Here is a 288,358-nt window from a genome sequence, read left to right on the forward strand (position 1 = left end):
TGACTTAAGGGGAGGGAGTTAATACAAGGATTTGTCTGGTTTTGGTCTAGACCTTCTAAATTGGCTGTACGTGACAGAAAATGGCTTAGATAAGAAAGACAGTTATTTGTCTTTTGTCTAAACATCATCTTCAGGTCAGCAGCCTAGGGCTGATGTGGCAGCCTTGCTCCAGATACACACAGGGTTCTTGAGTTTCTTTCAGTCACATTGTGACGCTATCCCTAAGCATTAACCCTTTTCCTTGTCATCCAAGATGGCCAGGTGTGCATTCTAGAGAGCAGAATGAAGGAAGGAACATAGAAGAGGAGGCAAATCACACCTAAAAGTTTGTTTAGAAGGATTCTAAAAGCTGCTAGGTGGTGCTTATGCTTGTATTCCACTGGCCAAAATGTAGTCTTATAACAAAAAGTTTGCTGTATGTAAGAATGGGAGAACAGATCATGAGGGACCACTAGCAAAACAAAACAAAAAACACTAGTTTCTCTTGGCTCTGGAATAGTTAAGCATACACTTAGGTTTTGTTTTTGTTTGAGATTTGGAAAGATAATCTGAGAAAATGCCAATGGCTCAGTTTCTGTTCTATAGAAGGCAGGACTAAAAGAGTCCATTATACCAGAAGGGGCTAGACTGACCAGGAGCAGGTGAAGTGTGGGTATGAGAAAAGTGGTTGTGGAAGAGGAGCCTTCCAGGGGAAGGACCTTTACATATATCCTCTCATTTAATCCTTGCAACAAATCTTTCTGTGAATAATAGTATTCTGGCTTTATAGAAGAAGGTACTTGCCCAAGGGCACTCAGATAATTTATTGGAGGGCTATACATTTTTTTGAAGAGTTAACAGACTCTGACAAAACATGCCATCCCTCTAAGGGTCTTCAATGGGAACCTTAGTCTTTTTATTCATCAGTCATGCAAGCTCTCGACTATTTTAAGGTTGCAGGAAATGAGATAGGGAGGAAACAGGAGGGATTTATGGAAAGTCCACCATGTTCAGGCTAGGTCCTATAGACAGTCTGAGTGGTGGTCAGGATGTGACTTGATGAAAGTCTCTTGTGTACCTTCCTTTTCTTCCATTGTCCACTTCTACATTAGGAGATTCCCAATGATCACTAACCGGATTGATTCCTATTAGGGATTTTGTGCCCATGGGCTTCTGCCTGTTGGTAACAAACCGTGACAACAGCTCTGACCAACCTTTCCAGAAATAGGCCTGCTCAGAATGGGCAAGCATGTTTTAAACTCTACCACTCTGGTTCTTTTTTGAGAACAATCAAGCCCCTTCTCAGGGGTTTCTCTATGAGATTTAAGTCACAAGGTCATCAATGATGGACCTTCTCCTGTCGTCCTTTATCTCTTCTCTCCCTCCCATCAAGTACTTCTGAGTGTTTTGTTTATTGAATTACTGATCACTTGGAAGTTTTCTCTCCCAGCCTTTCTTCTGCTGGTAATAGTAGTCTATTACTGAAAGAGGAGAATCCAAAAGGGTAGGGAAAGGCAATAATTGAAAGATGGCAGAGATAGCAACCCTGTCCCCCACTGATGACAGTCACGCTTTGCAGCCAGTGCTGCGTGGGTAGAAGACCGGTGGGGGAGTCTCAGGGCTTTTTCAGGATGTTGGCTGCATCCCATTATCTCAGAATCTGTGTGAAGTGTTTAATGAACGACACTGAGTAAAAAGCTGTCATGTGGCTGTGGAACAGAAGGATTTCCTTGTATTGGACAATCCATAATCCCTTTGTTTCAGGGAAATCTCTAAGATTGACTTCCCAGTCTGCTTCCCAGCCCCCACTGCATTTCATTTGCGTGCACAACCTTGAGGTTTAAAGCTAATTTATTTCTCTCTCATTTTCTTTCAGCTTTTATACTGCATTTAATCAGTTGCTTTGGTCCCACTGCCACTTTAGCCTGGCTTGCTGGGAAAGGATTATAGCTGGGCCCTCATGCCCCAGCCTCATCCGGAGCATCTGGCCAATAGGCCAGAACACAGAATGTCTCAGAGGCTTCCTGCTCTCTTTAAGTGGCAAGCACAGGGTAGTTTAGGCTGTTTGGGAGCCTTCCATTTGTAGAGCACCCACAAAATGGGAAGGAGAAAAAGGACTGAAGGGTCTTTTTTAAAAGCAAGCTAGAAAAATGTGTGAAAAATAAAATGTAAGCCACCTCACCTCTTCCCAAGAGCTTTCCCCAATTTACTTTTTGCAGTTAGGTCATTTAGATTCTCATGGTGTGTAGATGATGGTAAAGGCTGTCCCAGTAGGTTTTCTGTTTGCATTAGACTGGGAGTTCTGGGAGCATCCTGAGGGACTTTGCTCATAGCCATTGCTCTGGTACCTTCACCCTGAGCAAGTGTCTTTTCACAGTCCTCATGGTCTTAGTGCAATTCTTTTTGGGTAAAGTTGATGCTAAGATTCAAAAAGAAGCAAAGGCTGATCAGAAAGTGGGCCCAGGAGTAAACCTGCTGGACACTACTCAGCTAGGAAAAGAGAACAGGAATAAGCAATCCCTGATGCATACCTGTGGCATTTAACATGAAATCCCTGATGCACCGATGCTCTTGCCAAAGAGCTGTGGATGTTGATCAGTGGCTGAATGGAGGACCCTCAGAACCGCCTCAGTACCTCTGTTGAAATGATTTGTGCAAGACCATGGGGCTATGTGGCAGCCAGAATGAGAAGATGAGTCAGAAGCTCTGAGTTTCCAGGCTCAGATAAGACCTTCAGGTGGCATTTCCTGCCCAGTCAGAGAACTCCTGGGATCTGGGACAATGTGTTCCTGCAAGATTCAGATAATGTTCCCACTCTCTCTAGCCCTGTAACTCAGAGAAAACTTAGCCTTGAACAAGCTGCGGTTTCCCCTTTTGCAAAGGTGAAAAATAGTTGGGGGATTCTCAAGCTGGATTGTGCATCCTGGGCAGTTGTTCAGCCTGCCTGCCCTCCCTCCTTTATTGCTACAGCCTATCTTCAGATATTCATAGTGACCACTTGGGTCTCCACATATGTCTGGCTGTGCTGCTGATCTTGGGCCCTGTGTTCTGGAGGTCTATACCTGAAGGTTCACTGACACTGCATGGCTGACAGATATGTAAGACTTGTTTTCTGCAAGGAATGTAATCAGATGTCTCTGTAGTGTTTTGGTAAATGTCCAGATGAGTGTCTTTGAGGTATCTTACTTAAATTTAAATTTTATGTCCTCAATTCTGATTTAGTAACACATTCATATGGTTCAAAAGTCAAAGGGTACAAAAGGGCATGGTGAAAATGCTTTGTTCTATCCTGTCTTTGCCATCCAGCTTCCTTTCCTTAAGGTACCCAGTGTTGCCAGTTTCTTCCAGAGTTATTTATGCATTTTCAAGCAGATAGACCTATATAGTGTTTCTTTCCCTCTGTTTTGATATTAAAGGTAGATTGCTGTATATACATCATTTTACATTTTGCTTTTTCCATATAACAGTATATCTTGGACATGATTCTTTATCCATACATAAAATCCTTCTTAGGAGGTGGGATTTGTTTTTAATAAATGGAGAATGACTCAGGTGGAAGCTTTTGGGGAAATGTGTGCATTGACCCATGCTTGAAAATGACAGTACTCCAATTAACTAGACTTACTACTCTGCAAAATTCATTGTTTAAACAAAGGATGTATTTGATTGTTATGTCTAAGAACTGATTACTGATGACTTTTTAGAGTAGTATGAGTCAGAAAGCATTTTTGATGATAAGTTTGGAATGACTGTGTCATTAGTTCTGATTGAGAGTTTGTGCAATTCAAAATTTTAGTTTTAAACCTGTTAAGGAAATAAAGCAGCCACATGCTGGATCTCCTTTGCTACATTGAGGATTTCCTCCACTGTGTTGGGACTGTTTTGTAATAGTTAGGTGTAGGGGGCTGTGCTAGGTATACCATGACCACTAGACACTTGGGACTCTGGAGATACTCTGATGCTTTATCTTAGCAATTATGAAAAATAAAAATAAAAATCTTCGCTATGTGCATTTTCCTCCACTGAAACCTGCTGACAAATTGGGCATGGTTCCAAACCCATGTGGCGGACTGGTTGGGCTGTGGCCCTTTCATGATCATGTGCTTGATAAAGAGCCTATTCCCAGCGGGATTGGTGTGGGAGGGGGATGAGTTGGGGGGTGGGTAGAAGGTCTCCATCTTGAGTATTTGCCAGGGAAGCCACTTGCATGCTTCCAGGAGAGCCAGGCTATTTACAGAAAACAAAAGCTATAGTTCTTGCCCTTTAGAAGCCCTCTAAGGGCTTAGAATTCTCATAGCTAGCTTAAGATATCAAGAGCTCCTGGGGCGCCTGGGTGGTTCAGTCAGTTAAACATCAGACTTCAGCTCAGGTCATCATCTCACGGTTCATGAGTTTGAGCCCCATATCGGGCTCTGTGCTGACACCTCAGCCTAGAGCTTGCTTCGGATTCTGTGTCTCCCCCTCTCTCTGCCCTTCCCCTGCTCACGCTGTCTCTCTCTCTTTCTCTCAAAAATAAATAAAACATTAAAAACAAATTTTTTTTAAGATATCAAGAGCTCCTAAACATTGAAAAGAACATAGTGCCTATCCTGCTCATGGCCTCTCCTCTTCTCCCTGTGACTAGGAAATTCAAAATAAAAATAATTCCAAATTTTAAATTAGACCCACTACCCCAGGATGGATGACCAGTTAGATTTTTAAAAATAATGTGTTAAATATCAAATTGATTACGTTTTCCCCTCACTGTTTTGGGTACTCATGCTTTGTAGATACCCAAGGACAAATTGAGTGTCTCTGTTGTATGATCCAACATTGAAAGTTTCTAGTTCTCCCAAGGAGCTGCCCTTTTCTGGGAGTTGGGTGGCAGGAATTATTTTACAATATTAAGAATTTTGAGGTTAAAAAAAATGTTCTTTTGTTTATTTAATAATACCTTTACCCAAACCGAACATTGAAATAGCTCTGAAATTTTTCTCCAAGAAATGCATTTTCTTCTTGAGTGCTTCATGATGAAATCAGTCTTAATTTCAGTTCAACTAGTGTGTAAAAACACACAGTGAGTGATTATTAGTCCCCAAAGGAGGCAAGACAGATGGAGCCCAGAATGGAATTGGCTTTATGATTAATTGAATCCTTGAAGAGTTGAATAGAGTTAGAGCTGATTCGGCCCAATCAGTGCCTTGAGACGGCTGGTGTTGTCCTGAGCCTGAGAGAGGAAAGGGTCACAATAACCCAGATTTATCCTCTATTAAAATGGATTGGATGTATGCACCAGACGGTTCCCATTTTTAAACCATTGATGCAGGATAATTGGAATGGAAACAAACAAGATTAGAACTAGATTACAGGTATTTGTGCAAGTTGCCTCCTAAATCAATCAGAGTCCCTGATTTATTCTGAGGGTGCGTTATCATTAGAGTGAATCATTGAAACTCTGAGACACATCTGGAGCTGTCCAGTCAGAAGGGGAAGAGGGAGGAGGGGGCCGCAGAGAGCTGCTTGGGGTTGGGAACTAGGCACAACTGTCCAGTGTTTTTCTGGCTTTTGGGGTAGACATCTTCCAGAGAGGATTTTAATTTAATTTTGCTTTTTCTTTCAGGCAGGGATGTGTAATGTATAGGTTGAAATGACTGCCTCTCCTCCACAGTGAATAGAAAGATGTGTTCTTTTGTAATGTCTGGATCAAATAGTCAACCAGGGAAGCTGCTGGCTGTGGGGACCCTGCAATTCAGGGAGCAGGAAGGGAGAAGGCCTGGTGCTGTGGGGGGACTGCAGCCACATTAACCACCACGTCCCTTAGAATAATGGTGCACTGGTGCCTTGCCAGGGGGCCTGTTAGTGTAAGACATCATCTGTGGAGCTAGAAAGCTTGGGTTTGCTCTCATGGACAGGCTATACTTCCTGGACCAGGAGCTGAGGGAACAAGCCCAAGTTCCCTCCCAGTCCTCTACTACCACTAAGGCTGACTGTGCGCAGAGAGCCGTGTGTGGCTTCATGATCCCGAGGGTGACCCTGTTCTAGTCCTGAACTCAGGAGTCTGGACACAGGCATCACACTCTCAGGTCTACAGCCAGCTTACTGACATTTAAGGACTCATTTTACTTAGATAATTAAGAGGACTAGATATCTGAGGTTCCTTTTGTCTGGGGAAGTGTACCACTGTCTCTTTTTTCCTGGGTTGTCTTTCAGGCGCTGGTGCCCATATCAAGTCCCTGGCAGCATGCTGGGTTAGCCCCCTAGAAGCTTCATCTGATAGGCAAGCCTCACCCTTACCTTCAAACTGTGCCTTTTTTTTTTTTTTTTTTCTTTGCATTTTTCCATTTTGAGCTCTTATGAGTCAGGCTGCAGGCAGCTCATTTACATGGGAGTCAGCCAGAAGGAAAGTGGCTTGAAGTCTACTTTCATTTTGCTGTGGGAGGTGTTTTCCTGTTGAATTGCTAACCAGGCAGGTCAGGGGGGAATCATAAGGGATCTCACTCATCCCTAGATGGAAACAAGTACAGCAAAATACCTCAGAAGGGGGTGAAAAAAAATCTTCCTTGATGGCATTTCTCAAGCCTGGCATTCTCCAAATTGAACATACCTAAAAGGCACTATCCCCAAGGGCAGGAGGGGTTGTTTCTTGGTCCCACATCAGGGAAGGTAAAAACCAAGGCCCATGCCACACCCTGAGGCCCCCGAAGAGCTAAGAACTGAGCCCTGCTTCTCTTCTCCTTGTTTTCCCACTGCCATGTCCTGCTGTTACCTTGGTCCTGCTAGCTGGTCTGGCTGTAGCTTCCACTGCTGCCATTGTGTTAGGCACAAAGGACTTTAATTTGCCTATTTTGTTGGAGTCCCCTTTGTGTGGAATCGCGCCTGAAAAGTATCTAATCTGCTTGTGTCCGTTACAGCCTTTGTTCTTGTCAGAGGCATCTCATCTCTTTCCAGCTCAGCCTCAGCTGGACATTTCGCCCCACCTTACCCTAGACCCTAGAGCAAGCACTGCTCAGCAGATTCTCCTTCCTCACTTTGGTGTGGCAATGGGGTGGGGAGTGGCAGTCCTACTTAGAGGCCATGCCTGATGGCCTGGGCCTGAAAGGCCCCAAGCATGTATGAGAAAGGGGGGTGGATGATACAGTGTTAGTCTTGCTGGGATTGCTTGTCTTGCCTGTAATCCTTGGTATCTGTGGTCTGAGGAGTGTGTTCTTCTTTTTGTGATTGACTCTGGATTTTACCTCCCATTTGCCTAGAGTGATACTTGTCCTGGAGTCTTGGAAATGCAGTTGCTGTATTCAGTGACAAGAGGACAGGCTAGACGCTTAACCCTGCTGGTTATATAAGGTAGAAGAAGAACTTACCAGTGTCTTTCTTAGCCTTTGTTTCTCTAGACTTTGGTTGGAACCTGTCCTCTGGGGCAGGGGAATATTTTAGCCACCTTTACTGATTCCCCAGTGAAACCCAATGTGACACGAAGCTCATTTTAGCCTAAAGGATGACACATAGTACTTGTGCCTATCTTGTCCCATCTATCTGTCAAATGCCCAGCGCTATGGGTGGGGTACGTACATATCAGAGAGATGGCTGAGTGAGCGGCTCACAGCAGAGGAAGCTCTTGTCTGGGAGTGGTTAGGATCAACTTCCGGGGGGAGGGATGCCAACTAGGCCTGTGTCTCACAGAGGCTGTCTTTTTCTTTATGGACATCAGTGTAGTTTACATTTGCAGTTTCTGCTGTGCCTCCCTTGTCTTAGGGCCTTCATTCTCTGTTATGACTAGGTGGAGGGAAAAGCCCTAATGGGAAAAGCTGGAACATGGGAGAGCCATTCAGGTAGAATGGGTGGTGGTAGGGCAGATGTGCTCGGACACATACCTCCTGTATGTCTCATGCAGTGTGAAGGGGCCTGTCCTCATCCTGTCCCCCTCTCTGTATAGCACCCCAGCCTGTGGACTGCTAGGCAAATGTGATTCTTGATGACAAGCTGGAAGGGGAGGACTAAGCGAGGTAGCAGTCATGGCTAAGGTCTTCCCACCAAGAGGAATGCTTTTTGGAGTAGTGTGCCCAATGCCATTTCCCCCCATTAGTGTGCTGTTTTTGTTTGTTTTTTTTTTAAGAATGTTAATGTTTATTTATTTTTGAGAGGGAGAGAGAGTGCAGTGCGAACAGGAGAGAGGCTGAGAGGGAGGGAGACACAGAATCCAAAGCAGACTCCAAGCTCTGAGTGGTCAGCCCAGAGCCTGACACAGGGCTCCAATTCACAAATGATGAGATCATGACCTGAGCCAAAGTCGGATGCTCAATTTACAGAGCCACCCAGGCACCTCCCTCATTAGTGTGTTCTTAAAAGGTCATTTTGTTAGACATCCCCAAAGAACCATGCTGGGGAAACATTACAGGAAGTAGAGATGCCATCTAGGGGTGCAGAGGGACCCAAAGGCCAGGAGCACCAGGGTCCCACTGATTGGCACAATGACTTTGACCAAAGCCCTTGGCCTCTTTGTGCTCTTACCTAGAAGTAGGCACTGTTCTCCTGTACCTCCTGGGGCCATGGAGAGAGATGAGATTATCCCTATAAAGTGCTCTGATTGTCTTGGAAGAAAGATGCTATGTCTCTGCCAGTTGTTGTTGTTATAAATAGTGACACTTGAAAATCGATAGGGCATCACTCTGAGGAGCTGTAAATACTGCCCACACCTGTTTGTTTTCCATTTTAATTTCACCTTTTCCTAATGAAGGGAGGGGCGATACTGTCTGCTTTGCACACCTCACTGATGGTTGTGAGGATTCACCTCAAGATAATGAGCACAGCCAGAACTGTGAGCTGGGCAAAGGCATTTGGCTGCCATGCTTGTTGATTATGGCAGACAGGCTCAGGGTCCAGCTCATTTGACAAATGTTTACTCAATTTCAACTCCCTTACATTCTAAGAGGGTGGAAAGATGCATCTGGCATATTTACTGCCTCAAAATATTTAGAGTCTAGACTAAGGCATGAAGAATGTTTAGAAATAACCAGGGTAGCTACAATATTTCCAGACCCTGAGCTAAGCTGTTTATATACATTTTCACATTGAATCTAAGTAAGGACTGTTATGAATAAGTACAATTACTTCCATTTTACTCATGAAGACACTATGGCCTAGAGAAGTCACATACTTCCTGAGGGTAACATAGCTGGACTGTATTAGAGCAAAGACATGAACCGAGTGACACAAAACCCAAGCTCTTAACCAGTGTTTCATGCACATGATAGTAGATGCTGAGTAAGAGACTGAGAGAAACAGAGAGAAGGAGAGGGGGAGAGTGGAGAGAGAGAGCTAGGGTAGGAGGGAAAGAGGAAGGAGGGAAGTACAGAGATAGAGTTTGAAGGGGGTTGGAGAGAGAGGGAATGAGAGAGGGAGAGATAGCTAGATATCTGGGTCCCTATTATTTTCTCTGCCTGTACTTTTATTTCTGACTTTTCTGAACTCTGCTTTTATTTCTATGGTATATCATAGGTCAGATCCAACCCCAGGAGCAAAATCAGGGTCTGTATGAGGTATGGCCGTAGACAAGAAACTTGATTTTGATGGCTCACCATTCCCATAAAATGCCCTTCATCAAACACTCGCATCATGAGGTAGACTCTGATTGTTCCCAGGGGAAGGTTTTGGTGTTTCTTTCTTACTTTTTTGATAAATTGGATTCTGATGCCTCTGTAGTTGAATGGTACTTGCCCATTCACTTGCCCCCTCTTCACCAAGGGCTCCTTCTGGAATCATTGAGAGCATGAGTGCCAATCTCAGCTTGTGGTCCTGGGCCCACAATGCTTCTCAGAAGAAATCATCTCCTTTTTACTAGAGATGGGCCCCTTGGGTGAACTTCTGATACAAACGTGAGGCTGCCATGGCAGCATTGAATCCACCACACTGGGAGGAGAGTTTGCCTGTTGTCACCAAGCACTGGAGAGGGACCCTGCCATTGGGGAGAGGGTCAAGCACAGTATTTTTAGCAGGCAATCCTTGATCATTTATTCAGCCACTTTAAAAATAGGTACCACTCTTTCTTTCTAATTGGTACTATTTGTCATCCTCTGTCCTTGCTTTTCGCACACTGAATTGTTCATGAATATTTATTTACCCTCCCAGAGGCAACTCCATATATGTGTGTGTGTGTACATGTGCATGTGTCTCTCAAAACTCATTCTGCCCTTCTGTCTTTTCTTATTGTAAAAGGTGACATAGTGCAAGGCAGGGAATGGAAAGCTGGGCCTTTGTCTTGAACCCCTTTCTTTGATGGTGCAACTGTTGAGTCCCCACACCTCCACTTCACATTCCTGCTTGTGTGTGAAGTTACCTCTCCTTCTGCCCTGGCTTCTCAGACTGTAACCTTTTTTTAAAGAACTAAGACACCCCTTCAGCTCGCCTACCACACCTCCACCCTTTTAGGTTGGCTGGTGAAATGCCTCCCCTTGGCAGTCAAGTCTAGGATCCCTGAGGTGCTTTGACTAGGTACCTGGCTTAGATATTCAGCAATGCCATTTGGTGTTGTTGGCAAAAACTATGTGAGAGGGGAAGGGAGCCAGCTTTCACCTCTTGTTTTCCCAGTTAAACCTCTGTTTGTCAGCCACACTGATAACCAAGCCATAGCAGTTCTGAACCCCAGAAGATCCTGGCTCCTACCTCAGGGATGTTGTGCTGACTTGAGGATTCTGGAGAGAGCTTCCCCCTGTGGCTGGGCCTCTCCACCTGGTATATTCCCATTCCTGAGCCAGTGTTCAGTCTTTTGGCTGTCCAGAATGGCTGAAAAGACAGGGTGACTGCCTGAGCATTTAAATGAGGGGGTTTATTGTTGATAATGTACATTTCTCAGGTGTGTTCCATTTAGCACCCCTAGATGCTCTTTCCCCATGCGCCTATAGAAGACTACATTCTCTCCTTCTTAATATCTTCTCTACACCAGAAATGATTCCAGATGTCATATCTTCACAGTTTGTGAAATCGAGCCCTACATCGGGCTCTGCACTGACAACTTGGGACGCTCTCTCTCCATGTCTCTCTGCCCCTCACCTGCTTGTGTGTTCTGACTTTCTCTCTCTCAAAGTAAATAAATAAACATTTAAAAGTCACTTAAGGGGCACCTGAGTGGCTCAGTCAGTTAAGCATCCAATTTCAGCTCAGGTCATGATCTTACAGTCGATGGATTCAAGCTCCACATCAGGCTCTGAGCTGTCAGTACAGAGCCTGCTTTGGACTCTGTGTCTTTGTCTCTCCCCCCCCCCCCCCCCCGCCCCACTCTCTATCTCTCTCTTTTTCAAAAATAAACATTTAAAAAATTTAAAAAAAAATAAAAGTCTGTTAATACATCATCAAAATTAAAAACTTCTCTGCGTGAAAGGATACCATCACAAAAGTGGAAAAACAAACCAGAGAATTAGAGAAAATTTTACAGATCATATGTGTGACAAGGGACTTGAATCTAGAATATGTGAGAACTCTTAAAATTCAGTAATAAAGACAAATAATTCAAGTAAAAAATAGGCAGAGGATCTGCATAGACAGCTGTCCATAGAAGATACACAATGGCCAATAAGCACATAAAAAGATATCCAACATCATTAGCCACCAGGAGAATGCAAATCAAAACTACAGTGAGATAAAAACTTTCTACTCAGTAGAGTGGCTATTAGCAAAAAGACAGATAATAACAAGTGTTGACAAGAATGGCTAAATTGGAACCCTCATACATTACTAGTGGGAATGTGAAATGATCCAACTGTTTTGGAAAAGAGTCTCCAGTCCTCAAATAGTTAAACATGGAGTTACCATATGACCCAGCAGTTCCATCCTAGGTATATACCCAAGACAAATGAAAGCATATTTCCATATAAACACTTAGGCATGTGTGGGCATAGAAGCATTATTCATAATAGCCAATAAATGGAAACCCAAATGCCCATCAACTTATAAATTGCTAAATACAATGTGGTTTATCTGTACAATGGAATATTAATTCAACAAAGTGAAATGAAGTCCTAATACATGTTACACATGGATGGAACTTTTTTGTTTTTGTTTTTTTAATTTACATCCAACTTAGTTAGCATATAGTGCAACAATGATTTCAGGAGTAGATTCCTTAATGCCCCTTACCCATTTAGTCCATCCCCCATCCCACAACCCCTCCAGTAACCCTCTGTTTGTTCTCCATATTTAAGAGTCTCTTATGTTTTTGTCTCCCTCCCTGTTTTTATATTATTTTTGCTTCCCTTCCCTTATGTTCACCTGTTTTGTATCTTAAAGTCCTCATATGAGTGAAGTCATATGATATTTGTCTTTCTCTGACTAATTTCGCTTAGCATAATACCCTCTAGTTCCATCCATATAGTTGCAAATGGCAAGATGTCATTATTTTTGATTGCTGAGTAATACTCCATTGTATATATATACCACATCTTCTTTATCCATTCATCCATCAATGGACATTTGGGCTCTTTCCATATTTTGGCTGTTGTTGATAGTGCTGCTATAAACATTGGGGTGCATGTGCCCCTTCGAAACAGCATTCCTGCATCCCTTGGATAATTACCCTAGTAGTGCAATTGCTGGGCTGTAAGGTAGTTCTTTTTTTAATTTTTTGAGGAACCTCCATACTGTTTTCCAGAGTGACTGTGCCAGTTTGCATTCCCACCAGCAGTGCAAAAGACATCCTCTTTCTCCGCATCCTTGCCAGCATCCATTGTTACCTGAGTTTTTATTTTTATTTTTTATTTTTTTTTATTTTTATTTTTTAAATTTTTTTAACATTTATTTATTTTTGAGATAGAGAGAGACAGAGCATGAACGGGGGAGGGTCAGAGAGAGAGGGAGACACAGAATCTGAAACGGGCTCCAGGCTCTGAGCAGTCAGCACAGAGCCCGATGCGGGGCTCGAACTCACATACCGCGAGATCGTGACCTGAGCCGAAGTCGGACGCTTAACCGACTGAGCCACCCAGGCGCCCCAACCTGAGTTTTTAATGTTAGCCATTCTGACAGGTGTGAGGTGCTATCTCATTGTGGTTTTGATCTGTATTTCCATGATGATGAGTGATGTTGAGCATTTTTTCATGTGTTGGTTGGCCGTCTGGATGTCTTCTTTGGAGAAGTGTCTATTCATGTCTTTTGCCCATTTCTTCACTGGATTATTTGTTTTTTGGGTGTTGAGTTTGAGAAGTTCTTTATAGATTTTGGATACTAACCCTTTATCTGATATGTCGTTTGCAAATATCTTCTTCCATTCTGTCAGTTGCCTTTTAGTTTTGGTGATTGTTTCCTTTGCTGTGCAGAAGCTTTTTATTTTGATGAGGTCCCTATAGTTCATCGGTACTTTTGTTTCCCTTGCCTCCAGAGACGTGTGGAATAAGAACTTGCTGCGGGCAAGGTCACAGAGGTTTTTGCCTGCTTTCTCCTTGAGGATTTTGATCGCTTTCTGTCTTATATTTAGGTCTTTCATCCATTTTGAGTTTATTTTTGTGTATGGTGTAAGAAAGTGGTCCAGGTTCATTCTTTTGCATGTTGCTGTCCAGTTTTCCCAGCACCACTTGCTGAAGAGACTGTCTTTATTCCATTGGATATTCTTTCCTGCTTTGTCAAAGATTAGTTGGCCATACATTCGTGGGTCCATGGAACTTTTTTTTTTTTAAGTTTTTATTTATTTATTTTGAGAGAGAGACAGAGAAAGCCAGCGAGGGGGTGGGGGGCAGAGATAGAAGAACAGAGAGAATCCCAAGCAGGCTCCATACTGTCAGCATGAAGCCTGATGGGGCCTTGAACCCATGAACTGTGAGATCATGACCTGAGCCAATACCGAGTCAGAGGCTTAACTGACTGAGCCACCCAGGAGCCCTACATGGATGGAACTTTAAAACATGCTAAGTGAGAGAAGCCAGTCACAAAGAAGCACATATTTTGTGATTCCATTTATATGAAATGTCCAGATTAGGTAAATTTAAAAAGCCAGAAAGGGGGCACCTGGGTGGCTTGGTCGGTTAAGCGTCCAACTTCGGCTCAGGTCATGATCTCATGGTCCATGAGTTCAAGCCCCGCGTTGGGCTCTGTGCTGACAGCTCAGAGCCTGGAGCCTGTTTCAGATTCTGTGTCTCCCTCTCTCTCTCTGCTCCTCCCCTGTTCATGTTCTGTCTCTCTCTGTCTCAAAAATAAATAAACATTAAAAAAAAATTTTATAAAAATAAAAATAAATAAATAAATAAATAAATAGCCAGAAAGTAGATTAGTGGTTGCCTAATCCTAGGAGGGAGGGGGTTAGACTACTAATAGGTATGGGTTTGGTCGGGGGAGGGTAGGTAATGATCACTGCACAACTTTGAAATACTAAAAGTTACTGGATTGTATGCTGTAAGTGGGTGAATTGTATGGTATACGAATTATATCTTGGATCATGGATTATGTTGGGATTTTTTTACATGGGTTAGCTAGGGAGGGCTTTTGTAATATACTTCATTCTGACCTCAACTCAGATGTTAAGATGAAGTCAGCCATGCACACATTAAGCTAAGTTTTTCTAGGTAGGGGGAATAGCCAGTGCAGGGGCCCTGAGGCAGGGACAAGCTTGGCGAGTCAGTGAAGCAGCCAGAAAAGGCCAGTGTTGCTAGACAGGAATGAACCAGAGAGAGACTAAGAAGAAGTAAGATTCAGGAATTTCACAGTATACCTCGGGACCAAGGTAAGATATATTTGGATTTTTTTCCAAGGCTAATAGAAAGCCACTGGTGACTTTTAATGAAGGGAATAACAAGATCGGATTTACATTTTTTTAAACGATCCCTCTGGTTGCCTGGTGGGAAGAAACTCTCCATATTTTCATAATGTAGAGCCTCCTGTCTTGTCTCCTACCTCTCATGGTAGGAAGTTCTTCTTGGTGTTCCCTTCAAATCATCCTTTCTTGTCAGGATTCTGGAAAGTAAATCTCATGGCCATAATAGCCCTTTCTACTTGGGAAGATTGTTGCTCTCCAGATTAGAAAATGGAGTCAGAAAGCTTCCACATTTCTCCGTGGTTGTGGCTACTTTCATCGTAAGGTTTTTACTTTCTTTGCTCAGGACCATGGGGTCTGCTTGGTTTTCCTGTGCTGGGGTTGGCTCTGGCCCTCCTATCTTGGGCCCAAGTTGAGTAGGGCAGTCCTTGTGCCTCCACTAGCTACCAGCATATCCACTTCCTTCCCCTGAGTTTAAGGGCAGTCTGGAGGTTAGCAGTGTAGGGTGATGTGTTGAAGTTCCACAAATCAGTGCCGGGGTTGGAATGAACGTTTTTTGGCTCTAGATAGCTCTTGAGAGGCTGGCAATATGACGCATTAGAACATAAGACAGGAGTTATGTGGTCAGGATTTGAATGTAGACTCTGCTGTGCATTAGCTATTTAAACTTGGACGAATTATTTAATCTCTTCAGTTTCTTCACCTGTAAATTGGGGATAATGATTACACCTACCTCATGTTGGTTATTTTGGAGGATTAAATGTGTTCATACATGGGAAACATTAAGAAGAATGCCTAGCAAGTGCTCAGTGTGTTAACTGCTTTCATTATCTTCTCTTTGTTCCCCCAAACGTTATCTCATAGATAATGAGATGATGGTAATGTCTGCTCAAGACAGAGGTGCACTTCTCTGGGGAAGGTGGTGGATGGCACAAAGTCATTAGAGCTTTGTTTACTCTACAAATACAGTGTTTTAATTTTATATATATTATTTCTTCTGACTCTAAAAGTAATACATGCTCAGTGTAAGCTTTCCAAACACTAAAGTAGTAATATGTAATGTAGAAAGTTGAAATTCTTTCAAAAGGATGTAGATCAGTTACAGAGAAAAACTGTCTCATAGTAGTTTATTCAGTCGTGCAACACATATTTCTCGAGTGCCTATTATGTGCATCCTCTGAGAGTTATTGTGAAGAGTAAGGGTGATGAGGTAAGAAGAACACATGCCAGGCACCCAGTAAGCGCTCGTTAATGGTAGCTTTATTCCTGTTGTTACTGTTATCTTGATTAGAAGCAGAGGCATGGGCATGCATTTTCTGTAAGCTTTTTTCTTGATTGGAGAGCTGGGGTGTCTGGGCCATGAAGGTCTTTGTTCTCTCTTGTATAGTGTTCTGGACCTTAAGGGCTTAATCAGAGCTTTTGGTGGTCTGTGGCCCTCGCACCCCACCTGTTTCTTGCCCTATAACATCATTTGCAGGAAATAAAACACTGTGAAATGTCTCTCTCCTTTCCTTCTTATCATTTATTAGCTTTTTAGTGCTCCATAACAAATTACTTCCAAACCTAGTGGCTTAAAACAACAGTAATCATTTATTATTTCTCACAGTTTCTGTGAGTCAGAAATTTGGAAGTACAGACAAGATGTTGGCTGGGAATGGGGTTGTGGGATCTCCTTCCAACTCACGTGCCTGACAAGTTGATGCTGGCTGTTGGTGAGAGCCCTCAGTTCCTATGTGAGCCTCTCCACTAGGCTGTTCAGCTATCCCCATGGCTCCCTTCAGAGCGAGCAATGTAAGAGAGCAAGGCAGAAAGGTCAGTGCCTTTTATGACCTAGCCTCAGAAGTCAACACCATCATCTCCTCTGTATTCTTCTGGTCACACAGATCAGCTGTGATTCACTGTGGGAGGGAACTATATAAAGGCATAATACCAGAAGGCAAGGCATTGGTGGCCATTTTGGAGACCAGCTACCACACCTTGTAGACAATGTGGGAGGGAACCTCAGGCATCCAGGGGCTGGCCCAGTCACTTTGTAGCCTGGTCTTGTGAGATGGACAGTGCTCATTGTGATTTGCAGAGCCCATATCCCTCTCCCATGCTCTGGCCTCCTAATTCTGAACTGCCTCTTGGCTGAAGTGGTGGTATGTCAGAAGGAGGACAATGGTTTCTTTTTTCACTCTTTGACCACTATGATAGATGGAGTGATAGAAGACTGTTTTCTTTTGTAAGTCTGCCAGTGGCTTGGGCATCCCTTGAAGTGGACTGACAAGATGACCAGTCTCTTCTTGTCGGCTTCTTGCTTTAAGATGAGGGGGGCAATTTTGCTACCTTGAAATCGAGTCATTTCAAGATGAGGGTGAATGGTATTATACTAAAAATGAGCAATTTTCATTCCCTATAGTTTGATGTGTTCTGTAAGGAAGAATCTCCCTTACAAGGTGGCAGAGGTAAGGGTTAGTTGGCAAAAGAGCTTCTTGGGTAAGAGGCTCAACTCTAGATAGACAGCTTGACAGACTGTATCCTTAGCAAGTTACTTAACCTATCTAAGCCTCAGTTTCCTCAACTGGGAAATGGAGAAGACAGTGCTTCACAGACTCATTGTGAGGATTAAGTGAGATAATGTATGTATAGTGTAAATAAACTCCTAGCAGAGAACACAGCACAGGGTAAAGAAATAGAATGAGCTGTGAATAAAAATATTATTAATCTTCAATTTCATCATCATCATCATCATCGTCATCATCATCTTCATCACTATACCCACTGACCCTAAGTGGGGTGGAGAGAGGGGCTGTGACTTACCAAGCAACACAAAGGGAATCTGGGCCCGAGAACAAGGTCTCCTTCCTTCTTGCATTCATACTTTCCATCTTGAATGTTCTTCCATGTGATGCCCGAACCACAAATAGAAGTTTGGGCAACTCCCAATTATCCCTACTGTGAATAATTCACTCTGAGATAATCTGTGTGCCTGGCTAACTTCCCAAATCAGCTGAGTGGATTATTCTCCTCTTTCAATTATTCAACAGTACAAGTAATTGGGAGCTGGCATTAGCATATGGAGGCTGTGAGGTCATCTCCTGTTGTTCTCAGTTGCTTAGCCCTGCCAGTGGTGATGTTTCAGAAGAGCATGGAAACTGTAGAGGAGAGCCCAATGGGTAAGGACAGAGGTGGTGACAAGCATGAGGGTGAAAGACAACAGCCCTAGAATGACATGGTAGGGTAGGCAAGGCTGCCAACTTCAGGGCAGGAGGGCCAGAGAGGAACGGTTTACAAAGGCTGCCTTCTTTCTCTCCTGGGCCACAGGGAGGGGCCCTGTTGGAGGCAGGGTTGTGCTTCCCTAAGGAACTTTTGGATTTAAAGTTGACTCTGAAATGTTAGATCTTCCTAGAATCTTCTAAAAGATGATTGGCCACCCTTCTCCCTCCTTTTTGCTGCTCTCTTTGGCTTCAGAGTACTGTACAAGGAGACTCAAGAAACCTCTCCTTTCTGTGAAGCAGAGTCTCTAGGTTGAAAATAACATGCATAGTAATGATCTGTTCATATAAAGAGTAAGTGAGTGAAGATTTATGTAGAAATTTGTAGTACATATGTATTTTTTTTTTATAAATTTTTTTTTTTAATGTTTATTTTTGAGACAGAGAGAGACAGAGCATGAACGGGGGAGGGGCAGAGAGAGAGGGAGACACAGAATTGGAAGCAGGCTCCAGGCTCTGAGCCATCAGCCCAGAGCCCAACGCGGGGCTCGAACTCGCGGACTGCGAGATCGTGACCTGAGCTGAAGTCGGACGCTTAACCGGCTGAGTCACCCAGGCGCCCCCATATGTATTTTTAAATAGACAGAAATCAGCTTTTACCTCTGAGGGTATGAGATCACAAGAATGAGGTTATGAGAAAGAGGCACTTTTCCTTTGTATCTTGCATCTTCTATACCATGTGGATTTTTTTTAACATGAGTTTATATTATTTTCTAATTAAATGCTGCAATAAAAGTAAGATATAGAAGAGAAGATACTGTTGGGTTTTGTGGCATTAGCCCTTTGTAACCTCATGTCATATAACCTTTAATTGGCTTGAGTTTTGGGGTGGACCCAGCAGTTTCTACAGGTCTCTTGAACCAGGTAGCCATTGAGGCATTATTCATGAATATTCATGGCCCAGGCTCTCTTAGGGTCTTGTTCTCCTTGTGGGAGTAAACAAGCACTTGTTTACCCCTAGTCAGTGATGCCCCAAGGTGGTCATTTTCCCTCCTGGTTTTATTATCCCTTTCTCTTCTCCTTCCCTGAGGACCCAGGAACCATTTGCCCTGGATCTCCTGGACTCAGGGTTACCCTGAAGTTATCACCATAGTCTTCCTCTTTGCCTCTGGGGAGAATTAAACTCTTGATTCACACAATATTTTGATGTTTGTGATTTGTCCAGGCTCAAAAGTTTTGAACGGGGGAAAAAGGTTAGTTGTCTTTTGAACTGTTTCTCTGGGTTTAAAAAAATACTTTGATTTAGTTTGTGGCTTAAGAAAAGTTGTTTGAGCTCAGTTTGGGGTTTATAGTTACTGAGGTTAACTCTGGGTTTTGGCTGATGTTTGGTTCCGGTGTGTGCTCAGGAAGGGCAGAGGCAAAGTGAGAGGTGGGAACTTTCTTGTCCCTAGGGCTCTCAACAGCAGCAATAAATTGTGATGTGTGTCAAGCAGGAACAGAGCCAACTCAAAGAGCTCTGGGCCAGAGGACCCATCCATGGGCAAGCTGCTTTTCAGCCTGCCTGGAGGTTCTTACATCTGGGCCCAGCATGGCTGCACTGAACCAGACCTTCAAAAGTAGCTCTGGAGTACCAGGCATAGCTAGAGCATTTAGCTACTCCACATGGGAGCTGAGCTTCATTTCCCTCCATTCCTAGACAAGGCCTCAGTGGCAGAAAGAACTTGGTAGCCACATGTTGACCAGCATCAATGATAAGAGCAGGCCCCAGGTCAATAGTGAAGGTGGCAGATTCATAAGAATGTACAGAACTTGAAGATGGAAGCCTAGAAATGCCTCTCCTGGGTCTGGCTCCTGAGGGTTCCCCATGGTCTTGGAACAAAGAGACCTCCTGAACGTGTTTCGGCTCTGTGTGGCGTGACGGAGGTCTGAGTTCCCAATGTCCTTGAGAAGGAAAGCTGCTTTAATAAGTAGCCAGAGAGACAGCTGAGGGTGTTGTCTGCAGCCTAAGGAGGGAGTGAGGGGAATGTGGAGGAGTGAGCCCTGCAGATGAGGAAAGCCAGATTAGAGGGAGAGCCCCACAATAAACCCTTTGTGTTAAGGGCTGAGCAAGTAAGTGGTGGCTTTGGAGGCAGTAGGGATGTGGTAGGTTTTCTATTTTTAAATAGAAACCTAAAACACCTGCTTTCCCTCTGTAGGAGGTAGGGGGAATCTTAGAACAGAGAGCCACCCGGTGGAACCATTGTTGTAAATGGAAGTAGCTCTTGGCTGAGCTTCACCCCCATCCTTGTGTCCTTAACATATTGCTGAGCTGAGATTTCTAGGTTGGGGAGAGTTTGTTTTCCATAGTTGATGCCATGGGAAGGAGATTCAAGTTAGTGGGTGCAAACAACTTCCAAGGAGTTGGCTACCTGGGCTTTATGCTTTAGTACCTTGTGGGTTTCCTAAATATGGGCCTGTTTCGTGTCCACATACATGGCTCTGTACTTGGTTAGGCCTTGAAGACAGTGTCAAAGGATGCATTGCTATTAAGGGACAAGCAGCAGGGCCTTTAGAGCCTTCAAATTTTGTAGGGTCAGACTGGTTCTCTGCAAGCAGAGCCCTGGTCTGACTGTTACATACCTGGCCTGACCCTTAGTCTAGCCCTATACAACTCATTATTACCGAGTGTCATGGCTTGAGGTGAAATAAAACACTGTGGTGAGCTGTGAAGGCTCTTGCTTCATGCTGTTTTTGGTTTCTCAACACATTGTTCTATCATCCATCATTTGGAAAATACTTCCTTTCTTTTGGGAATCTCTTCAGCAGAACCATGTGGTCAAGTAAGGGTGTTCGTCTTTCTTTGCCACCTCTTGCATTCCTGGTTATGGCTATATGACATAGACCAACTAGCCACTTGTAGTGAGTCTTCCATGTGTACAGTGATTGGTCCAGGGGTGGGCATGTGACACAAGCAGACCCAATAGAAGTCCTGCTGTGAAATTCTGAACCTTTTGAGGGAAGAACTCTTTTTTTTTTTTTTTTTTAATGTTTATGTATTTATTCTGTGAGAGAGAGAGAAAAAAGGAGAGAGATTGAGAATGAATCCCAAGCAGATTTCATGCTGTTAGCACAGAGCCTGACTCAGGGCTTGATCTTGGGAACCATGAGACCATGATCTGAGCCAAAATCAAGAGTCAGATGCCTAACCAACTGAGCCACCCAGGCACCCCAAGGAGGAGAACTGTTAATGCTGGGATTGATGTGTTTAGGGGCTGTCAATGGCCATGAGTCTATTGGTGCCTGGGAAAGCAGTCTCTTCTAGAGAGGGAAGCAAAGCCTAATAAATGCAGCCTGAGAGAGGACCCTTGCACATTACTTGAGCCTCTGCTCCCAGTTTGGCTTTTACTTTTGTCATCCTTCTTCATGGTGTAACCCAGCAAACTATGTTTTTCTCTTAAATAAGTCTGAATTCCATTTTAGTTCCTTAAAAACGGAATCTTATCTAATACAAAACAGCTTCCAGCTGATCAGACTATTTGCTTCCAGACAGCTAATGTCATGGCTAGGGAAGCTGCTTCCTTGGTGGAACCCTGTGCCCAACACTGTGCTTCACACATACTGGGTGCTCACTTACCATTTCTTATGTGGGTAAGTGTACCCTCATCCTCTGCCACCGTCTCCTCAACCTTTGGGAAAAGAGTGGAGTCCTGAGCCTGGATTTCCCGGTTTGCCTCTTTGGTGTCTGTAAATCTTGTCATTGATGCATGCATTTTTCATTTCCTTCCTGTGCTTCTGCAGAGATAAATACAATCTGTCAGTCTTGCTTTGCAGGGGCCTTGCCAAACATGCCAATGGTGGGGAGTTTATCAGTATACCTCAGGTGGCCATCTTCTAGATGTAGACAGGGGATCACACTCACAGGGCACAACACTGTTCACAGCCTCGGGTCTGATGATGTTCCTCCAAAGTCAGCTGTTCCCTTGTGCCCAGCTTGAGTTGGTGCTGAATTTATTGTGCCTGCAACATCAGGGCAGTGCTAGAGGTTCCTTGCCCACTGCTTCTTTCCCAGGCTGCTTGTGCCAGCTGTGGGGCCCTTGTGAGGCTGTTAGGTGTCTCTCTGTGGCAGATTCATTGTTCCATATTTTTATTTAATTACTTACTTTTACAGCTCTTAGAATAAATCTAATTATCCATCTGTTATGCTACATTATGCCACTGCATTTCATGCAATTCTTTCTCATTGTATGATATTTGTCAACTTGACCTTGCCCTCTTCCACTGTTTGTGCTCTTCTATGTGGCTCTGTGCCACCTCATCAGTGGATTCCCAGCATATCAATCTATCAGAGCCCCCAGGGCAGAGCTGACTGCAAGTGGCTTTTAGATGGAGCAAAGGTTGGTGTTGCCTGGAGCACTGCAGAGGAGGAGGAGAGTAGCCAAGGAGCCATCTTTGCTACCATGCTGACCTGACATAGGTCTGGAAAGTTGGGTTGATATTAAAGGTCCAGAAAAGAAAATGGAAATTCTAGCCTAGGGTTTTTGGTCTTTAGCCAGAGGGCTGTTGTTAAGGGGAACAGCCAGGAGAGGTCAGGCTGAAAAGAGATGACAGTGGCCACCTGTGGATATGTCTCTTACCATCCCACCATGGCTGTCAAGGAGTGCCTAACATTAGGATTGAGTTAGGACTGATCTTAAACATAGCAGAGGTGGGCGTTACGTATGGCAGGTTGATTTCAAGAAGCGTGTAGAGGATCCTGGCTCCCAAATCTTTTTTTTTTTTTTTTCTTTTTTCCTCCTCCTCCTGCTGCCTAAAATTGTATTAATGCCATTGGGAATTACTTTCTAGTTTTTTCAATACATCTCTTTGTGGGCAAATGCAGATACTCCTGGGAGAGGTACCACAGGGGTCATGGAACACTTCTGCTGTATTCTTTTTCTCAAGCAGGTGGGGGATGTGTGACAGTGGAGTTGTATGAGGAAGTTGTTGAGGGAATCATACTAGAGGGGGTGGGAAAGAGAAGGCAAATTTAGAATTTCGTTGGAATGTGCCCTATTTGAGCCCTTGGAGTAGGTAAGATGCTCAGAAAGGGAGGGAAATCATATGCACTACCCATCCACACACCCAGGTACAGGACGGGGCAGTCCAAACAGGGCAGCAGCACTGAGCAAGCCTTGTCCTGTCAGGCAGTTCCTGCTTAGCTAAGTATGGTCTTAGGGCTAGACCATGGAAAATGAGGTCACTGGTGAACAGATATCAAGGCACAGTCTGTGTCCTTGAGAGAGTTGACAGTTGAGCAAGGGAAACAGACTGACCAAATGTGTTGAGTGTGATGAAGGAGAAACAGGGCCTCTGGAATGCATAGGAGAGACCTGATGCAGGTCAGGTGGTTTCTCAGAGGAAATGTTTGGAGTGAGACTTGGAGACATAGGAACTAGCCTGACAAAGATGGGAACAGAAATGAAAAGGGCGCTCCAGGCAGAAGCTGTAGAGAGCACAAGCACATTTAAGTAGAGGAATTTATATGGGAAGGGGAGGCCCACTTTTGGTCCTGTCATAGGGTTGTTTCCAACAGATTCTTGAATGGAAGCCCTGAGGCTTCTACTGTTGCTCTTTCCAAAGCATGTACCCCTGGGGATCAGGAGGGGAGGACCCATAGGCTTTCTTGAGTGAAGGCATTTGGTCAGAGGCTCCGTATTCTACATTCTCATCTACCTGGGGCAGGGTCTGCTATGCTGGGTTTGAGGACCCCTCTTCCCTCCCACCACCTCCACTTCAACCCTGCTTCTGGCTCAAGCCCACATTAAAGGCCTTCCAGCCTGGATGTGGGCCCATGTTGGAGCTCATTACAGCCCTGTGGCCAGGCCCTCCATTTTCCCTTCCAGGTTAAGACTTGGCAGGCATCAAAGACTGCCAGGAACACCCCACAGGCCTTCTCCCTTAATGATCTCGCTTCTGCCCTTGGTCTGCATGGCCTCCCTAGCCAAGCTTTGCTCGCCAGAGCCTCTGGTGACTTTTTGCAAGCGTTTCTTCATTCCAACAAACAGAATTCAGTGACTAATTGCTGGTATATATTTTTTTTCCCTCAAGACTCTATTTATATAGGCTGTCATGTTGGGGGTGGGGAAGAGCAGTCTTTAGTCTTGGGAGGACTGCTGTTTCCTGCTACTGCCATCATTAGACAGAGGCCCGTGTGGCATTGATGTCCACACTTTGTCTTTATTCTTGTATTTTTTTGTCGTTTCGACATTTGGTTCTTTGAACATCTAACATCCCTTTTATGCTTCTCATCTCCCACAGAAGATTGTTGTATTTTGACCCCCACCGAAGCTGCGTTTTCCTTTTGTCAGATTTCTCACTTTCTTCTTTATTGTATTTTGATCACTGTGGCCATGTAGGTCTGGGTTTTACTGGGAGCTTTTCATCTTGGCAGTGGCCCTCAGGGCTTGGGTCTTCTTGTAAAAGCCATGCTCTGCCTCAGACCCCTGAAGCAGACCTTTCCTGGCCCAGGCTACAGAGAGCCCAGCCCTGTCATCTGTCCAGAGACTAGCCTGGCAGTTCTCAAACTTAAGCATGCATGAGAAGCAACAGGATTTAACCAAGATCTGTTAAAATAGAGATTGCCAGGCCCCTCCCCTAAAGCTTCTGATCCGGTAAGTCTGCTTGGGGCCTGAGAATTTTTATTGCATGTTAGTTCCCAGCTGATGCTGGTACTGCTGGTCCAGACACCACAGTTTGAAAACCACTGTTTTGGTGTAATTCCTCCTTTACCTTGAGCCATAGTGTCAGAGGCCCTAGAGAGGGGAGAATATCCGGAGACCAAGTTCCCTTTTCTCCATACTGGGCCCAGCTCTCCAAAATTAGATGATGACAGCTGTTGGCAGTGGCATCATGATATTTAAACACTTTTGCAGTGATTTCACTGCCCTAAGTCATTTGATACAGCAGATTCTTTGGTTAAGTAGCAGAGCTTCTTAATTTAAGCTCAGATGAGTGAAGACCTCCTTCTTGACTAGTAGTTTGTGTTGTTTCCTCAGTTGAATCCAGGTCTCTTAGGTCCTGTTTTTGAGCTTTCAGGATGCTGCCACTTACTACATCACTATGTGACCTTGGGAAAAAGTACTTAACTTTCTGTGACTTAGTTTATTGATCAGTAAAATGGGGGTAAAAATGTTATCTGCCTCCTAGAGTTGTCATGAGGATTATGTGACTCAACATTTGCAAAATACTGGAGGACTATTAAATGATGGCTCTCTAGAATCCATTCTCCTTTGGACTGTGAGGGGCTGCCCTTAGTTGTGCATTTGTTACCACAGGAGGCTGAGGAGAATGTCCCACCACACACCAGACAGACTATCCCTGGCCATTAGGACAGGGTTCCATCACTTTCGAAAAGCACTTATCTCTGTTGTCTGCCCTGGTGGAACTGGTGCGTTGCAAGCCACTGGATGGAATTTGCCTCCAGGAATGGAAGATGAGGCTGTAGCTGATGGGCTGGGTCAGTGTGAGAAGCTGAAGACCAGGAGAGCAGCCCACATCACCTCAGGTCCCCCTTGGGAGCTGATGGAGTGGAGGCCCCACAGCGTCAGCCCTGCCATGGCCATTCCCGGCTTAGTTTGGCGGAAGAAGAAGCTAAATCTGCCTTAGGAGTGTTTTCCTCTCTTCCTGCCTCTCCTCCACCGTCTGATTGGGGCACTGATAGAAGTAGTGGAGGTTTTAAGTAGAAGGCTGGTCCTAATAATGTTAATGTTATTGAACCTATTGAACGTAATGGGCCAGGAACTGTTCCATTTTATATTTCATTTAATCCTCCCAACAATCTTATGAAATAATCCTCACTTTACAGATGTCGAGGCTTGGGCAAAGACAGGTTAATTAGGTCTGTTGGTCTCCAGTACCCATGGTTTTTACCACTGTGTCTCCTTGGATCCTATCCTGATGTTTCCCTCTGGGGTGCCATTGTCCCCCTCCCATGGGTGCCTAGCCTTGACCCGTTCCCAGGATCCTTGGCCCCTCAGCTCAGTATCCAGAGTCCAGGCCTGTGCACGTTCTTTATGTACCTCTGTGTCTTCCATAGAACTTAACACAAAGCCTTAGACAGAGGGTAGCCATATGTTGCATTCATGCCTCTTGTTCCATTGCAGTAATTAATAGTGCCTCCTTTCACTCCAGAAAGTGTCCTAGTTTGCACAGTAAATTATGTGGTCACTCTGCTTACACATGACTGGTTCTCCCAACCCAGGGGCAGTAGCATTTTAATAGAGGACCCTGAAAGACATCTTTAAGACTCAAAGAAATAAATCCCATGTAGTAAAATTTGAAGCCCTTTATAAAATTTATAGCCCAGAGAGCAAGAGGATTTAGACAGAGGTTCTGCACAGCACCCCACACTTACCACAAAGAACTCTAAGACCAGACTTGAGGCCTGTGAAGGTCACCAGGTTGGTCGCAGATTTAGCAGAGTGGAATTCCTACTGTGGCTTCATGGAAGTGTCTGAGAAGGAAGGCCAGCAAAAGGGAAGGAGTGCCAAAAAGCTTTTGCTTTTCTACCTGTCGTAGGCAGAAGCCAGCCCTTGTCTAGAATTTAACTACCCTCAGCACCTTAGGCTTCCTGCAGGAAAGAGCCAGCTGGGGCTGGCCCTTTCCACCATGCTGAATTCAAGCCTGGTGGGAGCCTGTGGCTCCGCACCTGGTCCCAGTGCTGGGGGTTCTCACCTCAGGCTCTACCCCAGCAAACCACCCCCCCCACTACTTTAGATATGGGACCACACCCACCCTCAGCCTTAGTGTGTGCCAGTCACATTCCAGCCTGTGTCCTTGCCCCGTTTGCAGGCAGCTGAAAACTGCTGTGCATATGTCGGTTCACACTTGAACTGGTTTAATGTTTTTTCTTTTAAGCTGCAATCTAAAATTCAGCCAGACAGGCTTTAACGAGCACTAAATCGTCAAGCCTTTTGTTTCCCTTGCTATTCAAGCCATGGAGATTGTGTATTTGATTCAGCAACAATTGCTGTATCTTAAACAAACCATTTACGTTTTGACATTAACTATTTTATGACTGTAACTTTTTGTTGGCATTAGAATGGTTCCAGCAGAAGGCCTTTTAACGATTTATTAGAAGAACAGTTTAAAGGGTCTGTGGAAGGTGATTCTTAACATTTTCTTTGAGGGAGAGTAAAGACTTTTACCTGAATGCATTTGGGTAATACATACAGACTTTTAGCCTTTTTTCTCCTGTCTTAATGACTTTTGATCTTACTAATTTCATTCTTCCAGGGCACCTTCCTGGTCAAACCCTCCATTTTTCACATTACACCTGGTATTGGCCTCTTTTGCGCAGTGACTTGTCTAATAAAGTGCCTCTCTGCATGTCTCTGTTAGCTGTTAATTTTGTTTAATAGGGGCAAGAACTATTTTCATTCTTTGCTCTGCCCCCAAGATGCATAGCTGAGGACCTGTGCACTCTGGGCCCAATCAGGATTTGTCGACCAGCTGTTGACAAGAGCCTCACTCAGACAAATAGCATGCTCACAAAGGAAACCATCCATCATTCTGTCTGCAGAAGCTGAGAGTAACTGGAGTATTTCTCCAGTTCTTAAATTTCTTCACAAAGTGGGAAATGTTTGCTTTCCTTTTAGACCCCCATTCCAGTGCCTGGTGACTCAGGACTAAAGGCCTCTAGCAAGGTCAGGCCTCCCAGTTTTGTTCCTACATCAGGGGAAGCTCTATGCCATCCTTTTTCTGTTTGTTCTTTTTTGAAAAAAGAGAGCACAAGAAGTGAGTGGGGCAGAGAGAGAGAGAAACCTGAGCAGGCTTCACACTGCCAGCTCAGAACCTCAGGTAGGGCTCAAAACCACGAACTGTGAAATCATGACCTGAGCTGAAATCAAGAGTTGGACACTTAACCAACTGAGCCACCCAGGTGCCCCTGCTCTGTGTCCTTCTTGACCTGAAGTCCTGAGCCTGACGCCCGTGGGAGTCAGCAGACCCACCCACTCCACCCAGTTTTCTCTTCTGTGACATTGTGACAGAAGTGGCTAGGGGCAGGAAACCCATGCTCGCCGGAGCCTGGGAATGAGCCACAGGAAACGGATCTGGTCCAAGAAGCCCTCTTGATCCACCCCCATGGAAAACTTGCCTCTCAGAACTATAATTAATTGTCCATAAAAATCTTTCAAAATACCAATGATGCAAAATATTCGAATGGTTTACCATATTGTTCACCATATTTAAACTGTCAGAAACCTTAAATATCTGAGCAGAACCTCAGCAAACAAAGGATATTTTGGGGACTTGTTATGTATGTTGCACAGTAGAGAGATTTGTAGTATATATGACTTCCAAATCCTGTAAACGAAGCATTTCAGTGTTGTCATTTTCAGCTATAGACCATCCCACGATTGTTGCCTTTTCTTTTGCTATTATGAGATGGCTCTGTATGTCAATTATTCCTCAATAAAACTGCAAAAAAAAAAAAAAAAAAAAGAATGGCTCATTCACAAACATTTTTGCAGTTTGTGGCAAAAGCAAAATAGGCCCCGCTTGATTCCATTGGCTCTGATTAAGGAGAGGAGGAGGTTGGAGGGAAAGGTGAGTGATTACCCAGCACGTACCCCTGAGCCCTGGAGAGCAAGACCTGAGTAAGGAAGTTCCTTCCTGAGCCTCAGAGGGCCTATTGAGAAGGTGTATTGCCTGCACGAGGATTGGCTAGGCAATTTCCCTGTAGCTCTCTTACCCTGTGGATCTTGCTTGCTCTGGTCCCCCCAGCACCTCGGGGAATAGAGATAGTTATACCACCAGCTGGTATAGATGACCTCAAGTGACATACTCTCTGTGTTCTCTAATAAACTTGATAAATCTCAGTGAGTAAAAAAATCTCCCATATGCTTTAGCCTAAATTTTCTTCGCTTAACCTTGTTACTCCTACCTTGCCTCCCTCAGACTGCCTAGACAATTACTGGGAGGCATTTGTTGAATAATTATAGGCCACAGATAATTTCTCTTTAGCTCTCTCTCTTGCATGTTCCCCACCCTGTGGCCTCCCTTTAGCCAGCTCTAATTAGCTTCTTTGATCCTTCCTCCCAATCTCTTCCTCTAGCTTGTTAATTACCTTTCTCCCCCATGAATTCTTTCTGCTCTGGCTTTGTCCCTCTAGCCAGAGAAGCTGAGAATGACAGTCTGGGGCCACTCAGTGGGAGGTGGTGGGACTTTGTTTCCAACCACAGGTAATCCTCCTACTTTTGACAAGCGTGAAAACCCAGGCACTCCTTCTTAGCAGAAAAGTACAAATAGTAATTTTCATTCAAGAGTATAACACATTATTAAAAAACAACTATTAATTGAATGCTTGGTATTTGCCAGGAATTGTGCTCATTTCCTTATATATTACCATATTTCATCTCCACAGCAATCCCCAAGGGATAAATAATACTAATCCCTATTTACAGATACAGAAACTAAAGTCTGAAGAGGTTTTAAGTAATGTGTTCAAGTCACACAACTTGAAAACACTGGAAGTGGGGCGCCTGGGTGGCGCATTCGGTTGAGCGTCCGACTTCAGCCAGGTCACGATCTCGCGGTCTGTGAGTTCGAGCCCCGCGTCAGGCTCTGGGCTGATGGCTCGGAGCCTGGAGCCTGTTTCCGATTCTGTGTCTCCCTCTCTCTCTGCCCCTCCCCCGTTCATGCTCAGTCTCTCTCTGTCCCAAAAATAAATAAAAAACGTTGAAAAAAAAATTAAAAAAAAAAAAAAAAAAAAAAAAGAAAACACTGGAAGTAGTACTTGAACCAGTTCTCTCTGATGCCAAAGCTGCTTTTATTCAGTAGTTGGCTCACTGAGTTTGGGCTTTTGGTGAAATGAAAGTATATCATTGGCCCTTAGCTAACCAAAGAACATGCACACTAATCATGGGATAAGATATCAGCTATTACCCTCAGTGTACAAGAGGCTTTCTGAATTGAGATTATAAAACTGGTGCTGAAGCAAGCTGATGTGACACTATGGATCTTCATGCATCTGAGTAGCTGGAAATCTCCTTGAGTGGAAACCAAGATTCTGATAAGTACTTGATGTGCTTTAATTCTTAACTCCCTTTTCTGACCATCTCATCTCTCAGAAGATAAAGGGAACCATAAGGAAAAGGACCTCACTGAAATTATAAATATATATATATATTTTAATTTATTTATTTTGAGAGAGTGTCAGTGGGAAAGGGGAAGAGAGAGAAGGAGGGAGAGAGAATCCCAAGCATGGAGCTATCAGCATGAAGCCTGACACGGGGCTCGATGTCACAAATTGTGAGATGATAATCTGAGCCAAGATCAAGAGTCAGACGCTTAACCTACTGAGTGCCTCTCACTGAAATTCTGAGCAACAAAAAGGATATGTCCAGTGAAGTGAAAGTGTTGGAGTCCTTAGCAGAAAGTGACCATGTTTGGAGAAGCCTAGGGAAATGCACAACTCTCTGGGTTTGGAGGAAAGCAGTTTGTAGAAGGCCCAGGGAAAAGTAGTTAGGATGTTAAGGCACGAGTTTCGAAAGGGAGGATGAGTCAGTCTGAGAAATGAAATGTGCTCAATATAGTCCCAGGTGATTATTGCAGGGAACAACAGAGAAGCCGCCAACATGGTACACGAAGGAGCAGTTAGAGTAGAGCTTTTGTATAAGGGATGAAAAAGTGTGAACAAACAGTGAAGGGTGTAAAGCTCTGACCACACTGTCAGGAATACCAGGGGGGTGAGACCTGGGATGCCAAGAACAGAGGGACCTGCCCAAGCCATTAGTGTTCACAGTGAGAGTGATGGTGTCAGCCCCCTGCTTCGGCAGATAACTCAATGCAGCAGATGACATACAGGGCATTCCCAGCCTCCCTTGTAGTTCTGTTCCACCTCTGACTTCTCTTTTAAGGAGAATGGTCTTCCTGCCAGAAAGAGTCAAAAGTGGTTAAGAGGAACTTGAGCCCAAGAGTGTGAAGAAGGAGGGAAAGAGTTGCTGGCTTCTCTAAATGAGTTAGGGTCTGAAAAATCAAATGAAAACTTAGGGAGATCATTATGAGACCTGTGTGTGTGTGTATGAATCTCTGTGGCATTGTAGGGTTTGAGAGAGGGACAGAGACAGGATGGGTGACTGTTTGGGCTTTCAAGATAACAGCAAGTTTTTGAGATGGGATTTATGGGCATTTCTAAAGAGAAGAGGTGATCTCTTGGAGCAAGAGTGGGTTCTGTAAAAACAGACTAGTTGAATGCTTCATCCCCACTGCCACCTGCACCTTGCTCCTTCTTTGCCTCTCTCCCTTCTTTCCTTCTGCACAAAAGCATGTGAGCCTTATGTAAACCACTTGGTGACCTATTAAGAGTGAACACACACATGTTACCACCACCAGGTAAAGCAACAGAACTTTACCAGCACTTTGCCAGCACCCAGAAGAGTCTGTCATGCTCCCTCCCAGTTCAAACTTTCTTTTTCAGAAAGATTTGCTATCCTGGGAGTTTAGACCATTGCTGTAGACACAGGGACTCTGCATTTCAGGAAAGCATTTAGCAGAATCTCATGATAATCTAATAGGTAGAGAAATGATGATAAAGACATGTGGATTTGAAGCTACTTGAACAATCACGCCTAATAAGATGTTTGCTTACAAATGGTTCTTTGTCAGCAACAGAGTCTTCATTGTATTGATGTGCCAAAGATCTCTTGTCAAATTCTGTCCTATCCAACCTGCATTGAGATTCTTATATGAGGACAGTGGGGGCAGATGACACAGATTAGGAAGGGCTAACGAACACAGGGCTAATGACAGAATGAGGATCCCAAAGTATAGTGACATGCTAGGATGAACGGCTTGGGCAGCAAAGAGACATTTTAAATCTTGTTATTGAATTTTTAGTTTTATAAAAACCCGTATTTGTTTTTTAAAAAAATCCTACCACCCAGAGACAAATATATGATGTAACTTGCTTTTTGCCTTCTCTACTAAGGTTTAGGGCCATGTTGGGGAACCCTCGGCTCCTCATGTGGACATCAGGGACTGGATCAAAGCAGGCTCACTGTGAGTCAGGTCTGTGACACTACTGCCAAAAAATTACATGTGGCCTGAGGCATTAGTTGCAGAATGATCCTGGGGCAGAGGCGGCTGAGCCCCCTGGACTCTGGAGGGGGTGGCCACGTGGGAGCCCTGTAGTGGGTTTGCCAGGTTGTGAGGGGAGCTTTCTCTGGGAAGTTGGCTGTTCTGAAGCTTCAGAAGGGGTGACCTTTCAGGACAGAGTCAGGTGACCCTCTTTATGTTGAGAGGGCAGACTTGGGACCAGACTTGCCTTGTTTGATGGGGACCCTCCCACTGCTTGTAGTCTTCAAATACCAGGCAGCCACTTACAACAGGTGCTACACCAGGTAAAAGCTTGGTGATTGGGTCTAGTTATCCCAAATGCTGGTCCTCACCTCAATGCCAGACTTACTGGTAAGGATCGGGTGGAACATTTGTGAAAAATTAGGTTTTTGAGCCCTATTTTCTGAAGTTGTGATTCAGTATGTGTAGTGTAAGGGTTAGAATCTGTTAGAAATTTTCACAAAGTGCCCCAGTGCTCCTTGGTGAAGTGGCACATTCCACAGTTGGTAGAGCAAAAGTAAAATATCTTGGGCAAGAACATCTTGGGCCAGAAAGTAAGGAAGTGCTTAGAGAATGATGGAAATAAGTCAAAAAGACACAGAACCCAGTATGAAAAGGCTCTGGTGATTAAATCACAGGTAATTTGAATATGGTTTCACTCTTATGTGGATCCTGAGAAACTTAACAGAAACCCATGGGGGAGGGGAAGAAAAAAAAAAAAGAGGTTAGAGTGGGAGAGAACCAAAGCATAAGAGACTGTTAAAAACTGAGAACAAATTGAGGGTTGATGGGGGGTGGGAGGGAGGGGAGGGTGGGGGATGGGTATTGAGGAGGGCACCTTTTGGGATGAGCACTGGGTGTTGTATGGAAACCAATTTGACAATAAATTTCATATATTAAAAAAAAATCACAGGTAATTTGAGCATCTAAATAAATAATTATAGAAATGGATTATAACCCATAGATGAATTACGAATTCATGAAGCCATACTGAGAGAAATGAATGAATAAGTGAGAAAGTAGGAAAGCCTCTTCTTTCACATAGGATGACAACACATATGGGTAGAAGGAGTGATAGAGTTTGAATATCATCATTTGAGAAACATCATAGTAATAATAATTTTAAGGAAGGATTATCAATGAATGCCAGAACTAGTGGGTGAAAGTTTGATGAGGAACAGGTTATCTTTATGTCTCAAAATGTGTCTCCCCACAGAATATTTATTAATTTCAAAGAGACAAATAGCATCTTTATAATGGAGAAATCTGGCAGACACCACCGTGATCAGTAATCAGTGTGAACACTGCCCATCATGTCGGCCTGCCTGATATCACACACCCCTGATAAGATGCACTGAGAAAGACATAACATTGCTTTTATGCATAAACTCAGTCTTTTTTTTAAATAAATTAATCACACTTAAGGTTTTTTTTATTTTTTATTTTTCTTTTTTCTAAATTTTCTTTATTTTTTTAAATTTACATCCAAATTGGGGCACCTGGGTGGCTCAGTCGGTTGAGCATCCGACTTCAGCTCAGGTTGTGATCTCACTGTTTGTGAGTTCGAGCCCCGCATCGGGCTCTGTGCTGACAGCTCGGAGCCTGGAGCCTGCTTTAGATTCTGTGTCTTCCTCTCTCTGCTCCTCCCCTGCTTGTACTCTGTCTCTGTCTCTCTCAAAAATGAATAAATGTTAAAAAAAAAAAATTAAAAAAAATTTACATCCAAATTAGTTAGCATATAGTGCAACAGTGATTTCAGGAGTAGATTCCTTAGTGCCCCTTGCCCATTTAGCCCATCTCCCCTCCCACAACCCCTCCTGTAACCCTCAGTTTGTTCTCCATATTTAAGAGTCTCTTATGTTTTTGTCCCCCTCTTTGTTTTTATATTATTTTTGCTTCCCTTTCCTTATGTTCATCTGTTTTGTCTCTTAAAGTCCTCATATGAGTGAAGTCATATGATTGTTGTCTTTCTCTAATTTCACTTAGCATAATACCCTTCAGCTCCATCCACGTAGTTGCAAATGGCAAGATTTCATTCCTTTTGATGGCCAAGTAATACTCCATTGTGTGTGTGTGTGTGTGTGTGTGTGTGTGTGTGTGTGTGTGTGTGTATATGACATCTTCTTTATCCATTCATCCATCAATGGACATTTGTGGGTTCTTTCCATACTTTGGCTATTGTGGATAGTGCTGCTATAAACATGGGGGTGCATGTGTCCCTTCAAAACGGCACACCTGTATCCCGTGGATAAATGCCTAGTAGTGCAATTGCTGGGTCGTATGGTAGTTCTACTTTTAGTTTTTTGAGGAACTTCTGTACTTTGCCAGAGTGGCTGCACCAGCTTGCATTCCCTTTTTTTTTAAAGTTTTTTTTTTTTTTTTGAGAGAACATTTGCATACCCACAGACAGGGGAGAGGCGGAGAGAGAGAATCCTAAGCAGGTTCTGCACCATCAGCACTGAGTCCAAATGTGGGGCTCAATCTCATGAACTGTGAGATAATGATCTGAGCCAAAACCAAGAGTTGGACACCTGACCGACAGAGCCACCCAGGTGCCCCACATAACCTCAGTCTAACCATGGGAAAACATCAGATACATTCTGACTAAGGAATAGTCTACACACCAACCTGTGCTGTTCAAAACTATTAGTATCATGAAAGACAAAGACATGCTAAGGAGAGCATGTCAAGAGTAGAGGAGACTTAAGACATGCTGCTAAAACTCATCATGCCAAGTCGTCAATTGGACCCTGAACCAAAGTTACTCTTCTAATCAGGATATTCTGGGGACAGTGGGTAAAATCTGAGTATCTATAGATCATATATTGACAATAATTTCCTGATTTTGATAATTGTACTATGGTTCTTAGGTGCACTTGATATATTTAGGGGTAAAGAGTCATCATATTTGCAGCTGACTCTCAAATGTTTCAGAAGGGAAAGTAATATGTATAAATACATAAAGAAAGAAAATTAAAAAGCGGATGTGATAAAATGTTAACCACTGGTGAATCTCACTGGGAGTTCTTTTGCTATTTTGCAACTTTCCTGTAGGTTAGTTTTCTCTGTAATTTTTAAAGGCCCAGTCTGAAATGATTGAAGAGTTAAAAAAAAAATAAATAAATAAAATAACAAGCCACCAAAACAGTGTTTCTGGTGATTGTGATGCAGAGTTATGTATGAGAGCTAGCAGATGTCTGTTAAAATTCTTTGGGTCTACTCTCTCAGACCCTGTTTCTCTTTCCAGAGGTGGGCAGTTGATCACTGTGTGTGTGTGTGTGTGTGTGTGTGTGTGTGTGTGCATGTACATGCAAAAAGGGCCTCTTAGAGATACTCTTGTGAGCACCATCATTGTGGTGAATTGTGTGTGTCCTTCATTTGCTTACATGACTCCCTTCTGGTTGTTGACTGTTTATGAATATGTCCAGTGATAATCCTACCTTTCCCCAGGGTCCAGGGGCCCAGGGTAGTTTCCATCATCCCCATTGTGGTATTAATCTCATGTTACTGGCTGGATGTTTTGATTCTCTTGAGGGCTTCACTCTCATGTGGCATTTATTTTTTTGGTGAACCTATTCTATTTTTATTCAAGTTGGTAATTGTCCATATCTTGATTGACTAATTGTTTAACTCCATTGATCCCTAGATGGCAGGCTAGTATAGATCCCTAGTGAACTGCCTATTTCAAGATTATACATCCTGCAAATCCTTGTGTTTCACAGATGATCAAGGCCTCACGTTAGGGCACAGACAAGGTGAGGCCAGCAGAGAAGAAATCTTTCTCTCTGGGCAAGAAGGTGAGCATGTATACCACTTCATCAGGCAGGATCACAAATGATTAAGCCTGACCACATACTCCCCTGAGATCTGCTTCCTTTCCACACTGCATAGGATCTTCTCAGGGAGTATTTCAGAACAATGGTATTTTTTTATTCTGTTATTAAGAGAATGAAAAGGGGGCACCTGGGTGGCTCAGTCGGTTGGGCGACTGACTTCGGCTCAGGTCATGATCTCCCAGTTCATGGGTTTGAGCCCCACTTCGGGCTCTGTGCTGACAGCTCAGAGCCTGGAGTCTCCTTCCAGATTCTGGGTCTCTTCTCTCTCTGCCCCTCCCTGACTGGCATTCTGCCCCTCTCTCTCTCAAAAATAAATAAACAAAAAGAAGAGAGAGAATGAAAAAAAAAATTTACCCTGCTTAGAAATTCATGAGGACTCATGAGAGAGCACATAGCCCAGTGTGTCCTGAGTGACCGGTGGTCACTGGCACTGTAGAAGACATAGCTCTGCTTTGGGGATTTCACCTTAGTGTTTACTCAGCCCCATCTAACCTGTCAACCTAACCCTCATTTCCCTTTCCAGAACTCTGCCTTTTCCAGTTTTTCTCCTTTTCCAATGATCCAGGCTCCCTTTTCAGCCCTTGTTTTTTCACTTCACCCCAAGCAGGATCTCTATGTATTTTCTGTTTCAGCGCACACACCCCTGATGTCAGCAGCACTTGCTTCATGGCTGTGTGATCCGTATCGCTGCATAGGACCCTGCAGTGAAAAGGGCCTGTGCTTGGTTTAATGTTCTGTCCTTGCCATCTTCAGTTTGCAATAATTAAAAAAAAAATTTTTAATGTTTGTTTATTTTTGAGAGAGAGCAAGTAAGCATGTGGGGGAGGGGCAGAGAGAGAGAATGAATCCCAACCCGGTGCCACACTGTCAGTGCAGAGTACGATGTGGGTCTCGAACTCATGCTTGAGCTCATGAACTGTGAGATCATGACCTGAGCCGAAATCAAGAGTCAGACGCTTAACCAACTAAGCCACCCAGGCACCCCAAGTTTCTAATAAGTTTTAAACAAGGGCCTCACATTTCCATTCTGTACCAGCCCTGAAAATTATGTAGCGAGTCCTGAGTGCCAAAGAGGGAGAAGGGCAACTCCTGGACCTGAGTTGCGCAGGACTCTCCTGGGCCCTGTGGCCGGGCTTGGTGATACACTCTGAGATCAGCTCTACCACCTTCCCCCTGACTGCTCCCACCCCCAACACTTGCTCACCTTTAGTTAACTAAAATATGATCTCTGACCCTTGGCAGATTGCCTGTATCAGTCACCTGAACCAAACTGCTTGGTTTCTGCAAAGGCAATCATTTCCATTTCTGTGATCTCCCCCCAGCCCTACCCAAGATTTACAAAGTAGCAGCTGCTGCCATCCCTCTACACACAGACAGCTGACTTGCCTGCTGATTGTGAACATCCCAGTAATCCGAGTGCTAATGGTATTTATTCAGTCCAGCCAGCTTAGCCCTGAACAAGGTTTAGTCTCATTTATCTCATCAGAGACGAGCTACGTCCTTAATATCCTTCTGTTGACTTTGAGCACACCAGCGTCACTGATGTCGCTGAGAGGCATGCCAGGCCCCTGCCCTTTTAATTCACTCAAATCTCCAACTGTCAGGACACCCACCTTCCAGCCAGCAAGAACCACCTTGTCCCCACCCCCTGCATGAGCCACAGCTCTAGTCCTGAGTCTATATGCTAGGAAGGAGATGAGGCCAGCATATGTGTGCCTCGGGCATCTGTGTTCTTGAGGATATGGTCTTGGCTCTTTGTAGCAAACCCACTGTAATTTACTCTTACAGTCATTCTGCATTGGCTAGCATCTTGGCTTTCATTAGCATACCTTTAACACAGGTGGTTTTAGCTCTGCCTCATAGGTGAGGAAACTGAAATGAAAGGACTTGCCCAAGGTCATGAGCCATTGTGCACAGGATTCCCGCCAAGGGCTCTCCAGGCCAGCCCTTGCACATCCCCTAACCTCACCCAGCTATTTTGGGGGAAACTTCATGCCCCAAAACACACAACAATGAACATTTAGAGCCCAAGGCTGAGCCACCAGGGAGAGAGAGGTTCTGAGAGCATGCTGGTCTCTGCTCTTCCAGAGTGGATTGCTCAAGAAATGCCCAGCTCTCCTGTCCCTGCCTGGATGGACTGAGTGTCTTTAGAAACACAAACTTTAGGGGCGCCTGGGTGGCTCAGTCAGTTAAGCATCCGACTTCGGCTCAGGTCATGATTTCGCGGTCCATGAGTTCGAGCCCCGCGTCGGGCTCTGTGCCAACAGCTCAGAGCCTGGAGCCTGTTTCAGATTCTGTGTCTCCCTCTCTCTCTGATCCTCCCCCGTTCATGCTCTGTCTCTCTCTGTCTCAAAAATAAATAAAATAAACGTTAAAAAAAAAAAAAAGAAAAGAAACACAAACTTTATATTCTCCACCTCTCTCTTCTGTGTTCCTTAGCCCCTCTACTGGGCATTACTAAAAAGCTGTTATCTGAGGGTATTATATGGACCCCCTGAAGTGTCTACAGCACCACTGAAGTTTGGGGGAGGGCCCAGAGTTAATGTGAGCTCCTTCATTTAAGTTCGTCAGGAGAAAAGGCACAGCCCTTTGGAGGCCATTATTAGCCCATGGTCCTGCTCTACTCACCCAGGTTCTTCAGGATTCTGCTGTAGGTGAAAACATAGGTTTATTGCCTTATGAGAATGATTTCAGCAAGTGACAAAGCAAAGAGACATCAGTCTCTTTTTCCTTTTGGTTTAGTTCTGTGTGAGCTCTATTCTCTACTCCCCTAATGGGCTTCTCTCCATGGGGATAGGGTGGGACCCGGCTGCTATCGGCATAACCATACATGCTCCTGGTTTATAGCAACCTATCTTATGGAGAAGGAAACTTCTTTTTGTCCTGACTCTAGCGTAGACTGAGTGCTCTGGTTATCCAGTCCTGGGTGGCCCACAGAAGCCATGGTGATGGCAGGCTGTGATGGACCATGGACCTGTACTCGATCCTCAAGCCTTTCTGTGGGTTCTAGGGGGTTGAGACCTGCCCCATCGGGACCATAAGGAGTGAGAGAGGCACTCTGAGGAGTGTCTCAGAGGAAGGGAGAGCGAAGAGTGACTGTACTGAGGGGTGGGAAAGAAGGGATGCTGGTCACTTTAGAGGTACACACTACATACCCAGAGCCAACCTGACCTGGGAGTGGTAAACTGCGTGGCTCAGAGTGTTCTCCCATCTGATCTCTTGTCCCCAGGGCCACTGTCCTGAGGCAGACACTGCTCTTGGGCCCTTTCTGGTGTCTGTGTGCCTTGAAGGAGCTTGTTATAACTCTTACTTTGGGTGCGGCATTTCCCGAGGAAGAAGCAGGAGTGGGCTCTGCTTTATGGACAGGTTCTGGGTCCTGCATCGCCCCTCCTCAGTCCCAGCCAGCAGGCCTCCTTGTCACTACAAGCATCGTGGCCTCCTGACCTGCACTGGTGCTGCTTGTCAGCTGCACCTCTCAGCCCCATTTTCCATGACTTTCCAGGGAAGCTTTGTACTGAATGGTGTCACCTCTCCACACACACCCCTGCTGTTCCCTGAGCACCTGCCCTTCCTCCTGTCCATAGCTATGCTTCACCTGAACTTCAGCTTCCTGCAATGCCTCTTCTCCAGTGCAGCCCTCCTGGCTCTCCCAGCCCAGACCTTCCTGTTCTTTTTCTGATCCCCCAGAGCTTTTTGGTCATTCATTCACTCTGAAACTTGTAAATAAGGTCTGGTGGTGTGGTCTCTCTCCTATGTGAATCCTGGCTTGTTTGGTGGCCGATATCAGGCTGAGCTTCCCCCCCAAATCTGCCCTGCATGTGGGGCTTCTCTGTGCAGCCACCTAGCAGTGGCTGGCCTCTGCATCTTTCCTGTGACAGAGTGTGGTCTGGCCCTCTGCATCTTATATCAGGGCTCCTGTGGATATGGAGTACCAGGGAAGCCCTATCTCTTAATGGCTTTTGGCATCTTTTCTTTACTCCTAGTCAGCTCATGTTCTATTTGGAGGATCCCAGGGATCTGCCTACATGGTTTGAGCCCTCTGCTTTTTGCCCTGGTACTTCTCTCCCCTTCTAACCATTCAGACCTGGGTGAGCACAGTTCCCCTCTCCCCCAGTACCGCCTCATGTTCGTGACAGGACTATTACTCTGGCTGGTGCCCAGGTAGGTCCCTGTACTTAGCATGCTCAAGTGGGTCTCCTAAGATCCCCCACCCTTGTCTTCTGGAGTTGGCCGGGAAATTATCTCATCCCTGGGTCTTGTTCTCAGCAGATCTGTAAACCACGACCAAGCCCTATATGCTTTCTTTGGAGGGCCTTGTCCCTGCTGCTCTGTATGCTCTCTCTGATGCATCCTCTGAGGCTGATGTGATGCTGGGTCTCACAGCCCCCCTTTCTTAGGAAGCAGTATTTGGTGTTTGTGTGAATTTCTCAGCAGGGTCATCTTTTCCTAGAAAAGACCCTGCCTGTTGCGGGTGAGTGTTCCTCAGGCACATGATGGCAAAGACAGTCCTAATTAGCTCACACTTTGATGAAGCAGCTGCTTTTCTCAAGTTGGGGGAGCAGAGGGCAGGGGAAAGACTCAGCTCCCAGGCTCCCTGTGCACTGGTGCCCACCTGCCTGTCTGGAGAGGAGCTGTCAGCTTCCTTTCCCCAGAGACCCCGACCCATCTCCAGGCTGCTTCTCAAACCCACCAGTGGAGTTGCAGTGGGACAGGGTAGCACCCACTCTGCACGCCCTTTCTAGATGAGAGGATGCAGAAGCACTCAGGCACCTCCCATTTACAGCAGGAAAAATGGCTCAGCTTGCTAAGTCCTCTTTGAAACTTGAAGCTAGTGCCTGGTAGGAATGGAGGGTGGTCCATTGAGGCCTCACTTGGGCCCCATCACCATGCCATTGGGCCATCTTTGAGAGAGCACCTGCTGTGTGGCAGGCCCTCTCCTGCAAGCAGCAGTGTGAACCCTCTTGTTAGGTGCCTCCCATTTCCACCTGGGTTTCAGACCCTGCCTTACTCTGCAAGATGCCATGAAGGCCCCTTGCCGAGGTTGGGGGTTAGGAGGAGCAGATGCTTTTGGGGTCTCCAGGGAGCTGGTGGTCATGCTAAGGTGAAGGAGCCAGAGCCAAGAAAAGACTCGGTGCCCTTTGTGGGCTGTCTGGGTGAGCGCGAGAGCCAGTCTGTGACCTCTGGCCTGGCCCCTCCCCCTCCTCCTGGTTTTGGGCTTTTTGGGAGCCTGCCACCACCTTTCTTCTCTGAGGCCTCCTAAGTGGTTGATGAGGGAGCCTTGACTACACAGGTCCCTGTGCTTGGCACTTATTCCCTAATTGATCACTAATTTGATCGTAGAAAGCAAGAGGTTCCCAGACATATCCCCTGCCTGGCACCCTGCCCTATGGAGGTCTCAACAGCCAGGCTCCTATCCTTTCATCTAGGAGAGTTGTGCCTGAATGTTTGAACCTATCTATCACTCTTTCTCTAGCCCAGAACAGGGAGAGGATCTCCAGAGGCAGCTCTAGGTTTTGAGTGTTTTAGTGTTGCTGTGTGTTGGTTGATAATAGTTCTGGTTGTGCACATGTGTCATTCTTGCCCTGTTTTCCTGGGTCCCATGACATAGGCTCTGTGCTGAGTGCTGAGAGTACAGGGACAATCACAGTAGCTACTCTCACAGTGGGGAAGCATCTGGGTGGGCCCTGTTTTAGGATCTACTTAGGGTTAGAGTCTCCTTGGATCTCATTCATTCTCCCTGTTTTCTTCCCACAAGCGTTGACTACATGTGGTCTGTGTGTTCCATCCAGGACAGGAAAGAGGAATGGGCTCCAGCCCCGGGACCGGAGGGGCTCATGCTCAGAGGAGGACAGAGTTTTTAATAATTGCTCCCCAGTGTATGTTTGCCTGGGATCATGGAAGGAAGAAGAACCTATGCAGGCTTGGGGAGTGTGGGAGAAGGCTTTCCTTGCGAGGGACACTGAGAAGCACCTTTAGCATCAGGAGATCCTAAAATGGTAGAAGTGATTTCTCTTCCCAGGTCATCCCAGCCCGTTGGCTGCTAGATGGTAGGGCAATGGCATGGAAGCCGTTGGCCCTATCATTTTGGTCATAGGCCTTCATACCCGGGTGGATGTTTAGCAATTGGCCTGTTCCCTCAGCTAAGTTCTAGCTTGTCCCAAGTGGGAACACTCCCTTGTGCACCTTTTTTTCCCTAGGGTATGGCTCTTATGTTAGCATCTCCTTAACCACCCAGATCCCTGGGGAGTACAATGGCATTCCCCCAAGTTGGTGAGTAGGTACAATGTCATGCTGTCCTGTGCTTTCCCCCCAGCAACCCAAAGGTCCAAATAGAGGCCATTGAAGGGGGAGCCCTCCAGAAGCTGCTGGTCATCCTGGCTACGGAGCAGCCTCTCACTGCAAAGAAGAAGGTGTGTTTCTGCTCCATTCCTCCTGCCCAGCCCCTAGCACACCTGTGGAGCCTGAAAGGCATGGGTCCCTTTTCAGACTTTACATTACCCTTGGGATCTGAGTGGTCATCCATGGGGTGGCATAAGGGAAGGGGTCCCCCTCACCCAAAGCAGCATGGCAGCCTGCTGAGCCATCTGGAGGCCTAGGTTCAGCTCCCATGATTAGTTTCGGGTGCCACCTTCTGGCTCCCTGTCCTCGGCCTTTGCCCACTGGGTGATGTTAAGGGCTTCCTGTCCTGGCCTCTCTTCTGGCTCTCACAGACCTGTTCTAGAGTGTAGCTAGAACCACCCACAGGGGTGGGTGGTGGGTGGGCCAAGGGTGGGGTAGTGGGTGCACCTCTGGCTGCCTCCGCTGAGCCTTGAGGCAGGGCCAGCTCCACATTGCTCCTCACCCTCTGCAGGTCCTGTTTGCGCTGTGCTCCCTCCTACGACACTTCCCCTATGCCCAGCAGCAGTTCCTGAAACTGGGGGGGCTGCAGGTCCTGAGGAGCCTAGTGCAGGCGAAGGGCACAGAGGTGCTGGCTGTGCGTGTGGTCACCCTGCTTTATGACCTGGTCACTGAAAAGGTGAGTGCCTGGATATGTTGTGCCTCCCCCTCACTTTACTTTGCTTCTGGCCATTTGACCCCCACCCCCTCCCACATCTTTTCTATCTAGCCTTCCATCCTCATGACAATGATCCTGAGAAAATGTGCCAGACTTTGCTGGGCAGATGGGGATGCTGTGAGGGCCCTGCACCCAGAATTTCTGAGACCTCCGGGAGGGTATCCTGTGGGAAGTGACTGTTAAACTGAAAGCTGAGGGCTGGTGAGGAGGAGCAGGGGCGGGGGCACTGACAGTGGCCAGGCTAGAGTATGCAGGCGGCAGGCTCAGCATGATGGAAGGCCAGAAATGGCCAGGTCAGCCCTTCATGGAATGAAAGGTCATTCATTTGGCTAAAGCCTAGGGTGGGAGTGATGAGGAGCAGGTGGGCTGGAGCAGCTGTGTCTGGGAGCCCTTGCAGCAGCCGGAACACTAATTAGCCAGAGGCTGGAATGATGCTGAATCTTGATTTTAGAAACCTGGAGGTGGCTCCTCTGGGAGCTTTGGCTTTGGGCGAGGGCTCAGAATGGCTGCCCTCGAGGGGCCCAGGGACCCCTGTTGTTGCCACCTGGGAGGATACTTGGTGTCCAACCCACTTTGGTGTTTGTGAGCCTGAAAAGTATCTTAATTAAAGCTGCATAAAACCAGCCAGGTCTGTATTCTTAATTCAGCGGCTACAGGGAGCATTAGCCGGGCTTTCTCAGCTGACTCTCTCGGACCACACTCTCCCTAGAACAGCCGACTGCGGATTTGGGAAGCAGGGCTGGGCAGCCACTGGAACCAGTGCTGAGTGTTGGAGACTGAGAGGCCCAGCCTGCCTCCCTGCCCCTGCCTCAGACTGAGGGTCAGAGTTGTGTGTCGCTGCTTCTCGGTCAGTTAGTTGCAGTTGGTGTGCTCACTCTCTGGTGCTGTTTCTCTTGGCCTACCTTGTCTCTCATTCTTTTTGCCTGCCCCACCCGCTATCTCTCTCTCCCTCTTCAAGCTGCAGAAACCCATAACAGCAGGCAGTCATGTGGTGCTCACATCCAATTAATAAGGCCCGGGCACAGTTGACTTCTTGGGAAGGGGCAAGCAAGCCTGGAGAAAGACCTGCATGTTGGCTTGGCCTTTCCCAGGAGAAACTCACCTCTTTGCTCTGGTGTACTGGGTATCTCTTTGCTGTCCCAGTCCTGGGTGGTGACTCCTGTGACATTGGTGTATCCCCAGAGAGCTGCCTGAGTCAGCTGGCCCCCGGAGCTTGCCTTGAGGCTTTGGGGTGCTGTGAATGCTGGGGAGGGACTGGTGTCTCTGCAGACAGTACAGAGACACCTTCTATGGGGTGGGATGAGGAGGGTGGTGGAGGAGTCGCAGTCAGCCAGAGACCTTAAGGCACACGTCAGCCACACTATGCTTGAGGTAATTCTTGTGGTTCTTTGGAAAGAATGGAGAACTAATCAGACTGGGACTTGATCGGAGCTGCCTGAGATGGAGGCATGTCAGGTTGCTATTTGAGGTGCCCCACACCTTGAGGGTGGTGTTGTGGCAAAGTAGCAGCTGAAATGCAGATTTCCCCTGGAGAGTGGACCACCTCTCAGATTGCTGCTTGTGCAGAGTGAGATGCTGGCCAGTGGTCGTGAATCCACATCCATTCCATGCCTCCATGGAGCTGAGGGGATACAGGGATGACCCACTCACCAGTTCTTTCCACCACAGGTGGTGACTGGTTGTCTGCCCTGCCCAGTGCTCTCCCAGGTCCCTGGTCCCTTCTCTCTTGGTGCTTTTGGGCAGGCTTTTATCCGAGTATTACCTGGAGCATGTGGTCTGCAGAGGCTTACAAGTCAGGGGCTCTGACCTCTTCTGGGGAGTCAGGGGAGGCACTGAGATCTGAGGAATGAGTTATTATGGAGTTGGGGTTGGGTAGGAATGCACCTCCAAGCTGTACCTTAAAGGCTCTGGAGGACATTTTGTGTGACAGGTGCATGAGTGAGGGTGGATATGGGGATGAGGCCAAGTGCAGGTCAGGGTGGACCCTGCAGGGCCTTGAAGTCCTTGGGAAGGGGTTTAGTCTTTATCATCAGAAGTGCCCAGTGGTGGAGGGTTTGGGGCTGGGCAGCAGTCTGCCATCAGAGGGCTGGGGGAGGCAGGTTGGGAGTGGGAGGCACTGGACTGACAAAATGCAGTGAGGGGCAGGGCACAGGGGCAGAGACAAAGGGCTGGAAGGACTGCGATGTTCTAGAGGCGGAGCTGTGGCACTTGAAGGTGGGTTAAGAAAGGACTACCAGGTTCCTCTCATCCTTTTCTGTTACAAGATGATGATCCCTGCCCCTGCCTGCTTCCCTCCACCAGACCCCATGGACCCCAAGGCCTTTAGGTGGTGCACCGTGGCCCCTGGTCTCTCCTGGGCTTTCCTCTTGCCTTCCCTGTCCTCTGTATGCCTCATTCTCACCTGGAGTTAGGGCCGACATTTCTTCTTTCTTCTTGCAGGGACACTTAGTACAGCCAGGAAAGGACATCTCCCCACTGTGCACCCTCTGCCTCTGCATAGCCTTCCCCTGACATTTGAAATAAGCTGGAAACTCAGCTGTTTCAGGTGTTTCCTGCCTCTGGCAGCCTGGCAGGGTTGGCTTCCACCACTTCCTGCTAGTGGGGATGGGTTTCTGTACTTTACAGCCATTGGCCAAGCATGTGACTTTCTGCCCAAATTTATCTCAACTCCCCAGACCCTTGGCATAAAGGCCATGTTCCTTGGAGGGACAGCCAGGGTTCTGTGTGTTCTGGGCTTCAGCCTGACCCTCATGCCCCATGGACAAGAACAACCTGCCCTTCTTCAGATAGGAGGTGGGCCCAGTCCTGTTGTTGCGACCCTCCTGTATGTGGACCCTTCATCTTACCCACTTGGAGAGCTCCTCCTTGGCCTCCCACCTCAGGGAAATGCCATCTTCTCTGCCCTGTGTCCTGACTCCTCTGAGGGAGTGGATCTAGTGGTGGTGAGGACGGTGCTGTACACACCACTTTACAGCTAATGCTGCTTCAGGTGTAGATGATGTGATTCTACTTGATAGCAAAGGTCATGTTTTGGGTGTGCTGTGTGCCGGATGCTGGCTGCGTGTGTGTTCACTACCCCAGTGAGTCCCCCCAACAGTCCTGAGGGGGGTCATGTCATCGCCACGTAAGAGATGATGTGGTGGCAGCCTAAGGCCGTTTGGCTGTCTGTATTGGAGCAGGAATTTGAACCTAGCCTATCTGCCTCCACACTACACTGCTGAACTAAATTCATGTTGCTATTTAGGAAATTTTTACTCTCCTGCTAGACACTGAGCTCCTTGAGGGCTAGGATGTTGTCTCAGTCTTGGTTTCTCTGGCACATTGCCCAGCTGTTTTTGATGAATGCATGGATGGATACAGACAGGTGGACGTAGGGATAAATGGGCGGGGGAGCTTGTGTGAAGTCATGAGTCCAGCCGACCTTCTCCCATGTTGGACTTTGGAGGCACAAAAGGATGGAGGCAGAGGGGTGGACTCATATGGTCAGCCACATGCCTTCCTGTCTGAAGGGCAGAGCTGACTGATGTTTTTGTGTTCTCTCCCCAACCCCATCCCTGGTGTGTGGCCACACGGATGGCAGATGTTTGCAGAGGAGGAAGCCGAGCTGACCCAGGAGACGTCCCCAGAGAAGCTGCAGCAGTATCGCCAGGTGCACCTCCTACCAGGCCTGCGGGAGCAGGGCTGGTGTGAGATCACTGCTCACCTCCTGGCCCTCCCTGAGCATGATGCCCGCGAAAAGGTGCTGCAGACCCTGGGAGCCCTCCTGGCCACTTGCCGGGACCGCTACCATCAGGACCCCCAGCTCAGCAGGACACTGGTCAGCCTTCAGGCTGAGTACCAGGCTCTGGCCACCCTGGAGCTCCAAGATGGAGAGGATGAGGGATACTTTCGGGAACTGCTGGGATCTATCAACAGCTTGCTGAAGGAGCTGAGATGAGATTGCCCCTAACACCAGGACTGGACCGGGGCACTGGTGAGACTGTTGGGTACCAGCTTGGGTGGGCTCTTCAGGGGATACCAGGCAGAAGGGAGGACTTCCTTACTGGGGCCTGGGTATCATCTGGGCAGTGCTGACTTGGCCATTAAATGGAGGCATGAGAGCCATTGTCTTGTTTTGTGTCTCTGTAGGTGGGGCATAGTCCTGTGGTTGGGGGGCTGTGTCTGGGAGCCCCCTAGGGCAGTTAGGCAGGTTGTTGGGTGACAGGCCACTGAGGGGCCCCTGATGACATGCCGGATGGTAAGCCCACAGCATCTAGTAATAGGCCCCATAGGAACGGTCCGGGCTCAGGAGTTGGAAAACCCTGGCTGGCACCAGCTCTTTAACAACCAGTAGCTCTGCGACCTTGGGAAGTCATTTACCTTCCCCTGACCCTGTTTTCTCAACTGTCATAGGGGAGTGCCATTAAGTGAGAGAAAACATGCATAAAGCACTGCATCAGGATCTGGCATCCAAGCTTGTTCTTTCCCCCACCTGGCTCTGAGGGAAGGTCTGGGGGATCATCTCACGGACCCTGTACTATATTCTCAAGTATTAACCTTGAGGCCACTGGCAGTGGTGGAAGCCTGAGTGCTGTGTCAGCCCAGGCAGCTTGTGGGCTAGGGTGGAGCAATTGGTGCTGGGCCTGGGTGGTGGAAGGATTGGGGGTGGCTTGTGGCTCTCAGGAAGCCCTTGGGTGTGTAGGCCTTACTCTTGGAGAGGAGTGATCTCGCTAAAGCTAGAACTGTGGCTCACCTGACAGGGCAGAGGTGTGGCTCTGTGCCCCAGCCCCTCCCCTGTGTCAGCCGAGGTACTCTGTGGAGGAGGCCTCGAAGGCGGGGGCAGCCGAGCCTGGCAAGTCCCGGCCCCCACCCCACAGAGGCTGAGTGCCAGGCTGGGAGCCTGCTGCAGGTTGCCACGGCAACCCCGGCCCTGGGCTTTCCTGATTTGGATTCTGGTGCTTTTGTTTTTCAGCCTTTCCCAATGCATCACAGGCTCTCTCCTGCTGCTCAGGCAGCCCCTCCTGGCCTCCATGTAGAAATCTCCCCATCCTGGCCTTGCATATAGAAATCACAGCTTCACTGAGCTGAGGGGAAACTGAGGTCCTAAGAAACATGGGGTAGTGGGCAGTTTCCTTCCCTGTGGTCCCTTTGCTCAGCCTTACACCCTCTCCTGCCCACCTCATACTACAACACACAGGAAGCTTGGGAGAGAGCTCTTGCCTGCAAACAACCCTCCCAGGGGGGCAGGAGGGAAGGAGGAGCCTGTTGTGCCAGGGTAGGAAGCCTCAGGGCTTGGGCACAGTGGGGATCAGACACAAAGTCTATCATGTGTTGGGTGCTTTCTGCCTCACTGCCATTAAAACCTCTAAATCACCTTCAAAATACATTTTACAGATGAGATCATGGCTCAGAGAGGCTAAATGGTCTGCCTGAGGTCACACAGCTTGTGGCAGAAATAGAATTTGGTTTCACCGTGAAAGGCTTGATTATGTGGCTCAGAAGGTGACAGTGTTGAATTTGACCGGCAGTCGTGGGAGGGAGGACCAGGCTGGATGGCAGAGCAGCTATTCTGTGATGGAGCAGGGCAGGGTTCAGAAAGGAGGTGCTGGGCCTGGCTAAGACCAAGGTCAAGGATCCCTTTAAAGATAGTATCAGCAGACTTTGTGGGTGGATTTGAGACAGGGAGTAGGGAGGATGGGGATGCCCCAGCCTATGCTGCGAATGAGGAGGACTCAGTGTTGGGGAAAAGTCTGGTATGGGTCTCATCCTGGCAGAGGTGAGCACTGAGGTTGTGGGAGCAGGTACACCTTTGAGCAAAGGCTGGCAAGAGCATGCTAGCTGTGGAGGGAGCCCTTGGGCTGACCTGGGCTAGTAGCATCTGGGGCTGGGGGTCCCCAGAGCCCTTGAGTCCTTTGTAACTTCCAGAGTCTGATCTGGGATATGGGAAGGGGTCCCCATGGGAGGAATAACAATAGTAGGAGCTTAATTGAGGACCCCAGTATCTCTTCATCCTCATGTATGCCACACAAAATGACGTAACTATAAAGCTGAAAGGAGACTTTGCGCCGTGAGCTCTTTGGCATTGCGAGAGTCACTGGGACTGAAGAAAGAGCGTCTGGGGGCTCTGGTGAGGGCAGCCATACCAGAGCCACATTGCTGAGCCCACAGGCCGGGTGAGTGGATTGCTACAACTCTGTTCTCCACTCCACATACGCACAGACTAGACCTTGGGAGGGTGAAGTTTGGTCTGCACTGTTCTCTTACTGGTCTCTGATGTCCTGGGTCCTGAAGCAGACCCTCTGGGACAGAGGCAGCACTGTGACCCAGGACTTGGGCCCTGGCTGCTTGGCTGTGGGTTCTGGTTACAGCACCCAGCTTGTCATTGACTATTGTCTACAGGCCCAGAAGGAGCCTTTCTCTGCCCTCCCTTTGGGTGCCATCCTGGGAACTGTGGCAAACCAGTATGACCTGGGCTGAGTTAGGAAGTGGTAATGGGACTGTAGCCACCAGAATTCGAGGTGATGTGACCTCTTCCTGCCAGGGCCTGGAGGCTACTCTCCTCTTCTCCTGCTCCTGTCATGCACTAGGGCCTTATGGCAAGGACAGGATGGAGAGCTCTGACTGGCTGACACCCCATAGGCCCTGGGTTATTATTGCTTACCTGCTCCTCGACGTGGCTGAATCAGTGCATCTATGTTGGAGGATGACAGGGATGGGGAGTGGAGTGCTGGTCCTTGGCCCCCCCTTCCCCTTTCCTTCAGCAAAACTTGGTTTTTATTAATTCAGTTGTTCGTTAATTCTTTCATTCACACTGTGTTAGTTAAGCCCTTAGCCCTTGTTAGGCCCCAGGGTTCTGAGGTTGGTAAGCCATAAGCCCTGCTGTCAAGGAGCTCACATTCTGGTGAGGGAGGCAGTCGCAGTGTGACATGTACTCTGACAGGGAAGGCCTGGGTCATTTCGAGCTGAGGGGGCCCCTGACTGTAGTTCAGTGGGTCAGGAGAGGCCCCCCAGAGCCAGTGATAGCCAAGCTGAGACTTGAAGGACACTTGGAGAACAAGCCAGCTGAGGTAGGGAAAGGTTTCAGGCCCAAGGAGCTAGAGGAAGATTTATGGTGAGAGAGAGAGAGATCTCCATTTGAGGAACCCACATGTTCAGTAGAGCTGGAAGAAATGATGGTGGGGAGGGGCCAAGTAGAGCCACATACACATCTTGTCCAGTGCCTCATCAGTCTTAAGATCGAGGGGGAAGCAAGGAGTGGGTTGTAGGCATTCTCCTAGCTGCTGCAGCCTCATTTGTTTGCTCTTTCATTCTGACTTAGTACTACTCCATCTATAGGACAGGGTGCGAGGTGGCCAGCGGAACAGTGCGGGGAGGGGCAGACCATGACAAGTGTATAATATGATGCCGGGCAGTGAGTGCTAAGAAAAATAAAGTACAAGGGGATAGAGTATCAGGGTCTGTCAGGGAAGGCCTCTCTGAGGACATGCAGCGTGAACAGAAGGAAGCAAAGCAGTGAGCCATGGGGCATCCAGGGCAGTGCTTTGCAGATGGGAGACATAGTAGAAGCAGGAATACGGCAGGGTGTTAGAGGGAGAGCCAGAGTCAGTGTGGTGAGAAGAGTCAACTCGGGAGGGCAGATACTACTAGCTGTGGCCAGGACTTGAGGTTTTTCTTCGCGATGGGGCCACTAGAAAGCTGTGGGCCCAGGAGGGACCTGACGGCACCGACACTTTAATCGGATCCCTCTTGTTGCGTGTGAGAATAGACAGCACGTGGCCCAGTGTGGGTCTGGTGCAGAGCCACGTGGGAGTCGATGTGGTATCATCCGGGGTAATGAGAGAGAAGGCGGTGCCAAGCGCTCAGACCTAGATGTGTTTTAAAGATACAGCTTACAGGACATGCAGCCTGCCTGCCTGTGGCTGAGAGGAAAGAGGTCAGGGGTGAAGCCTCACTCAGGGGGTGCGGGGGGGCGCTGTCTGTGGGAGCCACCGGGACCTGATGGTGGATGTTGTTTGGGCTGGTCCATGCTGAGCAGTCGGCTGGACATGCAAGCCAGGGATGCTGACCTGCATGCAGTCTGCAGCCTGGGCGAGAGCTGGCCCAAGAGGACAGAGCCAACAGCAGTGCATGCCGTGTGGGCGTCAGAAACGTTGAGAGCTGCTTGTTCAACACATCCACTGTCAGAAATCAAGTTATATAAACAAAATTAAATGACATATTAAAAAAAAAAGCAAAGGTAGTTTTTGAAAACCAGCGAAAGAAGAGCAGAAGAGCTACATTTAAACCCAAAGAAAGCAGAAGAAAAGGCAGTAATATAGATAAGGGCAGAAACCAGTAAAAATGAAGATAGAAAGCTAGAGAAAATCAAGGAAATGAAAGGCAGTTCTTTGAAAAAAGAAGACACAAATTATCCATCTCAGCAATTAAAGAGAGGATATCACTATAGACCCTACAAGTATTAAAAGGATAATGAGTGAACACTATAGTCAACACTAGGTCCATAAATTTGACAACTTCAAAGAAATGGTGGACTAGTTCCTTGAAAATACTATCTTTCATTGCATTACTTTTCTTGTGCTTCTCTAACAGATTACCATGAACTTCATACCCAAAAACAACCCAAATTTGCTCTACCATCGTTCTGTAGGTCAGAAATCAGACCCTGTTCTTGCAGGGCAAAACCCAAAGTCATCAGCAGGCCTGCATTCCTTCCAGTAGGCACTGAGTAGGATCCATTTCCTTGCCTTTTCCAGCTACTGGAGGCTACCTTCATCCTTGGCTTGTGGCCCCGTCCTCCAGCTTCAAAACTAGCAATGCCAGTCAGCCTCTCCTGTGACACACACAATCTCCTGCCTTCCTTTTGTACTTTAAGGCCTGTGTGATTATACTGGGCCCACGTGGATAATGCAGGATCATCTCCCTGTTTAAAATCAGTTGATTAGCAACCCTAATTCCCTTTTGCCATGTAATATATTTATAGATTACAAGGAGTAGGGTGAGAAGATCTTTGGGGAGCCATTATTCTTTCTCCCACAAACACAAATTACCAAAACTCAATCAAGAAAAAACAGATAATCATTTAGTCTTATATCTATTAAATTGAATTCGTGGTTTAAAACCTTCCCACAAAGAAATCTCCAGACTCAGATAGTTTCATCTACAAATTCTATCAAATAATAACAATTCTACAGTCTGTTCCTGAATATAGGAGAATCCACTCCCAAACTCATTTCACGAGGCCAGCATCACTCTGATTCCAACACTGGACAAGGATAGGATAAGAAACACCTCAGGAGACCAGTTTTCTTTGTAAGTAATGAGGTCAAGGGGCATTGGAGAGGGGAGATCTTGGAGGCAGCATTAAGGACTTGAGATTTTCCTAAGGTGCCTACCAAAATCCTCAGTGCAGAACTCCTCAACAGGATATTAACAAGTCGAACATATTGCAGGGGTTTATCTTGGGAATACAAGGCTAGTTCAACACAACCCCCCATGTTAACAGACTAAAGAAGAAAAAGCCTCACATTCATCTCAGTAGATGCAGATAAAACATTGGACAAAATTAAATATCTATTCATAATAAAAACTCTCAGCAAATTAGGGATGGAAGGAGAACTTTGTTAACCTGATGAAGGGAAGCCACATAAAAACCTATCACAAATAGCAGACATCATGGTCAAAGACTGATTTGTTTCTCCCTCACGTTACAAATAAGGCAAGAATGCCAGTGCCCTCTGCTCTCTTTTTCTCTCCTTTTTAATATTGTACCAGAAGTCCTGGGCACTGTATTAAGGCAAGAAAATGAAAAGACATACAGAATGAAAAAGAAGAAATAAAACTGTCTCTATTTACGAAGACACGTGATGTAGAAAATCCCATGCGATGTACAAAAATCTCATAGAACTGACGGAGTTTAGCAAGAATACAAGATATAAGGTAATGTACAAAAATCAATTATATTTCTGTATACTAGCAAGGAACAATTGAGAACAAGATTTAAAATTTTTTTTTAATGTTTGTATTTATTTTTGAGACAGAGCGAGACAGAGCATTGAGCAGGGGAGGGGAAGAGAGAGAGGGAGACACAGAATCCGAAGCAGACACAGCTCGAAACAGAATCCGAGCTGTCAGCACAGAGCCCGACATGAGGCTTGAACTCTAAACCACAAGATCATGACCTGAGCCGAAGTCAGATGCTCATCTGACTGAACCACCACCCAGGCACCCCTGAAAGCAAGATTTTAAAAACAGTACCATTTACAGTAGCACCAAGGGGCGCCTGGGTTACTCAGTTGGTTGAGCATCTGACTCTTGATTTTGGTTCATGCCGTGATCCTTGGGTTGTGGGATTGAGCCTTGCGTATAGCCCTGTGCTGAGTGTGGAGCCTGCTTAAGATTCTCTCTCTCCCTCTGCCCTCTTCCCTGCTTGTGCTCTAAAAAAAAAATTAAGAAAAAAATGTGTCTCCCACTCACATGCATTCACTCCCTCTCTCTCAAAAATTTTTTAAAAAATACAGTAGCACCGAAACAAATAGGCATAAATCTGGCAATGTATGTGCAGGATTTTTATGCTGAAAACTAAAACACTAATGAAAGAAATAAGATCTAAATACAGTTGACCCTTGAACAGTGTGGAGGTTGGTGTTCTGACCCCCGGTGCAATTGAAAATCTGTGTATAAAGTTTGACTTCTCATAAACTTAACTACTAACAGCCTACTATTGACCAGAAGCCTTACCAGTAGTAACTTAGCCAATTTACACATATTTTGTATGTTATCTGTATTATATATTACAATAAACTAGAGAAAAGAAAATGTTATTAAGGAAAAACCTAAGGAAAATGCATTTACAGTGCTCTTCATATTTATTGAAAAAAATCCACCTATAAGTGGATGTGTGCGGTTCAAACCTGTGTTGTTCAAGCCCCAACTATAAATGGATTCATGGGTTGGAAGACTTTCCTCCACCCCCCGAATTAATCTATAGATTCAATTCAATCCCAGCAGGAATTTTTTAGATCTCGAGAGTAGGATTTGAACATTTACATGGAAATGCAAAAGAATGGGAATAGCTAACAGTTTTGAAAACGAGGAAAATGTTGGAGGACTCACACCGGCTGGTGTTAAGTCTGACCACAAAGATGGGGTAATCAAGAACAGACCCGTGAATCACAGTAAATAGAAATACACCCACACCAATATAGTTACTGGATTTTTGACAAAGGTACAAAGACATTTCAGTGGAGAAACGTTTGTCTTTTTGATAAACAGTGCTGAGACAACTGGACAGTCATGTCTTTTACAATGAACCTTGACCTCTACCTGTCTTCTTATTTCACTCAAAAGTTAGTTCCAATCATAGACCCAAATGGAAAATTACAGAACTTTTAGAAGAAAACAGGAAAGAAGTCTTTGTGACCTTGATTGAGGCTAAGATTTCTTAAATACAACCCCAAATGTACAATTCAGAAAGTGAAAAATGAAAACATGAGATTACATCAAAGTTAAAAGCTTCTTCTGTGAAGGAAATGAAGAAAATAAAAAGATAAGCCATAAACAGGGGGAAAATTAGTGCAAATCACATACCTGAAAAGGCCTCATATCCATAATTTATAATCCTCAAAACTCATCAATAAAAAAAGTCAACCCAATTAAAAAAAAAAAAAAGGCAAGAGATTTGAAGACATTTCTCCAAAGAAGATACACAAGTGACAGACAAGCATGTCAAGAGGCACTCACCATCATTAGTTGTTAGGGAAATGCAAATTAAAGCCACAAGATACTATGACATATCTATGAAAATGGCTTAAAATGAAAATTAAAAACCTAAATAAAAAACTTGACACCACCACATTCTGGTGAGGATGCAGCATGATTGGAATAAACACATTCCCCTCGGGAATGCAAAATGATGTAGAGAATATGGAAAATAGTCTGGTAGTTTCTTTTCTTTCTTTTTTTTTTTTTTTTAATGTTTATTTTTTGAGAGAGAGAGAGAGAGAGAGAGAGACAGATCATGAATGGGGGCACGGGAGGGGGGCAGAGAGGGAGACAGAATCCAAAGCAGGCTCCAGGCTCTGAGCCTCAGCACAGAGCCTGACGTAGTCTCACAAACGGTGAGATCATGACCTGAGCTGAAGTTAGATGCTTAACCAACTGAGCCATCCAGGTGCCCCTGATTTGGTAGTTTCTTATAAAGTTGTGTACTTTACCGTATAAGATACCAGTCTCACTCCTAGGTATTTACCCAAAATAAACATCTAGGTTCATACAAAAGCTTTACGCAAATGTTTATATCACCTTTATTTGTTAAACAAACGGACAAACCTACAAACAATTCAAATGTCCCTCATCTGGTAACTGGATAGACAAACTGGGCCATGCAGGCAGTGCTCTGCAGCAGGAAGCAGTGAGCTGGTGATTGACGTACATTGGAAACACATGATGCTGAGTGAAAGAAGCCAGACTCAAAAGGCTACATGCCACACAATTCCATTAATATGACATTCGAGAAAAGATAAAACTCCAAGGAAATGGTTTGGCTAGGACTTACGGGGCGTTTCTACTACATTGGGCTAGCTCAGGGAATCTGCAGGGGGATGGAACTCTTTTGTACCTTGACTGTGGTGGTTATGCAACTCTGTGCATTTGTCCAAATCCGTACAGTTGTACACCAGAAGTGAGTTTTACTGTATGTAAAATTAAAACTTTAAGCAATAAACATTCAAAACTCATCCTTTACTAATTATCATCTATACTCTTAAGATTACAGCTGACCCTTGAACAACATGGGTTTGAACTGAGCGGGTCTGTTTATGTGCTGATTTTTTCTTTACAAATACAGTACGGTACTTTACATGTATTTTCTCTTAAGCTTTGCTTACTAACATTTTCTGTAGTTGATTGTAACATATGTGTTTGTCAACTGTTTAAGGTATGGGTAAGGCTTCCCAGTAGGCTATTAATAGTTAAGTTTTGGGGGAATCAAGGGTTACAGGGGGATATTTGATACACGGGGTGGGGGCATTCAGGAGTCAGCTGTACTCACATCTGTCTGTCCTATCCGGGTGGTAGAAATACTACATAACGGTGCCCTCCAGTGCTTACCTTCCCAACTCCACCTTCAGGACATCATGCTGGTGGCTGAAAATCTCATGTGGGTGTGTTTACACCGTGGAATGTAGGAAATACTACAAATCCAGACTTGATTTATTGTTGTGTTGATTATCTAGACTTAAAGTGATCAAGAAAATGTTCATACTGCCTATTAAACCTAAAAGTAGGGCATCTATAGATAGCACAAAAAATTGATGTTGTCTTACAGTATTTGACAGCTATTATCTGATTGAGCAGAGAAGTCATTCATGAACAAGTGTGATTCCATCATATGTTATTGTTGCTTCGCCTTCTTCTTGCTCCTTAAGGAAAACAGAATAGCAACCAACTTTCATGGCAGAACTAGAATCATTTGTCTGTGGCAACCATAGGTTGGGTATGGATGCAATTTCAGCACAAGTCACTGAAAGCCTTTCATGAGAATGAAGTTGCCCATATGAATTTATAGTAAAGAGTATTGCATATGTGGTTAGTTGTGAATTGGGTACTACAATCCCTTTGTAGGAGTAAAACGTATAATAAACAAATGTGTGTATGCAGCCCCTTCCCTCCCCGTCCTGGAAAGCTGGTGGTTAAGCATTTCCCAGCAGCCCATGACATAGGAACCATCACACAAGGAGGTCAAGAGGACCAAGGTTTGAGGCCTGGTCACCTCAACATTAGAGGTCAAGAGGAGAAGGAGCCGGGAGACAAGATCAGGGCCAGGGATGGGGGATGGGTGTGGGACACACAGGGACTGAGCGTCCCCCAGCATCACATGCTACTAAAGAGGCGGCTGGCCAGGATGGTGTGCACTGGGGAGAAGGGCGAGAAGTGGACCTGAAGTGTGCATGGGGCAGGAAACGGGACTCAAAGGAAGCTCTTTGTATTGTCCTTGCCTTTTTTTTTTTTTTAATTTTATATTTGAGAGAGAGACAGAATGCAAGCAGGGGAGGGGCAGAGAGACAGACAACCTGAAGCAGGCTCCAGGCTTCAAGCTGTCAGCACAGAGCCCGACATGCGGCTCAAACTCAAGAGCCATGAGATCATAAGTATCTAACTGAAGTTAGATACTTAACCAAACTGAGCCACCCAGGCACCCCTGTCCTTGTATTAATAACTGTGGGGTCTATCAGATTTTGTCTGCTGATGAGAAAGATGGAGGAGGAAGGAAATCCTGGGAGGCAGGAACTGGAAGGGAGAGTTGGACACAACCCTTGAGTCGGCCAGGGGCCCTAAGAGCCCCAAGGACCGGGTGCAGGGATGTGGGGGCTTGAGGCAGCCTCCTAGGAGAAAAGCTGGGGGGGGGGGGGTGCATCATGCCCCTGCCCTATCTTGTGTGTGGCCCAGAAGGGATGGTCGTCTGAGGCTTTAGGATAGATCTTGAAGCTCAGAGGCAGACTTTTGTGGATTCGGGGGACGGGCTTCACAACTCTGTGACCCAGTCCCCTCAGCTGTAAAGTCAGAGGGTTGGTAACAGCACCAACCCTTACAGGTTGTTAGGATGAGGCGGGTTGGGGTGGGGGTACTCAGCACGTGGCAGCTTCTATCTTCCCTCAGCGGGGTTGAGTGATCCTTCAGTGGTAAGAATTAGGTGAGACCTTTGAAGTGCCTGTCGGGGCCATGAGGGGCACCGCAGGGCGATCACCAGGCTCTGCGGCCCTATGTGCAGGCAGTGGCCAGGCTGGTGAGGTGCCGTCAGGAAGGGAGCTGGTCAGGCCTTACCTGAGGGAGGTAACCCAGGGTTATGTCTGCCCTGACTGAGAAGCAAGCCTCAGGATGGTGAGGGGAAACAGTTTTTGTGGCAAAGGTGGAGTGAATACCCCCAAAGAGGCGGTGGGGCAAGTCTCCCTCTGCCTCAGCCTGGGCCATGCAGCTTTAGATCGTGGCCTGTGAGGATTTCCTGGCAGGAAATTTCCTGTGAGGATTTCTGCTGTCTCCTCACTTGCCTGTTTTGTGCCTTCCATTTATCTTCTGCTAGAAGGTTTAAATCAGAGAATGGGTCAGCAGCTCTTTCTCAAGCACGTGCCAGGTGTTTTGCTGGACAGTAGGCTGAACAAGACTGACACTGTGTTCTCCAGCGGAATGCAGGGTGGTCCCATGAGCGCCTGTACCGATGTAACAAGGGCTGTGGTGGAGAGGGCCGGGTCAGGGCCTGGGGGAGCGGGGAAAGCTGTGGGCCGGTGTTCACCACTGCGGTACAAGAAGTTTTTAGGTGATACACGAACATTTATTAAAATGTTATCTGAATGTATGCTAGAAAAAAAAAAATAGCACATCAACATGATTCCAGATACTGCTTATGAGGAGGAGAAGTAAGTTCATCTTTTAAAGTAAGTAATGGTATTAAGCCTGGGATGACCATATGGCAAAGGTGATGACCAGGACATGCTTGTGACAGGGGAGCACAGAGGTGTCCCAGGAACCGTCTCCAGGAGGCAGTTTGGGTACTTAGGGCAGGGTCACAGTGCCACAGTCTGCCAGGTTCTGCAGAGACATCTGCTTGTTGACTCTTGAGATATTTCCAGAAGATTCCTTTGCTATTAGGTGAGAATGGATAATGGATGTTGGAGGCTGAGGTAGGCTGATTTAAGAAGCTTTGCAGCAGCTCAGATGATGAGTGGGGAGTTGGACTCTGCTGGAGAGCAGTGGATGGGTTGAGGGGGAAGCTGGGATGGGAAGGGGGTGAGGCTGTAGGGCAGCCAGCAGGTCGGGTGATGAAATAACAGGGGACAGACTTAGATCAGAGCTCAGGGTGGAAGAGTTGTGGACTGAAACCAAATGATGGCAACAAAAGCTTTGGGAACGGCCCAAGTGTGGGTCCCGACTCAGCTCAGGGAGGGACTGAGCAAAAGGAGGCCAGTGCCTTGTGGGCTTAGCCCTGCTGGACGTCCCAGGGCAGCTGCTCACTCTGTGACTAGGGCCTTGGAAAGTCAGTGAGGAACAAAATGGATTCCCACCCAAACAGATACACAAACTGTGAAGAGAGGACAGGGTATGGCATTATCAGAGGAGGTGTTGCAGGTCAGAGAACTTTCAACAAGATGCCTGAAAGAGGCCCTAAGGAAGCACAGGGAAATCTCTGGGGGAAGTGCCCTTCAGGCGGCTGGAGCACAAGTGCAAAGCGTGAATGCCAAGAGTTAAAGGCCAGACAGGCAAGAGACCATGCCCATCATTTAGGACTTCAGCTTTTACTGGAAATGAAACCTGTGGAACGTTTGAGCTAAGAGAATGACACTATGGGACCCATTTATAGGGGTTACTGTGCACTCCCATGGGGAGTGCAGTGAGGAAACAGCATGATAAGGAAAGCTTGGGGGTGGGGGAAGGGTACTGCAGTGGTCCTGGTACAGAGGACTGTGGGAGCCCAGCTCCTGGCATTTGCCCCGGCGTGCTGTCCCCTGTCACAGTGCATCTGGGTGGGGGGCGGTCTGTGTGACCAACAAAATACAGTGGAAGTGATGATTTATCACTTTTTTTGAGATCAAGTTTAAGGAAAAAAAACACTGCAGCTTCCATCTGGTTGCCATTATCTTTTCTGGCTGCCAATTTCTCTGGATCATTCCCTCTGGGGGAAGCCAGCTACCATGTTGTGAGCTGTTGTATGGGAAGGCCCACGTGGCATGGGGTGAGTGAGGCCTTTTGCCAACTGCTACGTGAAGGAGCCCAGAAGCAGAGCCCCCAGTCTGTCAAGCCCTCAGACATTGCAGCTTCATGAGACCCCAAGTCAGACCCTCCCACTAAGCTACTCCTGGATTCTTGACAGAAACTGAAATGAGTGTTGCTTTAGCTACTAAGTTTTGGTGAAATTTTTACACAATTCACACAGTGATGACAGCTTAGACCAGGTGATAGTAACAGAAGCAGTATCCGTTGGACCCACCTACATTTTAAAGAATTCGGACAGCTCAAGTTTCAGATACTGATGAAGACATCCAAGTGGAGAGTTCAAGAATCAAGTTCTGAGAGAAGTTAGCATTTGGTATTTAAAGCCAGGAGCGTGGTTAAGATCAGAAAAAGCAGAGCCAGAGAGAGAAGCAGCCCAGCTCCTGAGCCCTGGGACTGCACAACTTTGAACAACGAGGAGGAGGAGGAGCCGGTAAGGAGGACAAGACCAAAGTCAGGTGTTCTAGAAGTCAAGTGAGGGGCGGGTGGGCGGAAGTGTCCACCTGGCCCACTTATATGGTGACATTGATGAGACAAAGAGCCACTGCATCTGGTGGTGGAACAGACGGTACCAGAGTGGTGGGGACATAGCTGACTGGAATGGAAGTGAGGAAGAGGAGTCGGGGACTGTGTGCTGGGAAGGGACAGGGCAGCTGTTACCACAGTTATAAGCTGGTAGGACATTTCAGAACAGACATGGATGGCTCCAAGGTTTTGACCTGCACCTGAAGCTTGAACAAGGGAGTTCCCAAGGAGGGTGAGTCCTTTCCTAGTGGGCTGGCACAGAAACTACAAGGCCACGCCCCTCACAGCCCGGAGCCACAGGTATTTCCCGTATTGGGTAACACTCTGCCCTGAGCACAGGGATACCAGGAGGGCTGGGAGCACCACAGATACTGTGGGCAAATCCAAGAGATGTTTAATGTAAAACCCAACTCCTCTGGAAGGCAAAGAAAACAACTTTGGCCTCTCAGACTTGGTTTCATAGTGGACTTTATTGGGAAAAGTTAGTGTAAAAAACATTCAGATTAATAAAATTTAAATAAGACAGTAAAATTATACCTTGTAGCTATAGTAATTGCTGTAGTAATCACAAATAAGGTAAAGTCTAAATTATTGCCTAAGGAAACACAGTATTTTCTCAGGCTTCTGTTGCAAAGCCCAAGGCAGGAAACACTGCAATTACTAGAAGTGAGCCCAATGATGAATTTGCATTTGAAGCTGAGGAAAGGGAAAAAAAAAAAAAGCATGTTCTGATTAGGGCATCACAACATTCTAGTCCGAAAAAAAGCAACTTTATTAATGTCCTGCAGCAGAGTACATTAGTAATTGTAACCAGGCATTAAAATTCTCATTTCATGTCATAAAGAGAGTAATCAGTTTTCTTCATGATACATTACGTTTTACTGAGCTTCATGTGGCTTGTCCCTCCAAGACCTTCCTGGGAACGTTCCTTCTCCTGGCACACCTTCCTAAGATGCCCAGGTAGTTTACACTGGAACATGTCTGGTCATGTGCTACCAGCCAACCCCGTTCCCTGCGCCCCCCCGGAACCCAGGACTTGGTGGAGGCCCCCTCACTGAACCCAGGTTGACTCCAATACGGCATCTCAAACCCCGATGCCACACTGAGAACTCAGTCAAGAGTATCACTAACAAGTTAATGTGAGTTTCTCTTTGGTTATGGAATTTTTATTTTTATTTAACCTTATAAAAATATAGCTAGAAATAAGCTCCTGAATTCCAAAAGTATTTTTAACCAATTTAAACACAAGTATGTCCTTGCCAAAAATTCACCACCTGGCCAGGTTTAAAATCTGCCTATTTCTCTGTGGAATCTAACATCAGTGTTCTATTTAGCAAATACATTTGAGTGAAGAGCCGTGACTGATCTTTAGAAGCCCCAAAGAGTGGGGGCAGCTGGGCAGGGTGGCCCTAGATGCTGTCCATGGCTTTGAACTCGCTGAGGGCCTGCACAGGGTTCACATGCTTCTTCTGAGATGCCCGTTTAATCTTGGTTTGTGTCTCATCCTGTTTCTCTCTCTTCACCAAGGGCTTTTTCTCAGGTGCCTTCATCTTCCACGAAACAGCTGGAAGGTTGAGGGAAGCCATACCCTGAGACTTCTGGTATTTGGTGGAGGCCACATAGGATGCCTTCACAGTCTGCACTACCGCGTTCATCAAGTTCTTGGCAGCCTGGATCAGGGACATGGCGCTGTCCACCTAAGAGGCACAGACGGGGCGGTGAGGAACACAAGTGTGACCTTCAGCCCCGTGTGCACCAGGGGCCTAGGCAACAGCCGTGTTCCTGATTAGCTCTCCCAGTGGCTACTGACCTTACCCAAAAAACCTGAAAATACATAGGTTTCAGCCATTTAGAAGTAAAGGGAGTAGAATCAAAAAACATAAGGCGCCATCCTCCCCTTTCAACAAATCTTTATTCACTCTAGGAAGCTGGAGGAAGATGGTCTCTTTCTAAATGACTGCAGAGCTGTAACCACCAGCACTGACGAGGATGCTTTTTCAGTCATGATCCGGGGCATTTCCTCTCTCAATATGGATATAAGCTCCCCACACGCGGGGGCACCAATATGCCCCACATACAAAGTAGTTCTTTGAAAATGAAATCCCAGCAGATTAGCAGAAGCTACAGGGAATCTATGGAGCCCAGCATGTCAAGCAAGACATCCTCTTTGCCCTGCCCAATGTGACAAGGGGTCCAGAACTGTGGCACGGGGAACAGACAAGGGGAAGAGATAATACTCAAGTGAGAAGGGTGGAGGAAGTCTAAGAAAGCATATCTATATAATCTTGGCATTTTTGAACAGGTTCAATTCCTCTCTGGGGGAAGAACAGCAAGGAAGGTAAAAATACTTTATCCCAGCAAGAGGCCAGCCCTGTAATGGCTCCCAGCCGTCACCAACTGCGCCATGCCTAACAGCACTGCAGTTCAGCAGGGCACTGCCACCATGGGCTCCACCACAACACACTTTCCCAGTTGCTGGGCAGCAAAGGAGTGTGTGTGGACAGGAGGCTACTTTCATTTTGGAAAAAGGCCAGCATATTACCAACAATCACTTCGTTCCATGGATAAAACTTACCCCAGAGACAACGAGCTCCCCACCGAGATTCTGCACCTCAGCCTTGACTTTGCTGCAGATGTTGAGCTGGTGGCAGTAGAGGGCGATACGCTGCAGGTAGGCCAGCAAGTCCTGCTTGCAGGCTGAGTCAGGGCACTGAAGGAAGAGTAGCAGGTTCAGCCCTGAGAGTTCTAGGCCCTAACACATCCCACCCCCAGGTGCCACCGACATGACGCCTCTCTCCTTGCTGGAGTAAAGGGCAAGAGACATGAGTTATCCAGCCCTAAACTGCTCTCTGCAGGGTCCATGCCCCTCAAGGTGAGAAAAAAACCTCAGCAAGCAAAAGCCTGGTTCTGGAGACAAGAGTGCTTGGAGCTACATCATAACCATCTGAATAGCTCTTCTGCTTAGGGGCACTTTATGTGGTCAAAACTGTGATGAAAACTATAAACATCTGATAAAAGGAAATGTTCACTTGAGGCAAAGATGGAGGATGAGTAAACCAAAGTGAGAAAAAGAATACCTGGGGATGGTGAGGTCTTGACCAGTCACAGAGAAACTCAAGGGCAGCCCAATTCCTGTCTTGCTGCCTAAGCTCAGGGTGACTTTAGGAGGTTTCATCCCAACATTGAAATAGAGCACCTCTCTCAAGTGTTTACGGCAAATGCTTCCCTCCTGTGAGGCTGGAGTGCAGAGTCAGCAGGTGGTATAAAATAGGCCTACGGACCATGCTTGAGCTTCTGCATTTTCTTCTAAGAAGCTACTGAGGAAGCACAGAGCCATATCTGAGCTGCACGTTAAGATGATGCTACAAAAAGATGGTGTTGGTGGCTGTGTGCAGAAGGGAGTGGATGGCAGCATCGGTGGGGACAGGCCACAGCATCCAGATATAGGCCGTGGAGGTTTGGGCTGAACTGGTGGTTGCAGAAAGGAAAACACTGGATGTTGTCACAATTAAGTGTGGCCAGGAGAAGCACCAGGGCTTAGTCCTGGATTTCATGAAAGAGGTGAGTCAAAAATGGCTTCTAAATCTTTGGCTTGGATGGTGAGGAACCACTACCATTCATCCTATAGCCTAGATGCTTCAAGGAAAGTGGCTGATGAGGGGTGGGGAGGCGGATCTGGATCTGTGGAGAAAAACTATAATGTGCAAACACGGTCCCCAATGGTAAATCTTAGAGCATCCAGGGAAATGTGCTGTAAATGAGGAAATAGGAACCACATTTTCTGACAAAGGAAAAGAGACGAAGGCTCAGTGGTTAAGAACAAGCAGTGCACCCAATGTTTACAGCAGCATTTTCAACAACAGCCAAAGTTTGGAAAGAGCCTAAATGTCCATCAATGGGTGAATGGATAAAGAAGATGTGGTATATATATACAATGGAGTATGACTCGGCAATCAAAAAGAAAGAAATCTTACCATTTGCAACTACGTGGATAGAACTGGAGGGTATTATTATGCTAAGTGAAATTAGAGAAAGACAAAATTCCTATAACTTCACTCAAATGAGAACTTTAAGAGACAAAACATGAACATAAGGGAAAGGAAACAAAAATAATATACAAATAGGGAGGGGAACAAAACAGAGGAGACTCATAAATATGGAGAGCAAACTGGGGGTTACTAGAGGAGTTGTGGGAGGGGGCATGGGCTAAATGGGTAAGGGGCATTAAGGAATCTACTCCTGAAATCACTGTTGCACTATATGCTAATTTGGATGTAAATTTAAATAAATAAATAAATAAATAAATAAGAACAAGCAGTGCAGAAGTCTATCTAGGCTCATTCAGTGTGTGAGGATCCACAGAAGCAGCTCTTGCCCCGGGCTGAAGGTCTGCAGGAAAAGAGAGAAGCAATAGCATTGCACAGTAATGACTGGCAGGACACACACATCTGCTCCAAAGAGGTGCTCTAATGCAAGTTGGTCCTGCCTGCCTGCTAAGACATAGCAAAGAAAAAAGAGGAATTTAGATATCCTTAAAAATCTATGTTGGTATTAACCAAGCAGGTTGACGAGTTAAGAACAGTTTTAGAGAGGAGCAGAGTGCTGTGTTCCAAGAAAAATCTTGTCACCACCACCTTGGGATGGACCTGGCTGGGCTCCCTCAGTCCCGTGATGAATTCAGGAACCCAAGAAGCAAGCCTGTCACTCACGTGGTCTGCAATGGTTCTGCCGAGCTTATCCATCCTGGATCCCGCCTCAGCAATTTTCTTGGCGGCACTGATCACATCTGATGTATTTTTGAGCGGTCCTTTACCTCTGACAAAAAAGCATAAGGATCATTGTATGTAGCTGAAGATGAACAGAAAAGTTAAGATTTTCTGCAAGTAGCCTAGTGCTCCCCTCCGTGCAATTGGTGGGGGGCGGGCACGGCTCACCGGGTGAAGTCCGTCATCTCCATCATGATCATGCACATCTGCTTGGCCAGCACGATGATGTCATTACCACTGTCGTCCCATTTGGACACTTCAGCATCCAGCTTGCTCTTTTCTTCCTGGAAGCTGGCCACCTGTTCTGCAATCTTTGCTTTTTGCTCCTGGGGAAGCTGAGCCATGATCGCCTGAAATCAGAAGCACAGAAAGCTCTTACATAAAGAGAATATGAAGTTCTCACAGTGCATTAGCCACAAATATTTCTACCAAGCAATCTATGACACAGGTAGGATAATACTTTAATAGGTTTCATTTTGCCTAAAGGTCCATTTCTTCTTATTTTGAGAAGTTTACAGCAGCCTGAATTTCCGACCCACTTTTAAGTTTTTGTGTGGAGGAAAACACAGTGTGAGGGATTAGAAGGCTAATAGGGAAGGTTGAAGATCACACCTGTATAGGAACAGAACCTGCTTAACTTAATTCTTTAGAATTTTATCCTCTGCCTGCTGCCATGGGGAGAGGACTTAAGAGAAGGGGCTGATGCATGGAGCCCTTTGCCTTGTGGGTCCTGACTGGGCATTTCCGGTGCTGCTACTTTTAGTTACTTGACATGGCATTTAAACTTTATCAAAGCAGCACCTGGAGGCCTGGTGCCCACCTCAAGGTCCACAGACTCCTAAGCCTTGGGCTTCTCCCCACTCAGCTTCCCCAAGTGCTCATGATGGAGTGGGGCCCAAAGCAAGGATGCATTCGCTGTTCAAAATAATTTCTAAGGAGGGGAAAAAGACTCCATAGAAATATTTCTTGGCATCCTCCCAAAAACATAAATGCTATTGATTGAAGATTTAATGACTCAAATGAATGCAATGGCTCTGAATGATTTTCTTGAATGTACCACTGGTTGTTTTTTTTAACCCATGAATAATTAAATCGTTTATACCCATGGTAGCATTGATATGGGCAAAGACAGCAACCTTTTTCGAATTACACAATCCTTTTTAACAAACATTACACTGACTGGATCTAGGGCTTTCCTGATGCAGGGCTCTGTCATAAACCAAAGCCCCAGGGCACAGCTGAGGCACAGTGCCATGTTCCTCTCTGCTCCCAGCTGAGAAGACATTCTGGAGGAACCTATATCTGACTAGCATGTGCCACAACTTAGGTTAACTTGAGTCCTGCTGCCAGAGAAAGAGTGGGAAAATGGTGTTCTCAAAATCGAGTGTTTTCCCGGAAGAGAAAAAGCCGAGTTCCCAGAGGGACAGGGAAAGCAAGTCAAACTTGTCCCTTACCCTGGCACTCTGGCCAGCAATCAGTTGATCATCTTCTGTCTGGACACTTGTCCTACTTCTGACATCAAAGTCTTCTGTCTCGAAGTCAGAGTCATCCAGTTCCTCAGGGGTCTACCATCAACACAGAAAGTACAAGTCAGACACAACCCTGGGCCTTTGGCCTTCAGCTATTCCAAGCCTCTGGGCCCAATGTATGAACACCCAGAATTCTGGATTTTCATGTGCCATGTTCCAGCGATGTAGTTAAAATCATTCTTTGTCCAAGACCCTGGCCTCACTAATGCACATGTGGGGTGTCTGGTCCAACAATCATCAGGTGAAGGTACCACATCCACAATTCCCAAAGAGTCTAGGGCTTTCTTTATGGGAGGTTAGGGCTTCAACTTTCACCAGAGTCAGGACTCTCTTTGACATAATGTACTCCTCTAACACTTGTATCCTAACACAAAGGTGAGAATTATCTTGGGTAGAAAAGGTACTGTAGTGAAAAGAGAAATACCAAACATTAGCAGATTCTTCTAACCTCATTTTATGACAAAAAGAAAATTAATGAATTAACTCATGCTAGGCTTTCTCTTAGGATACTGCTTTGAGGAGTACAAATAGGCAATGTATTTTTATGGTTTTTTTGTGTGACTTTGATCAAAGCAAAAAGAATATGGCAGGTGAGGTCTGAGTATATACCAAAGGTCCTGAATACCAGTCCCAGCTCTTTGCTTTAATTATGGAATAAAATTCTTATTTTGCACAACCTCCAGCCTCTGATGATTAGCTGACTTGAAACATAATGTTGTCTTCTGGAAGTTATCAGTAACAGGGCAGCAGGCATAACAGCTGGGGTTGGCTCTTGGCCCAGCTGGCCGGCCTGTGACAGGAGGGCACTGAGGGGAGTCCCTCATCTGCACCAGGACCTAATCCAAGCCCAGCCCAAGAGCTCGCTGTGAGGCTTAAAAGAGAGGATGGGTGAGGAAGCATCTGGCCCGGCCAAAACTATCTTGGGTTTGTACACATGCAGAGGCTGAGCCTTTCCCTCAATGGGATGAGGTAAGGACAGCGGCGGTCACCCCAGGCACCAGCAAGCTGGAAGGAACACATGAATGCAAGATCCTAGAGTTTCTCTGACTTGGCAGTGTGAAACAGTACACCACCCTGGGCCATTTAGAATGGCCTGTGAAGGAGCGTTCTCCAAGGAAGGCCTCCTGATAAGATCTCTGCTTCTGTTCCACCCTGGCTAGTCCATCACAGACCAAAGAACTATTCTTGCCAAGAAAACCAAATACATTCTATTCTTTCACTCTGAGTATGTGTGTGCCAAGTACTGTTCTGGGCCTTGGAGGTACAAAATGACTAACACAAAGATCCCTGCTCTTGCATATATTCTAAGGGGAGAAATGACAATAAACAAAATGAGAAGGTGAATTTTATGAGACATCAGAAAGTGATCAGTGATACAAATCAATAAAGCAGTGAGGATTGTATTTTCATATGGGTGGTCAGGAAAGGTTTCCTAAGAAGGTGACATGTGAACAGGGAGCATGGGAGGTACCTGGGGGAGGAGTGTCCTGGCAGGAGGGAGTCACCACAACCAAGGCCCAGAGGCAGGAGCTCACCTGGGGAATCAGATGAGCAAGGAGGTCATGGCAGAAGGACTGGGCTCACTGCCCTCAGGTTATAGGATCAATTACAGCCCCAGAAGAACAGCAGCAGATGAAATTCTAGAAGGCCTTGTGGGCTAGTGTAAGGGCTGATGCCAGCCACAGCCAGCCTGTGCAGGGTGCTGAGCAGTGGATAACATGACCTAACTGAAACTTGAAAGGATCACTTCGGCTGCTCTGTGGAGAGTGAAACTAGGCTTCAAGGGATGAGAATAGGGAGGCAGGTACATGAATCCAGGTAAGAGATCCTAGTGGCCAGGACCAGAGTGGGAGCAGTGCTCAGATGCTCTATTTATTGTGAAGGTAGATGAGATGTGGGAATTGAAACAAAAAGAGGAATCAAGGGCAAATCCGAGGTTTGGGCCTCAGCAAGTGGAAGGTAGGTTGCCATCTACTAACCCATGAAGACTGGGTGGAGGAGGGTCGGGGTAAAAGATTAGCAGATGCCTGTTAGGTAATCAAGTGGCCAGAGAGAGCAGGCAAAGTGGAAGGTTGTGTGTGGAGCTCAGGACAGTCACCCTGGATGTTTTTCCCAAGGGAATGAGGACTGTGTGAGAAGAGAAGAAGCCGACAGCTTTGCTACCAGACATGCCACTGGTAAGGAGCTGAAGAGACGAGGACAAAGCAGACTAAGGAGGAGGAGGACGGATGGGAGAAATGCCAGTGTGCTGTATGCTGTACATGGGCAGAGACTTGGCAGGGGGCAGGCGGGACGTCCAGACCACCTCCACACCCTAAAGAAACAGCCCCAGGCCCCATGGGAGGGGGGGAGGCGAGCAGGAAGGTCTGAAACATTCTCAGATGCTAGGGTTGTGGGGCAATGCTGCCTGGTTCTGGGACCACAGTAGGGGCAGCTGCCCTATTCTACAACCAGGCTTAGCAGATGGCGGATTTCAAGAGAATAGGATTGTGCAAAGCCATATAAGGAAGTGAATGGGGCAAAAGAGAGTCTACTAACTAACCAGAGATGCAAAAAGCTAGAAAAGGAACAAAACAAAGACAGGCGTGGTTGGGTAAGGGTGACAGGTGAGGAAGACTCAGAGGACTGTCACATTCTGGACAGTGGGGGCTGCAGAGAAGGACACTGGACGCTGGAAATGACAAAGACCAGGTGTGACTATGGAAGGCAAGCTGAGGTAGGAGGAGGACAAGACACAAGACTGAGAGGCTTGGGGGATGGAAGGATGATTCTTGAATTCAAATAGGAATGGAGTCCAAGTGCACAGCAGTAAACCAGGGCCTGCAGTGTAGCTGCCTCGCAGGCCTCAGTTGTGCCCTGGCTCTAGCACACGTGGCTGTGTACGCCTCTGCCAGGGCTGTGGCCATCCTGGTGCCCAGCACAGCTACCCCACTGCCAGGCCCTGTGCTGGGCACACTATCTACATTATAGCTAATTAAAACCATCAACCACTAGCACCTCTGTTTTAAGAGAAGATAAGAGAGGAGGCACCTGTTCACAGACACAGCTCTAGAAGAGGAGTCTTAGGAGGCCTGCCTGCTCTAAGGACCTGCTCTCCCACAACAGGACTCTAGGATCTGCATGCATTTCCTGGCATGTACGCAGTTTTTGTCACACTTTAAGCCCCAAAAGCATTAACCTCAGACACCCAATGACTCCTTTTTATCATTAATGTTCTTTTTATTTCTAGCTGTCTGTCAGTGTGGAAAAGAGCTCTGGAATAATAGGGCTGTGTTCATTACTAGTGGTTTATGTGACCTGGGATCCCTTCACAGCACTGAGACAGAGCTGCTGGGTTTAACCTGTTATTCAACGAGGCCAGGATTCTTCTTGAGCACAGGAATGAAGGGATGGAGAAAGCAAGAAGAACCAATTCCCTGCCCCCAACCTCCAACACATCCAGGGGACCTGGGACCTGTAGGAACAGCCAGCAGCCAACCAGGAAATCCAAGAACATTTATCTTTCCTCCTTACCCAGAGGTACAGTCTTGCCCAAGTATTTCTACACTGCATACGAACTGGGTCCAGCCTGATGCAACTGCCTTAGAAATGGCCTCTGTTTCCAGCTGACCGTCTGACTAGGTTCTACAGGATGCCAAACTGAGAGGATAAAAAAAAAAATGGGACAGAATCCCTGCCTAGCTTGAAGGGCTGGACGAGCAAACCATGTAAATGACACTCCCCTGACCCCACTACACTGACAACACGGCACAATAGCCATGTATGCAGCAGGCAGGCTGGGCAGCTAGAGGAGGGCCCGGCCCAGGCCTGGGGGACCCCCAGGTGGCCTGGTGAGAATTATCCCTGCTCTCAGCTTCCAGAGCAATATGTTCATACTCCTAACAGCATGTGAGGGATCAATCACTAGGGAAATGGCGAGGGAAAGATAGCTGTGAGACCTGGCACCAGCCCCTGGGCTGTATTGCAGAGGGGTTAGTAGTTTCTCAAGGGGCTGCCATAGGCACTCCTCCTTGGCCTCAACACACTGGGGCCCCAGGAGCCTCCTGCCTCCCTGCCACCCCTTCGAGGAGAGAGAACGTATTCTATGTGAACAGTAACTTCAACTTGCATTAAAGAAATACTCCGTTCTCTGCAAATAACCGAAAAGCCTTTATTCTGTGTAGTACCCCTCTAACTTACCAGAAGCCTCCTATGTGTGGTAGCTGTTTGCCTGAAACTAAATCATCAAAGCCAGTTCACACTAGCTCCCCTTCTTGGCCCAAGTTTGGGCTCTAACTTGCGAGTAAAAGTCATTTTAGACAACATAATTAAATATATCTCATTCTAACAGCTTTTAGATTCATGGTTTTAATATACTGCCACCGCATCTGCTGAGTTCCAGAATGATGCATTGCTCAAGTTTAGCAAATGATAAGAAAGAAGCTGTTAAAATGTCTGAAATGCACTTACTCACCCTTATCATCAACACCGCTTTCCTGATGTCCCGGATGCCATCATACACTAGGCGGGAGGCATCAATAAACTCATTCTCATCCATGGGCTGGGCAGGGTCCGAGCTGAGGGCTTCCACAGCTGCCTCTACTTGCTCAGTAAAACGTGGCATGACTGTGGAGAAAGAGGCAGGGCAGATCCTGCTAGGCCAGCAGACATGATCATTCTACCAGCCCTCCCTCAATCCCTCAGTCAGACAGGAGGAGATGAGGTATATGATGAAGAGCATCTGCCTCTACCTATGTGAGGAGTATTTACAGTTGAAATAAATTAAATGCTATATTTTACCAAGACTCAAATCATCTTTGTCTCTAACCAGATTTTGCAATACAGGATTTGGATGGGTGAGCAACTGAAGTGAGATAAACAGGAGGCCTCGCTTAAAACTAAGACTCTCCTTAATTTGGTATTTATCCACTAACAAGAGACTTTACTCAAAAATTCACCTTAAATAGTGTGTTCAGAATTATTCCCATCATTAGCTGTGGGACACATGAAGGAAAGGGGTTTTCAAGGCCTTAATTTGGTTGATCAACTTCTCAAGGTCTGATGTCCAACCCAGACATGTTGTGTGAAGACCTGATCTACACCCTGATCTCATCCTTCCTAACCACAGGGCCTGAACTCCCAGGATGGCCCGGCCCACCCATCTGTGTGTGGGGAGCACTGGAAGGGAGGAAGTCCCCGAACCTGTGTTGGAGAGCAGCTTGGTGGCTTCCAGGACTTTCTCTGTGTAGACCCCTGGCTCATAGTTGTCCATCTCTGAGGTGACTACATGGATGACCCTAGCAGCCCGGCCTCGAATCGCACCAGCTGTGCGGTCCAGCCCATCCACATCTTTCTCTTGGAGAGCAATGACACATTTGTTCACATCTTCCAAAATGTGATTTTCTGAAGAACAAACAAAAGGCTGAATGAGGGAGAAGGCATTCCACTAAAAGGGGAAAATTTTAAGTTGGCACCTATCGTTCACTGAGTGCTCATTTTGTGCCAGCTGCAATGCCAAAGCGTTTCATGTATCATTTCACTGAACAGACCAGACTAACCACTGGATTAACTGTCCCACAGAAACTCAAACTGTAATCACCTCCAAGAATAACAATCTGCATTCCAGGTTTATAGAAAGAGGGAGAGACAGAGGTCAAATGAGATTTTTAAGGCACAGGTGTTTTGCAAACCAGGCAGAAAATTCAGATTATAGAAATCTACTAACTTCTCTTTAAATAATTTCACTGACCTAATGTCCAAAACAAAGTCTAAAACAGAGGGAGGGGTTCACGATAAGTCTCATTCCTTCCATTCTCTTGCCCCTCCCTCAGTAGATGCCAATGTATTCAGACCATCTCCCAAGAAGCCAGGACAGCCCTGGGATAGAAGGCGCTGGAAAGGAGACTGAAGCCTCCTCTGGAGGGCATAGAGGAAGCCCATCTAAAGCAAAACATTTAGTAACCCTCTCATGGGTGCAGGGGGTACCTTGCTGTGGTATTTACAAAAACCCTTGAATCCTGTTAAGCTGACATTTTGAGGACCCACCAAACCTATTTTTCCTCAAAGCAAAATGCTTGACACTGGATACTGGGAACCTCTGAGTTAGCTTTAGCTTCATCTTTAATAAAAGCAAAGTGGAAGCAACCAAAATGTCTAAGGACAGTTGGTAATATATTATGGGTACTATACAGCCATTAAAATGGATGAGGTCAATGTGTAAGGGCTAACCCAGAATGGTAAAAGGGGATGTTCTCACCCAGAACTGAAGGGACCACGAGGATATGGCCCAAATGACAGGGCTCCTCAGACTCCGTGAAGTTGGTTGGAGAGTGACATAAAGGAAAGCCACCACGTCATCATCTAGCCATTGCCTCCCAGCTCAGAAAGGAGCTTTCTTCAAGACATGCAAGAACTCATAGAGGATATGCTCACTTAATTAAGCCAAGAGAGTACCAGGTACAATAGGTGAAAGACTAATGGCCCTAGTTCTTCTGGCAGAGCTAGAACAATTAGGGCAAAAGTAATCTAAGAAACATATCTGGTCATTTCTTTGCCAGTCCTGGCCACCTTATGCATCGACATGTCATTATTCTTGACTGCTTCCTGATTTAATCCACTTCCAAAAGCCATTACCCTTCCCTCACAGCCTCTGCTAACATACTCAGTCAAATTATATATGACAATGTCTGGAAGGGAGGGAACAATAAGCTTGACCTCTTAAGATACTCAAAACTAAGATAGTGGTCATGGTGCTATTTCCTCTCATGTCAAATGGAGGCAGAGGCAAGTGGTACTTAGTAGATCTATCAAAGAACAGTATACCACAATGCACTGCCTTTGTAATTCCCAAGAGACCAGAGACAGGAACTCTGTAAGGGTCTCTGTTCCGAGACTAAAGGTACAGTGGCATAAAATGAAAACAATCACAATGCGAAAGAAATAACCATGTGAAAGAATTAAAAAAAGAGAGTTGGTGAAAACATGTTTCCTATAAAACTAAATGCACCCTTACCATATGATCCAGCAATCACACTCCTTGGTATTTATCCAAAGGAGTTGAAAACCTAAGTCCACATAAAAACATGCACACAGATGTTTACAACAGCTTTGTTCATAACAGCCAAAACTTGGAAACCACCAAGGTGTCCTTCAGTAGGTGAATGGATAAAATGAGGTAAATCCAGACCATGGAATTTTATTCAGCACTAAAAAGCAATGAGCTATCAAACCATGAAAAGACATGGTATACATATTACTAAATGAAAGAAGACAATCTGAAAAGGCTACATACTGTATTATTCCAACTATAGGACATTCTGGAAAAGGCAAAACTATGGAGGTAGTAAAAATATCAGGAGTCAGACGGGGTAGGAAGAACAGACAGAACATAGAGGATTTTTAGAGCAGTGAATAGTTTACATGACACTATTATGATGGATACATCATTAGTTGTAACAAATGTGCCACTATGATGGGACATGCTGATGAGGCTGTGCACATGTGGGTTTACAGACTGATGGAAAATCTCTGTACGCTTCTCTTAAATTATGCTGTGAACTTAAAATTGCTCTAAAAGTTTTTCTTTCTTTTCTTTAAATAAATTATTTTCAGTGAAAGCCAGAATACAGTGTGAATTCCTATTACAGAAAAGAAAAATGAATTACCACGGTAAAGCAAAGAAAACCCTAATTTTGTGTCTACTAATTCAAAAAGAAGTGGGGACCTGTAGGGTTTCTATCATTGTACTATCAACAGAGAAAACCTATTAAACTTTTTACATAAACAAATTTTAGGAAGGGTATTTATTTGAACCATTCATAAGAATGAATGGATGGGGAGCCCATTGGAAGCATCTTTTATATACAAACTTTCTATATAATTAAACTAAACACAGTGGTACTGGGCCTGCACACCATACCAACCTGTGGGTTACGAACTGCTGCTTTTAGGGGTGCCTGGGTGGCTTAGTCGGTTGAGTGTCCGACTTTGGCCCAGGTCATGATCTCACAGTCCGTGAGTTCGAGCCCCACGTCAGGCTCTGTGCTGACAGCTCAGAGCCTGGACCTGCTTCGGATTCTGTGTCTCCCTCTCTCTCTGCCCCTCCCCAACTCATGCTCTGTCTCTCTCTCTGTGTCAAATATAAATAAACATTAAAAAAAAAAAAAAAAAAGAACTGCTGCTTTTGCTGAACCTAAAACATTTTACACTGTATTTTGTTTAAGGAAAGGAAAGCAGCAGGAAGGGAAAGAAAAAGTATCACTAACTAAACTATGAACCAATGTTTTCTTGTATCATTGATTTTAAAACTCATCCTTGTTTCAGGATTGTTAGTATGGGGGAGGAAGCCCATCTTAGAATCAATGAAGCATGACGTTCTTTTCTGTTCATTAAGCAAAATAGCCCAAACTTTCACCAGTGATTTGTTAACCTTCATCTAGACACCTATGTTTTTAAAAATCAATTTAGACTTTCTTGAATTCACACTGGCTTTCTTCCAGTGAACCTAAACCAGGGAAGGGCTTGCTATTCTTTAGCAACAAAGGAAGCCTTCTATTTCAGGAAGCTGACTAAAGTAATAGTGTCTACCGTCACTGAACAGCTGTCTTTAGGAAAGTCCCATCCAGCTGAGGCTACCACATACCCAGGACACAACATCAATCCTGTTCTCTGCACTTGAGCCTTAAGGGAGAAGCGAGGTTCCAGTGAACGTGCACAAACACGAGAGGGTTGGAGGTACCCAGGCTAACTAAAATCTTAAGTTACTTCAGCTTTAATTGAATTTCCAAGGAACCTCAGCATGGGTCCCTTATGGGTAGACACACCAATCTATACCCCGTTAAAGACTCTCAATTGTTAAACAGTCATCACTGGGAGGTGCCTCTAACAGGAAAAAAACTCACATATACAACAGTCTATCTAACAAGGGACCATATTATGGACACTATTATGTTTTTCATTTGAAAACCTTTCTAGGCCTGCATCCACCCATTTGCCTCATTCATGTTAATGGCTGCAAAGTACCTTACTGAATAGATGGAGGGGCCATAATTTACTTATCCAGTCTTCTCTTCAACATTTTGGTTGACATGAACAACTTTGTACAGGTATTTTGGCAAACATTTGTGTACATATCCCTGAAAAAAATTTCTAGCAATAGGATTACTAACTCAAAAGGCATATATATGTTTAAAGTAGATACGTAGTGCCTAATTGGCCTCCAGGAACCAAGCCAACTGGAATTCTCCAGAATGCTGCATCAACTCATACTTCAATTCATGATATGTAACAGGGCCCATTCTGTGTACCCTTTGTTCTGGATATCTTTATTGGTATTAACCTTATGCACACATATGAAATGATAATATTTTAATACTTTATATAGAGGACTTAATCTATAACAGGAAATACTGAGGGCTTGACATTTAACTCTTTACATAGTAGCCATTAAAAAAAAAAAAATCACCATTAAATAATGAGCAAGCCAGGGCAGGGACTTCTCCAAGGTCACACAGCTAGTGGGCAGGGGAGTCAGAAATCAAACCTATCTTCACTACCTTATCTTCAAAGTTTTTTTGCTCTTCAACACAAAAACAAAAAATTAGGTATTGTAATCCTTTTATTTAATGGCCTTCCAATAAGACCAAATTGGGCACGGTGACCCTTAACGAAGAAGAAAAAGTACAAATTACCACTCTTACGTGTTGCCCTAATGTATCTAATGCAATATACTATTTGTTTCCAAGAGCACGTGGTAAAAAATGTAATAAACCCAATTGGAACCACTCTAACCAAACACTTGAATTAAAAGAAAAAAAAGAAGACACTAAAGCTTCCACATGTAAGCAGAATAAATGCACAAGAAAGTAAATTGCACTTCCATGGAAAACGTTTATCAAATACAATTCAAATGAAATTCAAACAGTCTTTATCACTTTGATAAATTTCAAACTCCTGTCCTTAAGGGATCAGTCAATATAAATATACTTGTGGTCTGCTGAATGCGCTCTAGCATCTTAACATCTCCAATATTTACAAGGCACATTGTGAAAAAAGCTTGGTGAAAAGGAGCTCCACTCCCTCTTCCCTGGGATGGCAGGCATGTCCCCCTACTTTCAAATGCCATTGTCTCCGATTTGATTGTAACACAGAGTTTTGTCAAGTTTCCCTTGCCCTGCAGCCTCATGAAATGTTTGGGGGCTTCACCAAATTATACACAAAGTTACCATTAGTTTTTGAGTCACAAATTTAGACAGGACTTGTGGCAGGTATGAGGGAACTTCTGGAACCAACAGGACAGAATATCCAGCAACAATAGAGATAAAGCAACAAAAAGTCCTCTCAGTCCTATTCCCTAAATAACTTTCCCTTAGAGGGGGTTCTTGGCTAGTGGGCAGGCTTCAGCAAATTTCTAGGCCCCATGAGTTCCAAGAAGGATTTCATGGTAGAAAATCCTTATTGGAAATATTCCTTAAAAACTATCACACTGCCAGAGGTATCAGAATACAGTAGAAAACAACCACTCCAAGGAGTCAAGCACAATCCTTACTTTGCATTTAGTATAGATTTATGAAACCCACCACCCAAAGCTAGACTCTGTGCTGGGCACTTGCCTGGCAGCTCGTCTACTCAAAGCCATGCCTACATCACAGACAGGACTACTGAAGCACCGGCATGCCAGAGGGCAAGGAGAAACCCGCAGAGGGGGAAGATCAGGATGAGGACAAGACACGACTTACTGTCTAAAGACTATCCATGAATGCTGCAGACTGACACCTCCTCTCCAATCCACGGTGCACAGAGATGCTGTGAACTGTACAAGGGCTAAGGACTGGAGACCAGTAGGGGCCTGCCTAGTTCAAAGTGGCGTTCCTTGGGGCGCCTGGGTGGCGCAGTCGGTTAAGCGTCCGACTTCAGCCAGGTCACGATCTCGCGGTCCGTGAGTTCGAGCCCCGCGTCAGGCTCTGGGCTGATGGCTCGGAGCCTGGAGCCTGTTTCCGATTCTGTGTCTCCCTCTCTCTCTGCCCCTCCCCCGTTCATGCTCTGTCTCTCTCTGTCCCAAAAATAAATAAAAAACGTTGGGGAAAAAAAAAAAGTGTTATCAAAGTGGCGTTCCTTGTGATGACAGCCAGTCACTTCCCTAGCAAGACTGTGTCAGGTGAGATGGTTAGACATCTCTAGTTCCCCATCCTACCATGAAAAGATGCTCAAATTTCCATGGGTGAGGTGGGTGTGTGAAGGTATAAAAGAGTGTGAATGCCAACAACTAACTAGTCAGTTGAGGAGAACTCTGCACAGAAATCTGCTTGTATCCTCCCCTTCATCCCATGCCCCTATAAAGCACAGAAGAATTATGAATATTAATTATTTGATACTAAGCAAACCTGTGACAAAACCTGTAGACCTCTGAATTCACATACTCTGAAAACACCAACACTTCCTGACTCAGAGAACTGTTCTGTATTTTTATTTCCTAAATAGCAACGGTCTAGACTCCTTTCCATCAAGTCAGCCCTTATACTTTCCCACATTTGCATAAAAATTGAACATGCTCACCAGATAAGAGTGTATCTGTTAAAGAATTTAATTTCTCTTTACCATTCTTCTGTTTTATGTCATATACCCTAAAGATACTGCCTGGATGCCACTAAATGCTACTGCAGAAGCCTCTTTGTTCTCCAATTTGAAGAATGTTGCATGAGGGACATTTGATTCTATTACATTTTATTTTGCTGTAAGAAGGACTGAAAATCCCTTGAGACCAAGCGTGAGATATATACCCAACCTCATCACAAGAAGTAAGTTTAGGAATGTAGTATCTATCTCCGGAGGGGGGCTTTACATTTAGGTTTCAGAATTTGTTTGCTTAAAAGTGTGCTGTGAAGGTGGAATGTTTTTCTCTAAACCTATGAAAAAGAATAACTCAGTACTTCATTGGGAAAAACAACAGAAGGCCAAGATTTCCCAAAAAAGCCATTGCTGCATTTTTGGCACCAGCAAAGATGTGCTTGCAAATGGGGTTTTCATTTTAAAGTACCGGCACCTGCAATTTGGCAGTCCTGAAGCAGCATGGTTTATCCCCTCTTTTTGCAGTTTATGGATTGCCTGTTCCCCACTCTCTCAAGTACATCCAAAGCTACCAACCCCAAGGAGAACAGGCAGAGACAGGAGGACATTGGTATGCAGAACACACTGTAACCTTATATATAGGTCATTGCTGGAGGACTGCGCTGTGCATGTACTTAAGCCCCACTTCTCTTTCAAGCTCCATTGACAGACACATCTCCCACATTCCAGCCTGTGGTTCCCTAGGGTGACAGGTAGTTTTAGCCCTACAAGTACCCAGCCGCTGAGTCTGCCCACAGCCACTGGCCTCAGGAGGCCTGGCACCTCCAGAGAGCAAGCATGTAGCTAAGGGCAGCAGAGGCCCTGTTAAATGAAGAATGCATTTATACTTGCTCAATGTGAAGGAGATGGATTGAAATTTATCTGTGTGATAAACAGTGAATTGCAGTTGACAGACATTTTCTATATGAATGCAATTTACTATGTCATTACCAGTTTATGTTTATATAATGAAATCAACTGTTTTTGTGAGGTGAATTACCCAGATTTACTTTTTGCAAGTTCATAATTAAATGGCACTTAAATATTTCCTCTCTGTTTTCTATCCGTGCACCATGCAGACAGAGTCCTTTAAAAAGTAGGCAGTTAAACTATGATCATTTCTGAGGGAGAGAGGAAGAAGCTTTCCAGGAAGGGGGAAAATTTATTTTAAAAAATGAACTAAAGATGATGGTGCTGGAAACCTCTCCTCTAAAGTTTCACAGGCTTACAATAAATAACCACAGCCTCTCACAGGACACAGGTCAATGTTTTTTCTAAATACAATAGCTTCAAGAGAGGTGGATGGTCACGGTGCTGTACAGGTCAACAGATGCAAAATATTACTCTATACAAATGGGAGAAAACTGCCAGCCAGATTTCAAATTCATGCTTCTAAGATCTAGACCAGCCCCACCACAAGGGAAACAACTCCAACCCACCTCCCACTGTTTAGGAGCCAGTGGTAGTTTGTTGTTGTTTTTTTTAATTAAAATCAAAACCAGCACAATATTATTGCTAGAATAATTTACTTGCCCAGACTTGGGGGTGTTTTGATTGTCCATTACTGTGACTTAGAAGTTATTATGCACATTCTCACAGGCTTCTCTGGGGAACCAGCTCATTACCTGAGACAGCCAAGAAGTCATCAATGGAAGTAATGTCATCGACAGCATCTGTGAGAACACGGACTTGTTTTTCCCACTGTTCTTTAAAAAGATCCATGTTCTCTTGGGCCAGTTTACTCTGTGGTTTTGCTGCTAAAGCCAATGCAGCATTGATAACCTGCAAAGATACTGAAGTTCATTTTTTACTCTTCCAGAGGCATGAAAAGAAGATAGGTGGGACACTCTGGTCAATACACTGGTGATGGCTTTGTCTCATAGACATTTCACAAGGATCCATGATACCACGTGTTCCACCACAACACTTACGAAGATGAAGAAGTGTTAAACAATAAGTAGCAGATGTGAGGGTAAAAGAAAATACATTGGAAATGCAGATACACAGTAAGACAAACAAATGAAAATATCTCCAACCTCTCCACTCTGTGACAGCAACTTTTGAAAATTTTTGACATTATATTCCAGCCTTTATGCTATACACAATACCCATACACAAGTACATCCCATGACAAAAATATAAAATTCCATGCTACATAAGACTATCTTGTTTCTTCTTCAACATTAACTGTTTCTTATCCCATCTTCTGGATTTACACTGTTATTTTCCTATTATACGATTTCTAGGTTTCATAGTTACCCACTATTCTTAATAATTTGATGACGAATGTTTGCTATTTCAGGTTCTGAAGTTTAAAAAGTAATCTGTACAAAAAGCACCTGGCTTGAGATATACTTCACATACCAAAAAATTCACCAATTTAAACCTTACAATTCAGTAATTTTTAGTATATTCACAGTTGTGCAACCATTACCACAAGACCACTTTCATCACTCCAAAACAAACCCTATATACATCAGCAGCCATTCCCCATTTTGCTCATTCCTTAAAACTACCTACTGGCAACCACTAACTTTACTTTCTTTTTCTGTAGATTTGTCTATCCTGGGTAATTCATATAAATGGAATCATATTAATATGTGGGTTTTGTAACTAGCTTCTTTCACTTGATGTTTTGGAGGTTCTTCCACGCTGGAAAATATGTCAGTCAGCATTTCATTCCTTTCTACTGATAAATAATATGCCATTATACAGATACACAAGATTTTATTTATCCATACATCAGGTGATCAGTTTATTTATCCATACATCAATGAACCATTTACACTTGTTTGACCATTATGAAAAAAGCTGTTATGAATATTCACATACATGTTGCTGTGTTTTCATTATTTTTGGGTCCATCAGCAGGAGTGGAATAGCTGGGTCGTATGTTTAACTTTAGACAAACTGCCAGACTTGTTTTCCAAAGCAGTTGCACAATTTTACATTTTCACCAGAATGTATGAAGGTTCCAATCTTCACTAACACTTGTTCTTTTCTTTTTTTTTTTCTCTCTTTTCTTTTTAATGATAGCCATCCTAGTGGGTGCGAAGTGCTATCTCATTGTGGTTTAATTTGCTTTTCTCTGATGGTGCATGATATTACACATCTTTTCCTATGCTTATTGACCATTAGCACAGATTCTTTGGAGAAATACCTACTCAATCCTTTGCTGTTTTCACTCAATGAGTAAATAATGAAATCGAACTGAGAGGATAATTACTAACATTTCTAGGTCCACCATCCTTATGGGTTATCAAAAATAAATATACTTATGATAATGCAACTTGGAAGGGAAGCAACGACAAGAGAAAACTGGTGGTGATGGAATCGAGGTCTGGATGAAGCAGAAAAATACTTACCACAGAAGCATTTGGCATGCAAAGCTGAAGACAGGATTTGGGACACATTTTTTTTTTTTTTAGGTGACACAGGGACCACATGCCTATAGGTCTTAATTCCCAATATACTGCAGCAGTATTCAAGAATTTTATTCAACGCAGTCAACAAAGACTTGTAAACAAACTGAAGAATCACACCTACTAGACTGACGCAGCTGTTCCTCTTCCCTCCTAAACAACTCGAACTGACAGACCAACAAGATTATAACTACAGACTCATAGGCATAAGGGACTGGGCCAGCTACTTATTATTAACAGCCCGTTTATAAAAGCATATGGGTTTGGACAATCAATTATTGTAAGAAGAGCTACCCCACCATCTTTCCATGTGTTATACTGTGGTCTTCCATATTTTCATCATTTCAAGACTTGTTCTTTGCCTCTCTTCCTTCTTGCCATTCACTTCCCACCAGGTGATTCACCACTGTGGACTACTCTCTTCACTACTTAACTCACTGATTCACCAATGCACCAATGAATCAGAGCAGAGCTAGACTGTACAAGAATACTTGGCTGAAAAAAATGTTTCCTAAGATAGCCAAGTAAACACGGGCAGGGAATTAATTATATGTTTTAAATATGAAGATAATTCCTCTATTACAAAAAGAAAATTGCTCTCTTTGTTCTATAATATATCTTATACAGTGTAATGGAGAAAAAGCACCTTATCTAAGGTTAACTTTCTCATTTTCATTACAAACTATTTACAAAGGACACTTGATAAATTAAATACTCATTTCTGATGACTCTGACTCTGAGTAAATTAGAAAGATTCTGAACATACTACTTTAAATAATCATCAAACATTATACTTTGTGGTGAAAACTAGAATCATTTACCTTAAAAAATAGATGTTATTAATGTTATACTTACTGTTACCATTAGTTAAACAATAATATAATGATCTTTCTAGCCAATGAAATCAAATGGGAAATAGAAATAAAAGAAAAAGCTGTTAGAAAGGAGACCACCAAATGACTTTTCAATACAGATGATCTGTTTATCTAGGAAACTGAAGAGAGTCACCCCCCAAAAATTTAGTATTATAAAGAGTTCATTAAGGAAGCTACAGACAATATAAATATATATTAAAAAATCAATTTTTTATATACTAGAAAAACGAAAGTAAAATGAAAGGAATGTCAAATCTTTATGAAAGCAATTAACAGCAAATAAAGGGGACTAGATCTCTGAAGAAACCCACAGTATTAAAGTAACAGTAAGTGATTTAACTTTTCTGAGGAATATTACAAAAACTTAAATAAACAAACATATTCCATGTTTAGGCATAGGAAGACTGACCTACTTACTCACAAATTAATCTGGAACAATAAACAGCTAGGAATAGCCAAAAAACCTTGGAGAAAGAGAGCAAGAGTAATGGAAGAGAGGTAATTAAAATGTAATACAAAGCTAAAGTAATTATCATCTAAAAATAGACGCTGTCATAGTGAATGAAAAAAGTTAACGTCACATACAAGGAGGGATTAACAGTACATTGGTTTTGTATTTGATGGTCTATCTGGAGAAAAATAAAGTTAAACCCTCACTTCATGCTTATATTTAAAAGCTAACAAAGCTAAAGAATCTATTTATGGGGGCACCTGGGTGGCTCAGTCAGTTAAGCCTCTGACTTCGGCTGAGGTCATGATCTCATGGTTTGTGAGTTCAAGCCCCACACCGGGCTCTGTGCTGACAGCTCAGAGCCTGGAGCCTGCTTGGATTCTGTGTCTCCCTTTCTCTCTGCCCCGCCCCTGCTCACACTCTCTTTCTCTCAAAAATGAATAAACATCTAAAACATTTAAAAAAAAAAAGGCATCTATTTATGTTTTGACTGAATTCTTCAAGAGAAGTATCTCTCATTTCTTAGAAAACTCTGCCCTATTTCCAAATAACAATGGGAGAAGTCAATTCATAAATCTGACTATATTACTTCTGTATTTAAGTATATGTAACTGATGAAGTATGTTAGGTAAATCTGTAAGGAGAACACCAAAATACTAGTAGAAAAATGGGGGAAAGACATGGACAGCCTACCTAAGATGAACATAAATGACTAGTAAACAACTAGGGGAAAAAATTTACTCTCACAAATCAAAAGAAATAAAAATTAATGGGAGTTAATATTTTTTCTCATTAAATTAGCAAAAAGCCCCACATGAGGCACTACCACCATGTTGAAAACCTCTAGAACAACGTTGAATAGGACATCCTTGTCTTGTTTTTGATTGTCTGGTGAAAGGACTCAGCCTGTTCCCGTTAATATTATGTTTCACCTGGTATGATGTTACCAGGCTGAGCAAATTCTCTTATGTTCCTGGTTTACAAAGTGTTTTTTGTCAGGCCTAGAGGTTAGATTTTCTCGAAGACTTTTTGTTTAATTTCTACTGCTCTGGCTATTTCTTCTCTGTCTTCTTTGCTGCCTTGTCTTCTTCGACATCAAAGAATTTCAGAGTTCCTCAAGGTTTATTTCTATGCTGCCCTTTCTCCTTTCTACACTCCTCTCCTCACAGTGAGCAATTTCATCTAGTTTCATGATTTTACATACCACTTAGGTGCCAACTACTCCCACATCTCCTATCCAGACCATTTATTCTAGCTCCCAACTCATATCACTTGCTCTATACCAAACAGCTCCACTCAGATGTCTCACAATTTCCTGTCCCAAGAATGCGGAGTGGTCTTGCTTTAAAATTCTTGATCACTCAAGACACATAATGTTGGAGACAGCAAGGGAACTATACTTCCTTAGTCTAGTAAATCTCCTCCTCTCAAGCCTGGACTCTAAATGAGTATAATGAGTATTTGTTTCACACCTTCTTTTCTCACCTACCTCAGCCAGCATCCTCAGTCTCAGCTTCAAAGCCTGCTGCTTCCTACTTGAGTGAGATGAATGCGATCAAAAGACAATGTCCATAGTTCCTATCACCATATCTACCCACTTACCTGCATCTGTACCAGGTACTGTCTTACCTTTTTAAAAATATAGGTGTTCAATCTATGTTCCCATCTCAGACCAACCTTTCTACCTGTCCACTGCATCTTATTTCCTCTCCCCTACTCCAGGACATTGCTCTAGCAATTCTTCATCCATTCTATAGTATCTATATCGATATTGTCTATTATAAATTCTATTGGTTATATAGATTATCTATTCTGTATTATCAATATTTATACTGATATTATTCTATATTATCAATATTTCCCCTTTACTGGACTATTTCCTAATTATGTATTATCGATATTTCCCCTCTTTCTATACTGTAAATATTTCTCATCTATTGGATTATTTTCAACAGGTAAACATAAAAAACATGCTAGTATGGGTCCCAACTAAAAATAAAAAACAAGTAACAGTCTCAATCCCGTATCTAGCTCATGCTACCACCCCATGTCTCTATAAACCTTACATAAAATCTGAAAGAGCTGCCAACTTGTTATACCCAATCCCTCTCTCCTCTCTTGAACCCATTCTAGTCAAGCTTATGTCTCCTAAACTCTACCTAAACTCCTTTGTCCAAGGTCATTTGTCATCTCTACATATTGTTGAATCCAAGGACTAATTCTCAGTTCACGTTCAACAACCATTTGACAGGAATAAACATCATTCCTAGAAACACTCTTTTCCACTTGGTTTCCAAGGTAGAGCCAGCTTCTGGTGTTCTTCTGGTCTTACTAACCCTTCCTCAGTCTTCTTTGCTCATCTCCCCAAACTTTAAATGTTAGAGAACCCCAGTTTTAGTACCTAGACTTTTTTACTCTAGGTATACTTATTCTATTGGTGAGCACATCCAGGCTCATGGTATCCTATGTGTGCTGATGAGTCTCACATTTATACAACCTGTCTAGATCTGTTCCTTGAATTTCACTTAGCATCTTGCATATCTAATTACCGTGTCTAAAACAGAGCTCCTTAGCTGTTCCCCCAAACCACGCTTCCCTATCAAAATAAATGACACCTCCATCCTTCCAGCTACTTATATTCAAAACCCTGGAATTCTCCTTCACTCCTCTCTTTCCCCTCCACTTCATATTTAATCCTTCAGTAAATTCTATCATCATATATCCAGAGTCTAATCAGTGCTTACCACATCCACTGTACTCTTTCCTGGTTTAGTACCAAAGCCTCTGTTTTGGTTTCCTAATGCTGCTGTAACATATTATTACTGAAGTAATTTTACTTAAAACAACACAAATGTATTATCTTATAGTTCTGGACATCAGAAGTCAAAGTGTCAGCAGACCTATTCATTCTAGAGGCTCTAGAGGAGAATCCAGTCTGACTCCTAGAGGCTGCCCACATTCCTCGGCTTGTGGCCATATGGCTCCAATGCCTGCTTCTGCGATCACAGTGTCTTCTCAGACTCTGACACCTATGTCTCCCTGTTACGATACTTTGATTATACTGGGGTCCCTACCTGATAATCTAACTACCCTTAGTTCTCTCTCTCTCTCTCTCTTTTTTTTAACCTTTACAAAGCCCTTTTGCTACTTAAAGTAATGCATTTATAGGTTTCGGAATTAGGAAATGAACATCTTTGTGGGGGGTGAGGGGTGTTTTCCTGCTTATTAGCACAGCCTCCTAAGAGATATCTCTGCTTCCATCCCTCCTGACAGAAGTCAGGGAGGCCTTGTTCAAACCTAAATTAAATCATGTCAATCCTCTATTCAAAATCCTTCATTGGCTTCCCATGTCACTCAGAGTAAAAAGCCAAAGGCCTTACCATGGCCCTAAAAAGCCCCAAACCACCCAAACATCTGTTAGAAATTTGACCCTCTTTTTGAAAGCCTCTGCATTTGTTGTCTCTCTGCCTGGAGTGCCATACCTCCATGGCTTGTTCTATCATCTCCTCTGGGTCTTTGCTTCTAAATCATTTTCCCAATGGCATCTTTGCTGACATTCCCATACTATTTAACACACACATTACAATTTGTAGGATGTAGCTAAAGCAGTGCTTTAAGAGAAATTTATACCATTAAATGTTTAACTGTGACATCAGAAAAGAAAGTCTCAAATCAATGATCTAAAAACTTCTAACTTTAGAACTAGAAAAAGGACAAATTAAACCCCAAATCTGGCAGAAGGAATAAAGTAACATAGTAGTAACTGATGAAATATAAATTACCAAAGACACTCAAGAATAAACAGCTAATGTGAATATCCTTTTATCGATTAAAGAAACTGAATTGTTAAAAACCTTCCCACAAAGGAAACTCCAGGCCAAATGTCTTCAGTAGTAAATTATCCCAAACATTTAAAGGACTAATATCAATTATACAGATTTTTCAAGAAAACAGAAGAGAAGTAAACACTTTCCAACTGTTAGGCTATGGAAATCAGACTGTACCAGAAAAGAAAACAACTGACCAGTATCAATATGCAAGCCTTACAGGGAGACTGCAATGTCTCTGGCAGCATGTTACCAGCAGATCTCTGTCAGAAGGAGTGGAAGGGGCAGGGGGCAAGGTACTGAAACCTTTAGTCAGAAGCATCTCCTTCGAGCTCTTCTGTTAAGCTGCTTTGAAATAAAAGAATAGAGAATATCCGAAGTGGAAAAGTGAGGTGGTTCAAAGTTAGATGGTCCTATGATTGTGAAATAATAGATGCGTGAGAGCTGAGGTCACAGGGTACCCTGGCCTGTATGCCTTAGATGCTCCAATAAGAACTACATATTTTCTCACCACCTATAGGCCAGGCCTGTCTGGGTTTGTGTTTATTTGATGCTTGTTAAGCCTGTCAGCCACAAAAATGATCAGTGTTCCCAAAAGCACAAAGGGAAAAGAAGCAATATGGAAGATAAATCTAAGGAGGCACAAGAAGAATGGGCAATTTCGTAAGTTGTTTCTCTAGTTAGTGAGAAGGACAAAAAAAAAAAAAAAAAAAAAAAAGAGAGAGAAAGAAATGCAGATAAGCTGTGGCTTCAAATACTTAATTCACCTTTGTGTAGATTTCCAAGAAAGGCCATGCATTAAACCAGGCTATATGAATTATTAAAGTGCCAGATCTGTATTAACCTAAATGTACAATGCTCATTCTCACAAATGAACTAAGAAAAATAAAATATTAAGTGAGATCATCTCCAAAATGCCCTCCCACAATTTTAAAGATTCAATTGTCAGAAACCTTCTTTTTCCTTTTTGTCGCTGCCCAGCACCAAATGAACTAAAAAAGTGAAATATTTTAAGCAGCTACCACAGACTAAGACTTGGGCACATCTACAAACAAGGCATGTCAGGGATATGTGGGGTACAGATTCATATTTATCCCCATAACAGTTGGGTTTTTCCCTTATAAAGGCATGTGAGACTAGGGCTCTCTGCTCAAATGGAAGCAGGTCCCCCTCCAGATGAACAGAGACAGTGCAGCCACAGAATAGCAGGCAATGCAGGCAGAGACAGCTGACCTACTTCCTTTCTTGCAACAGCAAATCACAAAAAAATGTGGGTGCTTTTGTTCCCCCAAGCAACAAAACAAAGCCACTTTCAGGTTACTTCCTCCTCAACTTTAATTAATCTCAAATATTTGAAGTTAAAGTCACTTAACTGCTACAAAGTTAGTACTTCACAACAGTTCTCATTTCCAAAGTTAATTTGTTACTGAGTGAACTGACAAAATGGGGGAAAAGCTCCTCTGGAGGTTCCATCTGTCATCTCTCCCCTTCAACAATAAGGTCTAGGAGCCAACTCCAAAATGTAGGTGGGGCCACAGAAGAGTTACATAAGGAGAACATCTCCAACACAGGGGCCCGGGCTTCCTACATGCAAGAGTGTGGGTGTGAGGCACAAAAACCAGCATGGAAAAATCGAACATGTACTTCATCCTGTGGTCAGATATTGCCAGCAGCCTCACAATAAAGATGCACTCTAATAACTGTCTGTAGGCTACAGCATTTTTGTTAATTAATAAATTAATTTTTATATTTTTAAATTTACATCCAAATTAGTTAGCATATAGTGCAACAATGATTTCAGGAGTAGGTTCCTTAGTGCCCCTTACCCTTTAGCCCATCCCCCATCCCACAACCCCTCCAGTAACCCTCTGTTCTCTGTTTTTAAGTCTCTTACGTTTTGTCCTCCTTCCTGTTTTTTTTTTTTTTTTTTTTTTTTTTAAATTTTTTTTTTTATTTTTGGGACAGAGAGAGGCAGAGCATGAACGGGAGAGGGGCAGAGAGAGAGGGAGACACAGAATCGGAAACAGGCTCCAGGCTCCGAGCCATCAGCCCAGAGCCTGACGCGGGGCTCGAACTCACGGACCGCGAGATCATGACCTGGCTGAAGTCGGACGCTTAACCGACTGCACCACCCAGGCGCCCCTCCTTCCTGTTTTTATATTATTTTTGCTTCCCTTCCTTTTGTTCATCTGTTCGTGTCTTAAAGTCTTCATAAGTGAGTCATATGATATCTTTCTCTAATTTTGCTTAGCATAATACCCTCTAGTTCCATCCACATACTTGCAAATGGCAAGATTTCATTCTTTTTGATTGCCAAGTAATACTCCATTGTGTGTGTGTGTGTGTGTGTGTGTGTGTGTGTGTGTGTGTACACATGCCACATCTTCCTTCTCCACTGATGGACATTTGAGCTCTTTCCATACTTTGGCTGTTGTTGATAGTGCTACTATAAACTTGGGGTGCATGTGGCCCTTCAAAACAGCATCCCTGTATCCCCTGGATAAATACCCTAGTAGTGCAATTGCTGGGTTGCACAGTAGTTCTATTTTTAATTTTTTGAGGAACCTCCGTACTATTTTCCAGAGGCTGTGCCAGTTTGCTTTCCCACCAGCAGTGCAAAAGAGATCCTCTTTCTCCGCATCCTCTCCAACATCCATTGTTACCTGAGTTGTTAATGTTAGCCATTCTGACAGGTGCTATCCCATTGTGGTTTTGATCTGTATTTCCCTGATGAGTGAGGTTGAGCATTTTTTCATGTGTCAGTTGGCCATCTGGATGTCTTCTTTGGAGAAGTGTCTATTCGTGTCTTCTGCCCATTTCTTCACTGGATTATTTGTTTTTTGGGTGTTGAGTTTGAGAAGTTCTTTATAGATTTTGGATACTAACCCTTTATCTGATATGTCATTTGCAAATCTCTTCTTCCATTCTGTTGGTTGCCTTTTAGTTTTGGTGATTGTTTCCTTCGCTGTGCAGAAGCTTTTCATTTTGATGAGGTCCCTATAGTTCATTGGTACTTTTGTTTCCCTTGCCTCCAGAGACGTGTTGAGTAAGAAGTTGCTGTGGCCAAGGTCAAAGAGGTTTTTGCCTGCTTTCTCCCTGAGAATTTTGATGTCTTACATCATTACAAATGTCTTACATTTAGGTCTTTCATCCATTTTGAGTTTATTTTTGTGTATGGTGTAAGAAAGTAGTCCAGGTTCATTTTTCTGCATGTCACTGTCCAGTTTTCCCAGCACCACTTGCTGAAGAGACAGTCTTTATTCCATTGGATATTCTTTCCTGCTTTGTCGAAGTTTAGTTGGCCATACATTTGTGGATCCATTTCTGGGTTCTCTATTCTATTCCATGGATCTGAGTGTCTGTTTTTGTGCCATATAGGCTACAGCATATTAAACCCCTTCCTAAACTCCTGGGGAACTAACCAGCCTAGTCTGTTTATCACACAAGCCAGTGTCTGTGGAAGGGAACACCTCTAGTTCAGGGCCCTGATGGTAGAGGTCACTGCCCACATCAGAATGAAGAGTAAGGAGAGAGAGAGCTCCAGGGAAACCCCTCTTCCTCACAGGGATGGCCACCAGCCAGTTTGAAGAAGAAGCCCTTTGAGAATGCAATGCACGGGCCAGGGTAAGCCAGATGCAGTCTCAGAGGAGTTTGGTTTACCCTCTTCAAAGACTTTCTAAACTTTTGATTAGTTACCTATCGTTTAAAATTGAGACTTGACAGAAAAACCTGAATTGCTGACTTCTCTTTAAAAATAATGAAAGGACCTGGCAATACTGGCCTGGAGTGGAATCGCAGCTTCCTCATGTAGAAACGGCACATACTACTCAAGTTTGTCACTATCATGGCTGCAAATGTCTGCTGTATTTGCCATCACTGAGTCTGCCCAGCCCCGCTTTGAGCAGGGGCAAAAATGAACCTAGGCAAGAGTCTGGAAGACAAGAAGCACACTTGGGAAAACACCTTTTTATCCAGGACACACACCTAATACTAAGGGTGGTCTGGGCACGGTCTAAATCCACTCCTCCTGAAGGTCTGTTCTACTAGAAGAAATCAAATACCCAAGAGAGAAACAATGCTGAGGGCAAACTCAAACCGGCACAACATGGCCCAGCCACACATGATTTGTGCACACCACCATTTCATTAGGATCTACTAGACTCTCCATGTGATTTTTTCTCCTAGGCTTAAGATCATTTATATAAATACTCTTGGTAGGTGTGATCAGCGTATGTTACCATCTGTTTCAGCTGATATGTGAAAGCATTGTGGCTTTTCAAGCATTTCAAAATCAAACGGAGAACCAAAGACATTAAAAACAAAGTGCTGATAGGGTAAAATGATAAACTTGGGGAAAGAATGCCCCATCTTTAGAAATTTACTCTGAATTTACTTCTTACAACTTAGTCATCCATGTACTTATTATCTTTACCGCTACTAATTTCTACTGGATTTCATGACTGTATGAAAGCTGAAAAGATGTTCAACATATAATGTGGATTCACAATGGCCTATCATAGTAGTGTTTACACAAACCAACTCTCACTGGTAAGCGAGATACACATGAATGACGATTAGAACAAATGCCTTAACTAACCTGTGCACCAGTTAAGATCCCAGATTAATAATCAGACTTTACTTCTTTTGGTTGCCTATCTTGAGGGTCAGGAATTATTTATATGAAAGGGCCAAAGTATTGGTCTCAATATATTTTAAAGCTGGTTGCACACACAACATAGAAATTTAATTCCTATGACCTCTCTTCTGTTACTCCCGTTCCTCTGCTTTATTTCCCTTTATCTGTGGCCACTGCCATCTGACAGGACATTTAGAGAAAGTAAATGTAAATCCTCAGAGTAGGCCCAGTCTCTGCTTGGGAAATCAGAAGGGCAGCCTCTTCCACTGAAAACAGCACTTATACCGCTTAAAAACACCTGTGACTGTCAAGGAGCAGGGGACCCCACAGACAGGGTCAGTTCCCCTCATAGGAGGCAGGCCAACACGTTGGTCATTTAACAAAGCAACTGTTCTTCTATGTACTTCAGAGTCTTTCGAGAGTCCCAGACTGCCATAATCGCTAGTCTTCCAATATGCCATCATAAATGGAGAAAAGTTCTCAAGCTTTTAATTCAGTAGCTAGCTGGATTACGTTGCTAACATATGTACCAAAATGCTACTTCAGGACATCTTACAGAGTAATGGTTCTAGCTCTTGGATCTTGTTCCCTCCATCACAAAGATCCAAATCCCAGGCATTAAGGAGCATAGGTGGGTAACTGTTACTCCTTCAGGTTTGTCAGATAACTACCCTAAATCCAGGACTGTCAAATGTTGCAGATGGCCCTCTCTCAAGGAGGTTACAGACTGAGTAGTGAGGTCACTACACACCCTCCACTTGCCAGCAATGAAAGACACTATCCATTTTTAATGAAAGGCAAAGGATAGTAATATGTGATGCCCCAAGGAAATGTCACTTGAAGCTGAACATAAATTTCTACAAGCTTTGTGAACTCTGGATCAGTGTTTTGTCCTCAAGACTTCTATGTAAAATTCTAAAAACAAAATTAAAAAAATAAACCTGATCTCCAATGTAACCAAACTCCAATTCAGTGGTACCATAAACATTTTTGGTCATACCTTACCTGAGGACAGAGAGCTTCTAGCTGACTTGCTGACATTCGAACAAGCTTTACACCTTCTTCATTGTTTGAGATGGAACAGGCCAAGTTGGCAACCTAGAAGAAGGAACACCATAAAAAGTTCTTAGAAGATTTTTCTTTTGATCCCTAAGGAAAACAAATGTATACCCACTCCCACCTCTGATCTTTTATAGAACACATGCCAAGAGCACAAATGGTATTTTATTTCTCAAATTAATTACCTACCTAGGAGGACAATTTTTTTTTTTTTTTTTTTTAATCTCTGTGCTAAGGAAACTATGTCGACTTGTAACACAGGTCACACTGTTGGCAGAATGAGATTCCAGGGCATGTAACTCATAGGCTTTACCATGCTCTCTTACCTGCCTGAACAGTAGAAAGGCAGTTCTCATGGTGTGGACAACAACATGAGAAAAGCTAAGGAATCAAGGGCATTCAGAAAGAAAAGCTGGTATCCTCAATTACAAATATACCATGTAGCTGGTTCTTGAAGAAAAGAAATAGAAATTCTAAGATGCTATTCTCATTTTACAGGTGAATGGCTGCTTACTAAGCCAAGAGGTTTATTTAAACACAAAGATATTTTTCAAATTAAAAAAAAATAGTATTAAGATAACATCAACATATACCCAAGGCCATCTTCATCAGAAATGGAAAAATAAACAGGGATGATGTCCCACAGTTAGAAGAAAACTATCCTTCAACTAGGTTCTCAAAAGCACTGAAAGCTGAACTCCTTTCTGAATGGTACTGCTTTATTTGAACTGAACTCTTGACCTTTCTGTCCAAAGTCTCTTAACGACACTGCTCCAGTAGCCAGAAACAATCTTTCCAAGTTGTGTCAGACTTCCTCAGCTGAAGCCCTGGCCGTGGTGAGAACCTTGCTCTGTAGCAACTGTGAGCACTGTGATCACTTACCCATGTTTCTACATAAACAGGCTTGCCAACCCCAATGGTAATACCAAGGACCAAATGAATACATTGTGCTAAGACACATCTTCCCCCGCCCCCCCGGTTGCAAATTGAGTTATGAATGACAGATGCGTAGGCAGTTTAATATCAAAGGCACTTTCCGGGGAATTTAAATGCCAGAGTAAACAAGGGCAATGGTGATAACCTTTGATTTTCACTCCTCCACCCAACTTAAGCACATACAGGCAAAAGAAAAATTACGTACTATTATGGCTGTTGTTTGCAGTATTATGGTTAGGGATTATCAGCTTTCTGGAAGACTGCTAACTATCAGAATCCTGCAATGCCTAATCATAAGGAGAAACAACAGAACTAACATGCAATTTAAATATAAAATGTAAAGAAATAAAAAATTAAGTCAGATCTTTAATGTTTAGGGGTCTTCAAAATCATATACAGAAGTAACATATTTCCCCTAAAGATTACAATTCCACTTTCTAGTATCAACTGGACCTGAGCAAACAGGCACTAGTCTTCATGATAATACAGTTGATTATGCAGATTTTTTTTGTTTAAAAATTACTGCAAAACATAACCAAAACTCTATTTTGTAAAATATAAAATGTTTAAAAAACATTATCCCTCAATGATGCTACAGTGCAGGAGAAAGCTTAACTTAGATATGTTCATGAATCTGCAACTCCCACTGTTTCAATTCCTTAAGAAGGCATTTTGAAAAACAAATATAAAATTTGGGGCTCATCACTACATTAGTAATTTGAGACTAACAAAGATTCCTGGTGAGGTGAGCATACTAATACCCAGCACTCCCGCCCCACTCCCACTATTTGGGAGGCCAGCCAAGTGTAAAATTCAGGAAGGTCTGTCACTCTGTTTCTATCCTTACTCTCTAGTCACTACTAGCATCATTTTATTTCAATTTACACTCACCCAATTTTATGAATCTGTAAGATCCAGAAAAGTAAGAAGCAAAGATTATGTAAACTATTATATATTACAGATCAGATACATGAGAGTGTGGTGGCTAAGGCTGAAATGGCTGACCTCTGTAAACCATCTTTCCTGTTTCCTGATACAATTCCTAACAAAATAAAGGCTATGCAAGACTTGTTCTTTATTTTAAAACGTTACTTAAATGGTTTCTGATGTATTGCTGAAGCAGTAATGTTCCACAAGAGTACACTGCCTGTTTCAGGAGGCCGCCCTGCCTGGCCTGGGAGGAGGGAGAGAGCGCCTGTCACTGACAGTCTTCTTCAGATGAATGAGCTTCTATTCACCCTCCAGGGACAGGGCTACTCACTTCCAACAATGACAAATGTGCAAATGCAACATCTCAACCGTAGCTCTCTGAGATGCTAACCTCATATACTAGTGCCACGCTTCACAACAGTGAAAGGGGAGGCTGAGAGGAGGGGTTTCCTAAATGTCTCCTTCTGGGGCTCTAGAAATTTGGGAGAGCAGTTCATACTGAGACTGAAGAAGAGACTCAAGTTTAAATTAAAAATACATAGACCAAACTTCCAGAGAACCTGGCAGAACATTGTGCAGTTACCTCTAGATTTTCTCTGGGAATAAATAATTGTATCTCTGCTATCATGGTAACTTGTGTATTAACAGTTTAAATGTCTTTGATTCTTGCTAATTCAAGAGGTGGCCTAAGACTGACACTATGACCTATGAAATCATAAGCTTTGAAATCATTAAGGCCTCTTGCACTATCTATGCCTACACTGTGGAAGTTTGGACCTTAGAGAAGAGCAGAACATTTCAGAAAACCAGCAACTCCCTGATTTAAAAAAAAAAAAAAAAAAAAAAAGCCCTGGATTTTTGCTGGTTTTAGGAGTAGCACAGTAACAATTTATGCTGTGGAGGAAAAAAGAAATGTCACAGCCAGGCTGTGTCATATCAACAAATATGACATCTGCACACTACAAAAAAGACAACTTTTCAGACATTTAGGAAAACTCTACCTTTATACTAGATTTTCTCTTCTTAAATAAAATTTATGAAGTTCTATAGTGGGGAAAAAAACCCCATTATGACAATTTCTCCTCTATTATACATGTGTTGATGACTTAAATGAAGGTTAAATTTGTGTAAGGTCAGCACAAGTTTCTTCCCACGGCCCTCAGTAACTGCTTCTCCTTCATATTTGGCTGAGGGGCTCCACTGCCCCTTACTCTGGAACCTCTGCAGGAAGTGAGATTTCTTTTTGTTCTTGGTGGTAAATTAATAACCTAACAGCCTATGCCCATTGTGGGGAGTAAAACAAGTGAAAAGAACTTTGGAAAAGGGAGCTCAAGTCCACAACCATAACCATAAAGCTCAAGAGGTTGAAGCTCAAAACCTGCATTACTTGCCATTGTGGCTCTAGGTCATGCTACCACTTAAGTTTTCCTCTTTAAAATGGTTGAGTCTGAGCTCTCAACAAGTCCAAAATTACAATAACTCAACTTTGTAAACTTGACATGCATCAAGTGAGAAGTCCCAACTACACATCATATAAATTTCACAACCACTCAAGAAACTTCTACCAGTTATTCCCAAATCCACAAGAGAAATGATGATGGAACAGAGGATAAGCCTCCAACTTTCCAATTTGAGGAAAGGGTGTTGGCTACCTTATTAGGAGTAACAAAATATCTTACCAAAAAATGAAATGTGGTAATGGATGCATACTTCTACAAATTTAGTAAAAATCAGAGTTGTATACTTAAAAGGGGTAGATGTGAATTTTATACTCTGCAATTTATACCTTCCAACTCTTTTTTGTTTCTTGATGCAGGGCTAACCAGGTAATTGAGGGAAATTATCAGAGGCTAGACATAAGAAAGCAAAAATTCAAAGAGTTTTATAAAAGAAACCACTGAAAACAGTGCTTGCACAGGGGTGGGAATAGAGAAATGGGTATGTTCCATTCTGTGATTAGAATCTGGGTTTTTAATGGACCAATACACCTTGGCCCTCACAAGGTGAGGTGTCCCTAAGCAACTGGCAGAAGCAAATTTAAATGGAAATTTTCTCTGATAGAAGGTCATCCAAACCCAGGCCTCAAAGAATTCTCATATACAAAATTCCAGGAAGGTAAATTTACAATAAAAAATGCAGGAAGTACACAAGGAAATAAGCTATCTTGGGCAGAAGTAAGCAAAACAATTGTGTAATCAGATTCATAATGACTACAGATACTCAAATGATCAAAACTAGAGTATTAAAAAATATATTATGTTAACAGAAATGAAAGAAAAGCAAGCATACAAAGTTAAAATACAGTAAAAAATGACTAGCCATATTTAAGAAGGATCAAAGTAGAACTTCCAGAGAAAATCTGTAACTTCTATACCTCCTAGAAATTTAGTATATATCATGTACTGTTAAAAAGAGACGTACTAACCTGTAAAATCAAACTTAAGAACTTATTCAGGAAAACTAAGAAATTTTCACAATATGGAGACAATGCACAAAATTAAGAGACATGCAATTACACTGAAAGTATCTATTATTCAACCATGAGGGATTCAGAAGCAAAGACAGAGAAAGAGGGAGTGGCAATAGTGAAAGAGAGAATGACTGAAAAATTTTCAGAGTGGATGAAATATAAATTTCATATTTGGGAACACAAAGTCTAAATAGGGAAATAAAAAGAAATCCATAACCAGACATACTGCAGTGAATCTTTACAACAACAAATACTCTAGTTTAAAATTTTTTTTTTCAACGTTTTTTATTTATTTTTGGGACAGAGAGAGACAGAGCATGAACGGGGGAGGGGCAGAGAGAGAGGGAGACACAGAATCGGAAACAGGCTCAAGGCTCTGAGCCATCAGCCCAGAGCCTGACGCGGGGCTCGAACTCACGGACCGCGAGATCGTGACCTGGCTGAAGTCGGACGCTTAACCGACTGCGCCACCCAGGCGCCCCTAAATACTCTAGTTTTAAAACAAGGTCTTAAAAACAGAAAGTAAATACAAATTATCCACAAAGTAAGCTCAGTAAGACTGACTGATGACTTAACAGCAATGACGGATGCCAGAGATAGGGAAATAGTATCTTCAAATCACTGGAATTGGGGACCTGGCAGGGGGATAATCGTAGGACTATATATTCAACAAAACTGTTTCTCTAAGATTTGGGGCACAATAAAGACTAAAAAACAACCCAAGATCATTTACTCCAGACAGATCTTCCCTCCCCCTACTAAGTTTGAAACAAAGATGCTTTAGGAAGAAGAGATAATTCCAGACAGAAGGCTTAACAACATGAAAGAAGAAATGAGAAGCAGTGAAAATAATGTATCAAGTACAATTTAAGCAAAATTGAAAAAATGAATTCAGTAATACCAATAGTACCTAACTCATGGGACTAAAACTTATAAGAACCAAAGTACTGGACAACAGTAACATTTAAGTTGGAGAATGACTGAAGTCAAAGCATTTTAAGATTCTGACATAGTTTCAGAAGGAGGAAAAGATACTGATTAACCCTCAACCACTCAGTTAAACATGCATGCTAAAATATCCAGAACCACTACTAATAAAACAGAGTTTACCACTTCCAAAAAGGGGGGTGGAGGGAGAGGTGGGGGGGAATGGGGGGTGGAGAAGAGGAGGCGAGAGGACTCAATCCCATGCAAAGGCATCAAGACAGTTAAAAACAGAGGAGGGATGGAAGCAGAGGGTTAAGGAGAAAGAGAACAAAATGCAGCAGTTAAAATGAATCCACATGTCACAACCATAATGAATGTATATGAACAAAATTCTCTAACAGGAAAAAAAACTTTACTAAAGTGAGTAAAAATAAGTAAACATTACTCTTTATAAAATACATTTAAAACATAAACAAAAGTTGTACAGTGTCTTTAAAAAGAAAGGATAAAGCTATACTGGATGATCGGAAGGAAGCACTTGACTCACAGCCCTCTGTCCTCCCCAATTATGTCACTGGGAGGCTGAAGGCCACATGCCAGGTAGGCTCCTCACCAGATCACAGCTGTTCGCACCTGAAGAATGATATGACCTTGTCTTTTAAGAGACAAACCACAAAAATTAAAAACAAATTTTTTAAAAGGAAAATAATGTGGTATCTGTCAGTATACTGTATTAAAATGTTGAGCAACCCTATATATTTAATCATTCACTGACCCTTAAGTATAAATACATAAAAACCCCATGTAAGGATTCTTTTCACATCTTTAGCATAGGCTTATTTCCCATGAAAGAAAAGGGGGGGGGAGCATTCTCCCTCCATTCTAAGGACAAGAACTACACAACTGTGTTTCATCCTTTCCTTCTTGCTACCAGGAAGTTCAGTGCCAAATCCAAACTCAGGCATGGCAATTATAGTTCAAGATTGTCTATTATTCTTTTCCTAGTTCCTGATTTTCTACATCTACCTTATGTTATCACGTCTCTCTTTATTTGAAATAAACTATATCAAATCTAATTTTAGGAAGAGGTGGGATACAAATATAAGCATCTCTAGTAACAGATTTGGAAACTGTGACTTTATTAAAACATCATAAATTATTTTAAATGGCTTTGATATTTGGTATTTTTTTAAAGGCTTTTTAAAAGGCTTTCATTGTAAATCATCACCCAAGGAATCATTTCTATTTACTTGGTATCGCATAGACCATTTCAAAAGTTCTCTATTTCTATCTAACTGCCTGAATAATGTCAGTACACCTAGAAAGTGTGCCTATCTAAACATCAGTTCATCAGCTCTACTGATGAGGTAACAGGAGGGCTCTTCTGGAGCAGGGTAAAGACTGGGCAGGGTTTCTCTGATTACTCCTACCAATGCTCCAAGAGAAAAGAATCTTGATGTTCCCTGAGAACAAGGTTCATCTACTGCCTTCACTAGACCATCCCAAAATCTGAGTAGGTAGTTAAGTTCGACCAAAAACACTTGTTTGGGTATGAGATGTTAAAATAGTACACACAAGACACTTTTGTTTGGCAGAGACTCAAGCATGTGAACTTACAGACCTTTAAAAATGTGGAAAGACCAAGCTCAATAGGTTTAATAAATTCTTTTGGAATCCAAGGTCAGCATCCCCCCCAATGATACTGACTGCTTTAAACATACTACAGTCATAGAAAATGGAAGGTTCATTTAATTTGCTATTTGCAGGAATTTTAGCCTATAGTATTATACAGAGGCACTGAGAAAAATCCTGAAGCTGTCACAGGTGGATCACATAAGGTCAGTGTTCAATTCAAATGCTCCTTACAGAGCCTTCTTCAAGGCCACTTTCCTGTACATTATGGGCAAACCACAGAATATAAGTTATAATGCAGATCGTTCAATTTGCAGTAAAAATACACACTTTAAGCCAATAATGTCATACCGTATGAAGTCCTGGATAATGGGAAATACTTTGGAGTGAGGGGTGGGCATGTGGCAACTCAACAATGATAATCCAACTCCAAAGCATACTAGTTAGGGGTACCTGGGTGGCTCGGGTGTCGAGCATCCAATGTTTGGTTTCCGCTCAGGTCATGATCTCATGGTTTGTGAGTTGGAACCCCGCATCAGCTGGGAGCCTGCTCGGGATATTCTCTCTATCTCTCTGCCCCTACCCCGCTTGCGTTCTCTCTCAAAATAAATAAATAAAAACTTTAAAAAATAAAGGCATACCAGTTACATTTACCTTCTGATTCTTAATACACAAAGCAATGAATGAGATACTATCTTATTGTAGCAAGTTCATAATGATAAAAGGCCTATTTTTTTTTTTCAACGTTTTTTATTTATTTTTGGGACAGAGAGAGACAGAGCATGAACGGGGGAGGGGCAGAGAGAGAGGGAGACACAGAATCGGAAACAGGCTCCAGGCTCCGAGCCATCAGCCCAGAGCCTGACGCGGGGCTCGAACTCACGGACCGCGAGATCGTGACCTGGCTGAAGTCGGACGCTTAACCGACTGCGCCACCCAGGCGCCCCTAAAAGGCCTATTTTAATGCAATGTCTGGGTCTGAGAGGAAAGGAATACTAAATGATATATGTTTTTAGAGGCAAGATTTCATGAATGGCATTTTTCCTATTTCACTCTCAATTCGTGAAAAAGGACTCAGAAGAAAGCAAAATTAAAAGGAAAAACTGACTGCTCTTTAGCTATTAAGCTGCTCACAGCCAAAGGACGTAGGCTAAGAATGAAGCAATTAAAAAGGACACATGGGTATTGCTTCTTTCTGACAAAATAAATATTTTACCTCAATATGCTTAAAAATGAAGAGCAACATAAAGAAATCATTAACTTGATATGGGAGAAAGAGTCAAGTCTTTTAAAAGGTATTACAGTTACCCTGAAGCACAGCCATGATCTTTCATAAAAAGATGAAAGAAAAGCCCTCAGTGCTATACTCCAGAACAAAAGAAAATGGTGAAAAGAAGCGTCATGCTGCTCACCAGTAATGACCCTCAGCTCTTGCTCCCTTACTCACGGGCCTTGGGGACACACAACCTATATGCACCCTTCACACAAGAATATGGGCTTCAGGGGCGCCTGGGTGGCGCAGTCGGTTAAGCGTCCGACTTCAGCCAGGTCACGATCTCGCGGTCCGTGAGTTCGAGCCCCGCGTCAGGCTCTGGGCTGATGGCTCGGAGCCTGGAGCCTGTTTCTGATTCTGTGTCTCCCTCTCTCTCTGCCCCTCCCCCGTTCATGCTCTGTCTCTCTCTGTCCCAAAAATAAATAAAAAACGTTGAAAAAAAAATTTAAAAAAAAAAAAAAAAAAGAATATGGGCTTCAGTATGATGTGGGAATGGATTCCACTGACAAATGTGGTATGAGACACGCAGAGGTCCCAGCCAGAACCCAAGAAAATAAGAACAACTTCATGGCAAATACTGTTATTTGCCTTTTCAAATAAAATCACAAAAGTCATTTACTAAGGATTGAATCGGCAGCCAGCCTCACACAGCCTTCCTGACACTAACTGTGCACACAGAGGGACTGGAGGAATTTGCTTCTGTTCTAAAAACTTAAGAGTCAGTATGTGGTTTTTAGTCTTGAAATTCATCTTGTATTTTCATCATGTGATATACAAGGAAGGTACCATAAAAGGTTTCCATTTCTAAGTGGGTGTTATTCCCTAATACCACTCAGAAACTATGAATATATTTGAAGCAACTTTACATGACACCCCAAATTAAAACATAACCCTTTTATACTATTTTACTTGGTCTGGGAAGAAAGTATTTCTATTAACGCAATAAATAAGACTTCCAAAAACCAAGTTAGCAAGTGCCAACACATCTGCTCCAATTTTATTTTGGTCATGTATTAAAATGCTACTTAAATAACAGTTTTAGCTCTGCTTCCATTTAAAACACTGATAAAACGGTTAACTTTTTTCACATATCATCTCAGCACCATTTATACCACACTGTACAAAATACACATACTATATAAATGTATTTTAATTGCTTCCCTCTCTCTAGTAGAACATAACCTTCATGGGGGTAGAGATTTTTGTTTCATTCGCTACCATCTCCCTAGTGCCTAGAACAGTGACTGGGACATATCAGGAACACTGTAAATATTTGTTGTGAGACTCCATCATAATTTTTTTTCTCCCACAACTCTAGAAAATCTGCTATTGGTTGTTGAAAGCTTGGTGCTAGCAAATGAAAATACTGCTCAAATCAACGTCACCTAATTTCCAAATTTCCCCATTCATCTTCACATCCCAAAAGATTGTACATTTCATTCCCTCATATACCCATGATACAGAATGAGAAGAATATCAAGTTTAATAACAATGGTGTTCAGTCATAACACAGAATTCTGAATTTCTCAAAGTGTGGTTCTGAGACCAGTAAGTGTGAATCCTCAGGGATGGTAGTCCAGGGATCTGAAGGTTGAGCACCTCAGTGACTTAAATGTTTATTACCTGAGAACTAGTACACTCACTCATCTGGTAGTTACTGAGCACATACTTGTTCCAGGCACTGTTCTAGGCCCATGTTCCCAAAGAATTTACATTCTGTTAGAGTATGGGGTGGGAAACAGAAAACATAAGAAAACAAAACAATCCCAGTAATTTTACATAGTGAAAAATGTTATGGTGGATATAAAACAGATGACAGGGTTAAAAAAAATGGTAGAAGGTGGAATGGAGGGGATGAGGGATCCAGGAGAGCCTCTCTGCAGGGGTAACATCTGAGCAAAAGCCTGTGGGATGAGGGGTGAGAAGTGGACAGAACATTCCAGGCAGAGGGCCCAAGCAGTGCAGAGGACATAAGGTGGTGACATGTTTGGCTTCACTTCAATGCTAAAGAACACATTTTCTAACACGCAATAAATCAGACTACCCACTTGAGGGATCAGACATGAGAGGAGTGCATCTAACCCCACAGAGCAGCTATCTGATACATGGGACCACTCAAATACTCATGGGAAAACTGGGGCGAAAAAAGAAAAAGAAAAAAAGAAATCTGTGGGAAGGTGAAAGGCAGCTGGAATCCACAAAGAACCTGCTAGAATATAAACTATGCTTCCTACGGTTATCCAGATATTAATAGAGTAATGATGGAAGTTACCAAAAGGGATATTGGAAATAATATAGATATGTTTCACCTAGGTAATTTAGAGTAAGATAAAAATAAAGGGATTCTAAATGGGCTAAACGGCCAACTATATACTAAGAAATGTTCAGTCGAGAATGATTTCTAGTGGCAGGCTGAAAGGTTCTAGGTATTTAAAATTTTTTCAGTAGCCACATTAAAAAGGGTGAAATTAGCAAAAATAATTTGGTGTTTCTAATCCCAAGATTATTACATATCAACATGTAATCAATATAAAAAGTTAATGAGTTTTGTACATTCTTTTTTTATCCATACCGTATCTTCGAAATCAGGTGTGTATTTACACTTATGGTTCCTCTCAATTCACTGTGTACACCAGTAAAAAGATGGACAGAAGTAGCTGCAGAGAAGGAGAGTGGGGCTCCCTGTTGCTAACAACCAGAGAACCCACCAGTGCAATGTGAGGCCTGGGAGTTTCCCCCTACAGAAGCAGTCCAAGAAAAGAGAAGTAACGATTCATGGATGTTACACAGAAGCGGTTTTACGTACCAGAATGAGAATCTATGATTCTATGAGGAAAAAACACTCACTGGGGTGTGAAGAGATGGACCCAATTTCCTGAGAGAGAGCAGAAAACCTAGCTCCCAAGGGGGAGAACCTCCAAGGAAAAGAACAATGGAAGAAGAACCAGGTAAGAGAAATGGTAAGTCACCGGGTAAATGGCCAAACATAAAGCTACAGGAAACAAATACCAGCATGGTCTTACCTCTTCCATGTAGCTTTATGACTGTATAGCAATTGACCTAAAAACCAGGCATTTCACATTCCTTCAAGATGGGGAGGTGTCCTATAATAAATAATGTCTGGTTTTTGTCCTGGTTTCCTGGGAGGAAACTTCTTCCATATCCATGAGATTTCAATCATGATAGGAGTGTCTCTGTTATTCATCATTGGCCCTGATGGTTTATGTTAATGAAGTAACTCCGGGTGGGCCCCTAGATAAGTAACGCTAAGCATTCTATTGAGTTCTAGGAGTTGTTCTAGCACATTATCACACCTGAAGTGGGCCATGGGAAGCCCCATATTTGTAGCCAGTGGGTCAGAGTATGGGTAGCCTGGGGACCCTCCAAACTTGTGGCCAGCATTTGAAGTGAGGGCAGTCTTGTAGGGGGATCATGGAAACTCCCGAATTTATAGCGTTTTGAGTCATTAGTACAGGAGGCAGCTGACATCTACAGTGAGGGCAATCTTGTTGGGGATCATGCCCTTTTGCTGTGGGGCCTGTGCTAACTGCAGATGGTTAGCACAGAATTTTAATGCAGTATTTTAGAAAGACAAACATACCAGGCAGAACTCTTAATGGCTGCAGAATCAGAGCCCCCTCCTTTTCTGCTAGTGGCCTAACACCACTAGCTCTACTCAACTTTCCCACAAACTCTTCTCCTAAGCCCCAGGAAAAACTATAAATGACCACAAAAATCAACGTCAGCTGACATTTATTCCAATTTAAGAGGGAACAGGAATGAAGAGAAAGGAAGAAACAAAACAATCACAATGAAGCGCCTCACTTTTGTTCAAAAAAAGTCCCTCACTTTTTCAGTGTTCATAGTAATACTTAAATCACAAAAGTCATGCGGGGAAGAGAAGCCGTGTCACTGAAGAATAAAGTTCTGCCATGAGTCAAGTATTGGAGCCTTCTACGACACTTTAAAAACTCATTTCCTTTTCAAGCACATATGCAATTATATATCCTAGTATCTCTATTACCATAAATGTAATTTAACTGTTTGGAAAGTGGTACTACAAAGCCTTTACTTGTGCCTCAAGCAATAAAAAGGCTGTGTCATTTAATACATATATAATAAGTATGGAGGGTGATGTGGGGGGGGAGGGCACAGAGAGGAAAGAGGTGAGAAAGTGGTCAGAACTGAGTCGTGATAGGGAACACCAAACTCTAAACTCTAAGGGGCCCTTGGTTAGAGATGTTTGGAATTAAATAAAAAGTAGAAGCATGGACAAAGCTCCTGAAGCAAGGTCTCCAGGGCCATCAGGTCCACCAAATGCTTCTCAGTGTTCACTAAATCAGCAAGTTCAAAAGGCACAGTCCTCACTGCTGGAGGACCTAAAGCAAGTTACTTAACCTCTCTAAGCCTCAATTTCCTTACCTGAGAAAGGTATTATGGAAAATACATTGTATTTGCATATACCTGGTGCACAGTAGGTGCTCAACAAGCATCAGTTGTGTTGGATGAGGATGATAATGCAGGCCCAAATAAAGAGTCCTCCAGCTGCAGTACTGACAAAGGCTGCCCTCTGAGGTTCGGGACCACACTGAGCCCTTTCCCATTCCAGTACTGGTACTTGTTACCCCATGCCTTGGGCTGGCAGTGTCCCTGCATTTGCTCTTGCAGGCACATTTTCTAACATGTAGGCTACTTATAGGAGGTTGTCTTCCTAAAGACAATCTTTGTGTATTTGGAGGTACACCCCATGCTATCATGTGACTCTTGTGAAAAAGATAATGCTTAATGGAGACACAAAATGATATTCTTCTGCTCTTAACTCCAAATGAGAGAATCATTAACTTGAATAGAAGACTGACCTATGTGTTCTGTACATAATTAATTCAGGTCAAAATAACATTTAATAGCCAAAGAAAACTAGATGTAAAATTCGTAATGCATTTAATGATATTACTGATGTTTTCCTTGGAACGTTTTTACGGTATTAACCTGGCCTAATGTCACTATAAATCCAAATGCACAAGAAACACATTTTACATAAAAGGCCCATTTTCTGTTCTTACGTAGTAACCAAATTACCAAATGGTCTACGGAATATCTTTTCCAAATATTAGCTATTTTACGTTAAGGTTACAAAATCAAATAACTTCGGTATGTGTTTACTATATATGTCAATTTTTAAAGATAAAGTAATAATGAATAAGTTGAACAATAATATAATTTCACTTATTAAAAGGCAGGAACAAGTCTAACTTACCTGGAAATTAAATAGCAATTCACCTCTCTTTTTTCTTGTCACCTTACAAAACAAGCACTTATATGAAGATTTTTACTGTTCAACCATATCTAATTAACAGCATGTTTCTTCAATTTTAAAATAAGATGAATGGACTGAGTCCATGTCTCAGGCAAAAAATTAAGCACTTGACATACATCATCTCTATTAGATTTAGACCTCAAAATAATCCCAAGAGAGTTATCAATAGTAACCTCATCTTACAGAAAAGAAATGGGAACTGAAAAAGGTTAGGTAATTTGCCAGGATGCAGCCTAGGATGTAAGCCATGAAATTTCTCCAACTTCTAGACACGACGTCCTTCTTATAGGGTCTTTTGAGTTCAGGTAGGTAATTATCTTTATTTGCATTAACATTAAGTGGAGATGTTAAGTTTCTAGGATAGGGACTATCTATATTTAACAATGTACAGAATTAATGTAAACTGACCAAAATGGTAGTTTGGGATGGATGTTAAGTAGTAATAAAAGACTCTCATTTTATACAGATTGTATATTACATGAGCTTCCTAAAATTTTTAGCTGAGTGATTAAAAATCACTACACTTCACCAAGTTACACAGTTAATGAAACTGATAATACACTTACCTCAATCAATTTGTTGGCATGTTCACGGAAAACTTGAGCATATTCCTTAACTTCTTTCTCATTTCCATTCTTTGCAGCTTCAATCAATACTAAAAGTGGAACGTTGGTTTCCAGGAATGAATCTGAAACATGGTCCATGACGGCTTTGCGTAGCTAATAATTAAATTGTAAAAATTTGATTTTATTTCTACTAAGAAACTAGACTGCTTTTTTCTCTGGTACTTTTAAATCTTAGTGGAAGCTCATGATAGCCTGGCTGCACTTATATGAGGATCCCTCATGTAAGCCATGAAGTTATATAATATGGGACAGAGGAAACATGATCCTAAAGATAATGCTTATACTATAGTTATAGCATTTTAACAACAAAATCTTAAGTTTCAAGATAATATCCCCCTTTTGGGGAGAATTACAAAACTAAAACTTTTTTCTTAAAGGAATAGTAAAAAGCTGAACAGAAAACAGCTCTGGATTGAATTGATACATATAGCCTTGGAACATATGCAATTATATTCCTAACTAAAAGTGAAAAGAGAGGATTAAGTACTTTCTGGCTTATCTGAACAGGGTTAGCACACTATGAACCTTAAACCTATTAACGGTTTTCTTTATAACCGTTTAAGATATGACTTCACTAGAAGAAAAACAAATAAAGACACATTCCATCTTTGCTTTTTATCAGACATGAACAATAAAATGTCTATTAAGTCTGGAAACTATTATTACTACAAATTTTTTTTCTTTTTTTTTTTTTAAAGTAGGCTTCATGCCCAGCGTGGATCCCAATGAGGGAGCTAAATTCATGACCCTGAGATCAAGACCTGAGATGAGATCAAGAGTCGAGCACTTAACCGACTAAGCCACCTAGGCACCCCATTGCAACTTCTTTTTAAGTCTTAATACTAATTTGATCACATTAGTAATAAAATTACTAATTTTATCACACTACATTATGCATACAAATAATACATTTATCACATACATAATACATTTGATTTAACAAACGAAGAGATTCTTTCCTCTGTATTTACTAACTTGGAAAATTGAGCAACCCAAACATCTTTATCACCACCTATTTATACTGGAAGCACATCTTCACCAAGGATCTAAGGGAACTTCAAGTGTGTAATCAGAGTGGGGCAAGTCAAATAACAGCAATTTCTGTCTCTCCTGTATGTAATCTAGTACCACAAGATCCTTCAGGGTATTTTCACAGGTCCCCAAGTCGTTTGAAATTCATTTTCTTACCTGTACATCCTTTTCACACGAAAGCTAATTGACTCAGTCCATCCCAGTGGGACTCCATTATTCCAGGTCCCCAAGAGATTTTATTAGCTAGTTAGAACCTTATTAGCTACCAAATAGAGATAGGCAGTTTCCTGTGACAAACCATCCTTTTACCCCAGTAAAATATATGGGCCAAATACTTCCTAGAATTTTAACCAAAACTACAAAACTGAGAACTTAGGAAAGCAATTGACACATTTTTTCCCAGCTTACCTGTCTACGCAAGTCTCTAGTCTTCTTGGTCATTTTATCTATGGCAGAATTGAGTGCATCACTTCTTTCTTTACGTCCAGCCTGCAAAGTGAGAAAATTACAGCTGATAGCTATTCTTGCTCAAATCAACATTTTTTTGTTTAACATTTATTTATTTTTGAGAGACAGAGAGCGCGAGCAGGGGAGGGGCAGAGAGAGAGGGAGACACAGAATCCTAAGCAGGCTCCAGGCTCTGAGCTGTCAGCACAGAGCCCGACGCGGGGCTCAAACCCACAAACCATGAGATCACGACCTGACCCGAAGTCAGACGCTCAACCGACTGAGGCACCCAGGTGCCCCAAACCAACTTTTTTTTTTAAAGGCAATTTCTTGGGGCGCCTGGGTGGTTCTTCGGTTGAGCATCTGACTTCAGCTGGGGTCATGATCTCGTGGTCCATGAGTTCAAGCCCCACGTCGGGCTCTGTGCTGATAGCTCGGAGCCTGGAGCCTGCTTCAGATTCTGTGTCTCCCTCTCTCTCTGCTCCTCTCCCACTCATGCTCTCTCTCTCTCTCAAAAATAAACACTAAAAAAATTTTTTTTAGAAATACAATAAAAAGTAAATAAAAAGGCAATTTCTTTTAGCCCAAAGTTGGGAAATAAACGCGGGCAGGGCAGGGGAGAACCATGTGACTTTGTTCATAAAAACCTAACCTTACAATTCTTAGGCTCCACATTATCTGATGGTGAGAATTGATGGAGTTTTAACCAAAATAAAATAATCCAGGAGATATGACTTTCACTTAAATGCTTCTGCTTGAAAAATTAAACTTAATATTTTAATTCAAGGTTCAGCATACATCAATTTCATTAAAGAACTAGCTCTCCTTGAACTGCAAGCAAGAAGAGATTACACCTGATTTTGATGAACTCTGAGATTTGAACAATGTTAAAATGTGAAAAATGGCACCTGGGACCAAAACAATGTGAAACAATGAATTTTAAAGTTAAGATGTACATAATGTATATTATGTAGCTCGAACAAGAATGCTTTGTAAGATTTCTTCAGCCATGTATTTTTAAGTTCTAGGCTAAGCTTAATCCAATTGTATTGCACAGAAAGAATGTATTAGTCACTCTGAGACAGTTATGTAAATGGGCATTGCTCCAGGGTTCAGGAGGTTGAGATTTGCATCCGGGAACATTTTAAGCAGTACCAAAATAGATAGTAGCTGGAAGAAAAGGAAATAAAGTTACGTTACCCCAGGGAGGACTAGCCACGTGCTTGGAAATATCTTGGTAAGACATCAGGTGAGTCAGACTATAAAGTATATTAAAAGTTTTTCCTTACTAAATACCCAGCCAACAAATGTGAAATAAAACATGTAGTAATCACAAGAAATGGACAAAGGAATCTAACCCAGTGTTCTACTTTTGGGTGTCCTCAAGGCATTCTGGTATAGATATGCCATCAGTACACAAGCCAGCATAGCAGGTGAATAGTTGGGATGGAGAGATGTGGTTTCATATTTTCTCAGTGCCTTTTATGTACATTTCTAACTCATTTTCTCTATTATCCCACATCTATTAAATGGGGACAATGACACTTGTCCCTCTGCCCCTATCTCCATTGGTTTTAAGAAGAGAAAACAGAAGAAATGTTAAGAAATATAGGCTATTTAGCAGAGGACAAAAAGATGACAAGACGGGATTTTAGGAATACAGAGAGTTGAAATACAAGTGCTAAATTAGTACGTTCACTATCAAATCTGGTTAGGGTCATATCCATTATCTTTTCCCCCAATAGTTCTGTATTGCCAATAAAGTTAAGTAGTTCAGTAATATTAATAAGTAAAAAAAAGGGGGGGGGGAATCTCAACAAAACTGATTGAAGTATGAGAATTTCTACCTGCAGGAATAAACTGTGATTTACTCATAGCCTTCAGTCAGAAAATAACTTGACAAATATAATTAGTTACAATCTCAAAGATCAAAAGAGCAGGATCTAAGGCAAAGGTGACCAAAACTGAATTTTTTAAAAATCAAATTGACCTCATAACTAATGCCTTAATGAGGAAAGTCTCAGTACATTCCTTAGACACACAAGTGCACACTTCAAGAAAACTTCTCCCATTCATGTTTGTCGTTTTTCCTAGCCACATTTTAGGATGTTTCTAGTAGATCATTTATTCCAGAAAACATTGGCTATCTAAAACCCAAAGGATGGGCTAAATGATCTCATGAAAACTCCAACCCCTTGTAACCTCGAATCCCCAGAAATGTCCTCAATTTGTGCAGAAGGATTTTCTCTGCAAGTTACATAAAGCAAATCCTCAAACTTGATTTGAGGGGAATTACAGCCAACAGCAAAATTTACTTTAAGATGCAAACCAGACTATGAATCTGCTAAATCTGTACTTGTCAAACTACCTTAAAAATCAATTTGTCTTTCTTGTTACTGTAGGAAATAAAAGTTTATGCCTCATTGATCAGGAAGGGACAGTTCAGAAGCAGTTATTTACTGAAGCTTTTAGCTTATACTAGACAGACCACCTTTTAAATCAAAACCCCTCTAACACACACACTTGCACGCGCGCGCAACTTTAGAATTCCAATCATTTAAAATAGGGGTAAGTACACATGCATCTACACACTTACAACCTTAAAAATGAGCTTGATGAAATTGGAAACGTTGCTTATTTGTAAAACAAGATTTTACTTCTCTTTGAAATTAAAAGTCTTAGGATCTTTTAATTCTAGTTTTAGCTATGTCAAAGTAAAGGTGCTCATTTAACCTTTAAAGTAAATGATTCTCAACTCCTACCTAATTGAGAGACTCTATTCCATCTAAGCAGAGAGGCTACCTAGGTTCATTCATATTTGACATATTTGTCCTGCTAACCAGTGACAAAAGGGCTTTCTGAAAAAAATATTAGGCATATTTGGGGTTTCAACATATAGGTTCTCCTCAGCAAGTTAATAGCAGCTGAAATGAGGAGGGAAACTTCTTAGCTAGATGGCTTCTAGCAACATAGTTCTAGCTGGGACAGCAAAAGGGCTTTCAAAATCCATCTTCAACAGAAGCATAAAGAAGCCACTCCACCTGCCTTCTGCGTGGCCAAATAATAAATTCTATTTATTTAGACACACTTTTTACAGAGCACCTACTTTGCATCCACTGGAGTAGGCAGGACTAGCCACAATCCTTCTTTCAGAGAGTTTACAATCTGAACTAAAATAATTCAGAACAACATATAATTCAGCAATACTCTGTATTGTGCTGGGCCTGATAGGACTTCTAAATGAATTAACAGTGGGTCAGAGTAATAAGGGGAAGTTATGCACAAGATTACATTTGAGTCAGGCACTGAATTTTTTTTTTTTAATTATTAATAACTGAACTTTTCAGGAGGATTTTACCCCATTTTTGGTGGTAACCTGTGAAAAAACAAGCATTTTTTTTTCTTCCAAAGACCAGACCCTTGCTTCACAAAGAGTAATCTTTTCTCCTATAACAAATTTACAACTCCCCCCAAACCACTCCTACCTTTGCCAAAGATGACACTGTCGCACTGTTGTGACTGGTGCATATGTCGACAATTATTCACCCATACCCTACAACCTCTCAACTCTAGTTCTAGTTGGGCTCTAGCCCAACTCTTTCCATTCGGGAAGGCATGAAATGTGTCCCTGGCACAGCTGGCGGCATCTCAAGGTACATTTTAATCCCTAGAAATAATGTGACAAATGTTCCCAGGTGAGCCTACAAAAGCCTACTCAACCTAAAAAGTAACAGTACAAAATAAACAGCACTTCCAGGGAAAAACAGAGTGAAAACTTTTACAGTGCTTCCAGTGAATGAATCTATGGCACCATTCCACCAAATCCTGGGAGATCAGAACCAAATGTGAACTATTCCTTTATCTTTCTGGAAAAAAATATGACAAAATCCAGGATGGGGAAAAGTTAGAGAGCCAATACGAAAACAGTCCCGGCACAAACTGATGCATGTAGCTGAGATATTCTAATCTTTTTCTTAAAACAGATGCTAATACTTACACATTAAATAGCTGCTGTAAGTTAGAAAGTTAACAGAAGTACAAACAAGTATTTAAAGTAAACAGATACAAAAAGTAAGTATATGAAAGTCGTAAAATAAGGCCTTAATTTTGAAACTATTAATAACCCAGAAAAAAGAATAAGATGACCCAACTGTGTGGATATTTCAGAAGGATTTTAAAATGCTCATTATCTGGGAATATCAGGCTAAGAACTGTTGATAAATCATGGAACTCTTCTGATTTCTATGTTGATTAACAACAATTAAAAAACTTTCTAAAGGGCTCTGATCTTCTTTGCTCTACTTAATTAAGATAATGTGTTAACAGGGAATCTTTGTTTACTGACAATTTTACAACATCTCATGCTCATCCAACAGGTACTGGATCTTGAACATAATATGTCAAGGGTATGTTTGCTTTATTTAATATAAGGAAGATTCTCATCAGTTTTGCCATTCATTAAAATTACCTATAGGGGCGCCTGGGTGGCTCAGTCGGTTAAGCGTCCGACTTGGGCTCAGGTCATGATCTCACAGTCCGTGAGTTCGATCCCCGCATCGGGCTCTGTGCTGACAGCTCAGAGCTTGGAGCCTGCTTCAGATTCTGTGTTTCCCTCTCTCTCTGATCCTCCCCCGTTCATGCTCTGTCTCTCTCTGTCTCAAAAATAAATAAAACATACATACATACATACATACATACATACATACATAAAAATAAAATTACCTATATAAAGCAAAGACCTTTAAAAGGCAATAAGTGGAAGAAATACTTATAAAATATCTGGGAAAAAAATAATTTCTTTAATAAAAGAACAGTTTACAAATCTTTAAGAAAATGACCAATTTCAAGTGGGAATGAGCAAATGAAATACACAGTCCACATGAAGGAACAAAATGACAATACACCTATATACAACATGGTACTCAATGTTACTCATAAGAGAAACAAAGAAAAGAAAGCTTTTTTTACCTATTAGATTCACAGGTATTTTACAATATGTTGTGGGGGTGGGGAAGGAGTTGGTGGGGTGGTTACTGAACACTTACAGACTTCTGGGGGAAGTATGAAATGGTTTAAAACTTTTCGGAAGGCAATGTGGTAATGTCTATCAAATTAAAAACAATTTTTTTAATGTTTATTTATTTAAAAAAATTTTTTTAATGTTTATTTATTTTTGACAGAGAGAGAGACAGAGCATGAGCAGGGACGGGCACGGAGAGAGGGAGACACAGAATCTGAAGCAGGCTCCAGGCTCTGAGCTGTCAGCACAGAGCCTGATGCGGGGCACGAACCCACGAACTGTGAGATCATGACCTGAGCCGAAGTCAGACGCTCAACCAACTGAGCCACCCAGGCACTACTATCAATTTTAAATAGACACACTCTATAACCTAGTGATTTTTTGGTTCAGAATTTATATAAAATCTTGCCTAAGGATGCAAAGATATTAAAAGGGTATTCATTTTACACTGTCTGCAAAAGCCAAAAGGCTCAAAACAAACTACATGTCCATATATTATAGAAGAGCCATACAAGGGGAAACTATGAAGCCATTAGACACCCCATATCTCACACTCTCCCTCTCTGTCTCTCTGCCTCTGTCTCTCTCTCTCTCACACACACATACAAAGAAGCAGCAGTAGAGAATCAACTCCCACAGGATGTCAAGCCTTAGCAGAACCATTTCAGTAATGTGGGTTAATCTCAACCGCAGCTATAATGTTGCCATACTGTAAGACTTTCAGAATAAGAAATGATCTTGTTCTCTTTGGACCAAATTTTTGTTACTGATTTTCTTTGCATTGATGACATCATATGTTCAATTTTTTTATTTTTTTTATTTTTATTTTTTGCTGGTCTCAGCACATGTCGCTGTCCTTCTACTCCAGACTTCTAAAGGGAATGACATTTCCCAGGTTCAGCAATGAAGACTGCCAACATCTAGTCAATATACATGCAAATTCACCCTTTTAAATTTACCCAATGGGGTCAAAAAGCCTCTAAAATTGGAAGGGATTCTTCAAGAAAATATGAATGGATATCTTAACTCTTAATTCTACTCTATGCAAATGGCTTTTTGTATACCTGTGGGCCACCTATGTGGGTAGGATGAGAAACATATCTAAACAGAAAACTACTTGTAAATGCAGAGGGAGAAGCAGGAAGAACAAATCCAAACTTAGCCATATTTCAGAATTTAAAAATGAAGCCTGCCACGTACAGAGGGAGGGGGAAACATGAACACGAGGTAGCCACTGGCAGAACAAGAATAAGAAAAGGGTTTGGCAATACAAATTTCAATCAGTCTGTGCATTAACCAAGACTTTAAGGGGCACGTGGGTGGCTCAGTTGGTTAAGCATCCAACTCTTGATTTTGGTCATGATCTCATGGTTTTGTGAGTTCTAGGCCCGCATGGACTCTGTGCAAACAGCACAGAGCCTGACTAAGATTCTCCCTCTTTTTCTGCCCCTTCCTCCCTCTCCCTCCCTCTCTCCCTCTCTCTCTCTCTCTCTCTCTCTCTCTCTCTCTCTCACACACACACACACACACACACACACACACACACACACACACACACAAAATGAATAAGTAAACTTTAGGAAAAAAGATTTTAAGATCAGCTCTATTTGGTCTGAGGTCTATGGTAGAGAAAATAAAAGATCTTCATGGCTGAAATGTACCTGTGCCCAAACTTCTATGGAAGATTTTCCCTCACCTAACGTCCAACATAGGTGTATCACCCAAAGATCTATAGCTGAATTACCTAGCCCTGGGCACAGAACATAACTCTAGCACAACAAAATTAGGCTGTCACATGATCCTAGCCCTGCCACCCCCAACAGCAACAACTACCAAAAAGTACATGCCTCCAAAGCTAGAAGAAATCCTGAACTTTTTAAGTTACAGCATCAAAAGGAACACAGTTCACCATCCCTAGCAAAGCCACCACTACTTCTTACTACTTTCTCAATCATGTTTACTAAGAGAACAAAAGGACTTTTAAAAATCAAAATCAATGGAGGGCAGGGATAGGGACAAAGATCTAGTAAAAAAAAAAAAGGGGGGGGGATTCTGGAGGCCTTATGTGGACAACTTATTTTTAAAAATGCCTTTTTTTTTTTTTAAAGGAAGATGCCCAACCACCCACATGTTTATTTACATGCAACAGTGGTCTAGTGAGCGCCAACAATGTAGGAGCCTAGTGTTCTGAATGCTCTCAGATCCCCTGGCTCCACCTGTGACTATCAACTACTCTTTAGACAATATCCAATACAACAGATTGGTAAAGCCATCAATTCTTACATTACAAACTCTATCTGCCTCTGTCAGGTATGCTTTGTTTCTTGGGAAGATAACAAGCTAATGTTCAGCATCAACCTCAATGATTTTTCTTTTTCTTTTCTTTTCTTTTTTAAACAGCGAATCAACAGTCACATATTTGCCTTCAAATATACATGGTTTGAAAGCAGTGAAAAACTCTAGGATTTACCATAGTCTTCTCTCATCTTCCTTCCTCCCTCCCTCCAAAAGAAGGCTAGTAAAACCCACTTACTCTAAGGTAGGCCCAAATATGAGGCAGCCAAATAAGAACCCTGAAAGGTTCTTACAAGGGGACATACTGAGACCCACAAAATCCAGGACCTCCACCCTAAAAATGACTATTACTTTTCGATAAACATGAAGAGTTTCTCCAAGTTATCAATCAAGACTGGTAGCAAGAAGATTTATTTTAACATTACTTCTCCAGGGCACCTTTTGTGCAACACCACGTGTGCTAGAGTTATTACAATTTTTGGATTTGGGCATGATTTAAAAAACATTTCACTTTTTAGCATAATGCAAAATTAAGCTTCCACTCTCCTACAAAAGAACAGAAAACTCCATGTATATATCTGTACATCTGCCTCTCCAAGCTGAGAAATAATTCTATCTAATCAGTAATTCATATTAAAAACAAACTTTAATGTAGAGTAGCTTTCATGCATGTAACTACAGCACCTAAGCCCTACCACTTGACTCACTCAATTTGCTTAAACCCATTCACAAAGAGAAGAGACAAGTTAGATTTTACTTTTCCTTTGCCTTGTCATGAACAATAACTAAAGCAGTGAAAATTTAAAGAGCTATGGTTAGTACTTTGCAGAGGTTGTATTGCCACTTTAATTAAGTCAAAGGGATATGTGTAGAGAGTAAAACTGTTCTAAAATGAAACCAAAAACAAACAAACAACGTTTAATTCAGAAAGAACATGGGTCTCTGTTTAGTCCTTTCAGCTAAAGAAAGATAAAGATTTTAAAAAATGATACAAAATTCCACCAATGGGAACTATGTACTCCACCAACTTTTAAGACAAACACACTATCTTCTTTGGTTCCAAAGACTGAACCTTCCAAAGAGAAGGCAAGTGAGCAAGATGACCTGTAACCCAGAACAAATTCTCTGGGTCTGTGATACTGTATTACTGCTTACTTCTGCGGTGCAATACTGCGCACTTCTCCAGATGCATCAAAAAATAATTACTCTTGATTGCACAGGTCCTTCTCTGAGCAATTTTCCTTGCCCACAAATCTGGTATAATAGTGCTGGGATAATGTAATTTAAGCATTTTCCATTTGTTAATATATAAGAGGTAGGCAAGCAGACTAGAGAGGAGAAAGGAACCAAGAGTCTAAGGGGAAGGAGATGCTTTTCCTTCTAAATTATCATATGCAACTCAATCCCAATTGTGGTTGCTCCACGGAAGAATTTAATCCAGTTCCTCCGGCCTGGCAAAGGTTTTTGTTTTTGTTTTCCATCAGAGAGTAGCTGACTTCAGTAAGGCATTTATAATATCCAAGGGCTTGTTTTCCTTTAAAAAGAAATTAAGAGACTACTCTTATCAGACTCCCCTCCTTAGGTGTTTTGGAACAAAGTTCCTATGGAACAGAAATTCTGTAACCTAAGATCACAGACCCTTTAAGAGTCTGGTTAAATCTTATTCACAGAAAAATGCACAAGCAACAGAATTCTGCAAATCAGTCTACAGAACAAGGTAAAGAATTAGTAGCCTATAGACAGACAAGACTATGGAAAAGATGGTCAATGTGGCAAGTGGCATCCTTGAGGACCTCTCCCTCCCTTCATTCCTTAACCAGCATGTAGGAAAAAGGTGCGAGTACTAGTGCAGGCCTGTTCCAAGGAATGTGGGGTTCCATTCATGGGCAACTTTGGCTTGGAAGCTTCTCTCTGGCCTAGGGATGCACTGCAGTCTAAGACTATCTGTCAAATCTTTCCTTCCTCTCTCCTTTCAGAGGTGTCAGACTTGCCCTGTGGTCTGAAGACGCCACTGGCCTTCAGAGTATTCATATGGTCTTCTCTTTCCTTTTGTACTTCCCAGGAACTTTACAAATTTAAAAAAAAAAAAAAAGGAGATGGAGATGGAGAAATATTAAGGTTTTAAGAGTTTTTTTGTTTTTGAGAGAGACAGCGTGGGGGGTAGAAAGAGAATCCTAAACAGACTCCACAATGTCAGTGCAAAGCCCAACACAAAACTTGAACCCATGAACCATGAAATCATGACCTGAGCTGAAACCAAGAGTTGGAGGCTCAACCAACTGAGCCACCCAGGCATCCCAAAACTCTAATAATTCTAATCCTTCTTGGGGTCTGCTTCTAGGAGAATTCAGACTATCCACCAGCATGTGCTGCTGTTTTCACAGCACCTTTACACAGCGCTCAGAATAAAGGACCTTGGATTCTTCCAATCCTCACTCCAGTAGCACCCTTCTACATAGAAACTATGCCTCTTAAGACAATGACTTCTTGCCCAATGGGATGAAGCCCCTGGAAGCCCACAGGTCAGTGATGTTCTGGTTTCACAGACACCAAGGGTAGTTTTGAGATTTTTGCCTCCAGTTCTAAGACAAGACCCACGGAGGTTAAGCACCAATGGTTATGACAGAAATTGCCATGGAAGGCCAAATTAATAAGGTCCGATGTGTAAAAGGCATTACGTTTGTTAGGCCTGAATATAGGACTCTCACTAATGCTAGAAAAATCCTTCACATTTATACTAATCATGGTTCTTTAATTTTCAAAACCAAGTTCTGAAAAGTGATGACACTATTCAACGGGGAGAAGACACCATCAGGTCAAGTAGTAACAGCCAAAGCAAAAATCCTAGTCCAAAGTATGAGTGACCTTCTGTATTCACCAGAGATTCCAACAGTTAGTGTGCAACTCAAAGTCAGTTCTTAGGTGTGCCAGCAGAAGCTCTTAAGTATGCAAATGCTCTGTTATCTGGGTGCCACAATGCCCCAATCATGCTCAGCATTAGCTGAGGCTTTCAGGTGAAGGAGTAGGTGAGATTCTGAGATTGGATTGTACCAGAATCCAACCAGGCTCTATCACTTGTCCTAAATCACTTCTGTTCCATTGTTAATGTTTAGGGCACACAGTATTAAATGACAGTATCACCCTAACCTTTTCTCCTAGTAAGACATGTAAGGATCAAATCAGCATTATTTTTCAATCAGCACTGTGATTAAAACGTTGTAACACGAGACAGAGAAGGACCATCTTTTTAATTCAAGTTCCCCTTAAATTCTCAACCAGCAAACTAACCAAATACTTAGTTTTATAAGCTTTTTCTCTTCCCTTCCCCCTTTATTCTTAGTTTATGATGTTAAGCTCTTAATGACAAAGAAGCCAAGCCCACCTGGGTAGTTTTCCAACACACGTAAAGCCAATCACAGTCATACTTCCATTTTAACCAAGCATGACAACAAGGTGACTGAGTAGCTTTCCAAACTACCAGAGCAGCAGGCACTACCTTGCATAGGCTGGCGTTAAATCTGCACTTCATAAATCGTGCAGGCTCCTGCCCATTTAGATGATCTCTTCTCTGCAGAATCGGCAGTCTAACACTGGTTCTTCCAAGCATTAAAAATCATCACTCTGCTATCCCAACTCACTGTTCAGATGGGTCTTCCTGAATGCAGCCTTTATTACAACCTCACTGCTGCTTCATACACTGCAGGAATACCATGTTTTTAAGTCAGGAGCTCTCTTTCTCGCTTTATTATAATCAAGGGGTCTTACAACGACCCCAATACTGTTAAAAAGCACAGTGCTTTATAACAGTAAAGCTTCTGGAAAACCCAAACAAAAGACACGTCACCCGGTGACGTCAGCCTATATACAGTTCTGTGTGGTCGCAGCACATAAGCAATTCCATTCTTGTGCCGTTTCTCGGAAAAGCTTTTCAGTAAATGCACTCATGCTGCTCCAGGAGCTCTTCTCTGCAACAAGCCGCCCATCTGCCATCAACAAGTTAAGACCGAGAGAACTAACGGCTGCGGAAAGGAGAGACTGAAGCTTTGATTAACCAGCTGAGCAGTTAAAGGAGGACGAAATTTAATAACTTACATTCAAAACTGATTGAGGAATCAGAGAAGACAGAGAAAATGAAACCAATGCTTTCGAGAGGAATATCCTAAGGAAAAAATAACTCACCCTGCTGGATGATTTTACTCAGAAAGCCTGGGACACAGAAAACAGGAAACTGGTCAAAGGCTCCTGCATGTTAGAGCCTTTTACAGACTCACTGCGTTGAGTCTAACAACCGCGACTGAATGCAGCCTCCAATGTGCTCAGAAGAATGGGTAAGTCCATGCATTTATGTGTCTTATACAGTCAGCAAGGTATCATGCTTTTTAAAATAAGCCACCAAATTCACATTTTATGAGGGAGATCACTGTCAAATTTCTGGGTTTTGAGGTTTAGGTAAAAGCCTATACTGCTAATGACAGAATATTCTTTATCTTTTTTCTTAATGGTTTAAGTTGTGTTCTAGTCATACTAACAAGGTTTTTCTGCAGCAAATGAAAAATAAGTTATATGCAGTGAAATCTTTCGCCATAATGTTATGTTGTTTTTTTTAAGAGCTCATACATTCTGCTGAAAAATATCCTATCTTCTTGTTTTCCTTAAATTATATTCTGCAGGCTTACATTTCAAGTGGCCATTAGGGGCCCCTATGCTGGCAGCAATATATGCAATGAGTATGGTTTTAAAAATGCTGCCTGCCCTGGGTATGGCGTGTCCACCCAAATGCCGCTGCGAGAAGCTGCTCTTCTACTGCGACTCTCAGGGCTTCCGCTCAGTGCCAAACGCCACAGACAAGGGCTCTCTGGGCCTGTCCCTGAGGCACAATCACATCACAGAGCTCGAAAGGGATCAATTTGCCAGCTTCAGTCAACTTACCTGGCTCCACTTAGACCACAATCAAATTTCAACAGTAAAAGAAGATGCTTTTCAAGGACTATATAAACTTAAGGAATTAATCTTAAGTTCCAACAAAATATTTTATTTACCAAACACAACTTTTACTCAACTGATTAACCTGCAAAATTTGGACCTGTCTTTTAATCAGCTGTCATCTCTGCACCCAGAGCTCTTCTATGGCCTTCGGAAACTGCAGACCTTGCATTTACGGTCCAACTCCCTGCGGACTATCCCAGTACGCCTATTCTGGGACTGTCGTAGTCTGGAGTTTCTGGATTTGAGCACAAACCGTTTGCGAAGTTTGGCTCGCAATGGATTTGCAGGATTAATCAAACTGAGAGAGCTTCACCTAGAGCACAACCAGCTGACGAAGATTAATTTTGCTCATTTCCTACGGCTAAGCAGTCTGCACACACTCTTCTTACAATGGAACAAAATTAGCAACTTGACATGTGGGATGGAGTGGACCTGGGGCACTTTAGAAAAGCTAGACCTGACTGGAAATGAAATCAAAGCCATCGACCTGACAGTGTTTGACACGATGCCTAATCTTAAAATTCTCCTCATGGATAACAACAAGTTAAATAGCCTTGATTCCAAGATCTTAAACTCCCTGAGATCCCTCACAACTGTTGGCCTCTCTGGCAATCTGTGGGAATGCAGCCCTCGAATATGTGCTTTGGCCTCCTGGCTGGGCAGTTTCCAAGGTCGGTGGGAACATTCCATCCTATGTCACAGTCCTGACCACACCCAAGGAGAGGATATACTAGATGCAGTCCATGGATTTCAGCTCTGCTGGAATTTATCAACCACTGTCACTGCCATGGCTACAACTTATAGGGATCCAACCACTGAATATACAAAAAGAATAAGCTCATCAAGTTACCATGTGGGAGACAAAGAAATCCCAACTACTGCAGGCATAGCAGTTACTACTGAGGAACACTTTCCCGAACCAGACAATGCCATCTTCACTCAGCGGGTAATTACAGGAACAATGGCTTTATTGTTTTCTTTCTTTTTTATTATTTTTATAGTGTTCATCTCCAGGAAGTGCTGCCCTCCCACTTTAAGAAGAATTAGGCAGTGCTCAATGATTCAGAACCACAGGCAGCTCCGATCCCAAACACGACTCCATATGTCAAACATGTCAGACCAAGGACCGTATAATGAATATGAACCCACCCATGAAGGACCCTTCATCATCATTAATGGTTATGGACAGTGCAAGTGTCAGCAGCTGCCATACAAAGAATGTGAAGTATAATATCTACCCGTCATCAAAAATTACATCAGATAAGTAACCTATTTTACATAGTAGGGGATAAATACATACCTAATTTTTACCAATGGTGACATTAAGCCTAATTTTCCAAACCAAGTGGAGACTTAAGTTTTTGAAGTGTTGAAGTATTTTTAATTTTTTTTAATGAACCCATATTTTAAGTGTTATATGAAGCAAAGCTCATATTAATTTGCACTCTTGTTGCAAAGTCTAAAAATGCTTATTTCAAAATAAGACATTTCATGTATGTAATTATTATATACTATCATGTGTAAACATTTACACTAAGGTCTCCATATGCTATTTTTTTCTACTGAAAACAGTTTGGAAAGAAGCTACTGAGCAGAAAAAGATATGGATCAATACTTGTTAGATCACTGCTCTCCATCCCAAGAACCACAACTGGCTTGCTGCTTAAAAGGAGGCTTAGCAAAGTTTTCATCTATGACAATTTGGTATTTACTCAAATCTACAATTTATTGCCAGTGTGGGAAGTAGAATTTCATGTATGCTGAAGACTGGTAAATATTAAACACTCTTCTTCCAGAGTTTTTGCCTGGGTTAGTAGATACTATCAAAGTCCACATTATGAAATCAGAACCCTTTATGTAATTCTAATAAGCTGAGTGACTCTCTTTAATATATTTAAACAATGAATCCAAGTGATTGTGAAAAGGTCTCATTACAATGAAATCAATAGTAAATAATCACACTGACTTCACATTATACAACTCTAATTTGACTTATAATGGAAATGTTGATTTTTGTGGCACTTAGACAATTTTTAAACTAATCTAAAAATCATCATTTTACTAATTAGTTTACTAAATCCTATATTTACATTTATATGTGAAAAAAGATTTAGAAATTATTTCGGAGAGAAAAGAGATAAACTGAGTCCATTTAACAATCCTGTGACCTGTTCCCTGTAGTATGAAAGCACACACACCAATTCTCTCCCTCCCTCTACGATCAAAGATGCCTTGACAAAGGGGTTTAAACCTCTTTCTTCTGCCTTTTCCTAATCTTCAAACCTCAAAAAGCCAAATTAAAAATAATCGGCTAGCAACAGAATATACTAGAATACAGTATAATGGAACCAAGAAAAAAATCACTTTCTAAATATGATATGCTAAAATTTGACTGTTTAATAAAGATACATATCCATACTGTAAGAGGAGTTCCTTCTAAGTGAAGGGAATAACATTACTGAGGCAAGCTTTCTCATGGGAGAATACCCTACATGCCTGTGCAGCCACACAGTGGTAACCTGAAGGTGGCAAGGATGTGAAGGGATGAAACAGAAAGGCAGCATTTTGAAATGTGACCCACAGAAACAGTTTAGCTTAAGTTAAAAAGGCAACCAAGAGAGAGGCAAAGGTTAACTACACAATCTGCATCAAACAGGGCAAGGCCCTGGGTCCTGCAGCTGAAAAAGAAAGTGTTAATAGATACATTCCATAATTAACAAATGATAACGATGCCACACTTTTCATGCAGAAAACTGCCGTAAGTATTTTGTTTCTTTGATTATGATTTCTACAAAGAAACTATGACATATTTGGGATTTAGATGAAAGTCACCAATCCATACATAATTTTTCCATAAACGAGGCTCCATGTATGCAGCAGCTAAACCCATTAAATTAGACCACTGACTTAATTTTGAAAAAATGAGCATTTCTACAACTGACATTTAATGTATGTGAAAAAAGGCATGTATCCTTAGAGAAAACCACAACCATTAAAAAAAAACAACAGGTTATCTTTTCCTTAAGATGACCATTAACATGATATCCATCATTCAGAGCATATTTTCCTCTCAGGATTGAAATGAAAACATGCTAAGACTACAGTTTAACCCTCAAGATTTAATTATAATTTTTTTCTTCTTTAATACTAAGAGAAAGGGGTCTTCTTTAATACATTTCAAAGAAAACATGTCTTGTAAAAAAGCAGATGAGATCACAAATTATTAAGGTAAAAATGTGCTCTATTTTTTAAGGTGGATAGATTAGTTTGGCAAAGTCTCAGCCCAGCTGTGTTCAGCTGATCTTGAGCGGTGAGCATTTCATTTCTTGTTAAACCAGCCTGGGCCTGCCTGGGCAGAGACAGAAGCTGATTTCACAACATAGAGCACAACTCACTACTTCCCCATGGAGGGGCTGGATCAGAAGCCCCATTACAAATGAGAGCTCCACGAGCTAAAATTTACCAACCCATTTATCAGGGTAACCATGGCCATTTGTCTCGGCACAGCTTTGTCACAATACAACTGGGCCCGGAACACAGACTCTACCAGCCCTGAAGGATAGCAATGGAGTATTTTCCATCACTGCATCCACAACCAATATTAATTGAAATTATGAAGAATGAGAAATACTGGCTGAGAATTCCCACAGTAATCTTAAAGATTATACTTAGTAAAATGGACCACCAATTGACAAAATCCTTAATGTATATAGAAAAGTAAATTGGAAAAGCAAGCCATTCATTAATTCTGGCGAACAGCATAGCAAAGCCACAAAGGAATATTTTCCAGTTGAAAACTGTAAAATTTTTTGCCCTCCATTTTTTTGGTAATGCTCTCAGAGAAAAGTAACGGTGCCAGATAGCATTTTCCTTTTTCCATTTAAAGTGCAAACTTCCCTTTTCAATTGCCTGTAGAAGGCAGGATTCCATTTAATTTTGGCCTATTTGTGTTTCAGTATCAGCACAGGTTTGAAGATGAGACTGTTAGTCATCTGTGCTCTCTTTACCAACTGGCTAGGGCAGAAGAGCATCACAGCTACACTGCAGATCCTGGTAATACAATGTTAGGGCTTTTGTTTTTCAGTGTAGTCTTATCTTCTTCAGCACCTCCTCCTCCCCCACCAACCCCGGCCTTTTTTCACTTTCAAGGTTAGAGGAAAATGATCATTTAATCGAGAACCAGAAAAATAATTAAATCTCTCTGGACAAAGAAAAGCTAAGAAGGCTATGATACTGTACCCACCTAGTAACCCAGAGCTTGTTTGGAATCGTTTATATTCATTTCTGTAACTTGCCAGCGATTTCAATCACTCTTCTGAAATGAGAGTGGGCCGATAAATTTGCAAATCCACACACAACTCAGAGAATACCCACTGCCAACATCAAATAGCAAAGATACTAATTTTTTAAGCCAAAAATCTGCACTAACACATGTAATTTCTTAATGTGCCTAAGTTAATTTCTATACCGATTCAATGAATGGAATTGATTGAACTTTCCAACTCCACTAATTATTAAAATCCATCTGCTTATTCTAATGCTAGTCACCAAGAGCTAGACTCCATCTTTCCAATAAAAATGAGCCCTCTGTATCGCTAGGTCCAAAACCTAAAATTCAAAACAGGCATATCATTTTCTTAATGCATACTTCCTACACAGGTTATCAGGGAATAAAAGGCTGTATAATGCCCCATTCTCTCCCTAAAATGTGGATATCTATATGAAATTTTAAAAGAATATTTTTAGAAGCTTAGCTCCTAACAGAGATATACAGTGACAGACCTGTCTCAAAAGTCTGTTTTAGGCCATGATTTTCCGATCTTATTGGCTAAAGAGCTTCAACTAGAAAAAAACTAAGGATGATAAAGTCATTCATAGATAATTAAATATTTCTGTTCTTAACCTAGGGCAAACTCATAGTGCTTGAATATGGCCAAAAACAAATAGAAAATGGCTGTTAAGCTTTCATCCAGCTATTACAAACATTTAGAAACATCTGCTACTCCTTCAACTAACCTATTCTTCTTCCTTGATAAACTAAAAACAAGTCTGATATATGGAATGTTTGATGAACCTTCTTATCAACACTGAGACTGGACACTAAAAGTCCAAACACATTGTGTTCAATTACCTTAAGAGCCTTTTTTGGGTTTTTTTTTTTGTTTTGTTTTGTTTTTTTGGCTGGGAGGTGGGCAACTGGGTTGGGAAGAAAATACTTATTATATTGGGGGCTGGGGTGGGGGTGGTAACAAAGTGCAGTGTACAGGAAAGTTTTGTTATTAAAATTGTATATACTGTACAAAGTGAATGTCTTTTTTTTAAGCTTTCCCTTGGTAGGCAAGTAATTTTGACACGTGAAACTTGAAAAAGCCATTTGTGACAGACACAGAAACCTTAAATGAACATCTGTTTTGTACCATGTTCTCTACAATGCCAAATGTGCCAGTTGAGTAAAGGGCAGCTAATTGACTGTCTTCGTTAAGAGACAGGTTAAACTAAGCTAAGAAGAAAGTAATGGGTGTGGGGTGTGGGCAGGTGGGGAATTGTCGGGGGGGTGGAGAGTGGGAGGCCTAGTTAAAAAGCTACCGTGACAATACCTAACAGTTACACATTAACAAGGTACTCTTAGCAAGCCTTAGCAAATAGACAAACAGCTATCCTTGAGAATCACAGGGCCTAAGGTTGGCTGCCATCTCCCATTCTCCCCAAAAGTAGACTGCTACCACACCACAGCCTGGGCAGCTTCAAAAAGGTTGCCTCTACCCAGCAAATGGCAACTTGGCCTTTACCTTGGGGGTCCACTGGTGGGAGACAGATCCCAGCAGCACCTTGCACACCACTCCTGGGAGGGATGTCCACAGGAGTTGACCATGCTGGGATCTCTAGGATCCCTACATGACCCATTCTATCCCAGACACCAGCTCAGTAAATATGGATATGGAAAAGGAAGGCAAGATTTTCAACTAGTGTCCCTTGCTTGGCATAAATACCCCCCAGAACAGGACGCTATGCCTGGGCAGCACTGGGGGCAGAAAGGGCCCTGGTCTCAAGGAACTGACTGCCAGGAGCTGCCATACTTGTCAGGATACACTTATTACTTCTCCAGGTCCAGAGCAGTGCAGTAGGATCAGACAGGCAAGAAGAAATAAGGCCACCCCTTTCATCCAGAGATGAGGGGATCAGAGAATCAGAGAAGCTAGGACAGTGATCACACCAGGAATCTCAGCAGCAACGAGGGCAGAGGCAGGAAGGAACCACAGCACAAAATTTTATTGTCAAACTCATCCACTATGCACTAGAGGGCACAGGTGATAGTGGTTTCAAACTGCACAAAGGACTGAATTCCTATACTTTATGGAGTTAAAAAAGCTTATTAACCTAATTGTCATACATTTAAATCTTGAAAATCCCTTGTAAAGCTACATCTCATTTCTTTATCAGTTATTTTAATTAGTTTTGCCTGTATGCCACAGCATTCTCAGGTTCCCACTCAAATTTATAATAGATTTCTTCAAGGTCTGTTTCAAGTGATTTTTTTCCTTTCTTTAAATATATCTAACCAGCTGGGTACTCAAATCTCCCTTAGACAGAATGTACTACAAATTGTCTTTCACAAAGAGCCAAGGGAAAGAGAGGTGAAAAATCACAGCTATTCCTAACATTTCTCCTCCTTAGCATGAGTTCCTCCACACTAGCCAAAGTTTTGGAAACACTCTTTAGAGACAGATGTTGAGCCTCCTTTCCTCTATCCAAAGAGGACACACTAAAGAGGAAGAAATTTCCAAAGGAAAGTACCATGAGGCATCCTATCATGCAAACTTTGGAAACTTAACATACACCATCCCTTTATACATGGAGGCCTAAGAGTAAAGCCTAGCACATGGCCTCCAACTCAGGACCTCCCACTAGAAACCCAACATAAAGGAGCATCTGCGAACAATCACCCTGAAGGCAGGGCCAATGACTCTACCACCACCCTAAGAGAGAAGACTCTCCTCTCACCTGAGAACTAGATTTTAAAACTGTAGTCTCAGAGACAATACCCAAAGTCTTTTTACAACTTTCATCAAGCCCCTTTACCAAGAACCATGGTAAAAAGATGTAAACATGTCATAACTTCACTGAATATCCTTTCAAAATTGTGTCCAGAGAACAAGAACTCCATCGTTAGGCTCCATATTTGTATTAAAAAAAAAATACACACACACGCACGCACATATATATACATATACGTGCACACATATATACATATGTGTATAACTTAAATACATAGTATTATATATACATATATTTAAATAACCTCTAGGTTACTTCTTTGAAAAATCAGACAAAAACTCTACAGCCATTTATATTAGCCTACATGTTCATCATCATGAGAAGCAAAAAGCTCCTCTTGAGATAGACTAAAACATTTCCCATAGCCTAGCTGCCAAACACATAGAGGCAAACTGCTCAGCACTTTAAACCTTTGACAACTATTTATTTATCACTTACATATAACTTAATTCTATGAAGTCAAGGAAACTTAGGAAAATACACTCCTATGTACAAAATGGTTGAAATAAGGATGCGAAAACATCAGAAGCAGGGATTCTTAATTCTAAGGGCCCAGGATATGTTTCACGGAATGCAAGAACCTCTTGTAATTATAATGTAATTATAATATATTATATATATAATTATATATATATAATATATTATATAATGTAATTATAATGCAAATATTGTATGTATGTCTAAATATCTCCCCAGATTCTAAAGGGTGTTGGTAACTTACAAAAAAGCCCTAGTAGAGCAATGAAATAGTTCTTTTGAGTTACACTACTTTGTTGTTTTTTTATATATAATTTTGTTTTAATCTTTATTTAGTTTTGAGAGAGAGACAGAGTGCAAGGTGGGGAGGAACAGAAAGAGAGGGAAACACAGAATCCGAAGCAGGCTCCAGGCTGTCAGCACAGAGCCTGATGTGGGGCTAGAACTCACAAACAGTGAGATCATGACCTGAGCCAAAGTCAGACACTCAACCGACTGAGCCACCCAGGCGACCCTGAGTTACACTACTTTGGCCTTGATCCTCCTGGTGGCTAAGGCAAAGAGCAAAACCAAAAGCTTTCATCTGATAAAAGGAGCACACTACTTTATTTGAGGGGAGAGACACTTACATGCAAAACCCTGTTAATTACTTATAAAACAGAACCAGCTGTAGTATCAATAAGGAAAAATGTCAGACAGTATCTCCAAAGAGGTTCTGAAGAACAGGCAAGCTTGTCAACCCTTGAAAAAGCTAAGGGTAAGGAAGTCTACATAAGCATGGTGCCTATAAAGTCAGCAAGATCGAACATGCACCTACTTGGGAGAATAGTTCACGTTTCCTCCTTATCAAATCCCTAGGATCCAAACTACAGTGTTCCATCACCTAAGGGACACCCAGTAAGTATATGCTCCATTATAAGACTTATAGATGAGGAGTACAATGTAAAATTTAAAATTCTTCTACCACATCATGAAAGAAATACATTTCATGCATCATCTCTAGTTGTGCCAACAATAATCATAAATGTTCTACTTGGATAAGATGTCTCTAAGATGTTAACTAAAATTTTCTAAGAAAGAACAGATTTAAAAAGATAAACCATTCACTGGTCTGATAGCTGTCAGAAAATTAACTGTCCCTTTAAAATTTAACTCAGTCTGCACATTATTAGAACAACTACCTAGATTTCAACAGGAGTAAAGAGCACAGTGATTAAGAGCCTCCACACTTGGGCCTGTGACCCTGGACAAGTCCTTTAACCTCACTATGCCTTAGGCCTCTCATCCCTACCATGGAATTAATAGTAGAAACAACCAAAGGGGAATTTAATCCATGTAAAGTACTGAGAACAGGCTGGAACAGAATAAAAGTTAAATAAATGCTTCCTATTTTAATAGTCATATGTGGAGAACTCGATGCCACAGATCCATCAAGCAGAGAATATAATCATATAAAAACATATCCGACTTCTGTGTTACTCCAAGAAACTCCTTACTTTCTGGTCTTACTTAACTCACTAAATTAATATATCATATCTAAAATGAAGATTAGCGACAACTTTTAATAAGTCAATAGCCTACATACACATTTCATATCTAGAATTGATATAAAAATTGACCACATTATCCCACAGTCAAGTAATCTGCTTTATAAAATGTATTGTAATATCATGTATGACAATACTCTGGTTTGGCTTTATGAATCAAGGCTAAATTTCAAAAGATAGATTCCCTAATTCCAAAATTCCTTCTGTCTAAGGTAGTCACTCAAAATCCAGTGATAATCTCTTTCCCTTGTTCAATAAAACTATGTAAGACAACTCTACTATTTATTCATTATTATAAACAGATACGATTTTTCAAAAGAAATAAGAAATAATCCCAATGATATCTCAGCTTCTATTTTATTTTAGGACAAAATACACAGCTAAGAATTAAGGATCACTATTATGTTTATTTCTTTTGCTTAGAAGAAAATGTACTTCAAGTCTACCACATCTGATCTTTAGGAAGTAGCCCAACCAATTATGGCAGATTTGGTTCCTAGGCAGATTTGCCAGAATTACTGATATGAGGAGAGGTATGAGAATTTAAAAACACAAAGAGGGGTGCCTGGGTGGCTCAGTCAGTTAAGTGTACAACTTCAGTTCAAGTCATGATCTTGTGGTTTGGGAGTTTGAGCCCCGGTGTTGGGCTCTGTGCTGACAGCTCAGACCCTGGAGTCTGCTTCACATTATGTGTCTCTCTTTCTCTCTGCCCCTCCCCTCCTCATACTCTGTCTCTCTCTCAAAAATATACAACATTAAAAAAAAATTTTTTTTAAACACAAAGATAACCTGAGTTCAATGCACACAGAAAGGTATGTTTCGTGATTACTGCTGATCCCCCATATTACCAAAATATTAAATATAAAGCTTGCTCAGAATTAACCCGTCTGAATGAATACATTCAGTCTTTTTCAGAAACTGCAGACCTTATGGCTCCAATTTTTTAAGACAAAGAACTTTTTTCATGGATTGTCTTTCTAAGATCATGATCCAGTTTATCCAACAAGGAAGATCACTTTATCTCCTCCATCCTCCACAACTTTTCTCCATTTTCCCACATCTCTTGATACTGGGCTTGCTCTTAGATCCTCACTTCCCACCACATATACAAGCTTTTCAGATACCTGCTTCTCCTCACAGCTCCCAAAATTCCAAGGAAAACCACCTTACTGAGCAGAGACCATTCAGTTATAGTATATCCAATGCTGAGCACCAACATTCTAAAAAATATCTGTAATTTTAAAGATGCTCCTTGACTCCACAAAACTAAGTAACTATCAGATGCAAAATGATCCACATAATTTGGGAGACACCATTAGAAACACAATCCCTCATCCACATTGTCTTCACAGTCTACCTTTCCCTTTGTACAAATTCAAATATCAAATAGTTTATTCATTTTGTTTTTACTTTCAAAAGGTCAGAAACACCAGCCATTTAAGAACAGTACCCTTTTTGCTTTAATAATTAGCATTCACTCAAGCTTTCTAATCAAATAAAATCCCCAAGACCTTTCACATCATTAATATGAATAGTTATTCTCCTGGTTTTTTATTTTAGAGTGAGGAATGTGCCTTGAGGCAAAGAGGACATGGGTATACGGGAGGACATGGTTGTGAAAATTTCAGAAATATACAATTCTTTTTTTTTTTTTTTTAATTTTTTTCTTTAACATTTATTTTTGAGAAAGAGAGACAGAGCATGAACGGGGGAGGGTCAGAGAGAGGGAGACACAGAATCTGAAACAGGCTCCAGGCTCTGAGCCGTCAGCACAGAGCCCGACGCGGGACTTGAACTCACGGACCGTGAAATCATGACCTGAGCCGAAGTCGGCCGCTTAACCGACTGAGCCACCCAGGCGCCCCTGGAAATATACAATTCTTGGGGTAATGACAGACTGTAATCCTTACTTCCCTCATCTATCCTCTAAAATTTTATACCAGTTTTGTCAGGATTCCATAGAACTGGACACAAAAACATTGATCTTTCATGTGAAAGTATTTTCTGACAGGTTTTGTTCCCAAGAGGAAAGAAAACATGACCACCAGGCCCTGATTAACACTACTAGGCAGGACTGCTGCATATGGCAGACACTAAGAACTCTGTTGAGAAGTGACCATGAAGTGCTATTTCTCTCTGATCAACCTCCCTAATTTTCCCTGGAAATTCACCAGGAAAAAAAAATAATGGCAGTGAAAAAGAAAGGGAAAAGAATTTACCAATCTTAGGCACACTCTTCTAGGCATCTCAAACAGCGCTACATCACCATCTCCCTCTTCTATCCTGACAATCCCTTCAGGCCAATATGTGAAAAACTGCTGACACTTGCCGTCAACTTCCAACAATGAGACCCCATTTTGCTATTGTGTTAAAACTGCCAGTCTAACATTTATCTATTACTCTCCATGAAAACCTAACAGCAGGTGGTCAGGAATTCTCTCTGTTTTAAAGCAGCATTCCTGAAGTGTCAAAAAATATCACAGTGCATAAGTGATATCACCCGTTTTGTGCTTAGAATTAGATGTGATATGAATTACAGATCAAATGGGAAGAACTGAACAACCATAAAGACTTTACGTGAAGTCTAGCTAGTTGACATCCCCACCAAATGCATCATCATAAATTACAAAAACTATTAAACATATTTCTGTAAAAAACACAAATCTACTAGTCTCCCAAAACATATAAACAATATTTTGAGGAGCTCACCTTTTAAATATTTTATGTCAATTTTTAAACATACACACCACTGGGTTTAAATTAAAGGAGGTATGGCCTCGGAATGAAATAAAAACTATGAAAGGCTACCTGCTTTATTACGATATCAACTAGCATTTACGCTAATTGAATTCCAAGTCTTGATATCAAATGGAATTGAGACCATTATGTATGACACAATTTGGGAAGGGGAAACCTGGGAAAGATTTATTAATTTTTTGACATGTTAAAATCGAAATGTTTATTAGCCATTCAAGTAGAGACGACAAGTTCAGGGTAGAGATCTAGAAATGTAAATTTTGAAGTCATCATCAGTAAACACAGGTATTTAAAGTCACAAGACTCAATGAGATTACCAAGGGAATGAGTGTAGGTGGAGAAGAGACATACAGAAACACACTTTCTTCCTACACGAGTCTGTGGAATTTACACAGTATCTACCAAATGGCAGTCAACAACAACTACAACAACAAAAGGATGAGTTTCAAGGGCAAGAGCCCCTCAACATCAAAGCCACTTGAACAAAGCATGTTCTATTGGAAAATTAATGAGAATAAGGTCAGATTAATTCAGGAAAATGATCTTAAAACATTACCTATCAAATAAACTGTTGCCAATTAAAGGTCTGCACATACACTGCTTTAGGAAAAATGATTACTATACAACACGTCCATCACTCACAGAACATCTGAGTATATTCTCTATACCAAGCAGGTACTAGAGATGGACCTGCCCTCAATGAGGTCAATGTAATAAACTAAAGGACCAATGAAAGATCATGGGACAATCAGAAAAGCAGGTTCAATTTGGGGGGCATATGTACAGCTCATGTACTTGGAATAGTCAAATATTCGGCAAAAAGGTTAACAGTCTAGTCTTATCTATCTTTGACAGTGGTATGGATTACAAAGTGTGTGTGTTGATCAAAACTCATCAAACAGTACACTTAAAATCTGTACATTTCACTGTGTACATTTTCATAAAAAAACCGAACTCCAGTTAATGATATGTATGCATGCTGCACTGTTTAGAGGTGAAGTATACAAGTGTCTGCAACTGACTTTTAAATGCATCCAAACAATAAGATGATACAGGGATATAAATATGTGATAAAGCATCTAACAAAATGTTAACCACAAAATCTAGGAAATAGGTATGTATATATATATCTGGGTGTTCATTGTATATTTCTTCCAGCTTCTCTGTATGTATGAAAATCTCCTTAATAAAATGTTAGGGGGAAAGGAAAAATATAACTACAATTGTAGTTTATAGTATTGACAATCTAATGTACTATTCCTTTCAATGAGACCTACAGTGTTACACAGTGGTTAAGAGCTTAGACTATGGAGCCAGACTAGGTTCAAAATATAGTACATCCACTTTAGTACTTGTGACACCCTGAGCCATTTAAGCCTTAACAGTACAAAACTCATGCTCTGAAGATTAAATGGGACTACATGTAAAACACTTGGAACACTTTCTGGCACACGGTAAGTGCTAAAGTGTGTTATGATGATGACTATGATGACGACTAAACATTTTTTAAATTATTCAACAAGTACTACTTCAACTCCTACTATATGAGATAAAACAATACTCATTAAAAACTAATAAAAGAGAAATCAGCCCAAAAATGTGAATTGGACAGTCCTACTTAGATTACTAATACTCAGAGAACAGGGAGGCACTCAAGAATGTTAAAGAGAAAGAGCTTTAACCTTGCTTCAAAAAGTACCAGCAAGATTTCAATACACTGGGTATAAGGGCAGCCAGAACCACCCATGTGACAGATGCTACCAGTAAGTGCAGCTAAAATGAGCCAAGTGACAAAGGGACTCTGGGACCAGAAAGGGTGTGTAGATTTAACGTGGTCAGCAAGAGCAGCCATTCCAGATCTCTGGAGATGGCTGTGATATGATGATCAAAGCAATGATTTAGAAAAAAACCATATTCTGGCAATTTTTCTTGCTTTGCTGAGAAAGACAAAACCCAGAATTTCGACTATCAGAAATGGCTGCTAAGGAAGAAGGATAAGGGAAAGAGATTTATTTAAAGGACAGGCAAAGGTAAGAACCAACAGTCAGCTGAGAAAGAAAGAACAAATGGCTCTCTACAAGAGCCCTGTTCAAGAGAAATGGGTAGAAGATTAGGGTATAAGGGAAAAATATGTAAGAAATCGTTCATTCACCAGGATGCAATAAAAAAGAGTGTCCAAGTTGCCATGTTAAATCTCACTATACATCTCCAATCTACAACAATTTTCTAAAAACATACATAGTTGCTCCATGTTTTCATTTTGCAGCTTTCCCCCCACCCCCCGCCGGCCAGGGTCAATAACAACTTCCTCTTATGAATTAGGCACAGAAAAGGCAGGACTGGTTCCCACCTTGAAAAATATGAAGCAAAGCTCTTACTAGGGTCCCATTCAGTCTAGTATAACCTACCCCTTTCTCCACTCTTAATCATATAATGATAACATTTTTACAAGATAAAGTTTTAAACTTTTAGAAAAATAATTTCTGACTCCCCAATGTGGTGCAAATATTAAAAAGAAATGCAGGAGCACAGTGTAGTGACAACCTGTTAATTTTACTCCCTCACATACTACAATAGAATCTTATTATAAGGTTTAATTTGTTACTTTCATATATAAGAAGTTCGTTAATGGCTTCACTGTTAGAAACCTCAGTGGAACTGCTGTTTTTGTTAAAAACCATGTGGCATGGCTGGCAATACAATCTTAATAAAAACCCAAACCATCATCTACCTCCCATCTTAATAACAGAAATTGCAGATGAAACATGACATCTTAAGGGTTACACTTCACAATAAACAAGTTTCAGTATTTCAGAATTCCTTCATTCCCTACTCAAATTTAACTCTATCGTAATCTTTAGTTCCCTCCCCATAATCAAATACTTTCTCCTTCTTTAGAAATACCCTTTCACAAATCACAACTATGAAAACTCTTCAATGTCTCAAATAAGAACAGACATTTCTTTTTTTCTCCATTTTCATTACAATCAAGACTAGCTAATAAATTTCGCCACTTAGTCAAACCATGAAAATTGTCAGATATCCAGACTTTTTCCAAAACTTAACAATTCTAGATTAATTTTGAATTAATTGAAGTAGGGGAAAACCTAAATGGGGAGAACCTACCGAAAATCAACTCTTGTTGCTTTTTCCCCAACTCTTCCTTCTTATAAGAAAAGGGACATGCTGTCCTCTCTGCTAAGAGTGACAGAGTGGAGACCCTGTCTCATCCACCAAACACTGTATGAAGTGTGGGTCCTCCACATACCTCTAGGGAAGTACCACAACTAATAACCACTGGTAAAACAGCATTCTAAGCTAAGAGAGAGAGAGAGAGAGAAAGAGAGAAAGAGAGAAAGAAAGAAAGAAAGAAAGAAAGAAAGAAAGAGAGAGAGAGAGAGAGAGAGAGAGAAGAAAGAAAGAAAGAAAGAAAGAAAGAAAGAAAGAAAGAAAGAAAGAAAGAAAGAAAGAAAGAAAGAAAGAAAGAAAGAAAGAAAAACTCAACAATGTACAGAATTTAGGAGACAGAAAAAAATGTTTTACCCAGTAAATGTTAGATCTGTCGCTGGTATTAAAAAGGTATCCACTGGTAGATCTGCAATTTCCTGTATCCACAATACTTATATACGAGAAATAAAAATATATATATATATATATATATATATTTATATATAATAAATATAATATAATAAATAAATTTTATATATATATATATATAGGAGCTGCCCTGTTAGCCTGCTTGATTAAAAATAAAGGTGAAAAAACTAGGCCTAGGTATGTTCTTTGTAGGGACCAGTTTTGGTCTTCATATTCTAAACCCCAATGTTTTTTCTCTACGAAAATGAAAGTATGTCAAGGGTTACAACTGGTACTCAAAACTCTCTGAGGATCAGTGAAAATGTAATGCCAGTCCTGTGGAGAAATCACTCAGTTTATGTCCCACAGGGTAAGAAATCCCGTTCCATATAGGAAGACATTATTAAAAAGTCACTACTTCTTTTAATGATTAGTGTCTATACAGTATAAGGAAGAGTAAGATGACATGCAATAAATTAGACAAAAACAAACAAGAAAACTGGAAAAAAATCTACAGAAAGGTTCAGAGGGTTCTTTTTTCCTAATAGAGGGATGTAGTGGGTCAAATCAATTCTTCCATTAAAATCATTTACTCTATTTTCACTGTACCCCCAAAATATCTACATTTCACACTACTGCAGTAGGAGGGGTTTGTCAAAACGTTCTTTCTTTCTCTTCTCTTCCACTTAGGCTTCTCTCCAGTGGTGCTCAGCAGCCCACTCACTCATCCTTTCATTGTCTTTCCTTACTTGGGAGCTCTCAAGCAATTACATTTCTCACTTATGTCTATGTACGAGAGTGTGTGTATGGACACAAGCACATGTGTTCAGTTGGAGGGAAAATGGAAGCAAAAAGACTCTACATCAAGACAAAACAGCCTCTATTTATTTTACAAAGTCATTATTTAGCTCATTTCTTGTCAAAGATTTTCTTTTTTAACTTTAGCTCCTCCCCCTAAATTCGAGTCTTATACCAGCCATTTTTACTTGATTAGAAAAAGAACCTCTCACTTGAATATGTGCAGAGTCACATTCAATGCTTGCATTCGGAAACTTGTCTATCTATAAATAAACTGCAGATATCCACACAAATTTTGCATATGTGGGTAAAAATAAAAACAAAATAAATATTCTTAAAACTATTTACAAGTATAAAAATCCTGCAGATGTGATGTCAGTAAGAAATGAAAGGCAGGTTTACCATATTTTGGTATAGAAGGAAAGGCTCTGAAAACCATCACTAAATTAGCCCCCTGACTGGGAGTCTTGCACTATACATCCAGGTCAAATGAATTTTGATCGTAAACAATTAAAATGGCCTGTGTGAAAAGAATTTTTATAAAGCCTAAAAGCACAAAGGCAGACAATTAATTACTAGCCTATACTCAACCATGAAACTTTTACAAAGGGGTATGTATTTATGGTATGTCAGTTTATATGAAACTCTATTTCAAATGTGAAAATTTTTTCCCAGAACCAGGGTGAAACAGCCCTTTCTCCTTTTTTTGTACTATTTCTGCATGTGTTTCATATATACGCGTAGCCACAGCATATTCCTTTTGGATATTTTTGTTCCATTCTTAAGCAAGAACTGGAAATATGCCTTTGCTATAAAGGTGTGTTACACAAATATGGAATGAAGATTTCTCTTCTAGGGGGTGCCTGCGTGGCTCAGTTGGTTGAGCATCTGACTCTTGGTCTCAGGTCAGGCCTTGATCTCAGGGTCATGAGTTCAAGCACTGTGCTGGGCTCCAAGTTGGGCATAAAGTCTACTTAAAACCAACAAAAAAAGAAGAGTAACCATTAATGAAGGCTTTAAATCTCAAGCAGTAGCTATTACTGTAATTTCTCACCTAAAAAAACTAATTGAGCACATAGTAAATGGAGGAAAAGTTTGATCATTTACCTGTAAGTATTTCAAAGACCGAAAAATAAAATCTTTTAATGCTGAAACACAACTAAGTTTAGACCAATTTCTCAATTTAAACTCAAGTACCTATTTGTTAGTGTAACTGAGTATGTGACAAAGTAGTATTCCAATTCACTAGGGGAAAAAAGTTTATTTAATAAATAGCATAAAACATAAGTCACTATCCAATTGGAGTATTAAGTTGAAGTACTTAATTCATACCAGGCATATGAAAGATTATGACATTATTTGTACTGTGCCAATTTAGCTAATCTGGAACTACATTTCCCAGAAGTCCCTTCCTTACATAATTCTGCCTTAGCCTGGACCACATAAGACATCCTTGCATGAGATTTGGAAGGCAGAAATGAAACAGCAACCATTTGTTTAATGCTGGTAAGATTGGTGCAGGTACAAGGCACTAATGTGGGTCCTATACATTACAGCTTTTCTGCTGACTCATTTTGTTAGCATGGGGCAACAATCAAAACCACAACTTCTACAGGATTTTCTCCTTCAGCTTTTTTGGACTTCTAGATCTGTGATAAAGGGAACCATCTTATTCAAGAAAGCTCTATCATCAAGAGTTGGAAGCAAAGATGTAGCAAGAAGCCAATATTAATTCCAGGCTGTCCTTCATGGGGCCTAGCTCGTGTTCCAGAGTGACCCTGTTTCACATGTACCACCTTTTCTTACTGACAGCATGCCTGCTCACTTCTGGCTCCAGCACCAGATACACAAGCAAAGCCTTACACAGACTATTTAATCTGCTCCAATGATTGCATAATGTCAAATCCCTATAATATATTCCTCTCATAGTCGCTCTACTTCTGTGACTGAACCCTAAGTGACACAAAGGGGTGTGTGTGTGTGTGTGTGTGTGTGTGTGTGTGTGTGTGTGTGTGTGTGTGTTTAAATAATATAAGGTAGGGAAGGCATCTGTACCCTACAAACTCATCTAGACATAAAACAAAAAATAAACACCCATAAATGAAAATAAAAACAAAACTCTGATATGGTGAAAAGAAAAAAAAGAGAAGAAAGCCATATGCAACAGCAAAAGACAAATGACAGATTTTTTAAAATACACACAATGCAGCTGGGGAGAAATTAAGTTAATACCCATAATATACAAATAACTTTAGCAAAGAAAAAGACACAGAAGTCATTTGAAAAATGAGCACAGGATACCAACAGGCAATTCAGAGAAAAGCAAATCTAATGACCTAAAAGTATATAAAAAGACTATTTCAATCCAAAAGTGGTCAGGGAAATGTAAATTAAAGTAATAGTGAGCTTTGACTTCATGAAATTAGAAATGTTAAAACAACACCTACTATTAAAGGATGTGAAGAAAAGGCTATTTTCATACATTGGTGGTAGACCTGCAAATAGTTTAGGTTTTAGAAAATAATCCACCAGGGCTTCCTGGGTGGCTCAGTCGGTTAGGCATCTGACTTCGGCTCAGGTCATGATCTCGCGGTCCATGGGTTCAAGCCCCGCCATCGGGCTCTGTGCTGACAAGCTCAGAGCCTGGAGCCTGTTTCAGATTCTGTGTCTCCCTCTTTCTCTTACCCTCCCCTGTTCATGCTCTCTCTCTCTCTGTCTCAAAAATAAATAAACATTAAAAAAAAAAAAAAAGAAAAAGAAAAAAAATAATCCACCAGCTTTCATTAAAAAAAAATATATATATATATAGATATATAGATATATAGATATATATATAGGTACCATGAAACCCAGCAAATCAATTTATTTCATAGAAGTAAAGCAGCAAACACAAAGCACTGCAACACTGTTCATGGTGCTTTAAAAATTTTAACCAAATGCTCACAAGAAGAGGGATGTTGTCAAATGATTTATGGTCTATCCATACCATGAAATATTATTCAGCAATTAAAAGAATAAATTAGAGGTAAACCAGAAGAACTGAAAGGATTTCCATGAGGTATTATACTGAACAGTAACACAGCAGTTTATAAACAATGATCTCAACTTTGAACAAGTAAATACCTATGCAAAAAAAAAAAAAAAAAATCTAGACTGGGGGTTGGGGGTGTGGAAAATGGACATCTATTACATAAGCAAAGAAAGGTATGGAGATAATCACACCAGATTGCTAACACTGGTTCTGTGTGAGAGAAAGATGTAGGATGGGGGAGAAATCTGAGTGGAAGGAAGGATGTGAGAGGAAAAAGGGGAGTTAAGAGGAGCCACCACAGGTATATAGTTCCCATTTAAGGAAAAGCTCTGTGGGGGGAGTAGGGGAGACACCTGAGTGTCTCCGTTGGTTGAGTGTCCAATTTCAGCTCAGGTCATATCTCCTGGTTCATGAGTTTGAGCCCCACATCAGGCTCTCCGCTATCAGCACATGTCCCCCTTTCTGCCCCTGACCCCACTTGCGCACACTCACGCTCTCTCTCTCAAAAATAAACAAACATTAAAAAGAGGAGCGCCTGGGTGGCTCAGTAGGTTAAGCATCTGACTTTGATTCAGATCATGATCTCATGGTTCATGGGTTCAAGCCCCACATCGGGCTCTCTGCTGTCAACATGGAGCCCGCTTTGGATCCTCTGTCCCTCTCTCTCTCTCTCTCTCTCTCTCTCTCTCTCAGAATAATTAAAAAAAAGAGAGAGAAAATGAGTGTGTATAAAATATTTAAAAAGATTACCTCTGCATTTATACATTTTTGTATCATGTAGTTTCACTGTTAAAAGCGAAGTCTGATTTCTTACGATTATAATATTTTAAAAGGCAATATACACTTTAAGAAGGAACTATAAGTGAACTATAGTAATCATCAGATTCACTGGATCTTAGAAAGTAAATGACAACCATGCAAAAAAGAAAAACAGCAGAAAATGAAAGAATGAAGCTAATAGAAAAAAAAAAGATATACAGTGAAGAAGAGGATAGAATCATTGTCCTGGAACACCACCTGAGAAAAAGGTGAAAGAAAGTACCTACCAGAGCTAGGCTGAGCATGGAAGCAGGAAATGTTGATCTGGGCTGAGGGGATTTGGCTACTGACCCACAACCTCACAGGCAAGGTGCATATTCACGGGAATACACTGAGGCACTATTAAAATTACTGAAATAATGGGGCACCTGGGTGGCTCAGTCAGCTGAGCATCTGACTTCGGCTCAGGTCATGATCTTGCGGTTCGTGGGTTTGAGCCCCAAGTCAGGCTCTGTGCCGACAGCTCGCTCACAGCCTGGAGCCTGCTTCAGATTCTGTGTCTCCTTCTTCTCTCTCTGCCCTCCCTCGCTTGTGCTCTGTCTCACTCGGTCTCTCAAAAATCAATAAATGTTAAAAAAAAAAATGTAAAACTACCGAAATATTAGAAACCTTTACACACACACACACACACACACACACACACACACACTCCATTACTCAAAAGGTTAATGGCCCAGAAGTGTTCTCTAGAATCCTGTTCCAGCACTGGAGCACTAATGATTGGGGAGCACCCATGTTAAACAGATATACATATACTGAATATCTGTCCTGTTTAGAAGAAGAAATCATCCATCTCCTCAATGATGTGATAATGGTCCATCTCTACCCACAAGAAATATAGCATCACCTCCCACGATGACCAGCTGCCATAATCAACTGGATAACCTCTGGATGATGTATGGCCAAGGGCCCCAGAAGCTCTGGGGTCAGAGATCAGGCACAATAGTGAACAGCAGAGCAGGAAAAGAGGCTCAAAGAGATAGAAGCCCAATAAAGAAAACAAAACAGGGATTATGGGCTCTCCTCTGCTGATTATCCATCACATGCTCTGGACAGAACATTCTGTGAACCTTCTGGAATCTGAACTTTCTAAGCATGTATCAATGGTAACATTACACGTTTTCTACTGGCATAAGAGAAAGAGTACTTTCTGTGTTTGTTTATTTAGAAAGAGAGAGAGAAAGAGAGAGAAAGCACAAGCAGGAAAGAAGGGCAGAGGGAGAGACAGTATCTTAAGCAGGCTCTACACCCAGGGCAGAGCCCAAAGCAGAGCTTGAACTCACAACCCTGAGAGCATGACCCTGAGCAGAGATCAAGACTCCCAGGCACCCCTGTTTGTTTACTTATTGAACAGTCTTCTTTCATCCCAGAGCACAGCATACCAATTTTTACCATATGGCTTTAGGAAACATTCAATATCCCTAAAATGAATGTGAAAACTCTGTGCATGGCTAAAGTTTAAGGGCCAATATTAGTAAGGAGAAACTACTATCAGTCAGCCAAAAGGTATTTATTAGACAGGGTGTGTTTTTAATTTTTTGTAGCATTAATACGCATATTTTAGGCTCCAAAACCATCATTCAAAGTTAGGAAAAAAACAAATGAAGGTTTTCTGGACAAAAGCCAGGGTAGTAGTTACAAACCAAAGGAACTGTCAAATATGCAAAACTGAAAGGGACTATAGTGGAATGACAAAACCTTCAAAGTTTTTATAGTGAATGAAGACTACTTTAAACCATCTATGATGAGAAAAGGTAATGAATTATAAAGTGTAAAAAGAACTGACATTTTGGAATAAACATTTCAAAGAAGACAGCAAACACCTATTGACTATATAGACAATAAGCTAAAATATGCTATCTTTAGCAGTGATTCTTTGTTAAATAAAAGTATCCTCAATATTACACAGAACAGTCAATAACAGAACATATAGCCTAAAGCCACTCAATCTGACTTGAGTAAAAAACAATTCAGACATGAAACAAGACACAATGAATACATTCCAGGCAGTTAAGGTTTATAGACTTCACTCCAATAAGGGAGTGTGAGCTGATGCCACAGTAGAAAGAACAGGAACAGAGGCCTCTAAGTTTAAAGATCTAAGAAAGACACGGGGGAAAAAAACAAACAAACAGGAAATAGCTTATTTAGAATTAAAAAAAGAATACAGAAGGTTTGGGCCAAAAGGGAGGGATGTGGAATAAAATTCAGTGGCTGTAACAGCAAAATATATAATACTTAGGAAAATATTTTTATTTTATTTTTTTAATGTTTTTCTAATGTTTATTTAATTTTTTTTTGCAATATATGAAATTAATGTTTATTTTTGAGAGAGACAGAGAGAGACAGAGCGTGAGAGGCAGAAGGGCAGAGAGAGAAGGCGTCACAGAATCCGAAGCAGGCTCCAGGCTTTGAGCTGTCAGCACAGAGACCGACACAGGGCTCAAATCCACGGACTGTGAGATCATGACCTGAGCTGAAGTCGGACGCCCAACCGACTGAGCCACCCATGCACTCCTAGGAAAATATTTTTAAAAGGAAAAACAAAATAAGTAGATATCAGCAAATTATTATAGGAAAGCCTATTTTATAATCAAATAATATAACTCTCAATACTGACACATCTACAATCCTTAGCTCACGTGTATATGTGTTTGCTTATTTGTGTATTTTACTGCATTACATAAAAGATTCCTGGAAGGAGAGCAAAGAAACTGTAAGAAAAAGTAGTTGGTGGAGGAATGAGAGGGGACTTTATACACACACACTCACTCAACACTCTTATGCCCTTTCAGTTTTGAACCATGTACATATCTGACACTCTTACGCCCTTTCAGTTTTGAACCATGTACATATTTGACCTATTTTAAGAATTAGAAAAGGGGCTCCTGGATGGCTCAGTTGGTTGAGCGCCTGACTTCGGCTCAGGTCATGATCTCACAGTCTGTGAGTTCAAGCCCTGCGTCGGGCTCTGTGCTGACAGCTTGGAGCCTGGAGCCTGCTTCTGATTCTGTGTCTCCCTCTCTCTCTGTTCCTCCCCCACTCATGGTCTGTCCCTCTCTGTCACAGAAATAAACAAACATTAAAAAAAAAAGAATTAGAAAAATAGGGGCACCTGTGTGGCTGAGTCGGTTAAGTGTCTGACTTGGGCTCAGGTCATGACCTCATGGTTCGTGAGTTCAAGCCTTGCATCAGGCTCTCTGCTGCCAGTGGGGAGCCTGCTTTGGATCCTCTGTTTCCCTCTCTCTCTCTCTGCTCCTCCCCACACTCTCTCACCCGCAAAAACTAACTAAACATAAAAAAAAAAAAAAAAAAGAATTATGGGAATGCAAGCTGGTGCAGCAACTCTGGAAAACAGTATGGAGGTTCCTCAAAAAACTAAAAATAAAACTACCCTACAACCCAGCAATTGCACTACTAGGTATTTATCTAAGGGATGCATATGTGCTGTTTCGAAGGGACACATGCACCCCAATGTTTACAGCAGCACCAACAATAGCCAAAGTATGGAAAGAGCCCAAATGTCCCATCAATGGATGAATGGATAAAGAAGATATGGTATACATATACAATGGAGTATTACTCGGCAATCAAAAGGAATGAAATCTTGCCATTTGCAACTACGTGGATGGAACTGGAGGGTATTATGCTAAGTGAAATTGGTCAGTCAGAGAAAGACAAAAATCCTATGACTTCAGTCATATGAGGACTTTAAGAGACAAAACAGATGAACATAATGGAAGGGAAACAAAAATAAAATAAAAACAGGGAGAAAACAAAGCATAAAAGACTCGTAAATATGGAGAACAAACAGAGGGTTACTGGAAGGGGTGTGGGGGGGATGGGCTAAATGGGTAAGGGGCATTAAAGGAATCTACTCCTATAATCATTGTTGCACTATATGCTAATTTGGATGTAAATTAAAAAAAATAAAATTAAAAAAAAAAGAATTAGAAAAACGACTTTTTATTGGCTATGAAGACATAATGCAGCCATAAGAATGTCAGCTCTAACAAAAGATCTACCTTTTTCAAAAGGAACCTAGGAGAGCTAGCAAATGAACCATCATCTTCCCATCGCTCCTAGTTTTAGCATCAGTTCTAAAGCAACTAACCATTAATCTAAGGAACAAGTTCACAAATAACATCTGAAGGCAACCATTCATATCTTAAGTGAAGGGTGATGATGCCAACCAGCCCACATGCTTCACTTCTAAGTCAGCCCAGTTTAAATACAAAGATTTTTCCTAATACAATTTTTCTGTTCAGCCATTTTAGAGCTCTAGAGAAAGATATAACATAAAGGAAAAGGAACCTTCTAGACCTCACACTACCTGCTCCAGTGTCTTTTTATACTATACAGGGAAGGCCCAAAATTATTGTTTCTGGTTAATTATTTAACCAGCTCTACAGTATGTAAATTTTCTGAAACAATGAGCTACTGGATTTACTAATAAAACCAGAGAAAGTCTTATTCATAACACCATTTTTCTCTAGTGCTAGAAAGTTGGTTTAATAAACTACAGCGGAAATACAAACACAACTTATAGAAAATGAACAAGAAACCATATGAATAGTTATAGTATTCAAATAAAAATCTATTTCAAATGCAATCACCAAATAAATCCAAAATTGAGTGGGAAAGAATAATGAAGAGATTTTATACAGAAAAGCCTATACAAAACTCAATTCACAGAATGAACACTGATGATCAGAGCCTCGCTTCCCCATGCCAGATAACTCAGAATTAACTATAAAGAAGTATGCCAGACCCAAGCAAAATATACATTTTAATAGCACAGAGAACATATTATGAATCTGGGAATAAGGCCACCAACTTCAGGCAAGACAGCTAAGACAAACTGAGAGCAATAAAATAACCTCTGCAACACAATCAGCAGGAACACATTTGGCAAAAAATTAATGCAGTCTTTAGATATTACCAGAATGCACATAAAAAAGGGATAATTCTCCAAACGTGTTTGACCACTGCTGAAAGAGAAGAGGGGAGAAGGCAGAGAGAGGGAAGAAAGGAATTAGCTCTTTCACTCAGCAGAAAGAGAAATACAACTACTCTAAGAAATCACCATAAAGGAGTAAAGCAGAACAGGTAAAAGTAAAAAATAAAGAACCTGAAGTTTTAAACTACTCAAAATACTAAAATCTATTAGTAATAACAGTGTTAACAGTAGCGATAGTATTAACAGCAGACTGTTTTACACCCTTCTCAACCATGCTGTGTGTAGGCACAATCATCATCCCCAACTCAGGGTTGAGGCCACAAACACTTGAAGAATTTAGGTAACTCTTCACTCACTGCAGCTGTCAAGAACTACAACAGTGTCACTCTACAGAAAATCCCTTCAGTAAAAAACGTCCTCATGCCATAACTAATACATATTAGTAAACAAGTAATACAAACATCTCTAGAGGAAAAATAAACGTTCACATTAGGTAGATTTCATCAAACCAGTAGCAGGACCACTAAACCTCAACTAAAAGAATTTTTAAAGATACAGAGGAACCATTTGATTTTAACTCCAATGTAGTTAACATATAGTGTTCTATTATTTCAGGTGTACAATACACTGATTCGACAGTTCCATATAGTACTCAGTGCTCGTCAAGATAAGTGTACTATTAATCCCTTCATCTATTTCAACCATGCCCCCACCCATCTTCCCTCTGGTAACCAAGTGATTGCTCTCTAAGATTGTTCTCTAAGATTTTTGGTTTGAGGCTTTTTTTTCTTTTCTTCGTTCATTAGTTCCTTAAATTATACATGAGTAAAATTATAAGGTATTTGCCTTTCTCTGACTTATGTTGCTTAGCACTGTACTCCCTAGATCCATCCATGTTTTGCAAATGGCAAGATGTTTTTTTGTGACTGAATAATATTTCACTGCATATACATGCCACTTCTATATCCATTCATCAATGGACACTTGAGCTGTTACCAAAATTTGGCTATTATAAATAATACTGCTATGTACATAGGGGTGCATGTACCCCCTTCGAATTAATATTTCTCTCTTCTTTGGGTAAATACCCAATAGTGTGACTGTTGGATGGTGGGGTAAGTAGTTCTATTTTTACCTTCTTGAGGAACTTCCATACTGTCTTCTACAGTGACTGCACCAGTTTGCATTCCCACCAACAGGGCACCAAGAGTTTCTTCTTCTCCACATCCTCACCAACACCTGTTGTTTCTTGTGTTGTTAATCTTAGCCATTCTAACAGGTATGAGGCATTATTTCACCGTGGTTTTGATTTGCATTTCCCTGATGAGTAATGTTGAGCATCTTTTCATGTGTCTCTTGGTCATCTGTATTGTCTTCTTTGGAGAAATATCTATTTGGTGTCTTCTGCCCATTTTTAAATTGGATTAATCATTTTTGGTGTGTTGTCTAAGTTTTTTATGTATTTTGGATACTGTTTAGCAGATATGTCATTTGCAAATATCTTACATAAAGCTGTCCTTTAGTTTTGCTGGTGGTTTCCTTTGCTGTGCAGAAGCTTTTTAATTTGAGGTTAGTCCCAATAGTATTTTGGCTTTTGTTTCCCTTGCTTCAGGAGACAGATCTAGGAAGATGTTGCTACAGACAGAGAAATTACTGTCTGTCCTCTCTCCTGAGATATTGATGGTTTCAGGTCTCAAATTTAGATCCTTAATGCACTTTGAGGGGTTTTTTTTTTATGTTTATTTGGAGGCGGGGAGGGACAGAGAGAGAGAGAGAGAGAGAGAGAGAGAGAGAGAGAGAGAGAGAAAATGCAAGTGGGGGAGGGGCAGAAAGAGGGAGATAAAGAATCTGAAGCAAGCTCCAGGCTCTGAGCTGTCAGCACAGAGTCCAATGCAGGGCTTGAACCCATGGACCATGATGAAATCATGACCTGAGCTGAAGTCAGACACTTAACCAACTAAGCAACCCAGGTGCCCCATTTTAAGTTTATTTTTGTGTGTGATACAAGAAAGTAGTCATGTTTCATTCTTTTGCATGTAGCTGTCCAGTTTTCCCAGCACCATTTGTTGAAGAGACTTTTTCTCATTGGATATTCTTGCCTCCTCTGTCAAAGATTAATTGACCATATAATTGTGGGTTTACTTCTGGCCTTTCTATTCTGTTTCATTGATCAATGTTGCCTATTTTTGTGCCCATACCATACTATTTTGATTATTACAGATTTGTAATGTAACCTAAAGTCCGGAATTGTGATACCTCCAGCTTTGCTTTTCTTTTTGAAGGCTGCTGTGGCTACATGGGGTCTTTTGTGGTTCTAAACAAATTTTAGAATTATTTGTTCTAGTTCTGTGCAAAATGCTGTTGGTATCTTGATGGAGATACGTAGATTGCTTTGGGTAATATAGGCATTTTAACAATATTTGTTCTTCTAATCCTTGAGCATGGAACGTCTTTCCCTTTCTTTGTGTCATCTTCAATTTCTTTCATCAAAGTTCTATAGTTTTCAGAGTACAGGTCTTTTATCTCTTTGGTTAAGTTTACTCCTGGGCATTTTATTATTTTTTGTGCCACTGTAAACAGGATCGTTTTCTTAATTTCTCTTTCTCAGCTATTATACTGATTTTGTATCCTGCAACTTTACTGAATTCATTTATCAGTTCTAGTAGTTTTCTGGGGTAGTCTAGGATTTTCTACATTTAGTGTCATGTCATCTGCAAACAGTAATAGTTTTACTTCCTTCTTCCCAATTTGGGTGTCTTTTATTTCTTTTGGCTATCTGATGCTGTGGTTAGGACTTCCAGTACTATGTTGAATAAAAGTGGTGAGAATGGACATCCTTGTGTTTTCCCTGACCTTATGGGAAAAGCTCACAGTTTTTCACCATTGAGTATGGTGCTGGCTGTGGGTTTTCATAAGGCTTTTATGTTATGTTCCCTGCAGACCTACTTTGCAGAGAGTTTTTATCATGAATGGATGTTGTACTTTGTTGAATGCTTTTCTTACATCTATTGAAATGGTCATATGGTTTTTATCCTTTCTTTTACTGATGTGACATATCATGCTGTTTTGCAAATACTGTTCCACTTTTGCATCCTGGGAATAAATTCCACTTGATGGTGGTGTATGACTTTCTAATGTATTACTGGATTCAGTTTGCTAAGATTTTGTTGAGCATTTTTGCATCTGTATTGATGAGAGATACTGGCCTATAGTTCTATTTTTACCTGGTTTTGGTTACCAGGTGATACCAACCTCATAGAATGAATTTGGAAGTTTTTCTTCCTCTTCTATTTTGCAGAAAAGTTTGAGTGGAATGGGTATGAACTCTTCCTTAAATGTTTGGTAGAATTTACCTATGAAGCCATCTGATACTGGACTTTTTGTTTGTTGGGAGTTTTTTATTACTGATTCAATTTCATTGCTGGTAATCAGTCTGTTCAAATTTCCTATTTCTTCTTGATTCAGTTTTGGAAGCTTATATGTTTTTAGGAATTTATCCATTTCTTTTAGGTTGTCCAATTTGTTAGCATAGAATTTGTCATAATACTCTCATACTCTTTTGTATTTCTGTGGTGTCAAATGCTATATTTACTCTTTCATTTGTGATGTTATTTGAGTCCTCTCTTTTTTGTTTTATTTTTTGATGAGTCTGGCAACAGGTTTATCAATTTTGTTGATTTTTTTCAAAGAACCAGCTCCTGGTTTCACTGATCTGTTTTATTGGCTTTTTGGGGGGTTTCTATATCATTTATTTCTGCTAATAATAATCTTTATTATTTCCTTCCTTCGGCTGGTTTTGGGTTTTTTCTTCTTCTGGCTCCTTTAGGTGTAAGGTTAGCTTGTTTATTTCAAATCTTTCTCACTTCTTGAGGTAGGCCTGTATTGCTATAAACTTCCCTCTAAGAACTGCTTTTGCTGTGACTCAAAGATTCTGTACCACTGTTGTTTTCGTTTCCTTTTTTCTCTATGTATTTTTAGGACTTCTTTGACTTTTTGGTTGACCCATTCATTGCATAGTAGCATGTTATTTAACCTCCACATATATTTGTCCTTTCTCGCCAGTTTTTTTTCATGTGGTTGATTTCCAGTTTCATAGCATTGTAGTCAGAAAAGATGCGTGATGTGACTTGGATCTTTTTTAATTTGTTGAGATTTGTTTTGTGGCCTAATATGTGATCTATTCTGAAGAATGTTCCCTGTGCACTTGAAAATATGTATATTTTGCTGTCTTAGGATGGAATGTTTTAAATATATCTGTTAAACTGATCTGGTCTAGTGTGTCACTCAACGTCACTGTTTCCTTATTTTTCTGTTTTGATAATCGGTCCAGTGATGGAAGTGGAGTGTTGAAGTTCCCTACTATTATTTTATTACTATCAATTAGTTCCATAATTTTTGTTCTTAACTCTTATGTATTTGGGTGCTCCCAAGTTGGGTGCATAAATATTTACAATTGCTTTATCTTCTTGTTGGATTCTCCCCTTTATTATTATGTAGTATCATTGTCTTTTATATTACAGTCTTAGTCTTAAAGCCTATTTTGACCAGGGGCACCTAGGTGGCTTGGTCGATTAAGCGTCCAACTCTGGCTCAGGTCATGATATCACAGTCTGTGAGTTGGAGCCCCATGTCACGGTCCACACTAACAGTGCAGAGCCTGCTCATGATTCTCACTCTCTCCTCTCTGTCCCTCCCCTGTTTGTGCTTTCTCTCTCAAAATAAATAAAAACTTAAAAAAAAAAAAGTCTATTTTGACCAGTGTAAGTATTGTTACCCCGCCTTTCTTTTAACACCCATTTGTATGATAAATGTTTCTCCATCCCCTCACTTTCAATCTGCATGTGTCTTAAGGTGTGAAGTGAATCTCTTACAGGGAGCATTCAGATGGGTCTTATTTTTGTATTTTATCCATTCTGTCACACTATGTCTTTTGATTGGAGTGCTTAATCCATTTACATTCACAGCAATTACTGATAAGTTTATTTCTTTATTGCCAATTTGCTACTTGTTATGTGGTTGTTTTTGGAGACTTCTCTAATCCTTTCTTCTCTTTCTCTCTTCCCTCACAGTTTGTTGGCTTTCTTTAGTGATATACTTGGATTCCCTTCTCTTTAATTTTTGCATATATATTACCAGTTTTTGATTTTTAGTTACCTTAGGTTTGTCTGTAACATCTTATGCATACACCAGTCTATCTTAAGTTGATGGTCTCTTAAGTTTGAAATAATTCTTTACTCCTCTCCTGCCCAGATATATGGTGTCATACTTTATATCCTTTTATTCTGTGAGTCCCATCACTGATTTTTACAGATATACTTACTTTTACTGCTTTTGTGCTTAACTTTTTTTTTTTTGTCGTTGTAATCTGGCTACTTACATTTTTTTTTTTTTTTCATTTCAGTGCCTGAAATTCCACCATCAGGTTTTGCTTTGAGAATTTACTAAGAAAGAAAGAAAGGGGGGACACCTGGCTGGCTCAGTAAGTGGAGCGTGTAACTCTTGATCTAGGGGTTGTGAGTTCAAGCCCAGGTTGGGTATAGAGGTTACTTAAATAAAAGGAAGGACAGAAGGAAGGGAGGGAGGGAAGGAAAGAAAAAAGGAAAGGAAAAATGAGAAGGGGAGAAGAGGGGAGGGGAGAGGAGAGAAGAGTAAGGAAAAGAAGGAAGCAAGGAGGAGAATGCAAACATCCTCAAATAAAGCAATAGTGAAAATTGAGGAAAGGGGGTCATATTTGGTTTTTTTTCAACTAACATTTTAATTAAGAAATTATGACAGCTAAAAAGTAAATGTCTTCAGTTTTTTCCCTAGTTGCAGAAAATGCTTAAGAAGAATTAAATTCTTTCCATCATATTAATTTGTTTTTGTTGCCTGTTTCAGCCTGGTCTGGTAGCAAGCACCAGTAGATAAAAGAAATGAAGTACACAGCAAATTAACATGAATGGAAAAACCCTGGAAAGAGTTCATTATGGTTAATTTGACCTCTTGTTAGTTGCTATAATTTTGTACTATGTACACAGAGTGAAGTAAGACCTACTTTCTGCTTGTAAAATTGCTGCTGGCAATTTCTATGATAAAACTCAACAAACTTATGGGGCACGTGGGTAGTTCAGTTGGTTAAGCATCCCACTCTTGATTTCAGCCCAGGACATGATCTCACGGTTCATGGGATCAAACCCTGCATTGGGCTCTGTGCTGATAGTGCATAGCCTGCTTGGGATTCTCTCTCTCCTTCTCCCCCTCTGCTCCTCCCCTATTCTTGCATGCATACTCTTTCTCTCAAAATAAACAAACACTAAAAAAAAAAAAAAAACCTCAGCAAACTTCTGTGATTAAGCCTTAGGATCACTGAAACCCGTAAGGAGACTGCTAATTTTGGCCTATACTGGGAAGCAGCAACCCTATAGGATAAGCACCTACAGGTTTGGTAGGTACACCACAAAAGTCAGGAAAAGTCTGCATCAAGTAAACTGAAAACACATCCTGTTCAGCTACAAGCACTACCCCAAAAAGCAGTAAGAGCAAACATCTATTATAGATAAACAAATTAACGAATATTGGTTCAAACAGGCCACTTCACTGACAACCTCTGCTACAACTTTTTTGCTATTCCTTCAAGTTCATGTGATTCTAGACTATAGCTATGAGATACTACTATATATTTATGAGCACCACTGTTTCAACCAAAATCCTTCCCCAAATCCATTGTATTCCTCTCATCACACAAAAAAATCTAAAAAGGGGTGCCTGGGTGGCTCAGTCAGTTTAAGCATCAGACTTTGTCTCAGATCATGATCTCACAGTTTGTGGGTTGAAGCCCTGCGTCAGGTTCTGTGCTGACAGCTCAGAGCCTGAGCCTGCTTCAGATTCTGTGTCTCCTTCTCTCTCTCCCCATCTTGTGCTTGCTCGTACACACTCTCTCATTCTCTCTCTCAAAAATAAACATTAAAAAAATTCTTTTTAAATCTCAAAAGATTATGTCATTAATAAAAAAGGCTGATTCATTTCCATAGTACTTAGAGTTGTATAATCAAATTCTAGGTGATTATATGCAAAACTGTCAAGAGAAAAATCCAAAATCTTTAAAACGTGATGATTTAAGGACCAACAAGATGCACATTGCACAGATGTATCACTTTTCACAGAGACAAAATAAAAAGGAAGAATTGAAATGATACATGTTCAATCTGATTTCTGAGTTTTTAAACTACTTTTGGTTCAAAAACCTTTAACTCAACATATTCATAATTTAAATGAAATAGCCACACAAAACTGGAGGCCATTAGTCTGTTCAATACAAAGCCAGATTAAAGAGGCTGACTTTGAGACAATGTAGGCTTTTAATGTAACCAGTATCATTCTGAGGGCAATAGCAAACATGGACCCCATTTCAAACTGGGAAAAACATTCTTTACTTCAAATAGGATACAACAATTGCCTTGGCTCCTATCTCCTATAAGAAATATAATTTAAAACACTCATCACATCATTAGCACAGATATATGTGTATAAACGCATATAGACATGTACGAAAAAAGATGTGAATGTTTTTAAATAGCTTTACGATGTATACTGATTAGAATGTATATTAAGATATAATTAATATATAAATCACTCAATTAAAATGTACAATTCCAGGGGCACCTGGGTGGCTCAGCTGGTTGAGCATCCGACTTTGGCTCAGGTCATGATCTCATAGTTTGTGGGTTCAAGCCCCACGTCGGGCCCTGTGCTCACGAGCCTGGGGCATGCTTTGGATTCTGTGTCTCCCTCTCTCTCTGCCCCTGCCCTGCTTGCTCTCTCTCTCTCTCTCTCTCTCTCTCTCAAAAATAAAAAAGTAAACATTAAAAAAAAAAGTACAATTCCAGGGGCACCTGGGTGGCTCAGTCGGTTAGTTCGAGCCCCACATGGGGCTGTCTGCTGTCAGCACAGAGCCGGCTTTAGATCCTGTCTCCTCTCTCTGCGCCACCCCTGCTTGTGTGCACTCTCACTCTCTCTTTCTCTCTCTCTCTCAGAAATAAACATTAAAAAAAATTTTTAAGTGTACAATTCCATGTTTTTTAGTATATTGATATGTGCAACCATTACCATTAGAACATTTTCATCACTTGTATCCTTTAGCTATCCACCCACATTCTTGCATGTGAATTTTTAAGGACTAAATTTTCAATATCCATGACATGGTGACCACACTTGATTTTAAGTTTCAAGTTATAAATGTGTTGTCCTTCCCTTAAAAGTAATTTTTAGTATTCAGTCTAAATTTGCTCCTTAAACCTCCAGAATCACAATCCATTCTCTTTCAAAAGACTCTTCAGAGGAATGCCTGAGTGGCTCAGTCGGTTGAGCATCTGACTTTGGCTCAGGTCATGATCTTGCGGTTTGTGGGTTCGAGCCCCACATTGGGCTCTGTGCTGACAGCTCAGAGCCTGGAGCCTGCTTTGGATTCTCTCTCTCTTTCTCTCTCTCAAACCTAAATACACATTTCAAAAATAAAAAATTTAAAAAAATTTAAAAAAGACTCTTCAGATAACTCCTATTTGGGGTAAAGGGTACAAAAAGCAATCGCAACTCTAAAGTATGCTCCTGCATACAAATGCAACACATTTAAGCCAGCTATCAACAATTAAGTAAAAATACATAAAAACAAAGCCCATAAACAAATTTCACAATGTTTCTATCTAGTATTACCTACATGAAAAGTATTCTATGGCATGTGTCTTTCTTGCTTGAGTTTACAAAAGTAGAAGCTGGCACCAAGTCCAAGAGTGCTGAACTTAACAGGGCCTTAAAGAATGTTAGACACTCTCTTCTTCCACCCACATCAAATATACACCCCCTAAAACTGTTGATTCACCGGATTCTCAGCTGCCAAAGAAAGTAGACTAGCTTAGTGTTTGACATTTCCTTTTGGCAGTCATTAGTCCTTAATGTGTCACTGTCTAGAGACTAAATGGAATAGTTTCCTTTCTACTTTAGCAGATAATTTTCTTGGGCCTGAGGAAACATATCAAAGACTAAATCCACCCTACAAAAAAAGCTGCCAAATGAAGATATTATAATATGAAAATAACAATATGATCAAAACACCTCTCTCCACAAGTCCCTAATCTAGAGTCTGAGCAGGAACTTTATACACAGGATCAAATTAAAGGGGAAAAGGCAAATATTTCCCAAGACCTCTGATAATGTCAGTGAGCCACCCACTAACAGGGGGAAGGAGGACTGTTTCCAGCCAGCTTTGCTTATAAAACAGTTCTTTAATGTGTCTTCATTCCCACCAAGCCAAGAGGTTTACCATCCCCTGCCTACTAATTTATATCTAATTCTAAATCTATTGTTGTTTCTCCCTTCACCCACTCCTCAATACCAATCAATGTCAACCTTGTCGTTTTGTCTCTGTATATCCTATTTAATATAGTTTCATGCTTGCTCCAGTGCTTTACAATAATAAAAGAATTTCATTTGTACTTTTTTTTTAAACTCCATTGTATCAGTATTATCTCTTCTGTGCCAGATCTCTTCATTCTTGTTTTTGCCCAAAGAAAGAATACTAAAAAAGGAAAAACATGGGGCACCTGAGTGGCTGAGTCAGTTAAGTGGCTGACTCTTGATTTTGGCTCAGGTGATGACCTCACAGTCATGAGATGGAGCTCTACATCAAGCTCTGTGCTGGGGATAGGACCTGCTTAACATTGTCTCTTTCGCTGTCCCCCACCCCTCTCCCCACACACACAAAAAAAAAAAAAGGAAAAAGGAAAAACAAGATAGTTAACAGTAGACAGGATGTTCATATTCAAGCAAGGCTTTCTCTAGCTATAGGCCATGCCTTCATAATCAACAGCAAAAGCAAGGACTCAAAAATCATTTGAACAACAAAATAGTGTTTAAGCCACCAATAACTACTGAGGCATCTTCTCAATTAGTAGGAAATCTCACGAACAGAAATTATTCTCCCCGCATTAAGCCCTGACTACGACCATTTATTCAATTCTATTCAATCAAAGTCTAGTGAATAACAAGGTAAACATTACTACTAAACTATGTAACAGTCAAGTTGAAAACAAACTAAAAGTTTCGCACTATACATAATAGAGCTTTAAGAAATGACTCAGGGAAGGGGCACTTGGGTGGCTCAGTGGCTTGATTTCGACTCAGGTCATGGTCTCAAGCTTGGTGGGGTCCCCATGTGGGGCTCCGCACTGATAGCTGACAGCATGGAGCCTGCTTGGGAGTCTCTCCCTCTCTCTCTCCCTCTCCCCCGCTCACACTATTTCTCTCAAAATAAATAAATCAACTTTCAGAGCCTGGTGGCTCTGAGCCTGGGTGGCTCAGTCGGTTGAGTGTCCAACTTCAGCTCAGGTCATGATCTTGCAGTTCATGAGTTTGAGCCCCACGTAAGGCACTGTGCTGATAGCTCAGAGCCTGGAGCCTGTTTCAGATTCTGTATCTCCCTCTCTCTCTAGCCCTCTCCTGCTCACTCTCTCTCTGTCTCTTTCTCAAAAACAACTAAATAAACTTTAAAAAAAAAAAAAAAAAAAGGAAAGAAATTACTCAGGGGAGGGCAATGGCTCTGCTAATGCTTGAGGAACTAGATCATGGAATGCCTAAATGATTAAGCAATAACCATTTTCTACCTTCTAAAAAAGTGCTTACTAAGAATTTAGCCAAAAAAACGGTATCATCCAATAAATACACTAGTTTTGCTTCTTTTTGGAGAAAAAAGAGACCAAATCTAGTGATAAAGGACACAAGTATACAAGAACCCAAGCATAGCTCAGCAAGTAGCCTTACAAGTACCAATACAGGCAGCCTCAGATCCTCTTAGCTGGTTGCATCCTTCTCCAGTCTCAAATACCTGACCCATTCTTACCCTCTATGCTGCCCATCTAATTCATAGCTGCTGCTCAATCACAAATTCACTCTACCATGACCCCTCATGACTCTAACTAATGTCATAATTTCCTCCTTTAGTTCCCATTTACTAATTGTATCATTTTCTCATTATTTTCCCTTACAAATCCTCAAGAGAATCTAATTGGCCTAAGAGACAACACAGGCCAGCCTATGAACTGGGGTATGGAGAAGGGGGCTGGATGGTCTTCCAGAGGTTGCAAGACAGACAAATGCCCTCAGAAAGGCAGTAAAGATGGCAAGAACTATGTCCTTAGACATCTAATACCCTACTACTCAAATAACCATAGTGATGATGAGATATCTTTTTTTTTAAACTTACTATGGGATTTTCCAAACATGTCCAAAAGAATTAGGAACAGTAAATCAAATTCCTTATGCAATGTCACCAAGCTTTAACCACCATCAACCTTCTGCTTTCCTGTTTCATTTGTGATATTATTTTGTTGCTGGAATATTTTTAAACACATCCACAACACTGTGTCATTTAATAAGGGGTTCTCCTATATGTACCATTCTCCATAAATCTATGTTCATATTTAAATATTAAAATCATGTCAACTCTTGAGAGTTGAAAGAACCAGCACTTGACCAAAGCCTCAAATAATAAATAAACAAACAACCATACAGTTACTGACATTCATCATTATAACCTAAAATTAATGTAATTCTTGATTCAGGGTAGCTTTAAATTAACAGCTAATTTTGTACTTGCTAAGAAACCCTAGTCAAGAGAAAAAAATTTTTGATTTTAGCTTCTAGAGTTTGCGAAAATGAAAGAGCTGTGGATATAGCAAAGAAGAGCTAGCCAATAGAGTCAGCTTTAAAAAAACAATGATTAGACAGGGTGTCTGGGTGGCTCAGTCGGTCGAGCATGCAACTCCGGCTCAGATCATGATCTTGTAGTTCACAAGCTCGAGCCCCACGTCGGGCTCTGTGCTAACCGCTCAGAGCCAGGAGCCTGCTTCAGATTCTGTGTCTCCCTCTCTCTCTCTGCCCCTCCCCTGCTTGCACTCAATCAATATCTCTCTCCCTCTCTCTCTCTCTCTCAAAAATAAATAAAAACATTAAAAATAAAATAAAAATTAAAAAACACTGATTAGAAATTTCCAGTATTTAAAACTGGATTTTTTTTTTTTCTGAATGCTATAAAATTTAACACTGCTTTAAAAAAGAAAAACCAGGGGCACCTGGGTGGCTCAGTCAGTTAAGCATCTGGACTCGTGATTTTGGCTCAGGTCATGATCTCACAGTTCCTGAGATGGAGCCCCAAGTCAGGCTCTGCACTGACAGCATGGAGCCTGCTTCGGATTCTCTCTACCCACCTCTCTGCTTCTCACCAAACCACACATGTGTGCTCTCTCTCTCTCTCTCTGCGTAAACAAACTTGAAAGAAAGAGAAAGAGAAAGAGAAAGAGAAAGAGAAAGAGAAAGAGAAAGAGAAAGAGAAAGAGAAAGAGAAAGAGAAAGAGAGAGACCAACAAATGTCCTCCTAACACTTTTGAGTCCATTTCCTCAATTAAGAAATTTTAATAGTCACTTCGAAAAAGTCAAGGGGCAAGGGGATCCTTTATCACAAGAGAAGTCACTAAGGGTATTTATATGAACAACCAACTTTTAAAAACCAATTTTCCCACATACAATGGTTTTATATATTTTTCACAGTACATAATCATCAAAAAAAAAAAAAAAAAAAAAGCAGCAGCAAGATAAGTAAGTTCTGCTTCCCGGCAACAAGTATACTTATGATTATGAGCTTTAAAGATGATAACTGGATATCACTGGTCAAATATTTACAACTTTTCTTACACCGTATTTCAAAGTTCTTTATACCAAGGAATAATAATCAATGTTCATACAGACACAAAACAAAGGCAAGCCAAAACATAAATCTTTTCATTCCTAGAAGAGGTTTCGTATTTAAATCTACAAAACCAATAATTCTGCCTCAAAGTAGAAAGAAGTAATTCAGGACAAGTAAGCTCTGACATTAAATTTAAAGGACAATTAGCAAGGAAGCCTTGAAATAAGATGCTACACTGCATTCTATTTGGTAGACAATTACAAAATGCAAATTTTTTACTAAACCGAAAGTCAGACAATCTGCAACTGGAATAAAACCAGAACAGGAGGCCAATCATTTCAACACATCTGAAAATAACACTTGTAAGACAATTTACTGTCCAGATGTTTTAGCATAAATCACTGCAAGAAAGTATCTTTCTTATACTATGTCTCCAAATCATGCCATTATGAAAAGGTCCCGGTGCCATTTTCAGAGAATGACCAAACAAAATCAGTTCTCAGCAGTCTCAGAACTGATTTTGGTTCTAAATATCCATATTCCACTTTAAAATAAATAAGCTATTTAGTGACTGTCAAGCACTTACTTAGCAGTCATCAGATGTTGAACACAGATTCAACCCAAAATAAACAGAAAGAATAAGGACATTCACTTAGAGAAGAAAACATCACATTCCACAGACTTTCACCCTTCTAATTTTATATTATGACTAAGAAATATGAAAACCAAACTAACTTTCAAGAAAGCAGGACTGAAATGAGAGAAAAAGAAATTTCCTAGCACAGCAGACTATACCTGTCTCTGGCAAGGACAGTTTGGAAACTCAAGAGTTTTTATTAACTACCATGAGTCTTCTAGAACACGTAATTACAAAAAAATTTGAGATCAATGGACAGAGGCGCCTGTGTGGGTCAATTGGTTGAGCGTCCAACTCAATTTCGGCTCAGGTCACGATCTCATAGTTCAGGGAATTAAGCCTGGCATGGGGCTCTGTGGTGGCCACACAGAACCTGCTTGGGACTCTCTCTCCCCCTCTCTCTCTCCCTGCCCCTCCCCCACTTGCTTGTTTGCTCTTAAAATAAATAAACATTAAAACACAAAGATCAATGGACAGAAAATATTAATGAAGAAAGTTATGACTGATAAACTTTAATTTTACATGTATGTCACATATGGACATTCTAGATAAAATAAACAGGTAGCCTCCCAAAACACCTAGTTTGCCCATTTAAACAATTACAATATTCTAAATGAATTAATTTCTTATTATCAACAGATGACAACTTTGCCCAAAGTAAAGCCTACTCTTTGGGCCAAAGAGAATAAATGAAGAAAAAGGAAATATATTACAACTTTCTAAAACAATGCCAATTTTCAACTGTATAGCACTTTATAGTTTTATGTTCATATCAAGTAAGTTATCTATTCTCTACCACTCCCCCCCACCAAGGGAGGAGGGAAAAAGACACTTCTTGTCAGCTGTGATTTAAATGCTTGAACTGAAGATCATGCTGACTGGGGGTGTGGACTACCACTTTGGCTCTTTGCTCCGCGAAGAGAGCACCAAGGAATAGGAGTTGTCACCCAAAGCCAGGAAGGACGTGCCACTCTTTAAGAGGGAACAGCCCTGGGGCGCCTGGGTGGCTCAGTCAGTTGAGCATTCGACTTCACCTCAGGTCATGATCTCACGGTCTGTGGGTTCAAGCCCTGCATCAGGCTCTATGCTGACAGCTCAGAGACTGGAGCCTGCTTCGGATTCTCTATCTCCCTCTCTCTGTCCCCTTCCCCGCTGGTGCTCTATCTCTCTCTCTCAAAAATAAATAAACATTAAAAAAACTAAAATAAAAAAGAGACAACACCTTCAGTCTCAGTCTATGCAGATCCCTGTTTACCTTGTTCTTAGCTATACTTCATTTATTGCTCTTTTGTTTCAAAGCACTTTGATATGTTTTGTAATACCACTACCCATTATCCCACCTTCATCATTTTACCTAGCCGTGTTTGATTGGTTCTCTGTGCCTTTTAATAAGATCACATGGAAGAGCAGATATTAATGGCCCTGTTTTATAGTTGAGAAAGCAGCTCTGGAGAAGTTACTTGATCAAGCTTTAGTAAGTCCTATTCTATGGAAGCATAAGCTTACTGCACACGGTCTATAGCATCACATGTGAAAAGTACTCTTGGCTTGTGAGTTTGAGCCCTGCATCAGACTCTGTGCTGACAGCTCAGAGCATGGAGCCTGCTTCACATTTTGTGTCTCCCTCTCTCTCTGCCCCTTCCCTGCTCACACTGTCTCTAGCTCTTAAAAATAAACATAAAAAAAATTTATAAAAAGAATTAGTGAATATGGCTACAGGCTCCCCATAAACACTAAAAACATACTATGAGAATGCTACAAACAACTCCTTGCATATAAAATTTCTCACTAATTGGATAAAATGGACCAATTCCTTTAAAGTCACAAACTTCAAAAATTTATCCAAGAAGAAACAGATAACCTAAATAGTCTTATATCTATTAAAGAAACTGATTTTGTAATTTAGAACCTTCAAAAGACTTAGTTGTCTGGACTAAATTAAGTCTCAGCAAACTTTTATAAATGGCCAGAGAGCAAATATTTTAGGCTTTAGAGGTCATTTACTTTTAGTTTTAGATGTATGTCACATATAGACATTCTAGATCACAACTACTCAACTATGCCACTGTAGTAGAAAAGCAGCCATAGATGATAAGTACACAAATGGACAGAGCTGTGTTCCAATAAAATCTTATTTACAAAAATAGGAAGCAAGACAGACATGACCTGAGAACTATAATTTGTCAACTCTTGCCCTGGATAACTAATGGCACTTTCAAATTCTAAACTTTACAATTCTATACTTCCATGGTCAAAAATCACATGGATAGGGGCGCCTGGATGGCTCAGCTGGTTAAGCATCTGACTTCGGCCTAGGTCATGATCTCGTCATTCCTGAGTTCATGCACCGCATCGGGCTCTATGCTAACAGCTCAGAGCCTGGAGCCTGTTTCAGATTCTATGTATGTGTGTCTCTCTCTGCCCCTCCCCAACTCTCACCCACGCTCTCTCTCTCAAAAATAAATAAACATAAAAAAAAAATAATAAAAATCATTTGGATAAATAGTTCAAGAAAAGGATGAAGCAATCACTATCACACATTGATAACAGACTATATTTTGACCAACACCTGTCAGAAATGTATATTATAGTAAAACAAAAAACCACGTAACGGATCACTTCAAACTAGTCATGAATGAATTATTATCTTAAAAAGATGAATCAAGGCCTTATTAAAATGAAAAATCCTCAATTTTCCCATGTTAATAATCCCTTGAAAATAAACACAGTACAGGATTATCAACAAAGCCTAAGGGGTACCTGGCTGGCTCAGTCAATGGCACCTGTGACTCTTGGTCTTGGGGCTATGGGTAAAAGCCCCATGCTAGTTTCACAGATTATGTAAACATGGAATCTTTAAACACACACACACACACACACACACACACACACACCTAAAAATTCAAGATGCATAAAATAAGGGTCTAAGTTTACTTCTGTCATTATGACCATAACAAACAACATCAAAAAATGTGGAGAAAAACACAAAAGAAAATTTATACTGCCTATTATCCCACCACATAGCAAAATTTACTAATAATGATGTGTTTAGAGGCTTAACCCTTTAATCCCAAACATTTTTTTTATATAAAATCTTTTCAAGTCTGTCGATATCCTAAGAGCATAAGGTAATATCAAGGATAGTCTAACAGCAATCTCACAGAGCCTAAAACCTAATCCATCTGCAGCCTGACACTGGGCAGGCTTCCATGTCTACTCCATCTTCCTAATCTCAAGAGACCATTCCACTACTGCTCCATTAGGCCAGTACCATTTCATTTAACACATAAACATGCATCTTTCTGAACATAAAAGGTTAAAAACTTGCCATTAATAAATACTGCAATTCATAACTCCAGAGTAGCACCCATAGCAAGTACCTTGAACCTCTTAGAAAGCAACACAAAATGTTCACTCTCAACTCCCACCATGAGAAAAATCACACAATTTTTGACAACTAAGATTTCCAAATTAAATAAATGCTGCTCCATCAATAGAAACAAGTCCGACACATGCTCAAATTTTGCATTCAATGCAGCATCTATTTATGCCTAAATTCTCCCAAATATGCCAGGCAGCTCACAGAAAAGCTTACACTAACAAATCAATAAAATCATATGAAAGCACAGCTATAGAACTATGAACTAGCAATGCAGGTGAGAGTTTACTGCAGGAAACTCAAAGGTTCAAACAAAGATGGAAATCATAGCATAATGTATAACAAAACTCAGCCTGGGTGGCTGCACACGGGAGCCAATTGAAACATCTGTAACACTCAAGTAACACCAGACAGCCTAGCCTAGCTTGAGAGGACACTATAAAAATCTTTGTGTTCCACTCACTTCAAGCAGCTATACCACACCTGGGTTTACCTTATTTAGGGTGGAGTATTTAATTTCATAACAGTCATCTATAAAGCGGTAACAGTGGAAAACTCCACAGCCATTAAAGATGATGATGTAAAATCGTATTTGCTGCTGTGAAGATGCACAATGATAAAAGTATTAAGAGTTCAGACTTTCAGGTCAGAGATCTCAGCTGTATGTATATTCATTTTTAAGCAAATAACCACCAAGGGTTATTATGGCAGTAAAATAGGTAATAATGTATGTGTTTTAGCACAGTGGCATATGGTATGCAGATAATCCTTACTTTTTATTTTTAAAGAAAAAAAGAAGACATGGTAAGAACAGATATGTATGTACATCTACACATTATGCACAATGGAGGCTGGAATGCTGGACACCAAAAATAGGTGGTAGGAGTACACGTGATATATAACGAACATAGAATTATAATCAGAAAAAAAGTAAGCTACTCTAATTTTGAAAATAAGAAATGCAGCACAAAATGATATAGTAACAAGCTCTTCGAAGACTCCTTCAAAGGCTGGGAAGCTCTGGCTTTGCTAATATGATTCCAGGAAGGCATTTGCAAAACTGAGAAGAGATTAGCATCTAAATTAAGTGCTTCCCTTCACTACAGTAACAATATATCTTTGAAAGTGACTATTAACTGCATCCTATTCATACATTCCTTATCAAATTATTATCCAAATCAAATAAAAATTTTATACCTGCTGTATTAACATAGTCAAAGCTCTCAAATATATGCCCAGTACAATACCAAAAAATGCCCAGTTACTGAATTCCTCTTTTAGGATCCTAAGACCACTGTAGCCAATGTTTTTGGGCAAGAACAAAGATAAAACTTATCCTTAAGCAACATCATCCTCACCAGGTCCTAAGTTCTACCCATTTTTTTTGTCTAAAACTAAAGTTTTAGGTATGAAAAATACAAGCTATGATAGCTACTATATATGGATACTGTACCATTTTGGACATTCAACGAGGAGGGTGATGCTAAACTCTTATCTACTCACCTTAACTGGTTGGTTACCCAGTAGTTACAACTACCCAAGAGAGATATAATGTGAACAAGTAATAAAAACTACTTACATAATTTTAAATTTTCTAGCAGCTGGGGGTGAGGGAGTGGGGAAGAAGAGTTTTGTTTATTTTTTGAAAAGGTCTGGGGGTTTGAAGATGGGTGTGGTAACAAAGACAAATAAGCGTGGTTACAGTAAATTCTACTACTGGGAAAACAACTCAAAGCAGATGCCCTAATAAAGGGTGAAAGCAACATATTGACAACCAGCCTATCCCTCAACAGAGCCCATGTCTGAGCTGACAACAGAGTCTGCTTGGGATTCTCCTTCCCTCTCTCTCTGAACCCCAAGTGCACGGGAACACACGTGTGCTCTCTCTCTCTCTCTCTCTCTCTCAAATTAAATAAAACATGGAAAAAAAAAGAGGGTTAAAACTATTTTAAAATTAAAAAAAAATTTTTTTAACCTCCATACAAAAAAGGAGAAAAAATTAGAATGCATATTCCTACATATGGTAGTGGTGGTTCAGTAATTTACTGCATATGCATAACTTTCAATTATGAAAAAATAGAGTGATAATTTTTTTAATTCAATTATATTTCATTTTATTTCAATCCATTTACTTTTAAACCTTTTAAGGTTATAACACCCATCCAAGCTGTTTTTCTTTCTCTAGAACCCTCCCAGGAGTAATCTTAAGCTGACAGAGCAGGAACAAATTAAACTTAACCACAATAACCACATTTCATTTCAAGGCAACCTGGAAATCATTTGTGGAACCACCAAGACCCATTCAATGTCAAAAGACCTCTACTGTCATCCATCTGAGGCATTTCCATAATGTTAAGTAAGTAAGGGTCAAATGCATTACTTTTAACATCAATATCTCTTAGCTCTCTACAGTTAAGTTAGCAATACAGGCAAAAGTAACTTCCAACACTTTAAACCACAATGCATGTAGGAACATTAAGGCTGTTGGCCTCCTGGCCCTTGGAGCCTTTAAGAGGGAGGGAGTCTGGCTCTCACCTGATGAATTAAATTTAACTCTACTATGACCCAGGATACCACTTTGCCTCACTGCTTGTTTCAGAGCACACGGTTTAATTTTTTCTACTAATGTCATCTGTATACTGACAGATCTACAGGAAGTAGAGGTAAACCACCCATGGCCTCCTTTCCTGTAACTTTCTAGAATGTAAGGCCCATAAGGGGAAGGATCTTTTTTTATTTTAGTCACTAATGTATCCCTAGCACCATGAATATCCAAAATTGTTCGTTTTATTCATTCTCCCAAGTCAGCATGAGTTTATAAAGCAATCACTTACTAAGTACCTCCTCTAGTATTACACTAGTTCCTGAAAGAGTATTTTAAAAATATTTCCTGTCTTTTAAAAGCTTAAAACACAGTTACAGAAATTACATGGATAAAGAAAATACAACTAAGCAACAATTCAGGGAAGTCAACAATTGGGTACAAAACTTCATCCAACAAAGAAATAATGCAGAATAGTGCAGTTTGAAATAGCCTTCAGCAAAGGGATGGGGGAAATGTGGGCCCTGAACCGAGAGCAGGTTAGGTTTTAAAGAAGTGGGAAAAGAATTTCAAACACATAATGAACTATGTCCTACTGAAGGCATAAGCTCAGGCTGGCCTGAGCAAGTAGAACAAACTAGAAAACAGAGAAACTGAGTAAAGCCTAGAATAAAGCAAAGGCAGTGAAGACAGTAAAGGACACATGCAATAAACCACCAGAGGAGTTTCTCTGCCATTGGAACCACCTGAGGAACTTTTAAAAATACTGTCACCTGGACCTCAATTCAGTGACTCTGATTTAAATGGGGTATAACCTACACATCAAGATTTCTTTTAGAGTTCCTCAGGGATTCTAATGTGCATCTAAAATTCAGAATCACTGCCACAGAGTTTGGAAAACCAATGGAACTTACTAAGTGGCAACACAGGATGAAGAAGCAAGACTAGAGACTATAGCAAGATTTTATTTTATCTATAAAAATAGTGACTAGTAAAAATTGTCATTATTATACATGCTCTATAGAGACCCTCTCAAAAGGAAACGATCAGTGCATCATTCCTCCTTTTACACAGTGCCCAGCACTCGACTTTGCATGTGACACATACTCAGTATGAACAGAGTGATAGGCAGACACTGCCAGTTGATTGTTACCAAAGGTTCTATATGTTTTTGAAAGCTTCATAAATAAGCAAAATTATAATCCCAGTTGCTTCTGCTTCTTGCAGACCCTATTACTTACTAAGCTTTCAAATGTGCTTCACTGCCCTCTCCCCCAAGCCCCCCACCTCCACTTTATCTTCACTCCATCACTTTTGACAGCACCTAGCCTGCTCAAGGTTACATGAGTCAATACAAAGGAACTAAATATTTTATCTTTAAGAAAAATATGCCCAGAGACAATCTTCTAAAATATAATCTGAATCTCAGGGTGACTGAGTGGGTCAGTTTGTTGGGCATCTGACTTTGGCTCAGGTCATGATCTCATAGCTTGTGAGTTTCAGCCCCGCCTGAGTCTTGGTGCTGACAGCTCAGAGCCTGAAGCCTGCTTCAAATTCTGTGTCTTTCTCTCTGCCCCTCCCTTGCTCATTCTCTCTCTGTCTCTCAAAAATAAATAAACATTTAAAAAATTTTAAAAATAAAAAATAAAGTATAATCTGAATCTCAAGATAATATCTTTCTAAATATCCACCATGATCTTTAAATTTAAGCCAAACAAAGATCATTCTTCCGTACATAGATCCGTACAAAGATCTAGTTTTCCGTACATAATAAAATGTTATTATGTAAGAGTGATGTTATAGTCTTCAGGTCTTCAAGTATAAATGAGCGTTTCCTATGTTTACTTACATCCACAGCACAAACTGAAAATATTCCTTGTATGACACTCTGGAGAGAAACTAGAAGGTTACTCACGACCAGAGACAACTAGCCCAAGATCCAACCAACCCCAAGACTCAAGGGATCATTAGGAAGCTCTCATATGCAGAATGGTTAGGAAGCTCTCATATGGAGCAATAAGAACAAACTTACCACATATTCTTCCCCCCCCAAAGACTGTTTTCAAAGCGTTTTCCTAATCATAACTGCATTAGATTTTTTTTTTTTTTTTTTAACCACTACTGTACTACATGTGATAGCAGATAACTGATCCACACACATACCCGGAGTCCGTTGTTTCCCTGTTTAAAACTTTTTTAAAATTTTTTTTTAAGTTTATTTGTTTATTTTGAGAGAGAGAGAGAGAGAGAGAGAGAGAGAGCGCGAGCGAGCAAACAGGGGAGGTGGAGGGGCACAGATAGAGAGACAGAATCCCAAGTCATACTGTCAGCACAGAGCCCAATGCAGGCTGGAACTGACATACCGTGAGATCATGACCTGAGCTGAAATCAACAGTGGGACACTTAACCGACTGAGCCACCCAGGCGCCCCCGTTTAAAACTCTTACTATCACGGGGCGCCTGGGTGGCTCAGTCGGTTAAGCGTCCGACTTCGGCTCAGGTCACGATCTCGCGGTCCGTGGGTTCGAGCCCCGCGTCGGGCTCTGGGCTGATGGCTCAGAGCCTGGAGCCTGCTTCCGATTCTGTGTTTCCCTCTCTCTCTGCCCCTCCCCCGTTCATGCTGTGTCTCTCTCTGTCTGAAAAATAAATAAACGTTAAAAAAAAAAAAAAAAAAAACAATTTAAAACTCTTACTATCACGAACCATTCTTCAAATTATCCATTTTTTTATATTTTCTGATTTTCAAACTTAGATAAGGTTTTTTAAATGTGCACCACATTTTCACTATGACTTATCAACTGCTTTTTCCATTTGATTTAACTAAGCCTCTAATCTCATTTTTCTGAGGTAGACTGCATATGATCAAAACATGGCAATGGCTTAAAAAATTCAATATGCTTCACTAACTTCACAATATGGTAGAAACAAGATAAACACACTAAGGCATTCATCCTCCCCCTAGGAACTCCATCATGACCCACTATTATACGTTCACTTAAATAGGCATATAAGTGAACAAATAAGATGTACAGCAAATGAATAAATGAGAAAGTATCAAGACCTCTCCCTGAAAAGCATTAAACAGGCAAAAATCACTAGTAAGAACCAGTTTGTATTGTTCCTTTTCCCTTTAAAATGATTTTATATAAATTTTATTTAATTTATTCCTTTCCTGCAACAGTAAATATTGGGTACAAGGTATAAATTACAATAACTCCAAGCGTTAAACAACTGGAATTGAAGTATTAAAGGAAATAGGAAGATAATGACAACAGAAATAAAAATTAGTAGATACAGTATTACCTAAAGGAAAAAATTTTTCACAGCACTGCTTTTCTTTTTCTATTTTTTAACAGCACCAGTTTTTATTTTATTTTATTTTTTTAACGTTTATTTATTTTTGAGACAGAGAGAGACAGAGCATGAACAGGGGAGGGGCAGAGAGAGAGGGAGACACAGAATTGGAAGCAGGCTCTAGGCTCTGAGCCATCAGCCCAGAGCCCGACGCGGGGCTCGAACTCACGGACCGCGAGATTGTGACCTGAGCTGAAGTCGGACGCTTAACCGACTGAGCCACCCAGGCGCCCCATCAGCACCAGTTTTTAAACACAAACCTTAAAAATTCAAAATTACTACTCAGTTTGCCTAATACAGCTCTAGTTGGTAATTACCTAGTCTTATGACGTTCTATACGGTTCATGAAAAAAATTCCCAACTATAAATATTTTCACCATTCTTTTTTGCCCAAAATTAGATGGCCACCTAGATGTGATAATGGAAATTTTGAGGATACTGAAGGCCATTATCCTTAGGACATGGGGGCTGAAATATTTAGTGTTTAAGCAACACAATGTCAGCAATTTACTTCCAAATGTTTAATAGAAAAAAATGTTATATGTATGTATATATCTATAGAAATACACCATATATTTATATAAACAAACATACACATGTATCTAAATAATAACTAATGAATCTAGATAAAAAATAGGTGTTCACTCTATGATTTTCACAAGTTAAAAATTTTTCAATATGAAAAGTTGGGAGAGGCGCCTAGATGGCTCAGTCAGTTGGGTGTCTGACTTCAGCTCAGGTCCTGACCTCACAGTTCATGGGTTCAAGCCCCACGTCAGGCTCTGTGCTGACAGATCGGAGTCTGGAGCCTGCCTGAGATTGTGTGTGTGTGTGTGTGTGTGTGTGTGTGTGTGTGTGTGTGTCTCTCTCTCTCTCTCTCTCTCTCTCTCTCTCTCTCTCAAAAATAAATATTTTTTTAAAAAGATGGGGAACATAGAACCCCGTTTATTTATGCATTCCTTGAAAATTCTGCCCCACGGTAAAGGGTCACAGAGCCAAGAACATACTTGTCATTTTTAGTTAAAACATCTCAGATCCAGGGGTGCCTGGTTGGCTCAGTTGGTCAAGCATCTGACTTTGGCTCTGGTCATGATCTCACAGTTCAAGCCCCACATCGGGCTCTGTGCTGACAGGTCAGAGCCTGGAGCTTGCTTCATATTCTGTGTCTTCCTCTTTCTCTCTCTGCTCCCACCCCTCCTCTGTCTCTCAAAAATAGACATTAAAAAAAAAAATTTTTTTAAACATCTGAGATCCAGCATCTGTTATGAAAAACACCTCTTACTTCAAAGAAAAATTCGAATACTCACATTACCCATGTACTCTGAGAGCAAGTCTTGCAGGGCCTGGCGGACAGCATTACACTCTGCCACAATTCTCTCACGCCGGTCATCACGTGTGCAAGACGAGTCAGCCATCAGGGCAGCCCCACTGATGATGCTCTCTAGGCGCTCCTCCAGGGAAGGCCTAAAGCGCTCCTCACTGAAGCTCAAGGGATCCACAATGATTTGTTTCTGCAGAGAAAAGTGTTATTGAATCTTAGTGCTCATTTCTGTTCCCTCCATTATTCAAGAAGGTGAGGAAAGTATTGATCAGAAACATCAAGATTTAATACAAAAACTCCAATGCCTAAAAGCAAGTTATACTTCTTGGTAGATGAGAGACATACAAGTTGCCCTATGGTAGATACTGTTCTCAAAGGAACTGGAAGCAATACTTCCAACTGAATGGGGCCTAGGTAAGATCTACCACAAATGCAAATATAAATTATGCCAGCATAAAAATCATGTTCATGCTACTGAATCTGAACATCTACATGTCAGCTTACACATTATTAGTGAAGTTACCAAATGAGAACTGCAAGGAAAATAAGTTAGCTCTCTTTTCCTTTTCTACGTAGAGTATAAAACTGCTCCATGACATTAGCCAAACTATTTCACAGCAAAAAAACAATAAAAACAGAACGACTCTATCCTCAAAGTTTGAGAAAGAGATGCATTTACAATCAATTCCAATCTATTTTCCTCATCTTACACATCTCATCTAACTGTATAAATAATGCAGTCAAATTTATCCTGTTATGTCTAAATTAGAGGCTTTCTTTACCTAAAGGCTTCCAGCTATCTGTGAGAGATGATAACAATCCATCCCAACAAAGCCACCCTGTGAAGTATAACTGCCCCAGTAAGAAGAAATCCTCACTGTCTCCTCTTCACTCCCCCGACTCCACTTAAATCCAACTTTACCAGTGATGCATGAGGTGAGGTCACAAGCAAGCTTTAAGTACAAGGTCAAACATCAAATACCCCAAGGACAGCAGCTACTGGCCTCCCTCCAACTTTTCCACTTGATACAATTTATTCTGACACTGGTAAATGTCTGTGCAAATATTTTGCATTTAACTTTTTTTTATAGGGACTATTCTTACGCACTCATTTCAAGTTAAATGCCAAGTTTTTTCTTTAAAAAAGCTTGCCCTTTGCCAGTAAGTATACATCTATTTCTTCTTTCCCTTCCCAAGAATCATCAGTTTCAAAACTGAAAATGCAATGCCTCAAGTTCATTATTAACCTATGTTTTAACGGATATTTTTCTTTTTTACTGTGTATTCAAAACTGAATACACAATGCCTTCTGACCAACAGGAATGAAGAATGAATCGTGATAGAATTTTGATAGAGTCACTGAGCTGCAACAGGCTTATGATCATTTCGTCCAACCCCCTCATTATATGAAGTTTCACTCTAGCCCTAAGAGGTTAAGTGGGCTCTGGCAGTTACTACTCAAGTTAGGGCAAAATGTAATCCTTAGTGCCTTCAAAGAGGCCAATACCTAAAACTGCCAAATCTGAGGGGGATGGAAAAAAGTGCCAATAAATTATAAGATGCATGGTAAATGTTTGCTATAATGTCATTTAATGTTTAAGGCTCCAGGGTAAAAAGTCAGTTCTAACACCATGATCTGTAGAATTAACACTGTCTTTATGATATATGAAGTCTTAAATCAGCCATGTACATCAGCAAGGATCAGTTGCCCAAGCCAAAGTAAAAGGTGAGACAAAGTAAGAAAAGTTAAAGGCAAGGAAAAACTTTAAAACAAAATGCACTCCATTATATAGACTCTATATTTCAAAGTATTCCTACTTATGAAAAGATGCTAGCCACAGGCTAGTCAATTTTCTATGTTAATTAAAAAAATAGAGGCACCTGGGTGGCTAAGTCAGTTAAGCATCCTGACTCTTAATTATGGCTCAAGATCATGATGTCAGTTGTGAGTTCAAGCCCTGCATCGGTCTCTGCATTGACAGTGTGGAGCCTGCTTGGGATTCTCTCTCTCTCCTCTCTCTCTGCCCCTCTCCCACTCATAATCTCCCTAAATCAATCAATTAATTAATTAATTTTTATTATATTTGTTAAATATTTGTAATTATTAAATATTTATTAAACTTATTTGTTTGTTTATAAAAATGTAGGGGTGCTTGGGTGGTTCAGCTGGTTAAGTGTCCAACTTTGGCTCAGGTCATGATGTCACGGTTGGTGACTTCAAGCCCCACGTCATAATCTGTGCTGACAGCTCAGAGCCTGGAGCCTGCTTCGGATTCTGTGTCTCCCTCATTCTCTGTCCCTCCCTTGCTTGTGCTCAGTCTCTCTCAAAAATAAAAAAATAGATGTTTAAAAAAACAAATTTTTTTAATGTAACCCAACCAGTTGGCTTAAAAAAAAAAAACACCTTAAAAAAAAATCTTAAACTGCTGCCATCTACTGGAAGCCATGAGGCATTGTGGGTAGAAGTTTTTGAAAAAAACACAAAAACCACCAAAACAATTAAGGTTAGAGTTGATACACAGAACAGTGTGCACACAGAATGCATACAAAGAACAGACCCACGGCATCATCCATAAAAGATAATTATATGGAATTATGCTAAGGAAGTATTTTAGGCCCAAATTTCCTTCCACTTGATTAAATTTTGTGATTATTGAGAAGTATATCATCTAGGCACACAAGTAAGGACAACATTGAAGATACTCTGTGGTAATCACTTATGATGTGTCTGTGGGCTCCAGGCAGGAGACTCTACATACACTTTGCCTCTATATCTCAGAGAGCTTTCATCTACCAAATGGTTAAAATCTTGGGTGAAATCAACCAAACTCATATCTTCAACAGAGAATGATTGGATAGGACACATAAGTTACATAAAAGAATTCATAAGTTTAACACAAAAGAAAAAGAACAAGAAAAACGTTGTAGGCCAAGTCAGATCAAACTGACTGAAGATTTCTAAAATTTCTTTTGACACAGATTACAAATCTAAGTAGAAATTGAACTTTCATCAGAAACCTTGATCACATTTCCCTAGAAGTCTCTTAACTTTGGGTGGATGGTCGAGAACCTGATGTTTCTTCCCAAGTGTAACTTACATCAAAGTTATTGAGCGCATAAGCCAGTTCTCCTCCTCCTCCACCCTGGTGCTGGGAAGCATCGTCTGATGCAGTGGCCTGGGCTGCATTGGAAATGCCTGTGACCGCCTGCTGCAGCTGCTTATATATCAGGTCTCTGTTAGCCTTATAGGCTGCAACATCAGGGTGCTGGAGGCATGCCTGGGACGCAGTATAGAGGATCGGAACATTTTTCTGCAGGATTCCTCTGGCTGCAGCCATCTGATCACGATGGCCCACATCTTTCAGTTCCTATAAGAGGAAAACAAGAAATTGGAGCAGTCTTTATATGGGTTGTAATCATAAAAAAACTTGTCAGTAAATGCTGAAAAGTTAAGAATTTCTACTAATTAGACACAATACTTTCATTAACAGTTTAGCTTCATAACAAAGGAGGCAGCCTGGGTCAGTACATAGAGTTCAAACTTTTCCAAACCAGACACTTCTGAATTTGAATCTCCAGCTCTTTTACCTGGCTATTGTGATCTTATTTAAAATTCCCATCCTCAGGGCACCTGTCTGGCTCTGTCATTAGAACATGAGACTCTCTTGATCTCTAGGTTCTAAGTTCAAGCCCCATGGTGGGTGTAGAGATTACTTAAAAATAAAAATCTTTAAAAATAGAATAAAATAAAATCCCCATACTCAGTTTCACCTTCTGTAAAACAGGAACATAATATATTTGTCTTCTAACTGTCCTGAGGATCAAATGGGATAATGCATGTAAGCCACCTAGCATAGCACTAACTAAAAATCAAAGCACAAAATTGACTAGGCACCTTCATCACAACTACATAAAGTTGTATGTACCTATTCCAACCAAATTAGAAAAATCATTCAAATACACATTTAAATAGGGTAAGATTTAGTTTGAGTACTTGTCATTAAGTCACAAAAGTTCATTATAAGAGTTTTGTTAATTTGGGCTGGGACACCACAGATGTACATGAACTATGCAAACCAACTAGGTGAGGATGCGCCAAGCTGTTCTCTTAAGTACACAACTCCCCCGCCCCACTCCCCATCCCAAAGATGGCCTTAGGACATAGGTCATTAAGGCATAAAGTTGAGATTCATGTGCTCCATGACTTTAATCCGAAAGGTTTTTATTTGATTGTCTGGGGCATCTGGGTGGCTCAGTCATTTGAGAACATTCTACTCTTGATTTCAGCTCAGGTCATGATCCCAGAGTCCTGGGATTCAGACCCGCATCAGATTCTGTACTGAGTGTGCAACTTGCTTGAGATTCTCTTTCTGACTCTGCCCCTCTCCTCTACTCACACACTCTTTTTCTCAAAAGGTTTCCATTTTATTGTAATACTTTATATACATGCAGTCTTAAGTGAAACTGTCCTTTTCAATTTCCTCTACACCATAATTATAATCCATAGTTTAAAAAAACTTGAGATTCCTAGCATGGATCTTACTACTGACATCTATTAGACTGAGTGGATATACTAAGTGACAAATAAGTGATACCAAATAAGTGACAAATAAGCAAGATAGGAAGAGGATATTTCTGGTATCCCATTATTACTCAAAGTGCTCAGGAGGAGAGGGAGAGACTTAAGTCTTTAGTAAGTATGTATTACCACCACAAAAGAGAATTAGAAGTGATAACACTAACTGACCACCTGATCTGTTCTATTTTACCTGTGAATAGAATTCTAATGTTAATTACACCAACTAAACCCTACAGTACAAATTTAAATGTTTTAAAAGAGTATTACATGTGTAAACAGTAAGAGAAAATTAACTAAGAAAGGCCAAAGTCAATAACTCAATTTGAAGTCTGACTTAGCCATTTAATGGCTCATCTTTTTAGATGAGTTCCTAATTAAGCATTAGAGACATCTAAGTGGTTTCTTTTTTGATAACTTCATTTCACTATATATTTTAGGTTTGCATCTTTACTCAAACCTTGTATAATATGACAGCTTACTTTTCTTCCTAGAGTTCTTTTCTCATTTGGAATCTGAATTGCAAGTAATAGCTCACAGCACTCCAAATGCCCTGTAGCATAGTACATTAGGCTACATACTCAGAAACAGGACCCTATGGATTTATTAGAGAATCAGTGATCATTTCAAGATTCAAGCAATGACAGGGGGCTAAGGCTAACCATTAAGTTAAAACAGATGGTGGGTACATTCTGTGTGGCATTTTCTAAATGCCTGGCCATCACCACAACCTCAGAGACTCTGAAGTCTTCTAGGGAGGCATTTGCATCTAAGTACTTATATCGTCCTCTGTTTCATAAAATGCTTTGCAATTAGCTTTGGAATTCTTCCCTAAGTATCTATAACCTAGATCAGTACAGTCTCTTACAAAGGTTACCAAAGACACTTGTGGTGACCTAAAGTTAATAGATGCCAGAATTACTATTCAACACTTGACTTTCCTAAAGCCCCTGCCTGGCCTGGTATGAGAACTTCTACCTTTCTAAAGACTAGAGTAGGTACAATATTCAGAAACAGGACCCCATGGATTTAGAGAACTGATGATCACCTCAAGATTCAAGCTATGACAAGGGGCAAGGGCTAACCATTATGCTTAAGCAGCTGATGCACATGTTGTGTGTGGCATTTTCTACACATCTTGTCCTCATCACAGTTTATGCCTGAGAGGTTTCTATTTACCAAGTAAGGGGGATATATTTTAACCTATGATGAAAATGACAACTATATATCATTTGTCCTAACTGCTAAAGTGTTCAGCTTTCTCTCAAGAACTACTTTTGTCTTAGTACAAAGAAACTAGATTTTGTTAAGTAAACATAGGAAAATGGGCACTACCACAAGGCAGCACTATTTACTATTATAAGAATAATAATCAATCTTAAGTATTATTTTCAAAATATGTAACAGTGATAAGTAATCTGGATTGGTGAAAAAAAATGAGCTATTAAGGAAAATAATAGATTACCTATGAAATCAGAGTCCCTTGGTCTACTTTAGCCAATTTTTCCCAAACTTTATCAATCCAATTGTGTTTCAAGCACACTCAGGAGCAAACAGAAAACATGAAGAAGAAATAACGGCTTTCAATGTGATTTCAACTAACCATCACATGCATCACATGCAGTGACCAAAAAATAAAAGCTTACTTCTAAGTAATCTATAGCACTCCTTCTACCCAAGAGCTGGAAATTCAAGTAAAAGTTTCCTCTCATTTCCCTCTTTATACTGTTAATATAAAATTGTACCCATAGACACATGTGATCAGATATCTTCTCTTGAATTCAAACAACTACACTTAAAGAAAAGGTCCATAGGCAAACCCAGCTAGTCCATATTCATTTACACAAAAAATTCATTACTATCCATTACCACTGTGTCTGTTCAAGTTTTCAGGAAAAAAAATCATTAAAGTCAGAGTTCAGAGACTAGGTAAGAAGCATTATGTTTTTACCAAATGCCTCAATAAGCTCTAGTACCTGGGTGGGTGGAACATCCACCACCCAGTACTTGGTAACCATGCAGGTACTCCATCTCTATCAGACTAAGAGACAGAACTGACCACAGGAGGCACATGCAGTTCTCCTCACAGGGACTAAGGTCAGTGCTGGCCCATCCCCACCTCTGCCATCTATTTTACAGTAAAAGAAGAGCCTGCAGTCTAAAGGAAATTCAACACTTATAGTGAGCAAATTATATTCCAGCCCAAGAAAATAACAGATTAGCACCACATTTAGAATCCCATTCCAGGATGGATGTGCAGTACAGCAAAGTGGCTTATTCACTTGTTCATTAAATATTTAGTAAACACTACCATATCCAAGCAATATTCTAAGCACCAGGGATTGTAAAAGCCATTTGAACAGACAAAATCTCTGCCCCTGGAGGCAGACAGCCTGGATTAAAAACCTGGCTCCAATTCTGACTAGATGAATGACCTTGCCACATTATTTAACCTCCCTGTACTCCAGTTCTTTGATCTATAAAGATGAGTATAGTTGGTTAAGTGTTCAACTCTTGATTTTGGCTCAGGTCACGATCTCATGTCAAGAGATCAAGCCACTCATCTGGCTCTGAGTGATAGCAGAACCTGCTGTGGATTCTCTCTCTACCTCTCTCACTGCCTCCCACACACTCATGCTTGTGTGCTCTCTCTCAAAAATAAGTGAATGGACATCTTTTTAAATGAGTATCTATCAATTACAGCATCTACCTTATACTATTCTGTGAAGATTAAATGAATGTGTGTTTATAAAGGGTTTGTAACAGTGTGTAGCACATAGTAAACACCTTTTTAGAATTACTCATTATTATTTTCAGCAACATCCTTACCACCACCACACCATGCTCCAGAAAAACATTAAGGAGAAAAAGGTAAACTCCAAAGAGCCTCCAGACCTTACGAGGTTTAGCATTTCCTTGGTGGGGGGTTGCTGCTTAAATGATATAAGGGACACTAAAGGAGCTAGTATATACATCACACCCAAATATTGCTCTTGAGGAAATACCCCTTTTCTGGACTCAGGCTGTCTGCAAAGATAAGAGGTTCAATGAGAAGCTTAATTATTACATATCATGCCTGAGCAGAGAAGACGTTAAAGGTGAAAATAGTCTAGGGGCTACGCATATAGCAGGAGAGGAATTCTGCCAGAAAACACACAGTGTGAAAAACTGTTACCAGTTACCGAAGGAGAACACTGGGCAACATCCAAAAGGAAGAATGAAGTTTCTACCAGGCTGGGACCTTAGGATAAAATGAGTAGCAATTTAATTCCCAAGAAAAGCACTAGTTTATGGGAATATACACCACCAAGACCCAGGTCCTACAAAAGACTATTTTATCAACAGGAGGCACAAAGAAGCCCAAGGCCAACTTACTCAATGGATTCTACTGCAGAAAGCCACAGGTGAAGGTTAAAGAATTAGGCCCAATTAAAACTACAAATGACTAGGACATACTACAAAACCCAAGACAAACTTTAAAATGGAAACATGTATCAATCAAGGTACAACAGAAAACAGCTGGTACAATCTAACTAACTAACTCAAAGACGTTTTAGGGACTCTGCTACAAAGGTATAAGGAAAGTACAGGGAAACCACAAGGCTGTTAGGTCACTTAGGCCTGAAGAAACAAGGAGGCAACAGTTACCAGAATCCAGGGAGCAAGGTGTGTAGAGAATACCACCCAACAGGGGCTATGACTTTAGCCACCCAGAGCAACAAGCAGGGTGGGAGCCAGGGGAATAAAACCCCAGCCTCTATCTCCTATCTCCTCTGATCTCCTACTGATGCTACCACTGGCCAAACCCAACCGGGACTAGAGGGCAAAGAAGCCCTGGAGGCTGTCCAGACAGGTCAGATCCCTGGGGCAAAGAACAGGATGAACAAGGGTAGAAAACAGATATGGAGAGGCAAACAGAAAACCATTCAGCATGTTAAATAATAACTTCAAGATTTTAATTACATCTTATTTCAGAAGTATTTGAAATTTACTACTTTTTTTTTTTTTTAATACATCAGGGATTATGTTTAAGGAACTCTTCATGTATTCATGGCACAGAGAATTAAAAAGTCAAGCAGCATTGGGACACCTGGGTGGCTGGGTAGGTTGAGCGTCCAACTCTGGATTTCAGCTCAGGTCATGATCCCATGGATGTGGGATCAAGCCCTGTGTTGGGCTCTGTGCTGGCAGCGCATAGCCTGCTTGGGATTCTCTCTCTCTCTCTGCCCCTCCCCTGCTCATGAGCATGTATTCTCTCTCTCTCAAAATAAATAACCATTAAAAAGAAAAAAAGTCAGGCAGCATTACTCTTCAGTAAGTTTTTCCAATAGCATACAAAGGTCTGGACTATCAGTGTGTTCTATCTCAAGAACAACATCAATTTACCTATTCTACCATTTTGCAAAGATAGGCAATATAGTGTCAGTCTAAATTTTCTCACTTTCCTCAAATAATAAGCCTTCATAAACTAAAATCAGACTAGGCATTATGACTGTGGGACTATTCACCAAACTTTATTTTTTAAGTATAACTAACATTTATTTCATGTATTTAAATGAGAATTTAGGGGCACCTGGGTGGCTCAGTCGGTTGAGCATCCAACTTTTCATTTCAGCCCAAGTCATGATTTCATGGTTCATGAGATCGAGCCCCAAGTCAGGCTCTGTGCTGACAGTGCAGAGCCTGCTTAGGATTCTCTCTCTCCTTAATCCTCTCCCCACTTCCTTCTCTTTCTCTCTCTCAAAATACATAATAAATTAAAAATGTTTAAACATTTTTTAAATAAAACGAAACAAAAAACAAAAAAACAAATGAGAATTTACATCAAAAACATTAAATAAATTGTAAACATAATTGGTCCAGCATGAATATTTATGGAATTACCATACCACAAAACAAGTTTTTATAATCGATGAGGCCCAACAAAAACAAAAAAACTTATTTGTGATTTATTTGATGGAGACATAAGCCAACACAGGAATAAATGATAAAAACAAACTATGTCTACATGAACTAAATTACTTAGGCAATACACCAAATCTAGGTATATTATAATGTCTAATATTAAGTAACGGAAATGTAAAACCAGGATCTCATATGTGCAAATTCAGTCTGATCATAACCTAAGCTTGAAATATGGTCCATAATCATATTAAATACTTTACATACATTACTTAATTTAATCTTTTCAATCCTATGGGGTAAAGATTTTATACTATTATACTACTGAAAGTTACTAAGAAGTATGCAAAGCTGAGACTGGCATATATTGGACATTTACAGTACTGACTCCATTTTCCTCACACGTGTCAGAGCCCTTTTTGGGTGTCCCTGTCCTGAAGAAAGATACTCTCATCCCAGACCAGAGGGGAGATCTTCATCACAGAGTCAGACATAACAACTGATTTCTTCTCAATCATAATCAGTGAAGAATGGGTATGTTACAAAATTCAGATTTAGTAGAGCAAATCTGTTAGGGGTTTCTACATCATTTGCTTCTAAAAAAGACCTATGGAAGAAACAGTTTTTTGTTTTTTGTTGTTGTTGGTTTTTTGGGTTTTTTTTTTTTTTTTTTGCTTGCTGGACATAGTGATCTGTACAAATATCATGCCCAGAGCTTCTACAGCCATCTAGTACCAGGGACAGTGAACACTGCAGTGCTGGAAAAGGTCAAGAACCTGGATCCATGATGATACTTGCAAAACCTTTTATCTTAGCTACCTGAAAATCTCACCTAATTTGGGACTTCTGATTAGTAAGAAAATAAATCCCCCATTGTTCAAGCAGTTTTGGAGCTGGGTTTTCTGAACTGCAGCATGAAATATCCTAACTGATACAAGTATTAGCAAATGATAACAAGAATTTATCTTTTCAGGGCTTTATGAAAAAGCACAAGCCTGATCAGAACTATGGAAATTTTAAGAAACTGAATGGTGACATGTGTATCTCCCCTAGAGCACATACTGCATCCGACAGGAAGACCACAGAGAAGACTTAAAGCACCCTAAAAGCCAAAACACCAAAAGGATAGCAAAGCTTGGAAAAATAAGAACAATGATCTAGGAGCACACAGGTGGCTCAGTCAGTTAAGCGTCCGACTCGTGATTTCGGCTCAGGATATGATCTCACAGTTGGTGAGATCATGATGGGCTTTGAACTGAGAGCATAGACTGCATGGGATTCTCTCTCTCCCTCTCTCTCTCTGAACCTTCCTCTTCTGCACCTCAAAAAGAAATAAACTTAAAAAAAAGAAGAAGAAGAAGAAGAAGAACACTGATCCACATGCCACACAACACAAATTCATAACACTAAGGAAACTATTAAGAACGATTTATAAGAAATAACTTGAAAAGTGACCAAACATGGGGGGAGAGCAGTGATAGTTTCTGATATGCCAGTAATTCCAATACGTTTCAACTGGTTTATGGTTTTTAAAAATCTGAATTACACTCCAATGCCAACTGAAGTTAATCCTTGAAGGCACATAACAAAGCCCTTATCATCTGTCCAGACACCAAGTTATTTAAAGCACAATTTTAAGGGGCCCTTGGGTGGCTCAGTCAGTTAAGCATCCAACTCTTGGTTTCAGCTCAACTCATGATCTCACAGTTTGTGGGTTCAAGCCCTGCAATGGGTTTCTTTTTCCCTCTCTCTCTCTCTCTCTCCCCCCCTCTCTCTCTCTCTCTCTCTCCCCTTCTCTCTCTCTCTCTCCCCTTCTCTCTCAGATCCTCCCCCACTCTCTATCTCTCTCAAATAAACTTTAAAAAAGTTTAAAGCACAATTTTCACAAGAATTAAAATAGAAGCCTAACATGAATGCAACTTAACAACACAATAGTGACAGGACACTTCACAAATTAAATGTTTTAATGGAACTATACTGTCAGAGGGTGGTAATTGTACCTTCAGAAAACTCAGGTTAAAATCACTTTTTCCCACAAGATAATAATATAAACAATTTTAATATGCACCCAAATCATGACTATACCTGTTGCCTTTTGGCTGCCATAATGTTCAGCTTATCCACTTCAGGTTTCAGGGCTTTATACTGTATTCCTAAGTCTTGTTCAGTGCCAGCATTCCTCAGTTTCAAGATACCATCTTCCACCTATAAAACACACTCCTAAATAAGAAAAATTCTAAACAATACAAATATGTATATAAAAAAGATCTATAACATTTTATTCCTTTTAACAGTTCCTCAGCAATCCAAACTCCCTCTTCAGTTTACATGACCCTCAAACATTTGAGCAGTTATTACATGGGAATTTTATGGGAAGTGGGAAGAGGAGCAATATACCGTGCTATCTAAAACAATACAATTTAGGGGCATGTGGGTGGCGCTCAAGGCATCTCACTTCAGCTCAAGTCATGATCTCATGGTTTGTGAGTTCGAGCCCCACATCAGGCTCTGTGCTGACAGCTCAGAACCTGGAGACTGCTTTGGATTCTGTCTGCGCTCTCTCTCTCAAAAATAAACATAAATAAATAAATAAATAAACAAATAAATAAAAATAAAACAATACAATTTAAACTATCTTGGTTTCTCAACTCTGGAACTCTACTGGTACAAGGAAATGCTTAATCACTACTGCAGAGAGAAGGAGTCAAAACATTATCTTTGCTACATGTTCTGCATCAGAATGAAGACTAAACAGAATCATAGCACTATCGGTATGAGATACACCTAGAGTAGAGAAGGAAATGGAAACGAAAGGAAAACATTCCTGGTGCACTTGGGTAAACGAAGGTCAAAACCAAACCAAATTCTAAGGAATGCTGAATTAAGCATGGCCAGCAGCAGCCTCACTGTGATGGAGAGAACAAATTACAGGCACAGGCCTGTACTTACAACTTTCAGCTGAACAAGTAATTTGTAGACATCTGCCATGTCAGCCAAAATAAGCAGCCGGGTAACAGCAGAGAGCAAAGCTCGAGCTGCCCGAACCATGTTGCCACGCTTCACAGAAGAACAAGGATCATCTGCAAACTCTCCCGCAGCAGTCTTCATCAAATCACCTGTTTTGCATCATGAAAAAACAAACTCATCAGAAATGAACCAAATAACTGGTCTATATTTAAAAAAATTACAATAAAAATAGTTCAAACCTTACACAGTCCATGCACAGAATTTAAGGGCTCCCGTTTTTATTGTTTTGTTTTCTTTTGTTTGTTTTACAGCAGTCACTAAGAAAAACACCCTTGCATACTGTTGGTAAAAACACACTCTCTGGAAAGTGATTTGGTGCTATAGATAAAAAGCCTTAAAAACACTCCTTTCCAGGTCATCTGGGTGACTCAGTTAAGCATCCAACTATAGATTTCAGCTCAGGTCATGATCTCACAGTTTGTGGGATAGAGCCCCACATTAGGCTCTACGCCGACAGCACAGTCTGCTTGGGTTTCTCAGTCTCCTATCTCTGTCCCTCCCCTACATGCACATGGGCTCTCGCACGTGCGCTCACTCTCTCTCTCTCTCTCCCTCAAAATGAATAAACATTAAAAGGGGGAGGGGGATCTTTAAAAAACAAAACAGCTCCTTTTCAGAAAGGAGCATTATAAGTATCCTAAGGAGAAAAAATAAAAAAGATGTGAGAAAAAAAAAAAAAGGATCTAATGTGATCCACCCTCACGTCTACAGAATGGTACAGAAATACAGCAACTATTATGTATGACCACCACACTTCATTAACCATCTCACCGGTATATGAAAAGTCAGAGCGGAGTCAATGACTTATTCATTTTCCTCATACTAAAACCCTGACAACAACTCAAATACTCAACAATAAGCATCTAGTTAAGTCAATTATGGTACATTCTACAATTGACTATTATGCAAATATTAACATACATATGAAAAAATGTTAATGTATAAAATGAAACCATAAGCATAAAGAAAAGAAAATGATAGATATATGTAGCCTGTTTAAAAAAAATGAGAGAGAGAAAAGACAGGAATCAAAAGGCAAATAATAGTTATACTAGGTTACAATCTGGCTCTTTACATTATGCCGTACTTATAAAAACATTTTCTATAACGAACAGGTATTAATATCCATAATTAAAAAATTAAGCTAAAAATATATGCAATATATTTTACCAGAGTTTCTAGGACTACCCATGGTTGGTTATAGTATCCAATCCTAAATTCAACAATACTAATAATTTATTTATAATGTTTCCTAGAAACTTGTAAAATAACTTACATTTTCATCACGTTTCTATTAATAATCATTTAAAGTGTCTACTGTCCCTCTTTTCTTACAGCTCTAAGCAAATGGAGGGCCAGGACTGTGTCTGTTCCATCAGTTATTCGGACAGTGCCTGTATGGGGACTATCTGTGGATTCCTGAGAAAGCAATTACTTCCTCCCTTGGCTGAATGTGTCCACTCCAGATTAAAGCCTAAAGGCCATTCATTCTCACATCTCTTCCAGTAATATAAAAAAGTGCATTCTCAAGAAGCCTAGTTCTCTCTAAAGAGTCTTACCAAATTTCTCCTATCAAATTTAGCTGTAGAATAGGACCTTAGAGGGGAAAAAGTTAAATTCACCGTCAGATTCATATAGTAATTGGGCTTAGAGCACAGTATAGTATTAAGAGTAAAGACAAGTGGGGCGCCTGGGTGGCGCAGTCGGTTAAGCGTCCGACTTCAGCCAGGTCACGATCTCGCGGTCCGTGAGTTCGAGCCCCGCATCAGGCTCTGGGCTGATGGCTCGGAGCCTGGAGCCTGTTTCCCATTCTGTGTCTCCCTCTCTCTCTGCCCCTCCCCCGTTCATGCTCTGTCTCTCTCTGTCCCAAAAATAAATAAAAAACGTTGAAAAAAAAAAAAAGAGTAAAGACAAGCTGTGCAAATATGTCAGGTAAGAAATAATCACAATGAAGAATTTCATAGTAAAAAAACTTTCCTGAACCTAAGACACAGACACAGAAAGATAATGACATATGGCAATGATGTGGATACGTAACATTAAAACTGTTATCTTATGATAACTAAAAATAGTGAGCTCATTCATTCATTCATTTATTCAACAAATATGAGCACCCACTATACATCAAAGTCTGACTTAAGTGCCAGTGATACAGCACCCAAGAAACAGCCCATGTCCTCATGGAACTCTAAAGAGGGAGGAAGACAGACAAGCAAACAATTAAAGGTAGATTAAGACAATATACCTAGATGCAACGGGCTCACAAATCAGGGAGTAATACAATACAATCAGAATTACAATAGCCCCGTGGACAAGGTGCTATGGAGAGATGGTAGGAAAAGCTATTTATTCATGAAGAAGCTATCTCAAAAGCCTTGCAGAAAAAGGTATTTACCTTAAACAATATTAATATTAAACAAGAGATATTGGCTTATACAATAAGTAGAACTTCACTTATTTATTGAGAACTTGCTAACACTAAAACAAATCAACCACTAGGGATACAAAGCTGAACAAGACTATCTCTGCTTTCAAGTGGTTTACAATCCAGAAAAAAAAGAATGTGATCATGGCCACGGACATAAATTATGTGGCATTTTAACATACAAGCTTTAAGAAAAACATAAAAGTACACACAGTTTCAACGGAAAAAGCACTAACAACCAGTGTTGAGGAAGAAGTAAAATGCCAGCAACAGTTTTATGGGAAACATGGTACTGTGAAATGGACTCTTCTCTCAAAGGACTGGAAGGATTTTTGATGTTAAAATTGAGGGAGTCAGCATCTCAAGCAAAAGGAACAGCAACATTTGTGGTGCCTGGGTGGCTCAGTCAGTTAAGCGCCTGACACTTGATTTTGGCTCAGGTCATGATATTGCAGTTCTTCAGTTGGAGCCCCACGTCAGGCCCCATGCTGACAGTGCAATGCCTGCATGGGATCCTCTCTCTCTCTCTCTCCCTCTCTCTCTCTCTGCCCCTCCCCAGCTCGTGCTCTGTCTCCCTCTCTTCTCTCTTGTAAAAATAAATAAACGTGAAAAAAAATTTTTTTTAAGTTGAGACACACAGTAAGAAGGTATATTTAGAGGCTGAGTCCTCCAGTTTAACTGGGAATTGAAGAATGTGTACAGAAGAAGCAGAAGATAGGGATGGAAAGTCCACAGACATAGTACAAAGAATTCCTGAGCCAAAGCAGGAAGTCAAAGTCATAGATACACAGAATTAACCTAACAAAAGTATATAAAATAAACCTGACCCCAGAGATGGGTCAGAAAGGCACAGTGAGAGCCCAAGAAAAGAATCTTAATAAATGATAAAGGCAAGGGTTAAATGATATAATAACCTTTGATTATAAACAGTGAGGAAAAAGAAATTTCCTCACTCTGACTTAAAGGTTTCAAGCTGGGGCCACAGCACTGTATGATGATTAAAAAAAAAAAAAAAAAAGTGGCCCCTGAGACTGTGTATTTAGGAGTAGGGAGGAAGACAACTTTCTGACAAGAGAAACAATGAGAACCAAACTGATGAAAACTCAAATGCATACATACAGGATCAAGGGAAATGAATTAAGAATCCAGAAATAGAGTCAATTAATTTTCAACAAGGCTGCCAAGATCATTCAATGGGGAAAAATAGTCTTTTCAACAAACAGTACTGGGACGGGATATCCACATGCAGAAAGAAGGAACATGAACCTCTACCTCTTACCATATACTTTCAAAACAGAACTTAGAAGAAAACACTACCATAAGTCTTCATGGCCTCTGATCAGCCAATGGTTTCTTAGCTATGACACCAAAAGAACAAATAAGAAGAAAACATAGATAAAATGGCATCATCAAATTTGAAATTTTAGTGCTTTGGTCAAAGGATACTATCAAGAAAGTGAAAAGATCCACAGAACAGGAGAAAATTTCTGAAAACCATATATGTAAGAACGATCTAGTAAACACAATATAAAAAGAACTCTTATGACTTAATAAAAAGACAACAAATTTAAAATAGGCAATGAAATTACATATACATCTCTCCAATTAAAACAAAATAAACAGCTAATAAGCACAGGAAAAGACATTCAGCCCCATTAGCTATAAAGGCAATGCATAACAAAATCATGAGATACCACTTCGTATCTACTAGGATGGCTATAATCAAAAAGACAGAAAATAATAAATGGTGAGGAATGTGGAGAAACTGGAACCCTCATACATGGTACAAGGAATGGATACATGCTGCAATATGAATGAATCATCTAAGCATATGCCATGTGAAAGAAGCCAGTCATAAAAGGCCATATATTGTATTGTTCCATTTATGTGAAATGTCCACAACAGGTAAATCCAGACACAGAAGCCAGATTAGTGGCTGCCAGCAGCTGGCGCAGAAAGAGTGAGGACTAACTGCTAATAGGTATGGGGTTTCCTTCTGGAGTAATCAAAGTGTTCTAGAATTACAAAGTAGTGATGGCTGTACAACCTTGTAAATATACTGAAAACCACTGAACTGTACACTTTAAAAGAGTGAATATTATGGTATGTGAATTATGGCTCAATAAAGAGACAAAGAATATCAAAGGCAGTGACCTGAAAGAGCACAGGCCTTGGAGTTACAGATAAGCCTGAGTTTTAGCTTTCTCTCTTACCAGCTATGTGACTGGACTCCACCGCCTGTTTCCTCTTCTGTAAAATACAGAGAATACTTCGCTGGGCGGGACAACTAAGATAACATATGTATGTCTAGTTCATTGCCTTGCACTTGGAGACAATACAGGGTTGGTAGAAATTATTAAGTAAAACAAAATGAGAAGACAGCAGAAAGGGTCTGTATGGTGTTTCATGAGCATTCATCTATTCAACAACCACCTTTAAGAGCATTAATACATGCCTTCTTTCAACAAATGTTTACCGAACACCTTCTATGAGCCAGGCAGCAATCTAACACTCAGATAAAAATTAACAAACCAGACAAAAATCCCTGGCTCCTGAGAGTTTATATTCTAACGTGAGGGGAAGATGATAAACGTAATAAAGTCAATTATATAGTTGTTAAACAAAAGTACTTATCAGAGGGAGGGGCAGTGGCAGAAATGACAAAGAGGGGATAAAAGATACAATTTAAAACAGAGAGATCAAGGGGCTCCTGGGTGGCTCAGTCGGTTGAGTGGCCGACTTCAGCTCAGGTCATGATCTCGCGGTTCGTGAGTTCGAGCCCCGAGTCAGGCTCTGTGCTGACAGCTCGGAGCCTGGAGCCTGTTTCAGATTCTGTGTCTCCCTCTCTCTGACCCTCCCCCGTTCATGTTCTCTCTCTGTCTCAAAAATAAATAAACGTTAAAAAAAAAAAAAGAAGTTTAACACAGAGAGATCAAGGCAGGCCTCAGTGAAAAAGCACCACTTGAGGAGAGCCTTAAAAAAGGAAGCACAGGAGCAATGTGGCTATCTTGAGAAAACATTTCAAGCAGAGGGAACACCAACTCAAAGGACCTAGGGCAGATGCACACTAAAATGATCCTGGAAAACCAAGGAAGCCAGTGCAGCTGGTAAGGAGGCAATGAGGAGGAGCAGCTTTGTGGGAGGTGCAAAAGGCAGATTTCAATTCAAGGGTAACAGAACAAGACTGCTCTTTCAAGAATGTGAGCTGCTACCAAGAGGAAAAGTCAAGGGCTATTAAAGAAAATTTTTCCACGTGTGCACGCGCACGCGTGTGTGTGTGTGTGTGTGTGTGGATGTGTGTGTGTGTAGACAGGTAGCAGTATTATGGGAGAGAAAAGGATAAAATTGGAAGTCACATAGAAACTGCAGCGTCACCACTAAACAGGTCTCTGTTTCCACAAATGTACAACAGAGATAATAATATAGATAATCCTCACTTTGCACAGTAGTCCAGGTCCATGAAAATAACCATGCAAGTTGTAACAGTGCAAAGTAATCTTTAATCAATGCGAAAAATTATGATTATCCTGTGTGACCTTTAACATTTTTTGACAAAAGATTAAAAGCTCCTTTACTACTAATTATAAATGTACAGGGAAATGAAAAAAATTGTAGATTTAGTACACTGTAACTTAAAACATTATGTACAGTGAAAATTAGTGTTTTCTTTGTAAGAGAATACTCAAAAGTAGTTTTTGAATAACACTTGTCTTCTTCAACATTTAACTTAGGATACAGACAATGCATCTCTTCTATCCCTTGGCAAACTGTCCTATTTCCTTCTAAATTTGGATCAGCTTCCAACATTTTATCCTTTGCACTTTCAATGTCATGAAATATCTCCAAAAGTTCTTTTAGTGTAAAGGTTTTGATGACATCACTTCCTCTGGGACATCATCATCCTTTTCTGCACAATCATTTTCCTCATTTATGTCAATAACTTTGCCTTCACTAAGTTCTTCTGACTGCTTACCTAGAGTCTCTTTAACAGCAGCAGTGTCAACATTCCCGGGCAGCTATTTATCCTATAACTTAATTTATATTCTATTCAAATTTAAATTCCAGGTTTATCACTTTTTGTTTCTTTGCTGCACTTCCATCTTTGTTAGTAAATTCATTCTTTCAACAATCACGGTTTTAAAATTCTTTTAAAGTTTATTTTTGAGAGAGAGAGCAAGCAAACAGCAAAGGGGCAGAGAGAGGAGGGGACAGAGAATCCAAAGCAGGCTCCACACTGCCAGCACAGAGCCTGACATGTGGCATGAACCCACAAAACAGGAAATCATGACCTGAGCCAAAGTCGGATACTCAACCAAACTAAGCCACCTAGGAACCCCACAATGACCCCATTTTGTAAAAGGGTTCATATTGAGTTTATCACCAGGAGACAAGGAGGCAACACAACCACACACAGAATGAACAGTTGCACAGTGACCAGTCACCCAGAGAGAAGGAACATGATAGGTCAATAATCCTAATGCACATCTGTTATTCATGTAGTGATATGTACATGTAAGAGCTAGCAATGAAGTCTGTACTTCATGAATTCACTCACCGTTAATCTATCATGTTAACTGAAACTTGAACCATGTTGGTTAGGGACAAGTTTTATTTCACTAAACTGTGGCTCATGAAATTTGTGTATACTGGACCCATGCAAAGTGAGGATTGCCTGTATCTACCTCCTACGGCTGCCGCAGAGATGAAACCAAACGTTCAGTAAAGTGCTTAGAACGGTGCCTGCACTCCCATACTATCTATTATCACTACTGGAATTTAGTTATAGATAGATGGAGGGGGACAGGAAGGCAAAAAGACACTAATGACACCTAAGTGAGGAAGCAAGACTCTAGATCACAGACAGGAACACATATAATCAGGACCACAGGAGGAAGTGAGAGCCATGAGAGTGGGAAAAGGAGGTTCTTGGACCCTCAGAAAGCAGAGATAGCAAGAGGTTGGCTTCCAGGCAGTATGAAGCTCAGCGTTGTTAGAGAATCTCATTTTCTCAGAAGCAGTAAGTGAGGCTATCCTAAAAACTGAGCAGGGTAAGGGTGCCTGGGTGGCTCAGTCAGTTAAGCAGCTGACTTTGGCTCAGGTCATGATCTAGTGGTTTGTGGGTTTGAGCCCCAAGCCAGCCTCTGTGGTAACAGCATGGAGTCTGCTTGGGATTCTATCTGCTTCACTCTCTGTCCCTCCCCGTGACCCTGCTCTCTCTCTCTCTCAAAAATTTTTTAAAACATTAAAAAAAAAAAAAAATAGAACTCTCAATTAGTTTACTTTGAAAAGTTATCAAAAGCACTCTTCCCACACACAAAAAGGCAAACTGGGAAAACTGCAGCAGAAAGGCAATCTGTCCGAAGTCACACGGTCAGCAGTAAAGGCTGAAAATATAACTGGGTCTTCTGGCCTTGTTCAAGTTGTCTCCAGTTAACTACACACTGCATCTGGTATTCACTATGATACAAAGGAGATGAAATTTAAGAGAACCCCTATTACTGTTCTATCTGCCATGAAATCAGAACTGTCAACATGCCCATCCCCTGATGTTTTTCCCCCAACTAAGCTGAGGATAAAAATTAAGTTACTATGGAGTTCAAAACAAGGACAAAGGGCAACTGTAAAAGATATAAACCAAAAACCCAGTTCTACATTAGAACAGGACAAGATCAAAGCTGTTCTGAAGCATCAAGTATCTTAAGTAAACTCCCTTCAATGCAATTCAATTTTTAAATAAAACTACAGGAAAAGAAAAGGCTTGAAAAGAGTATGGGGTCAGGGATATATGAGAAAGATAAAAAATAGAAAAAAGGATTGGTTTTTCTTCTCTGGAGCCTAGGAAATGAGACATTCTGTTATGCTGCTCTTCTTTAAAACTAAGAATGTGGGGGTATCTGGTTGGCTCAGTCAGTTAAACATCCAACTGTGGCTCAGGTCATGACCTCATGGTTCCTGAGTTCAAGCCCACATCAGGTTCTATGCTGCATCAGGCTCTGTGCTGATAGCACAGAGTCTGCTTGAAATTCTCTCTCTCTGCCCCTCCCCTGCATGCACCCTCTCTCTGTCTCAAAATAAATAAATAAACTTTAAAAAAAAAAAACATCAAAGCATCTGGGCAGCTCAGTCGGTTAAGCGTCTGACTCTTGGTTTTGGCTTGGGTCATGATCTCACGGTTTCATGGGTTTGAGCCCTGCATAAGGCTCTGCACTGGCAGCATGGAGTCTGCTTGCCTCTCTCTCTCTCTGTCTCTCTCTCTCGCTCTCTGCCCCTCCACCACTTGCACTGTCTCTGTCTCTCTCAAAATAAAGTAAAATTTGTTCAAATAAAAATAAAAAATAAACTGTCCTTTTGTGGTAACAGCTACGAAGTTTGCCTCTGTTCCCCTTATTGGGAATTTTTCCAACTGTTAAAAAAAAAAAAAAAACGGAATTAAGCCAATATGAGGTTTCTTCCAGTTTTTAGGAACTGGTAATCTCCCTTACCTATCCCATTTATGACTTCACATCCCACAAAGCCCACGCCATACTACAAGAACGACTCCCAACCACAATGCCATAGCAGAAGGTCTCAGGTCCTCAAAAATACAGGTATATAAACATGTCAACAGCCTTTAATAGTCCTACAAGACACCTAACAGATAAGGAGCCAACTTGTACCTTCTCTAAAATAGCAATGGAGATAATTCTAATATGCTCCTCAGCCAGAACCTTTTCTACCTTTAAGTCCAGAAAAAGATAAGAACTCTGCCAGCCCACCGGACGAGTAAAGCTTACCTCCTATAAATTACATAAACCACTAGGGGCGCCTGGGTGTCTCAGTCAATTAAGTGTCTTGATTTCGACTCAGGTGGTGATCTCCCAGTTCCTGGGATGGAGCTCATCGGACTCTGTGCCACGACAGACTCTGCCAGCATGAAGCCTGCCTGGGATTCTCTCTCTCCCTCTCTGCCCCTCCTCCACTCTTTCTATTTCAAATATATAAACATTTTAAAAAATAAACAATTACATAAACCAGTGGCTTCAGGTTCCTTTACTAATGGAAAAAAATTTTTTAATGAAAATGGAAATCACAATGTGCTTACATCACAGAGACAGGATAGGACAGAGTACATCAACATATACGAAAATATTAACAGAGGTGGCATATCACAAGATGGTACAGCATGATGGTAGATTATTTTCGATGTGTGTTTTTTTTTAAACTTTCTATAATGAACATATGTACTTTTATTTTTTAAGGTTTTTGTTTGTTTTTGTTTTTGTTTTTTAAGTAATCTCTACACCCAGTGTGGGTCTTAAACCCATGACCCCAAGATCAAGAGTCTCATGCTCTTCTGACTAAGGCAGCCAGGCACCCTGAACATACATACTTTGAAAGAAAAAAAGGTTTTAAATGATAAAAAAAAAAAAATTGAAAGTATCTTTAATTCATGTCTGTGATACATAAAACTCAGGGTTTCCAAGAAAAGAATAACCTAAAGCACTCAAAAAAGTCTATATACAAAATTTCTTTTCCTAAGGTATAAAAAACCCCGTGACTACTAGTGTTGCTACATAAGGAAAAAATAAAATTAGCATACAGTAGGAAATATAAAAGCTTTGTGAAATCAGCTGTCTCGAGAAGCTTATCCAAATATGGGTAAACGAAGTGGTAAAATAAGGAGCCATCTGCAGCCCCAATCTCATTATCATCATTTTTTGTTTAGTTGCTGCAGGAGAAGTTCAATTATTATACAGACCTTAAGTAAGTATTTCTTATAGACAACTTTTTATGAGAGCACACTGTTAGCAACTGCGAAATCTTAAAGAGAAAGATTTTAAGACATCCACCTGAATATGCTTTTGAGGACTGCAAACACATCCCTGTGTCAAAATGACAGAAGCTTTCAGGAGAATAGCTAAAAATCATTTACCATCATAAACATGTTCAAATTCCTTATTCATTTCAGGATCAATTTCAGGGCCATATGTCAAATTCTGATCCCTCCTCTCACAGTGATTTCCCAAATGGTCTTGCTCGATTCATTTTGATCTCTTTATCTTAAAAATGATTTTAAATACCTCAATTTGTTTTCTTTTCAGTCAACTATCTCATACTAGTCAATAATGGTAGACTTCAGTCTTCAAAATAAAAAACTGTCCTATTTAAACTTGTGAAAATAAAATAAAACTCTGGCCATAAAAATATTAAAGACAAGTATTTAGATCTCTGACTCAAAATGACCCCCTTAAATCATATTACTTTATATAAAGAGAATAATACTGTCACTAAATATTATGTTATAGGAAAGTACTTAGTGATACTGAACAATGTTCAAGATCCATTAAGTAAAAAAAGTAAATGACACATCAAGCAAAACCTATTTCTACACATGTGAGTATATTCATAGAAAACAAACTTTAAGGATCTAGAAACAAAATGTTAACCATTGGTTTTATCTCTGGGTAACAAAATTAGAGCTGATTTTTATTTTCTTTTTCTTTTTTTTTTTTTTTTTTTTTTGGTTCTATCAAAAACACTCACTGCAGAAAATTAGCTTTTATTTTTAAAAAGTTAATTCTACCCAAGGAATAGCCAGAGGAGGAGAAAAGAAAACAACAAACCAACAACAACAACAAAACAGCAAGCAACCAATATCACAAGTAAATCTGTTATAAATCACCATGTACTTAACAATGGCATCTTTTTACACAGAAAAGTAAAAAAAAAAAATCCAACCCTGAATTTGAACACTTAAAACTTCCCTACCATGGGATTCCTAATTCTTCAAAGTTACATTTTAATACTTTAGGTTCAGTGATAAGCCTACTTCATACCAAATTCTCTTAAATACATCTGATTAATAGATCTCACCAAAAACGGATATAACTTCTCTTACTTCTTTGTTATTCTATCAACTTCATTTTTACAAAATAACAGACAGGACCAAGTCTTCATAAAATTATTTGCTAGATTCAAGGTAATCAAGAATTCAAGGTAATCAATCTGCCCCACTCCTCACCCCCAAATTTTTAAATTCATTTTCCATGATCTGGTAATAAAATAAGACCTTTTCCTCACTTGTAAATGAAGATAAATGCAATACTATTGGCAAAGGGTAATAGATTCCATTACATAGTCCTTGCAGGAATGAACCAAATGATGGTATATATCGGACATAACGTTCATGCCCTGTGACATGGGGATGAACAATTAATCCTCCCTACTTTCACCTTTCCATTCATCTGTGGGGATATCTGGCAACAACCACAGATCTCCAGATAGTACCTCCATAATTAGAGGAAAGCGGACAATGACTCAATTCCTAACAGAGGCTTTAAGAGAACTTTCCTGGGGTGCCATTTTTAATCCACAAAACTGTTCATCTTTTGAAAATCAACCCAGGAAATAAACATTTAATATGTTATTTAACTACTATAAGCCATCTGAATCAGCTCAGAGAGTGCCCAGAAAAACTTCCAACCTACGCCCTTTCTCATCCCCTGGGGATGTAAGTAAAGGAAGCTTTGAAATTTCTTTTTCCAGTTGACAAAATGGATTTTTTAAAAAAGTTAAAATAGAGTACCACACATATTCATGTTCTCATTTTCCTTACTAATTCAAGTGTGCCCTGCTGCTATTCAGAAACACTTCAAAGAGAGGCACTTACTTCCTGATTACACATTCAAATAAATGCATAACATGCATTTCAACTTGGAATCACTTTCTTAAGAAATTAACTAGTAGAAACCACGTTATTGCAACATCATGGTTGAAGTCATGCCAAAGTCAAAATTTTAATACCTAAGATAACTTCCTCAGCTACACTGTACAAATATATTCAGGCAATACTATTACCCACTGTAACTTAAAAGTATTATTGTGCTGTTAGTGTTATTTATTAAACGTTTAATGAAACAGACTTAAAAAAAAAAAAAGAGGAGCAATTTCAAAATGAAAGGAAACATTAGAATTTAATAACTTCTTTCTCCTTTCCTCACTTCCATAGCCAGCCAGAAACCAAGTCTCTGCAAAGCAGCATATGCTCACATAAGGGTAATGATCCAGAAGCAGACAGCATGCTTGACACATCCCAAGTAAAGAAAATATAGCCTCCACCCTAGAGACTTAGAGTTTAAGTCAGAAAGACAACTTTAAGACATAAAACACCCAGATGACAACTAGTTAATGATTTTTTTTTGGACTTTACATTCTGCTTTTCCTGCTCAAGTTAAGTGCATAGCAAGAGAAAATGAATTAAATGGTGGGAGTGGAGGAATGGAGGTCAATAATGAACAAGTTTTAAATTAATCACAGTCTTCAGGAACATAGGAAGGGTAGGAACTGGAGTGAGAGCACTTCCAACAACAGACCCAGCCATCAGGGGATCACATGAAAAGAGACATCCAAAATAAGAGGAGAAAACAGGATGAAAAATATACGAAGGTGACAAAGGTAAAAGTCAAGGTAACAATAGGAAGCGAGAACTCAAAGAAGAGTATGAGAAAAATCAGCTGATTTTTTAGCAGCTTTGATGAAGAAAGTCATTACACTAATCTGAAAACCTAATTAACTTAACTTTTATCTTTTTCAAAATGTTAAATGTTTCTCTGCTATTGCTCTTCCACAGTATCATTATTAACACTTTTTGAAACCCACTCAACATTGCAGGGTAGGAATACTTGTCAAATTTCTCCTGTGAAAAATCAAAGAGCCCATTTAGAAGATCAAGCTCATGATCCCAACCTGATTAAAACCACACTAACAAGACCAAATCAAAATGCAATCTCTCACATACCCACACAAAGCTATGTTTCAAGTCTTCACATCATGAACTTTGCAAACCCAGATTCCACTGTCTCCCGTCTACCTCTCAAACCCTACTCAAAAAAGTCACTGACAGTTGCTTTGTCTTGATCATATCTGCCTTTTAACATCTATCTTCCAGGCTGCCTATATCAAATGTGGGTATATCAGTCTGAGGCTGTCAACATCTGCACTGGACAGGAGACCAATTTTCACCTCCTTCAATCTGACTCTAGGCATTGCCAGGGAGAAAATTGTGCCTCAAGAGCCTGACAGCTTGTGCTCAATATCCTTTTGTCAAGAACAAAATAAATCATTATTTTCCTTAAAATTGCCTTGCTGAGATTCACAATGTTAAATATATATATATATATGATAAATGTGTATGCACATGCATACATATATATATACACACATACACATATATATGTACATAAATACTCTCCATGTGTGTATATTTATTTTTCTCCCTACATACAAATCATTCAAGCTGCACCAAGGAAAATGGCATCTATATCCTCAATTTTACTACACAATTACTGAGGTAAACAGAAGAGTATCTCTTAAGAAAATAAAAATAAAATAAAATAATAAAATAAAATAAAATAAAAATAAAAGTCTCTTAATTAACATCAATTAAAAACCCTCATTACCCATCCCTTCTTTAAGACAATGTCCTAAGAGACCATATGTTTTATCTGGGTAATTCAGTGCTTTCAAAGTTTAAAAAAGCTGAGAATGGGGGTACCTGGGTGGCTCAGTTGGTTAACCATCCAACTTCAGCTCTGGTTATGATCTCACATAACCAGAGTTCAAGCCCCGCCTCAGACTCTGTTGTGACAACTCAGAGCCTGGAGACTGTTTCAGATTCTGTGTCTCCCTCTCTCTCTGTTCCTCCCCACCTCATGCTCTCTCTCTCTCTCTCCTTCAAAACTAAATAAATATTTAAAAAAAAAAAAGCTAAGAAGTTATCTATCCAACAAGACCATTAGAGAATGCTCACCAATCAACTACAGCTACTAAGATCATGTAGGTACTAGCCAACTTTTCACTCTACTGTTTCAGTAGACCAATACATACTGCTTTTTGGCTCTAAAACTGACAAGACATTTTCTACAGAAAAGATGGCTCTTGTAGTGATTGAGACTTAGTACTGAACAACATTATTGCTCTCAGTGAATTGAAGTTGTACTTCCACTCAAAGACGATGCGCTTGCACTATAATCAAAGCTTACCTGAAATGGAATACCGATCCAAAAGCCAGAACTTAAAAAGCCTCCAAAGAAATTTTAAAACAAATACTGCCTAAATACAAATGAACATGAAAGGGAGGAAACCATAAGCCAAACATTAAAGTGTGTACTTCCTATTTATTGGACAAGAATATTCAGTAAAAGAATTTACTCTGTTTTCACTTTCCTGCCATGTGGGGAGAAGGGCCATCTGGTTTCACTATTAAGTGTTTTCTCAGTATTGGAGAAGTGGGTACAGTGAATTATCTTGATATTTTCATGTTGTCCACCATGTGAACAACAGCATATATATGAGAAGTTGTTATAAATGGTATGGCAGTCATGGAACGAAATTCAAACCAAATTGTTTGGTATGCAGTAAAAGTCATGACTTTAGCTACAATCCTTGCTCTATTCAACAGAACTCAACCACCTTTTCCAGGACTACCAGATTTTGTCTCATCATTAAAAAGATTAGAGACATAGGGGCACTTGAGTAACTCAGTGGGTTAAGCATCCAACTCTTGATTTTGGGTCAGGTCATGATCTCACAGTTTTTGAGTTCGAGCCGCGCATTGGGCTCCACGCTGGCAAAGTGGAGCCAGCTTGGGATTCTGTCTCCCTCTCTCTCTGCCTCTCCCCTGCTCATTATCTATCTATCTCTCTCAAAATAAATAAACATTAAAAAAAATTATAGACACACACAAATTTACATATTGACTTTTAACTCTAAGTTAATTCTACCTCTGCAATACATTAGTGATGGGATATCTAAAAGATTAGCACCTCCAGCCCAGTAAGACATGTCTCAATCTTCCAGAATCTTGTAAAATTCCAACTGATAAGAAAAGTAACAGGATTCAACCAATCAACTACAAAGAATGAATGTTTACAGATACCTACCAATGCCGTAGGAACTCCCCAAAACACCCTTATGTTCCAAATATATGCATAAATAAACACATGCATGTCAACATCAATCCTCCCTGCCCCCAAATAATGCACATTTTTTTAAATGAAGTTGCGGGGCACCTACGTGGCTCAGCTCGTTGGGCATCCAACTCTTGATTTTGGGTTCAGGTCATGATCCCAAGGTCATAGGATAGAGCCCAACGGGCTCCACATTGGGCATGGGCCTGCTGAACATTCATTCTTTCTCTCTCTCTCTCTCTCTCCCTCTGCCCCACTAGTGCTCTATTGCTCACTCTCGAAAATAAAAAGGAAAAAAAAGAAAAAAATTAAGGAAGTAGCATTTTACACCTATAAAGAGAGCAAAAAATTTTAAGACTATCCCAATATTTGTCAAAAAGGATTATTTGTTTCCACTCAATGCCAATTTATTATATCCTGTATTCCTTTGGAGAACTCTCCCCCATTTCTCCTGTTCTAGGGCAAACATGTGATCTAGGCTGACTAGAAACTGGTTCAGTGCTGAGCATGACCCAAGCAAAGCTAACCAGTCCCTTCTATGACTAAAATATAGACACAGAGGAAGAAAAGTTCTTTTTTGGCTAAGATGACCACCTCAAACTAAAGGTGGAATCTTAAAAAATAAAAAAATAAAAAAATAAACAAACAAAAAAGAGAATAAGACCTACAGAGAGCAAACTGATGGTCAGAGGGGAAGGAGGACAAGCAAAATAGGTGAAGGGGAATGGGAGATACAGGCTACCAGTTATGGAATAAAAAAGTCACGAGAATAAAAGGCACAGCATAAGGAATATAGTCAATGATACTGTAATAGCAATGGATGGTGACAGATGGTAGCTATATCTGTGGTGAACATAGCATAATGTATAAACCTGTCCAATCACTATGTAGTACATCTAAAACTAATGTAACATTGTGTGTCAACTACATTCAAATAAGGAAGGAAGGAACTAACGAACGAAGGAAATAGGGTAAAATGAAATACGTGGAGCCAAGTGATGAAAAAAGCCTCACACCCTTCGAGTCAGTCACATCTATCCCTGAAATCACAATCTACTTCTAGAATTCTCAATTACAAAGGCCCATAAACTCCCTTTGGCTTCAACAGCTCTGAACTGAATTACTGTCCCTTGTAACTGGTGAGGCTGTAAGAATATTAGAAAACTGATGATATAACCATACTGGATAACAAGTTAGGAATACATTTTTTTTTAAGTTTATTTATTTTTGAGAGGGGGGGGGGAGAGAGAGAGAGAGAGAGAGAGAGAGAGAGAGAGAGAGAGAATATGTGAGCAGAGGAGGAGCAGAGACGAAGAGAGAGGATTACAAGCAGGCTCCACACTGTCAACGCAAAGCCCAAAGCAGGGTTCAAACCCAGGAACCATGAGATCATGACCTGAGCGGAAATGAAGAGTTAAACACTCAACCAACTGAGCCACCCAGGCACCCCTAGGAATACATTTTAAAAGCCCTATAACCAATGTATGCCCCTGTGTGTAAAACTTCATCAAACTGTACACAGATTTGTGTATTTTGTTGTATATAATTATTCTGTTTATAAAAAAGATCTGTGCCCCTATTATTTCTGCTCCTGGAAATGTATCTTAATGATGTAATTTTTAAAAGGGGAGGGGGAGAGGGGCGCCTGGGTGGCTCAGTCGGTTAAGCGTCTGACTTTGGCTCAGGTCATGATCTCGCGGTCCGTGAGTTCAAGCCCCGCGTCAGTCTCTGGGCTGATGGCTCAGAGCCTGGAGCCTGCTTCCGATTCTGTGTCTCCCTCTCTCTCTGCCCCTCCCCCATTCATGCTCTGTCTCTCTCTGTCTCAAAAATAAATAAACGTTAAATAAATAAATAAAACAAAGGGGGGAGACACTATATGTACATGCTTACTCGAGCATTATTTATATCAAAAACATAAAAACTTTTAAGTCCAGTAGGGAAATTATGGAATAAAAAATACATAGTTTTAAACATTACAAATTCCAAGGTTATACTAACAAACAAAATGCCTATAATGACTGTTACATTCTTTAAAAAAAAATAAAATGGTATCAAAGTTACAATTAATACTAGGGTAAAATGCATATGCATTTAGCCATGGACTTGAAAGGAAACACAAAACCATATATACATAAAATACTATTTATAAACATTTTAAAAAATGAAGTAATGTAAATCTAAAATAACATGTAGAAGGCTTATATGTAAACACTGATGAAAGAAATTAAAATCTAAATAGATGGAAATATAGTTTGATCATAACTATACTGGTCAATATAGTAAGAATGTCGATATTCTCCAAATTAATTACAAGTTTAACGTAATTCTATCAAAGTCCCAGATTTTTTGTATATACAGATAAGCTTATCTAATATTTATACGGAAAAACAAAAGAGAGTAACTAAAACGATTCAGGAAAAAACTAGGTGGGAAGAAACATTTTACCCAACTCTAAGACTCATACAGCTATAGCAATAAAGACTGTGGGTACTGGTGGAGGAAAAGACACAGACATCAATGGAACAAAATAGAGAACTCAGAAGTAATCCCATACAAGCACAGTTGACCATTTTTTGACAAGGGTGCAAAAGCAAGAGAATCTTTTCAACAAATGGTACTGGGGGGAAGTCCATAGGGGGCAAAAATGAACTCACCCTAAACTTCACATATTATACAAAAATTAACCCAAAAGGGGTCAAAGATTTAAATGTAAAACATAAAACTAAAAATAACTTTTAAAAGAAAACAGGGAAAATATTCATAAGCTAAACCCTGGTGAAGAATTCTTAGACACCAAAAACTTGACTCACAAGGGAGGGGGGGGGTAAAAAAATTGTGGACTTCCTCAAATTAAAAGCTTTTACTATGCAACAAACTATATATACACCATGGAGTATTCATAGAATACTACCTAACAACAGAAAGTTACAAACTGATATACCAACTTGGATGGCTCTCAAGGCCATCATGTTGACTAAAAGAAGCCCATCTCAAAAGGTCATATACTGTCTGATTCCATTCACACCATATTCTTGAAATGACAGAATTAGAATGGAGACAGGCAAGTTACCAAGGATCAGAGGTGGTGGGTAGTGTAAACAGAATGGGTGTGACTATATGGGGGTAAGCATGAGGGAGAACTTTATCATGGTGACGGTGATGGAATAGTTCTGTATCATGATTGCAGTGGTGACTGCACAAATGTACACGTGATAAAATCAGAGAGTTACACACATATATTATGCCATTCTTAATTTCCTTATGTTGATATTGTACCATAGTTCCATAAGATACAACCACTGGGGGAACTCAAAAAAGGATCCACTGAACCACTGTACTATCTTCGAAAATTCCTGTGATTCAAAATTAAAAGTTAAGAAAAATAAAATTAACCTGTTAATTGACTTTTTATTAGCGTAAATAAAGCAAACGGTGTAACAGATCTTTTTAATTTGACTGAAAACTGGTGTAGCAAAATCTTAATGGCTCTAAGAGAATATACTAATATTAGGTAATTCCTGTGGAGTTTTTAGAAGCATACAGTGCCTTAAATGATTCAAGCTACAGGAAAATAAAGTATAACAATTTTTCACATACTAGGTCCCTCATTTTTATCTATAAAGAAGACCAGCCATCTGCTCAGGCCAACCTGGCAGTTAACAACTGGCCCATTCTTCTTTTGGACTGTATGTAATAGCAGTCCCTTCCTTAACAGTTCCATCTCACCCCTCACCACTGTGATGATCTCCTGATTATTGGTCCTGCCTCCAGGCTCTCTCTCAACCATTTAACTCTTCTTGAACATTGCTGAGAGACTCATCTCCCAAAAACACCACTTTTCCTCATATTCTGTGTTGCCCAGATGGCAGAACTTCTTATAACAGGAAGAAAGCTAAAGAGACATATTTTAGTTTAATTTAAGAAGAAAAAGAGCTATAAAAATAAACACAAAGCAATGCTGGAAAAAGCTACTTCCAGAGGTAGCAAGTCCCATATCATTAGATATATTCAAGTATACTGGAACTGGAACCTGAACCTGTGAGCCCTATTCCAACCCTAGAGTTTGATTCCATATCATTTCCCTGAGAATTCTCCTTCACCTGGCATTCTAAACCACCCTCTAAAATCTAGCTGCAGGCTTTCTTCTAATCTTTCCTAGAAGCACCCCTCTCCAGTCAGGGCTCTAACTGTTCCCCCATGCACATCTTGCTTAGTCTACTGGTTTTCTTAACTAGATGACTTTTTCCCCTTCCTCCTTTCACCTTTCAAGATCCAGTACACCTTCAGCAAGATTTTCTAATCCCATGCTTACCCTACCAATTCCACTCCATTCCTTGCATACCACTAATGCTATTAATTTACTTTTTATGTCCAAGTGTCCTGATTATAAGCTCTGGGACAAAACAGGAAAACCAGTCTCCCGTGTGCTAGCAGACACTCTCTCTTCATCAGAAACCACCCAGCCCTTACCCCACTCTGGTTTCTCTGATTGGCTGTACAAGATTTTTCTCAGGAAATACACTAATGCCCAGTACACTAATCATTTATCTATTTGGCCCCTTTCCTGAGCACATTATCATCAGAAGCAGTACCTCAGCTTCTTTGAGCCTTCTCCTTTGACCACAAAGAAATGTCCAAGATGCAACAGTAAGTCTCTGATCTTGGCCTTTGAGATCCAACCGTGAATTGTAACTAAAGGATTTTTAAAAACTCTTCTAGTAGAAGCTATTCCTCATCACTCTACTTCCAACCTACCATCACTTGTCCTTTTTTTAAATGTCTGTCCTTTTTTTTTTTTTATGTTTATTTTTGAGAGAGATAGATCTTGAGCAGGGGAGGGTCAGAGAGAGAGAAGGAGACACAGAATCTGAAGCTCCAGGCTCCCAGCTGTCAGCATAGAGCCTGAAGCAGGGCTCAAACTTATGAACTGCGAGATCATGACATGAGCTGAAGTCAGATGCTTAACTGACCAAGCCACCCAGGCGCCCCTGTCTGCCCTTTTCAAACAAGTTGCATTTAGGCCTTTCCATCTCTGTCCCTTGGATATCGCCTACCCAGATAAGAGCCCTCTTTATCTTGTCAGAGCACTACTCTTTTTTAGGTATTGTTAAATATATATGTATACGTATGTATGAAGACTGACTGCTAATATGAGATTTCCTTTTGGGGAGCTGAAAATATTCTGTAATTAGATAATGGTAATGGCTGTACAAGTCTGTGAATATCCTAAAACCACAGATGCATGTACTTTAAAAGGATGAATTTTATGTTATGTGAATCATATCTCAATTTTTTCAAAGGTAAGATTCTCCAACCCTAACCCTGTGTTTACATTTGGCACTAGGAAGGAAAACTCACTGTAATTTTTGAGACAAGAGCCTTTTCTCACACACTTCTTGGAGAATATAGTCAATTATCTGTCCTACTGGAACCTGGAGAGGGGAAGACAACCAATTATCTAATTACCACTGTGATAAGAGCTAGGAAGAAAAAGTATAAGATAAGAATGATATAATCAGCATGGTGCATGTAGGGGTGGAAAGGGTCCCAAAAAAAGAAAAGAGCACATTGAAGAGGTACACATGCCTCAGCCCACATAAGGTAGTTAGTTACTCAACAACTAGCTCAAGGTGACTGGCAGTAAAATGAAACCCCTAGATCACAAGAATTTGTATGGTATGCAATTGATAATTGGCTCCCATCTACCACAGGAGGCTCACATGTCCACTGCATTAGCCTTGAGGTAAAGTGGCCCTGGGTATGTATGTGAATATTTTACCTACTGACAGTGTTATTATGGTAAGGTTTTCATGTACTCACAAATGTTTGTGTTTATTATTCATGTAATCAGGGGCAAATACAAGAAGAAAATTAGGTTATGCTGAAAAACTGTATACATTCAAGCCTCTAGTTATTAATGATGATTGCAGAGAAAGCAAAGGGCTTATATAAACTCAACACTATAGTAAGTTTAGCTTTGGGCTCCAAAGTATTATAAATAAATACGTAAGTAGTTTAAAAACAGTAAGGTCCTATCTTTAACAGTCTGTGAAAACCTTAGATATGAGGTCAGCTAACCAGAGCCTATGGGTTAAATCTAGCTCACCCTCTCTTTTTCTAAGTAAGTTTTATTGGAACACAGCCATGCCCATTTGTTTATATATTACCAACAGCCACTTTCCCAACACAAATGTAGAACTGATTGTGTTAACAGAGACCTTATAGCCAGTAAAGTCTAAAATATTTACTACCTTAGCTCTTTACAAAAAAAATTTGCCAACTTGTACTAAACTAATGTAATTCACATTGATTCACAACAAAGAAATCTTCTTATACAACCTTTCACAATCAAGTGTTCCAGTGGATAAGCAACAGACTCAAAATGCAAAGAATTATATTCTAACTGTTAGTCAATCTGCTATGAAGTTCTAGATAAATCATAATTACTGTGTTTTCTATTAGCAGTAAAAGAGTAGTTAGGTTAGAGTTTTGTGTAAGTGCTCAGGACCACCTGGGAAAGGTGTTTGTATTATCTTTTGCTGTCTAACAAATACCCCCAAAATCTGATAGCTTAAAGTAAATATTTATTATGCTGAGTCTTCTGAGGGTCAAGAATTTGGAGTTGGTCAGGGCTGCCATCTTTTAAAACCTGACTAATGCTGGAGGATCTGCTCCCAAGGCTGCTTACTCACATGCTTGGCAAACTGATACTAACAATTTCCCCCTAGACTGAATAATCCATGAGGAAGAGCCACACAGATACTATACTCTCTTTATGACTTAGTTTTGAAAGTATACAGCATCACTTCTACCATATTCTATTCTTTACAGAGGTGAAAGTATTTAAATCCAACATACATTCAAGAGTATCAAAGTCAGGCTCCACTTACTTAAGGGAGGGCTGTCAAAGAATGTGCAAACATATTAATGCCACTACATGGTTTCAAATGATGAGCAAACAGCTTCGACAACATAACCAGAAAGGTTTGGTTGATTAAAAAATCTGCACTTAACCATTGTCATAACATGTACTTTGTTCTATTTATGACAGGAGAGAGGTTTCAAACTACTTAAGATTCTTAAAAAAAATTAAAAAAAAAAAGTAAGTCAACAGATAACAGCAAGGCACTTCAGCTTTTCATAACTGATGCAGTAATGATGATGGGAGACAGTTATATTTTTGTTTTAGTTTTAGCTTTTTTTTTTTTGGCAAGGAGAAAAGGCAAGGAGAGAAGGCAAATTGTGGTGAATAGATCATGATGATAAATAATTGCAAAGTTGGACTAGAAAAGACAAGTACTTATAATTCAGAACAACATAAAAATTTTTCTCAGGTATAAATAAAAACAAGAAAACAGAAATTTAGATATGCATTCAAAACTGTGGGGTATTTGGGGGGCAGGGGGCATGTATTATACCATGATTGCTACAAATTTACATCAGAGAAACTTCTGAAACAAGGAACACATATAGAACGAAATTACAAGTTATCTGTAACAATTAAATGTATTTTGAAAATAAATGTCTTAGTTACTAGACTCAATCAATATTTGGTAAAATTCATCTGATAATATTATTTTGAGGCAAAAAGGACTGAAGAGCAAAACCTTCTCACAGAGGACAATGAAGTAACAGCCATCCTGATTTCCTGAACAAGAAGCTCAAAAATCATCCTGAACTAGACAATTCAACTGCTTTAAAATAAATTCATTCAAAGCCCACTCTAATGGATTGAATAGTGTCCCCCCAAAACTCATGTTCACCCATAACATATGAATGTGGCCTTATTTGCAAATAGGATATTTGCAGATATAACCAAGTTAAGATGAGGGCAAAACAGATTTAGGGGGGATCCTAATTCAGTGTTTGATATCCTTATAAAGAGGAAAACCTACACCCGGAAACACACAGGGAGAATGCCATGTGACATGGAAGGAAGAGGTTGGAGTGACAAGCCAACAAGCCAAGGAATGCCAAGCATTGCTGCTTCTCCAAGAAGCTAGGAGAAAACATGCAAAAGAGTCTTCCACTGAGCCCCCAAGAAAGAGTCACCCCTGCTGACACCTTGATTTCAGGTACCTGGCCTCCAGAACTGTGAACGAATAAATTTCTGTTGTTCTCGGCCACCAAGTTTATAGTAATTTATGTTATGACAGCTGTAGATAACTAATATACCCACCCAGTTAGTAATATGGAATTTAAATAATCTCATCATTGGCAATATTAGAAACATTTATCTTCAGCCTGAAAATTAAAAAAAAATTTAACATCCAAGGTTTTTAGTTTACAATTTCAGAACAATTGGAGATAGCATCTTCTTTTAATGCACTGCCCTTTTCTGGGTACTGTCACAGGGATGAATGTGTCCACTGTCAGCCACCAGTGAGATCCAGTAAGGTTCTCCCAAAGGCCAGTAAAACAACTGCACAGAGTAGGGTCTCAATTCACCTTAGATGATATATAATTGCTCTACAAAAAACTGTCTTTGTTTAAGTCCTCCTGCTGGACCAGCAGTTTATCACACAACTACAAGGTTCAAGAATTTAAGGCTCCAGATATGAAGTCTTATCATACTTACAGCATCATAAAGACAAGTTTTTCTAGTAGGCACTACTGGTAAGCTGTGGGTTACAAATTTCACTTTTTATTAATTCTAAGTTTCCCAAAAGAGGATTCCTTTAAGCCAAGATTTGTTTTTATTTCAAACTCAAACCACTTCCAGTACGCATGGCTAATTTAACACACCAGCCTGAAAGAATGAGGCAACTTCTAGGGTATTTTCAGAATGGTTGCACATTTTTCCATTTTATCACCTTTGTATCTTCAGCATGAACTAAAAACAGGTATTACATAGGATTAAAGGTAAGCTTCTACCCCATTTATTTCCTACTAAACTGTTGTTAGAACATTTCTTAAGACTCAACAATTACTTGGGAAACCCAAGAGAAGTCAATTCAGATACTCCAAATAAACTGTTCCTCTGTTAGCATCTTTCCTGATTAAAAATAAAGGCAGTACAACTTAATACATCTCCAATAATTTAATATTATAAGTTACTGAGGAATTCGCAAGCATAACAATGAGAATACTGACCACAAAAGGTCACTTTCAAGGATTAATCTCCTAAAAAAGTCTGCCTCTCTCTATATTAAAAGCAATATTGACCTACCTTGTTTTCGAACATCTTCTACAGCAGCCACAAGCTCCTCCTTGAGAAATTGACTCTCCTTTGCAATTTTATCCCCCTTCTCCAAAAAATTCTCAGTTGCTTGTTCAACAGATGCAGCCAAAACGTGGGCCTTCTTAGAACGGCCTCTCTTCTTATTCGAGGGCCCTTTACTATTGGTGTTTACCAGAGTTGTAACCTAAAAGTTTCATTTTTACAAATTAAACTGCAGACATTTAAAATGAAAACAACAGAAAGACTACCATCTTTAAAGACAGGGAAAATAAATTATTCATAACAAAATGAAACATCACATTTATGAATTCCACTAAGCATTAACAAATAACACATACTCTCTCCGTATTTAAGAAATACTGAAATGACACTAAATTTAGGTCCTAAAATAATTTAGCTACCTCAATGTGCAAGATAAAAAATAATATTTTAATTTTTCAAACATGACAACTAGGTTTTTACTTTCATTTTACAAATTAAAAACTGATTAGAAATATGTTAGACATCTCTACATATCATCAAGAAGCTCCAGGAAGAGGCGTGCCTAGGTGGCTCAGTAAGTTGAGGGTCCAACTCTTGATTTTGGCTCAGATCATGATCTCAGGGTTCATGGGAGCAAGCCCCACTATCTGTGCAGAGCCTGCTTGGGATTCTCGCTCTTCTACCTTCCCCCAGGGCATGCACATTCTCTCTCTCAAAAATAAAATAAACATTTAAAAAAGAAGTACTAGTAGTAGTTCCAGAAAGAGATTAACAATGAACTTACTAGCTTTACATGGAAGTCACATTTTCCAGTTTTCAACCTGTGCAAAATGTTTTAAGGTAACTTGCTTCTGAATTGTTTCACATTTTATTCATAAAACTCTCAGCAATTAATTAGTAAAAGCTCTTAAGAAAGAAAGGAAGGACTGTCCAAAGTAGCCTACTGCGATGATGGTTTAAGTCCCAGAATATTAACCATCATTAATATATATAATACCAGGGGCGCCTGGGTGGCTCAGTCAGTTGAGCGTCCGACTTTGGCTCAGGTCATGATCTCACAGTCTGTGGTTTTGAGCCCCGCATCGGGCTCCGTGCTGACAGCTCAGAGCCTGGAGCCTGTTTCAGATTCTGTGTCCCCCTCTCTCTCTGACCCTCCCCTGTTCATGCTCTGTCTCTCTCTGTCTCAAAAATAAATAAATGTTAATAAATAAATAAATACATACATACATATATATATATATATATATATATATATATATATATATATATAAAATACCAGCTGATCTGTAGGTTGAAGATGACTAAACATTTGTTATTAGTGTAGCTTGCCACACAAAAGAACTGCTGAGAGCTACAGTGGATGGGCTCCAAGAAAGTACCTATTCCTGAGTCTTACCATACACTTCTCCTACATGTATATTAAAATACATAAATACATATGTATATATACATGTGTGTATATGTATTTTTTATACTAATTGCTAACAATTAATGAAAGATCATCACACAGTGATATTCGTATTTCTAACAGAACATAACCAAACCTACACCCTCAAATTACCGACTAATTGATCCTAGACAAAGAGAAGTTTGTTATTTATTTATTTATTTGGGGGGCGGGGGGGGGGGGGGACAGAAACAGAAAGAGAGGAAGAGAGTATCCCAAGAAGGCTCTGCACTGTTAGCACAGAGCCCGACTTGAGGCTCAAACTCATGAGCCATGTGATCATGACCTGAGCCAAAACCAAGAGTCATACACTTAACCAATTGAGCCACCCAGGCACCCTAAGCATGGGGAAGAGACTTCACAGTCAAGGGTCTATAGGCCATCTTTCTTGAATATAACCTGTAACTTTACAAGGAAAGAGTGATGCCAAGAAAATGTCTACAAAATACAAACATTTGGTAAGTTACATTACATACCACTAATCCCCGATTAATGCCAATAAGCCTCAATAAAATGGCAGTAACTATGCTCCTATAGGGTTAAAAGAATCCATGCATCAATATTTAAATAATTAGTGGTGCCAAATTGTCTAAATACTACCAACTTAAACTCAACCACTCAAAATAAGGCTTTGAATTAAGTAACCACGCTCTGTGTTTGTTTCCCAGGACTACTACTATGGAACCATGTTACACCTATGTATTTGTTTGCAGATTTTTACCTGTGTAACAAGAGGCTCCAACAGTCTCTCAACTGCCAGAGTCCTGATCTCTAGACTTTTGGGGTCCCATTTGAAGTTTATGTTGCCTGCATGGACAGCAGTCATTTCTGAAAAAGAAACAAAAGGCCAAAGTGAGGCAAACATCAAACACAAACATGAAATATATAACAAATCTTCTACTTTTATAAAGGAGTTTTATAACAACAAAGCTACATTCACCACAAGAGGGGGAAAAATTCTTATTAGCCTGTACAAGAGGGCCCAGTAACTCTTAACCTCTTACACTTTCAGATGCCAAGTTTATAAACAGTAGAGGTACCACAAGAAGCACTTCCAAACACATAGAGCTTTTCCTTTTGGGCTTCTCTGGCACCAAGCCAGGTCTATTTCTAGTCTTTCCATAACAACTTAGAAGCAGGATGAAAAGCTAAAGTGAATGAAGGCCTGATTCTGATTTTTCATACTCCATAACACTTCTAGTGCAGTATTACCTAAAAGGTATAACTCCTTCATTTTTTGATGGATTCTTAGAGAACATCTTGTCTTACTCTATTAAAACATAATGCTTAAGTCTGCTGCCCTCTGCACCTACAGCTATTATCACTCATAGCCAGAAGAAATTTCGAGTCGCACTTAGTCAAATATCAATGTATCAGTGTCAAGGTAAACTTCCATTAGAGGCTTTAAGTCTAGGGGAAGACTTCAATGAAAACACCCAACAGTTAGTGACTGCTTGTATAAGTAGTGACTTAAAGGACGCCTGGGTGGCTCAGTCAGTTGAGCGTCCGACTTCAGCTCATGTCATGATCTTGCGGTCTGTGGGTTTGAGCCTCATGTCAGGCTCTGTGATGTCAGTTCAGAGCCTGGAGCTTGCTTTGGATTCTGTGACTTCCTCTCTCTGCCCCTCCCCTCACGTTCTGTCTGTCTCTCAAAAAATGAATAAATGTTAAAAAAAATTTTTTTAAGTAGTCCCTTAAAGACAAAAGGAAAAAAGGTGAGGTACATAACTGAGGTAAACACAAATACAAACTTTCAGACAACCAACTTGATAGATATTTAAAACCCTAGAAGAGGGTGTTTTATGATCCAGAAATTCCATTTCCCGAATTTTATTCTAAAGAAAAAATTAAGGTGCATGGAAAAAGCTGGATACAGTGATGTTCACAACAGCACTGCATACAATCATAATAAAGTACAAATTTCAAAGAGATCCCTGAATAAAGCACACAACCGATCACACAATACTGTACCACTCTTAAAAACAATGTTTACAAAATTTAGAGGGAAAAAAACAAAAACACTGTTCTCGCTGCTCAGGTCTTTATTTCTATTAAATGCCACTTTCCATTAAAGGGAACCAAGACTCCTCCAAAAAAAGCAGGGAGGGAAGTTATTCCAGCTCTGAGTTATCCTATTCTGCAGAAAGCAAAGGGTACAAAGACTCACCTATCAAAACACAGAGGAAACAAAGGTTCCATTGGCAAATTTCTGACAAGTTGAGTATCAAAAAATATAATGACTACAACTGCCTGACTGATAGGCAGGCAGGCAGGAAGGTACATAAAAAGATATCCTATGACCATAAAGATCCTCTTAAGAAAAAGACAGTGGCGAGGGAATTTCTTTACCATGAAGGTAGAATAGAATTAGAAAATGACCATTTTGCAAACCCCAATGTAGTAACTGATTCAGGCAAAGATTATCAATGGATATTAACACCATTAAGTGAAAGGCTACTGGGGGAACAGGATACTTGTAAGGTGCCAAAGTATAACTTAACAGGTTACCAATTACAAGGGGCCAAGACATACCTTTACAAATTTGAGATCTAATGGGCACCCTCTTAAACAAATAACTAAACTTAGCATCGTTGATAATGAAACACTTAATATTATATGCTTCCCAATATGAAGATGTTTAAAGTACTCTGTATTACCTATTAAGTACTCTTGATGGGAAAAAAAAAAAAAAAAAAAAAAAGCTTTAAATGTTTCTCAAGAGCCTCAGTGTGACTGAGCTGCAGTGTTACTGCAAAAATGTTTAACCAGAGTCTAATGAAGCCTCTATGTAGGAACTCAAAACCTTTTTCAATGCCATCAATCCTTCTGGCAGTCTAGTAAAACCTAAAGACCAACGTTATCCAATAGAAAAACAATGTAAGCCACCTGGTAATATTCAATTTTTTAGTAACAATATTAAAAGACTAAAAAGAGGGGTGCCTGGATGGCTCAGTCAGTTGAGCAGCCGAGTCTTGATTTCAGCTCAAGTCATGATCCCAGGGTTGTGGGATGGAGCCCCGCATCAGGCTCCGTGCTGAATGTGAAGCCTGCTTGGGATTTTCTCTCTCTCTTCTCCTCCCTCTCTCCCTCTGCCCCTCTCCCCCACTCTCGCTCTCTAAAATAAAAAAAAAAGGGGGGGGGGGGCCTAAAAAGAAATGTGTGACTATACACAACATATCCAAAAAATATTTCAGCATATATTCAGTATTTTTTAAGTTATATTTTACATAAGTACTAAGTGGCCAAATATGGGTGTGTTTTACAGTCAGGGCACACTTAAAGTCAAACAAGACACACTTCACCTGTTCAAGAGCCACCTGTAGCTAGTATTGGATTCTGTATTAGGTAGTTCAACTATAAGGCCCTTTCTTAGAATGTTTTTTCAAATGCCTAAAACACAATTCAAAGGATTACAAAGGAAACATACGTACTGAAATTTGGTTATCAAGATACTTTACAAACAAATGAATGAAACAGTAATATATGTGCTGCTTTATTAACATTAAATAAAACCTGGCAAGAAGTCTGATGACTACTTCAAAGTAATAATGAACATGCACTTGTTTTCATGGTATCATGTTATAATTACTACAGATATGAAAAGCACTGAGATTCCTACTGGTGATAAAGTTACAGGTTCAAATGAAAAGTAGTTTGTTATCTACATTAATAACAGAAGGAAATGTTAAATTCCTGTTAATAGTGAAAACAAAGACAAAATTTTTCCAATCCAAATGCACTGCAGGTTAAAAAACCCTAATCTATCCTATCTCAAGTTCATAAGAAACAAGTTTCTAGGGGATACAGAAGCATATTAAGCAACACCATAAGAAAACAAATGAATTCAGAATGTAGCATATTTTATAAGATAAAAGGCCCTTAATTCTTCAGAAAGTCAGTACTTGGAGGGAGAAGGTGAGAAGACTATTCTAGACAAATAGATTCAAGAGACATAAGAATCTCATGCAATACATGTATTCTGTCTGGACAACAGTTTGAAACAAGCAGCTATTAAGACATTTGTAAGGAAAGTGATAAATGTTTAACACTTATTAAATATTAGATGTTATTACAGAATTACTCCTCAATTTCACAGGTATGATAATCAAACTGTAGCTCTGTAGAAAACTGACTTTCTAGGAGATGCATGCTACAATATTTAGGGGGTGAAATATAAAGATGTCTGCAACTTTCAAATAGTTCAGCAAAAGTTAAAACATATACATAGAGAGATCAAGGAATTATGAAAAGACACTCATGACTATTAAACCTAGGTAGAAGATAGGTGTTTTCAGATTTATTATTTTATTTATTATTATTTTATAAGATATATGTATCTTTGTACACCTGAAATTTCTCATCTAAAAAAATGGGGGAAATGTTACAGAAGTTTATGAGAAAATGTTCAAAATATATATGATTGAAGATGATAAAGAGATTTCAAAACTATGTAATGTATAACTGCAGAAAGGAATAAAAATATCTAGATATATAAACCAAAATATTAACAATGGTGTTATCTCTAAGAGTTGGAGATAATGGGTAGTTTTAACATTCTCTGTGCTTAACTGTATTTTCTGATACTATAAAATTATACAGGCATTTAAAAAAGCTACTTTTATAATAAAAAAAAAGCAGGATCTTTATTTTGTAATCTTTACATCTTTATGTAAGGACAATACCATCAAGAGGTATATTTGATCATCACTTAACCACTTTGAACTTCCTTCCTCATTTGTAAAATAAGACAATCATTACCTTCAGAGGATTTTTTGTGAAGATTAAACAGATTATGATCCACTCAATAAAATTAGAATCTGAGAGACCAGGTTAATATGAATAAAGGAGAAGGAAAAGTTCTTCCATACAATAAGAAACTAATAAATGTAGAAGAAAGAATGTATTCAGAAAAAAAATCACCATTTACAAACCATCATAATAATAATTGATTCAGGGAAGAATCATCAGAGAATGCTAAACCAAGTGGCTGAAAGTTTTCTAAGAAATTGAATATTTATATAGTCTCATGCTAATTCCCAACAGATTATTTACTGATCACAAAGGGGGAGAGGGACAGAATAACTTTAAAATGGAAAAAACCTGGCAGATACCACCTAACCAAGTGATCAAAATCAACATCTCCAATAGGACAAATTGACAACATATACCTCCTGACAGAACGCACTAAAGAAGGACACATTACTTTGCTATTTCCTTCCTAGCAAAACTAGCCCCAATCTTGTCATGAGGAAACATCAAACTCAAAGTGAGGGATACTCTACAAATTAATTGGCTACAGTCTTCAAAAATGTCATGGTCAGAAAAAAACAAAGATAGACTGAGAAATTCTTCCAGGTTAAAGGCGGCTAAAGAGACATGACAACTAAATGTAGTAACTCTGGAATGAAACTGCACTTGAAGGAAAAAAAAATTGAGACAAATGATAAAATCTGAGTAAGTTCTAAATTAGGTAATAGTGTATCAGTGTCAAATTTTCATATTTTCATCAATTATACTGTAGTTATGTCCTTGTCACATATAATGGGCATGATGTCTACAACTTACTCTCATCTCACTTGGTTCAGAAAAATATAATACACTAAATGTAAGTTACATACATAGAGAGGAATGGAAAGTGGGAGAATGGGAAGAAGGAAGAAAGAAGAAAGAGGAGACACAAGGAAGAGAGAAATGAAGGGAGAAGAGATGGAAACAGAGGGAGGGGTAGGAATAGAGGGGAGAAGGGAGGAGTTAAGAGGAAGGGAAGGGGAAGAAGGTGAGGTAAGAGGAGAGAGAAGTAGGAGAGGATAAGAGAGGAAGAGAGAGAGAAGAGGGAGAAGGATCTCTTGAAATGTGGCTACTGTGGCTGAGGAATTGATTTAATTTTATTTCATTTTAATTAATTCAAACAACCACTAGTGACTACCTCATCAAACGCGCAGTTCTAGACTCTATGGAAAGCAACATCAACACCTAAATTCTATACATTAAAATGATGACTAGGACAAGACAGAACTGCACCTGTCTGTGACAAGCCCACTCTTGACAACTTTAATATAAAAATGTTTGTGTCCTCTCCCATAAATGCATGCTTGAGGCACAACAGGTAGACATTTTAGAAATTTTTGAAAACATTAATGCAAGCATCATCTAACATTTCACAGATTTATATAAGCATCAAAACATCCTAGAATCACTGGAGATTGGATGCCAGAAGGAATCTGGATTTGCTTAATCTGGTAACACAGAACGCCAGTTTCCAGGAAATTTGTTTCAATGCAAGTGGGCAAATTTGCTCTACACACTTATGTCAGGCCTACACTTTGGTTTTTAAAGGTTATCTGCCCACAAAACTGATCAGCCCAAGTCAGTAAACCTTAGGAGATGGAGTGCTCTAGATTGCTAAAGGGCTGACAACAGCTAAAGCAAATGTCATCAAATGTCACAGATAAGACATTTCAGAAAGAATGATTTGCCCTGTAGACTCTGCATTCCTGTATCCTAGCATTCCACAGCCACTGCAACAACACAAATGAAACAGAAAACCTTTCAAGGGTAAGGGTAGTACAGGGAAGGTGCCAAGAGGTAAGTTAAGTGAAGCTAGTTTTCAAGTAGACAGGTGGTCACATTTGTGTTTTAATTATTAAACAAGTACAACAATATAACAATTCACTTTCCCAAAGAAATAAACGGCCCCATTTTTTTGTTTTTAATGTTTTATATATATTTTAATTGTTTAATGTTTATTTATTTTTGAGAGAGAGCAGGGGAGAAGGAGAGAGAAAGGGAGAAACAGAATCCAAAGTAGGCTCCAGGCTCTGAGCTTCTGAGCTGTCAGCAGAGAGCCCAGCGCAGGGCTTGAACTGGTGAACCTCAAGATCATGACCTGAGCCAAAGTTGGACACTTAACTGACTGAGTCACCCAGGCACCCCCTCCATTTTTTCTTGAAATAAAAAGTCTTGAAAAGAAGGCACCCAGGGAAGGGCAATTAGTCAAACCCCTACTGGGGAAAGCCACTAGGCCTGAGGACTTGGTAACTTTTGAAAACCAGCAAATCAAGGTCCAAACAGCACAAATGCACTCCTAAAGCTTTAGAATCCACAACTCAGGCCTTCATGAGCAAAAGAGGGGACGAAGATGAGAGCCCTGAGCTGAGAAAGAGGGTCTCAGGCCACCAGGAAGTTGCCAAAGAGAAGGAAGGCTGTTCCAGAGAAACCACAAAGAGGAAGCTGCCCAAGGTAAGCCTGTGAAGTTCAGACCGACCAAGTCAGGACAAAAAAAAAAAAAAAAAAAAAAAAAACCACACACACACACACACACACACACAAAGGCTTCTCTGACACATGAAAAGAGCTAGCTTTAGCTTAGAGAAAAAACAAGAGTACCCCAAAAATCTGCACACTCGTTAGTAATAAAAACATTCTCAAAAAAAAAAAAAAAAAAAAGCCCTCTTGGTCTTTTCTGTTTCTAATTTTGATACTTTGGGATACAAAATAATTCCACTTTCTTCTTAACTTGAAAAAAAGGTAGAGTATAAGCACAATAATAAATTGCAAAAGATACCTGACCTCTCCAGGAGACCACCAGTAGAAGCCAGGAGAGGTAAATCCAGGCACTCTTTATCACGCAGACGTAGGGTTGGCAGATCATACGAATTTTTTCAAAAGACCCAGAGATGCACATATTTATGTGAAGTCTCACTAGTGTCAGCAACTCACTCAAAAATATTTTGCCACAGTGTGAGACAAACATGTCTTAGTAGTATGCTTGCTCTGTTGGTCCAGACTTTGCAAACAGTGAACAAGATTCTCCCCTGAAGTCCCTTCCAGTTCTATATTCCAGAACTCCACTTTCTATTAAGTAATGTCTCTGAGGTGGTCTCCAACCTCCTGATAAAAATTCACCAGACTCTGGCTGCTAAAAGTGTTAACGTAAAGGACTCAATCACTCACTCACGTTGAAAAACTTGAAATATACTGACACTTGAAAATTGAGAATCCAGGGGTGCCTGGGTGGCTCAGTCGGTTAAGCGGCCGACTTCGGATCAGGTCACGATCTCGCGGTCTGTGGGTTCGAGCCCCGCGTCAGGCTCTGTGTTGACAGCTCAGAGTCTGGAGCCTGTTTCAGATTCTGTGTCCCCCTCTCTCTGACCCTCCCCCGTTCATGCTCTGTCTCTCTCTGTCTCAAAAATAAATAAACGTTAAAAAAAAATTAAAAAAAAAAAAAGAAAGAAAGAAAATTGAGAATCCATTCAGGGTGTTTTCAAGTCTTTCAATAACCATGATGGAAGCAGAGTGCCTTGTGCAGCACCTTTAATCAAAGACCCTGCCAAAAGTGATGCCGAACATTATTAAACTATACTACAGAGCCAAGTTATGCTTCTGGTGACCCCAACCCAAAAAGGATTTCAGAAAGTACAAGTAGAGCATTTAAATCTAATGAGATTATGTTCTCTGGAAAGAACATGGCTTCTGGTACTAGCTTTGTCACTAACTTACTCTCTGACTTGGGCAAGTCCAGTTACCTTACTGGCTCCTCAGTTTTCTCACCTATAAAATAAAGGGGGTTGAATCCCAGGCTCCAAGTCCTTCCAGCACTGAAATTCTAGTATTTGTTTCATTTGCATTCTCTCAACAGCTTGTGAATTATTTTATTAAACGTAATTAATTTTTCCCAAGTTTAACCTATGGCTTTCCTAGCTATATTTTAAGTTTAAGGATGATAACTATGCTTATGCTTCTTTATATCTCCTAAGTTGCTGGCAAGCTGCTTTATGCAGAGCAGACACAGTATTAGTTGAAATGAATTTATGCAAACTGATTTTAAAATATTTACAAGCCTACCAAGACAAAGCTCCTGCCTTAATCTTTGTCATATATTCTGCTTCTCTACAACTAATGGTATTATTTAGAATAGCTAAACAAATAACTTTTAAACTGTTGGCAGTTTCTAGTTTTCCAATTAGCTTACAGAGCACTCCTTCACAAGATCTATTACAAAACCTACTAGAGCTAGCCAACCTTAATGAATTACAGCAACTTTAGGTTTTTCCAGGAGGGATCATGCTTAGTGGAACTAAATAAAAAGTTAAACTGTAGTTATTCAGTCTTCATTACCTTATAAATAGCAATCCTGGCTATTACACAAAAGTTCACTATAAATTCAGAAAGGGGTAGAGATGTAGGCGTATGACTAGCAATCTTTACAATAGAAAGAGGAATGGAGAAGCAATAAGCAGAAAATAAAAGGATAGTTCATCAGAACCAAGGAGGCTGATTGTTGGCAAACTGCCTCATTGGTGAGAAGAGCTTACATACCTTCTCTAAATACATTAAATGTTCATTTACAACAGAATGGCCACATCATTCTTAAAACCTGTCCAATCCAAGGCTTTAGAATATCCTTACCATGCTACTCCATGCCATTTTTTTTTTTACCAGCAAGGTTAAGTTGATGCAATGTTAGGATGATTCATTTAAATGCAAATCAGGAAATTTTAAAATTAAAAGTACCCACAGTAATGGTTAACTGTCACATTGCACAAGATATAGGATTGTGGATTCCTCAATGCAGTAACAGGGAAGCCAAGTTGCATCTGCATTAAACAGAGTTAACACGATGTTGGAATCTCAACTCTCCAATCTTCCAGTAACTGTCAAAAAAAAAAAAACACAAAAAACCCTACAAGGTAACCCTTATAATTAAGACTCACTCTGACATATGCCAATTTTACTAAATTCCCTCCCACCAAGCCTGTCACTTTCTTCTAAAATGTAAACAGGTTGGGAATAGAGGCAGAAGGAAGAAGAAGGGATAAGAAAATAAAAGGTATGAAAACACAGAGGTGCCTTAGTGGCTCAGTGGGTTAAGCATCCCAAGTCTTGGTTTCAGCTAAGTAAATAAACTTTATAAATTAAATAAATAAATAAATAAATAAATAAATAAATAAATAAATAAAATAAACAAATAACTGCCTGGCTCAGTCAGTTAAGCAAGCAACTCTTGATTTCAGCTCAGGTCAAGATTTCATGGTGAGTTCAAGCCCCTCAAGGGGCTCTGCACTGCTGATGGTGCAGAGCCTGCTTTGGGATCCTCTCTCTCTCTGCCTCTCCCCTGCTCACTTTGTCTCTCTCTCATAAATGAATAAATTAATGACTAAATAGCTAAATAAATAAATAAATAAATAAATAAATAAATAAGAGCCAAAACATCATCAGAGTAAAAAGTCTCCCAGGGTGCCTGGGTGGCTCAGTCGGTGGGACATCCGACTTCAGCTCAGGTCATGATCTCATGGTCTGTGAGGTCAAGCCCCAGGTGGGGGGCTCTGTGCTGACAGCTCAGAGCCTAGAGTCTGCTTCGGATTCTGTGTGTGTGTGTGTGTGTGTGTGTCTCTCTCTCTGCCCCTCCCCTGCGTGCATGCTCGCTCGCTCGCTCTCTCAAAAATAAAAGTTAAAAAAAAATTTTTTTTAATTAAAAAAAAAAAAAAGAGTAAAAAGTCTCCCATCTACTGCATTACATTAAACAATGACTTCTATGTGATCATCATACCCAAATACATTTTATATCAGGCACTTATATGGCACATAGTAGAAGCTGTCCCTTTCCTTTCAGGTATACAAATCTATGAGAAAAAGGACACTTGGCTAGATATTTATTAATTTTTAACGATTGTGATGATAATGATTATTTTATAAAAATTATAATTATTTTTGTAATAAAACTTTTAATCACTTATTATGTTCCTTTTCTTGTTTTCTTGAGAGCACCAAAAACAGTAAGGAAACACAAGAACAGCTGAATGAGAAAACACTGTCATTCCACAATCATCAGGAGACACAATGATTAGCAAAAGCACTAAGCAAAGGACAAAAGGTAAAACTAAAGAAACAATATTCAGTCAACCATTCAGCAACTCCAACAGCACATATTTGAGTGCTTTCTCCATGTATGCACTATTCCTAACAGCATGGTACAAAACCAAAAAACCCTGCCTTCATGAAACAACAGTATAGTAATAGGATAAATAAGTAAACTAGACTATATTAGCGTTAGGAAGAAAATTAACCAGGACAATGGTAATGGAATTAGATGGGGTCCTTCAAGGACCTTTCTATCCTGATTAACTTTTTAAATTAAATTTGAAAGTCAAGGGAAGAGTCAGGCAAGTAAGTTTCTGGGGGAAAAGCGTTCAGGCTGAGGTAACAAAGTACATCTCCCGGGACTTAGAGAAAGAGAAGGCCTATGTGTCTGGAACACACAACAAGAAAACACGTAAGATCAAGGGAAGGAAAAAACAAAAAGCTCCAAAGCTGCTGAAGTGAGTGTTTATACAGTATGAACTGAATATCTCTATTCCTGTATTCACCTTCTACCCCATATGGCTGAGACCATGAACAACAGAAGAGTGTTCCTCAGAAAGCTGCACTAAGCCACTGTAACAGACAACTGATTATAGACGCACAGGAAGTCCCTGTTTCCATAAGAAACTGGAATGACTCTGGTCAAAAAAGCAAGTAAGATGAAACCAGTATCTGGACTCACACAAAAGAAATGAGAGACAAAAGGGAAAAGAGGTTTTTGTTTTAGAACAATGAGACTAAAAGGCAGAGAAATTTTTCACACAGCTGAGGAGAAGCCCACAGGAAGAGGACTGTACTCTTGGAGAGCCAGGAGAAAAGATCCCTGAACTTGGAATGAGTCTAGGAAGTTACCCAGACTGAATGTGAAAATAAGAATTGTCTCTAATACTGATGAAACTAATTTTGCGCATTAGTGATAATCTATTTTGCCATTCACTGACCATCTACCACATCCTAGGATCCTGCTACATGCAAGGGACAAAAAGACTAATTAGAAATCCCTCTTAGGGGGGTGCCTGGGTGGCACAGTCGGTTAAGTGTCCGACTTCAGCCAGGTCACGATCTCGCGGTCCGTGAGTTCGAGCCCCGCGTCAGGCTCTGGGCTGATGGCTCGGAGCCTGGAGCCTGTTTCCGATTCTGTGTCTCCCTCTCTCTCTGCCCCTCCCCCGTTCATGCTCTGTCTCTCTCTGTCCCAAAAATAAATAAAAAACGTTGAAAAAAAAATTAAAAAAAAAAAAAAGAAATCCCTCTTAGGGGCACCTGGGTGGCTCAGTTGGTTAAGCTTCTGACTTTGGTTCAGGTCATGATCTCAGGGTTTTTGAGTTTGGGCCCCATGTTCAGCTCTGTGCTGCTAGCTCAGAGCCTTGAGCCTGCTTCAAATTCTGTCTCCCTCTCTCTCTGCCCCTCCCCTGCTCACGTTCCATGTGTCTCCCTCTCTCTCAAAAATAAATACACATTAAAAAAAAAAAAAACAATTAAAAAGGGGCACCTGGGTGGCTCAGTCGGTTAAGTGGCCAACTCAGCTCAGGTCATGATCTCAAGGTTTGTGAGTATGAGCCCCACATCAGGCTCTCTGCTGTCAGCACAGAACCCGCTTCGGATCCTATGTCTTCCTTTCTCTCTGCCCCTCCCCTGCTTGTTCTCTCTCCCTCTCAAAAATAAATAAACATTAAATTTTTTTTTTCTTAAAGAATTCCCTATCAGATCATCACAGCAATTAATTATTAAGTACTGTGAGGACCAGGGGCAGGCCTCCTCCAAATGGACCGCTTTGGCATGAACATTTTGAATTAAAAGCAATCAAAACCCAGCAGATTCAGTAAAAGCTCTCTACCTCCCCCCTCAACTGCCTGCTTGTATTAGGAAGACAGCTATTAACAAATTATCTTTACCTAAGAAAATTATCTACTAATAGGGCAACCTTTGTTTTCCAAATGTCTCCTTTCACCTTCCTTCTAATGGTCTTTCTCTCCTTCATATCCTTAGGCCCCTATCTTTCTCCTTAGCTCATATAAGCATTTTGTTGCCTGTCTGGAATTTCCATGTTTGCTTAGATTCCCCTTGCATACACTTTTTTTTTTATTATTTTATTTTTAAGTAATCTCTACACCCAACATGGGGCTTGAACTCACAAACCCGGTATCAAGAGTTGCATGGTCTTCCAACTGAGCCACCCAGGTGCCCCACCTTACGTGCATTATTAAATTCGATTTTCTCCTATTAATCAGTCTAATGTCTATTTGGTTCTTAGTCCAGCTAGAAGGATCTTAAGGGTAAAGGAAATTCTTCCTCCCCAACAGTACAAAAGGAAATAGGTATCTTTACAAGGGAGAAATCTGGCAGATGCTAATTAATCACGTGTTTAAACTTGGCATCACCACCAGAACAATGTGACAATTGTTGTGATGCCCTCAGAAAGATACATCATCATATACATAATACTGCCAAAAATTAAAACAATCAGACCAATCCAAACCGTAGAGCATCTACAAAACGGGCCTAAACTCTTCCAAAGTGCCAATTTGACGAGGGAGACAGATATACTTTACAGAGACATGACAACTAAATGCAGTATGTGATCTTTTATTGATTCCTGCATTTAAAAAAAAAAAAAACTATAAAAAACATCACTGGGACAACGGTTTGAATTTAATAGGACTATGGACTATACGATGAGATCAGTAAGTACTTCTGGGAATCTTACTAAAAGGCAAATTGTGATTTAGTAGGTCTAGGGTAGGATGTAAGAGTCTGCATTTCTCCCAAGTTCCTAAGTTCCCAGGGAGAACCAACAAGATTTTTGGACCTCTCTTTAAATGGAATTATGTTACTATATCAATGTAAAATTTCTCCTGTGACATAGAATTTCTCATGTGATACTGTAGTTAGGTAAAGGCAGTGTCTTATTCTTAGGAATTATATGCTGAAGAATTTAAGGGTGAAGTTCCCTGGTATCAACAGTTCACTATCAAATGCCTCAAAAAAAGCTTATATAAAGCAACTGAGCAAACATGAAAAATGTTAACAACTGGTGAATCTAAGTGAATTGATGAATCAAGTGCTCACTCTATTACTTTCAACTTTTCTATACATTTGAAGATTTTCAAAAAAAAAAAAAAAAGTGGGGGAAAGAGCTCAGTCTAGACAGGAAAACAGTTACAATACAACAGAAAATAGTTATAATACATCAGTATACAAGAGGAATATCCAGGAGGGAGTCCCCAAAAGGTCAGGGAGTCCTCACTGAGGATCTCTTGTAGGAGAGGAGGGGAAGGATACTGTTTCAGGCTATAAGAGGAGACAATGGCAACAAAGAACCTTGATGACTTCCAAGAACAAACATGAGTGAAAAATAGAAGATAAATATTTAAATGACAAAAAATAAGGTTTGAAGATAAGCAAAGAAATCAAAGGCATTAGAGGTTTGGTCTTTATCTTTCCCAATTTAAAAATAATTTGGGCCCTGGGCACCTGGCTGGCTCAGTCAGAAGAGCACGTTGATTCTTGATCTCAGGGTTTTGAGTTCAAGCCCCACACTGGGTGTAGAGATTACTTAAACATATTTAAAATATATATTTTTTAATTATATATATTTATTTAATATATACACATATATATTTTTTAAATACACTGGACCCATTCTATTCTTATAGTTTATAATACTACTTAAGAAACCCTAAAACCAACCCCTCTACCCATCCACCCTCCAAAAAACAAAGAAGCAAACTCCACCTTTTCACAGCTACCACAGTGAAAGTCAGAAGTGGCCAGAGCAGCATTTCCCCAATCTAAAGGACTTTTCCCAACAAGCAACTGAAGAGCTAAGTTATTCAAACTCCATAGGCCATAAGCCAAGCTTTTTCCTCCAAATCTTCTCCCTCTTTGGCTTTCTCCATTTCTGCTGACCAAAGATGCACCCAACCAGCTACCCTAGAAGGAGACTCTAGGCCTCTCATCCTCTTCCCTACCCCTCCTCTGTACATCAGTAAATACCTGACTCTACTAACCCTTCCTATCTCTGGGCTCTGGCCTACATTCTGGTTTAAAATATCTAGAAGTCTTCTCATTTCCAATCATTATCCAGACAGCCTAATTTATCATTATCATAGAATCCACTCCTCAAAGGCTAAGGGACTACTTCCCCACCACAAACAGGGTGAAACCCAAACTCCTGTTAACAAACCTGACTGCAACTAGCCTAACAGACTAGTCACCTACATCCACTCTGTGAAATTCTTCTCCAATGCACATTCATGTCTCCAGGCCTTTATAAAAGCCCTTTCCTCTGCCCAAAGCATCTTTCCAGACTTTTCCATCTTCCTTCAAGACTCACAAAAATGTCCTCTGCTCCCACAGAAAGAGCTGTTGCCTCTTTTCTGGGTTCCCCCAGCACTTCACAAGTATCTCTATTATAGTACTTGCCACACAGCACTGTCAGTGCATCTGTCTCCCAGGAAACTGGGAACTCCCCTTTGAACACAGGGACCATGGCTTTTTTGAGCATGATAACTTTCACCTAGTAACAATCTATAAATCATTAATACCTGCCTTGACTGTTTTAGGTTTCATTTAGCAACATTAGCACTTGTGGAAAGAAATAAGAAATGTCTCTTCTTACAGATTAGCAAAAGTAAGTATAGACTGATATAGCAAGACTAATAATCCCATTAGTTTGTAAACTTCTTGAGGTTAGCAAAGGTGACTTACACATTCTTAACATCTCCCAGCATGTGCTTTGAAAGGCAGACTTATTGTATTTAATTGAACCCTTCCCACTGAAGTAGAGATAAAGCAAACTAAATGCTGCCTCTGACCCTGACTCAATAAAGATACCTAGAAAACATTATGTCTTTCACTGGTCTTAATGACCCCAAAGAAGCTTAAATTTCTCTCAAGTATTGCCATTTCCCTGGTTTTCCCTCCTCCTCCCAAGAGATCAAGCTCACATTTCACTTAGCCACTTCTCTGCAAAATGACAGGTTTCTAAAGATACACTTCAAAGTCAGACTACAGCTTTTCTAAGAATATGATGACCCTTAGGTCCAAGGAAGCAAGAAAATGATAAAAGATGACTGTAAGAAACCTTTACCAATTCAGAGATCCCCACAAACAGAAAACCCCATGAACACTGACTTACCCTTTCACCTTCTGCCTTATTCACTGCACTATCATTTTTCACAAACCATGATTAAGAGTCTAGATTAATATTGAAATATTTAACATAATGAAATATTCATCATACCATGAGAGAATAGTTAACAATGCATCTTTGCTTGCAAAGAAAAGCATGTATCAGAGCTGCACAGGGTAAACAGACTATTAGCAAAGGCTCCTATCCTTCATGTCACTTGAAATGGGCCACACTGAATGCATTTCCTGAGTTATGATAGCACTTTCAGTTTTCAGAACAGTCTGCAATTATACCTGGTTAATAAACCAGTAGAGGATTATGTAACCTAATAATTAAACAGGCTTCCAATTCACATCTTCAATTCATGTCAAATATTAACAAAAACAAAACAAAACAAAAATGATACAATAAAACATTTTGAAAATGTAAATGATGGTCCACTTATTTATGACAATATTTAATAATGAAATCTCAGAATAAGAAAATGAGGGAAATCCACAGCTCAATACAATTAAATGCAATAGCCAAAATTAAGCAATCCAGGATAGAACTAGTCTTTAAATCAGCAATTAAGGAATAAGACCAGTTATTTAACACTGAGATTAAACTGGATCAAATTATTCATTGCAGGGGCACCTGGGTGGCTCAGTCAGTAAATGGAGGAGCGTGCTTGGGATTCTCTTTCCTCTCTCTGCTCCTCCCCCGCTTGCATGCACCCACACACGCTCTCTCAAAATAAATATTTTTTAAAAATAATAATAAATTATTCATTACAATATTTTAAGGCAAATGATAGTTTGTTTCTTCTCTAAAGCCCTGGAAGTCTCTTTTAAAAAAACTTTACAGCTTAAAATTGTAACAACTTCCACAGTGTAATTCCTGCTCTTCTACTATAATTGGAACATGGGACAGACGACAAAAATTTTTAAGTATATTTACTTTATTTTTGAGACAGAGTGAGAGTGCAAGGGGGAGGGGGAGGGACAGAGAGAAAGAAAGACAGAGATAAAGAGGCAGAGAGAATTCCAAGCAGGCTCTGCTCTGTCAGCATGGAGCCTGACTTGGGGCTGTATTCCAAGTACCATGAGATCATGACCTGAACCCAAATCAAGAGTCCAATGCTTAACCCAGTGAGCCACCCAGGCGCCCCCAGCTGACAACAAATTTTAAAACCCAGGGCACCTGGGCAGCTCAGCCGGTTAAGCATCTTTTTTTTTTTTTTTTTAATTTTTCCAAGTTTATTTATTTATTTTGAAGAGAGAGAGAGAGAACAAGCACGAGTAGGGTAGAGGCAGAGAGAAGGAGAGAAAATTCCAAGTGGGCTCTGCACTTGTCAGCACAGACACAGGGCTCAAACCCACGAAGAACCATGAGATCATGACCTGGGCCAAGATCAAAAGTCAGACTCTTAACCAACTGAGCCACCCAGGCGCACCAAGCATCCAACTCTGGATCCTGGCTCAGGTCATGATCTCAGTTTGTGACAGCACATCGGGCTCTGTGCTGACAGAGCCTGCTTGGTATTCCACCTCTCCCTCTCTGCCCTTCCCCTGCTTGTGAGCCCGCTCTCTCTCTCTCTTCTTCCTCTCAAAATACATAAATAAACATTAAAAAAACAAATTCAAATTTTAAAAAAAATGTTTTTAAAGCAAATCACACTATTCATGTAATACTTGTTCCAAATGACCAATCTATATTACAAACATTTAAAATAACACTCAAGGGGCGCCTGGGTGGCTCAGTTCAGTAGCCGACTGCTGCTCAGGTCATGATCTCACAGCACGTGAGTTCGAGCCCCAGGTCAGGCTCTGTGCTGACGGCTTGGAGCCTGGAGTCTGCTTCGGATTGTGTCTCCCTCTCTCTCTGCCCCTAACCGACTCGCATTCTGTCTCTGTCTCTCTCAAAAATAAATAAACATTAAAAAAAAAATTTTTTTTAAGGAACACTCAAAGTTGCCTTTCAAATCATATTTACATTATATGCATTACTCCAAACTTGAGCCACTGAAAAAGCACAAATTAAATCACTATCAAAAACTGGGGTTGATAGATGACAGTCCATCAACAAGTAAACAGAAATCATGTTAATTTCAAGCTCCATTAGAAATGGGGCTAGGGGCACACTGTCACATAGAGAAGTTTGATAGCTATGAAAAAAACTAAAGAAGAAAATAATGAACATTTAGCAGCTCCAACAGAAAAAGAGCAATGTTGAAGTTTTATTTTGAAGCATGGTTATTTCTGCACATTTTGAACTTTCAATAACACATAAATTTAGTATAGTGCTCTTGCAAGTGAGCAAACAGCATGAGACAGGGCAAGTCAAGCCAGACTGTCCACTTTCCCCACACTGTTCAGCACGTTCAAGCCAGCCCACCATGTGAGGGGCTGAGCTGATCAACACACTGTACAAACACCCTTAAGGTCTGGAAGCTAGCACACTCACAATCTGGGCAAATTTTAGGAACTGTTGTTCCATGAAGTGCTCACAGATGCCTGATGTATTTAACTTTTTTTCTTAAAAGAAAATAGAAGGTACTAATATGACTTAAATCCTCCAGGGGCACCTGGAGCATCTGACTCATGAGTTTCTGACTCATAATTTCGGCTCAGGTGATGATCTCTCACAGTTCCTGAGATTGAGCATGTCAAGTCCTGTCTCTGCACTGACAGAATTGTGGGGAGCCTGCTTGGGATTCTCTCTCTCCCTCACTCTGTCCCTCCCCCACTCATACTCACACACATGCTCTCTCTTTCTCTCAAAGTTAGTAAACATTAAAAAAAAAAAAAAAAAAAAAGACTTAAATCTGCTAACATGGACATTATAATGAAAATCCCTTGAATACTTTTACTTTTTTTTTTTTTTAATGTTTATTTATTTTTGAGACAGAGAGAGACAGAGCACGGGGGAGGGTCAGAGAGAGAGGGAGACACAGAATCGGAAACAGGCTCCAGGCTCTGAGCTGTCAGCAGAGAGCCCGACGCGGGGCTTGAACTCACGGACCGTGAGATCATGACCTGAGCCGAAGTCGGACGCTTAACCGACTAAGCCACCCAGGCGCCCCAGAATACTTTTACTTTTAATGGTGTGGCTTCACAGTCACTCATGAGGAAAAAATGATTTGGGCTGAGGAAGTAATCAAACTTGAAAAAAACCTATTTTTACCTATTGTATCACTTTTCATATGCACTAAAATTCACTGTTATACTATTCCTTGAGTTTTAACAAACTCAAACAATTGTGTAATCACTTCAACAATCAAAACACAGGAAAGTTAAATGGATTCATTTGATTTTCACAACAGCATATACATACAACTAAACCACAGAATAATACAAAATATTGTTAGCTTCAAGAGCTATTTTGACATCAGCTTAACACAAAGCTACAGTAATCAAAACAGTGTGGTACTGGCATAAAGAAAGACATATAGACCAACAGAACAGAACAGACAGTCCAGAAAGAAATGACATTTACAGTCAAATTTGACATTTACTGTCAAATGATTTTTGACAAAGGTGTCAAAATCAGTCAATGAGGAAAAGACAGTCTTTTCAACAAATGGTCTTGAGTAAACTTGCATAACCACCTGCAAATGAATGATGTTGGACCATTACCTAACATCATAAAGAAAAATAAACTCAAAATGAATCAAAGACCTAAATGTAGGAGCTAAAACCATAAAACTTACAAGAAAACACAGGGTAAAAGTTTCATGACACTGGATTTGGCAATGACTTCCTGTATATGGCACCAAAGACACAGGTAACAAAAGAAAAAAATAGATAAATTGAACTTCATCAAAATGAAAACTTTTGTGTATCAACGGATACTATTACCAGAATCAAAAGGCAACCCAGAGAATGGAAGAAAGTATTTTCAAGTCATATGTGATAAGGGATTAATACTCAGAAAATAGAGAAAACTCCTAAAACTAAAAACCAAACAACAACCCAATGATGTGCAAAGGATTTGAATAGACATTTCTCCAGAGATATAGGGATGTCTAAAAAACACATGAAAGATATTCAACATCACCAATCATTAGGAAACGCAAATCAAAACTACAATGAGGGGGGCGCCTGGGTGGCGCAGTCGGTTGAGCGTCCGACTTCAGCCGGGTCACGATCTCGCGGTCCGTGAGTTCGAGCCCCGCATCAGGCTCTGGGCTGATGGCTCGGAGCCTGGAGCCTGTTTCCCATTCTGTGTCTCCCTCTCTCTCTGCCCCTCCCCCGTTCATGCTCTGTCTCTCTCTGTCCCAAAAATTAAAAAAAAAAAAAAAAAAAAAAAACTACAATGAGGGCGTGTGGGTCGCTTGGTTAAGCATCCGACCTCGGCTCAAGTCATGATCTCACAGTTTGTTAAGTTCGAGCCCCGCTTCAGGCTCTGTGCTGACAGCTCAGAGCCTGGAGCCTGGTTTGGATTCTGTGTCTCCCTCTCTCTCTGCCCCTCCCTTGCTGATGTTCTGTCTCTCAAAAATAAATAAACGTTAAAAAATTAAAAAAAAAAACAAACTACAATGTAATACCACCTCAGATACATTAGGATGGCTACCATAAAAAAAAAGAAAAAAAGAAAATATCAAGTATTGGCAAAGATATAGAGAAATTAGAGCCCTTGGGCACTGCTGGTAGGAATGTAAAGTGGTAAGTTTGACAGTTCCTCAAAAAATTAAAAATAAATGTACCCTATAATCCAGCAATTCCACTTCTGGGTATATCCAAAAGTGAAAGCAGGGTCTCCAAGAGATATTTGTACATTCATGTTCATAGCAGCATTCACAGTAGCTAAAATATGGAAGTAATCATTCATCAAGAAATGAATGAATAAGCATAATGTGGTGTGTGTATATATACATACATATGATAAAACATTATTCAGCCTTAAAAAGGAAGGAAATTTTCATATGCTACCACATGAATGAATCTTGAGGATATTATGTTAATAAGTAAAACAAGACATACAGACATAGTATATGTTAATAAGTGAATTAGTTAATAAGTAAATAGTTAATAAGTAAAACAAGACATAAAGACAAATGCTACATGATTCTTTTTTTTTTTTTTTTTTCAACGTTTTTTATTTATTTTTGCGACAGAGAGAGACAGAGCATGAACGGGGGAGGGGCAGAGAGAGAGGGAGATACAGAATCGGAAACAGGCTCCAGGCTCCGAGCCATCAGCCCAGAGCCTGACGCGGGGCTCGAACTCACGGACCGTGAGATCGTGACCTGGCTGAAGTCGGATGCTCAACCGACTGCGCCACCCAGGCGCCCCTACATGATTCTTTTATGAAGTACCAAGAGCAGTCAAAGAGACAAAGTAGAATAGTGGCTGCCAGAAACTGGAGTAAGAAAGAAATGGGGAGTTCATAATGTTGTTTAATAAAAATGGGGAGTTGTTTTACTTTTACAAGATAAAAAGATTTCTAGAAATGTATGGTGGTAAGGTTGCACTGCAACATAAATGTAATTAATATCACAGAACTGTAGGCTTAAAACAAGTAAGAGTAAATTTTAGGGACAAATGGGTGGCTCAGTCAGTTAAGCAACCAACTCTTGATTTTAGCTCAGGGTTCTGAGATTGAGTCCTGCATGGGGCTCCCCACTTGGCATGGAGCCTGCCTGAGATTTTCTCTCTCCCTTGGCCCTCCCCCACGCTCGCTCTCTTACACACACGTGCACACAATCTCTCTTTATCTCTCTAAAAAAACACAAAAGGGCACCTGGGTGGCTCAATCCGTTGAGCGACCAACTCTTGATTTCAGCTCAGGTCACAAATGAGCCCACATCAGTCTCTCTCTCCCCTGTCAGCACACAGCCTGCCTGGGATTCTCACTCTCAAAATAAATATTTAAACTATATCATTAATCAATGGTAGCAAATTTTATTGAATTTTTTAATGTTTACTTTTGAGAGAGAGTGAGAGCCAGGGGAGGGGTAGAGAGAGAGGAAGAAGACACAAAATCCAAAGCAAGCTCCAGGCTCTGCGCTGTCAGCACAGAGCCCAACACAGGGCTCTAACTCACTGCGACATCAAGACCTGAGCCAAGGTCGGATGCTTAATCGACTGAGCCAACCAGGCACCCCATTGATAGTACATTTTATGTTTATTTCACCACAATAAAAATTTTAAGGGAAAAAAAAAAGGAAATTCTGACACATGCTACAACATGAATGAACCTTAAAAACATTGTATCAATAAGTGAAATAAGCCAGACACAAAAGGACAAATATTGTATGGTTCCACTTATATGAAGTACCTAAAATAGGCAAATTCATAAAGACAGTAAGTAGAAGAGAGGTTATCAGAGGCTAGGTAGAGGGGAGGATGGGAAGTCACTGTCAAATACATACAAAGTTTCTGTTTCGGATGACAAAAAAGTTCCAAAAATAGATAGTGATGATGGTTGCACAACATCATAAATGTATTTAAGGCCACTGAAGTGTACACTTAACAACTATTAAAATGGGAAGTTTTATCTTATGTATAACTATAATTTAAAAAATACTTTAAGAGTAGCAAACCTTTTCCAAGTTAACCTCAAGAAATAATCAAAGATGGGGAGAAGATTGAGCTACACTAACACGGCTCTACAAGCAAACTAAATGTCTAATAGGGCTGATCAAAAAGAACCTACAAAATGGAATAGTCGGCGATCATTAATATGCTATATCAGTACTGTGCAATTAATCATATATCATCAGTTCTAAAGCATACATATTTCACATTTTTAAGCCTCTAACATCTGGATGGGTCTTACAATTGATGTTATTGTCTAGTATATTTGGTGGTGTTTCCTTTTTCAAAGGGATACATAAAATAAAGGTTAATCTTATCCTACTAATAGGGGAAATGTTCAAATTATGACAAATGAACAGTAGATTACAAAAGAAGACAAAGTAAAAACTAATTTTTATAAAAGTTATTGTCAATATACATACCCAAAAACAAAGATTAGAGGATGTACACCAAAACATTACCAGTGTCTATCTTGAGGTGCTATGAGTTTTATTACAAAAAACTTTTTTAATAAGGGGCGCCTGGGTGGCTCAGCCAGTTAAGCGTCCAACTTCAACTTAGGTCATGATCTCGTGGTCCATGAGTTCAAGCCCAGCTTCGGGCTCTGTGCTGACAGCTCAGAGCCTGGAGCCTGCTTTGACTGGCTGTCTCCCTCTCTCTCTGCCCCTCCCTCACTCATGCTCTGTCTCTGTTTCTCAAAAATGAATAAACATTAAAAAAAAAAATTTTTTTTTAACTTTAATAAACTGGATGTAAAACCATGCCTCCACCCCTTGGCACAATCCTATATATAGCATATGTATACCTACTATAACTAATTCAGTATTTATTGAAGAGTATCTGATATGGCTTTATAAATGAATCAGGGGCACCTGGGTGGCTCAGTCGGTTAAGCATCCATCTTCGGCTCAGGTCATGAGCTTGATTCTATGCTGACAGCTCAGAGCCTGGAGCCTCCTTTGCATTCTGCATCTCCCTTTCTCTGCCCCTCCCCCGCTCATACTGCCTCATTGTCTCTCTCTCTCTCTCAAAAGTAAATAAACATTTAAAAAAATTTTTAATTAAAAAAAATGAGTCAGGTATCATAGGAGTCAAAGATTCAGAAGGATGTAATTACCCTGAAGGACCTCGGCATCTACCAAAAGATTTTAAGGTCTAGAAGAGTCTTAAGGAAGGTAAACCTGCAATTTAATGCTATTTAAGTACTGAACTAGCTCACTAGTTTTACTTGCAAGACAACCCACTTAATATGAATAAAAAAATTTCCTGTTCAGGAATTAAATTTTATCATTTTATCACATTAGAAGTTTAAATAAATATACTTCATAAATTCTCTTATTCATTACACAGATAGCAAAGTTCAAACTCTAAGCTCTCCAGCTGGGACTTAAAAGATTAAAAACTCCTAAGGCAGGCTAGGTAGCTCAGCTGGTTGAGTGTCCAACTCCTGATTTCTCAGGTCCTGATCTCATGGTTCCTGACTTCAAAGCCCTGCATCCAGCTCTGCACTGGCAGCACACAGCCTAATTGTGATTCTCTCTTCCTTTCTCTCTGCCCCTCCCGTGCTTTCTCTCTCAAAATAAAAAAATAAATAAATAAACATTAAAAAAAAAAAAACAAAACTCCTCCCTGGGGCACCTGGGTGGCTCAGGTCATGATCTCACCGTTCACAGCTCAGAGCCTGGAGCCTGCTTTGGATTCTGTCTCCCTCTCTCTCTGCCCCTCCTGTGCTCACACACTGTCTAACGCCTAAAAACACGTTATCATCCTAATTCATGAGACAGACATAATCAATGACAAATCACCAAGAGCAGGAAACACCCCACCCTACACATAAATCTTGAGTGTTCGTTATGACCATTTAAAAATTACATTAAAAAAAATGTTTCCCTACTTTCTCCTTGTTCACCATGTGCTCACTGTGCTGAAGGGTAAAGCAGCTACAATAGTAACTTAGTTCCTTCCCTCAAGATGTCCACAGTGTAGTTGAGGGGAGAAAAAAAAGCATAAAAAGCTCCATGCTATGGGATTTGGCAATGATTTATACATGACACCAAAAGTACAAACAACAAAAGAAAAACCAGGTAAGCTGACCTTGATCAAAATGTAAAAGTTTCATGAATCAAAGGACATTATCAGCCCATAAACTTAGAAAAAATATTTACAAATCATATACTGAAAAGTAATAAATATCCAGAATGTACACCCACTATTGGATATTTACCCAGAGAATATGAAAACACTAATTCAAAAAGATACATGCATCCTTATGTTTATTGCAATATTATTTACAATAGCCAAATTATGGAAGCAGCCCAAGTGCCCATCGATTGATGAATGGATGAAGTAGATGTGGGGTGTGTGTTACAACACACACACACACACACACACACACACACACACACACACACTGGAATATTACTCGGCCATAAAAAAGAATGAAATCTTGCCATTTGCTACATGGATGGATCCAGAAAATATAATGCTAAGTGAAATGAATCAGAGAAAGACAAATACCATATGATTTGACTCATATGTACAATTTAACAAAACAAACAAAGAAAAAAAAGACAACCAAAAAACAGACACTTAACTATAAATGATGGCTACCAGAGGGGAGGTGGGTGGGGGTGAGTGAAATAGGTGAATTAAGGATACACTTATTATGATGAGCATTAAGTAATGCACAGAATTGTTGAATCACTACACCATATACCTGAAACTGTAACACTGTATGTTAACTATGCTGGAATTTTTTTAAAATCCAGAACACATAAAAAACTCCTATAAGTCAAAAGGGGGGTAGGGAGCTAACAACCCAATTAAAACTCTTGCACAGAGATTTCCTCAAAGAAAATATACAAATGGATCATAAGCACATGAAAAGATGCTCAACATCACTTATCAGAGAAATGCAAATCAAAACTGCAAAGAAATACCACCTCACTTCCATTAGGATGGCTATTAAGGAAGAAAGGAAGAAAGGAAGGAAGAAAGAAAGAAAGAAAAGAAAGGCGCCTGGGTGGCTCAACGGGTTATCGACATTTTTTAATTTATTTTTTTTAATTTACATCCAAATTAGTTAGCATATAGTGCAACAATGATTTCAGGAGTAGATTCCCTAATGCCCCTTACCCATTTAGCCCACAACCCCAAAACCCCTCCAGTAACCCTCTGTTTGTTCTCCATATTTAAGAGTCTCTTATGTTTCATCCCTCTCCGTTTTTATATTATTTTTGTTTCCCTTCCCTTATGTTCATTTGTTTTATCCCTTAAAGTCGTCATATGTGTGAAGTCATATGATATTTGCCTTTCTCTGACTAATTTCACTTAGCGTAATACCCTCTAGTTCCATCCACGTAGTTGCAAATGGCAAGATGTCATTCTTTTTGATTGCCGAGTAATACTCCACTGTGTGTGGGGGTGGGGGTGGGGGGGTGTGTGTGTGTCTGTGTACACACACACCATATCTTCCTTATTCATTCATCCATTCATGGATATTGGGCTCTTTCCATACTTTGGCTGTTGTTGATAGTGCTGCTATAAAATTGGGGTGCATGTATCCCTTCAAAACAGAACACCTGTATCCCTTCAATAAATACCTAGTAGTGCAATTAGCTGGGTCGTAGGGTAGTTCTATTTTTAATGTTTTGAGGAACCTCCTCCAGAGTGGCTTCTCCAGCTTCCATTCCCACCAGCAATGCAAAAGACATCCTCTGTCTCCGCATCCTCTCCAACGACGTTGTTGCCTGAGTTGTTAATGTTAGCCAGCCTGACAGGTGTAAGGTGGTATCTCACTGTGGTTTTGAAGCACTGACTCTTGATTTTGGCTCATGTCATTATCTCATAGTTCTTGAGATGAAGCCCTGCGACAGGCTCCCCGCTGACAGGGCAGAGCCTGCTTGGAGTTCTCTCTCCCTCCTCTGCTCTCTGTTGCTCCCCAGCTCGCGTGCACATGCACTCACTCTGTCTCTCTCTCATTAATTATAAAATTTTTAAAAAGAAAGAAAATAACAAGTGTTGGTGAAGATGTGTTATTAACAGCCAAAAAGTGCTAGCAACCGAAGTATCCATCAACAGATGAAGAGATAATGGAGTATCATTCTGCCTAAAAAAGAAAGGAAATTCTGACACATGCTACAACACAGGTGAACCCTGAAGGTATTATGCTAAATAAAATAAACCAGTCACAAAGGAACAAAGACTGTAGTATTCCACCTACGTAAGGTGCCTACAGTAATCAAATTTAAGAGAAGAAAAGTACAATGGTGGTTGTCAGGGGACTGAAGAGAGGCAAAATGGGGAGTTACTGTTTAACGAATATGAAGTTTCAGTTTGGGAAAATGAAAAAAATTCCAGATATGGATCGCAGTGGTAAGTTCACAAAAACGTGAATATACACAATGCCACCAGTATACATAAAAATAATTAAACGGTACATTTTGTTACATATATTTAACCACCAAAAAACACACAAAAAAAAATACCAAAAAACAGGATAGTGAGAATGTCATAATCAGGGGCAAATTTTAGATTTTTCATCAATTAAAGATCATATCAGCAATGATGAAAAATGTCTCAATGGTAAAACATGTTAATAAGCCTTCATAAATGGATGGCATTTGTGTCAGAGAAGGATGAGGCACTCTAGTATGAATGGCTGGCAGGTGCAGAGGACACATACGTCTACTGTAAGTAGAAAATTAATTTGAATTTACAGTAGAAAATAAACTTGAACAAGTTAAGTTAGGGCCAGAATTCAGAAGCCCTTGAATGCCAACCAGAGTCTGACCAGTTCAGCAAGGCGATAGTAATAAGTTTCTCAAATGAATGTGAGTTCTGCTTAGGTATAAAGACTGAAAAGCTGGAGGGGAAGACAGGAAGACACTCAACTAACTATGGCAAACACTAATTAACACTATGACACTCAACTAACTATGGCAACTATAATGTTCCCAAATATCAGATTAAAAACTGAAATGAGCACAGAGACAGGTAGTGACTTCAAACTGATAAGAAGGGATTTCCAGAGTACTGGCTGGTAATTTACTGTTTCTTGGTCTGGATAGTGGATGTGATGGTCTTCGCTCAACTACTTCAATAAGCAGGTACTCTTATGATTTGAGCGCTCTTCTACATGTATATCATACTTTAAGTTTTGTCAAAAATAAAAGCCTAGACCTCACTTCTAAGAAACCCCCAGCTGGGAGGAAGGCATACATAAAAATATTTACCAAACAGTATAAAAGATGCAACCACAGAATATGTACAAACGACCCAAGAAGCACTGAGTTCTAAGAGAAAACCAGAGGCAGTGACATCTAAGGTGGGTTTTAAAGAGTAAATGAGTTTGTCAGATGGATGAAAAAGAGAACAGTGCTCCAGGCAAAGGAAAAAATATGAAAAAGGCACCAAAGCAAACAATAATAGAACAATTTATCCAGAGAACAAGTAGTTTTGATAGTTCAAAGATAAGATAATCTAAACTACGGTGGAAGTAGAGAAAACAGAAAAAAGTAATTAATGTAAGATGAACACTGGATGGAGAAGATTTCATCTCTGATTAGATACGGGTAGAAAAGGAAGAAGAATGGAATGGAGATGGTTTTCAGTTTGCCATAATCAGACTACTGCCTCATCCATCACAGTTCCACCCACAAGCTAGACTCCAAGCTGAGAAGCCACTTTTTCCTCCTTCATTCAACAAGTATCTAATTTGCCCTCCAGGCAAGGTACTAAGTCAAATGCTAAGGTTATCAAGGGGCTCAGAAGCCCACTTCCTGGAGGCAAAAGCAAGCAGGGACATCAGTAATAAGGTACAATACAATGCAGGACACCTCCTGGTGAGAAGGTTTGCTACCAGAAAGGAAAGGGCTAACTTGAGTCATGAGATATGACTAAAAGCTCATCGTGAAAGGGACAAAATACAATGGGAGCAGGGGTATCATTGAGGAAACAGTTACAGATAAGCCTACACCCCTACATCCAATCCATATTTAAGTCCTGTCTCATTTCCCCAAAATACAGCTCCCTTTATCCCCACCACTGCATTCCCACCATCTTCCTTGCTTAACTCCCTATTTTCATTTGTACACAAGGCTTCGAAGCACAAGCAGGAGTGCTCTTCCTTTAAAAAATCAGGTCATGAAAGGCCCCTGGGTGGCTGAGTGGGTTGAGCCTTGGACTTCCACTCGCGTCACAATCTCACCATTCATGGCCTCGGCCTGTGCTGGGCTCCGCACTGACAGTGTGGAGCCTGCTTGGGATTCTCTCTCCTTCCTGCTCTCTGCCCCTCCCCCACTCACACTTCTCTCTCTCTCTCTCTCTCTCTCTCTCTCTCTCTCTCTCAAAAATAAATAAGTGAACCTCGGGGCGCTTGGGTGGCTCAGTCGGTTGGGCGTCCTACTTTGGCTCAGATCATGATCTCACAGTTCATGAGTTTAAGCCCCGCGTCAGGCTCCATGCTGACAGGGCTCCATGCTGACATCACGGACAGAGCCTAGAGCTTGCTTTGGATCCTGTGTCTCCCTCTCGCTCAGCCCCTCCCTACTTGTACTCTGCCTCTCCCTCAAAAATAAACATTAAAAAAAAATTTTAAGTAAATAAACTTTAAAAAAAAAACAAAAAAACAAAAAACCAGATCATGAAACTCCCCACAATAGCTGCTTACAGCTCTTAGCATAAAATTCAAACATGTGACCTGGCATTCTGCAATCTCATGTGAGGCCTTCTCCCCACCCCAAAAGTTTTCAAGATATACAGGTCTTCTCTTAGGTCTCAAACCACATGAAGTTCATTCCTATCTCAGGATCTTCAACACAAGCAGAGGACAGTGTTCCCTTGTCCAGATCTTCACTAGCACTACACACCACCACCTGCAACAACCAGTCTGTCCGTCATGTCTCAGGCTATTACTTTCTCAAAAAAAAATTCCAGGACCCTACCAGTTACTGCTGATCTCCACATGTGGTTTAGGTTTCCAGAAAAGTGTCTCATTCTGGGCATGCTGAGGCTGAGAAGCCCCTAGAACACTCAGCTCTCTGGTGTACAGGTGACCATGTAGGTCAGGTGAGACATCCACGATAAGAAGAGAAGCTTGGACTTTAGTAACTAAGTTTGAAGACAGGGAGACTGTGAGAAGAGATTCTCACCGTGGAAAAGGCACCCCTGATCTCTCAATCACTGTCTGGAATGAAATGTTGATGATGGGAATGAAGGTGATGCCACGTCAATGGTGTGAAAAACTGAGACATGTTGGATAGAATCTAGGGCATGAGTAGACTGAAGAAAAAAAAAAAAAAAACCACAACTGAAAAGAGCCAAAAATTTAAGGAAAACCAGAAGAGTTATGTCACAATTCCACAAACTCCTCTTCTCTTTTATGTTTCCTCCACTGACAAAACCCTACTTATGTTTCATCCAGTTCAAACGCCATTCTCTTCCAGAAGCCTTTCTGGACTTCTCCAAACAAAACTTATTAGCCCCTTCTCCATGCGTCCTCAAGTTTCTTTTATCGTTAGTAGTGTATAAAATTTGACCCATCCACAAGTACTGTTAGGGTCTGCCCTGCAAGACATCTAGGCTATATACCTTCCCTACATTACACTGTCAGCTCTTGGGGGGGCACAGACATCTTAAATCATCTGTGGGTCTGAAAGAAAAGTGGATAAAACAGTTATTTTTTAAAAGTTAAGAAGGATAAATAACTGGCGAGAGGCTATCGGTAATTTCTCCACTTTTAACATCTTATGAAACAAAATAACAATTAAATTTGTATAAATTATTTTAATTTATTTAATTAATAACAGTAATTTAACTTACATTTTCTTAAAGTAACATATACCTGTAGTGTCCTTTAAAAAGTCAGTGCCAAAAAAAAAAAAATCCTCTCATGGAAATGCTTACCCTGTGGCAACAATACAATGATGTAACCGTTTCCTTCAACATATATACGATATGCCCTAAGTTTATTTGGAGACTTACCATATCTTAACATAATCTTCTAAACTGTAGATTCTGTACAAAACAAACACCAAAAAAATGTTAGAGAGGCAGGAGGACATGAGGGTGTCTGCCAATCCTGGTTTGAGCCAACTGCCGCCTGCATTGTTGGGAAGCCATTCCTGCCTTCAAGCCAGGGTCAGGCATTCGGTCCACATTTGTTCCAACAAGTGCTTCACACACGCACACTCCTTTAAAAGTCCACAAGAAAGACTCCAACGCCACCCGTGAATACCAGAACTAACCAGAGGGAAGTACGTCCTATTAACCAGCACGAATAGACTGAGTAATTGCACAACAAAGGTTAACTTGTTACACGCCAAAAGTCCACTCGGGTGTGGCGCACCTTCCCAGCCAGACCCGGTCCGAGGAAGACAGCACTGCACCCTCACATTCGCCCCGGCCGCGCGTGCGGGAGCTCGGGCTCCGCAATCCTCACGTCCACCCGCCAGCCAAGTTTCGGAGGCGGGGGAGGAGGGTGCGACCACGGAAACCACAAACCACAATCACTTCACAGGAAAGCTCAACTCTCCGCCACTCCCGTACCGGAAACAGCGCGCAGCCTCCGCTCCACAAGGAAGGCGGCCGAGGGGGTCGGGCGCGCGCGCCGAGTCGGCCGCGACAAAGTTTAGAAACCGGGAGAAACTTTCCCGGGAGGAAATGGCGCGTCCGCGCGGGGGCTGCAGCTCGCTCCGCTCCAGCCACTGCGGCCCCTCAACTTCCCCACGCCAGGAAGAGGCGGCCCCGCCCGCTCGCCCCTCCAGGGCGCAGGCCGGGGGCCCCGCAAGAGAAACCGGTCGGGCGCCGCACCGCAGCCCTTCAGAAGCCCGATTCAGGGCGGCGTCGCGGAGAAGACCGTGGCCGGCCCGCCCACAAGAGGAGCCCCTCAGCCCGGGTGCGGAGCCCGCGTCCGCCTGAAGAGTTACCTGCGGCGAATGGGGCGAGCGCAGGAAGAATTCCCGAGGCCCGAAGCCGACGGTCGCCGCTTTGTCTCCCTCCAGTCCGGCTCCGAAGAGGAAATGGGCAGCGCGGCGCCCCCGCCCCCCGCCCGCGGCCCCGGCCCCGCCCGCCCTTCCCGGCACCTCCCTCCGGCGCGCTCTTCCCGGCGCCTCCCGCCGTCGCCCCGCTTTCCAGGCCCTCGCCTTGGGGGTGAGGTCCCGACGGAGAGACGTTGGCGATGCCGAGGCGGGACCCCCAGGAGGACCTCTTGCTCTCCGCCCTTTACCCCTGAGTTACTTCATCCCAAGGCCCCAGTGGGCTTTCGGGCCGGGAGTGACACCCACCCCCGCTCCGAGAAGTAGGAGGAGCGGTGACTCCTGGAACAGCCCGCGAGCGGGGGAGGGCAGGTGAGTCACCGCTCCGCGCACAGGTGAGTCTCCCGGCGCTGCCCGCGCTGGCCCCACCCCCCAGCCGGTGGCTCAGGGACTGGGCGCGGCGACGCAGTCCTGTGGACGCTCCTCTGAGGAGTGCCACAGGTGCTCCCGAGTAACAGTCTTCCAGAAAAGTAGTCTAGGCCCACACACTGATTTTACGGAAGGAAACTGGCCTCACAGCTTGAGGCGGAGTGGAACTAGAATCCAGGGACCTTATAATGTGAGGTGGAAGGCCTCCTTGAAATCACCTAACTCATCCCCTCACTTGACAGATCCGGAAGCCAAGATACCTCCGGTTGAAGGACAAGGAACATGTCACAGCAGGAACCCCTCTTGTGATTGCCCCCTGCACACACAGACACACACTTGATGGACCTGGCTTTTATCCCTACCCCTCAAGCCATTTAGGGAATGTTTATCCCCACCCTTCCTTATCTTCCTGGTGAATGCTCTAAAATAACTTCCAAACAAACAAAACAAAAAACAAACAAAACAATTACATATTCACTGTCAGCCTGATTTAAAAAAAAAAAACAAAAAAAAACCCCTAAAGGTTTCAACTCCTTCATCCTGGGGTGATGAACAAGGTTGATTTCAGTATTGGCCTAGAAATCCAAAATAATGCAAGACCCAGTACCCACTGCAATCTTGGTGCTGAGCACTGAGTAGGGTACTAGGGAGACTGCCCACAACATGTTTACCCTTTACTACTCACATCTCCTTCTCCCCCAGGGAATACAAACTCCTGGAAAACAAAACCTGTATTTCCTCCAACACCCCAGCTCAATGCTCATCCCCTAGACAGTGCGAAGTTAACATCTACAGGTGAATGTGCCCACGGTAATTCAAAGCACTCTGGGTTTCTGCTAGGTAAGAGATGTGGACAAGGCACAATAGAGGACCATGAAGGGAGAGAACAAACTTCAAAGAGAGAGACCTTAACAAGCCATTCTTGCCCCAATACACCCCATTCTCTTTCTGTCTTCAGAGTCTTTGCTCCTGTAGTCTCCCTTGCCTGGAATGCCATGGCTTCCCCCCACTACCACACTTGGCTACCTCAGAACACAGTAATCAATCAATAAATATCTGTTTGAACCAACAAGAGACAGTTAAGGGATTATACTCCATACCTTTGTATATCCGTCACTTCACTCTGGAGCAGCTACTTAACTTGTGAGGCCCCTTGTTCAAAAGTTATTAACAATTTCAAGACAGCAGAGTATTCATGAAGCCATTCTAAGCATAAGGCCCTACTATAGGTTTAATATTTATGTCCCCAAAAGTTCATATTTTGAAAACCTAGTGCCAAAACTCATGGTATTAGGAGAGGGACTTTGGGGAGATGACTAGGTCATAAGGGTGGAGCCCTCTGGAATGGGATTAGTGCCCTTATAAAAGAGGCCCCAGAGACATCCCTTGCCCCTTCTGCCATGTGAGGACACAGCAAGAAGGCTCTATGAACCACAAAGAGAGGAAGAGAACTCTCACCAGAATGTTACCATGCTGATACCTTGATCTTGGACTTTCCAGTCCCCAGAACTATGAGAAATAAATTTCTCAGTCTGTGGTATTTTGTTATAGCAGTGCAAAGGCCTTAAAGATGAAAGCGCAAGGGTTGTTTTGAGAAGAGAAGGGTCAGGTGACAAAAAGGATATGCTAAGGGACTTGCAGTATGCCCTGTAAACTAGGGGAGTCAGCTTTCTACCTCTGAGAAACCTTGAAAAGCTTACCAGGAAGACTTGAGCTTTCACCGTGTCCCAGGCACTTCCTTTGTGCCAGGTGGTGGGGGAACCATGACACGATAGAGAATAAAACTACCCTGATGCTCTTCTCACACAACTTAAAATATAATGGAAGAGACAGCTATTAAAACAGGTAAAACTATAAAAAGAAAGTCAAGTGTGAAGATAGAAGAGAGATAGAAGTAGATATGAGGGGGAAATTAACCTAGGCTGGGTTCAGCGACCTGAGGAAGTGACCTTTATGTTATGACTCACGCCGGTCATACTTTAGCACTCGCCTCTCTACCAAAATTGCTTTCATCAAGGTCTCTGATAACCTCCATGATGCCAAATCCAGTGGTCAGTCTTGTGCACAGATGACTTTTACCATCATCAGTGCTTGATCACTCTCCTTCTTGACACACGATCTTCATTGGGCCTCCAGGACACTAGGTTCTTCTGAGTTTCTTCAGCATCCCTAGCTGCAACTTCTTATTCTCCTTTGGAGATTCCTTCTAAATCCTCCCAACCTTTGAATGTTAGAGCAGCAGTTCTCAAAGTGCACTCCAAGGACTCCTGAGTCCCTTTTTTTTTTGGGGGGGGGGGGCGGGTAGTAAGGTGAAAACTATTTTCATAATAATATTAGAATATCATTTGCCTTTTTCACTCCCAGTCTCTCATGGTGTACACTATAGTGTTCCAGACGACATGATGTATCATATGGCATCACACAGAATGCAGAAGCAGATGGAGAATCCAGTTACCTTTTATTAAACCGGACAGTTAAAGAGATTTGCAAAAATGCAAATAATAATGACACTTCTCCCTAAATTTCCTTTTGTTTTCGACAACATTGTCATTTTGCTTTAAAAGATGTTTTGATGATAATGTAATAATACAGTAAACATTGACAGACAAAACTCACATAAACAAAAGCTCTTTGAGATCCTCAAAAAGTTTTAAGAGTGTAGAAGATTCTTGAGATCCAAAAGTTTAAGAACTGATGTTACAGTGTCCCAGGATCCATCCTCAGACCCCTTTGTCTGCCATAAACCCATTGGCGACCTCATCCAATCTTTTGGCATTAAATATGCTGACAATTCCAGGTTTATGTTGCAACCTGAACCTTTCCCTTGAATTCTAACTCCCATATTCATTTCCCTACTTGATACCTCCATTTGGATACCTAGTAGGCATCTAGACATTTCACTTTATATGTCTATATGTCTAAAACTGATTTCCTGACAACTGTCCAAACCTGCTGATCCCACAGTTTTCTTCCTTTCATTAAATGGCAACTCCGTTCTTCTAGTTGTTTAGGCCAAAAACCTTGGAATCATCCTTGACCATGTTCTTTTCCTCACACATTTTATATCTGATTACTCAACCAATCCTGTGCCTCTACCTTCAAAATGTAGTGTGAGTGTGTGTGTGTGTGTGTATTTTATACCATTTCCACTGTTAACATCCTGAATCAAGCCATCATTATCACTTACTTGAATTTCACAGAAGCCTCCTAACTGGTCTCCTTACTTTTGCCCTTGCCTCCCACAGTCTACTCTTATTTCAGCAGCTGGAGTGATTCTGTTAAAATATAAGTCCATACATGTCACTCCTACTCTGCCCAGAATCCTCCAATGGCTCCTATCCCACCCAGAGGAAAAGGCAAGGTCCTTATAAGGGCCTGCAGACCTTACCTGCTCCTACACATTTCTCTGACACACTGGCCTCTTTACTATTCCTGGAACCCATCAGGCAGGCTCTCCCCTTAGGGCCTTTGCTTTCTGCCTGGAATGCTCTCCTTCAAATAACTGCCTGACTCACACTCTCTCACCTCCCCCAGGTCTAGGCTCAGCTGTCACTTTTTGAGGGAGGCCTCTTGGCCACCCCATTTAAAATTGCAACCATTTCCTCCAACATCCCCATCCCTCTTTCCTTGCTTTTTATTTCTCCTTAGAGTATATCACCATCTGACATATAAAGTCATACTTATATTTATATTTATATATTTATTTAACTTATTGTTTTCTCCTGTTTTCCACCAGAATTTAAGCCTCATGAGGGTGAGAATGGTTGTCTATTTTATTCAGTGCTATGTCTTTGATGCCTAGAATAGTGCCTGGTACATAGCAGATCCCTCAATAAATATTTGTTGAATGAATGAAAGAATGAATAAGTGGGACCTTAAAAAAAGACAATGACAAAATGGATAGGGAGGGAAGGAAAGAGTTTGATTCTAGACCAAGGGACAAGGAACTTTGAAGGCCCTGAGTCCCATTACAGGAAAAGAAGTTCTCTGATTTAGGAGCTGGTGAGGTAAGCAGAGGCCAGACTGGAGAGGGCTTTTTAAGGCTTCACACTTTACTACGAGGGGAAGGGGACACTACAAAGGATTTTACACAAAGAGATAATATGATCATATTTTGTTTTTAAAAATTTTACTTTGGAAGAAAGCAGATTGTAAAGCAGTGCACATAATACCCTATTTATGTTTGAACAACATATACATATCCATTTTAATGCTCTTTTCTCATAGCTGCTAAGCCATTTAAAACATATCATCTGTTCAGAACCCTCCAGTTTGTCCTATCTCACTCAGAATAAAATCTACAAGATCTTGCCTAGCAACCTCAAACCCATCTTTGGCTTTTCCCCTACATCTTTCCCTACTGCCCTGTACTTTTCCATAACACATCAGGCACTTTCCTGCCTCATGGCCTTTGCATTTCCAGTTCCTTATGCTTGGAATGGTCTTCCCCCCATAGCATTTTATTTCACCCCATGGCTTCATTCAGATCTCAAAGTTCTCCTTGTTCAAGCGGCATTCACTAACTGCCCTTCATAAAATACCACTAGCACCCACTTCCCTCCCCTACCCTCTCCATTATATTTCGTATTTTTTAAAGATATTTTTAAATTTTAATTTACTTTTTTTTGAGAGAGAGAGAGAGAGCACATGAGTGGGGGAGAGGGGCAAAGGGAGAAAAAGAGAGAATCTTAAGCAGGCTCCTTGATCAGTGTGGAGCCAGATGAGGGGCTCAGTTCTGTGACCCTGGGATCATGACCTGAACTGAAATTGAGATTTGGACACCCCACCACTGAACCAGCCATGTGTCCTTCCATTTTATTTCTTTATCCTACTGGACTTCATAGCACTAGTCACCACCTAATACATTATATGAGCACTTATTTACTTACTATCTGTCTTCTCCATTAGAATGTAAGTGTTGTTAAAGCAGGTAAATTTTTCTGTTCATTGTTGTGGTTCCAGCACCTAGAACTGTGCCTGGCAGATAAGAGGTACTCAGTTGAATGAATGGTTACAAGTGTGTAACAATACACAGCAAAGTTTTGTGATTACATGCTGGGAGAGGAGTTAAGAGCACTTTTAGGTTTTCTGTATATAGAATAGTATATAAGGGTAGTGCATGGAAAAAAGTGGATAGATTTGGGACCTATGCAAAAGGACAGAAGATCCTTAGTCTTGCCAATAGATTGGATATGGAGCTTTCTGACTTGATCAGCTGAAGAAATTATGGTGCCACTGACCCAGATGGAGAGCTCTGGAGGTAAAGGAGGTACAGATAGCGTGGAAAACAATGCAGACAAAGAGCTGTTTTCTGTCATGCTTAGTTTTAGTACCTACCAGACATCTAAGAAGAGATATCCTGTAGACGGCAGTATATCCAAATCTGAACTCAGGAAAGACCGAGTGGAGATAGAGGTATGGGACTCATCTGCACCTGGAGAACATGCAGAAAGAAAAGATGGAGGCCCAAGATCAACTTTTAAGAGAAAGAAGAGCTAGAACGGGAGACCGAGTTCCCTTCTGCAGCCCCAGAGCCCTCCTTTTCCTTTCCTACATCATGATCTTGTCAATTTCCTGCGCCCTCTACTTGGAAATCTCTTTGCCCTAACTCTTCATCTTGCCTCCTTCTTTTTCTTTTATTTTTTAATTAAATATTTTATTTAGTGTCTGTCTGTATGCTGGATTTTTTAGATCACTTACACTGTTTTTTCCCCAATCTTTTCAGCCATTTTTAAAATATTTTATTCTTTTTGGAACAGTTTTAGGTTCATGACAAAATTGAGAGAGGTAGAGATTTCCCATATAGACCTTGTATCCACACATTCATAGCCTCCCCCATTATCAATGTTCCCCACCAGAGTAGTACATTTGTTAAAACTGATGAGCCTATATTGACCCATCATATTCACCCAAAGCCACAGTTTACATTACATTTGACTCTTGGTGTATATTCTACAGGTTTGGACAAACGTGTAGTAACATGCATCTGTCATTATAATACTGTACAAAGTATTTTCACTGTCCTGAAAATCTGCTACGCTTTGCCTATCCATCCCTGCCTCTGCTTCTCATTCTTAAGGACCAATTTTGACATCGCCTGGTCAGAGAGGCCTTCCCTGACCACACCCCCACACCCCAGCCACTCTCTACCACATTACCTTATTTCTACTCTCTATAGCACTCATCCCTCTCTAGAATTGCCTTGTTTGTCTACTGGTTTATTTTCTGTATCCTCCATTAGATTCTAAGTTTCATGAGGACAGGAATCTTTCTGACTTTTTCCACTTCTCTGCTTCTGCATAGTACCTGGAACATAAAATGCACTTTAAAAATATCTGCAGGGTCGCCTGGCTGGCTCAGTCAATAAAGCATGTAACTCTTGATCTCATGGTCATGAGTTTGAGCCCCTTGTTGGATACAGAGATTATTTAAATAAATAAAACTTTATAAAATATATTGGCAGAAAGAATGAGTGGCCATAGATATGGGAGGAAAACCAAGTGGCAGTGAAGCCAAGAAATTGTTCACTAATGTCAATTGATGACATTTGGGTTGAGGCTTGCATTTAGTTAACCTTGCATTAAGGTTTCAACTTACTTCAGGTTGCTGAACATAGAGCACATAATCATGAGGGTTAAACTACACTAAGAATGTAATAGAAAAACAATGAAAAGAATCAGCAAGGCTTTATGGAATGTTCTAAAAAGTTACACAAAATAATGTCAACATGTCAATAAAGATGAACTATCAGAGATCATTTTGGAGACTCTACATTATGACAGTTTTGTTATTATTTATCTACATTGGACTGGTTAAATATCTTCACAGTTTGCAAAGCACTTTTCCAGGATATTATCTCATGGGAGGCACTTCACAACCCTTAAGGAAGGTAAAACCAAATGAGTGAAGTTCCAAAACTGATGAAGATGAGAACTGGCTTGGCAGCCTTGGAATGAAAAGTTGGAAAATCTTTACCTTGTTGTGGCTGTGAAATAATGAACACACACACACACACACACACACACACACACACACGACCACCACCAATATTAAGTCCCATAGAAGAGATCAAAGTGACTCTTGGCTTAACCTGAAGAAAGCTAACAAAGAGGGTCAGATTTGGACAAGAGTCAATAAAAACTAAAGGTAAAACCACTGTGTAGGACCACATGAGGGTCAAAGACAAATAAATGCCTGATGGCCCTGATTGCCTATTTCTCTCCAGACAGGTGGGGGGAAAGCAGTAAAGCCCTGCCACCCTGGAAGGTTTGTCCTCATTTCTGTATAGCTCAGTAATTCACAACTCAGGCTGCACATCAGTATCACCTGGAGAGTTTTTGTTTCTTTAAGAGAGCGCAAGCACCAAGTTGGGGAGAGGGGCAGAGGGAGAGAATCCTAAGCTCCGCGTGGAGCCTGACACAGGACTCAATCCCATGGCCCTGGGATCATGACCTGAGTTGAAACTAAGGGTTGGACACTTAACCAACTGAGCCACCCAGGCGCCACTGGAAATCTTTTTTTTTTTTTTAATTTTTTTTTTTTCAACGTTTTTTATTTATTTTTGGGACAGAGAGAGACAGAGCATGAACAGGGGAGGGGCAGAGAGAGAGGGAGACACAGAATCGGAAACAGGCTGCAGGCTCCGAGCCATCAGCCCAGAGCCTGACGCGGGGCTCGAACTCACAGACCGCGAGATCGTGACCTGGCTGAAGTCGGACGCTTAACCGACTGCGCCACCCAGGCGCCCCTATAATTTTTTTTTTTTAATGTTTATTTATTTTTGAGACAGAGAGAGACAGAGCATGAACGGGGGAGGGTCAGAGAGAAGGAGACACAGAATCTGAAACAGGCTCCAGTCTCTGAGCTGTCAGCACAGAGCCCGACGCGGGGCTCGAACCCACGGACCCCGAGATCATGACCTGAGCTGAAGTCGGCCGCTTAACCCACTGAGCCACCCAGACGCCCCTGGAAATCTTTTTAAAATATGATACCTAGGGGGTGCCTGGGTGGCTCAGTCAGTTGAGCATCTGACTCTTGATTTCAGCTCGTGAGCTCACAGTTCCTGAGATTGAGCCCTACGTCAGGCTCTGGGTGACAGTGTGAAGCCTGCTTGGGATTCTCTCTTGTTCTCTCTGCCCTTGCCCCACTAGTGTTCACACAATCTCTCTCTCTCTCTCTCTTTCTCTCTCTCTCTCTCAAATAGGGTACCTGGGTGGCTCAGTCGGTTAAGTGTCTGTCTTTGGCTTAGGTCATGGTTGTCACAGTTCATGAGTTCAAGCCCTGCATCAGGCTTTATGCTGACAGCGTGGAGCGTGCTTGAGATTCTCTCTCTCCTCTCTCTGCCCCTACCCTGCTTGCATTCTCTGTCTCAAAGTAAATAAATAAAACTTTCTTTTAAAAATTAAAATAAACTAAAAAAAAGCGTTATTAAAGAAAATATATCATACCCAGGCACCACCACCAGAAGCAGGGATTCAACTCTTCCTAGGTAGGGACTAAGCAATTTTTACATCTCCCAAATTGATTCTAATATGCAGCCAGAGTTGAGAAAACACTGATAACTATTCTAAGCCCAGACAGAAAACAAAGTCAAGTCAAGTATACTTACAACTCACTCATTAATTCATTTGCTCATACAATAATAATTACTTTAGGGGCACCTGACTGACTCAGTTAGTAGAGCATGCAACTCTTGATCTCAGGGTCGTCAGTTCAAGCCCCACATGGAGCATAGAGATTACTTAAATAAATAAAACGTAAAAAAATTATTTTAAGACTCCATAACTGAAAATAATAATAGCTCATAGCTAACAAGTCTTTGGTATATGCCAAGCTTTGTGCTAAGAACTTCATGTGTCACCCAAGCCTCTCAACAATCCTGAAACAGTTACTACTGTTTTCCTCATTCTATGGATGAGAAAACATAGATTCAGGTCACACTGGGAATCTGTGGCAGTGCTAGGACCCAAATCCCCCAGAATCCAGAATCAGACTCTTAACGACCCCCACTTAGCCTCTGAATATCAATGCCTTGTAAAAACTTTTTGTTGAAAACCCAAATTCAAACAGTTTTCATGTCAAGACTACATCATGATGGAAATAAGTTAAATTCCAGATTCTTAAGCTGTATGCATTTTGTCTTTTTGCATAGCTCCAATTTGACAAATGGGGCTGGCTGGGGTCTTGGGGGTGGGGGGAGGCCAAGGGCTCACTTGTCTCTGTTAGGTTTGTTTGTTTTTTTTTAATGTTCTTATTTTTGAGAGAGAGAGAGACAGAGAGAGCGCACTGCACGCATGCATATGAAGACAGGTGGAGAAGGGACAGACAGAGGGGGCAGAGGATCAGAAGCGGGCTCTGTGCCGACAGGAGAGAGGCTGATGTGAGGCTTGAACCCACAAACTAGGAGATCATGACCTGAGCCAAAGTCACACTCTCAACCATCTGAGCCATCCAGGTGCCTCCACTGGGTTAAGTTTTAAATTAAAAAATCAGGGCGCCTGGGTGGCTCAGTTGGTTAAGTGTCCAACTTCAGCTCAGGCCATGATCTAACGGTTCATGAGTTTGAGCCCCACGAGTTCGGGCTCTGTGCTGACGGCTTGAAGCCTGCTTTGGATTCTGTGTCTCACTCTCTCTCTCTACCCCTCCCACGCATGCTCTGTCTCTCTCTCTCTCTCTCTAAAAAGTAAACATGAAAAAAAAATTTAATAAATAAAATAAAAACATCAAACTAAGGCCCTTGACACTTATAACACATGTGTAAGGTTCTCTTTATTCATACTATTCATCTTCCCTGCAGAAAGTAAAATCAAGATTTAGTTCTTAAAATCAGTCAGCAGCGGGTGTTCATGATTCTCTCCTCTCTGATATGATCAAAGATGTGTACACAAAAACAAACACTTCCCTCCCCTTTCGTGCTCATATTTTTGTTGATGACAATGGAAAAGGGAACTTGAAAGGAAAAAAGTTAAAGACTGTGACAACGAAGCAAAATTTTATCTAAAAATAAGTCTTTTAAAAAGGGGAGGGAATGGAGGAGTGGGGATGGGCTTTATTCTTCTCTTGAAGAGTATCAGTGGGCTTTATTATGAAAACCTGGTTCTTTGTATTCACTATTCTAAAAATTCTTTGTCTGGCATTTTTAGATTTTCATAGGAGTATGAAAAGTGTGATCAAAATAAGAATTGTTGCATTGTAGCATAAATGGAATTAAACTATTACACTTTAGATCTCAGATGTATTGGTGAATGAGTCATGTGTCTCCATTCATTGCTTCTGTTGCCTGACAACAATTTTTCTAGATTCTAAGAAACTTTGAGGAAAATAAAATCCACTGGAACAAAGCAGAGAGATACATCTGCCAGGAATCTTTACATGCTCCTGTAGGTCTGCATACAAGCATTCTGCATACAGGAGAACTTAAAATGGAAGCCAAGTCAGCCTTTGCTTTTTGTTTACCCAGAATGAATCTGATTCTGGGTTGACTGGATTCTACTGGGCTGAGTAGGCCCTGGGATTCCCGGACTACAGGAGCTCCCAGTGGAGCATGGCAAACCTACAATCTGGACTGGTTCTTACCGGTCTGGCTTCTTTATTTCTTTAATCACAATAAATCACTCTTCCATCTGCCTAGGGGCCTGGCAGAAACCTGCCCCTCTATCACTGAAGACAATTATCATATTCATTTGTCCATTCATTTGTTCAATCAACAAATATTTCAGAGCACCTATTATATGACACACATTGTACTAGACCCTGGAGATACAGTAGTGAGCAGCCCTCATGAAATTTACATTCTAGAAAAGGAGAAAGACTGGGGCGCCTGGGTGGCGCAGTCGGTTAAGCGTCCGACTTCAGCCAGGTCACGATCTCGCGGTCCGTGAGTTCAAGCCCCGCGTCGGGCTCTGGGCTGATGGCTCGGAGCCTGGAGCCTGTTTCCGATTCTGTGTCTCCCTCTCTCTCTGCCCCTCCCCCGTTCATGCTCTGTCTCTCTCTGTCCCAAAAATAAATAAAAAACGTTGAAAAAAAAAAAAATTAATAGAAAAGGAGAAAGACAGTAAGGTAACAATTAAATGGACAATATGATTTCAAATACAGTAAATATTAAGAGTGATGTGGAAGAAGCATGCTCATTTAGATAGGTCAGGAAAGGCCTCACTAAAAAGATGGTGTTTGAGCTGAGACTTGAATGACCAGAAGAGCATGGTGATGGAGCCAAATGTCCCAGAGGAGGAAACTGCATGTGCAAAAGCCCCAGGATGGGAATAAGCATGGCATATTCAAGGAAGAAAAAGAAGGCCATTGTACTGAGGGGTAGTAAATGAGGAAAAGAGTAGCACTAGATAAGGCCACAAAAGTAGGCAGGAGCCAAATCAGTGGAAGGCTCTGTAGGTGACAATAAGGAGTTTGGATTATCCTTTAAAAGCAGCAGGAGGCTCCCAGGGGATTAAGAATTGGAGTGAAAATGATCTGATTTGTATTTTTAATTATTTTTTTAAGTTTATTTATTTATTTTGAGTGAGAGAGAGTGCGAGAGAGAGCAAGAGCAAGAGAGAGAGAGAGAAGGGGAAGATACAGAGGGAGAGAGAGAATCCCACGCAGACTCCGCACCAGTGGGGAGCTTGATCCCACAAAATGTGAAATCATGACCTGAGCCCAAGAGTCAGAAGCTCAACCAAGTGAGCCACCCAGGTGCCCCTGATTTGCATTTTTAAAAGGTCACTTTGAGGTGCCTGGCTGGCTCAGCCAATAGAGAATACAACTCTTGATCTAGGATCACGAGTTCAAGCCCCACATTGGGAGTGGAGCCTATATCATTAAAAATAAATAGTAAATAGGGCCACCTGGGTGGCTCAGTCGGCTAAGCGTCCGACTTCGGCTCAGGTCACGATCTCACGGTATGTGGGTTCAAGCCCCACGTCGGGCTCTGTGCTGACTGCTCAGAGCCTGGAGCCTGTTTCAGATTCTGTGTCTCCCTCTCTCTCTGACCCTCCCCCGTTCATGCTCTGTCTCTCTCTCTCTCAAAAATAAATAAAAACGTTAAAAAAAATTTTTTTAAATAAATAGTAAATAAATAAATAGTCACTTTGTTGTATTAAGAATGGAGTGTAAGAGAACATAAGTGAATTCCTATCATCATTCATTCATCTATTCATCTATTCAGAATATTTTTGGGGTGCCTAATTGCCAGGCAATGTGCCAAGCACTGGAAATCATGGTGACAAAAGCATTATTCCTCCCCTCAAGGAGCTTACAAGACCATTGGAGAGACACAGGAGTACATAGTCTCTTATAATGAGCTAAGTGCTGTGCTGGGAATAATCTCCATGTGACATGGGAACCCAGAAGAATTCATTCATTCATTCATTTAGTAAATACTTATGTGCCCAGGTCTTAAGATACAATGGTGAACTAAACAGACAAGGCACGTATCCCCATGGTGTTTACAGATTAGTGGAGGAGATACATCAATTAAACACACAGACCTATCATTACCCATTGTGATATGACCTATGGAAGACAAATGATGTGACTGGATAGGAGAGGAGCCTGGTATAGTCCAGGAGGGCTCAGGAGCCCTGAAGCATGAGCTGCAGCTATGTATTTTAAGTAGAAATTTTAGGTAGAAAAGGAGAGGAAGATTGTCAATTATACCTCAATAAAGCTGGGGAAAGAGTAGGGAGAGAGTACTGTGGGCCAGCCCCAGCTAGGTGGATTGGGAAACACTGTCTGACATCTAAGCTGAGTCCTGAAGGATAAGTAGAAGTTAGCCAGGTGAGGTGAGTTACAGGGGGGAAGAGAAGGCATTCCAGGACGATAGAACGGCCTATGCAAAGACATGGAGGCAACAGAAAACACACCGGATTCTGGAAAAAAGCCAAGTGTTCAATATGGCTGGGCTGTATAGTAGCAAGGCACAGCAAGATTAAAGAGAATGGAGAGGTAAAGCAGGATTAGAATCTTTTGAACTTCATTCTGAGGGCAGCAGGAAACTGCTAAAGGACTTTATGCAGGAGAAAGACCAGGCCGATTGAAGTATTAGGAACTTCTCTGGACACACAGAGAAAACTGGCTGTGCCCTCACAACCTGCCATACTTTATCTAGAAGAGATCTTACTGAAAGTAGGTGTTAGGCTTTCATGGAAATCCCTCTTCAGGCTTTCTGAGCTGAGGGAGGGCTAGTTTAGCAAATGAGTTTGGCCACCCTATTTGGCCACTCTATTACTGCCTCTTCCCACTGTCCACAGCCCAGCACAGGACCAGCAGGATTAATTAATTCAAAAGACATCTGCTGGTTGTGCTGAGCAACAACTTATCTGGGTCTCCATAACTGGGCACACTAGGGAACCCAGTTTCCTCTAGCCTCATGGGCCATAATGTGGTGGACAGAGCAAGGGCCCTTCAGATATCAATGGTTTATTCCTTTCATTAATTTGCTTAAGGTGACGTTATGGACAACCCTCCCCCTGACACACACACACCCAGACTAGTATCATTTGCACTCAGCATTTTGCTTTCATCTTGAACTTCCAGCCAAACATCTAGCTCTCTAGACCAAAGCCATTTTAGCCTGGTAGTGGGCAATGTCTTCTGATTGGTCTGCCCTCCAAGGGGTCTTTAGATTCAGGGGTGGGGAGAAGGTGTCCTGTGTCTCCTTGAGACTAAGGCCCAGGACACCAGGGTGAGATTTCCAAAATGTTGCCTAGGTGCATCCTTCCTGCCTCAGATGGCTTCCCATTGTTACAGGATAAAATCTAAACAATTTAGCCCAGCCTACAGGGCCCTTGGGAACACCCCCTTCCACCAGCTGTCCCCCTGCCTAGAGGGCCCTTTCCCCAGATATCCCTGTGGTGGTACCTTCTTATCATTCGAGTCTCAAATTAAATGGTACCTTCTCAATTTGGCCTCCCTGACAACCCACTCTAAGATAGCTGGAGAGTCACTCTCTATCTCATCATCCCACTGTATTTTCTTCATAGCATATGTCACCATCTAAAATTAGTTGTTTATCTACTTGCTGATTGTTGGTCTTCTCCCTCTAGGATGTGGCCTGACAGCTTGGCTCTTGTCTGCTGCTTGGTTCTTGTTCACTGTTTCATCCCCAGTATCTAGAACAATGTCTGGCACATGGTGGTGCTGAATGAATGAACAGTCCTGGCCTATCTTCATCCTACTCCATCCTTGCAATGTTCCCTAAGCTTTGGAGGGATGGAGGTGGGTGGAGGTCTTCAGACCTGCCTTGCTAATGATAGCCCCTAATGCCTACAACCTGGAATGACTTTCCTCCCTTCCTGGCCACCAACCTCCTCACTTCCACACTCATTTTCTCTTTTCTTCCAAATGCTGAAATCCTCCTAGATATTCAAGCCTGGTACACACCTTTGTCAAGGCACTGTTACTGTATTGCAATGAGACATTTACCTCTATTTGCCCCACGTGCCCACGTTTGTGAACTCCTAAAGGCAGGCATTCATTTACCTCCTTCTCTCTAGTACACAAGACAGTAATCAGCACACAGTAGGCACTTCACGAATGTTTGTTGACTGACTACGTAGGAAAATGTGGTTCAGAGAAACATGGATAAGGAAGCCATGGTAGGAGGGGTTGTCACAAATCTAGACCTCCAGCAGAGAGGCACCCGCTTCCCTATGGACCAAACCAGGAGAATAATACCACATTAAATTGTGATAATGCAGAGCAAAAGGGGGTGGGTATATCCCAAAAGACCCTGCCTCTCGTCATTCATGGACTCCCATGGATAGGAGTACAGGAGAATGCTCACTATCAACTCTTGCAGGATTAAACAAAGAGGCCCAGAAAAGTGACAGCTAAAGTTTGCACAGTGCTTCCCACCCCTCCAAGCATGTCCTCAAACTTTATCTCACTATGGTCTATGGGGAAGGGAAGTAATTTTTATCCTATCAGTGAGACTCACAGAGGTCCAGCAGCCTGCCCAAGGAGTGAGTTGCTCTATTAGCAGTGCCTTTATTCTGCTATTTGGGAGCTCTTAACATGCTCATCCAAGATTTAGTTGCTAAGCTCCTAGAACGTGTGTGTAATTATTGTTGTCTAAAATAGAGAACAGCAGAATGTGTAATTAGGTGCTTTTAATAAAGCCCTTTTGGATGATGCAGATGCTGATGCTGATGAAGCTGAAGATGATGGCAATTTTTGATAATGATGACGATGAAGATGCTATCCTTGAAGACAAGGACCAGGAGGGAGCCCTTCTCTCGGAATGGAGCCAGAGCCAGCACCACGGGCAAAGGGCTGATCAGGATGCAGCACTGCCTAGCATGTGATCTGAACTGGAGTTAGGCCACCTGTGACCTCCTCAGGGCTCCATTCTAATTGTTTGTGTGGCCTCACCAAGTGTCAATTTCCTCACCTCTAAATGGAAAGATTACCTGACTCTCATGGTTGTCGGGAGGCTCTTTGGAAGTAATCAAACAGGCTTATTATCACCGAGCCTTTATCACAGTAAATGCTTTGTGGTTATACTAGCAAATCCTTACAAACAGCATACTTTAGGACAGGTAATGTTCTAAGCACTTTATATATATTAGCTCATTTATGTAACACACTATAAGGTAGGAATGAACATCATCACCTCTGTTTAATAGAGAAACTAAGGCACACACCGGGAAGTAGAATAATTTGACGATGATCACAGAGCCAGAAAGTGCCAGACCTGCGTGTTGGACCAGGTTTGAGTCCAGAGGCATCACACAGCCGTGGTGACCATGGAGACGCACTGCTCAGATCTCCCTTTGAAAGAACTGTTGCGGTGGACAGAGTTGGGCCACCTTGAGACTCATCACAGCATCCACACCAAGGCCTTGCTTGTTCTGGGCCACTCTCAGCCTCTGACCCACAGCAAGGGTGCCAGAGCCGGGCCATTCCTGCCCAACATGAAACTCCTCTGATGGGCAACTTTTGTGTGCATGTGGTAAAATATACATAACATGAAATTTTCCAAGTTTATCATTTTAGCTATTTTTAAATATACAGATCAGTGGCATTACGTACATTCACATTGTTGTGCAACCATCATTGTCATTCATCTTCAGAACCTTTTCATCTTCCCAAACTGAAACCTCATACCCATTAAACATTAACTCCTCAGGGTGCCTGGGTGCCAGTCGGCTGAGTATCCAACTCTTGATTTTGGCTCAGGTCATGATCTCACCTTCATGAGATCAAGCCCACATCAGGCTTAGCACTGGACATGGAGCCTGTTTAAGATTCTCTCTCTCCCTTTCTTTCTGCCCCTCTCCCGTACTCTCTCTCTCTTAAAAAAAAAATTGGGGCACCTGGGTGGCTCAGTTGGTCAAGCAGCTGACTTTGGCTCAGGTCATGATCTCACAGTTCATGAGTTCAAGCCCCACATTGGGCTCTGTGCTGACAGCTCAGAGCCTGGAGCCTGCTTCAGATTCTGTGTCTCCCTCTCTCTCTGCCCCTCCCCAGCTCGCTCTCTCTCTCTCTCAAACAAACATTAAATTTTTTTTTAAAAAATTAACTCCTCAGTTTACATAGTATATTCTTTTCAAAACTTTTGTTATATATCTCATTATAGAATCACATGCCAGTAAAAAGAAGAAAATTAAATTCACCTGTTATTCAGGGTGCCTGGGTGGCTCAGTCGGTTGTGTCCCACTTTGGGTCAAGTCATGATCTCACTTGGGTCAAGTTCATGAGTTTGAGACCTGCATCGGGCTCTGTGCTGACAGCTCAGAGCCTGGAGCCTGCTTCAGATTCTGTATCTCCCTCTCTGTCTGCCCCTCCCCTGCTCGTGCTCTGTCTCTCTCTCTCTAAAAGAAACAAACATTAAAAAAAAATTTTTAATAAAAATAAATAAATTCCCCTGTTATTCTACTACCCCAGATCGTTTTCAACTATTGCCATCTTAGTTTCATTATGAGGTAGATCTCTCTAGATGTTTATCTCTGCATATTAGTTTCTCTTTAAAGAAACTGGTTTCTCCCACAGGATGAATTGGATGGAAATAACTTTAAGGAGCTTGGTTTCTATAAAGTGACTTAGTTCAGGAATGCATTCATTCATCCATTCATTTAATACATATTTATTAAACAGCTACCAAATACCAGGCCCTGTCCAGGCACAAGGGGTATAAGACAGACACAGCACTTGACTCCAGAAAGTATACAGGCTAGTGGAACCAGACACATTACCAAGCAATTACAATACACTGCTGTGTGGGTCAGTGTGGGGCCTCCAAGCCCAACCTGGCTTCTTGGAGAAAGGAGTATCTAAGTCAAGACCCGAGGAATGGTAAGAAGTTAACCAGGCAAAAGAGAAGACATTTTAAGAGGCATTATAGGACTAGAACCTAGGCAAAGGGGGATACCTATAATAGGCTTGATTGTCTAAGGAGCAGCTGACTCTGCCCACAACTGTCAAAAATGATGAAGGAAGGTGTGCGTGTGTGTATATGTGTACATGTGGGTGTGCGTGTGTGTGTAGCAGCAGCAACTCAGACTGTGCAGGCGATAAGACCTCACCCAGTCGAGGTCTTGGCTGGGTAAAGGCTTTCAAAAAGTAGATACTCAGGAACCTACCGGAGGAGTGAAGCTAACTGATCCCTAGCTTCAGACTAGAAATATTGGCCAACCATTCAGCTCTCTGAGGACAGAGATGACAGCATCTCCATCTCCGTGGAGTTATAGGACCAAGGTAAAGCCAGACACAAAGAGGACCCTCGGTTATAACTGGTGCCCATGGATCGGTGTTTCTCAGCCTAAAGCTGCGTTAGGCAAGAGGAAGACACCCTGGATGATGCTACATCATCTCATGACACCTCTTAAGAGTGCAGTTGGTTCAACATGAAGAAAGGAGTCTAGGGTCTTGGAAGTGATGTAGAAAAAATATGAAAGCTTGGCCTTTCCCTGAGTAGATCTCAATTATTAATCAACAACAGCAGCAGCACTGCCCATCACAGAATTTCCATCATAGGTTAGAGATAAGGAGATAGTAAGTATTGTTTCAAGTATCGTTTTGATATTTTTAATAAAAGTTTTATTTATTTTGAGAGAGAGAGAACGTGAGGGTGGGAGGGGCAGAGAGAGAGGGAGAGAGAGAATCCCGAGCAGGCTCTGCACTGTCAGCACAGAGCCCATCGTAGGACTCGAACTCATGCACTTTGAGATCATGACCTGAGTCAAAATCAAGAGTCATTTTTCTTTTGATTAACAGCAATTGACATCTTATTTTCTGCATCCTATAATTTTTCTTGGCCACCTTCTATTTTATTTTATTTTATTTTATTTATTATTTTCCTGAGAGAGAGAGAGAGATAGCATGAGTGAGGGGCAGAGAGAGAGGGCCAAAGAGAGAATCCCACGAGGGGCAGAAAGAGAAGAGAGACAGAGATGGAGACAGAGTGTGGAGTCCAAATCAGGACCCTAGCTCATCCTACATGGGGCTCGAACCTCACCAATCATGAGATCATGACCCGAGCCAAAGTTAGATGTTTAACGGACTATGCCACCCAGGCACCCAGCCATGTTCTATTTTAGCATATGAGTATAAATAAAATTATTTAATGAGAAAATATCAAAAAGGCTTGAAGTGTGCTGACAGGCACCACCATCTCATTAAATGTGAATATCTTTATGAAGTAACTTAGGTTTTTGGGGGGAAAAAAGCAGTAGAAAACCACAGTGTGGTATTTTTAGGTATGTAGGTGAGGCAGCACCCACACATGCCACCACATCCCTCTGAACAGTGAAGACAGCTCCTCACTTCTCCCAGGCTGGGAGGGATGGGCTAAGATGACCTGGCAGTACTTCCTTAATGTTATCTTCCTTGAAAGTCAGAAAGCCTTCCACTCCCACATCCAAGTTCAGTGCATGGTGAAGCAGCTGCCAGCAGTGGCCTAGGGAGTCAAGGCCAGTGTCTGTGGTCAATGAGGCCTTGGCACTGAAATGGACAGGAACACCCTCAGTCCTTGTAGCTGGAGCCCTAAGACAGGCAAGCACAAAAAGCAGTACCCACCAGGGGTCTGCATGCCCTGCCCATGGAAGAAATGTCACTACCTCCCTCAGGGACAGGCCTGGGTGGGGGTTGTCACTGGGTGGGTGAACACCCACTGGTCTTCTCAGCCAGTTTGGGAATCAGGGTAAAAATAACACTAGCCGCATCATTTTCCAAAATTAAGGGCAATGCTATAGCAAATGTATGCAGATGTATACAGACACAGATGGGAACAAGTGTATTTAATTGTAAATGAGTCAGAACAGAGCAAATGAGATTTCCCTTATATTTGGGTTCCAAAAATTACAGAGAAAATGTGCCTGAGGCAGAAACAAATCCCAAAAAAAAACACCCAACCCCAAAACACACACACACACACACACACACACACACACACACACACAAATGCGAATAGGTTATTGAGGCAAGAGCCACATGGGAAGGAACCTTTGGCATCCAGAAAGCTGTAGTAGTTTAGGTCTCCTCAGGGTTTGTGAGAAAATGTCCTGGCTCCCAAGAGCTTGATCCCAGAAGCCCTAATGTGGCCACAGTGCTCACAGATTGACACAGGCAGAGAGAACAGGACCCAGGGTACCTTGGCCTCATCTGGCCCCTAGATGTCACAGAAAATGGGGAAAGGAAGGGAGGCTGTAATGGACTGTCCACAAGAAGGGAGCCAAGGGCTAGCTTTTGGGACTTCAGAGAAATGAACTGAGGCAGAGAAAAAGAGAGAGGGAGAAAAGCCCCCTCTATGTAGTTCCCTGTGGCCAGAGAGAGAGGAATGACAACAGAATACTTCTTGTCAGGGAAAGCACCATTTCTTCTCAACAGCCTTAAGGAAGGTACCTGGTACAGTGCCAGGCTCTTGGTAGATGGCCAGTAAATACTAGAAGGAAAGGAAAGAGAAGGGATGGAAGGAAGGGAAAATATATCATCTTGCAAGTTCCTTCCAATCTGTGGACTGGAGTGGAAAACTGCAGAAGCAAAAGGGCAGATTGCCCAAGTAAAAAGGACATGCTTCGAAAGACAGGAGTGTACCTACCTTCAGAGCCCAGAGGAATGTGGGGGAAGGGCAGGAAAGTGAGACACACCAATCCTGCCAGACCTCCTACCCCTGTAAGCTCATCCCCTCCACAGGCAGCAGTCTGAAAGTCATACCTACCCCCTGTGCCTGAACGATTGTAATTTGCTCCTCAGAGAACAGAAAAACATCGGTTCCACCACAGCAGGTGAGCCATCCCCAGGGCAGCAACCTGACACGCAAATCAGGAAGCTTTGTGCACCTGAGCAGCTTCAGCGCTCAGCAGGAATCTAATAAAAGTCTGCAAGTAGATGAATGTGTGAATGAATGCATGCATGAATGAATGAACACAACAAAGACTTTACCCACCCCAAATCGGCCTCACCCCGGTTTGAGCCATTACCTCACCCTCGCCAGGCCTGTTGCCTCAGCTCTCAACAATTCTCCACCTCCCAGCCCCAGGAGTAGCAAACCCAGCCTTTTTCCTCACTCCAGCTCTCCTGGCAGGAGGATTCCAGGAAGGCAACAAGCAGAGTCTCCTCCGGGGAAAAGGGCAAAGGGAGCTTTCATCCCAGCCACCCCCACATTCTTTGTCCATCACATTTGCAGTCCTTGCCTGATCTCCCCCAGAAAGCCCAGAGGTCTGGGTTGGCCTAGCTGACATTTGACCCAAGCCCCTCCTCCCCCGCTCCTCAGGGTCCACTCTCACCCTTGCCCCACCCCGGGATTTCAGCTTTGAAGAAAGCCCATACTGTGTGCCCGGTGGTCTGCAGGTCAGCTCCAGTGAGGGATCCTTGTGCTCGGAGTACCACACAGCCCAGGAGAGCCTATGCCTCAGTTCTGCAGGTCCTCTGAGGCACCCCTCCCGGGACCCACCCTGCTAGTTGCCAGTGGATACAGACAGACACGAGAGAGGAAAACAAAGAAATGCCGCACAGCTGTGAGCAGCCCAGCATCGCCAATGCAGCTCCAGTCTACCACATGTCAGCCTGCTGGAACTTAAAAAGAAGCCAAGGAGAGTTGAAAAACTAGCTGCAAGCAGAGGCCCATGTATGCTATTCACAGGCTTTATTTCAGCTTCTTACAAAAGCTCAGCCCCCAGCTCTGGCCGCTTTCTGTGACCTGCCTCCCCTTGCCCTGCCCTTGCCTCCTGTGTCTGACGCTGCATTATGCATTATGTGTGCTACTTTCTAGCCCCTCCATCTTCCTGCCTCTTGTTCTTCTTCCTCCTCCTCTTTCTTCTTCTCCCCCCTTCTCCACCTGTTCCGTTTGCTCAAGGCTTTTCCATTTATGAAGCTCTTTCAGATACATCAGACATAAGATGAGCTCAGTGGCACATACCAAACGAGGCAATTAGAAGGCAGGTTTTGAAAAGATGGAGACAAGAGACAGGGACTCTTGTTAGCGTGATAACCACCTGAGCTAGACTATAAGAGGGAGAAGCATCTTGTAAGCACTTCATCTTGACACTGGGCTTTGGAAAAGCAGGCCCTGCCTTTCATGTCCTCCAAGTTAGACCTAAAGACTGACATCTATGCTTGTGTTTTGTGAGATGTCTGTCTTGGTTTGGGTTCCTCCAAAACAAACCCTGAAACAGGGGTTCAAGCACAAATACTCTATTTAGGAGGTGACTCCAGGAAGCACTGGTAGGGAGTGAGAAAGTGAGACAAAGAAGGGAAGGAAGCCATAAGAGGGTGCGCTGTAAGGTGTTAAATTACTACTCGGACAACTGGAACTCGGACAACTGGAGCTCAGAACTGCGGGAACTCTACCGGACAATGTGGGAGGTGCCTCAGGGCGGGCCCTGCTTAGGAATGAGGAAGCTGGGCTACACACACACTTCTGTCATTGGTTGAGAGCTGAGAGCTGCTTCTGGAGGTGACCCATGAACTCCCTGGCACTTCCCATTTATCCTGTGCAGAGGCCAAGTGTTCCCTTGGCCAGAATGAAGCCCTCAGGCAGGGTCCCAGTTGCTGCTGTAAGCAGGCTCTGGTACAGAGATGAGCACCGAGAGGACTCGGACAGGGCAACAGCAGCCGCAGGAAGCCTTCTAATCAACAGCCCTGACCTTGAGCCAGTTTGGGGTTTCTATCCCTTGAAACTAAACAGCCCCTCCCTTTCCCTCATCACTCCCAGTAGCCAGGCAAGGCAGTGCAAAGTCCCTCACTCTGCCTCCTTTCTCTGATCCCTGTGGCCTGGAAAGGTCTCTCTTCCCCACCTCAAAATGTCTTTGAATCTCCATCCATTCCTTTTTCCTTTGCTTTGGGCTTGGAATATTTTTCTTCTACTGGAGCTTTTGTTTTTTGTTTTTTTTTTTTAATTTTTTTTTTTAACATTTATTTATTTTTGAGACAGAGACAGAGCATGAACGGGGGAGGGTCAGAGAGAGAGGGAGACACAGAATCGGAAGCAGGCTCCAGGCTCTGAGCCATCAGCCCAGAGCCCGACGCGGGGCTCGAACTCACGGGGACCGTGAGATCGTGACCTGAGCTGAAGTCGGAGGCTTAACAGACTGAGCCACCCAGGTGCCCCTACTGGAGCTTTTGTACACACACACACACACACACACACACACGCACACACACCCTGTTTTCTCCAACACTTTGTTCTGTTATTAGTTACCCTTCTTTAATGCTGGGCAGGAGTTGTGACGAGTGTTCTAGGCAGCAGAAGCAGCCAGAGCCTGCATACAAACTGGGCCTAAAGGTGCTTGGCCCAGTAGCTTCCCATCACCCATGATACAAAGTCCACATTCCTGAGCCTGGAATTCAATACCTTAATCCAATTTACCATGGGGTTTTTTTTTGTTTTTAGCCTAATCTACTTTGGTCTTTTCCTATGTGTCTCGTTAATCAACAAACATTTATCAAGGTCTTTACTATGTACCAGATGTGCCAGGTACTAGGAGGAGCAATGAATAAGATAGACACAGTTACACAGTCCCTGTCCTCAGAGTTTACAGCTCATTAGGGGTGGAGAAGACAGAAATGGGGTGGAGATCATAGAAAGGTTGCCCTTCTCTGAACCAAAAAGCCTCAGGGGAAGAGCCCAGACTGCTTGCCCTCCTGGGCTCTGGGCCCCCACCCATCTGTATCCAGCCTCCAGTAATCCTTACCTCCTGACACATACAGCTGGCCTAATTCCTTCCAACACTGTGACAGAGTCAGTGTATATGACCAAAATAAAACAGCAGAAGTGGGGCGCCTTAGTAGAGCATGCAACTCTTGATCTTGGGGTTGTTAGTTCAAGCCCTGCGTCAGGTGTAGAGATTACTTAAAAATAAAAAATAAAATCTAAAAAAAAAACACAACCCTGCAGACATAACGTAATTGTAATTTCTGAGATTAGGGTATAAAAGACACTGCAGATTTTTTTTTTTTAAGTTTATTTATTTATTTTGAGAGAAAGAGAACACACATGTGTGCGCGCAAGCAGGGGAAGGGGCAGAAAGGGGCGTTGGGGGAGTCAGAATCCCAAGCAGGATCTGTGCTGTCGGCGTGGAGCCCGACATGGGGCTCCATCTTAAGAACCATGAGATCATGACCTGAGCTGAAATCAAGAGCCAGACACTTAACCCACTGAGTCACCCAGGCGCCCCCAGCTTCTGTCTTGGACTCTCTCTCAGATCATTTGCTCTGAAATTCAGCTGCCATATCACAAATATCTCTGCGGAGAAACTGAGACTTCCAGCAGACAGCTACATGGGTGACTCATCTGAGAAGCAGATCCTCCAGCTCCAGTTGAGCCCCAGGTGATGCAACCTCCTGAGAGAGAACCACCTCGCTAAGCTGCTCCCTGATTTCTGACCCTCAGAAACTGTGTGAGATAATACATCTTTTTAAGCCACTATATTTTGGGGGTAATTTGTTACAGAGCAATAAATAATATACCACCTTTCATGCTTTAACGTTACCCTTGATAACCAGAGCCTTTCTGCTTGTCCCATATGGTTCCCATTGTCTACCTGCTCACCAGCATCACTTGGTAGCCCCAACAGAAAGCAGTACAACCCGATTCCAAAGGTGCTTGCCAAGCCTCAGGGGCACCTGGGTGGCACAGTTTGTTCAGCGTCCAACTTTGGCTCAGGTCATGATCTCACAGTTCATGGGTTTGAGCCCCACGTCAGGCTCTGTGCTGAAAGCTTGGAGCCTGGAGCCTACTTTGGATTCTCTGTCACCCTCTCTCTGACCCTACCCTGCTCAAGCTCTGTCTCTCTCCCTCTCAAAAATAAACATTTAAAAAAACTTAAAAAAAAAAAAAGCCTCAAAGTTGGCTAGAACACTTCACACTTTTCTTTCCCATAGTAGTTTATTCCCTTAATTTACGCTCCTTTATACAATCTCAGGAGGGAAAGAAGCCTTATGTTCCTGATTCCTTTACACTCACCTCTTCCTTGTGGTCTTGTGAGAATGATTTGGTGTAAGAGGTCTTTCTCTAAGCCCCTCAAAGCTTCTACTCTCTCTGTGAACAAAAGAAGCGAACTTGCAAGAGTAAACAAAACTTGGACCTCAAGAAAGGTTGGAGATGGATTTTATAACTGGAATTTGTGTTCTCTGTGTGGGCTCCAAACCTGGAAGCCCTCCTCTGATTCAGTCTATTTGCCTCATTGGACTGCTCTTTCCAAGATGTAAACACCTCCCTGGATTGTTTCCTTAGAGGGCATGAAGGAAGTACACACTCAAATAAAGAATTATCTTAAAGCTGTAGCACAAGGTGTGGACACGCTTAGAACTGAATCACATGGCTGGCTTCCCTATCAGCAGAGGGTTCAAGCTCTGGACTTAGTTTTCCCTCTTTTAATTTGCTGTGAGAAGTAGATCTGAAAATACCCAAGGGTCATTAAACCATCTGCCTGGCCCAGGTCATCACCCTAAGATTTGGCAGGGAGGGACCATTTCCCCAGGCTTTGTAATAGTCTAGAAAGGGACATAAGACAGAAAAGACCAAAGCAATTTTAGTTATTTTGGCAATATGGTTGTGATCTTCTCCTTTGGAGTGAGGGCAAATTGTTCTGGAAGGCATAAAGGAGATAGGGAGATACAGGATAGTATTTATTGAAGCTCTACTATGTATAGTATTATTATTTCATTAGTAACAGGATCCAAGAGAGAGAGAGAGGTTTTGGTGGTAGGTTTAGAACATGGCTTCAAACTCTTTGATCCCCCGTTTCTGAGAGATGGTGTCAACTCTATGTACTCTTCCCTTGAATCTGGCCAGACTGGTGACTTCTTTGACTGCAGAGTAAGATAGAAATAGTGCTATGCTTTCACTGCCATATCACCAAAGGCCATGAAGTTCCTACCCCATTGGCTGGGATACTCATTGTCAGAACCATGAGTCATCATGTAAGAAGTCCCAGAGCCCAGGGGCACTATGCTTGGTGCTGAGAGGAAGCCCAAACCATGTGGAGAGGCCATGAATATATACTAAGGTCAACAGTCCCAAGTGACCCCAGTTTCGGGTCATCCCAGATGAACCCCAGATATCATGCAGCAGAAACAACCCATTCTCATTGTGCCTTGTCCAAATTAGTGACCCACAGATTCTGTGAGCATGACAAATGGGTTGTTTTTTTATACCACTAAGTTTGGGATTGTTAGATACACAGCAATAGAAAACCATAACAGTATTGTATTCCTGTTGCACAGATGTGGAAACTGAGACTTGGAGAAATTAAGTTTTAAGGCTATTAAGCAGCAGAAGGACAATGTCAACTCAGGTTTCTGACTCTAAAGGCCACTGTTTTTTCAATAGGGACCCAATCAGGGATGGGATATCAGGACTCACTGGATTGTAGGGTTGGGGAGAAATCATATGGTTGTACTTTTTTTTTTCCCTCAGCTGAATCACACTGCCCATCCTGCATTCACCTTTTCATCCCTGGGCAGATATGCCCACCTACTTCAACAACTGGACACATTTGACAAAGATTCATCTAGCTTCTGTAACTGGTTATTATTATCTGATACTGAGATTGGGAAGCTGGAGCAGGATTCCTGGGTCTGGAAGTCTTATCTCCAGTAGGTTAGGCTTGTATGCTGGTGCCAGATTGACCCACTTTTCAGGCAGATCCTGACCTCCAGGAGATGCTCTGAGCTAGCACCTGTCTGATGACCAGTCAAAAGCCCTTTGAAGACTGGCCTAAAAAAAATGAGGTAGAGGTGAGGCGAGTTTGTCTCCTGTGGAGAGGGGATATGGGATCTGGTCTCTCTTCCCTCTTCCCTGTTTACAGTGGTGCTGAGGGTTTTATTTCATTTGTTTTTAAAGTCTCTGGAGGGTGTCAAGTGCCAGGTGCTATAATAAGTGTGAAATTTAACTACTTTCTCATCATGACAAAAAAAAATCCAGGCTCAGAGATTCAAGTGCTGGGAATCTGCTTATAAAAGGCAGGAACCCTATTGTCAACTTTAAATAAATTGCAACTGAAGCATGATCAGGCTCTGAATTATCACCACAAATCCTCCCAGGAGCGCTCGCTCGCTGTCTCTCTCTCCAGCAAGGGACAGGCAATAAGTCAGTCCAGGAAAGAGGCGAGAAGGAAGCCACAGTCCTGCTACCTCTCATGGCTGGGGGCTTCCAATGACCCATCTTTTCTTCCAGAATGTACCCTTCTTCCTACAGAAATCACCATGCCACTCCGCAGAACTCCAACACCCTCCCCCTCTCAGCCCTGCCTCCCTGTGCAATAATTTCTGGTGAGTACTGTAGCCCGAGTTTTCTAAAGGTACAGCCCTGGCCATTAACCTTTAAAGAGCAAAATGCCAATAGTGCTGCATCATAGGGAGCACGCTTTCTATTTACAGCTGCTCTTTCAGATCATAAGGCACCAGGCAAGGAGAGAATTTTGCTTTAATAACAAGCAGGTGCTTAGAATTAATGCAGGCAAGAAAAAGCCATGAAGGGATCTGAGCAAGCCATGGAGAATCCAGGTCAAACAGTGGAGACATCAGGCAGCATACCGCAAGAAGATTCTGGGGCCAAAGCTACTAGCAGCAGCTTTGGCTAGTTCTGTGGAAAAGGGGAATTAGCATTTACTGGGCTCTTTCAAGATAATTTTATATATATTATGTATTCCTCATTTCAAATCTATGAGGGCCCCATTTTATGGGTAAACTGAGGCTCTGAAGAAAGTAGTTAATTAACTGAGCTTCACACAGCTAGCCTGAGAGGAACCTGGGATTCAAACCCAGATTTTTTTGCCCTGCATCCTTTATTTCACCTGCTGGAGAGAGGTATTTATTATCTTTGTCTTGGCACAGATATCCGAGTATGTAATACCCGCCCTCCTCAAAATGAAAAAAGATTAAAAGTTGTTCTTTACCAATGTTTATTGAATTACCTGAATGAAAGTATCTCTTTATTTATGTATGTATTTTAGAGAAAGAGAGACAGAGACAGAGAGAGAGAGAGAGAGAGAGAGAGAGAGAGAGAGAGAGAGAGAGAGAGAATCTTAAGCAGGCTCAAGGCTCAGCACGGGGCTCGTTCCCATGACTCTGGGATCATGACCGGTGCTGAAATCAAGACTGGGATGCTCAACAGACTGAGCCACCCAGGCATCCCTGAGAGGATCCTTTACACCCCTTGATAAGGTCCCAGAAGATACTCTGAAGTTGACTATTGGACTCAGAATATGGAATCTATGTCGTAGAAGCACTCACCATTCCCAACCCCACCTCCTAATCTTTCTAGTCTCCCTCATATTCAAGTCCAAACACCAGCCCATCCACAATGCTTCTCAAGTAACTACATTTCTTTCTCTTCCTCAAACTCACTTACAGATGACTGCAAATACTCATCTCTTGAGGGTGGTGGAACACTGAAGCCCAGCCATTCTGCCCATCCCCACAGAGCTCAGTGTCTCAGGCAGGATCAGGGAGGTTCTTCCACATGTCAGCCACATAGGACACCCCTGACAGACACATCTATAATCCCAGCCCACTGGTCCCTTTGGATCAGGAAGTACTGCTATGTGGAGGCCAGACTTGAGGCAGGGGGCTGTTGGGGGTCCAGCCTCTCTAGTGCACTCCCTCAGGAGTACAGCCAACAAGTGGGATTCAGGTCTACATGGTTCAGACGATCCCTGACTCTAGATTTCTTGCCAATCTGGCTGCCCTCCAGGACACCCTCCTGTCTCCCACCCACTCCAGGATAGTCCCATTAGTGAGACCAGGCTTGGGGGGAAAAAAACAACACAACCCAACATGGAAACTTGCTGTTCATCGGAGTAAAAATGGAATTTCTCATTTGCTCTGGGGCCACTTCATCCACAGGAAATACTAGGTGACCACGTAACAAATGCCCCCACCTGAACCAACCCACATAGAAATTACAAAACACACTCAAATGGCACACACAGAGCATGTGGGGAGCCATCCACACCTACTGTCACAACAGTCTGTCAAATTTCAGAGAACCCTTGCTCCACCACTTCACAACCAGTCCCAAGCTGCAACTTTCCCAACATCCACTTCCACAGGCCGACTTCACTTTTTCACATCAAAGTGCCATATCTACCATAGTATTTATGTTTTTCTTAACCACTTAACACCCATAAAGCTGTGCTACCATTTTTATTAAGTTCCTATTTTTTTTTAATGTGTCATTGGTGGACTTGTCACTGTTGTGCCCCCAACCCCTTTTTTCCCTTAAGCCCTAAGGGATTTTGCACAACTCCACATCACCTTGTAACAGAACTGACCGTACTTGTGTACATCTTTCCTTTTCCTCATCCTCCAACGATCAAGAAAGAAAACACCTGCAGGACGGGGAGTGTTTTTTTATTACTATTTTATTTATTTTTATTCCTGTTGTAATCCTCCAAGCCAAACCCCTCAAGAAAGCACATGTAATAGATGCTCATGAAATGTGTGTTGCTCACTTAAAAAATGTGTGTGGGCGGGGAGGGAACCTGGGTGGCTCAGTTGGTTAAGCGTCTGACTCTTGATTTTAGCTCAGGTCATGATCGTGAGATCATGGTTTATGGGATGCAGCCTCTCGTGGGGCTCTGTGCTGACAGCTTGGAGCCTGCTTGGGATTCTCTCTCTCCTCTCTCTGCCCCTCCCCTGCTCACAGTCCCTCTCTCTCTCTCTCTCTTAAAATAAATAAACTTTAAAAAAAATGTGTGTTGCTCAATTTATTCCTCCCTAGCCTCTTTCAGGAGATCCTCCATTAGCATTCTATCAAACTGAGCTTAGAACGAGGGTGGCCAAAAGGAACTCCAAAGAAACCCCCAGAGAAGGTCTTCATCAGCAGCATTACCCTCCCAGAGTTTCCAGTAGTCCCACTACAGGGATCATTAACTTTCATCTAAGCAGAGGGGAGCCAACCTCCCTTCAGGAAAGCCTCCAACAGTGGAAAGTCCCCTCCCCCTGCCACCCGCAGTACAGGAAGGGCAGGCACGGGGCCCTGGAAGTTGTGCGGGCAGGCAGCCCCCTGCGGGGACCCTGCAGCACCCAATGGATACTGCAGCTCAAGCAGCAAGGAGGCCCCATGTAATATATATTAACATCACAAAATTTAATGGACCAGAAAGGGAAAAAATTAACATAAATTACCTTCGGCTGAAATCCTGCCTTCCTTGGCAGCTCAAGAAAAAGTTCAGTGCTGTGCCAGAGGAAAATCAGGCCTTGGGAAGCAGAAGCCTTAATAGGCTGAAATATCACCTCCGACCCTCCCTTGAAAACAATAACTCCCCAATCATCTGGGCCTAGTAACAAATTATGTCAGCCAAGTGGCACAAAGAAGCTGCTTTTACTTATGCTGTGTTTTGGCTAGTGCTTTGTGCAGTGTGGGCTTTACGTAGCTTCTACTGCATGTGCAGTGCTTTCCTTAGGGAGATGGTAACTTCTTCCTGCCTAGGTGAACACTGGGGCTGGGCCTCTTTAAGTCTTGGTAATAAGAGAGCCATGTTTAGTAGAAAGGACTCTTTGGATATAAAAGATACATATCCCTGCCAGTCCCCACACCCCTCTGCCCACCTCATGCAGTGAGGCTTAGCAAGACAGGTGAATTTCTCCCTTATGAAATCTTGAGTTTCCGGGCAAGGGGCTGAGGGAAAGAGGGAGGACATGTGAGAAAGTGTTGATGGAAAGTGGGTGTACACAAAAAGACAGGAGGCTAGCATTAGAGAAGAAGGGTTAGACAGTGGTTGAGAGATATCTAGTGGCAGGAATAACCAAGGACTTTAAATAACAATGATGCCAAAGACACGTTTGTAAGTTGATGGCTGTGTGGTATGCGGCCCCTTTTGTTTTGCTCAAGCTTTTAGTAGGATTACCACACTTAGTCTTTAATTAGGGATACTTTGGAGAGTGAAGAGATATTGGCAGCATGAGAGGAGAAAGGGATGGGGTGCAGAGTAGGTCAAGAATTCAGCAGATACAGATAGCAAGAGCAAATACACTTCCAGCACTTGTGGAGTGGCAGACATAGTTCTTTTTTTTAAGGTTTATTTATTATTTTTGAGAGAGAGAGAGACAGAGTGTGAGAGGGGGAGGGGCAGAGAGAGAGAGGGAGACATAGAATCAGAAACTCCAGGCTATGAGCTGTCAGCAGAAGACCGATGTGGGGCTTGAACTCATGAGCCATGTAATCATGAACTGAGCCGAAGTCGGACGCTTAACCGACTGAACCACCCAAGCACCCCTATAATTCTCAGTGCTTTATATCCATATATTACTAGTAACTCATTTAATGTACATATCAACTCTATGAAGGAGGAGCTCTGACTGTCCCCATTTCATATATAAGAAAATTGAGGCACAGAGAAGCTAAATGAGTTTTCCAAGGTCTACCAAAACTAAGTGGCAGAGCTGGAATGTGAACCCATACTCCAAAGCCGTTTTCTTAAACGCTACCCACAACCAGCCCTCAAGAATTCTCAAAGACCTACAGTTGAGAGCATGAGGTTTCCTATTTTACATAAGATTTTACATAAGGGTGGAGGGCAGCGTGACTGAACATGGAGGGAAGGATAACTCCAGGAGGCTGGGAGACTTGGATAAACCCAAGGGTCTGACAGTTGGGCTACATTTAAATTAGGCAAGGAAGGCCAGGAATTGACCAAAGTTCTTTCCTGCATTAAGGGTCTGTGAGAGGGGTACCTGGCTGTCTTCAGTTGGTAGAGCATGCAACTCTAGATCTCAGGGTCGTGAGTTCAAGCCCCACATTGGGCATAGAGATTACTTTTTTTTTTTTTTAATGTTTTACTTATTTTTGAGAGAGAAAGACAGAGTGTGAGTAGGTGAAAGACAGAGAGAGAGGGAGACACAGAATTGAAAGCAGGCTCCAAGCTCTGAGCTGTCAGCACAGGGCCCAATGAGGGGGTTCAAACCCGTGAACTGTGAGATCATGACTTGAGCCAAAGTCAGATGCCCAAGTGACTGAGCCACCCAGGTGCCCTGAGCATAGAAATTATTCAAAAAAAAAAAAAAAAAAGGATCTGTGAGACTAAAACAGGGATCCTTCCGTGCAGGTGGTTGTGGTGTCACTATGGAGAGGACACATGTCTGGAAAAAGTAAAACAGCTCTTTATGGAACAGTCAGAGATTCTATATAAGCCAGTAAAGGATCCAGTGTGAGATCTTTGGGTCAAAATGATGTTGTTGGATAAAAAGCTTTAGGGGGAAAAAACAGGGAGACTTCACAGAGGAGATGGCTTTGTGCAGGCTGGGATCACAAGGGTCTGGAGCCTTGTTTTAAGCATTTCCCAGTCTTAGACCCCTTTCTTCTTCCCTCCCTTCTTCCTTTCCTTTCCTTCCTTCCTTCCTTCCTTCCTTCCTTCCTTCCTTCCTTCCTTCCTTCCTTCCTTCTCTTTCTTTCAAAGATTTTATTTTTTAAGTAATCTCTACACCCAACTTGGGGCTTGAACTCACAACCCTGAAATCATGAGTCACATGCTCTACCTGCTAAGCCAGACAGGCACCCCAGATACCTCGCTTCAGCCCCCTTCCTCACTCTTTTTCCATTCTCCAGACTTCTTCCTATCAAATCAGCAAAACACAGGGAGTGCCTTGTGGAGAAGTGACAGCAGGTAAAAGGATGGGATCTACAAAGGCTCTGGTTCTCAAAGATGGTCTACAAGTTGAATCTGATGGGAAATTTGGGCTTCCTATCTCAAATCATCTTTGCTTAGATTAATTCAACACGGCATACTATTATTTTAAAATGTACAATTCAATAATTTTTAATATAGTCACAAAACAGTGCAACCATCATCACAATCTAACACTAGAACATTTTCATCACCCCAGAAAGAAACCTGTATCCATTAGCAGTCACTTCTCATTTCCCACTCACCATAGCCCTGGTCACCATTAATCTAGTTTCTGTCTCTGTGGATTTGCACTCGCTGGATATTTCATATCAAGGGAATCATATAATGTGTGGTCTTGTGACTGGCTTCTTTCACTTAGCATATTATTTCCAAGGTTCACTGATACTGTAGCATGCATCAGTACTTCATTCTTCTTGGTTCCTGGCTCCAATATCTTCTGCTTCAGGTAAATTGTATTTGTATTCATCTGTCTCTCCAATTTTCAGGGTGATGGTTTGTCCTGTGACTTCAGTTTCTGTGGTATCTAAGAAAAATTGTTGATTTTCAGTTTGTTCAAGTTTTTTCTTGGTGTGAGGCAGTTAGGATTTTGCTAGGAATTGAGTTGAATCTGTAGATTATTTTGGAGAGTACTGTCATCTTAACAATGTTGAGTCTTCCATGAACATGGGATGTCTTTCCACTTATTTGGGTTTTCTTTAATTTCTTTCAACAATATTTTGTATTTTTCGGCATATCTTGCTTAACTTGTGTCCTTCCTTGACTCAGCTGTTGCATTGCTGAAGGATTAAGATGTGAGAGGGGATAGTGGGGATTATCACTATTTCTCAACCAGGAGCAAGACCAGGACTCCTCTAGAATGACCCATGCTGGGTGCTGGGCAATTACCAAAGTGCCTTCATGCTGAAGTGCTAGGCACAGCTGTTGGTCACCATGCACATACCATTGTCTCACTTTGGGCCACTCACTAACTCTCAATTCTCAAATACTGAGATGGGAAATCTCTCAGGCTCATTATATTCCAGGAAAGCATCTTATTCTTTGGCCAGTCTTGGAGCAGCAGGTGTTCTGACCCTGAATTCTGGTTCCCAGCTCCTATCTCCCCTTGGAATTTCTCCTGCCAGGATGGACAAGGTGCCTTCTCCAGGAATGTCATATGCAGAAAGGACAGAAGCATGCAAATTATATTTCCAAGCCTTTCCTTAATCACATCAAAGTCTTTTGCAAGGAGCCTTCTAGCCTAACTGGAGTTTGATAATTACAAATTATTTCTAGCAGAAATGCTGAGTGTAGGAAGTAGGTTAGAGAAAATTTGCTTCATATTAAAGCCATGGTCATCATCATGAACCTTCAGGGTATTTATTTTTCCATCAGCTCCTCCCTGGTTTCCCCACCTCCTTTTTTGGCCTGGCTGAGCTGGAGACCCGCCTAATACAAATAACAGCATTAAAATAAAATCATGCAAAAGCTCCGGGGAACACGCCTGAGTAATGGAGAAGATAATAAGCTTGGACAACCACCTCATCCCTCTCCTCTTACTTCCTCCAGGCAGGCAAAAGTTCACAACTGATTAGGGATCATCCCTTCTAACGGTAAACAGGAGGGAAACTAGAGCTTAAGTGGTTTAAGAAAAAAATTGCAATAATAGACCAGATTGCTATCATTCCACTGATACTCAGTCCCTGCATCTCAGAAGTAATTTCTAATTATAAAGTTATAATGGGGGGAGCTGTGGGTGTTGGACAGAACAAAAAGATAAAGCCATGAGAAATAAACAAACCCATAGGTGGTTTTGTTCATTCATTGACTCATTTGTCAAACATCAGGAGAGCTGCCTATCCCAGACACTGGGCTGGTTGCAGAAGAGGCAGAGATGGAGGTGGCCCCAGTTGATCTAAGTATAAGTGAGGAGACAGATGTGTAGCCAGATAAGCCATACTACAAGCAAATTTGTTGCTTCCAAGAATCTGCAGCTTAAGAGCCTTTCCTTCACTTTGGGTTGGGACAGGGAAGATGGGGAGTGGTCATCTCACCTCTGCTTCTAGGGGTTGGAAATGAGAGTTGCTAATTGATCATTTAAGAAAGAAGGAACCAAACAGCAGAAAAAAGAAAGAAGTGTGGGAAGGAGGGAGGAGAGTTGTCATGCCCTGGAGGAGAGCAGCTCCACTGATCCAGTAGCTTTGGAATGGACAACCTGTTGGTCTCAGAGATCTGGTGCTTTGGACATTGGTTCTAACTTGAGAGGTGAGGGAGATGATCAAAAGATCATGAAGAAAAGTCATGCAGAATGTCTGAACCTAAAAGGTAACATTTGGTAGAAGTCACTGCCCATAATATGGAACTCCTTCCTGCCGGCCTTCCCCCAGGAAGAACCAGGAGGAGGATGGCTGAGAAGGGTCTGGAGGTATGTGTGGAAAGTGTCAGGTTCACAGCTCTCATGCCCACAGCACGACCAACAGCAGCATATCTCTATGGGGCAAATTGCCTGGGGACAGTGGGGAGTTGCTTTACTTTATTACCACAAAGACTCTATAGCTTTTTATTGTTGGGCACAGTGGCCACATTTTTGGTCCCTCCGGGGCCTGGGTGTTTGCTGAAAGTCATCCCTCAAATATCTTCTCAGTGTGAAATGGATTGCTACATTTCCAAGGCTTAATTGTCCGCACCGGCTAAAAGCACTCTGCCAGTAATGAAAATACATTCACTCTTTTTATCAAGGAAAAAAGATAATAACTCAGCCAGCTTTAGCTTGCATTGTATTGGACATCAGACATCAGCCCAGCTTATTTCTAAGGACATCTCTGAGGTGAAGCACAAAAAGCTGTTGGTGGGGAAGAGGGTGTTGGTGATGTAGAGGAAAGATCAAGGGGAACAAAGAGCAAAAGGGTGCCCAAGGCTGTCCCCCATACCTTCTTAGAGTACACAGCTTTCCAAAATGACAGCTGTCCCTTCCCAGGAAGCTGGAGGATGTGACTGTTCAGAATTTAAAACCCCTTTGTTTCTCTTGGAAGATGAATGACACTAATAGCAATAATAATAACTATGGCACATGTCAAAGGACATGCAGATATTCTGCCATTTGATCTTTACAACCTCCCTGACACACCAGCAGGACAAATATTATCGTGTCATGTCTGTAGATAATGAAACTAAGACTTAAGAAAAAGAACTGACTTACCCAGTATCATCAACTAGCATTAGAGTCAGTGTCTGATACCTGAGGGCCAGGGGTAGGGACCATGCTGGAGGGGTAATTGGTGCAAAATGGGGTAAGGCCTATAGAGACTAACATGGTTCTGAAAAATTACATTTGAAGAACCTAAAACAGACTCTGCATTTCCTCAATTCCATCTACATCACCTCTATACGAGCGCTCTGGCCACACCGGCCTCCTGAGGCGTATATTCTTGAGCACCAACTTACAGTCAGCCATTCCCCACTTCTTCCTTGCTCACATAAGCCTAGTTTCACTCTCAGAAGCCTGGTTTTTGTCAGAAATTGGGAGCATTGGTCCTTCAATGAAGTTCATTAGAAGGTATGTTGTTCTCCTGCCCAACTCTCAACAAATCTGAGTCATTCATCCCCTAAAATGACCAGTTTGGGAATGGCCATGTGGTGAAATTTTGCTGTTATGACATGTGAAGGGAAATCTGCATAGAGACAGGGGAAGAGCTTCCCTGTTCTGAAAAGGGAAAGGTTAGCCCTCTTCTCTCTGCCTCTGTTCACTGAGGATGAGGAAGTTGTACAGAGTTGGAATTTTGTCAGCCATCTTGGCATCTAGAAAAAGTCAGCACAAGAGGATGGCTGAGCAGAAAGAAGACAGTATTTTGGCCCTAAGTGATGTTCATTTCCTAAATTAACCACCCTTAGGGATGCCTGGGTGGCTCAGTCCATTAAGAATCTGACTTTGGCTCAGGTCATGATCTCGCAGTTCCATGGGTTCGAGCCCCACCCACAGAGTGCTCTTTGCTGTCAACATGGAGCCTGCTTTGGATCCTCTGTCTCCCTCTTTCTGTCCTTCCCCCACTTGTGCATGGGTATTCTCTCTCTCTCAAAAATCAACATTAAAAGAAAAAAAAAAAACATCCTTAGGAACCCTACCCATCCTGCTCCCAGGCTTCTTTACGTGAGGTAATAAAATTTCTTCTTATTGTGCCATTTTGAATTGTGGCTACTTCTCTTTATTCCCATTAAAAGAATGCTAAATGATAAAATTCCTTTCTGCTCCTCACGCTCTCCAAGCTCATTCTCATTTCAAGGCTGTTCCCACTGTCTGGGAAACTGTTCCACCCTCCTTATTACTTCAGGCCTCAGCTCAAATGTCACTTCCAGAATGACTTTCTATGAACTACCCAATCTAAACCAGTTTTCCAGTCACTATGTTTTCATTTCAGCACGTATTAGTATTAAAGATTATGTGTTTATTTATGTGTTTACTTGTTTATTGTCTCTTTTCCTCAATAGAACATGAGCTCCATGTGAGTAAGAACTGTGCCTGGCTTGCTCACTGCTGTATTCCTAGCACCTGGCACATAGCCTAGTACATAGTAGGTGCACAGTGAACATTTCGGGAATTAATAAGAGACAATTTCACCATGCTGCTCCCTAGTCTTTCTCTCTTCTATGGCTGTTTGGGTAGTATATCTGTCTCTTTGACCTTTCATTGATTCCTCTCACAAAAATCTCAGTCTCAAGACCAGTAAGAAATGAAGAAGGCAGCAGAGAAGAAAAACACCATAAAAGCAAAAATTATTTTAGGCATAAATGTAAGAGAGTAGGATGATTGCATAACATATGTAGATCTATGCAAATTACGATGCAAGTTAAATAGGGGAGAAGTCTGAAGTGGTAGGCAGTTCAGAGTAGCATGTTGGGTGTGTTTTCCTTCTCACCAGGAAGTGGTATCAACTTCTGAGCCTCAGAAAGTGGAAATGCTGACACACAGTGAGAGAAAAATCAATTGAAAGTTACACAAGTAAAAAAGAATTTAATTTACTTCTTGGGTTTTTCTAAGAGATAGAAATCAAAAACATTCCACTTACCCACTTTAAATAGTAGAAACAGGAAGCATAAAACTCTACTTGGTTTTACATGACGGCCAATTCAGATTACAGAGGAAGTGGGAGAACGGAAACAGAAAAGAAGAGGAAGGGATAGACCAAGAAACAACCCCTAAGTTACCCAAATCCTTTAGAAGCAAAAACCTAACCTATGTAATGACAATTCTTTTTTTTTTTTTAAGTAATCTCTGTACCCAATGTGGGACTCGAACTCACAACCCTGAGATCAAGAGTTGCATGCTCCACCAACTGAGCCAACCAGGTGCCCCTACAATTCTTTATATTTAGAGAAAACAAAACAAAAATGAAAAACTCTACCTACAAATAGCCCTCTGGGGGTACCTGGGCATTAAGTGTCTGACTCTCGATTTTTGCTCAGGTCATGATCTTATGGTTTGTGGGATCAAGCCCCACAACCGGCTCTGCACTGACAGCTCAGAGCCTGCTTGGGATTCTCTCTCTCCCTCTCTCATTGCCCATCCCCCGCTCACGCTGTCTCTGTCTGTCTGTCTGTCTCTCTCTCTTCCTCTCTCTTTCTCAAAATAAATACATAAACATTTTTAAAAAGCCCTCTGAGTTACTTTTTTTAAGGTAACATTTTCCGAGTTTATTTAATCTGTTTTAATTCCTACCTAAAATGTGGGAGAAAGGGTGCTTATTCACTCATTCAACAAGTATTTGGGGGGTACTCATGTGCTGGCCCTTGAAATAGGTGCTGGGGAAGATCTGAGAACAGGATGTGGGCACAGTACCTGCCCTCATGGGACTTCCATTCTAATTCTGTTCTAATATTCATGGAGAAAACACTCTTTACCTGCCTCGTATAGAAAGAAAATATCATCCATCTAACTTTATAGAGGAAAACGTCCACTTTTTGGAGACCACATTGTGGACAGTCTATGTGCCACTACTAAGGACTTGAGAGCTTTAATAGTGGCACAGATTCGGCACTTGGCAAAGATCTCAAGGGGCTGCTGCCCTTAAATGCTTACTGGTATCAAGTATTTTGAGCCGATGTGCCCCTCAGTTCCTCAGCTGTCACTCTGGCCATCACCATAACTCACTTCAGGTAACACAATAGTCTCCTGTTGGGTCTTCTCCCTGGTCCCAGCCTTGCCTTCCTTCTGTCTGTGCTCCACAGAGCAGCCACAGCCATCCTGTTCATTTTGAAAACAAAGCCTCTTCTCTGCTCCAACCCTGTGCTGGCTTCCTGTTCAGTAAGAGAATCATCTGAAGGCTGTACAATGGCCTCCAGGCCTCCAGCCCTGTTGCTCCAACATCCTCTCCTCTTCCTGGCTCCTGCTCATTCAGCATTCGCCATACACACACCCACCAATCCCCCAGTAGCCTTTGCACTCCCTGCCCCGAGTGCTGCCTCCCACACCTCCCAAATCTACATCAATCACTCCCCACATTTCCAGGACTTGACTCAATTGTCACCTTCTCATGGAGACCTTCCCAAATTCCCTATTTAAAATTATAAATCCTGAAAAAAAAATAAAATAAAATTATAAATCCTGGGGCATGTGGATGGCTTAGTTGGTTAAGCATCTGACTTCAGCTCAGGTCATGATATCATAATTCATGAGTTCAAGCCCCACATCGGTCTTTCTGCTGTCGGCACAGAGCCCGCTTCAAATCTTCTGCACCCCACCCCCCACCTCATCCCTCTGCTCACTCTCTCACTTTCTCAAAAATAATTAAACATTAAAAAAAATAAAATATTTAAAAAATAAAATAAAATTATAAATCCTTTTGCCCTCTGTACTCCCTATCCTCTGTCCTACTTTTATTTTTTCCCCATAGCTGTTCTCACTCTCTAACTGATTGTGCATTTCATCCATTTGTATTGTCTATTGTCTGTCTTTCCCCCACAGAAGAAAGCTCTAGAAGAGCCAGGATTTTGGTCTGTTTTGTTCATTGGTGTATCCTCGGTCCCTTGAAGAGTTACCATGAATTACGCACTCAAGAAGTATTTGTTGGGATGCCTGGGTGGCTCAGTCAGTTAAGTGACAACTTTGGCTCAGGTCATGATCTTGCAGTTTGAGAGTTCAAGCCCCACATCGGGCTCTGTGCTGATGGCTCACAGCCTGGATCATGCTTCAGATTCTGTGTCTCCCTCTCTCTCTGCCCCTCCCCTGCTCACATTCTGTCTCTCTGTCTCTCTCTCAAAAATAAAATTAAAACATTAAAAAAAAAAGAAGTATTTGTTGATAGTCCTTTAGTTGACACTGGTTTAGATTTATGGTAAATGTGACTACATTCTTCTCGTTTTTATCATTTTACAGAGAACCAGTGAAAAGTTTACTGGAGTTTCAGCCTAGTCCTCACACTCATGACTGGGAAGCCCTGGCCCAGAGCAGTAGGTCCCTGGAGACGAGCCCTGGCCCTACACCCCCAAACCAGTCCCAGAAGGGGTGGGTGGTCCTCTTTGACATGCAGCTCACAATTGGCTAAGGTGTCTGAACAGCAAATGTCAGAGCCTCCTTCTAAATGCAGGCAGATTTACTTTGCAGACGGTGAGAATGCATTTTAATTTGTTGATGTGAAATCTTAATTGAACTAAACTGCTAGAGGTAGTCTCTGTTCTCTGTCATAGTCTTAATTTAGTTGGCAAAACAAGATATCATCAGAGGAAAATCACAGGCAAAGACGCTGTGCCCAAAGGGTTTGGGGAACACCCTTCTGTGTTTAGAGGTGGGCTGGTGTGTGACTGGCACAAGAGTGAACCACACCCACACAACTCGGAATGCCAACTTGGCTTTCCAGGGATACTCAGGGGACATCACATGGGCTCAAACACAGGGGCCCTCCCAAAGCAGCCATGCTAAATACTGCTCCCCTCCTGTATTTCCTGTCCTATTTTTAGTGTTAGAGCAAGGAAGAGATGGGGACTTTCTCACCTGGAGGTACAGGATGTGGGAGGTGCCAGCTCTATTACTCATTTGCTATGGGACCTGAAGCAGCTCACCTCCCCTACCAGGGCTGTGGTTTCTACATCTGTTCAATAAGGAGGCTGGAATCCAGGTCCCTAAAAGTCTTCCATCACCAACATGCCATGTAGGGCTCTCTTTGGACCCTCAGGTCTGTGCCAATATCCAGCCTGTGGCTCCTGACACTTGCCTGCCAAATCCCTGCTGAGTTCTTGGCCATGGCATGTGCTCACACCAGTGGCCTCACTGTCCTCTACAGGGGGGTCAGGCTGAAGGCCTTTCACTAATATGGCCTCAACCCTGACCCACAGAATCTCAGGTTGCCATTCTGTGTAGGCCCCTAGGAGGAGGCCTTAAGAATCATTTTCTTGGTGTCATATGCCCACTCCATCCCCTTCCCAGACCTCCACCCCCAGGGGCCTATTATACATGGTACTTGTCTCACCCTGGCAGCTCCTGACCGGGCCTGTCCGCATCTGGAGAAGCTCCTGCTGGGACACTGCTCCAAGCCTACCCTTGCTGCAGTGACGTGAACAGGCAGAGGCAAATCACCTTTGGCAGTTGGCAGGAATCAGCCCCCTGCACAGTCCAGCTCAGAATCCTGCAATATCTTCCTCTGGGGACCGTCTCTGCAAGGAAGTTCCCAGGGAAGTGACTCAGGCTTTAATATCTTCCTCCAAAGCACTGCCGAAAAAGGGCTGGAGACAGCTTCCTTGGGGTCAGATTCCTGGGGTGCAGGTCCTCATTCTGGTGACTCACTGACTGAAACAGGAGAGTTGCAGGTCCTAGTACCTGCATTGAGTCACAGGTTGTTCTTACTCTGGGAATCAGGTGGCAGGAGGTTTAGCAAAGAGGCAATGCCATGCAGAAGGAAGATCACAGCTTTGCAGTAGAAACTACCTGGCAAGTCCCTTCTGCTCACTGAATCTGTTTCTACATCTGTTGGGTGGGGATAGCAATATCTACCTCAGAAAAATGTTGTGAGAAATAGGTGTTCTACAGTTTCTAGAGCGCCTAGCACTGTGCCTGGTCCAGAGACTGCACTCCCCTAACGGTAGCAATTGATGAGCTATTATTATTAAAGTCCTAACATGGTGCTTGGCATCCAGAATGTGCCCAGTAAATGCAATTGTGATCATCATCACAAGGTGCTACAGAGCTCTTTTCAACACTTTGGGGTTGGTAGCAAACTGTAGATCACACGGACACATCCCCGAGGCTCCTTTCTCTCTACATTCTTCCATCTTGCTCTGCTTCCTCCTCAGTCTGCAAGGAGACAAGGGTCAGGGAAACTCTGACAGCTGGTTGATGGGGTGAAGACATTTAGTAGATAACTGTGAGCTCAGCTTCCCTCTTCTCTTGGTAGAAGCTGGAAACGGCCTTTTCCTATCACAGGATAGAAAGTTGGAAGATGGAAAAAACACTGTTTTTTAAAAAAGAGAAAAAAGAAAGTTTGAAGATGCTAATCTAAAGCCAGCAGGGCTTCTTGCACAGGAAGGGCCTGGACAAACAAACAACATTCTTCGGGATGGGGTCCTTTGTAGAGACTAGGCTTAGCTTTTGATTAGGTAGGACTTTCTACTGAAAGTGTCAGAAATCTCTCTCAAATTCTTTTTTTTTTTTATTTTTTTAACATTTATTCATTTTTGAGAGAGCACGAGCAGGGAAGGGGCAGAGAGAGAGAGGGAGACACAAAATCCAAATTGGGCTCCAGGCTCCGAACTGTCACAGCACAGAGCTCAACACGGGACTCAAACTCACAAACCACGAGATCATGACCTGAGCCAAAGTCTGACGCTCAACCGACTGAGCCATCCAGGTGCCCCTCTCTCAAATTCTTAAACAAAAACTGAATGCACTGATTCACAGACTTGGGAGAATTCTAATCAGAGGGTCAAAGGAAGCCCAGAACCAAGGTTACAGGGACTGGAGCCATGGACTCAACACACAGGAACATGCTCTCCCATGAAGGAACTAACACTTAGAGACTGGGTCCTCTTTATGTTAGGTGGTCAGGAAAGGTCATTTTGGACACATCTATGCTCCAGACAGAGCAAATACTCAGTGCAAAGGTCCCAAGTGAGGAATGAGTTTGTTCAAGAAACAGAAGGGAGCCAGTGTGGGTGGAGAGCAGTGAGCCAAGAAAAGAACAATAAGAGATGACAACCAAGAGGATGCAGGGGCCAGATCACAAAAGGATCTTGTAGGCCAAGATATGGAACTTTTATTACTTTCAAAGGACTGTGGAAAGCCTTTGAAGGGTTTGAAACAACAGAGATCATCTAACTTATGTTTTAAAAAGAACATTGGTCGCCTCTGGAGACAAGGAAAACAAAAGCAAAAATGAACTATTGGGACTTCATCAAGATAAAAAGCTTCTGCACAGCAAAGGAAACAATCAACAAAACTAAAAGGCAATCTACAAAATGGGAGAAGATATTTGCAAATGACGTATCTGATGAAGGGTTAGTATCCAAAATCTATAAAGAACTTACCAAAACTCAACACCCAAAAAACAAATAATACAGTGAAGAAATGGGCAGAAGACACGAATAGACTTTTTTCCAAAGAGAACATCCAGGTGGCTGACGGACACACGAAAAATGCTCAACATTACTCATCATTAGGGAAATACAAATCAAAAGTACCACGTCGAACCAGTCAGAATAGCTAAAATTAACAACACAGGAAACAACAGCTGTTGGCCAGGATGTAGAGAAAGGGGAACCTCTTACACTGTTGCTGGGAATGCACACCAACAGGTGCAGCTACTTTGGAGAACAGTGTGGAGGTTCCTCAAAAAGTTAAAAACAAAACTATCCTATAACCCAGTAGCTGTACTACTAGGTATTTACCCAAAGGATACAAAAATACTGATTTGAGGGGACACATGCACCCCGATGTTTATAGTAGCATTGTCAACAAAGCCAAAGTAAGGAAAGAGCCCAAATGTCCATTGACTGATGAATGGATAAAGAAGATGTGGTTCATATAGACAGTAGAATATTACTCAGGGATCAAAAAGAATGAAATCTTGGGGCACCTGAGTGGCTCAGTCGATTGAGCAACCAACTCTTAATTTTGGCTCAGGTCAGGATCCCAGGGTCATGGGATCAAGCCCTGTGTCTGGCTTTACACTGAGCACAGAGCTTGCTTAAGTTCTCTCTCTCTCTCTCTCTCTCTCTCTCTCTCTCTCTCTCTCTGCCCCTTTCCCCTATTCATGTGGATGTGGTCTCTAAAGTTTAAAAAAAAATGTAAAAAAATGAATGAAATCTTGCCATTTGTAACGGCATGGATGGAGCTAGAGTGTATTATGCTAAGCAAAACAAATCAGTCAGAGAAATACAAACACCATATGATTTTACTGATATGAAGAATTTAAGAAACAAACCAGATGAACATAGGGGAAGGGGAAAAAGAAAGAGAAGCAAATCATAAGAGACTCTCAACTATAGAGAACAAACAGGGTTGATGGCGGGAGGTGGGTGGGGGGAAGGGCTAGATTTATGATGGGCATTAAGGAGGACACTTGTTGGGATAAGTACTGGGGTGTTATATGAAAATGATGAATCACATTCTATTCCTGAAATCATTATTACACTATATGCTAACTAACTAGAATTTAGATAAAAACTTGAAACAAAAAAACAAGAAAACTCTGGTTACTATATGGAAAGGAGTCCAGGGGTCAGGGTGGAAGGAGGGTTTAGGGGAAAGGCTAGGGGAGGAATGGATTAGGGCATGGGTGGGGATAAGAGTTCTATTCTGATCACATTAAATTTGAGATGCTGATTAGATGTAGTAGCAGTTTCTTAGGGTTGCTGTAATAAATGACCACAAATTGGGTGGTTTAAAACAACAGAAATGTATCCTCTCACAGTTCTGGAGGTCTGAAGTCTGAAACCAAGGCGTCAGTAAGGTTGGTTCCTCCTGGTTGCTCTGAGGAAGAATCTGTTCCATGTCTCCCTCCTAGATCTTGGCATTGCCAGCAATCCATGGCCTATGGATACATAATTCCAATATCTGCCTCTGTATTCACAAAGCATTCTCCCTGTGTGTCTCTTGTCTTTATGTCTTCTCCTCTTCTTATAAGGATACCAGTCATACTGACCGTAGGGCCACCCTAACCCATTATGACCTAATCTTAACTTGATTATATCTGCAAAGACCTTATTTCCAAAAAAGGCCATATTCATAGGTACAAGAGGTTAGGACTTCAACATATATTTTGGGGAGACAATTCAACCTATAAAGTCTCATGAAAGGGGATGTTAAGTGGGCTGATAGATATATAAGGATGACGTTCAGAGGAGAGGTCTGCTTTGGAGATATTAATTTGGCAGTCATAGAAAACCAGCCTAGGGACTAGATGTAGATAGAGAATAGAAAGGGTACTAGGTTGAGCTCTGGGGCTGTCCAATATTTAGTGGTTTGTGGAAGAGAAGGAGCCAGCATAGAAGAATGAGAAGAAGTGGTCAGTGAGGTAGAAAACCAGGAGAATGTGGTGTCCAAGAAACCAAGAGGAGAGAAGTTTCAAGATGGAAGTAGCGGTCAACCTTGCTGAGACGTGGCTCTCAGACCCAGCAGCATGCAGATCAGTGGTGATGCCAACATGATTAATTTCAGTGGAGCAGTGGGGATGGAAGCTCACCCGGAGGGGCTGAAGAGAGGATGTTGAGGGAGAAAGTCAGACAGCAGCTATACACAACTCTTTCAAATTCAAAAAGTTTTGCCATGACACATAGAAAAACTGGGTGACAACAGAGGGAAATGTGGGTAATGGGAGAGTTGTTTATGTTGTAAAGCTGGAATATATTAGAGAATGTTTGCATGATATTGAACATGTTCTTCTAGTGATGGAAGCAGAGACACTCAATCCACTGTATAAAGAGGGAAGGCAAATCATGGAGGACACATACAGGTAGGGAAGTAGAGCTGGTGCCAGGAAAATGAGGAGGCACTTCAAATTGCTTTTCTTTTCTCCATGAGGGATGAGGCAAGGTCATCAGCTGAAAGTGAGGGATGAAGAGAGTGAAAGATGTTTGAAGAGACAGAAGTTATGAGGTAGAAGCTTTGATCATGTCGAATAAATATGGGAAGATTACAGAACAGTGAGTGTCCTCTTGAGATTTCCCATGGAACTCTCTCTAGACACCTTTCTTCTGGGTCTGCACCTCCTCTCAGGAAAGGGTTGTGATTGGCCCTATTCAGGGCATATGCCTATCTCTGGTCCAGTCACTGTATCCAGAGGATGAGATCCTGGGATTGGGCAGACCTGGGTCACATGCCTACCCCTGGGACTAGAGGGACTACTCTTATACCCCTAGAAGTCCGAGCAGAATCAAGCGGAATAGGAGATATTGGACAGACACTAACTGGGATGTGAGGCAGACAAAAAGTAGCAGATGTCCACTCTCCCTCACTGCTCTCACAGGGCTGTTCTGAGACCCACTGAAACAGTGTCTGTAAAACCACATTGTGAACTGCAGAGCACTATACCAGGTCAGGGATTCTTACAGGGGTGCTCAGTAAATGATAGGTTTGTTTACTTATTTGCTCACTCAGTAAACAGTTACTTAAGCCTCTAAGTGACCCTAGCTCTGTGCCAGGTTTACTACGAAGGAGAGGAGACAAATCAAGAATAAGATGTGATCTGCCCCAAGGAGCTTGAAGTTCAGGAAAGCTTTGTTAGTTCAGGTTAGCTTTGTTGTGGTAACAAACAATACAAAATCTTTGTGGTTTATAAACAGCAGTGCTTTAGTTCTTGCTCCTCAGCTTCAGGTGAGCTTTGGCTCAGCTCCAAGAGTCTTTTTCACTCTAGGATAGGACATGCCATTCTGTGGCACAGGATAAAGAGGATACTGTGATGGCTCCTAAAGCTTCTGCTCTGATCACTTCTATTGCCATTTGATTGGCCAGCAAGTCACATGACCAAATCTGATTGCAACAAGGTAACTATCCTGCTTCCATGGGGAGGACTTGAAACTAACATCGCTATGCATGGTGATTCACAGTACTTTTATAGAGAGAAGTGAACAATTGGGGAAGATAATATAATCATTACAAAGGGGTACAAGCACATAAATGCTCATTATACAAGAGAAAGTGATCAGAGTCCTTGATGAAGGCATTAGGAGTTCAAAGGGGAGAGATCAGAGAAGGCATCTTGGAGGAAGTGGCTTTACGGCTGAGTCTTTTTTTTTTTTTTTAATTTTTTTTCAACGTTTTTTATTTATTTTTGGGACAGAGAGAGACAGAGCATGAACAGGGGAGGGGCAGAGAGAGAGGGAGACACAGAATCGGAAACAGGCTCCAGGCTCCGACCCATCAGCCCAGAGCCTGACGCGGGGCTCGAACTCACGGACCGCGAGATCGTGACCTGGCTGAAGTCGGACGCTTAACCGACTGCGCCACCCAGGCGCCCCACGGCTGAGTCTTGAACAATACCAGAGGATCTAGATGGGTATAGAAGAAGAGAGGGCATTCTAGCAGAGGAACAGCATGAGAAAGCCACAGAAGAGGGAAAGTGGGAAACTTAGACAAGGAATGGTGAATGGTTTAGTTAACCTAATGTAGAGGAATTGGGAACAAATAATAGAAAGATGGCAAAGTGACTATGCCTGCCGGCCTCCAGGAGCGTTCAGAGGCTCTCATCCCCACCCCATCCACCTGCCCAGCCAGGGGTTCCTGGACTGGGGAAGGGCATGCAATTGCTGGTAAATGAGTCCAGGGCAGGCCAGCCTTTGGCTAGACTCTTCTGCCCTTCTTGGCTTGGTCAAACCCAGGTCCTATCCCAGACTCAGCTTCTCCCAATGCCTTTTTCAAACTTTGTTGGAAATTGTACTCCCAATGTTCTTATAAAGGTTTCTATGTCACTTCTGTGTGTTTCCTCTGCCTGCATCAGCTAGCCTGGTATCCAGAGGATACCCCCAAACTAAAGATTTTAAAACAAAAAAAGAGGTCTCCCCAGAGGCAGGGAGATGGACAAGATGACCTGGTGGAAAATCCAACCTTGCAAAGAAAGCTTCATCCTGCTGGCTACTCTATTCCACAATAGCAGTAAAATGAGTTTTTGTTTTGTTTTGTACAGAGTAAGATACCATAATTTATTTGGTCATAATTTCTTCAAAGAAAAATATAATGGCTCTTTAGAGTTGTATTACAGTATGAATTCCATTGCATTTTTTTGGATTCAGCTTGTTATTATAGCAGTGGTTTCAGTTACATGTTTATGTAACAGAAACTTTCTGCTTCTTATTGTTTGATAAGAATGTGATGATCAGTGAAATTAATTTTCAACAATCTTGTTTTTTCTTTATAGTTATCACCTGTGGTACACGGATGCAAAAGCTTTCTGAGAGGGGGTCCTAGCTTATTGGAATTAATGAGCTGCCTACATTGTGGGCATGTGGTCTAATTGATACTGGCCCTGGGCAGGTTTGCACTTTTAATCATTAATGCCCTGCAGCCTGCTGGAAGCATGGAAAGAAACAGGCTGACTAGAACATGCCAGAAGACAGAGGCAAAGCCACAGGGAAGCCTCCCACTGCCCAGGAGGTGCCTGCATGAAGGCACAAGTGGAGCTCAGGGCCCTGTTGCTGGGCAGAAACCTTGGTGGTCCTGCCTCAAGGGAGGCAGGGAGACCTCTCCCTTGGGTAACCTCCAATGTTAAACATATCAGCAGGGGCCAGGCATATCTCAGGCCTGAGTAGAGGCTTGCACATCACTCACTCCATCATTCATTCACTCAAAAATATATATTAAGTATCAACTCCGTGCCAGCCCCTGGATACAGTAACAAACAAGACAGACAAGCTCTCTGCCCCTTCAGAGTTTCATTTTAGTCTGCAAAAAAGATAATAAACAAGTTAAGGCATAAATCAGCAGACAATAAACAAGTTAAGGAATAGATCAGCATGATAAGGTCAGCTAGTAATAAGTGCTGTGGAGACAATAAAAGAGGGATGTGATAAGAGTACTTAGGTGAGGGGTAAGCTCACACTAAGTTCTAGTCAGAGAGGGATGCTCGGCAAAGCTGACATTTATGCTGAGACTGGAGGCATGGGAAGGAGCCAGCTTTGCAAAGTGCTGGAGGAAAAGCCTTCCAAGCATTAGGAATGACAGGTGCAAAGGCCCCAAGGCAAGGAAAGGCTGCAGTTATTTGAGGAAGAGAAAGGAGATAGGCGTGGCTGAAGCTTGATGAGCAGGATGGAGAATGACTGGAGATGAGGTTGGAGAGTTGAATAAAGCTTAGGTTATACGAAGTTTTGTAAAGCCAAGTATATCAGTCAAAAGACACTCAGGAAAAATCAGAAATCACTCTAGATTTTTCCAGTAGGAGGAATTTAGTTTGAGGAATTGGTAACAAACATGTGGGAAGGGCTAGAGGAGCAAAAAGAGGGAGATGAGGTTATCCAAAGATTAGTGATTGCAGGAAATCACACTATCAGCCCTGAGGTTAGAAGAGCAAGATCAGAAATGAGGCCAATTGGGCGCCTGGGTGGCTCAGTCAGTTAAGCGTCTGACTTCCACTCAGGTCATGATCTCACGATCCCTAAGTTCAAGCCCCGCATCAGGTTCTGTACTGACAGCTCAGAGCCTGGAGTCTGCTTCGGATTCTGTGTCTCCTGCTCTCTCTGCCTCTCCCTAGCTCTCTCTCTCTGTCTCTGTCTCTGTCTCTCTCAAATATAAAACTGCTCTACCACTGAGGCGGCTATTAGGAACCCTGTGAGCTAGAACCTGAGCACAAGCTTTGTTATTAGGTTCAGGAGGATAAT

At 41.4% G+C, this 288,358-nt stretch overlaps 3 protein-coding genes across 12 annotated transcripts in view; 2 read left to right on the plus strand and 1 right to left on the minus strand.

Annotated features, from left to right (window-relative positions):
• The window catches only part of SIL1 (SIL1 nucleotide exchange factor), a 308,739-nt gene extending 261,790 nt beyond the window's left edge, over positions 1 to 46,949 (plus strand). For all 9 annotated transcript variants that reach the window (XM_058713869.1, XM_058709326.1, XM_058710093.1 and 6 more), the window contains 3 exons: positions 42,109 to 42,205; positions 42,646 to 42,810; positions 46,430 to 46,949. In XM_058713869.1, coding sequence (XP_058569852.1) covers positions 42,109 to 42,205; positions 42,646 to 42,810; positions 46,430 to 46,786 — 619 coding nt within the window. In that variant the 3' untranslated portion in view covers positions 46,787 to 46,949. The remainder of the gene's footprint in view (positions 1 to 42,108; positions 42,206 to 42,645; positions 42,811 to 46,429) is intronic.
• Positions 46,950 to 60,565: 13,616 nt separating this feature from the next.
• On the minus strand, positions 60,566 to 239,154 carry CTNNA1 (catenin alpha 1). 2 transcript variants are annotated; one of them, XM_058698412.1, is made up of 18 exons: positions 239,049 to 239,154; positions 208,331 to 208,437; positions 206,169 to 206,364; positions 181,550 to 181,716; positions 180,686 to 180,805; positions 172,221 to 172,490; positions 169,109 to 169,312; positions 107,814 to 107,894; positions 106,314 to 106,466; positions 92,209 to 92,301; positions 79,618 to 79,774; positions 71,591 to 71,791; positions 70,863 to 71,014; positions 66,335 to 66,445; positions 65,049 to 65,230; positions 64,824 to 64,929; positions 62,690 to 62,824; positions 60,566 to 61,811 (listed from the first exon to the last, which is right to left on the minus strand). In XM_058698412.1, exons 2-18 carry the CDS (start codon positions 208,433 to 208,435, stop codon positions 61,524 to 61,526), a joined length of 2,721 nt encoding a protein of 906 aa, XP_058554395.1. In that variant the 5' UTR covers positions 208,436 to 208,437; positions 239,049 to 239,154; the 3' UTR covers positions 60,566 to 61,523. The 2 variants fall into 2 exon arrangements, with proteins under 2 accessions (XP_058554395.1, XP_058554865.1); XM_058698882.1 differs by lacking the exon at positions 239,049 to 239,154 and adding an exon at positions 238,669 to 238,781.
• Positions 118,728 to 122,125, plus strand: LRRTM2 (leucine rich repeat transmembrane neuronal 2). Its single transcript, XM_058707315.1, has 2 exons — positions 118,728 to 119,495; positions 119,838 to 122,125. The coding sequence occupies exons 1-2, from the start codon at positions 119,492 to 119,494 to the stop codon at positions 121,382 to 121,384; spliced, it is 1,551 nt and encodes a 516-aa protein (XP_058563298.1). The 5' UTR covers positions 118,728 to 119,491; the 3' UTR covers positions 121,385 to 122,125.
• Positions 239,155 to 288,358: the final 49,204 nt, after the last annotated feature.

The sequence above is a fragment of the Neofelis nebulosa genome, chromosome 1, assembly GCF_028018385.1.
Source record: "Neofelis nebulosa isolate mNeoNeb1 chromosome 1, mNeoNeb1.pri, whole genome shotgun sequence".
NCBI classification, from domain to species: Eukaryota; Metazoa; Chordata; class Mammalia; order Carnivora; family Felidae; genus Neofelis; species Neofelis nebulosa.

Excerpts from the sequence above, each read along its gene's own strand:
- CTNNA1 (XM_058698412.1), bottom strand. The coding sequence starts at position 208,435 with ATGACTGCTGTCCATGCAGGCAACATAAACTTCAAATGGGACCCCAAA. Across the intron at positions 65,231-66,334 it reads TTGCTGGCCAGAGTGCCAGG|GCGATCATGGCTCAGCTTCC; the intron begins GTAAGGGACAAG and ends TTCTGATTTCAG. Across the intron at positions 62,825-64,823 it reads GCAGAACCATTGCAGACCAC|TGCCCTGACTCAGCCTGCAA; the intron begins GTGAGTGACAGG and ends CTCTTCCTTCAG.